This window comes from Lynx rufus, unplaced genomic scaffold (assembly GCF_022079265.1).
Source record: "Lynx rufus isolate CCGP_SWC_20201006 ecotype Redwood Valley unplaced genomic scaffold, mLynRuf1.p SCAF_1, whole genome shotgun sequence".
Taxonomy (NCBI): domain Eukaryota; kingdom Metazoa; phylum Chordata; class Mammalia; order Carnivora; family Felidae; genus Lynx; species Lynx rufus.
This window is the reverse complement of record NW_025814823.1, coordinates 206,088,444-206,351,226: the sequence shown is the minus strand read 5'-3', so window position 1 is coordinate 206,351,226 and position 262,783 is coordinate 206,088,444. Positions and strand designations below refer to the sequence as shown.

Sequence of the window (262,783 nt, the reverse complement as noted above, 5' to 3'; positions counted from 1 at the left end):
ATCTTTCTTAGTTTTCCTGGGCAGCCCGGAACCATAGGACATTGGGACAAAGAGTGTCCAGACAGAATTTAGCTTATGATTAGACAGAATAGAATGAGTCTTAAACATCAGACCCAAACTCCAGATTGGGTATTTTTTCACTGGCTTCAGGGTCCTTGAGAGCTTAGACTCCTAAAGAATGTGAAGTTTCCCTGTTACCAACCACTAGACTGACCACCACTCTACCCTCTCATACCCAAACTGGGATCTTCTCATATAGGAACTGCATCAACAAGGAAGCCTAAACAGAAGAGGGTTTTGTTGTTGTTGTTTATTTATTTACTTCTCTCATACATTTTGAAGAAATGGTTTTCTTCCAGAAAAGTTCCTTCAATTGCAGAGAAAACAAAATTTTAAAGCATTTTGTTGAATTAACATGTAGATGATTGGGGGAAGTTGAATTACAAGAGACTACCAGTTCTCAGTTCTCAGCAGAAAGTATCTGTTTCAACTTCCAAAAGCTTGAAAGGCAAAGATGGACTTTATTCCAACTAATATCAAAAACCACAAGAACAGAATCCTTATAAAATTATTCTGATCTCTTCTCTGGGTATAACTGTTCTGAGGCAATTTGGAAAATGCTATAAATTAAGACGGTAATGTCAAAGCTTCTGATTTGAGGAGATGCTAATAAAAGAACTAACTGGTATCTTCTCATTTGATAACATTTTATTGTTATGAGGAAAAATTGTTTCATGTTAAAAGGATTAATTTTCATTCAAATAAAGATAATTATTTCTCTAATTTTGTTATTACCATGGCCCAGCATAAAATATCAAATGTTTCCTTATTTATGAATTTCCAACATCTCTGGGCATTTTGAAATATCTAAAATTATATGTGGGCATTTTACCCATTACCATACCATTTGCATAGAGACATGGAACAAAAGAATGTTCAGTGAATAGAGGAAAATAGAAAAAAAATCTTCTGTGGTGCCATGGTGGGAGAGTACCAATTCTCTAGTTTCTTATAATTGCCACCTCCCTTGTACTCTAAAAGTCAGTGATCCCACTGAACCATTGAAGACAGCTTTGTGACCATTTAGAGAATTCTAGTGTAGAGTGAAGTCCATCTTATTCTGACCTGTCACCTTCTGATGTACACACCTCACATGAACGATCTATCTGTAAGGCAGTTCAGCATATCTTACCCGACAGTTCAAAGGATGTTCTAGTTTGCCCCCAGCTGCAGGTTCTTCCTTTCCATCTCCTTGTAAATTTCTTGAATCTCTTTATTTCATATTTTGTTCTTCTGTGCATTCCCCAGAGGCTCAAAAAATGATATGTACCATTGCTAGGATAGGCTGGGGTGTACAGGAGTATGACTCATCTTTTGACTAAAGGGTATGTTTGCTTTACTTTTAACTCTAGTGTAACTCATAGAAAAAACTTGATCTCAACAAGGTAGTTCTCTGGAAGTTCTTTAAGAGACATGATCTTTTAGTTCTTTTGAGATTTAAGCTAGGTAGAAAGGCAAATAAGTGGCTATAATCTGAGTTATGTATTTTCACGCATGAAAGGGTACGTTTGTTGGAAACATGATCCATAACTCTGAAATATTAAGATTACAAATGAAATCATTATATCACTCACCTGTAAACAGAGTCTGTGGTGTCCAGAGAGCTTATCTGCAAATGGCTGAAAAAATAATAGGGACTTTCTCAAAACAAAAAGGGGTTATATGATAATCCAAACAAGCTTCCTCCCTCCTATTGCTAGCTAATATAAGGTCCTAACCCGGAGATCTAACGTGTTGTCAAAATAAACACACTGTGGAAACTCTGGACTTTGCAAATGATTACTTCAGCAGTAATACTGAAACTCTGTGTGAGATATTACACAGGGTCCTGAATTTTCAGTGATTTTCCCACTCAAGGGATATTGTAACAGAAAAAAATCTCTGACTCCATTTTTGAAAACCCCTTTAGAATACATTGCTTAAAATTGTCTTCCCTTTAGGAATGTGTCCAGATAATTAAAATACGTATTGATTCTTATTTTTTTCTGATTATAGAATATTTATTGAGGAAGATTTAGAAAATATGGAAAAATGTGAAGAGGAAAATTAAAATCATTTTTAATAACCAGACAAAATCATTTTTAATAACCAGTATTTACTCCAATACTTGGAGTAAATACTCCCAGTCATACTATATGTATATGTGTGTGTGCCTCTCTCTTTGTAAGTATACACATGCACAGGAATATGTGTACATATATAACTTTATAATTTTGTAAGTGACATCACATATTTTTTAAAGACTCAAATGCACAGAATAGATCACATTCCACAGTTTATAGAGGCATATCATTACTGGTCTGTGCAAGATCTTCTTTTATTTATTTCACTATTTTCTCCCAAGGATCTTGTTTCATTTCTTTTCCTAGATTAGTTACATGTGTTAATGTATTTGATGCCTGTTCTTACATAGGATTATTTAGATATATGTGTATCCTTCAAAAATACAGTCTCATTTTTCCACGTATATTTTTGTAATTTACAGAAATGGTGCTTTGCTAAATGTTTTATTTGGTTTCTTACTTTCTTCATTCACCATTATGCTTCTGAGCCTTATTCAAGGTAAATTTGTTGGAGCATAGACATTCATTATATCAACCACATTTTTCTTATACACTCTCTCAGTGCCTACTTTTGTTCACTTTGACATTCATTGTATCAACCACATTTTACTTATCCATTCTCTCAGCGCCTACTTTTGTTCACTTTGACTCCCTTCAACTATAAGCACAATGTAATTTTCATTGTGAATTAGTGAGAAAATTCCTGAAAGCACCCAGGTTGCTCTTTGGAAAAACTCTACACATTTACACTCTTAGCAGCAGCTTAGGAGGGTTTCTCACTAGCAGGGTCTCCCTAGCATTTGATGTTACATCTGACATGTGTAATGTGATGTCTTGTGGTTGGTTAAGCAGTGAATTTTAATAGTGAATTTCAGCATCCCTGTGTTCTCACTGCACCTTCTGGTTTCCTATCTGTGAATTAACAATTAATATTCCCTGATTATTTTTCTATTGTGCTTCTTTTCTTTTGTTGCTTGATTTCCTATATACTGATGATTTAAAAAATGTTAAGGATCTCTTCTCAGTTTGTCACGTATGTATTAGTTTTATTGATCGTGTGTTGGAAGAGAAAAAAATCTTAATTTTAAGGTAATCTAATTTGGTGATTCTGTCCTCATAGCTTTTGTTTTGGATAATTTTTCTTTTGCTACAGAAATTATTTGGTTTAAGAAATCTGAAGTCACAGATACATTCCTAAATTTTCGTCACTCTTGCAGTTTTAGATTTTGTGAGTAGTCTTTTAATCCTCTGTAGTTATACTGTATTTTTATAAATGGTGTGAGACAGAATAAAGTAAACAAAACAGAACCCGAGAATCTTATAACCATTTGATAAATGAAGAAAAGAATTTATTAAAACTTAACGACTTTGTATGGTGACAGATGATAACTAAACTTATCATGATGAGGATTTCATGCGTGTAATTGTTGAACTGCTATGTTGTACATCTGAAATTAACATCTTATATGTCAACTACACTACAATTCAAAGTTAAAAAAAACTCAACAATTGTGCTTGATTAAAACTTTCATCAAATTAGAAACAGAAAATAAATTTCTTATTCTGACAAAGGTGTCTACAAAAAACTTGTAGCTAACATCATAGTTAATGGAAAAATATTGAAGAGTTTCTTCATTTGTTCAGAAAAGAGAGAAGGATGCCTGCTATCACCACTTCTCAATACTGTACTGGAGATCCTCTGGTATTACTTGTGTAGATAGAAAAATCCCAAAGACTCTACAGCCACATTAAAATTAATAAATGAATTTAGTGAGATTGCTGGGTACAGCTTATTATAGAAATGTTTATGATAGAAAAAGCATCTCCGTAAACCAGCAAAAGCAAATACAAATTTAATCTGGGAAGATTTAAAATACCAATGGCAAGTGTGCTCTTTCCATCTAATGATGATTATACTTCCGGAGAGGTTCACATATAGCTTGAGATTGGCTAATAGGGATATTATGCTAAGGTGAAGCACAACAAAGTAGTGCAATGGAAAAAGAAAACTGTGGGGATTGAGAATATGGAGACCTATGTTTCGCTCTTGATTCTGCAACAACTATGTGATCTTTAGCAAATCACATGACTTCATTGAAATTGTTTCTTCTTTTGAAACTAAGTATTTTTCAAACTTTTTCAAAACAGTGGAAAACTTTAAAAAATATTAATTATATCCCAAATATGGAAAACAGCTAAAACAAATACTCTTCAAACAACTTATATTTTCACCATGTAGTGGGAAATGATTATCTGAGCAGGTCTAAAGACTCTTTGAAGTAAAGCAGGAGACGACTGCTCCAAAGTAACATGTTTTAACATGCATGGTAGTAACTTACCCAAGACCAGAGTAAGTCAGAACCAGAGTACAGGTCTCAGATTCAGTCTGTTGTCTTTCTCCTGTACCATTTTGAGACTTTAAAGATTGAAATTTCAGGCTAAGAAGGAAAACAATAGACCAGCATTGAAGGCACTTTGGGGGTGGTAGGAGTTTCACCCTTGAGTATCTGATAAGATAAATAGGAGAAAAAAATATATGGTAATAATACACCATTTATGTACACTTCTTTCTCTAGTTGGTTCTATGAGGCCCTAAAATGAAATATGTTTTTCCCATGGTCATGGTATTTGGAGCAAAGGGCAAATGCTAGCAGTCATAACCTAGAAAGTCAGAAGCCAAAAGGACGAGCCGAAGTAGGGTTGTTAAGTAATATGGGCTACGAGAAGGGCAGAGAAATGAGTCTGTCCCTTTACAGAAAAAGTGTTCTGAACCCTGAAACCCAGAGGGAGAGATTTCTGGTCTGATCAATAGAACCACAGTGTCCAGTTGGCTTTGAGAAGTAGAAAGTAGAAATAGTTTTCTATGTAAGACGAACAGGTGATTGTTCCAGAGCTAGGAATTGAATGTGTGCAATTACACTCAGGTACGCCTCTGGCACGAATACGAGTACTCTCTAAACAGTATCTGGACACATGCTGCTGAGAAACAAAGCATGCTGTGAAATCCGCCAGCCGAACTATTTCAGCAACTGCAGGCCTTCTAAAGTGTTGGCTGGTGACATGGAATACATTTTTCAATAAAATGCTCTGTATCTGTATAATGCAGAAAGTTGCTGGTGAGCTTAAATGTGTAGACTGACCAGGAGAGAAAGCCTTTACTTGTAAAGGAACAGAAGGGTGTTGAAGGAAATTAGAGCCAGGATGTGGAATGCTAAAATGGAGCAATTATAATTTTTCCAGAAGGAGAATATGTATTCTTTTAAAAATCTTTATTCCTCTCTTAATGATGACGGATTCACAGCCAAATGGTGTTTTCTGCCAAGAAAATAACCCCAAACATAAGATAATGAACAGTGGAGGCTGCTGACTATCTGAAGGCTTTTTCATATGCTAAGCATTCACATGCCAACTTATCATTACAGGAAAAATACTATAATTTCTTATTAGAGTTAAGGCTAATGACCCCATCTATTTCACAGGCCCTTCAGAGTGTACTTTGTCAGTCAGTGTGTGAGTAAAGTAAAATTACAAATTGAATTATTTCACCCGGAGAATCAAAGATCAAAACTCTCAAGTGGAGGAAGTAGAAGTGTGCTTTGGACCTCAGGCTACCATGCTCTTTTCTTCTCCTTTCCTACTAAAATTATTTCTGGAGTAGTCTAAAAGGACTGTATTTAATTACTTAAGTGCTATTCTTCATTAATGTCATCTTTGCAACATGAGTTACAAATACAATGGGCCTACAAGAACTATTGTCAAACTGAATGACCGTCTTTCAATTTACTGTTGGCTTCTGGGACATCTTACGATAGATATTTACATATTTTTCTCAAGATTTGACTGAGGTCAAATAGGTCTTGTCCAAACTCTTGAATCAGTTTCCTAGTTGGTTCCATGACATACAGCTATCCCATGCGTCTTGAACACTATTACCAAGTTTTCTTGTCTTAATCCATTCTGGCTGCTGAAACAAAATGCCATGGACTGAGTGGCTTATCAACAACAGAGATTTATTCCTCACAGTTCTGGAGGCTTGGAAGTCCAAGGTCAAGGTGCCGGCAGATTCAGTATCTGGTGAGGACCCACTTCCTGGCTGTTTCATGTTACAGTTTCATATGGTAGAAGGTGCAAAAGAACTGTCTAAAATCTTTTTTATCTTTTTAAGGCACTCATCCCATTCATTGGGCTCCACTCTTATAACCTCATCACCACCCAAATCCCTACCTCCAAATAGCATCACATTGGGGATTAGGTTTCAAATATGAATTCAGGGTCATGTAAACATTCAATCTAAAGGTCCATTATGCTGACAATAACAATTTGATATTTGGGTGGCATCTCATGGCTTGCAAAGCACTTTTCTTAGTGCCATAAGAGCAACAGTATCTACTCACCCATTCTGATCAATACATATTCACTGAGCACCTGTTATACACCAGACATTATGTTGAGACTTAAAGAGCAAAAAATGAATAAGCTTGTTAATTTCAAGAACTTCGGTTAAAAGATACAAATAGTTGGCTGGAAAAAATGAATTCTGAAAAATACTGAAAATTATAAGAAATTTATCTCAGAAATTATAGCCTCTCTTGTGCATGCACTCTTTTCTTCAGTTCACATTTATTATAATCATCACTGTTATCATTATTTAAAGCCTTTTGTTCACTCATTCACCAAAAATTTACTGTAAGGCACTGTTCTAGGCATTGGACAGTGACTAAGACAAGGAAAAAAAATCCTGCTTTCATGGAGTTTATCATCTATTGGGCAGAAGAGAGAGAAAACAAACCAAATGAGCAAATTATATAGCTTGTTAGCAGCATTTCTTTAATATTTGTAAAATACCGTTTCTTCTAAAAAAATTGTGGGTCATTCTCTCTGCCTCTATTTTCTCTTGTCCCTATGCTTTATTAGAGAAAATATGTCCAGCCTTGTCTCAGGAAAGATTTTCCTTGTCAGCAGGAAAATCTAATCCTGCTGTAGGTCTCATGAGTCTGCCTCTTGGGCAGGGTTGATGGGCCAGCATGAGGCATGAGTCAATTGGATTTTATGTGCCAAGGTTAGGAATTGGAACTGCAGTTAGACATAATGTGAACCTTATTTAAGCCATATGCAAAGAGAGGCAGAAAATACCTCTCTGCAGAGACAAAGAAGAATGAAGTGGGGAGTTGAAGAAATATGCCTACAGAGTATAAATGTTGTCCGTCATGAGGCTCAGCTATACTTTCTGCCTTTGCATTCCATAAGGTACACCTGTTCCCTTTCAATAGCACCTGGCAAGCATTTTTCTACTCTCTAAGGGGTTGATTTTTTTTCCTACTCCACATATAAGTGATATTATGCCATATTTGTCTTTATCTGGCTTATTTCATTTAGCATAATGCCAGCAAGTCTCATCCACATTATCACAAATGACAGGATTTCCTTTTCTCTAGTGGCTAATATTTCATTACACACACACACACACACACACACACACCCTACTTCTTTATCCACTTATCTGTTGATGGACACCGGTTGTTTCCATAGGTTGGTTATTGTGAATGATGCTGCAAAGAACGTGGGGGAAATGTCTCTACAAGATTCTGTTTTTGCTTCCTTTAGATTTATAACCAGTAGTGGAATTGCTGGATCATAGGGTAGTTCCCTTTTCAATTTTTTGAAGAGCCTCCATACTGTTTTCCAGAGCGGCTGCACCAGTTTGCATTCCCACTGACAGTGCAAGAGTGTTCCCCTTTCTCCACCTCCTCACCAGCACCTTTGTTTCTTGTGTTGTTGATTTTAGCCATTCTGACAGGTGTGAGTTGATATCTCATTGTGGTTTTGATTTGCATTTCCCTGATGATGGGTGATGCTGAGCACATTTTCATGTGTCTGATCTGTACAGCCCTCATTTTTAATGCAGGCAGACTATTATTAATAAGAAGAATCTCAGTCTCTGGGTACATTAGCGATTAGCTATTAGCATTCCCATATCCACCCCCAAACCATTCTGTTATGCTTATTTTCCTTTAATAGACTTGTAATATTTTGAATGTAATCAGAAAAACCTTTTTATAAACTAGATCTAAAAGCAAGAGCAAGGATCTAATAAATAATCTTGGCAGTTTAATTTAACATTTAATTAAAGTATTTCCTTTATTTTATTAAGGACATCTATTTATATTGTTTAAAAAAACAGAACTCAAAGTTTTAAGGCAACAAAACATCATCACTACTTTACCCTTTCCTACTTTCTCATCTTCTCTCCAGGACCAGTCACTTTCAAATTAGAGCTGGATTGTTTTTCTTTTCTTTCTTCTCTTTTTTGTTTTGTGTGCTTTGTTTTTTTATCTTTGTATTTCTTACTACTGGTACCCGTATAACTCCATTTATCCCCCTTCCAGATCTCTTTGCTATGGCTTTCATGTAAACTCCATAATACACTGCTGTTATAGTTTGTGCTGTAAACTATGCATTCACAAGAGGGGTAACATTGCCCTCAAGAGGATGAAAATTGATTGTTGGGGGGTGGTGAAAAATTCTTAGATATTACAATTGTCTGTGGCCTTGTAAAGGTTAGCCTTACCAATAGAACATTATTCCTTAGAATTTAACTTCTTTTATTGGGTGTCTTGGGTATCTTGTAAGCACCACTGACATTAAGTTTATGGAAGATACACAGAATGTTTACAAGATTAGTGCTAAATCCATGATGAGCAGATGACTTCTTTTCTTCAATTGCTTCCTCTGTCTTGATGCATATTGCAAGAGGAGGCATATTCGTTAGATGTTATTTATGTTTGACCTCAGTGTTTTTATGTGTGAATTAGGCTTTGAGAATGAAATAAAAATAATTTATATTTTATTATTGAATTCTACAAGTTATTCAATGTCACATCAAGTGATGAAAAGAAAGAAAATGTTGACAATATCCAAATGAATATCTGGCAGCTATTTAAAAGTTATTTACTCATATCAAGCCAAAATTAAGAGTTTAGTCCACTAATATAATTTTCAAGTAATTTAATTTAAAAAATGTTTATTTTTGAGAGAGCACAAGAGGGGAGGGGCGACAGAGGATTCAAAGCGGGCTCTGCGCTGACAGCAGTGAGCTTGATGTGGGGCTCGAGCTCACAAACTGTAAGATCATGACCTGAACCGAAGTCAGACACTCAACCAACTGAGCTACCCAAGCACCCCTTAAGCAATTTAATTTTTAAATTACAGCTAACTCTTGAACAACATAGGTTTGAACTACATGAGTACACTTACATGCAAATTTTCTTTTGACAAGTATAGTACAATACTATACATGTATTTTCTCTTCCTTATGATCTTAATAACATTTTCCTTTCTCTAGCTTACTGTATTGTAAGAATATAGCATATGATACATACACAAAATATCTGTTAATCAAATGTTTATGTTGTTGGTAGAATTTCTGGTCAATGGTAGGCTATTAGTTAATTTTAAGGGAATCAAAAGTTACATGTCGATTTTTTACAGTGCAGGGAATCGACACTCTTAACCCTTGCATTGTTCAAGGGTCAACTGTAAATTACCTAAAAAAAAAACAAGAATAGTTTAAAAATCTCTTATAACTGTGTATTATGTTGCCAATTTGCATATTCATTTTATAGATTACAATTTATAGAACTAAATAAGTTACATTAAAATTTACTGAGCAATAATCATGAAACTGTTACATGACAATAGCTTTTTAATATTTCAACTTTTAACTTTTAAAAGTGTAGTCATTCTAAAATCTGCATTGAGCAAAAAGTAAACTTTGTATTTTTTGTTTTTATGTTTAAAGTACATATATGCATACAATATATAAGCAGGTATACAATATATCATGGGTGTCAAAATCTCATTGGGGGATGAGCAATTAGGGAAAAAGAAGTGGAAAAAGTTTCTTAGGGAATGATAATGAAAAAAAAAGTGGTGAAACTGATTTAAACCAACAGGTATTGTAAATAAATTAAAAGGAAAATAATTGCTTGTTTATGTATATCGACAATTTTATTATTTCTTATCCTTGATCTTTGTGTAAGGTTTGATTTTCCAAGCCTAGTGTCTTCTGCTGGAAGAAGATGGGGAGGTACTTGCTTGTCTTGAGTGAGGTAACCTGATGCCTCCAAGTCCTTTGCCTCCACAGGGTTCTGCAGGTTAAAAGGGACTCCTTTTTGGTACTCACTCTGTGTGCCTTTTGGCACATAAGCTTGCTCCATTCTAAGTCAGCTACCATTCTTCCATTTGCTTTCTGTTTCCAAAAATTATTGAAATATTACATCTACTGACATCTCCTCTGTTCTTCTTGTCCTTTTGGATTTACAACATTTTATTTCTTTCCTGTCATAACAGGAGATTGATGAAATAAGTTTATATGGCCAATTGCTATGTTCAATAGAAATTCTTGGAGCTTCCTAGATGGGAATAAATATAATCTTTTAGCCATATTCATTTAACCAAACACTTTCCCTATCCTCCTCCCCCATCATAAAATTTTTTAACATCCATCAATCCATTTGAATTTCTACTGTCAATTAAGCTTCCCAATCTGTTTTGATCACAGATATAAAGAATACAATTCAAGAGGATGTGAGGAAAAGATTTGTATTCAGCCTGAAGCTGAAATTACCTCGGGTACTATTATAATACACAAATGCTTTGGTTTTATGGTTTCTCCTATAGCTGACATTTAGGGATGAATAGGTGTTGTTACCCAACTGGGCACTGGGGAGATATATGTCAGAGGAGGCAGGAAAACAAAGAGAGGAGCAGAGAATTAGTTACAAAACTATGATGATTTCATTATTCTACAAGGGCTAGATGGTTGAATGAAACTGTGCTTGAATAAAAGTACTGTTTCTGCTCTGCTTTCCAGCAATAATAGAGGAAATCAGTGGGGGGCAACAATTACAAAATAGGCTGGTGGGTGAGCAATCCCAGGGCTAGATCACTAAGCAAGACCCTCAAAATGCTGTGGACATGATACCTTTATAGGTATCATAGGAAAATGATAGGTATCACAGGAAAAGAGATCTCAAAATACCTTTTACTGACACCATGGAATATGCCTAATTGACTTCCTGAGTAATTGTATTGACCCTATCGTTTCTAATAGGAGAGTGTAAAGCAGTCTATTTGAATAAAAACTGTTGTTTCAGGCTTAGATATATGAAAGAAAACAAAGATAAATCCCAGTAGAAGAATTTCACAGTTTATCCAATCTGCTCTTTCTTTAAACCAAGTTTTGAAGCATGATTTTTTTATTTTCCTCTCTATTACAGAGTCCAGCCCAGGATCACATGTTTCATTTAGCCATCATTGTCTCTCTCTCTGTTTTTTTTTTTAAGCTTATTTTGAGAGAGAGAGCGAGTGGGGGAGGGACAGAGAAAGAGGGAGTGACAGAGAATCCTGGGAAGGCTCCACACTGTCAGCATGGAGCCAGACACAGGGCTTGATCCCACAAACTGAGAGATCATGATCTAGCTGAAACCAAGAGTCAGAGGCTTAGCCAACTGAGCCAACTAGGCACCCTCAACTGTCTCTCTTAATACAAGAACAGATTCCTAAATTTTCGTTGTCAGTGGCATTGACAATTTTGAAGAATAAAGACCACCTACTTTTAGAATATTCATCATTTGGGGTTTGTCTGACAGGATCACATCTGGAGATAACATCAATTGATTTTTGAATCTCAAGTCACCATTGCATTTTGAGAATAAGTGCATTTGGGGAATACCTGGATTTGATTGGCTAGTATATATTTAGGGTTTTTGTCTCTATTTTCATGAGAAATATTAGCCTGTACTAAAATTCTTGAAACATATTTGTCAAAGTTTAGTGTTAAGATTGGATTGGCCAGATTAAACAAGTTGTTAGCTCTTTTCCTATATTGTGGAAGAGTTTGTTTAAGATTGATGTGATTTTAAAATATTTACCGGTAAGTCCAATATGGATCTGAGTGTTTGAGGAGTAAAGGATTTAATAACATGTACAATGAATCTAACAGAAATAAGACTTATAGGTTATCTATTTTTTTAATTATGTCATTTTTGCTAAGCTTCTTTCTCTAGGAATTTGTCCATTTCTTTTTTTTCTTCTTTTTTTTGGGCAGAAAGTTTCTCAAAGTATGCTTCTAAGGTATTTTTAGATTCTGTAGCCTCTTTAGTGATGTCTTTTTTATTATTCTTCATATTAAAATTGTTATTACTAATAATTATTCTCCCTGTGTCTTAAGGTTTCTCAATTTTATTAGTCTTTTCAAAGATCTACTTTTTGGTCTATTGATTTTCTCTTTAGTCATGTTTGTTTTCTGTTTTATTAATTTCTACTCCTAACTTTATCACTTTCTTTTCATGTAGGTTTAGTTTTTTAAATATTTAGTAAACATATCATTTGTCTTCAGCCTTTTCCCTCTTAACACACATTTTAAGGTTTTTAAATTTCCCTTTGAAAACTGATTTCACTTTATAAGATTTGTGTGTTGCATTTCATTTTCAAATTAAATATTTTCTAATTTCTTTTTTTAACTTTTTTTTTATTTTTCAAAATTTACCTCCAAATTTGTTACTATATAGTGAAGCAATAATTTCAGTAGATTCCTTAATGCCCCTTACCCATTTAGCCCATGCCCCCTCCCACAACCCCTCCAACAACTGTAAGTTTGTTCTCCATATTTATGAGACTCTTTTGTTTTGTTCCCCTCCCTGTTTTTACATTATTTTTGTTTCCCTTCCCTTATGTTCATCTGTTTTGTCGCTTAAAGTCCTCATTTGAATGAAGTCATATGATTTTTGTCTTTTTCTGACTAATTTCACTTAGCATCATACCCTCCAGTTCCATCCACGCAGTTGCAAATGGCAAGATTTCATTCTTTTTGATTGCCAAGTAATACTCCATTGTATACATATACCACATTTTCTTTATCCATTGATCCATTGATGGACGTTTGGGCTCTTTCCATAGTTTGGCTATTGTTGATAGTGCTGCTATAAACATGGGGGTGCATGTGTCCCTTCAAAACAGCACACCTGTATCCTTTGGATAAATGCCTAATAGTGCAATTGCTGGGTCTGTAGGATAGTTCTATTTTTAGTTTTTTGAGAAACCTCCATACCGTTTTCCAGAGTGGCTGCACCAGCTTGCATTTCCACCAACAATGCAAAAGAGATCCTCTTTCTCTGCATCCTCGCCAACATCTGTTGTTGCCTGAGTTGTTAATGTTAGCCATTCTGACAGGTGTAAGGTGGTATCTCATTGTGGTTTTCATTTGTATTTCCCTGATCATGAGTGATGTTGAGCATTTTTCATGTGTCAGTTGGCCAATCTGGATATCTTCCTTGGAGAAGTGTCTATTCATGTCTTTTGCCTGTTTCTTCACTGGATTATTTGGTTTTTGGGTGTTGAGTTTGATAAGTTCTTTATAGATTTTGGATACTAACCCTTTAGCTGACACGTCATTTGCAAATATCTTCTCCCATTCTGTCAGTTGCCTTTTAGTTTTGCTAACTGTTTCCTTCGCTATGCAGAAGCTTTTTATTTTGATGAGTTCCCAGTAGTTCATTTTTGCTTTTGTTTCCCTTGCCTCCAGAGATGTGTTAAGTAAGAAGTTGCTGTGGCCAAGATCAAAGTAAGAAGTTGCTGTGGCAAAGAGGTTTTAGGCAGCTTTCGCCTCGAGGATTTTGATGGCTTCCTGTCTTACATGAGGTCTTTCATTCCGTTTTGAGTTTATTTTTATGTATGGTGTAAGAAAGTGGTCCAGGTTCATTCTTCTGCATGTTGCTGTCCAGTTTTCCCAGCACCACTTGCTGAAGAGACTGTCTTTATTCCATTGGATATTCGTTCCTGCTTTGTCAAAGATGAGTTGGCATCTTTGCCAATATACGTTTGCCAAAGATACGTTTATGGGTCCATTTCTGGGTTCTCTATTCTGTTCCATTGATCTGAGTGTCTGTTCTTGTGTCAGTACCATACTGTCTTGATGATTACAGCTTTGTAGGATAGCTTGAAGTCTGGGGTTGTGATGCCTCCTACTTTGGTTTTCTTTTTCAAGATTGCTTTGACTATTCGGGGTCTTATCTGGTTCCATACAAATTTTAGGATTATTTGTTCTAGCTCTGTGAAGAATGCTGGTGTTACTTTGATAGGGATTGCATTGAATATGTAGTTTGCTTTGGGTAGTATCAACATTTTAACAATATTTGTTCTTCCTATCCAGGAGCATGGATTCTTTTTCCATTTCTTTGTGTTTTTTCCCATTTCTTTCATAAGCTTTCTATAGTTTTCAGTGCATAGATTTTTCACCTCTTTGGTTAGATTTATTCCTAGGTATTTTATGGTTTTTTGTGCAACTGTAAATGGGATTGATTCCTTGATTTCTCTTTCTGTCGCTTCATTGTTGGTGTATAGGAATGCAACCGATTTCTGTGCATTGATTTTATATCCTGCAACTTTGCTGAATTCATGGATCAATTCTAGCAGTTTTTTGGTGGAATCTTTTGGGTTTTCCATATAGAGTATCATATCATCTGCAAAGAGTGAAATTTGACCTCCTCCTGGCCAATTCGGTTGCCTTTTATTTCTTTGTGTTGTCTGATTGCAGAGGCTAAGACTTCCAATACTAAGTTAAATAACAGTGGCGAGAGTGGACATCCCTGTCTTGTTCCTGACCTTAGGGGGAAAGCTCTCAGTTTTTCCCCATTGAGGATGATATTAGCGTTGGGTCACTCATATATGGCTTTTATCATCTTGAGGTATGATCCTTCTATCCCTACTTTCTTGAGGGTTTTTATCAAGAAAAGATGCTGTATTTTGTCAAATGCTTTCTCTGCATCTATTGAGAGGATTGTATGGTTCTTGTCCTTTCTTTTATTGATATGATGAATCATGTTAATTGTTATTCGTATATTGAACCAGTCCTGCATCCCAGGTATAAATCCCACTTGGTCGTGGTGAATAATTTTTTTAATGTATTGTTGGATCTGGTTGGCTAATATCTTGTTGAGGATTTTTGCATTCATGTTCATCAGGGAAATTGGTTTATAGTTCTCCTTTTTAGTGGGGTCTCTGTCTGGTTTTGGAATCAGGGTAATGCTGGCTTCATAGAAAGAGTTTGGAAGTTTTCCTTCCATTTATATTTTTTGGAACAGCTTCAAGAGAATAGGTGTTAACTCCTCCTTAAATGTTTGGTAGAATCCCCCTGGAAAGCCATCGGGCCCTGGACTCTTGTTTTTTTGGCAGATTTTTGATTACTAATTCGATTTCCTTACTGGTTATGGGTCTGTTCAAATTTTCTATTTCTTCCTGTTTCAGTTTTGGTAGTGTATATGTTTCTAGGAATTTGTCCATTTCTTCCAGATTGCCCATTTTATTGGCATATAATTGCTCATAATATTCTCTTATTATTGTTTTTATTTCTGTTGTGTTGGTTGTGATTTCTCCTCTTTCATTCTTGATTTTACTTATTTGGGTCCTTTCCTTTTTCTTTTTGATCAAACTGGCTAGTGGTTTATCAATTTTGTTAATTCTTTCAAATAACCAGCTTCTGGTTTCATTGATCTGTTCCACTGTTTTTTTTTTGGTTTTTATAGCATTAATTTCTGCTCTAATCTTTATTATTTCCTGTCTTCTGCTGGTTTTGGGTTTTATTTGCTGTTCTTTTTCTAGCTCCTTAAGGTGTAAGGTTAGGTTGTGTATCTGGGATCTTTCTTCCTTCTTTAGGAAGGCCTGGATTGCTATATACTTTCCTCTTATGACCAGCTTTGCTGCATCCCAGAGGTTTTGGGTTGTGGTGTTATCATTTTCATTGACTTCCATATACTTTTTAATTTCTTCTTTAACTGCTTGGTTAGCCCATTCATTCTTTAGTTGGATGTTCTTCAGTCTCCAAGTATTTGTTACCTTTCCAAATTTTTTCTTGTGGTTGATTTCGAGTTTCATAGTGTTGTGGTCTGAAAATATGCACAGTATGATGTATTTACTTAGGGCTGATTTGTGTCCCAGTATATGGTCTATTCTGGAGAAGGTTCCATGTGCACTGGAGAAGAATGTATATTCTGCTGCTTTAGGATGAAATGTTCTGAATGTATTTGTTAAGTCCATCTAGTCCAGTGTGTCATTCAAAGCCATTGTTTCCTTATTGATTTTTTGATTAGATGATCTGTCCATTGCTGTGAGTGGGGTGTTGAAGTCTCCTACTATTATGGTATTACTATCGATGAGTTTCTTTATGTTTGTGATTAATTGATTTATATATTTGGGTGCCACCACATTTGGCACATAAATGTTTACAATTGTTAGGTCTTCTTGGTCTATAGACCCCTTGATTATCATATAATGCCCTTCTGCATCTCTTGATACAGTCTTTATTTTAAAGTCTGGATTGTCTGATATAAGTATGGCTACTCTGGCTTTCTTTTGTTGACCATTAGCATGATAGCTGGTTCTCCATCCCCTTATTTTCAATCTGTAGGTTTCTTTAGGTCTAAAGTGGGCCTCTTGTAAACAGCATATAGATGGGTCTTGTTTTCTTATCCATTCTGTTACCCTATGTCTTTTGATTGGAGCATTGAGTCCATTGATGTTTAGAGTGAGTACTGAAAGATATGAATTTATTGCCATTATGATGCTTGTAGAGGTGGAGTTTCTGGTGGTGATCTCTGGTCCTTTCTATTATTTTGTTGTTTTTGATACATATATGTACATATATATACACATATATACATATATACATACATATACAAATATATACATATATACATATACATACAAATATATATATATGTATATATATTTTCCTCCTTTCTCCCCTCAGAGAGTCCCCCTTAAAATTTCTTTAGTGGTCACAAACTCCTTTAATTTTTGTTTGTCTGGGAAAGTTTTTATCTCTCCTTCTATTTTGAATGGCAGCCTTGCTGGATAAAGAATTCTTGGCTGAATATTTTTCTGATTCAGCACACTGAATACATCCTGCCACTCCTTTCTGGCCAGCCAAGTTTCTGTGGATAGGTCTGCTGCAAACCTGATCTGTCTTCTCTTGTTGGTTAGGGACTTTTTTCCCTTGCTGCTTTCCTGATTTTCTCCTTACTTGAGTATTTGTGAATTTGACTATGATATGCCTTCTTGATGGTCGGTTTTTGTTGAATCTAATGGGGGTCCTCTGTGCTTCCTGGATTTTGATGTCTGTCTTTTTCCCCAGGTTAGGAAAGTTTTCCCCTATGATTTGCTCACATAACCCTTCTACCCCTATTTCTCTCTTCCTCCTCTGGGACCCCTATGATTCTGATGTTGTTCCTTTTTAATGAGTCACGGATTTCTCTAATTCTTAAATCGTGCTCTTTTGCCTTAATCTCACTCTTTTTTTCTGCTTTATTATTCTCTGTAAGTTTGTCCTCTATATCGCTGATTCTCTGTTCCACCTCTTCCATCCTTGCCACCACTGCATCCATCTGTGATTGCAGCTCAGTTGTGGCATTTTTAATTTCATTCTCGCTATTTTTTACTTCTTTTATTTCTGCAGAAAGGGATTCTAATCTTTTTTCGACTCCAGCTAGTATTCTTATTATCATGATTCTAAATTCTGGTTCAGACATCTTGCTTGTGTCTGTGTGTTGGTTAAATCTCTGGCTGTCGTTTCTTCATCCTCTTTCTTTTGGTGTGAATACCTTTGTTCTGTCATTTTGAAGGGAGAAAAGGAATTAATGAGGTAGAAAAATTGAAATTAAAAAAATTAAAATTAAAAAATATCAAAATTAAAAATTAAAAACACACACAGAAAAATTGAATAGATGATGCTAGATCCTAGGTGTGTTTTGCTCTCGGTGTAGAAAGTGGTTTGACAGATTAGAGAAACAAATGAACAAAAAAAAAAAGGGGGGGAGAGAAAACAAAAAGGAAATCGTTTGAGATTTTGAAAAAATGAATACACTAAAGTAGACTAAAATACACAAAAGTAGAGAACATAGTAGAAAAAATTATAGAAAAATATTTTTAATAAAAATTAGAAAGAAATATGAATTTTTTTGTTTTCTGTATTTAAGAAAAAAGAAAATAAATGAAAAAGAGAAAAAAGATAAGAAAGAATAAAGAAAAGACAAAAAAAGAAATCGTTTGAAAATTTGAAAAAGTGAATACACTGTAGTAGACTGAAATAAAATGATGGGAGTAACATAGAATTTGAAAAAATTTACATAAAGCAAAACATATAGTCATAAAAATTAAATAAAAATATTTTTAAAATAAAATTAAAGTAAAAACGAAGTTTTTCTCTTTCTGCATTCAAGAAAAAGAAAAGAAATGAAAAAGAGAAAAAAGAAAAAGAAAGAAAAAAGAAAATTTGAAAAAGTGAGTACACTGAAGTAGACTAAAATAAAATGATGGAAGTAGATCAAATAAAGTATTTTTTTCAAATAGAGTAGAATTTGAAAAAATTTACACAAAGTAAAAAATATAGTAATAAAAATTAAAGACAGATATTTTTAATAAAAATTGAAAATAAAAATGAGTTTTTTCTTTCTGTATTCAAGAAAAAGAAAAGAATTGTAAAAGAGAAAAAGGATAGAGAGAGAAAAAAATTGAATAATGAACCTGCTAACAGATTGAAGTAGGACTGAAATTGCTTCGTTTTCCCCTAGAGGTCAGTCCATGTAGCTCTTTATAGTCCATACATTAAGCCGGCAGTGAGGTTTGTGTTCTTGAAGAGCGAAGTTGGCCCAATTGGGCGGGGCTCGGTGTAACAGCTCCACTTTCCACTAGATGGCGCTGCTAGCCTACTGGGGTGGATTGCTGCGGTGCTCGTCAGTGCACATGCGCATGCACGGGAGCGGTGAAAAATGGCGCCACCCAGCCACCCAGTCTGTTCTTCCAGATCAGCAATTGCGCACTGATCCTCCGTCTTCAGCTCTCTTCCACTCTCCTCTTTTCCACTCTCCATGACCAGGCCCCAGGCAGTACCTCTCTCCCAAATTTTGTCTCAGATGCGGCTGTTTTCCCCAGCCCCTTACTTCCGAAGGACTGCGGCTTTGACCCACTCTGCCCCTCTGTGGGAGGGTCTCACCGAACAATGGCCGAATGAGCAATGGCCAAATGTCGGCTGCACCCAGGATGCCCGCTGGACCCTGCTGTTGCCAGTGTCCCAAGACTGCGGCCAGATGCCAGCCCACCCCCCAAAAAGTCGTGAGACAGTGTAGCCTCAGCATTTCAGGGACCATGGAAAATCACAACACACATCTGGCACCAGGCTTCACCCTCAACAACCTTGCCCCAGCACCAGCGAATGTGGCTGCCTTCTGGGGTCTGCTGAGACCAGGTGGCTTCAACAGTCTCTACCAAATGTCCTTCCAGCAGTGGAACCGCTTTTCCACGTGTGGCCTGAGAACCTCCTGGACCCCACTCAGCTCCTGGGGATTCACCTTTCCCACCAGAGCACCACCAGGTATGGAGCTGCGGAGTTGCAGCCTTTGCGCTCCCCTTGTTTACAGTCTTAATGGAATTTAAACCCTCTCCTTTCTCCTTTTTCCCTTTTTAGTTTAGTCCCTGCAGCTGTTTCGAATTTTCCACTTTCTCTCCAGCTGCTTTTGGGGAGGGGTGCTTTTCCCATATGCTCCCCCCTCCCCAGTCTCCGTCCTCTCTCCACGCAAAAGGAGTTCCCTACCTTTCAGGGCTTCTTGCTCCCCAAGTTCAGCTCTTAGTGTTGTGTACCTGCTGAATTCTGTGGTTCAGGTTGTGCAGATTGTTGTGTTAATCTTCCAATCGGTTTTCTAGGTGTGTAGGATGGTTTAGTGTTGGTCTGGCTGTATTTCATGGACGCGAGACACACAAAAAGCTTCCATGCTCTTCTGCCATCTTGGCTCCTCCCCTTTTCTAACTTCCATTAATATTATGTCTTTGAACCATAGGTAATCTAGAAGTGTATTACTTGTTCCAAATATTTTATAATTTTTTTCCCTATTAAAGGGTTTATTTTCTTCTTTATGTTTAGAAACAAAGAACTGACCTCACCCTCTCCCGCCACATCCCACCTCAGCCTTTCCTATTGAAGGAAAAGGGAGGAAGAGTGATAGCAGGGGTGTTGGGGGGGTGTTGAATGTGAGAGTTCTTTCTCCCCACTTTGCCTACGGTCACTCCCCTTTTTAGCATCCCCCTCCAAAAAATATAGATTTGAACATGACTTGCCACCCATGGTGGGGTTGGGGAAACATAGCCAGAGTCAAAAAGTAATACCCATTCTCAACAAAAAAATGGGTTCAGAGAGTGTCTGGCTGAAACTGGTAAGGGAGGGAGGTGGGGAGAAGGATAGCTGAGGAAGCTGCTGAGTGGAGGGAGGGCAGAGAGCCTGGGACCCTCCTTCTCCCTGCACCAGCCACCCCCTCTTTGCAGCTCTCTTCTAGCAGAACTGGTCCTCGCCTTTCATCCCCTTCCGTGGTTGCTGGGCAAAGTCCTCAAACATGATGTCATCGTCTGTGGCATAGTTGGTTTCAAATTCAATGAGGTTGGTGTCCACAGGGGCATCAGCTTCAGGTGCGGCTGTCTGGGGCCCAGGGAGGGTGATGTGCTCATGGGGCTTGGGGTGCATAAGAACAAAAGGCACATCAATGGAGATATCCCCACCACGAGACACCACTAGCTTCACCCTGACCCTGTAGAGCCCCAGGATTCCCAGCACCTCCTCTTTGGCACCCTCCTTCACGATGGTGCTGGAATCCAGTTTGGTGTCCTTGTGCTTGAACTTCCCATCCAGGCCAAGACCACGCTTCTTCCAGTTGTTGCTGAGCAGTAGTGTGATATACACCTTCCGAAGGTGGAACCGGGTGACACCTGGTCATCTTGCTCAATCTGAGCCACAGGACACTTGTACTGGGCAGTGCTGAGAGGCAGATGTTGGCGTGCTGTCTCACAGAGACTTTGGTCTTCTTGATGGTCTTGGTGGAATTGGTGACAGGGACGTTGATGTTGAGGGGCTCCCCTTGGTTGTATAGCTCTTCGTCCAGGGAAGCCTCAGGTACAGGGAGCAGTCAGACATAAAGTGAAGTGTGGTTTCTACTGAAATCTGAGTGCCTGGTTTCTTTGGTGGAAATTGCAGCTTTTGGATCACCAGACACACAAAGTTCCTTCTGTGGCTTTTCCTTTTCTAGTGACTTAGCACAGAGGCTCGAATCTCAAAGTCTTCCCCACAAGCCTTCCTTGTGTCTTCTGGGTCTGGCTACAGTGTGACAAAGCAGGGCAGATTCTGGGGTATTATATCCAGGTCCTCACGGTCATAGCGGAAGGCATCAGTGAGGGTCACAAACATTTTTTGGTCCTTCAAGTAGTCAGGGTCCATAAGCACCACGTCATTACTTTGTCCAGGGTAGTCTGCAAAGTCCCACTTGCTTAAGTACACGCTGAGCTTGCAGTTAGGGCTCAACTTCTTGGAGACCCTGGTGCCAGGTTTCTCCCCATGGTGCTCACATCAGGTGCCCCAGGGGTTCCCGGGTCCCTGGCTCCTAGTCTCCCAGCTTGCTGCCAAGTTCTTGCTCCTCCCCAACCATTGCCTATGCATGCATGACCTCTGCTTCCAAATATATATACAATAAAACCTTGGTTTGCCATCATAATTTGTTCCAGAAACATGCTTGTAATCCAAAGCACTTGTATATCAAAGTAAATTTCCCCATAAGAAATAATGGAAAACTCAGATGAGTCGTTTCACAACCCAAAAATATTCATATAAAAATGATTTACAATACTGTAATATAATACAAAATCATAAAAAAATACAAAATATAGAGAAAAATAAACAAATTAACCTGCACTTACGTTTGAAACCCTTCACGACCAGTGTGGGGGAGACAAGAGAGAGGAGGGTCATTTTGTAGGACGACTTCACTAATGGAATCACTGCTATCTATTGGTTCAACAGAATCTTTTTCTTTTTGTGCAACTTTAAACAAGAAACCTATCCAATGACACTTGCTTTTGCCTCCTTTTGAGGATTTCATGGAAATGAGACATTGCATTATTATTTAACAGATTCATCGCTTGCATTGTTACAGCCTTATTTGGGTGGTGCTTTTCTACAACATTTTGCACCGTTTCCCATATTACATATCTCCCTAATCTCATTTGAAGTGAGGTATTCCCCTGCCTTTTTCTCCTCCTCCTCTGCAGATGAGATGAAGACATAGACTTCTTATAAAATCTTGCAATTTTGGCCACTCGCATACCTTGTTCGTACTTCTCGATGATTTCCTTCTTAACTTCCACAGTAATCATCTCCTTCTTCTTACCACCTTTCTTTTTCATATTTTCCTGCATGGGGGCTATTGTATATGCTCGCATAGCACGTTGACTACAGTGCATAATTAATAAAATCTTGCTATATACTGTATTTAATGTACCTGGCAATAAGGCAGCAGAGGAAAGGGTCTATATCTGCAGGCAGCCTGACCTAGAATGAAGCAAAGCATTCCTAAGCTTACTCTTGTATGGAAAAGCAAAGGACTGTTCATAGGTGCTTTGAAGTGACAAAAAATACACTAATGCCAGTTGTGGGCACCTTCCAACGTTCTGAAATATCACTGCTTTCTGTCAAACACCACGGCCTGAGGCCCAGCATCTGAGCATAGGAGACAGTCACCCACAATCCCTCAGGGAGAGAGAGAGAGAGAGAAGAACCGTTGCCTCAGCTGTGATCATGTGACATTTGGCATCACATGCTACTCATATTGCAAGACATCACTTGTTTATTAACATTTATTAGAAATGTTCGCTTGTCTTGGGGAATACTCGCAGAACAAATTACTTGCAATCCAAGATTTTACTGTGAGATACATGTGTGTGTGTGTGTGTGTGTGTGTGTGTGTGTAGTTATATATAACTATGTAACTGTGATATATGTATATATATAGTTTAAAAAAACATATATATGTTTTAATTTTAGAGAAAAAGAAGGTGGGGGAGTGGGAGAGAGAGGCAGACCTTGATCCCACGACCCTGGGTTCACAACCACAGCCAAAATCAAGAGTCACTCACCTAACCAATTGAGCCACCCAGGCACACTGCTTCCAAATATTTCAGAATACATATGCATAGCTAAATTCCACTACTCTTTGGGATTATAATTATATATCTCCATCCCTCTAAACCATTGAGACTTGCATTATGACTCAACATATGATCATTTACCAATATATGGTAAATATTTCACATGTACTTGAAAAGTGTGTATAAAGAAGTTTTATAATCTTTTATCTATTTTAATTAGATCAAATTTATTAAAAGCAACCTTCAAATCTTCGATATCTTTACTGAGTTGCCTGTTCTATCGGTTACTATTGAGAAGTGCTTTAAAACCTCCCAACAGCTTTACCCATCTCTTGAGTTCTGGCTCTCTTCAACATCCTACTAACTTTTGTCTCCCGAGCACTGTGAAGTAGGAAAAAGCTCTGATCTGCTGCTTTTCATTAGGACTCTGGCCTGCAGCACTTATATATCAGAAAATTCCTTAAAAGGAAAAGTAGTAGAGGGGCGCCTGGGTGGCTCAGTCGGTTAAGCGTCCGACTTCAGCTCGGGTCATGATCTTGCAGTCCGTGAGTTCGAGCCCCGCATCAGGCTCTGGGCTGATGGCTCAGAGCCTGGAGCCTGCTTCAGATTCTGTGTCTCCCTCTCTCTCTGCCCCTCCCCTGTTCATGCTCTGTCTCTCTCTGTCTCAAAAATAAATAAACGTTAAAAAAATTTTTTTTAAAAAAAAAGGAAAAGTAGTAGAGAATTTCTCTTACTGCAGTGGATTTTCCTTTTCTCAGGTTTCTTTGTTGCTAAAGTATTTCTTGCCCTGATTATTCTCTTTTTTTTTCTTTTAAAATTAAGTTTTGTTTAGTTTTGACAGAGAGAGAGCAATCGAGGGAGGGGCAGAGAGAGAGGGATACAGAATCCCAAGCAGACTTCCCTCTGCCAACGTAGAGCCTGATGTGGGGCTCAAACTCATGAACCATGAGATCTTGACCTGAGCCAAAGTCAAGAGTCTGACGCTTGACAGACTGAGCCACCCAGGTGCCCCTATTCTCTTTTTAATTTCAACATTTAGAGTTGCTTTTCTAGAAGGTTTGTTTTGATAGGAAATACTCTGCCAGAGAGAGAGAATCAAAACTCACATATGCATAGTTTCTGATTGGTAAAGTAACACTTCTGTTTTGTAGAAATTTGGAAAGTCAGAAAAGTAAAAAAAGAAATTAAAAAATCTTCCACCATCTTCACCTGGCTAATTCGTAGTCATCTGTTTTCTACCTCATTTAACTTTTTCAGTGTCTAATCAACCCTCATTTATATTAAATTAGCTGCTATTCATAGCACCTTGTATTTTTTGTTGTTGTTTACACTTTTCACAATGTGTTACTATAGATTTATTTCTGTATTTATTTGATTGGCACTTGTCTCTTTCACTAGATTATTAGTTCTAGTGTTGCAAGGACCACGTCTACTTCTCTCTGTAAACATATTATCTATTATGGACTATTTGATATGTATGAAATATGCTTTTTGAGCAGTATTTCTTTTTTGTGTGCATATATGTGTATGTTTTCAATTAATATTCTATTCTGCATGTAATCTCTATGTGTATTTTCCCATTTTCTGTATTTTAAAAATTCGTTTGATGACATATCATATACATTTCTCCATAGGAAGACTGTCTTCTAATACTAGCTCAGTCACCAACTATTTGACCTTGGACATATCAGTTAATATTTATAGGTCTCAGTTTCCTCATCTGTAAAATAAGGAAATGATAATCGCCTTAACTACTCATTTGGAGAATTGTCAAAAGTAAATGAGCCCCACTGATATGCAAGGAAATTGTGGCATAAAAGATACAGAACATGAAATAGTTAAACAAGGATGCATTAAACTGTTGCTACCATTGTTGCTTGATGGATTGTCTACAAAAAGACCATTGGGACCATAAGTGATATGAAAGAGCCATGTTTACCTCATATCTCTAGGGAAAATGTAACACTTTCTATTGACCACATAAATGGAGAAGCTCTTCACACATAGAATGTTTACATCATTGCAAAGGGATAAGTATCATAGAGCAATTAGGTAAGAAAACAACATAGAGCTAAAACAAGATGCAGCTATTTCCATTACAGAAAAGTAGGCAATTAGCTTTTTGTAGAGCACTTTAGCGGGTGGCAAACATCTGCAGAAATGTAATAAACACTCAGTTGCTTCTAAGTAAGTGCATGAGCAAAAAGAAATAATTGCAGTTATTAATAAGGGATGAGAAGAAAACAATCTCTCCCATCTTAGAAGATTGGAAAGAAAATCACCATGAGACAAACCCAGATGACATGAGATCATTTATTCTAACTATCCTGGGTTATCAGTAGGCGTTATGAGAATCTTATCAATGTATGTTTTTCCAGGTTAGTTAATTCTTTCATTTATTTGTTTTTCTCTTTTTGGTATAATATACATATGGCAACATTATCACTACTGAATACCGCTTCAATCATTTCCACAAATATTTGCTTTCTTGATAAATTCTTGAGATTAAATTAACACCTTCAAGTATCGCTATATGTGATATCTGGATGGGTAGACCCTACTAACCATTTGAGTGAAGGTTTTAGAACTCAGAGTTTGCAAAACGAGGTGAACAGTACTACCTACGTAATGCTCTATCTCAAGAATGATCTTCCCAGATGAACTTTGCATTATTTCTTTCGAAGAATAAAAGTAAAAAGCACTATATAATTGCAAGGCATCAATATAGAAACACCCCCAGAGTACGTAGATTCCTTGTCTCAATAATAGAAATGCCACTTTCCCTTAATGTTCAGGGAAAATTCTAGCATTCTCCCAATAAGTGAAACTTTGTTATTCTAAGTTTCTTTTGTTTGGAAAATGTTGCATTACTCGGGAACTAGAATCACTTCATCAGAGAATTTAGAAATAAATATACTTCCCAAATGCTTGTTCGTTTAAATTCTATCTGGCAAAGTGGCCATTTAATCAACAGAGTGAGAAAAATAGAGATTTAATCTATAGCTTAATTGGGCTGGCAACTAATGAATGTTTCAGCTTCTTCTAGCTCCTTCTTCTAGCTGAATGTAGGAGCTAGAAGAAGCTGAAACATTCATTAGTCTGTGGTTTCTCCAATTTTATAAATGATTATTGGTGACTAATGAAGCAATCCTCTACCTCCTCTGTACCATTTGTGGAAACAGAAGCACAGAAAATCCTCTGCTTTTACACTGCCATGCTAAGGTGACTCCATTTGTTAAAGATGCCAAGAGAACACAATTACTCCTGTTCATTAATTACTAGTTAAAGCAGCTTTACTACCATCAGAAACTAAGAAAGTTATGAGAAATGTCAAGGTAGTAAAATATGGAAGTACATTTGCAACTGTGAATTATTCAGAACTCAAGACAGACAATTTATTACTACTTGTTGCTATAATAAATCCTCACTAATGGAGCCCTATTAATTAGGAGTTTGGGATGATTTGGAGTCTTGGCTGAGATCTGTCCTTTTATTTATTAGAAAGACATTTGGAAAGCAAGTTAGTAGTCAAGCAATAAGGACAATATATATTTTTTAAAGTCCAGGCTCTCTGCTGCCCTTCTTTATTAATAAATAATAAATGCCATTGTTGCATTTTTTGACCTAGCAAAAGAGGAGGATGCAAAGGCAAGTTTTGTCACACATGAAACCATAGTAATAAAGCCTGTAGACCACTGAAAAGAAGAGAAGAAGAGGAGATGAAAAATTTAAGGAAATAATGGGCAAGAGATGAGTCATGAGCTACGCTCATGAGTGGTGTGCTGGTAAATGTTTAATAATTGTAGCATCTTCCAATTTCTGTGGTGTAAATACTCACGTTATGGACAATTTCAAGCTACCAACCGGATATTATTGAGTACAGAGGTAGAAAGAGAAAATATACATAAATAACCTCAAGGGCATAGGTATTATTAAAGTCTATTTTACTACTAAAATGCTGATAAAGTTAGTAAAAATGTATTAAGATGATAAGGATGCGATGATTTGGGGTATTTATTGCTTTTGTTTTTAATTAATTTAAACCTAAATTCATATAATTTAGTTTAAAATAAAGTCTGGTTTTAATAACTAGCTGGCAGCATTCCTAAACTTTCATGAGCTGGTATATATAAGTTGGCTCTAGTATACCATTACATCTTGGTAACACACTCTGTCTCCCAGAGTTGAAACCTAGGGTGCAGCAAAATATATCCAAACAAATTGTGAGTCCAAATAAATATTGGAGTTTGAACTATGATACCTTGGACATAGATGGAAACGATTATAAAGCTTTCAGAGAAGCCCTGAATTCAGAATGGTGTCACAAACAATATGGCAGGCCAACAAGAAAGCAGGAATATTGCAGGAAGTAAATGGACCAGGGATAATTTTCCTAATTGTGGGAAGCCTATTTGTCATATCCTCAGCTCTTGTGTGCCTATTGAGAAAACTCTGATAGAACAGGAAAGGCCTTGATTAGATGCTATGGCAAGGAACACATGTTTCATGGTGGGTGTCAGCATAAAGCCTCTAAAGACCAAATAGAAAGACTCGTTCAAAATGAATGCCAGTTGTAGATGCTGAGCAAGTCATTAGGACAAAGCCCATTACCGTGGCAGCCAACGTGGTGTGAAATGACAGTCTGTGGATTCGAGGCCCCATCCCACCACCTCTATGAGTGTTTGGATGAATCTGAAAACAGAGAAGGTAGAAAAGAAACCCTATGACAGACCAAGAGATAAAACTGATAGGAATTTAAATTTTGAGCTGACTGAATATTTACCTTGAATAAGAATATTAATTTGAAAGTTCAAAATATTTTTCTTCAGTCATTGAGTTAGGGTCAGGAAGGCAAGAAGAACTCACAGAAAACAAAGTTACATTTTTGAGGTACGTCTGAGTTCTAGCAGGTAAAAATACCAGTTCCACTATAGTCAGTACACCCTTGTAAGGAGACCGTTTCTTATTTTAAGAAAATTTTCAAAAACCTCTCTATAATCTTAAAAATCTTTCCATAATCTATTTCTTAAAATAACTTCTAAATTGTGTTTCACTCCCAAATACATTTCTAGCTAAGGTTTTTACATTAAGTTTCTTTCTCGTGTTTACAAAAGCCTTCAGAAATCTCATGTTTATGGTTTCAGGCATTCCCAGAGCAGTGTTTCTAAATCTGAGCTTTCAGTTCTCCTGATTTACAGCCTTGAGGTCACCATTTATTTCTTCCTTTCCCCAGACCTATATGCCCAGTCAACAGGCCCTTTCAACTCTGCCTTCATGGGCTTTATTCCTTCTGATTCCTCCTGTCTTATCTAGAATCCAGGCTCCTTCCACCTCATGTTTAAGTAACTATGATAGTCTCCTAGCTGATCTCTCTACTTTCAGCCCCTTCTAAAAGTTATGTTGGCGTTGTTTCCTAGTACCCTCTGTTTATCATATCCACACTCTTGCTCTTAATCCACAATAACTCTCTTATGTTGAGTCTAAATGCTCAGCTTGATAATCGCCCTTTTCCATCAGCCAGCTGGTTGTTAACAGAGTGTTGTAATTCTTTCCTACCACAAACTGTTCTCACGGCAAGCAACTTGCCTTTCTGTTATACTCGTCAACTTTCCACTTGTCTGCTCATTTCTCTATCCTCCCCTGCCCTTGTCCTAAAATCTCTTCAACCCACTCATGAAAAACCTATATGCTCTCAGCCAAATCCCATTTCGTACTCTAAACTTTCCTCACCTCTCCAGCCCCTAGGCCAAGTTCCAGATTACAGTATCTATAAGGCTATAATCTGCGTCACAGAAAATGCCATTGATTAGACATTTTCTTGGTCTGCTCATTATGTCTCATGTATCAAACCAGATTGTAAAGTACTTAAGAACAGTTTAGATCTTCTCCTTGTATATTCTTCATAACACTTAGCACAATATTGGGCTTGTGTGTTGATACTTAAAATTTTTTTTTTTGAAAAGCCATTTATTTATTTATATCCATTAAGCAAATCTTATTTCCTTGGTTTATTGCAATATACATTTGGGGAATAAAATTCCATTCCTTTAAGGATACTTCATTAATTGAAACTAGCCTTTTTCCAATCCATCTAAACTGAGATGTTTACTTGCCTATGGCAATTTTTAAACATAATCTACATGTATGTGCTATGGATTAGTATGAAGTAGTTTATTTTTTGCGAGTCTGTTTTAGTCAATATACTTGATTATATCATAGAAAAATAAAACCACTGACCCATCACCAACCTATCAACCATCCCTTTAGTTATTTAGCAATGCAGGATTGGGTAGTAACTGGTTTATTTATTCGTTTATTTGGCAAATGTGAATCAGACACTTGTTTTGTGTTAGGCATGAGTCTAGGACCTAGGTAGGTGGCAATGTACATATGACCCCTTCTTTCAAAAGCTTAGAGTCTTTTAAGAAGATAAACTAAACAATAATGAAAAAACAAGTTAAAATACTATGGAGGCAGTGAAGCAGTGTGGGTAGAAGAGCAAGTTCTGAAGTTGGTCGGCTTGAGTGGACCATGGATGGGCTCACAGCCTTCTAACTGTGTGATATTGACAAATTTCTTAACCTTACCAAGACTCACTGTCTTCATTTGTAAACGTGGAATAAATGTAGTCATCACAAGAATCAAATTTAAAAACTTAATGTAAATTACTAGAATTTAGACGGCCATCTAAAGTACTAATAGTAAGTATGTATAGATAAATTTGTAATTTTATTATAATCACAAATATTAACAGCGTAATGAAGACAAGATACAGGTTGGCAGTGCAGGGGCAGAGTCTGGAATCAGGAAGGTTTCCCTTGGGAGGTGAGAAAGAGAGTGGTCTAAAAACTAAATGGTGGGATTGGAGGTTGAACTAATCCACAGAAGAAGATAGAATTTTAGAAGAAAGGCAAGACTTATGGTCTAGAAGAAGAGACGGGGTGGGAGTGCAGGAAAGAACACCAACTTCTATTTCTTGACCTTCTGGTACACTTGGTAAGCAGCAGCTACCACTGGTAAAAGATTAAAAGAGAGCCTGGTTTTATTAAGGACAACAGATAAAGAAAGTGTTAAGGCCACAACTGGGCTTGTTTCAAGTGCAACTTATTTCACCAACCTAAGGATGGATCTTTGACTATAACGTATCAAAGAGTAACGGAGCAGGAAATGGGTCAGTCTTCAGGCAAACGATTAACCAAACTTAGTGTCATTTGAAAAAAATAAATGGATTGAATAATTTTCATGTTGACACTCCCATCTTATGATTTACGGGTGCCTTGTTTTTCTCTTAGTTTGTGACATTACAGATATTACAAATAACTATTCACTTATGTTAAAGAAATTTTTTGTTCTTGGCCTTTGTAAGCTTGTAGAGGGCTTCATAATAACGCATTAGGCTTTTAAAATAGAAGGTCTTGAATTTGGCTGATGTATTTTAAGTTCCTGATTTATAAAGCTCTTCTGGGAACAATGCAACTGGTTACTGAACTAGACATGACTGTTAGTATTTAGTGTGTCTGCTGTCTAGAGTGTGGGGGTAGCAATAGCAATGGGTGACCTGCCATATCCCCTTAGCTCACCCCTACACACTGAAGCCTGCTTAATGAAATCTCTGCTACTCCCCACCTGAGGCTCGTTAATGACCCTGGGAAGTTTCAGCCCATGCAAAAGTCAAGCCAGAAATGCCAGGGAGTTAATGCTGCTGGAGTAGCCCTCAGCCTTGGACAGTTGGGGATTTGGTAGAAAGATGCTCACACTTTCACACGTTCTCTCTCCTCAGATGGAATAAGTCTGAGATGTGTTCCATATTGTCTCTTCGAACTCTATAGTGGAATTAAGTGTCCCAGATCCTGTCTGCTCCTGACTGAATCAGGAATTTTCCTCTGACAGATCTCCCTTCTCTTTGTTAATGGTTCCCATAGACATATATCCATGCTCCCATTTCTCAAATTTCAAAAACAAACCACAATAAAACAATTACCCTCATTTCAACCTCCAACTACCCTGCATTACTCTGCTTATTTTTTCAGCAAAACTGAAAGTCCCCTATTTTTATGCCAGTTTTTCTTTTTTTTTTATCATTTAATCTTTTCTGTTTTTTGACAGATACAATGACTTCAAAAAAAATAAACAAGCACAAAAACTGTGTCTAAAAAAAGTCTAGAAACTTTTTAACCAGATTTAAAAATGAAAATATTTTACCATAGATGTTAACATATTTTTCTATAAATCATTGTGTTTCTACCAAATCACAAAACTTGGTATGACTTCTAAAAAGTGAAGAACAACACCAGGGATAATTCTCACAAGCAAAAAATTAAATTACTTTAATTCTCCCGATCACTTTATAACATATTTGTAGTATCATTCAAATCTTGATTTAAATTCTTATTAATGTATTATGAAAAGAAATGAAAGAAGGATGAAAAGAAAGAAAACAAATTTGAAAATGATTATTTTTACATTGTCTTGCAGAGCCTCAGGACCCAAAGGAGAACCAGAAAGTCAAATTTTATAAATTTATTCTATATGGAGTGAGAAAGGATTCTAACCCTTATTCAAATTTTTTTTTTAGATTCAAATTTCGGCATTGTAGTACTTTCATGATTTTTTGTTTGTTTGTCTTTAGGTTTTTTGTATGTTTATTTATTTTAGAGAGAGAGAGAGAGAGAGAGAGAGCGAGGTGCAGAGAGAGGGGAAGACACAGAATCTGAAGCAGGCTCCAGGCTTCGAGTTGTCAGCACAGTCTTGTCACGGGGCTTGAACTCAAGATCATGACCTGAGCCCAAGCTGGATACTCAATCAATTGACCCACCCAGGTGCCCCAGTAGTTTCATGATTTTATTTAATGTGTTTATTAGCTAAAATATGAGGCAGTCACATTTAAATGAAAATAGCAAGATTATATACTATCACAGGAAGAGCTTCAGACTACAAGGCTCCTTTCCAAACGTTAGACCTTGGGACCCAGTTATTTAAATGCCTGTTGCTGTAGTTTGGGAATAATAGCACTGAGCCTAGATGGTTTTTGCGAAAATTATTTAAGATAATGTCAAAGAGTTTCCTAACAGAACTAAAGTGCAGTTCAACCAACTGTAATGTAATAGCCTGAACTTAGTCAAAACTCAAATGCAGTTGACCTTGAACAACATGGGTTTGAACTGCATGGGCCACTTATACACACATTTTTTTCAATAAATATATTGTCAAGTTTTTTGGAGATTTTTCTCTTACAATTTTCTTAATATAATTTTCTTTTCTCTAGTTTACTTTGTTGCAAGAATATAACATATAATATATATAGCATGCAACATACATGTTAATTGACTATTGATGTTATCAGTAGGGCTTCTGGTCAAAGGTCAACAGTAGGCCACTAGTCGTTAAGTTTTTGGGGAATCAAAAGTTATATACAGATTTTTGACTGTGTGGGGGTTTGCAATCTAACTCCATGTTGTTCAAGGGTAAACTGTAATTTTTAAAAACTATTATCTACTTTGATTTCCAGCAATAACTCAAAAAGTTGAAAACAGAGAAATACACAACTAAAACCCAGCCATATCACAGAAGATTATAAAAATTTTTGGAAAGCTCACAAGGGATCTTTTCATATTAAACAGGTTTTAAAGCTAGAGACTTGTTGCATGAAAGTACCCACATCTACACATATACGAGGAGATTAACCAAGATGTTCATGGGTTTTAGTTCTGTAATAAAGAACTGGACTCTGGGTCATTATCACAGCTGAGAAATTACATCCTAAAAACTTGAAAAAAAGAATGTAATAAGTTGGTGTTGCCTTTAGGGGATATTGCTCTAATGGACTTGAAAAAATCAACTTACTCAACTTAAAAATTATTAAGTTAAATATTTGATGAAATTTTAAAAAAAGATATGAATCCCACCATAGCTCTTCTTGATGGAAAAAACAAAGAATAAAAAGGTTTAATTGTCCAAGGCTGAACGAAATACATAGCTTATTTTATCCTGTTCCTTGGTATTTATATAGATTTCCAGAGTTTCTTATGTTTATTCCATCATCAGTGTAAACAATGATGTCTAGGCTGTTAACAGGTTCAACTTTAGTTTTAAATCCTATTTTCAAGTCCAAAGCTATTAAATCTCCAGCTGTCCCAATTTTGAGCACTTGAAATTGCAAGAAATCTTTTGTTTTCTGAGATACTAGCACTATTTTGCTACAGTAAGATTTAAACTGTTTCCAGTATGTTACCACCTTACATAAAACCATCAAACCCCTTGGCACAAACATTGAGAATCTAAATTACTAATTGCTTACAGTGGGTGTTAGCTACAATTTTAGGAAAAAGAAATTTCTGTTTACTATTTAGTCCATTTCATTGGCCTGAGTCTATATTGGCAAAAAAAAAAAAAAAAAAGAAGAAGAAGAAGAAGAAGAAGAAGAAAAAGATTATCCAGTCCAGTTTCTAATATTTTCCATATGGCAAACCTATTAAGAATAGGGACACCATCAGGGGTGCTGTTGGCATTGATATGATGTGAGAGTTCTTCATTGAGTCAGAATGTCTTGTATGCATTGAGAGTTATTTGGCATCTCTGGCCTTGTACTCACTAAATGCCTGGGGCTGTCCCAGTCATTATGACAATCAAAAACCTCCTCCACCCATTTCCAAATGTTCTCTGGAAGCAAATCACCCCCAGCTGAAAACCTAAACCTCAGAGGAAGAACTAATTTGTTTTTTGATGCATCTGTTTATTATCCACTTATAGATAACGATTCCTAGGTTATTCACAAGTTATAGCCAAAGTTTTCTATAATTTAATTTTTTTCAAAAGTATCAGTCAGGCTAACATTTTTTTTCTATTCTGCCACAAGCTTAATATAAATTCTAGAACTCAAATATATTTTAAATTCTTAGTCTGGGCAAATGAAGTAGTTACCACGTGGTAGACTTACCAGGTGCGTGCACGTGCACACACAACAACAACAACAACAACAACTTTGTGACTTGGTTACATAATTTTCTGCAGGAAAAAGATCCACAGCAAATTTTTGAGAATCTGGCTTATAAACATAATAATATCAAACTGCTTAATCAGCACTTTCAGACTTCCTCTTTTAGTAAATCCAGAATTGTTCACTAAAACAAAACAAACACCCCATGACTTCTCTAGTCTTGAACACCAGTCTTAAAGATAAACAGTATGAATAAGGAGAAACAGAATGAACATATGAAGCTATTAACAAGTTAGATATGACAAGATTGCACTTCAATTAGTAATGACAAGATAGTACATGAAGGTTTGCTTCCCAAATGCATAAATAAAATCTCCACTCACCTCACATAGACCTTGTCACACAGTCATCTCATATTAGAGAGGATACGGTGTGTTATGTGCTATAAAACATAGTCTATAACAGTTACTGACTTAGTCAATTTTATATCTAGAAATCTTTTTTTTTTTAACCAGCCATTCTAAGAAACACAAACTTCACATGCATGCCCACTACTACAGGAAAGAGGATAATAAAAAAATGGAAAACTTACCATTTACCTATGACTTAAAAAAATACCAGCACAAAATTCAGCTCAACAGCCAAGCCTCAGGTAACAAATTTCATATTCCTTATTATGGCTTTCATCAAGAATCTCAATATGTCTTGAAATGTTTAGGTGAGATGCATTTCTCTTCAAAAACATTCTAGCTTTCAAGACTCAGCTTCAAAACAAAATTGGATAAATATTAAGTTGAAGGTAAATTAAGAGAGACTCAAATCTATTTTAGTGAGAAATCTCTATAAATTCTATAACTGCGTAAAATTTCTAAATGTTTAAGTTTCTTAAAACTTTATTTAAATTTAAAAAAATTAATGTTTGTTTTTTCAAGAGAGAAAGAGAGAGAGAGAGGGAGAAGAGAGAAACAGAGAGACAGAGCTTGAGTGGGGGAGGGGCGGAGAGAGAGGGAGACACAGAATCTGAAGGAGGCTCCAGGCTCTGAGTTGTCAGCACAGAGCCTGATGCGGGGCTTGAATTCACAAACCATGAGATCGTGAAGTGAGCTGAAGTTGATGCTTAACAGACTGAGCTACCCATGCAACCCAAAACTTTTTTTTTTTTTAAATGTGTTCAAGTCCTGTTTTTTTTTTTAGAAGGAGAAACAGCAGAACTAGGAAGGAGGGATGTGAGAAAAAGAGACGAGTGCCCCTTGATGGGTGAGATCCAGCACAGGCTTTGTCTGTGTGTGTGATCAAGGCCACCCAGCAGCCTCCACCAGCCTTTTCCTTTGAGGACAGGGTGTGAGGAAAACCTGGGCAGACATGAATTTTCCATGAGGGTGTGGGTGGGATAAATTGGATCTGGGTCCCTCTGGACCAGGTGAAAAAGCCAGAGCCCACAGCATCCTTGGCAATGCAAATAGAGGCACAACGGTGGTGTTTGGTTTCTTTTTTCTATCATTCTTACTTTTTTTCAACAAATACAAACTAAACATGAAACAAATATTTACTCCAATTTTTATCAATTGTGAATTCAGGGAAAGAACATTGGAGTTGCATCTAAATATTTAAAATCTATCTACAATTATAATGTTTCAAATAGAAACAACAGTAGTTTAAGAATTGTTACCAGTCCTGGAGTGCCTGGGTGGCTCAGTTGGTTAAGCACCTGACTTCGGTTTAGGTCATGATCTCGTGGTTCATGGGTTCAAGCCCTGCATCAGGCTCTGTGCTGACAGCTCAAGCCTGGAGCCTGCTTCAGATTCTGTGTCTCCCTCTCTCTCAGCCCTTCCCCTGCTCATGTTCTGGCTCTCTCTGTCTCTCAAAAACAAATAGATGTTAAAAAAAAGTTTTTTTTAATTGTTACTAGTCCAAAGATTAACATCTTTTATTTCATTTTTTTTAAATTAAGTTTTTAATTTTACTTCCAGTATAGTTAACATACAGTGTTATATCAGTTTCAGGACCTTTTATTTCATTTTTAATGAGATTTTTAAAAATAACAATAGCACTACACCAGAAGGGGTGATTTTTCCTGCTTTCAAAATACTTTTCAAATTCTGGCTTTAACTTTTGGAATACACAGAAACTAAATAAAAAAAGTTCTATTGAATGAAACATATTAACTACTGTAACAAGCAAGACATGTTCTTTTGGAGCAAGGAAAACAACTGGCAGAAAAAGAAAAGAAAGTCCTGTCAATATAGGATGAGTAAGCAAATTCTATCCTTCCTTCCTTCCCTCCTTCCTTCCTTCCTTCCATCTCTTTTCCTTTCTTCTATCTCTCTTTTCTTTCTTCTTTGTCCTTCCTTCCTTTCAAACTCCACTCTTCCTAAAGTGGATTTCACAAAATTGGAATCGAAGAACTAAGGTGGGTAGGGAGGAGGAACAAAGTACAAACAGAAAACAAAGAGGGGTAGATTCATAGAAAACAGAAAATTTATAGTCAACCTACGGTCCCACTCCAATGTGGTAGAAGCTGCTTGAAGTAATTTAAAATGGAGCAGGAGCTCAGGTTCGTACTGTGGTGTGAAAATCAGGAAGGAATTCACCACCGGAAACCAATATGCCTTCCTATTTATTCCACATTCTGCTTCCTGTAGCCTTTCTCCTCAGGAAGGGCCTCTTTCTACTACTTTTTCACTCTCTTGGAGGACTTCTGAGCATACACACCAAGCAGGAAGCTTGGGTTTCCTGGGATGATTTAAAAGATCATTTTGGGGGCACCTGGGTGGCTCAGTCGGTTATGCATCTGACTTTGGCTCAGGTCACGATATCATGGTTTGTGAGTTCAAGCCCTGCATTGGCCTCTGGGCTGAAAGCTTGGAGCCTGCTTCAACTTCTGTGTCTCCCTCTCTCTCTGCTCCTCCCCCACTTGTGCTCTGTCTCTCTCTCAAAAATAAATAAATGTTGGGGCGCCTGGGTGGCGCAGTCGGTTAAGCGTCCGACTTCAGCCAGGTCACGATCTCGCGGTCCATGAGTTCGAGCCCCGCGTCGGGCTCTGGGCTGATGGCTCAGAGCCTGGAGCCTGTTTCCCATTCTGTGTCTCCCTCTCTCTCTGCCCCTCCCCCGTTCATGCTCTGTCTCTCTCTGTCCCAAAAATAAATAAACGTTGAAAAAAAAAAAATTAAAAAAAAAAAAATAAATAAATGTTAAACAAAAAATTTAGAAGACCATTTTAAAGACTATGCATGTGTGTGGATAACTCATTTGCCAATTTTGGGATGAAATTTAATCTTTGTTTATATTTCCATTCTTCGAGATCACCAAAAAATTGGAAAACATTCTTTGATCTAGGACATTTGATGTTATTAGAAATTTTACTTCTGTGTATACTGTGACCCATTTGGTCATGACTAAACCTCATATGTCACTGCTGTTTGGAGTCACTCTGAAAACAGGTGTTACAAAACTGTGAAAAGATTTAATTAACTAGGTAATATGTTTGAACATCCAATAGAAGGTATAAATGTAAAATAACGTCAGAAAAGCATTTCAGACGTAAAACACCACCTGAAAAGCATTCCTTCAAACAGAAGTACATTCCTCCTAGGTACCTGATTCTTTACTCTTTGGTCACAAGGTAAAATAAGTTTTATTTTTCAAATCATTTTGGCCAGTGTTTTCATCTTGGCTACAACCTAAGGAAGACAGATATTGCAATATGAAATGCTGGAGTGTGTAAGTTGATGTGGTTTTTGTTTTCATAACTAGGATTGGATTGAAGCATGGAGTCATTAAATTAATGGTGAAGCAGAAGGCTCTTTCATGGAGGTACCTCCCCAACATTGACCATGGGAGGTACTGACCGTTCTTACGGTGCCCCGTAGAACAAGTGACCATATGCTGGTGATTTACAGGCCAATAGTCCCGCTGTTTCGTTTGAGAAGGATGAATCAAAACTTTCAGTAAGTTGGCTACAGGATGTTTGTTGTTTTAAGGTGATTTGACTTTTTAAAAGGTCTAAATACAAATTTTAAGTAATGTATCTGAACAATATTTACTCTTTGTTTTAAGGTCCTATGAATTCCTCAAAGTTCACATTCAAATCAAAGGTGAGCTTGGCTCAAGGTTTGCCTTTGGTGCTGTCTTATCTTATTTCTCATCACCAACCACCCCCCCTCCCATCTCCCAGCTTTTGCTGTGGCTCCTCTCCTCCCAGACCTCCTGGCTGTTTTTCTCTAAGCATTGTCTGGGGTCCCAGATCTTTGTGCAATAGTTCCTCAGTGTATAGTGTCTTTATTTTTGCTACCTAAAACAATCTGAACTTCCAAGAAATCTTTCTTAATCATCTCCTCTATCAAAATCTCTCTATCTCTCTTTATGGCTTTGGATCCAAGCTACCTAATTTTAGCCAAACTTGTTATCATGCTCATTAGGGATCAGTGGGTCAGTATTCCCACTTTCAGGTTATATTCCTATGTTTAGCAAAGGTCACCTGGAGCCATAACACATAAACTCAAATACAGACAGGACTCCCCCCCGCCCCGCCCCCAATACCATGGCACAAATACATGCCATGGTTTCCAACAAGGACCAGCAGAGAAAATGTAGCTGGTTCTGTGATTCAACCCCATCATTGGAAAACAGTGTGAAAAACCTATGTTTTCCAATGTATGCTTGTGAAGTTATGGGGTAAGGGGATCAACAAAAGCATTCATAACAACGACAGGCAGACTATTCATTTCCCTTTCATAACATAAACCAGAATCAAGTCACTGGAAGCCAATTTTGAATCTGAGGCAGATAATGTTTCCTGTATCCTGCTATTATTTTTCTCCCCAGCATGTGCTCAATGAAGATAAGTCCTGTGAATAATTATCTGACTGCATAAAACCATTAGGCCAGGTTCCAATGAGGTACCACAGCTGTGCTAGGGACCAGATAATAGAGAAAGAACAGCACTCAAGGCTTTTTACATCATCTGTCTCCACCACCACTAGTGCAGTGGAGAGAAGACAGGACCCAGAGTGGGGTAGTCCCAGTTTTCCAGGGTAGGTCACAAGACACCAAGGGTATAGGAGTCAACAAGCGAAGTCGTCTAAGAAAAAGCCAAGAGGACTGTTCTAGGAGATGTATCTCCTAAAACCTGGAGATCGGGATAGTTCTGTCTTTTAGTCTCTACTCAAGCGGAAGAAATACAGTCAGTATGTTACAGTTAACTTTAGCCTCTACAATAAAGCCAAAGTATAGGAGAAGCTTGATGATTCACAAGCATATACTCTGAAGTTCTTTCTCTGGAAGTAATTGTGGTAGGTTAAACAAAACCAACTCCTTAGAACAGGTGTAATTCTCTCCTAGAAAGGGTTTGGAAAGGGCTAATGCGCTGCTACCTATATTGTTCCTCTGACCAAAATGCAATGTTTTGTTTATTTAATTAATGGCTTTCTTCTCATTAGGCTTGCTGCCACAACCAAATGGAGATTTCTCAGCCTGCCAAATCGACGAGTTTGGACTGTTTGCCTTGAGGCTAGCTTTTTGCTTTCTCTCTAATTTTTTAAAAGCTGTCTTAAAGACAGGAGTTTAAGCTACATTAGAACCAGAGGAAAATATCAGCAAACCCCACTGAAAAGAGTAAGTGGATTGCCTAAGGGGTTTGTGCCCCAAAGGTCAGATCTAATTCAATAACAGTCTGTCTGGGAGTCAGAATCAGAATATTTTTAAAAGGTCTAGGTGTTTTCTTCATAATTAGGTCAAAAGAGGTGAGGCTACTCAGCAGGGGCCCATTTTTAAAATAAACTAAAGGCTTCCTATTCAACTCCAAATACAGGTGGAGCAAAGCTAAGTCTATATAACATCAATACATAAAGAATAAAAGTGAAGTATCCATTCTTTCTCTCAGATGATTCGTTTATGTGACATGGATACTGCAGTGCCTGAACACTGTCCTGTTTTCAAATAGATTTGGACCCATACTTGCAGAAAAAGAAAACACAAGAAAGACCACAGTAAGATAGGGGTAGATGTTTAGACGGAAACGTGAGCAGAGATGAAGAAAACTTAGGAAGATGTCATAGTCTTTGGGGGTAAAGGAAGAGAAGTAGCAGAAAGACGCATATGCCGCTCCCGAGCATCAGTGTACTCAGGACGGGTGGCTCTTTCCTGCTGGTTTCTGCTCTGGTTCATAGCATGTCTACACACATCTTTCCTTAACTTGGAAAACTTTGAGAAAAACATCCGTGGGCAGAAGACAATGGCTCAGGGAATTTCCATAGCAAACCATTTTGACATCAATGAAAATCACTGGGGCAAACATGGAAGTCTCATCCCTTTTGTCTGACTTTCATTAAGACAAATTGAATGTTTACTGATTATCCAAGCACATCTTTGTAGGCCGATTGAATGGCTTGAGGAGAAAATATCTTCATGAATGAGAGCAGGAGAGACTTTGGAAGCTTTTCTCTGATGTATAGCAAAATATCAGCACATCTTTTTGGAGGAGAATAGCTTTAATTGCATCCTTTCATTATCAAAAACGAGAATACAATTTTCTGAGAATGTTCCAGCAAAGCTCTTTCATTTAGCCATGGGCACTGCCTGGGAATCAGAAAGCTGGACTCTGGTTATTTTGGGTAAGACTGTCTGGAAAGTTAGAAAAGGCTGCTGACCCCTTGGCTTCACCTTTCACATCTGTAAAATGTGGAGATTGACTTAGGAGTATTTTAAGGTCCCTTCTGGTGCCAATATTCTGGAAATCTATGCTTCCTCCTGACAGCTCAGTGAAAGAGAACCATGTCTCTAGTACATGTTTTGTGGATTACTGTTAATAAAAAAATAGAATAATACCATGGTTTGAATAATGAAGAAATTTTTGTATGTAACTGTGTTTTTTAATCTCACTCCAGTTAGGAGCTGTATGTATAACAAATGGAAATAGAACTTGTAACAGTATGTCTTAGTGTTTATATAGTCAGCCTTCCTCCATGGCCAAAGAAGTATGTGTTAACCTATTACTATATAATCTCCAAAAGTTGTGAAGTAGACAGATTAAAGTTCTTTTTATCAAAACAGCACAAGAGTTCTGGAGAAGATTTTTAAAAAATGCAATAAATCTGAGAGAGCTCTGGAATTTAACACCTCAGTTGAGGGGAGAGATGCAGGACTAAAATGCCCTTATAGGCAAGTAGGTCTATGAAGGGTGGAACATGTTGGCATGGCCTGCCTTGCCAATAACAAGCTGTGTGATGTAAAACGAGTCCCTTAGCCTCTCTGTTTCCCAGAATCCTTATCTATAGAAGAAGAAATTGAAGTGGATGCATTCCTGACCACTTTCAGTCTTAGAGTCTTATGACTCTGAAGGAAGAGATTAAAATGCAGTTAATTACAATTTAATAATATAAATAAATTGCACAGATACATATTTTAAATCCTTAGGAGAATAAATTCTTGTTTATAATTTTATTTTATGAGAGAGAGAGAATATGTGAGCAGGGGAGAGAGGTAGAGGGAGAGAGTGAGAGAATATTAAGAAGGCTCCACACTCAGTTCAGAGCCCAATGTGGGGCTTGATCCCACGACCCTGGGATCGGGACCTGAGCAGAAATCAAGGGTCCGATGCTCAACCAACTGAGCCACCCAGGCGCCCCAAGAGAATAAATTCTTCAGACACTCATTTACATATAAATTATTTATAAGTTAGGGGCGCCTGGGTGGCGCAGTCGGTTAAGCGTCCGACTTCAGCCAGGTCACGATCTCGCGGTCCGTGAGTTCGAGCCCCGCGTCAGGCTCTGGGCTGATGGCTCGGAGCCTGGAGCCTGTTTCCGATTCTGTGTCTCCCTCTCTCTCTGCCCCTCCCCCGTTCGTGCTCTGTCTCTCTCTGTCCCAAAAATAAATAAACGTTGAAAAAAAAATTAAAAAAAAAATGTTTATTTAAAAAAAAAATTATTTATAAGTTAATTAAAACTCATACTTTAGGTATAAAAGAGACCTTAGCAATCAGTACCAAGTGTTGCAAAACTGCCTCATAATTATTTGTGAATGTGCCCCTTACCTTGTGCATTCTTCGAGGGAATAGTCTTGTGTTTCTTTGTATCATCAGTAGTTAGACCAGTACAGATAGTGAATAGATACTAAGTAAAGACTAATTAAATAAATTTGCAGATAAAGAAACAGAAATCTTGAAAAGTTCCACTAAGCTACCTGAAGTCATACAAGTAGCTAGATTGGAGCTTCTGCTTTTTCTGAGACCCAACCCAAGGAGGGCTCGTTCTTTTTAAAGGCCAAATTGATATACTTTTTTCTAAAAACATCATTAGCAATGACATGTTTTCCATGAAAATAGGTCTTTTAAGGACTTTAAGGCAGGCCAAATAAAATTAAATGGAGAATAAGTCACATAATAAATATTCAATAACTATTCATTGATTGATTTAAACTTGAATCAAACTACTCTATCTTCTTAAAAGTAATAAAGTTATCTTTTTGTGCCTAGCACAGCCATGGCTCGTGGTCCCAAGAAACATCTGAAGCATGTAGTGGGCTCAGCATTGTACGCTGGATGAACTGACCGGTGTGTTTGCTCCTCGTCCACCTACTGGTCCCCATAAACCAAGAGAGTGTCTCCCTCTCATCATTTTCTCGAAGAACAGACTTACGTGTGCCCTAGCAGGAGATGAGGTAAAGAAGATCTGTATGCAGTGTTTTATTAAGATTGATGGCAAGGTCCAAACTGATATAACCTACCCTAATGGTTTTATGGATGTCATCAGCATACACAAGACTGGGGAATATTTCCATCTGATCTGCAACACCAAGGGTCACTTTGCTATTCATTGGATTACACCTGAGGAGACCAAGTACAAGCTGTGCAAAGTGAGAAAGATCTTTGTGGGGACAAAAGGACTTCTTCATCTGGTGACCCATGATGCTGGCACTATCTGCTATCCTGATCCCTTCATCAAAGTGACTGACACCATTCAGATTGATCTGCAGACTGGAAAGTTTACTGACTCCATCAAGTTTGACACTGGTAATCTGTGTATGGTGACTGGAGGTGTTAATCTGGGAAGAATTTGTGTGATCATCAACAGAGAGAGGCACCCTGGTTCTTTTGATGTAGTTCATGTGAAAGATGTCAATGGCAGCAGCTTTGCCACCCAACTCTCCAACATTTTTATATTGACAAAAGCAACAAACCATGGATTTCTCTTTCCTGTGGAAACGATGTCTGCCTCACCACTGCTGAAGAAAGAGACAAGAGACTGGCAACCAGACAGAGCAGTGGGTAAAATGCTCTCTAGATGATGTGATTAGAAGACTTTATATTTGAAGATAATACAGCATGAAAAAAAAGTTATATTTCTGGAGTAGCTGTCTGTCTTTATTTCTTCTTTGCCTATATCACACGCCATCAAAGGATGAAGTATATTTTGCCACACTCTTTTATTTTTAGTGTTTTTATTTTATTTTGAGAGGGAAAAAGAGCATGAGTGGGAGAGGGGCAGGGACAGGGACAGAGAATCCCAGGCGGGCTCTGCATTGACAGTGCAAAGCCCAACGTGGGCTTAATCTCACAAACCATGAGATCATGACCTGAGCTGAAATCAAGAGTTGGTCACTTAACCGACTGAGCCACCTAAGCACCCTATTTCTCCACACTCTTGAATCTATCCCAGCCTATCACTGCTTTGACCAATAGAGCCCTGAGAGAGTGACACTCCATTTGTTCTGGCCCTGATCTTTAGGGCAATGGTGGCTTTTGCCTTGGTGTCTTGGAGACTGGAGCTGTTAAACACAAAGTTCAGCTTCAGTGCTCAAGAGGTCCTCAGACTACACAGACGAGAGAGGAGCCCAGCTGAGCTCAGTCTTCTAGCATTCCCATCTAGTCATTAGACGTGGCAGAAAGCCATCTTGAACTGTCCAGAGCAGCTCAGCTTTTAGCTAAGTATCATAAAGTGATCACAGTGGATGACCCATGAAGCAGAAGAATCATACAATCGAGTCCTACTTGAATTTGTGGTTAACAAAATCTTGAAATATAATAAAAGACTGTTATTTTAGGCCACTTAATTTTGGGGTTGTTTATTTGTAATGATAGGTAGCTGAATTCTTTGTTAAAAAGTTATATAATTCTACATTTTCTATAAAAGAAATTCTTTTCTTATCTCCTACTCTTATCCCAGATTAACACAGGTTGGAAAGATTCAATAATGCTGACCAATTTGAAATTTTGCTATGGTAAGAATTTCTGCAGGATGTCAACATTAAGAAAAGCTATGGTTTATTTTAAAGCAAAGAAGTTCATTTTAATGGGATCCATAATATACAAGCTATAGTATCAATTTCTGTTCCCATAAATGTAGCCTTCCCTTTTATAGAGAAATCGAAACAGTAAAAATTTGCCTAACACAGGTGTAAGTGTTTCACAAAAAGCATTCTGAGAGAATGACTGCCATTTGTAGCATAAGTACTATCATTTCCTTTCTTTCCCTGTTACTAATCCCTGATTTACTATTTCCATGTTCACTCCAAACACCTCATTCACTTATGTATGGATTCCTTCAAAAAGCCTTTACTGAATCCCTACTGCATTTCTGACAGTATCCTAAGCATTGCATTGGTGAAGAAGCTATGATGACTAAGAGGTAGACCTGTACCTCAAGGGGCAAGAATTCTATCTGGGAAGACAAGTTTAGTACTAAACATGGCCCATGGATATAGTAAGTGCTAAAATGGAAGTAAGTAGGGGTTCCTGGGTGGCTCAGTGGGTTGAGCGTCTGACTCCGGCTCGGGTCATGATCTCACAGTTCGTGGGTTCGAGCCTCGCATCGGGCTTTGTGCTGACAGCCTAGAGCCTGCTTTGGATTCTGTGTCTCTCTCTCTCTATCTGCCCCTCCCCCACTTGCACTCTGTCTTTCAAAAATGAATAAACATTAAGAAAAACTTTAAATGGAAGTAAGCACGAAAGAAAATGGGGACTCAGAGATGAGCAGCAGTGCCTGCAAAAGTAGGCTGAAAGTTTCAGAGAGGGAGAAGTTGGGTGTTAAAAGATAAATTTCACAGTCAAAGAAATGGTAAAGGACCTTTTAGGCAGAAAGAATGGCATTTGCAAAGGGAGTAAAAGGTAAGGGGAAAATGGCAAAACTTCCACTGCGGATGTAGCAAAAAATTGACAGGGGAGGGCAGGGGACTGACAGGGGTAAATAATGGATTATGGTAGAGATGGGGTGGGGGCACAGGGTGACGAACTCTTATGCCATGAACTCATAGTCAACTGGCCTTCGTCCAGTGCTCCCTACGAGACCTGTGGAGTGGGTAGCATGCCCACCACTATCCACAACTGATTAGACCAGAGGCTTATACCTGGCGCAAAGTCAGTTCATCCTTTTGTTTGATTGCGATCAAGCAGATTCTCTATCAGAAACTTGCCTGAAGAAATATGATTGGAGACTACACCTTGTCACATGGTAACGTACACTAGATCAAACAGTCATGTAGACATGGGGTCAGCTCTGACCTCATGGCAAGTCAGACCCACAAGCAAGTTAATGCTACAGGGCATCAGCCAACGCTACAGGCCTTACAGAGTCTGTGGGTAAGAAGACAGGTAATACTGAGAGAGGCAGGAATGATGGAGTGGGCAGTCAGAATGGAAGTGAGAGTGAGAGAGGTGTAGGCAGAGACCCCTGAGAACAGCCATGGGGAGACCAACTCTGAGAGGAGGGAGTTAGTTTGGACAATTAGGCCAAATGTAGTAGAGCTTAGCACATGAGCACCTGGCTTTAGCCATTGGATTTGACAATTATTGACCTCAGAAAGAAGGCAGCCTCAGAGGATGTGTGGCCAGAGTGTAGACACTCTTATTAGGAGTCTGAGGCTGCAGAGTGTGTGGCATAAGGCAAATGAAATATGATGGAAACTGATGACTTATCCTATCAACAAGTGAGGCCGTGGGAGATGGCTGCCAGGATGAGGGGATCCAAAACACACCCAAACTGGCCACCCCTCTCGTATTTCTTCTAATTTGAGGAGGAATCCAACTCTGCATTCTGCTGAGATCTGTCGCCTTTTATTTCATTAATGATCACAAGTGACGCTGCTAATGTTCCATGGACTTCGTCAATGTATGGCTCAACAGGTCCCTACTTTGTCTAATTACTATCCATATATTCAAAGATTGGATCCAGGACTTCAGAAAACTTTACCTTTTAAAGAAACTTGTATAGCCTGGGGCCACGAAGAGATGGAGCAAAGCGAGCTAGGTTTTGTGTTGTAATGTTTCTACCACTGGGATCTTTCGAGGTTGACTATGTGCCTCAAAGACAGTAGAATAAATGCTGACAACATAACAATGCTCATTACCTTGTTGCTGGTACAGCAGTTGATGCCTTATCCACAACAGTTTGTGGTTTCTCTTTTATCTGGTGATAGTATCTCCCAGCGCAGAGCAGGGGGAGTGAGTGAGCCTAGCAGTCTGTAGGAGCATTGGTTACCTGTAAGAGGGTCCACAAGCCATTGGAGGGCCACTGCTTGTTGTAATATCACATTCCCATTACTTCCCCTCAAAGGAAGTAGGGCCTAAAATCTTTCAGGGAAACAGCTCCTGCTGTTAGAACAACCCAAGACTTCCTTTCCACCTGTTTTGAGGGAGAAATGAGAAAAGAAAAAAAAGTAGGCAATGACTAGTGACCAATGGAAGGGGAAAAAAAACACCAACAAAAGAATGTCCTGCGAGAAAGCTCCGAGCTGAGTTTTGTTTGTTTATTACTGGCTGAGATATAAATGGAGTTTAAGCAGTAGAGCTGCCTTCTCTGATTAATATATTAGCCAAATACATCAAGTCTGACCGTCTTTGCTTACCACCAGGGTGCACCAACACTCACACTATTCCAGACTTCTAACAAGATCAGCGTTTTTAGCCCTTGATAATTGGGCTCAAGTCACTTTTGGAAAAGAATGCTGGGTAGTTAGATTGCTAAGGCTCTTTTTATTATAGCGCAATTCTCAAGTCTTCTGGATTTTTAAAAATCATATCTACAGTCTGCTACAACATGTGTTTTTAAATGCAAATCAACTCATGCAATTGGTAATTAGGGGAGTGATATCAGCATAACACAGAAAACAAATTGGACCAAACTTGGTTTTTCCCAGTGTGTTCATTGTCCGAAGCAATCAACTGTGTAAGCTTTTTCACAGTTAAATAAAACAAAACTTTTATGATATTTGAAGAGTTTGGAAAAAAACGCTTAAAAGGCTCTGAATATCTTCCTTTAATTCAAGAAAGTGGCTGGCTTAATGGCCTGAAATCCTTGCTATACTGTCCACTAGGTGAAACTACCTGAAGAAACTGTATTTGCAGACTAAGAACCTGGGAAGAGATTTTCCTGTGTTAAAATGAGACAATAACAACAACAAAAGAACAAACTTTTGAGTCCTGATGTAACTATCTTTTATCAAAGTGGCTGTTGTTAAAGACCTGTATCTCCACAGGGGAAGTTTGAGTCCCAGGGTTTGAGACATCAAAGGGCGGACTGACAGATTTGGGGGGCAAAGGCTAGTGGAGATTTAACTCAATCTTTGTATCTTCAGGATTCTTATCATTTTTGTAAAAGTACCATGGCTTTTGAGGATCTGTTTCTAACCCTATTTTTTCCAGTGAGCACTGTTATGTTTAGTGTGTGATTTTGCAAAAAGTGAAGAAGGTGTAAGTGCAGTAATATGGCTGAAACACCTGTGCTAGTATAATTCTTGAATAACATTTGTGTAAGGCTTACAAAATACCAGACATTTTCTAAACATTTTACATATATTATCTCATTTAATTATGACAACTTAATGAGGTTCGTTCTATTACTATCCCATCTTTACAAATGAGGAAACATAGAGCCAGAGAGAATTAATGGACAGCAGAATAACGAGGGTTTTAAGTGACTATGCATCTGGATGGGGTAGGAAGGAGAGGTCCTGTTCTTTAAGTTATACCAGTGGGAGGGCTGTTTTAAAAGGTGAGTAAAAAAGCAGGGAAATGAGATTATGAGGAAATGAGGAAATAAAATCCTTCTTATTTTCATAATGAGTTCATATAGCACAAAGTGCTACAGAAGCTTGCTGCATCACCTGCTAATTGTATGCTGGGGCTCTGAAAGGAGAAAATTTCATCATCGAATTACCATTTTATTTGAAATTCACAAGAAGAGAATGGATAAAAATGGAGAGAATAATGTCTGTAAATTTATAAAGAAAGAAAAATTTGACATGGCCTTTTAAAATTCTCCTTTTCATTCTTTTGTAACAAAAATGCTCTTCTGGGTTTTTTTCCAAATTTTATTTCTGGTGCCAAGTACCTAAGGGTTAGTTACAGTTCCTCTTTTGAGAACAAATTTGGATTTTAAAGCATCCCGGTAGATACAGATCAGTATTTGGCAAAGTGTGAGCTAGGGACCATACCTATCAGAATCACCTGAAGTGCTTGTTAAAAAAATGTGAATTCTTGCTCCCAAGATCTATTTACTGAATTAGAATATTTATATGCAGGGTTCTAGGCCTCTACATTTTAACAAGAACCTTATGGCTTTTCCACACACTAATGTTCAGTATGCATAAAATTTAGTTTTAAATCACTGATTCAGAAAATTCAGAGCATTCACAATAAGTGTAATTGTTTCAGCCAAGCTAAACAGCCATTGATTGATTAATTGATTATTATAGATCCCAAGTTTTTTTCTGACACTTTGTGGACAGGCTTTGTTTCTTCAAATTGAGTCAAGAGAATTAAATAATCCACTCAGTCAATTGAAAACTAAGGGCCGAGTCGATAAATCAAAATTCAATTGTGTAACCAATCTCGGAAGTCTTGTTTGACTGAAAAATGACATTTAAAACACCTATACACAAAGTTTGTTAAGACAGTCTAATTGATTTATGAATGCAGAAACTTCCTTAAAACAACCACTGCCATTAAGATCATAGATATGTTTACATTTATCCTAAAAATCTTCAGTTGCAAATACTGATACATACAGGTCACCCGGGCCTTATGGGTTGCAAAATCTAAGAGATTCCTTAATACTTAATTTGCTTGACTTTTCAGCAGTCATTTGACATTGTTGACTACTTCCTTTTTGAAGTAGTTTAGTCCCTTGGCTTCTGTGATTCCACACTGTGTGTGTGAGTGAAGGTAATGCTGCTGCTACAGTAAACACCCAAATCTTGGTGGCTTAACATAAAAGAAGTTTCCTTCTTACTCATGTAAAATCTAATAGTATTTTCTCCTAAGGGATGAGGAAGGTTTCTGACTTCCTCTTGGGGTTGACATTGAGCCATGAGATGGAGAAGTTTGGGGAGATTTTTATGTACCACCTTTGAAAGTGGCCTTCATCAGTTTTTGTTCCCCTTCCATTAGTTAGAGCTCAATATGGCAACACTGAACTCCTGGGAGGCTGGAAAAAACAGTCTAGGAAACAGAGGAGGCAGGTGGATGCTTAGGTAACGATCTCTGCCAAACAAACTCTCCCTTTTTCCTACTTCTTTGCATATTCTTTCTCAGATGCATTTGTGACTCTGTTCTTTACCCAATTCTAGAATATTGACACATGGTGCTATTCTAAGTATGCTACTCTTTTTGGTCTCCAAACTTTCCCTGGACAATATCATTCTTTCACATGGCTTTCGTGGATGTCTTTAGCCCAGGGAGCCCCCAAAGCACAGTCAAATTGCTACTGAAACTCTACCCATTGATGTCTCAAAGATACCTCAGGCTCCAATGTGCAAAAGTGGACTTGTCAGCTCCATCATTTCTCCTTCCAGCATTCATTGACACAGTAAATGGCACCAGTCTCCACCAAATTGCCCAAGTGCTCTCTGACTCCCCTACAATTCCTCATATCATCCAATCAATCATTAACCCTCATGATTCTGGATACCAATTATCTCTTAAATCTAGTCATTTCTCTCCAGCTCCATCTCCAATATTTTTATGTGAAAGTCATTTTTATAAAATTGAATTACGGTTACATATTTTCTCTGCTTTAAATCTTTCAATGGCTTCCTTATGTCCCTCAGACAATAAAGTCCAGCCCTTTAACATGGTTTAATGGTGTCCTTCATAATTTAGTTCCTCTCTTCCCCTTGACCTCCAGTTTCTTCCCCCTCACTGTTTCCCTTGAACATCCAATTTTCTTTTGGTTATTTTCTAGAGTATGCCATTCTTTTTCCTTGGGACCAAGATGCCCCCTTCATTTAAAACACTTCTCTCTGACCTCTTTCAAAGTCTAAACCCAGCTCATTTTTTCAGGTTTCAGCTAAAAATGTCACTTTCTTTTGGAGATCTGTAGTGATTTCTTAGTTTAGATTAGAAGGCCTGCTAATACTCCTGGGACACCTTGGACTTTGTTTTCTTGGTTAAAATGTTTATTTGCCCCATTGTTCTGCTGTCCTCATTAGAAGCTGTAGCTGTAGCTGTTATATTTACTACTGTATCTCCAAAGTTCTTAGTGGGCTCACTAAGAAATCTGTTGGGGAATGAATAAAGTTATTAAGTGAGAAACTCACCAGTCTCTATCATAGTTCTACAAGTCCTATGATACAAATGGTTGTGCATGTATCATAGTTAAATTCTCTATGAAACAATTTTCCAGAAGTCCAACTTCCAATGGCATTGACATGTTGACCTAGAGCCTCCAGTCACATTCTCTAATGAGAAGAACAAGGCTGTTCTTTTGTTTGCATGCCCGTATTTATTTCCATTATTATCAACATCCTCAACAAACTCGGGCAAAGTCAAGGAATGATTTCCCTAATACCTCCCAGAGGAAACACAATAAAGGAAATCAGAGAGACATCTGTGCATTGTTTATACCTCCATTATCCTTTCTCAAGTTGTAAATTACTTGGCAACAGCTGGGCAAGAGAGAAAGGAGAGATATTCTATTTGAAAAAGGAGGTCTGAACATAATAACCAAAACTGCTTGGAAGCTTTATCATTGCTTGAGTCCCTAGACCCAATTTCAACCTGTGGAAGGAGTATTTCCTATACCACCAACAAGCAATTCTTGGACACCAGCAGGGTGTGAACTCTGGTTGCTGTCAAACTCAATTCTGACACTACCTATGGAGACATAACCTCAGGTTCCACAGGTTCTACAAGACTACAGATCCCTTTCCCTGCCACCCACTTCAAAAGCTAGTCATAAGTTCAGGTTGTTACCTGTAACTCTGACTGGGTATAAATCAACGGTTCCCATCACCTCCTCTTTGGGTTAATTTGCTAGAGCAGCTCACAGAATTCAGAGAAGAATTTTACTTACTAGATTACTGGTTTATTATAAAAGGATATAACTCAGGGATAGCCAGATGGTAGAGGTGCACAGGGCAAGTCAGGGAGAAGGGGCACAGAGCTTCCATGCCCTCTCCAGAAGCACCACTCTCCCAGCACCAACATGGAAGTGTCACCAGCAAGACCCTTACTGACCCCCTTCCTCTTCATAGGAATGTTAATCTTATCTTTTAGAGAAAAACAGCAAGAACTCCAGCTGGCCTAGACCAGTTTGAGCTTGATCACTGACTCACCTCTGCGCAGATGGACCCTGGAATGTCCCATGGTTACCTCTATGTCACTGTAACGTTACAATCTCCTCTCAAGGAGAAGCACAAACCTCATTAACATAGCATACAATGTATGTATGAGCATGTTTCCTTAAGATACACATGTGATCTTATACCCACCTCTACATGTGGTGATAAAGTTTCCTTTCTGAATATTCACCCTAAACCCTAAATGAAAAGAATCTGCTCACCCCTGCTCAGGAGGTCGTGGTTTTGGAAGTTAGCCCTAATGATCTCCAGCCCCTCTGCCCTTGCCAAAGTTCTGAAAATTGTAACCCTCTAATCATGGGATCTGTTCTCCTGGCAACTCACCCCATCCCTAGGTGGGATTCAAAAGTCACAGCATTAACATAGCAAAAGAGACAAACCACAAGAGACTCTTAAATACCAGAACAGACTGAGGGTTGCTGATCAGGTGTGGTGGGGGGGAAGGACTAAAGGAGTGATGGGCATTAAGGAGGACACTTGTTGGGATGAGCACTGGGTGTTATATGTAAGTGATGAATCACTAAATATATTTCTGAAATTACTATTAAACTATATGTTAATTAACTTGGATTTAAATTTAAAAAATAAATTTAAAAATAAAACAAAAAAATCTATATAAATGATGTATGTTAATAAACATAATTTTGGGGGAAGAAAAAACAAAAGTAATAGCATTAACATAACAAAAGACTTTGTTGTTTGGTCTCATCTCTTAGGATATTCCAAGGGTTTTAGGAGCTCTGTGCCAGAAATAAGACAAAGACCAAATATGTATATTTCTTAGTATATAAGTCACAATATCACAGTCATCTACAAAGCTATAGTATTTTTTATTACTCAGAATTGATAATTATAATACTAATTAGGGGACATCAGTGTAATGTATATATGTGCATAAAATGAGTGAAGACAATTTTGACTTTGGAAAACTTAAATGGAAAAAATCGTGTAACCTGTGTAGATGTTGGTTCATGCCACTCTGATCCCCCTCCAGCACTGAAAGATTTATTCCTGGGGCTGTGGAGAGCTGTCTGCCCTCTTTCAGGATTGTCTCAAAGAGAGCTAACTTTGCCCAATGCCTAAATCCTTTCCCAAGACTGCTGCTTCACTAACTGGTTGACTTGGGGAAGTGACAGCCTGGGCCTATTGACCCAACTTGAAACAACTCTTAAGGAATCCCAGCTAAATTTGGAAATTTCTGGTGGAGTTGGCCGAGGGCTTCATGTGAATGCATCACTGCCCCAATTTTCTCTCTATCCAATACAGATTCTTTCTCTCCTCTCCATAGGTAGAAGCACTACCTAATAAATTTCAATCTCAAATTTGTGACACAAGTCCTTTACATTAGGCTGGAAATTTAGTCTCACATTACTTTATTTACTCTGTTATCCACTGAGTTTTGGATGGTATCCTTGGGAGCTTAAATATGGTTTGATCAATGAGGGAATAAGATTGGGTTTGAGGATGGAGACGGGAACGGGAGCATGAGACAAAGGACAGACTCCTAGAAATTTGTTTCATTTAGATAGAATTACTTAACCTTCCTAGGTGGCCTGTGAGCTTTGCTCTAAGCAGAAACCTTTCCTACCTCTGAGCTGTAGAGAGTATATAGTTGTTCCTATAATTTTGCTTTAATGGTTTGCCTTATACTGTGAGTTTACTATTCGTCCATAAATAGCTTATCAGTCAAGCCTTTTTAGGGTAGAATACAGATATTATACCTTGTTACTCCTGCAGAATTCCTAGCTCAGTGTCTTGTATGTCCTGATAGTTTAATGTTAATAAATTGTTATTGGAAGAAGCTCTTTAAAAATAGATACTACCTAGTCATTTATTCCTCAGCATTTTGCTTCCATATAGGTTTGTTTTTTGCTTTTTTGTTTTTGTTTTTTGTTTTTTGCCCAATCTGATTTTAAGATGTTATCAAAACCACTTTTCAAAGCTGGTTAAATATAATGACTTCTTTACACCTTTTTGTTTACTAACATGTCTGAACTTAACAATTTGTATTATAATATAAAACTTATCCCAGTTAACATAACTTAGTATGTTCCAGGGGCTGGGTATGCTCCACATGTAGTCTTGCAATCTTTCTGGATTTGGAAAAAATATCTGCACAATGTATTTTTAAAAACTTATTATATTTTATTGTGTTTAAATTCTTTGGAAGTGGACAGTCCATTTATGGACTAATTAGACTAATTTTTCTTAATTAGAATAACTGATTGATAACAAAAACTCATGCCTCATGCATGCCATATAACAGGATGGCAAGTGCATTGTGGAGTCTGATTTTAGGCTCTCAGCCCTCAGTGACCAGACCAGGTCTTCCGGGAGACAGCCATTCATGCCAGCCTGCCAGCCGCTGAATCTTCTTTGACATTTTAATTAGCATGCCTTGTTTTCATTGCTGTTGGAACTACTCTTAGTTTATCAATGAAGGAATGAGTTAGTTCGTCACTCATTCAAAGGGAATGGAACAGTCAAGATCAAGAACCACATTAAACTAAGAAAGAATAACAATTAAACACAAGTGGCTTGGAGAGGAGAATGTAGAGGGAGATATAAATCTTCAAGTAAGAGAATAAAGTGTGAGTATGAGCAGATCTCTCTTTCTGTAAAGAACAGGGAACTGGCAAGAGGCACTTAAATCAGAAATTCATTTCATTTTGGCACTGAGTCCCCATTATACGTATTCCTGTCACTGTGCTGTAGTCCCTGCTCTACAAGAGTCAACAGTGAGGGGTTCCTACAGAAACGAACATAATATCACTGTCCTAAGGCAAATGCTGATGGAGGAGTGGCTAGAGGGGCCTGTATAATTCTAGAAACTTGAACCTATGTTCAGGAGAACTTAAGTCTTTTCTCTCTCTGCGCTGTTAAGAGGTTTTTGGGAAAATACCCTTATTTTGCTCTATTGAATTATGCTTAAGAAAATCTTTGTATTTATATAAGAAATTGCCTGAAGGAAATTTAACTTTATTCTTTCGTTGACAGTAAGTTTGGCAAAATCATTTATTGTGTGCACAACTTTATCCACCCACAAAATAGATCGCAGTCAGAACTATGTTCTAATGAAAACAAGGCTTATATTTTCTGCATTTATTTTTATACTGTAGTGAAAATCACCCCACTCTTGTCCCCAGTGTACTTATACCTATAGCAAGTCCCTGCAGATCTGAGAAGTTTCCAGTTTGAAGGAAGCAAGAGAACACGTTAGGGCGGGGCAGGAGGTGTGTCACCATCAGGTCACTGATTTCCAGAGGTCAGCACCTCAGACTGGTGGCAGAGGTGCAACTGAAATCTGTAGAGGTTTATTTTGTTATTTTATCTGTTCTTTTTAATTACAAAACAAACAAACAAAACAAAACATCTTTGAAGAGGTGAGGAGATGGTGGCTGTTGGTACATTACCTTTTGTTTCCCCCTGAGATTACACCATCTCATTATTTTCTACAAGTAGGAATCAGTAATATGGACAGAGGACAGAGACCTGAGTTTCAATTTTGGCTCTGCTCCTTACTAGCGGTTAGCATAAAAATTCATTACCCAACACTGATGAATTTAGTGCTTGTAAATAGCCATGTCTTGAGTTCCTGAGTTCTGTGTATACAAAAGAAGCAACAGTGTAAGAACTATATTTATAATCTGAATTGTTTTTGTAAATATACATAGGTCTTGTTTGTCTTTGATTTGTTTGATGAGCAGAGAGAAAATATCCTTCAGCTAAGGGAGAATGAAGCAGTTTTTGGTTAAATATCAGTGATTTAAACCACAGTTCCCTTTTCCTATATGATTCTTTTCTAAAATGTAATGTCACCTAATCAGCAGATCATGCTAAATCTTGTGATTATATATTTTTAAAAGCACTTTTCAGGAAGTTTAGAAATATATGCAACTGAACTAATTCAAATGGAGGTAAAGTACCAGAAGATGTGGGAATGGTTCAGGCTGGGGGCAGGGGGAGAGATAAAAATCATTATACCAGCAGCCTACGGCAAGAATCATTTTGCAACAACCACTAAATTTAACTCCGCTCTCCATAAAAAGCAAAGGCAGCGAGATATAAAGTAAACCTATCATGAAAGAAGTAGCCTTTCCTGGCAATAAACTCTACAAGAAACTTACAATTCATATCCTTATGCAGGAGACAGATGGTTAGATTTGCTGCATAAAACAGGAAACCCCCAAATAAAAATGCTTTAAACAAATGAGCAGCTATTTCTCTCTCAAATAAAAGAAGAAATCCCAAGCTTTTTTTGGAGAATCTTCATGGTGTCACCAAGGACTTGGGCTCTTATTTTCTGGTTGATCATTCTCAAGATTTGTGCTTTCCATCCTTAAAGTACCTTTTGGTCCAACACAGCTATGGTGCTTTAGTGATCATATCTGACTTTCAGGCTGTGAGAAAGAAGGAGTAAGCCTCCAAAGTTATTTGTCCTTTTCCATTTAAGAGAATTTTCCAGAACTCTCTCTCATACAACCACTTTTGCACCTATTTTATTGTCTCCAACTGAGCACATGCCACATCATGTAAGGATGCAGGGTTGGCTGGGAAGTGTATGTAGTCTTCTTCTGGTTAGGTATATACCACCAAAAACATTTGATGAGCAACTGCTAGTCTTTGCCACAGACAGCAAATAACAAAATGGACAACGTTTCAATAACCATTTTACATAAAATTCACATGTAGCCTTTATAGAAATATGTTATCAGATACAAGGAACCAAGTCCAGTGACCACAAAATACTGATGCAACTACACCATTTCAGCCCAGATCTGCAGGCTTTCTCCAAGAGAAGTAAATGCTGACACTCCAGAGAAATAATTACATGTTTCACAGATTGGCTTTAATTTAAGTAATCCCTTCTCTAGGGACCAACCTACTTTTAGAAAATGAAGTTCTTATAGGGAAGACAAATCTTGTTTTTAAGAGATTTAAACAATGCATAGTCTTATATTCCTGCAGCCTTCTAACAGGCGATGGATAGACAAATCTTTTGATTGCGGTTTCTGTAATAACTGTGGGGAAAATGTTTTCTTCAAAGCAAATACTTATGTATTGTGGGTGTTTGGAGTTCTCCCTAACTCTTTAGGTGTAAGGAGGATTGATTTGAGCCCCATTCCCTGGAATGTGGAAGACCATAGCCCTTTGCCAGATTGCCATGAGCTCCAGAGGGACTTGTGTTCTCATGGCCACCTCTGGCTTTGGACACCTGCTTCCAACAGTTGGCTCTCATTTTATGAATTGACTTGCTCTTTTGCTCATGTTGTTCTTCTCAGACTGTGTCGACCCTGAGACTGACACAAAGACCCTTGGATCTTTTCCATATTTTTCACATATCCAAAAAAATTGCAACCCTCCCCTACCATTAACTAACAAAAATAAACATACACATACACCTACCTATACAAGGTCATTTTGTGTGAGTAGCAGACTTTCCTGAAGTATATCAGAGTACAAATGTAACATCACATACACATGAACAAATTAAAACTAAACCATAGGCATCTTTGTGATGAAAAGTCCTTTAGCCACCATATACAACCCAGAGCTTCATTCTTATTTCCACTCCTTCTGATCCCTCAGCACCATACAACTTTGCTTACTTCTCTGTTCTCAAATATAAAGTAATAAATAGAACTCTCTTTGGTCCTCACCGCCGAAGTTACCTTTGTATATTCAAGTTCCATTAAATTGCACAGCCAGTTGGCAGTTGTGATTACATGCAGTAGGCTTTGAAGGTGTCCTACATGCACGGGGCTACCCTTGGCCCATGGCCTGTTTTTAGTTTTGTAGCAGTGGAAGTGAGCGCTGACCTGAGATGAAGCATGAGAAAAGTGAATCACAGTACCTGCAAGTAAGAACGTGGTAGTAATTTAATAAGGTTAGGTGTTATTATCAGAGTTAACAATCTTCAATTGACGATGCTTTTCTCATTGAGAAAAATGTTGAGCCCTTCTATTCCTGGTGGTGCAGAATAGTTTTAATCTGAAGATAGAGGCCCCTGGAATCTGAATTTGTGCATCCTTCCAGAGATGTTTGGTGCATATAACATATGATGATATTTACTCTCTTCCATTGCTAATACGGAGGAAGGGTGCTTGAATCTTCTGTGTCAACAGTTTTGTTCATCAATTAAGCTATCTGAAAGTTATGTGCTCTCTTTGTAATGAAAGTCAAGGTTGCAATCATCAGAGTTGGTTAGAATGCCCACTCATTTTCCTGAGAGATACAAAAGAAAATAGAAAACGAATTTGCTGAAAATGGAGCAATACATACAGTTATTTTGATGAGGGTCACTGTTGGAAATCTGAATTTGTTTGTATTACGGCATGTATAAGGGCACTGCGACCTGTTTCATGTTCTCAAGGAGACAAAGCTGAGCAAGAGGATAAAAGCTGAATGGCAATGTGACCTAAACAAAGGAGGAGTATCCTTTAGAGCTATGTTAGATTATAGTTGAGGTAAGGTTTTTTGTTTTTTTGTTTTTTTAAAGAATTATTGTGTAATAGTCTTTTCAGAACTTCAGGAACTTAATTTCAAAGTCATGTTCAGAAAAAAGAGATAGTCTTTGACCTATTAAGTTCTTATTAACTATAACTATGATATAGCTTGTTCCCACCATAAATTCCAACTCCTCAAACTCAGATGCTGTGTTTTGTTTACCTTGTATTTCTTACCTAGCCTAGTGCTTAGAACTTGGTTGATACCCTATGAAGATGTGTTGAATGAATGAGTAAATGAGTATATTTATAAGTAAATCAGTCATTCAAACAACCGACAGTTTAATTTCTGTGCTTTTCAACAATGAATATTTCCATTTTAGCTTTGATGAAAGTAGGGGAAAAAAGCATGACAGTCCAGTTTTTAATATCGCTTTATAACAACATTCCATGAAATACAAGGTGCAATTCTTCTGTCAGTTTTGCTAGATTAAGATGTTAATGAAGAAAAATTCATGAGCCTTGACATTCTTTTTTTAGCTGTTCTACCTTCACTTTCCAAAAGGGCAAAATGAACATCTGTGTGTCTGGAACAAAAGACAAATTAAAAGTAAGAGGTTAATTAGGCATTAAATTGACATTTTAAACACAATTTTAGTGCTATGGAAGTGGTGAAAACAATCATTTCAAAACTGCTATATTGGGGGGAGGTAGATTTTATTGATTAGTTTACTCAAAAGCTGGTACAGTCTGAACAATTAGAATATCAAGCAAAGAACACATATGAAACAAGCTTTGGAAGAATTGTCCATTAAGTATTATGATTCCTGCAAAAAACAAATAATAACAAGCTTTGCACAGCTTTGTTATCAGGAGCCTTTACATTTGACATTTCGGAAGGGAGGAAAGTGAATGGCTTAAAAAGTTGAAAAGCCAATTCATCATGATGTCTGACATTTGGGAGCTGATATTATCATCTGTAATTTAAAATTTGGAATTTATAAAGTGCAGTCATATAATACTGCCCAGCAAACAAAGGTCTTGCTGAAATGTCTGTACTTATCTGGGAAAGAACATAGAGTCACAAAAAGCTGATGGTTTTGAATTTGAATGTGTAGCCCTCCCAACTCACCCCCAAATTTTATAAAATAATGGGTTTCTACCTTCTCCAACAAACAAAACTGTATGCACAAGGAACTGATTCTATATAGGGAGATTTAAAAATCTACTATGACCTTTGTCATCATGATTATGAGACTTTTCTTGAACGTGTACTATGTAATGTTTGTTGATCATGCATTTTCTTTATTTCTAATCAAAGTATGATAGCACATGAAAATATATTCAGAGCTACTCTGGCATTCTGCTGAGAATACCAGTCACAGTTGTCCTGCTGTTGTGTGCTTATGCGTAAGGTTTTCTAATCCAGAGATTCCCGTCTGGCAACATCAGGAGGTATTTTCAGAAACAGCTGCATCAGAAAATATCCATTTGGAGGAATTCTTCATGGACCCAGCCCCTCAGACGTCCTGGGTCCCAGGACCTTGGACCAGAACCTGATCCTCCAACTTCCTTTTCATTAATGGAATCAGCATTAACATGGAGAAAAGGACATTCTTTCCTTGTCTGGCATTGATAATCTTGCTGCTTTCCTAAAGATTGGTTTGCCGTGTGTACTGTGCTCAGCTTTGTTGTAGCTATTCTCAGATCAGCGAAGCAAAATATTCCCTTTCTTCCTTTCTTACAAATACTTCACGAAAAGGTACCCAGTGATTTGTACAATTGACAACTGTAACCATTGCTCCAGGGCAGATTGAGGAAAACTCATATTCTCTCTAACATAACCCAGAAGTGCCTGTTCATCTACCTTATGGCAGAGGCATGTGTTTTCATTGCTGCTCTGTGATCTAATTCAGAGGAGAGATAGCTGCTGCATTTTCAATTGATATATAAAAATAGCTGGTTGCACTAGACACCGTCTGACGTCAATGCAATCATTAAAAAGCAGTGGCCAGTCTGCAGAACATCTCTGATTGCAGCTCAATGTGCAGATACATAAACCATATCATTCTTTTCTTTTGACAGACAGCCATCTTTCTTATTGTAAGATCATTTTCATCAATCATTTAGCTAGTATGTGGTTAAAGCTCAAGTTCTTTCTACTACACCAAGGCACAAAGTATCATCTAAATGCAAACCCATGGATTAACTATTATTGTATTGGTTTCCAACCCACAGGATTTTGTGCTGAAACTTTTGAAGGTGACCGATGCAGGAAGCCACTGGACAGTAACAAATATGGTGCTGAGGACACTTACCAATCCTTTCCAAAAGAGAGTTCATGCTGAGAACCAGATATGAATACCAAAACGCCAGATGGAGTCTGGCTCAGGAGTTTCCCAAATCTGCTATCCTGTAATAAGTTCTGCTACCTTCTCCTCCAATATGGAGTCCCTTCCCCATTCCTCACTATTGAGCCAAATTCTACCCATCCTGCAAATCACCTTGCAGTCCTACCCAACCTCTCTGGCAGCATTTTATCTTTCCCCTTCCTGACCAAACTGTTGTGGCCCATAAACTAGTTTAAACTTTCACCAAAGTCTTTCTCTTCTTCACATTCACAAAAGAACGCTTTCCTGACCCTTATCTTTGCTCCATCTTTCACCATACTCCAGTGCAATTCTTCTAAAATACCAGTCTGATTATGTTAGCTCCTTGTTTAACAACCTATGTCTCCCTCTGCGAGAGCTCCCCAAACTTCATCCCTTTTAACTAAACCAACTCATTCACTCATGTCCTAGACAGAGGCCTATTAAGTGAATCTGCTGTTCCTTAGCTCTTGGGGCCCTTTATTTTACTCTGTCTTTGCCTTTTTATTTTCAACCCATTCCTGCAACCATTTACCTTGTACTATTATTCATCTATAGTGCTCAACCCTCACGCTTGACAGATTTGGCTTTCTTAGTGTTAAACAGTTTCTTATCTTTTGAACTTCATTTGTAACATTGCCATGACTACTCAGGTAACCATTTTACTCCACCAATATCCAGACTCGGTCCCATGTGGAACATGGCTCACCTCTCTCGGGAATCGATCAGATGATCCCTCATTACCTGCAGGATAAAACCCGTGGCACAGTACACAGAACCCTAATCCACCATCCCAGACTCTTTTTCCACCAGTTCCCACTGGTTCCCACCATATACCTGTATATCAGTCAGTCCACCGCAACCTTTCATTCTTCTGTTTCTTTTGCCAAACTATGTCTTAGGCTTATAGAGGCCTTCCACCATTTTCAGTTTGGCACATGCACCTTTTTTTTTTTTTAAATCAAATTGAAATATCATTACCCCAGCCAATTTAATCGATCCAATTTAAATGTTCCCATGGAATTTCCCCATGGAAACACATATTTATTTTGAGTACGTTTGTTTTGTAACTTTTTGATAGTTATCTGTTTTTCCCCTAACACTTGACTTTCTTCAATGAAGAAACTAATATTTTATTCTTCTCTATGTCTTGAGATATAGATACAACACAGAGTCTGTCAAATGATGATTCCTCAACAAGTGTTTATTGACTGAACAAATAATCCATACCATATGTTTGATCATATTTTTAAAATTTTTTGTCTTGCCTAATAATTAAATGTCTTTCATCTATGAATCATTACCTTTAATTATAAGCATGATGTATAGCACGTATTTTTTGAATACCCTGTATACCACCTAGGTCAATGTTGAGAATTTATCCTTGATGAACTATATTCTCTTTCTTGATATTAGCCCCTGGTTTCTGTTTAATCTACACTGTAAAATTTTCATCTATGAAGATGTTTTTCATTCTTAAAATTTTAGCCTCTTCCACACCTTAAGGGGAAAAGTTCTAGGCAATGTTGCTTTCACATCTTCATTACCATTTGTTGATGGCTCAAATCCTATACCAACAGAACTGAAACAAGGAAGTCACTTAGATGATGAAGGATAAAAGGTCAGTTAATTTGAGGGCCCACACGGGAGGAAAATACTTGTCACAAGGGGTATCTGTTATTGGTTTCTCCTTTGTGCATATCTGTGTCCTGCTGTCACTGTGCAATACAACCTAAATAATTGAGAAGGAGCCTTGTTTCAATCTAGGCTCTGTACCTAAATAGATTTGGAGACATTCTCAAATTTGTATCGTTAGCCAGTTTACCCAGCAGCCTACTTAAGAGCTCCTCCTCATCAAACAAGTATCTAAAATTCATTGTGTCCAAAGTTGGAACAATACTGCACCTTTCCAAATGTGTGTATCCTTGGATTTCTTCCATTTTTACGATTAGTACAATTTCATGATTTTCTCAAGTTAGAAACATAGATGTAATATCAGACCCTCTTTCTTCTCAACCCCCATATTGAATTAAACACTAATTCTTGTGTTTTGAAGCCCACCTACTCTTCTCCACCTCTATTACCCTTATTCTAGTTCAAACCATCCTCCTCTCTTTCCTGAATTCCTGCAAAATATTTTTGTTTGTTCCTTCCTATTTATTCATAGCATCCAGAGAAATCTTTCAAGAAACAAATATGTTTAGTTCTCTCTCTTGCTTAAAAATTTTTAACAGCATCAGATTGCCTTCAAAATCCAGGCCAGGGGCCCCTACGTGGCTCAGTTGGTTATGTGTTGTACTCTTGATTTCGGTTCAGGTCATGATCTCATGGTTCATGAGATGGAGCCCTGCATGTGTGCTGACAAGGCGGAGCCTGCTTGGAATTCTCTCTCTCCCTCTCTCTGTCTCTCCCCTGCTTGCTCATGTGTGCACGCTCTCTCTCAAAATAAATACATATTTAAAAAATTAAAATAAAAAAATAAATACAGTCCAGAGTGCTTCTCAAAGTCCACAAGACCTTGCATAACCTCTTTAGTTCCATCTCAAGCTCCTCCCTCCTCAATCCCCAAAAGCATTAATGGAATTCCTTCTGAAACCAGAGCATTCCATGCTTCCACTTAATGCTGCTGCCCATGCCTTCCCTGACCCTTCCTCTCTCTTCAGCTAGCCAGCACCTACTTGTCCTTTTGAACTCAAGTCTCACTTCTTCTAGGAATCTGCTATGATTTCCAAAATAAGTCAGGTGATTTTTTTTTTGTATGCTTACTTACAACTCATTATTTTCACTTCATATATTGTATTACATTTGTGATTATGTAACTGTCTGATAATTGGCTTTAGCTCTCCTATATTGGCTATAGCTCTCCTAGCCCTCCTATAACGTATGTTTATTCCATGAGAACAAGTATGTTTATATTTTGTTCACCCCTGTATCTAAAGGATATAGGAGAATACCTGAAAAATAGGAGTTTTTAATTAAAATGTTAATTCAATCAATACATGAATGTCTCTTCCTTATAAGAGTTCAATTATTTTTTTTAATGTTTATTTTTTTTTGAGACAGAGAGAGAGGGGGAGAGAGAGAGAGAGAGAGCACAAACAAGGGAAGGGCGGAGAGAGGGAGATAAAGAATCTGAGGTGGCTCCAGACCTGGAGATGTTAGCCCAGAACTCACGAACAGTGAGATCATGACCTGAGCTGAAGTTGGATATTCAACTGACTGAGCCACCCAGGCACCCCAAGAGTTCAATTATTTATTGAAATTCTGATTCTTAATTTAGGTTTGGGCATACAGTTAACATCTCTAAGGATGAACTGATAAAGACAGGCAAAACATCGGATTACACATTGTTCTTTTTGGCAAAATTGCCTTCTTTTTAGCTGCCTTGGAAAGAAACTATTCACATTTGAAAACAGCATGTACAGGAAGATAGCAGGCTCTATAATGGCCTTTTCAAAACAAGACACCTTGTGATTCTAGACTTGTGTTAGTTAATTGCCTAGGTTGGCATATTATGGAGGAATTGGACTTTTTTCTTTTCTTTAAGTGTTTATTACATATATGTTTATGTCTGTTGGCTCAAATACATTTATTGTAACCATGTTGCTATTGGCAAGTATTTTAGGATCCTTGGGAATAAAATAGCCTTTCCAAAGAAGATGAGGTGGGAAGTCAGGGAATATTGGGTGGAAATCCTACTTACAAAGTTTACAATGTTTTGAACATTATTAGTCTTTGAGAGATCCTACTTCTACTTCATGGCTCTCAAGGTTGAAATAAATAATATGTATAAAATGCCTGGCAGATTAAAAAAGCTGGATAAATGTTAGTTTCTCTTCCCATAAAACCTAGGTTTTCTCTTTCTTTTTTTTTTTCTTCCTTACCCCAACTCCTTTGTCATAGTCTTCCTGGTCTATGAGACTTCTTATGATTTTCTTTAATTTACAGGGTACTGGCTGGCTAAAATATTGGCTTGCAGATTCTCCAGAATTCTGTAGCTTAAGGAAATTTAAGTCTTCCTTAAACATATTGGTAACTAGTGAGAATTTTCATCTATTTTTACTGATGAAGTATATGTTTCCACTGACAGAAGGCTTTAGAATCTTTGATCAGTAAGGTACATGTCCACTGCTAATCAATTTCTAGTTGGATATTCTAAGCTTAGATTAGCTGAATCCATCTAGAATTGTATTGGGTTGGTATAGTGCTATAATTGTAGTAGACAGCAGAGAAAAGATGTGTAAATGTAATCTTAGTGAAAGTTATGAGATCTGTGGTAAAAGGGTATTGGCAAAAATAATCCTTTGCTCATTAGATACATAAATTTGAATAGGTCATTTAAAACCTCAGTTTCTTTATTTACAAAATCAGATACTTCTCTGATACAGTTTTTGTGAACATGACAGACATAATGCATGTGTAAAGTTTAAGAAGGAAAGCATTCTAAATGCAATTTATTTTGTTTATAAGACAAGGAAAAATGTAGTTCCCAATCCAGACATGGAAAAGAAGGTCTGTGTATCTGAAAAATATATATAATGAAGGCTAGCCAAATGGAAGCAGACCAAAAAGAAGGAGACAATATTTGTTAAGTTCTTAAAATTTCCTGGGGCATAGAAATTCTAACTCATTCTTCCTTTCTTCTAGGGCATCTCTAGAAGTTCAATCTAGGGCATCTCTAGATGCCCTAGAAGAAAGAAAGGAAACTTTGGATTCATCTTGCCTCATCAAAATATCCAGAATCCCCTAGATGCCTACCAGAGAAAGTTGGTTCAGCTTTTTCTCAAGAAGTCATTCCAAGCAGGAAAAGAAGCTCAGCCTGACTCCTCACCCCCAGAACTAATTGGGTATCAATTGAACCATTGGGATGGGACATGAAGTTGGATTAGTTGTTGCTGAAAACATTTCAAGTGATAAAAACAGAGACCATGCTTGGCCCTATTCCAAGTGCCCCAGAGAAAAATAGAGAATTTGGGTGAGCAGAGTTGTTTACTTTACCAGGTTCTGCTCACTATGAAACCCCTCCATGAATTCTACTTTGATTACCATTTGGCATTGGTGGTTGGGGTAGGGGATTTGGGAGTAGGTAGCTTAGAATGAAAGTAACTTAGAATTCTCAAACAGAAAGGGTGATAGATGACTATTTTGTGCTCTCTCCTCTCTCCTTACCTTCAGCACCTACTTACCCATGCTTACTCTCAGCTGATGAATTTGCTTTCAGTTTTACTGAATACATGGTGGCAATCACAGGAGAAGGTCTACAAGTTTCCACATTACATCCATTCACTGACCAGCACCTGTGCCCTTATATTTTATCTTCCCTCTTGCTCCTGCAGATGAGGTGTCTGTGTTCCTAGTAAGGACAACCTTTTCAATTGTCCATTATATTCCATTCTCACATTCTCAGGGCTATTTCCCCAGTAATACTCCTTTCCTGCATCATTAATTTCCCCTCCTGGTGGATTATTCTCATTATCTGCTTATAAGCTCTTAGTTTAACAATCTCAACTAAACCTTTCCTTTCATTTTCTCTCTAGTAATCACTCAATTCCTTTAGTCTCCTCTATAGCAACCCCCCTCAAGTGAGGTCTTTTCTCACTATTTCTATTTCTCCTCTGCCATTCTCTCTTGAACTCAGTCAAATCATGCTTCTGTCTCTATTATTCCAATAAAAATACTGTTGTCAACAAGTCCCATTTGCTAAATTAAATATCAAATGCTTGGTATTTGATTGATCAAATGTCAATGCTCATCTTAGTTGTACTTTCAGCAGTATTCGACACAATAAATCATTTATTTCTTTTCTCTCATTTTATCCTCTTTTCTTTTTGAAGTGTTTTCTTTCTTTTTTTTCTAAGTGGACACCATTCCTGGTTTTCATCATCCTCATTGACCACTCCTCAGTCTTCTTTGTGGATTCCTCTATGTCCCTTACTGTTGGAGTATCCTGGGAGGGCTTGGTTTCTGCACCCTTCTTTTCTCTGGTTATACTCATTTCCATGGTAATCTTATTCAGTCTCATGTCTTTAGACATTAACAATACTGATGATTACTGTTCTGAAACTTGAAACATAAACCCTTAAAATCCAGACATGTTATGCAACTGTTTTGTTGACATCTGTACTTGGAGATTAATGAGATTAAATTTAGCATGTACAAAACCAAATTCTTGAGCTTTCTTCCCACACCTACTCTTTCCTTGTTTTCTTCCTTACATTTTATATCAAATCAAGTTTCAACAGAGTCATCTTTACTTCCTCTTCCTTCTCACTCCCTAAAGTCTTGATATATTTACCTTCAAAATATAACCAGAATCCACCACACCTCTTCATCTCTGCTGCTACTGGCCCAAACCACCATCATCTCTTACCAGAATTTTTAGGGAAGATTTTTAACTGGTTTTCCATGTCTACCCTTGTTCCTCTCAGTCTCTTAACAGAGTGTTCATAGTGATCCGGTTAAACCATAAGTCAGATCATGTCAATAACTTCCTACTTCAGGCAGAACCAATGCCAAAGTTCTTCAGTGTCTATAAGACCTTACATGATTGGTCCTCAATGACATCTCTGACTTAGTTTCCTTTTATTCTTCCCTTTGCTCCATCTGGCCTTACCACAATGGCCTTCTTGCTGTTCTTTAGTGTGTCAATCATATTTCTACCTCAGGACTTTGCACTTCTTTTTTCCTTTTATGTCTTAGATTAGGCTACCCAGAAACAGAGGCATAGAGCTTATGTGATATTTCTCTTTCTCACAGAAGAGAAGAAAGATGCAGAAAAGGATGGAGAACCAATGCAAGGACACACTGAGCTGCCATCTATTTAGCGCAATTAGTTGTTTGATTCAGTAGACTGCACTCTTAAGCAGCAGTGTTCCTGGGAAACATTAAGGGGGAAGAATTTATCCACAGGCTCGTCTTTTGCATTGGTTAAAGTTTATCCACATGGGCATTAATTCCCCTGCACTTCCAACTTGTGCAATTGTGGGTTTAAGTGCCCAAGGGTCGGCAGCAACATCAACAAGAAGCCCTGGGGCAGAAGAAAAGAAATTATATCCATCAGAGTCCACATAAAACTGGAACAAGACACAGATGAGGCCAAGAAGGTCTCAGGGATGCATAAGAGATGTCTGATAAACTCTGCTTGGAGTGTTCTTCTCCAGATGTTGACATGGCTCACTTTGAGCAAAAATGGTCTTTGTTCAAATGCTACCTTCTCAGTAAGACTTTTCCTCAGCTTCCCACTTAAAATTGTAGTCACCTACACGTTCCCAATATCCCTTTCCTGCTTTATTTTTTCCCCCATATTACCTTCTAATATACCATAAAACTACTTGTTTATTTTTATAGTCAGTCTTCCATGCTACACTCTAAGCCTTAGGACAGCTGTGATTTTTGTCTGTTTTGTTCATTGTTGCACCAGCCGAGCACATAATAGGTATTCAACAAGTAGTGAATGAGTTACTTATAAAAGTTCCTTGCTGGCATTGTGAGCTTTCACAATACACTTGAATTAAATATATGTAACATTTTAATCAATGTGTGGATTATGTGTTTATTTTGTCAAATAATAAAATATTTTAAGCATTCAAAGACAGGGTGGAGTATTTCCTAGGTAGGTTCTAAAGCAAGTTACTGAAGGAGAAGATTCATTAATGTCCACTGATCTACAGGATGTTTGTTTGCACAGCTTCTTTATTCTTGTATGTTGCCGCTTAATAGTTGTCTTTATTGATCTACTCCATTAAATCTCCAAGGAAATAATTGCAAGAATTGGTGATAAGCTTATTCTTTGCTTCACCTTCCCCTGGATATTAACAGGGAATCTCTGTGAGTCAGATGGTGATAACAGAAGAAGACCTATGAACACCAGGTTCTGAGTAAAATGGAATGGGGAAACAAGAAGGTGAAGTGGAAAAAATGACTACAGTTAGTTCCTGTAAGTATACATAAGCATCATTAGTTATGATGTATGTTATTAAAAAATAATCATCATTGATCCGCTTTATCTGGTCTAACTCTGCAAGAAGCAATAATGCTCTCTGGCCTTAAAACTGAAGGGGAAAAAAGCCAAATAGTCAGTAGCAATGGTATAACTATTTTATAATTTTTTTCTTAACACTTGTCTTATTTTCTTCAAGAGGCTATATGGGGGCCTGATGAGTCATTGATACATACATTCATGCCTGCATCTATATCTTGGTTCAACCATTTATTAGCTTATGAAGGCTTGGGAGAGTTATTAAACTTAAAGTCTTGTTTTCTCTAAATAAAGAAAATGGAGATGATAATATTTAAATTCCAATGTCAATATTTGACAATTAAATAAGATGAGATAAGGAAAGTACTAGTCCATAAAAGATGCTTAATACAGGCTAGATCCTCCTAGTGTTAACAGTTATCAAGAAACAACAATGTAGTCATAAAGAGTTTAAAAAAAAAGCATGAAGTGAGAAATAAATAATTGAAAGTAGATATAATGCTAATTAGACTTTTGAATTAAAAATAATTTTATATAATGATGATTTCAATTTTATTCATATTAAAGATAAAAAAGCATTGTAATTGGCCCAGAATTGAAGATCACTATGTTGAAATGTCACAATAGGACACATCAGATATTTGACCTCCAATGTTATGCTGTTCTCTTAGCACTTGTGGAATTTAGAGAAACTTTCTCTTCCCTATAAAAGTTTACAGTCTATATGTCATTAAGCAATGAAAATATGCTAAAAGTTAGCAGTCTAGAATATGTCATTAAGCCATGGAAAGATAATTAAATTCAGTTTGCAAACTAAGGAAGTTGATGTCCAGATGTGCCAGTTATGAATTTATAGCTCCAAATCAACACCTAATTGCCTGTGTTGTGAAAATATAGTTGGGTCCTTTAAATAGATTTCCTTTTTCAGCTGGCACAATGTTAAATTTTAGGGGTAGAACACACTGGAGGGGAACTCTTTTTAGGTTCTTGGATCTAATTCCAACATACGTATTGGCAGGGCCTCCTATACAACATCAAACACTTCTTGGACACCAATAAGGTATCTAAGAATTAATCACAACTCAATTCTGACACTACCTAGAAATAGCATCAGGTTCCACAGGTTGAAGTTTCAATCTTACAAAGACTGTCGTCCTCCATACTCCGAGGACGTTCATGTTATTACCTGTACTGTCCACTGGCTACAAATCAGAGGTTCTCAAGACCCCATTCTTGGGTTCAATTCATTTGCTACAGCCACCCACAGAACTCAGAAAAACATTTTTACATTTTTACCTTTATTATAAAAGGACATAACTCAGGAACAGCTAGATGGAAGAGGTGCATAAGGTAAGCCATGGGGAAAAGGCACAGGAGCTTCCATACTCTCTCCAAGCTGGAGGCTTCGTTACATAGGCACAATTGGTTAAATCGTTGGCCATTGGTGACTGATTCAACCTCTGGTCCTTCTCTCCTCCCTGCAGTTTCTGGGAATGGGATTGAAAGTTCTAACCCTTTAATCATGTGATTGGCTTCATTGGCAAACAGCCCCCATTCCTAGGTGGGAATCCAAAAGTCACCACATTAACATAACAAAAGATACCTTTATCAACACTTAGGAAATTTCAAGGTTTTGGGAGCTGTGAGCCAAGAATTGTGGATGAAAACCAAATACTGTATATATTTCTTAGTCATAATATCACAGGACCTGAAGGAAGGACGTATTATTGCCTTCCTGGTCTCGGTTTGTATTTCTTGCCAGCCTCCTGCAAAATGATTGTTCTAATGTTGGGTTCCTACAGCGTATGGCTTCTCTGGCATTGTGTTCCTTCAGTGCACGATGCTCAGAAACACCCATTGGCCAGCAGCTTTCCCTAGGAATGGCTCTGCAGCAGAGACTCTGGTGGAGCAGACCCCTGTCTGTGGTTTCTTCTGCACCCACTTGAGCAACATGCAATGAGTTCTGAGGCATAACATCTCCCTCTGGATGGCTTTCTCCAGAGGGCAGATTGCCATTAAGTTCCAGTGACACAGCAGTGCCCAATTAGATATGATTTCACTGTGAGAGGACCTCTTTTTTTGGATGTTTTGTCTCACATTTAGAGTTTGAGAGTGCTTCTTGTTTCTGCTATTTCTATACTCTTTAGAGTTCTGGTTCTCCTTACTGAATGCTAGGCAATACTCTATCACTTCAATCTCCAGTTTTAGTTAATAATTATATATGTTAATTTTTCCCTGTTCAAATGACTATGCAGTTTCTGTTTCCTTGTTTGCTCCTCATGGAAACACCAGAGTTTATTACTATCTAAATGGAACCACGAGACAACAAATCTGTTCTATCTAGATGCTGTTCTGTAAACTTGTTAACACAAATTTATTATACCTCTTGAAGTGCAACCAAAAATGGCAAATAAAAAAAAAGGATAAAAGGATTATTAATCATGTAGTCATTCTCCTTGAGAAGACATCTACAGAGATATGTAACAGGGGAGAGGTTGTAGGAAAAAAAACACATTATTTGAGCAGAGTATGTTAGAACATTATTTTTCAGAGTTATATAGTAACAATGTGAGAATGTTGTTTATGGTGTCCAGGCTTTTTTATATTGTCAGTCTATAAGAAAAGAAGTTCCAAGTGGGTTTTTACACACTAGAGATTTGAATTTAATTTGACACTGTTTTGGTTTAAATTTACTGAACAGCTTGCCCACCCATTGAACTATAGGGGAATTTATCAGAAGGCAGATGGATGATACACTGATATTATTTCTTAACACACTGTGGTTATTCCAGCATTTCTTTAAGAAATGTACTAATTGGTGGTAGGTTGGAGAGTGTCTGCCAGAATCTCAGATGTGATCTACTTTGGAAATAGGGTCTTTGCAGATGTAATTAGTTCAAATGAAGTCATACTGGATTAAGGTGGTCCCTAAATGTGATGAGCGGTGTCCTTGTAAGAAGAGGAGAGGACATAGGCATAAGCATGGAAGACAAGGCAGTGTGACGATGGAGGCAAAGTGACTCATCCATAAGCCAAAGAATGTCAAGGTTTCCTACAACCACTAGAAGTTAGGAGAGAAGCATAGGATGGTTTTCCCTCCCTAGATCTCCTAGCAATAACCAACCAAATGTGTCAACACCTTACAGTCTCCAGAACAGTGAGAGAATAAATTTGTTGTTTTAAGCCACCCAGTTTGTTATAGCAGCTCTGGGAAATAAATACACAGTTATTGTGCTTGGTATTGGGGATTCACTGGTAAATAACACAAAAATCATTCATGTCCCCATGGCTGCTAGTCATCTTTTTATATTTCCACGGTTAGTGTAAAAACGTGTTTTTATCTAATAGTTCTTATTTGGGAGGCCTTTTTCTTTTTGCGGCATCATAAGAAATTGTAGCTGCTGAAATGGTGACCCAAATTTGGAAATGTGGCCTTGTGAGGAGTCTTATTAGATGGAGGTGTCTAATAAGTTTTCAATTCATTTATTAATAAGTAACTTTGAAGAAGAAATCCTGCAGAAAATCCTATCGAGCTCCAAACATTAACGCAGACACACATACACTCACCGATACACACCCTACACTCTCCTTCATTCACTTCCTTATTTCAGAAATGCTTTATCTCAGATATCAGGTAGATTCTGTTCATCCCATGATTTGAAGAGTGACCCCAAGGACTGAGCTGATGACTTTTGGACCTCCTGCGATTAGTGTTGATTAGGGAAAAATGATTTGGTGCTACCAAGGCTATAATTTCTCCCATTATAAAACCATTAATCTCACTATATTACCTTCTTCTGGAAATGGTCTTGCTCAGAATTGCCTGTCACTTCTCCACAGCATGAAATCTAACTTGCATCTTATTTGGACTAAACAGCACACATAATATCCTCTCATATTTTATATATCTTAGGGATTTTCCTTTCTCCTCTTTTTATATGAGCCACCGACTTAATCTTTATATTCTCTGTGGTGCTTTAGTATATTGTGCATTTTGAATGAAGACCTACTTTATTATATGAATGGCTTCAGGGATATAGATTTTTAAAGTTTTCAGTACTGACATCCTAATTGCTTCTGGAATTTGAATAATGCTTTAAAACACACTATTTCCCAGATGAGAAGAGCCTAACATTAAAAAAAAATTAAAAATGACTCCAAGGACAGTATATGCGGAAGTTTAATATTTTTGCAACTTTTCTGTAAGTTTGAAATCATTTAAAATAAAAAAGTGGAAAAAAAAACCCCCTCCAAAACATAAAAGTTAAAAATCTTCTTGATGTTAAAAAAAATCTTCTTGATGTTAATTTTGACTTTCTTATCTCCTCTGGGGACTCTGAGCTGAAGTCAAAGCAATCAAGGCCAAGCCGATGAGTAAAGGCAGTGCTCCGACACAGGGCATGATTTTTCAGAGGTGATGGGAAAACCTTGCTAGAGGACATCCATATTTGTGCCTGACAGGAGCACCTTCTCACACCTAGCAGAGATTTGATTTTCCTTGTATGCGACCATCTCCCATCTCACTCCATTCTCATTTGTGTGGTGCTTGATTGGGAAATTGACTTCAGTCCCAACTCAGACCAGTCAGACTCAATTCTGCTTTTTTGGCTGAAATTACTGGGAAAAAGAAGTGCTGTTTGGTCATCTTGACTCAATGTGGAAAACCCTCCTTAAATATATTCAACGCAGAGGAAAGTAAAACTGAGAGAAGGAGAAAATTCAAGCCCTCATGATACTGTGTGAGATCCCAGATCCAGTGATCCCCAAATTGCTTCTGTTTCAGTTTTGATTAGGCTGAAAAATAGCCCCTTCTTTTGGGGGGCTTAAATTAGAGTTCTATTTCCATCACAGAGAAGGTAAAAATTATCTTGGACTGAGAAAGTAAAATCTGCCTGGCCATTCGCGTCGGGCTCTGTGCTGACAGCTCAGAGCCTGGAGCCTGTTTCAGATTCTGTGTCTCCCTCTCTCTCTGCCCCTCCCCCGCTCATGCTCTGTCTCTCTCTGTCTCAAAAATAAATAAACTTAAGAAAAAAAATTTAAAAAAAAGAAATTCTATCAGTAAGAATGCGACATCCTACTCGTATGCAGGAGCTAAGTCACTCTGATACAGGAAAGCTGGTGCCCCATCTCTGACTTGCTGAACCAGAAACTGTATTTTTTTTAAGATTCAGGTAATTGTATGCACGATAAAATTTGATAATTGCAACAGGGAGTCCTGGGTGTTTTCATAGGGCTTCTCAAGATAACTCACAGGTGGGGAAGGGGGACATGAATCCATTAGCCTTTCCCTTATGAAAGCCATCCTGTGATAAATTATTTTGCGAGTTTTACTTTTTACTTTTCTGTAAATGCTTCTTTGAAGTAAGTAACATTGAAAAACATCACTTTAAGTCCTTTTAATACTTCCTTGTGAACGAGCTCATCAGATTGTGAGGAAATGTTTTATTTGTAGTGGATAAAGGAAGGAGGACTCCTACTAAACAGAAGCTGGGAACCTGCACATTAGAGTCCTCTACCCAATTTTGTCATTTGTCCATTGTATGGAGATGGTTGCTGGCCAGAGCTGCTGGCTCTTTTAAGGTACATACATCTTGGAATAGGTCTAAATAACAGAATTGGAGGGGGGGGGGTCCATCAGAAGCCTATTTGTTTAAGAACCAAGAAACCTCCTAGAATAATTTGAGAGAAAGCAAACTCATGAAAATAAATTTGACCAGGAAGAAAGCCTTGGTACCCAGAGGGGAGTAGTGACTTTGAGACTAGCATATGACTTTGAGAATAGCATGGTGGCTGTCTCTGGAATTAATTTCTGTCCCAAGCCCATACATAACAGAGAGAGGGAGTAGGGTGAGAAGGGAGGGAGGGAGATTGAGAGAGAGAGAAAGAGAGAGAGATTTGAATTTGGGTAATTATCAGGGTACTAGAGACCCTCTATTAGAATGTAACATAAAGGCAGGAGAAACATTTCACACCTACCTTCATTCAGCCATGATTGCTCACTCCTTCGGCACCTGAGGGCTTTACCAGACAAGCAGTGCCTATCTGGCAGATTCTTGGGCCTCATGGAAAAGAGGCAAATACTGGAGGCTGAAGTGAACATCAAGATGAGGAAATAACAACAGCCAGCTGCTGAAAGTTGTGGAGTTTTTTTATTAAGTACACAGGAAACATCCTCTGGGGACTCAGGAAAGTGTGGGGAGGGGAACAGTCTTCCAAAAGGGTGTGTGAGCAGAGGTCTTGTATAGAAGCAGGAGTCTGTGGGATTCTAGATAATGTATCCATGCAAACTCACTTGTATCTACAAGCAGAAGAATGGAAAATTTCGCAAGAGATTTTGTTGATATTCAAAATGTAACCCCCTCCCTCACCCTTCCTCAGCTCTTTTTAAATAGATGCATCATAAGCCAGTTCCCTTGGGTAAATATTCTTTGCAAAGACTCAGTTGACTTTATAGCTAAGAGAAGAGGTTTTTCTGTCCTTGGAGAGAACGCTAGGCAGTATGTTTTCTCCTAAATTCCTCCAATGTTTCTAGTATTTCTCCAAGGAGGAAAAAGAGGTAGAGGATACTGCCTTGGACTTTTTTGAACCCTCATCACCACCAAACAGTGCTCAGCATGTGCCTGACCCTCATCAAGCACTTGTCTACCATTTGATTGGGTCACATCTGGTCACAATTTAATTTCACTGCTTCCAAACATGTTGTAATAACCGCCATGCCCTGGGAGTACGGACATTGCTAAGATGTGCCTCTTCTTGTCGAAGTTTAAGTCAAAGATTCATAATCCTATAGCCCAATGAGAAAAGGATTGTTGGTTCTATATTAATATTTTTGCCTTTTCCTATTGCTAAAATAAAAACCATCCTGCAGACACATTTTTCTCCAAAAATGAAAGAGCACAGTTTAATAATAGCTGAGCACTTGTATTGAGGCAAAAGATTTCCTCTTCATCATTTCTCAGTAAAACCCCAGGAGGTCAAGTTTACACATTTCTATGAGGGAAAAAAGTATGAGGGGAGAATACGCATTCTGCCAAGGAGTTCTTTGGGAACTGCCGGCATTGGCATTCTTCTTCTCTCCCTGTCACTTAGGGTACTAAATCCCACTTTCCAGAATTCAATGTAGTTTTGATGTGGTTCATCTTTGCTTAATAGCCAGCTCCAGATGGTTCCAGGAATACTTCTATCCACTGAAGGATGAATATGGTAGAAAGTGCCAGTTACATTTAGGTTTGCTTCTGGCCCTTGATTCCAGTGCAGCCTTTATTATGGCTTATTACTAAGGACTATGTTGAGGCACATGTTGAGAGACCCAATGCTGAAACCGTCCATTGCAGGACGGTCTTTCTACTTAAAAAGAAGTATTTCCTCCAATTCCAGATGATGTTTTCGCTCCTTTGATCTAGGGAGCATCACCATTTTTATCCTGTGTGGAAGAGACAATTTATGGGGGCTGCTTTGCTTTATGCGGTCAGCCTCTTATGGCGAGAAAAAAAATTCATCTGAAGTCCTGGAGGCAAGCAAAGGAAGGAGAAGAGATAGAGCCTCTAGTTTTTGCTGTTTTTGAGCCACAGTTAGAATGTGGCAGCCAAGCTTGTACACAATGCCCTGCGCATGATGACAGGGAATGTGGCAGAGAGAGGAGGGGAAATCCACTCTTCGTTCATGTATGGCCCTGACCAACCAATTTCCAATTATGCTTACTGCAGAAATTGTCCTTTTCTTCTTAGGCTTTTAGGAACAACTGTGTTCGAACAGTTTTACTATCTGGGGATATTACCTTGAAAAGATCATTGAGAATAAATGTATGTTTGGTTTTTGTTTATTTGTTGGAGGACAAAATGATGCCACCTGTTAGCTCCATTGAGAAAGTACCAAAGATGTACTTCATCCCTTTTCCTAAGGAACATTTTAGAAACGTTTGTAGTGCTTAGCAAGGAGCCTAGCATACAGCAGGTACTTGGCAAATGTTTGCTGAATAACTGACTGAATAACGGCTCTGATCAACTATTGCAATGTTAAGGACAAAGATACGATTATGTGGAGTATTATTTGCAGATACACACTGTTTCACAAATGTAGAAATCATTACAGCTTTATAAATAGAAATCTTCTCATGTCATGAACCCACCAATGTATATAATAGGCAGAGTTTTGGGGGGCACTTATGTTCAAGTTCAATCCCCAAAATTATCTTGGACCACATGTTGTTTTGTTTTGTTTTGCTGGGTTGTCTTTAAAATACTATTACAATGCTTAAATTTTGTGTTAAGGCTGATTTGAACTCCAATACATAGGGTTTGTTTGGTGAAATACAAAGGCATTTCCCTTTTGAAATAGTGTTTCACACATTGGGCATAGTGAAGGTTCAGCAAAAGTAGATTTCATTTACCCTAAGCTTTTAACCTCAAAATGGTATCTTATAATAATAACAGTAAATTAATATAATTTTGTTGTATTGATATTGGTCTTCTTTGTGGTAATATCAGAGGCTGAGAGTATTAGATTTGGAGATACCTAACTTTGATGCAATGGCAGTACTCATGGCATTGCCTTTATTGGTGGAGAGTATATCCTTTCACAGAGGAAATCCTTACACGATGATTCATATTTTTAAAAAAATTATATTTTCTCATGCTCTGAGTCATGTTCTACTTAGATCTACTTTTGGACTTATAATGCAACACTGATGACTATGAAATAAAAAAAAATAAAGATAACTGGTACCAGCACTTTATTAGGCATTTCACTGGATACAAAGAAACTTTTTTTACATTAAGAACAACAATCTTATCCAAAAGATTCACATTTGCTAAACAGAACAGTGGTAGGTATGTATTTTCTTTATACCACATTTATTAAAGTATCAGTGACCAGATCCTAAAAAGAGAAGGCACAGATCTGTCTCCCTCTGGTGAATTTCTGGTCTAGTGAAGGAAATGTCACCAGCTCTGCAAATTCTCATCCTTTAGAAATGAAGCAAATCAATGCAAATGTGTACAAGCAGGGACCATGAGATGGAAATATTACATTAAGAAATTTGGATTTTCTTGTCATTCATAGGAATGTTAAGAGAGGAGGTAGGTACCAAAACTGTTCCCAAACACCAACCACATTTAGATCATGTCACGGATTCACTGTGGGATACAAGAGTATTTGAAAATTCTATTTTAGGAATTCCAACATAGTTCTATTCTCTGCAAACTGTTCTAGAAACTGGCCTTAGATTTCATTATTCTTACTCTGGGATGTCTTGAGTTCTCATTTCCTCCAAAAAACTGCTGGTTGTTATAATTTGCTTTGGCAAGTCTCCCTGTGGGGTACTGGTTCATTGTCAAGGTCCATATTCTATCACCTGCCCAATCCCAACCCAGTCTCCTGAGGAGACTGTATCTACATCCCAGACTTTTTTCTCTCTCTCTTTTTAGCAATCAAAAGAGTTCTTTCTATGTCAGATTTTCTATAATTTCATAGATGATTAGCTCTAAACTGATAAAAATAATTTGTGGTAGGGTTGTAATGAGGGGAGTAATAGATTAGTTCGTTACTCTCTGAAGAAAAAGAAATTGAATTTTAAAAGAGGTCCTGGTATTGAGTTGGAAGGTGCTACCACTTTCCAGGGGCATTTTTAAAAATTTAATTAATTAATTAATTTTTACATGTGAGAGACACAGAGCTTGAGTGGGGGATGGGCAGAGGGAGAGGGAGACATAGGATCTAAAGCAGGCTCCAGGCTCCGAGCTGTCAGCACAGAGCCTGGATGCGGGGCTGGAAACCACAAACCATGAGATCATGACCTGGGCTGAAGTGGGACACTTAACCAACTGAGCCATCCAGGTGCCCCTCAAGGGGCATTTTTAAGGTGTGGTGTGTTTTTGGATGCCCTAGTTACTGGGGAATATTACTTAAGGGATTAGTGGGGGAGAGTTTAGATCTCGAAACAGGAGGGTGAAGGGAAATTTTGAATGTGGTGGCATTAATCTTATAGAGCTACTTGATTATGCCACCTATATTTGAGTTGGTCCTTTGTAAAGCATTCATGGAACTTGGCATGGACCAACATTTTCCTTCAGGAAGGGTATTAGGACTATAGATTTCCATAAGATATCTTAACATAGGGGTTCGGAGGGAGGTAGGATCTCACCCTTTATAGGTAGCCCAATTGAAAAAGAGAGAGGCAGGATGGATAGGGTTGCCAGATTAGGAGAAAAAAAAGAAAAAAAAAGGACACATCCCATTAAATTTGAACTTCAGATAAACAATGAAAAGTTTTTGGTATGTCTCATGAAATGTTTTGGAAATTCTCATACTAAAAAATACTGTTTATCTGAAATTTGAATTTCACTGCGTGTCCTGTGTTTCATCTGGCAAGACTAAATATGGAAAAAACTGAGGATGGAGAAAGAGAGGAAATAAGACTGATTAATATTCCACACCCAGATACCAGGCTCAAGGAAGATTACAAAGTTTTTGCTCTGAGCATGACAACTCACGCAGATCCTTGAATTAGTCCTGCATTTTCTATTGCTAGTCTACACGCAGGCAGGTAACAAAGGTGTAAAAGGATGTCGTACACCTGTGTTTTGAGAAGGGAACCGTGTTGGAACCACCTAATGTTGATGGGTCTCTAGTGACTCTCACAGAGCCTCGGCAGTTCATCTTGACTGAGTATTCCAACGTTTAAAAAGCAAATGTCTGAAGAAATAATCTTTCACGGAAGACTTATCCTCATAAGCGGAATGGTACCGTGTTTGGAAGAACAACTTCTGAAGTGCACTGGTTCTGTTGCTGATGGAAACAAATGTGAATCTAACTTTTTTGCATGATAATGAAGTGAATAAATACATTGACATTTGAGACTTTTGAGAGGCTTCCGGTACTCCATAAGCTGAACTATTTGCTTGGGGGAGCTCAGATAATTTCTAAAGCACATTCCTTACATGATTTTTTTTACAAAGGCCATTTTAGACAAAAACATAATTTCTCTTCAGATTTTTATCCCAAATTACAACAAAAAATGGCAATGAGTTAAGGCTGGTCATAATGTGCCCTTTTTCTTTAGGATAAGTTTGATTTTTGATAAGATACAATATATTAACACACAAACCACATACAAGCACATACTTTTGACTCATACAAATATACATTTAGAACTAATACCTATAAAATCGTACCACAAATGAAATAAAAACTGCACAATTTTTAACAGACTCAATCAATACATTTTACAAATTCTACAGAACATTTTATTGATGTCATTGGGAAAACAAACGATTTAGAGCATTATTTAAAACTGTATATAACACAGGAGCCACCAATAAGTTATGGCAAATATAGCCTCTACACCATTGTGTCACTGTAATCTAGTCAGAAAGACTAAAATGCTGTCAAATAAAATACTTGTAAAAACCTTGTTTAGCATATCCTGAGGGACACTGTGCATTATTTTCTGTTAGTGATTCAAAAGTCAAGCACTCTACCTATGAAGCTCTCATTTGGATGAGCAACCAAAGGTTAGGAGGTTGCATCATCGCATCTGTAGAACTATAGAACTGGAAACTCACGAGAACATGCATTTCCTGAGACCTCCAACTTTCCAGTCTGGAATGCTAACAGGGGAGAACCTGAACAGGTAACTCTGGCTAAAACATGTTAGGACCTCAAAGAACTGAAAACAGCTTCAAGTCAAGATGTTTGTAATTTTGAATCAAGTCCATCTTCAATTCTCCAGCTTGAAGCGTAATTGACAATGTATTTAGACTATCACTGCTCGTCATTTCTTATTTATGATGGTCTCATTTTTCACTGGTTTTCTAGTGATTTTTTTCTCCTCTTGAGTATGTAAATATCTGAGTTATGTTTATGCCCATTAACATAAGGAAATACTGATTTTAAGAGTTAAAATGGCAATAGAATCAGGTTGGGTGATTAGAGAGTGCAGTTGTAACTTGAATAATGCGTGTGAGATGTGCATCCCGTGTGTGTGTATGTGTGTGCGTGTGTTTCTATGCGTGTACACACACAGGCACATACATGCCAAACACTTAATGCTCTAGTACATTCACTGCTGGGTGGTGCTCTATGAAAAGTGAGTTTTCCCAGTATGGCTGAAAGTGAATATTGAGGTCATCATACAAAATATCCTAAGGCTTTTCAAAGATGCCTCCTCATTCTCTGCACTCGTATGAATGTGTGGTAATAAGGGAGACATAAATGATAATGGCAAAGTATTCGCCGTTTCGGTCCTTCAAAATTACAGACAGGAAAGCAAACGAAAAAAATGATATTCTTTGCCTATCTTCCCTCATCCCACCCACTCCTTTGATTTCCTACTGCAGATTGGGTAGTGGTTGGATTTTGTTTCTGTTTTTGCCTTGTGGGACTTGTGACATAAAGTTTTAAGAAAAAGCCAAACAAAAAGTGCACCAAGATATACCGCCTACATCCTGGGGCCTATTTGTAGCCCTTGTGCTCCTGGCTCTCTGGAAAGACAATGCCCTGCGAAGACAAAGGAGCAGAGGCTGAGGGTAAGCTCTGATTGCATAATACTAGTCCTCACCCCACTCTATTTAAGGCCCACAGCCTGCTCCCTACATCCGCCCAGGGCAGAGCCAGTAGGCAGAAGACAGCCAAAGGCACCTTCTCTCTGTTCCCCTTTCCAAGGACTCCCTCCTGGTGACTCTCCCTCTAGCTGGAGGACCCATGGTCCACTTCGACCTGCTCCCGCCTTTAGAAATGAAGGCAAGTCCGTTTATTCGTGGTGCCTGCTACATGGGGACTGTATGTCCACATGGAAACCATAACATTGACTTGAAAGTACCTTTCGTCCGACAAGGTTTCTGCGTGCATATCATTAACAGCAATAAAAAGCTTTCTCCAGTAAAAAAACAAAAAACAAAAAACCTGCACAATTAGTCTAATGCTTCAGCATGTTTGTTTTTTCCAGCACCCAAATGACAAATATGGCAAAGCTAATTCTAAGCAAACATTATGAGAAAGCATCTAAGTTCAAGAAAATACAACATAGTTACCCCTATATTTTATTCATTCCTCATTAATATGTTGAAAGATTTGTTTTCTGTCATATTTATAAGTTAAATCCTTGTGTCATTGCAAGTGTGCTTGGCTAAAGATCCTCCCGAGGGATGTATAATGAATTGTCAGAGAGAAGATCTGCTCACAAAGCAAATTGACAGAATGTAAATTTCAATAATCCATAGTCCTTTAAAAAGGATTCATATTCAACTGCACATTAAGAGTAGGTGAAAGAGATAAAAAGACAATAAACTACAAGAGGAGGGAAGGTGGAAAGAAAACTATATTTGTGAATAATTAAGTCCCAAGCCAGAATATTTTTACAAAAATATTTGAAGATAATCAGCTACTCTACGTTCAAAGGTCTTAACCACTCTTTTCATACGTTGCTAAGGGTTTCAGTCTCAAAATTAAGTGATTAAATATTACCAATATTTTCCCTGGAAAAGGAGAACTGTGATTATACCCGTGTCTGCGTGTGTCTGTGCGCATTTGTATCTGTCTGCCGGCAGGAGTGGGTACGTGTCGGCATACTGGGGGTGGCACGACAGACACACAACTGGAATGTGGAACTGTTGCACGTCTGCATGCTGCTGCAGCTCTCCCAAGCACAACTACACATTCTTCATAAACATTCTCTTCAGGGTGAAAATTTTCTCTTTCCTCCCTGCAGCTGCTAAAAAATACTATTTTCTGACAGTGAGTATTTATAACCTTAGAACTAGCTCTTAATTACTCAAAATCTTGACACAATCTTGGGATCAACCCCCTTACCTAGGTGTAAGGGATCAAACCGTATGTCCTATGTTTAAATTAATTAAAAACTGCAGACATGCTTTTATTTTTCTATTTTCCTATGGCCCTACTTTGCGTGGAACGCATTTCCCCGGGAAACTCTTGAGGTGCAATTATTTCTAAACACGAAGTTAAAACAATTCATAATTATAAGAATTTCAGCAATTTATAGATTTTTAGAAATGCCTCACAGTATTCCTGTGAGGCACACCGGTAAGGGTTATTGTGCTCTTTTAGAATATTTTAGAGTTGTCAAATATCACAAAGACACCAAGGAGGGAGCAAGGCTCAAAGCGGAGTTATCATTTTCCTTCTCTGTAGATGTGGACTATATCAAATGTTGAGACACAGAAAGGTTCTGTGAAACTTTTGCCTCTGCCCCAGGCTCGATTCTGGGGTAGGATAGAACCCAGAAGTGATGAGTCAGTGCTAATTTTCACTGTGTCTGCCCACACCCCATGTATTTAAGCATCTCCTAAAAACATTTCATGGATCTTTAAGATTTTACGCTATACATGGTTTCAAAAACTTTTTAATTCTTTCTGCAACCCTTCCTCTTTTCTCAACTTTCCTCAACTTCGAGTAAAAATGTGAACTGAAGCTGCTCGAAATACGTTCCTCAAAATTTGAGATTTAGAATTACATGTTCGGAGATGCCAATTTGGTAGGAAAGCTTGCACAATGTTTCATTTCTTTCTTCTTCATTTTCCTTCCTTTTTTTTAATCAAGAGAATTAATAGGGGAGATTTTGTAAGAGTTCTTTTCAGAGCTTCCTGATTTTAACACATCTGTCATAATTTTTTACTTACTGAGGATTTGCAGGGCAATATTACTTAAGAGATTCCTGAATTAAAATGGCATCCATCTCTTCTCCCTCCTCCATTTTTCACTACAGGGTTGGCACTAATCATTCTTTCAAAAAAGTTTTTACTCTATATTTATAGCTGCCTTAAATAGAAACACTGTGAAACACTGTTATATTCATATAACACAAAAATTACTGATTATGGCCTCCAATATTACTGATGCAGGGAAACTGATTTGATGCATATTTTCTATGACCAAAAGTTAGCAATGATCGACCAATTGCAGACGACTATAGAATATTATATTATACCAAGTCTTCACAAAAACAAATTTCAGTACAACGATGTAATACACATTACGTTGGGCATTCAATTGTTTTGAGTCCCATATGGCAGCTGATTAAAAAGAGCGAGCGAAAGAGGGAGCGGAAAGGTTCAGTTAGTGGAAACAGTGTAGGAGCCCTAGGCTGAAATCGGAAACGCAATCAAGTAAACACTCATGAGTTATACGTTACAAAGACTAATTCTGAAAAACAAAATTCACTGATCTTTTTTTATCCCTAACACTAGTAGCAGATTTTGCTCATCAAATGGGAAATGAAGTATTTATAGTAATGCAGAGTATGATAATCATCACTGAAGAAATGGATTCCCCCTTTTCCCACCCACTACCAGCCTAATCCCCTCAAAGACTCAGTGGAATAGGAAGATCAGAGTGTTTATAGATAATATGCCTAATACAATGAGTCTTCTCTATCTTACTCGTGGATGCTCCAAATGGTACTATCAAGTGTTGGCTTCTCCCTCATCAAAGACATAGTTGAGCTTTATGACAGTGCTGATGAAATCCCCAAGTTCTACAAAATCAGCAGTGACAATATTGATGCCACTCTCTCCTGGCTTCTGTGTGCGGACCCACTGCATCATGGCAGGAAGAGCTCTGAGAAAGGAAAGAAAAAGAGAAGTCACAGGAGGCAAGATACTATTTTTCAAGCTTACAATACCCAGGCTTAACTTTAGTTTTCTAACTTATTAAAATAAGTGTCCCAATTATAGACACAGAATAGAAAAAAAAAAAAAGCCAAATGGACAATGGTAGATTTTTAACCTCTGAAGGGACTTTGCAGGAGAAACATTCACTAGAGCGGTCCATATTGGACTTTTCCTCTTTGGAGATCTCAGTTGCTGTGAGAGTTTATAGGGCAGTTTTCCCACTGAGAATACAACATTTTTGCATGCGTATTCTAGTTTGGCATGGTGTGATTTCAAACCCTGCAAAGGCATGCGTGGTGAGGTCAGAGATGACTACGTACACCTAACAAATATTTATGATGAGCTTGTTATTTTCAGAAAATGCGCTAGACACTGTAAATAGATACAACAGAAAAAACCTCTGCATCCAAAGAGTGCACGATTTGCTGGTGGGAAGGTAGATACAGGAAAACATTTTAATGTAATACAATCAGGGCTCATCCTTTAAGCAGTTAATGATCACCTATTATATTCCAGATACCACTGGAGGCCCTTGGAAAACTTAAATGAACCAAGAAGATAAAAATATTCACCTGTGAGGAGCTTACATTCCAATAAAGAGGGACAAACAATAAATAACAATCCTAAATAAGTTATGTCATTTGATAGGAGGGAATAAGAGCTATAAAAATGGAGACAAAAAAGGATTAGGAATGTGCAGGTAGAGAGGGGTGGTATAGATTACAACTTAAAATAGGGTGGGTTATAGGCCTCATGGATAAGGGGATGTTTGTGCAAAGTTAAAGGAGACAAGGGAGTTAGTCATTTGAATATCTAGGGAAAGCATTTCAGTTACCACCATGGCCCTAAAGGGGTAGCGTGTCTACTTGGAAAAAGATCTGATATTCAGGACACAAAGTGCTGTTAAGAGCCATCATAGAAGAGTTAGAGCTACAAGAGTGGATAAGATTACCTGATTTTGCAGAAGGAGAAGAGAAGAGAGAATCTGAAGATCATGTGAGGGTTGAGCAGAAAACTTGATTCAAGAAAAGAAAAAGAGAAGTAGGTATAAAGGTAGAAGGAAAATCAGGAGCATGTAATTATGAAAATCAGGGCAAAAAGGAAGCCATGCCCCTTTCGGTTTGTGAAGCAGAAGTATGGAATGGAATAGACACCCATTTCTCCAGATCTCAGAAAGCATATCTGGTCTAAGCAAACTCCACTATCCCAGGCAACACTGGGTCGACTGCCTTGGACTACCTTAATCTGGTGGATAATACCTTAAAAATTCTGATCCATGTTTTTCAGCATATACATTTTCCCATTGGACACAGACAGGGGAGGATCCAATTGCTTCTAAACGAGCATGACATGGATCTAAATGCCTTCATAGAATAGACCGGCAGGTGGAGAAATTTGGTCTTCACAGCAACAGTTTCAGAAGATAATTGTACCTTACAATGAAAAATCTGGATCCCTAAGTACAGACACAAGTGTGTTCAAGTTGATTAGAAAGGCAGATGCCTTTGCTATGTGTGTGCAGCCACTCGGGTTTGAATTCCATTACTTTTTCTTCTGGACTTGCCAGAGCAGAAGATATCTCTCTGTTGTGAATGCAGAATCGTCTTGGCATTTTAGAAAAGATGGACACTCTGTGGAAAAAGTTATCCGAACTGGGGCATTTCCTGGGAGGAATTGGGAGGTGGGAGGTGGCATGAATAGGATGACCCTGAGGCCAGTGCTCATTATGTATTGACCTTAACTGTGTGCAGGTTCACTAGATTCCTTGAAGTTCAAGGTCACAGCAACTAATTCCCATCCTAGAACCATGACCACCACAGAAACAGCTCTTCAGATGCCTTCTACCACTCAAAGATTAAAATCGCTGGGCCTGAATTTAGCAACTCATTATCATCCCCATAGGGAGATGTTAGGAGAATGTGAAAGTACTCTGCTCTGTTTCCTATAAAATAGATTGCTCTGAGGATCGATGAAACATCCTTTTGGAATAGCGTGTAGGCCTCAGGTGAAAAAAAAGTTTTACATTTAAAATGCCATTTCTCTGAGTTGTGGGAATACTTCTATTTTTCTGTTCAGATATACTTTCCTAAAGACAGTATGATACCAAAGACAAAACAAGTAATAATGCCAGGCTGGATCTCAAGTACTCAGACAGTTTTAAGTAGAATTATATTAAACAAGAAGACTCAATATACTGTATTAAAACCAGCGAATGCTACTGAAGTTATAATTATTTAGAACGGCATTTCTTAACCCATTTTCATGATGGCCCCCCTATGGAGCCTTTACAAATAGTTTTTCCTACTCACTCTCCTGCTCTATGATAGACTGTGTTGATATACTGATTATATATCTGTGTTTTATACACAAAAAGAGTTGATTTTGCTTTTGCCCTCCCAAGAACCAAGGTTTGCCCCTTTGGGCACAATATTGATATTGACAATGCAAGATGTACAGCTAATTACCAAGTTTTGATTATGTTTAGTGTTGGATAGAGTGACCTACTCTGGTACTAATAAAATATTGTCCCAGTGTAACAATTTTCATGGTATAAGATGGTTAAACTGTAGTTTTTTAAATCATTCATTCATTCAACAAAGATGTACTGCATACCTCTGGAGAAGAGGGTTCTAACTGCAGCTCCCTAGAAGCACCCTGAAGTTCAAAACTTCATCTCTCTCAGAGAAATGTTGCCATAGCCTTGTCCCCACAGTCCTTTCTGTGCTTTTTCCACGCTACAACCGGGACAATCTCTTTTCATTATTTCTCTACAAAAACAACCACAAACTCTTCTCTCACCTACAAGATACACCTAACTCTCCAGCAGTGTAGATGAATTTGTCTACACTTCTCTCACACCATCCACCACACACACCCCTCTTTGGCCTCGTCTGTTATTACTTCCTACGTGCTAATTTGTTCTCCAGCAATACTGAGAGGCTTGTATCTTTCCCTAACCACACCCTGTGGTTTCATCATGCCCTCAGCATTTTTTCAGGCCTTACCTTTCTATGAAATACCATTCCTTCTTCAGTACCTCTTCTTGGTTTAACGAATTTCTATTTGCCCTTTAAGATTTGGCTCAGCCATTATCTTGATCCCTCCCACTTAAGTCTGGGTGAAGAACCCTTTCATTTCTTTATGCTTTATATCCTTTAAACATAGTTCTGTGACTATGCATTGCACACAGCGTTGAGATAATTCATTTCCATGCCTCTTTCTTTCAGTGCCTGCACACTTTTCAAAAAACAAAAATCGTATCATAGTCACCAGTATACTGCCTGTACCTACCACGATACCTGAAACCTAAAAGGAAAAAAAAAACCTCACTTGTGGAACTTAAATGTTGAACTAGAAATCTTGGTCTCAGATGTCACAAAGTCTAACAAGCAAAATGGATGCAAACCAACTGTAACAATATAATATGGTACAATGATCAGGGGCATAGGATTCCATGGGAGCATATTAGATGAAATAATTTATGTCACTTAGGAGAAATTAAAGAAGAATTTAAGGAATAGATCACAAAACAGGTGGCATCTGAACTTGGTCATGACTCATTAGATAAAGAGGGAAGGCATTTCAAGAGAAGGGAAAGTACATGCATAAGCCTAGGGTCTGTCCGGAGATGGGCAAGGATTAGAGTCGCGCATATAAAGTGCTAAGATGAGTGTCTAGCTCTTTGTCAGTGGTACTGTCTCGAATATCCACTGAGGGACGGCCTGTGCAATGCCCTGCTCCAGTCTCCAGAGTCTCCAGGAAGGAAGGCAGCAGGAAATTCTGACAGCCACCTAGCCATAATACAGTCGTAATGGAAAAATGAGCCTGTGGGATTTCTTTCCAACGTCCACAAACCCAATCAAAGACAGAAAGGAGGAGAGAGGTCCTGGTGCTATAAGGGCAAGACTGGTGATGAGGGTTTTAGGGAAATGTCCTGGGAAGGGCTTTGTTTCTAGGCACACGGTTGTGGCAAACATCTGAGTATGCTTGTCCCGCTACAGGTGCTAATTAAGTTGGCAAAAGAGCAAGCAGTTTCAGAACCAAAGGAAGCCTCAAAGCCCTTCTCTGGACTGTGGAGCTCTCCCGAGGAAAGGCATCTTCAAACAGATTGCAGGCTTCTTAGGGCAGAAACAGGCACATCTGCAGGAGTCCGGATAACCTCCCTCCAAGGAACAACAAGAGGGGAGAGAAATGGCGGCCAGAGGTCTTCTGAAGCGTTGGCTTTGAGAATCGGTTCTGAAAAGATTTAAAGGAAAAGACAGGAGTTGAAAGTACTGAGTTCAGCAACCCTCAGTGTGCTGACCTTGACTTATTAATTCATGTCAATCTCCTACTTAGGATGCTTCAATCACTTCTTTGTGCTCTGAGCACAAAGGTAAAAATCCTTAACTGGCCTATGAAACAACTACCACTAGCGGCTTCTCCACTTGCGTCTCCGGTCATTCTTCCCCTGGTTGGATTCTAGCCACGTCCTCAGTCTTGCTTCTAGACCAGCCTGAGTTTGCTCAGGGAACTTTGTAGATGCTGTTTTGTTGTTTGCCTGTTTTTTATTAGAATGTCTTCTCTTTTATGCCCCTTTACTTGGCCACCTCACTCGTCTTTCAGGTGATAGTTTAAATGTCACGGCTTCAAAATGCTAGTCAGAATTGTAATTATATTTATGTATTTGATCAATATCTGTCTCTCCGACTAGACTGCAATCGCTTTGAGAAGGAGGACTGTTTGTTTTCCCACTGATGTATCCCCAATGCTTATGGTAGTGCCTGGCATAGACTAAGTGCTCAATAAACATTTACTGAGTAAATGAACAGGTTTTATGTTTTTAAATTACTTTGGGAATAGAGATGTATGCAGTAACATAATTCGTGAAAAGTCTGCTCGGTTTTCCTCACTGTGGCTACTGCCACAGATTTGAGTTTGTGGATTCACGCTATTTTGTTGAACGGAAGTGTGTGTGTGTGTGTGTGTGTGTGTGTGTGTGTGTGTGTGTTTTAAATTAACTTGACCAATTTGTACAATGATTTTCCCTGCCTTACACATACAGTGTTGGGAGAGTCTGTGTAATAATAATGATAGTAGTGACCATTATCTTTATAAGAATAAAGTATATCAGAATTAAACTTAATCAGATTCATTTACTATCAATTTCATATTAGTGTTCATGATTAATTCTAATTACTTATCATTTAATTAGATTTAGATATACTAGGAATCCATGTCAAATTTATATTCAAGTGTGTGTGTGTATACTCATAATACTTTTACCACAAATGCATTTTATGTATGTTACTTCTCTAACTTCTCGAAACTGTGGGTTTTTTGCAGTTATGAATGAATGATTGTAGATAATAAAATACTTGCATCTTTCAGTGAATTTTATTTGAATGTATTTAATTAAACAATGACATGTTTCTTTTATTGAATGAAATAGGATCTCCAAATTCATTTCATTAATTTTTACAGAACTCTCTGATGGCCTTGGGGATAAAGATTACAAATGAAAATGTCAGGGCCTCATTACTGCCTGTCCCAGACCCAGCCTCTCCTGAGATATGGATTTTTGTTGATCAGCAAAGTTTAAAATTATGATCACAGGTCTTTCTTTCCATGAGCAACTGAGTCACCCAGGACCAATTAATTAAAATCAAGTCCGACATATTTTAAAGTGTGATTTCCGGTCAGTCTGGCTGTTTCTGAAAGCTTAGAAATTTCACTTGAAAAGGTAAAGAAAAGAAAGACAAAATAAAGAGAAGCCCTTGCGTAAAAGGTTGGTGTTTTATTCACCAAAGGATACAGTGATAAAAGGCAGGGCTTTTGCATCTGTAGGTTTAAACCCTGAAAGAAGCTTAAAAATAACCTCAGGTAGACAGATGGGTTATCTCATAAATCATAACTTCCTAAAATACAAGGCTTATCATTCCTTGCTAAACCTGTTTCTGTTCAGGAAGCTGCATATCTGATTTATGCCTGATGAAAATAGCTCATTTTTGAAAAAATCCTTTTCCCCTAGAATTGCACACAGAGGAAGAATGAAGTCATGAATTATCTATAAGACAAATGCCCTCACAAACAACTCTAGAGATTTTAGAGGACTTGAGCTTTCCTAAGTAGGAGACTAAAGCCTTCCTGTGCCTTCCTATGACCTACACTACATACTTGCAGAACTAAATTACTGCAGCCATTAGGTGTAAAACAGAAAATAATTAAAGGCATGACTACACACATAGCTGGTCTGAATTTTCCCCTCTCTGGCAGTGAAAGGACGAAAGCCCTCTCTCCTTGACTTTTCTAGATTCTCTGCTTAAAACTCCATTTGTAGCTTCATAAAGACATCTGTTCAACAAATCTTTATGAAGCACCTCTTACGGTGTGCTGAGAACACAGTGGGGGTCAGAAACAGACACAGTCCTTGCTCTCCCAGCACATACAGTCTAGTAGGGGAAAGAGATTTGTTACAAAGAAAAAAACAAAACAATAACAAATAACAGGAAAGCAAAACCTGGGTTGGTATTAAGAGAGAAACTTCAGTTCTGGTCCTGACTATAGTAATGTTGTTTTATTTATAATCTTGCATAAATTATGCAAACCCTCTGTATCCCAAATTTCCCTAATTGTAAAATTAGAAATAATAGCACTCGGAGGTAGACGCACCCACACACAAAGTGATGATATCTATGAGGGTACGATTCAAATGTAAGGTCCGGGGTTGCTCAATTTTTTTTTAATATTTATTTTTGAGAAAGATACAGACAGAGTGCGAGCAGGGAAGGAACAGAGAGAGAGGGAGATACAGAATCCGAAGCAGACTCTGGGCTCTGTGCTGACAGCACAGAACCTGACGTGGGGCTAGAACTCATGAACCATGAGATCATGACCTGAACTGAAGTCAGATGCCTAATCGACTGAACCACCCGGGTGTCTCTCGGGACAGGGTGGTTTAAACGTGACTCAGCACAACCATGAAAGCAGACATGTTTTGGGGGCCATGGGATAAGGACATAAGAGCTGCTGTCATACAAGGCATATCAGGCAGGGGACGGACCTGCCTTCATCATCACCCTTACTAGTGGCTTTAAGTTTTCAAAGGGATACATTCCAAGTCTCCACGAGTACATGAAAGCTATCTCACCTCCTTCCCATGCCGGACAGGTTGTTTAGTTTATTTTTGCGTTTGTTTAGCAAAAAGCAATGCAGTCAAATCAAAGCAAAGGACGCCATTCCTTTCCTTTGATGCTGGCAACAGGAGCTCCTTATTGTGGCGTGGAACAAAACCGTTAAAAATTCATTTTCAATTAAAACAAGATCATAGAAACTACAAGAAGAATGGTGTTTAGAGCTCATAAAATGTCCTGTGTCTGCAGGCTCATCATTTGCTCCCAGCCAATGTTGCAGCATAAGCTGTAACCCTGCTTGGAGAACAGAGGGGGAGGGGTCAGCTTCCCACTGAGCAGGGACTCTCTGGTCTGCTAATTTTTTAAGGGAGCAAGCGAGCAATAAAGCATTGCAAATTCTAAACACAGAGACCCTTCCGGATGTTGAGATTTAGATTGCCAGGAGGCACACAACGGGTTTTCATTCAAGGGTAGCAGCTCACGATTATGAACACCTCTGTGCGGGGTCAGGGGTTTTCACCTCAGTTTGTTCCTCCACACCAGATAGCCCCTCACTCGGGGCAATGTTCAGGTACTCAAAGTTCAGAAGCAATTGACTTCATTCAGTACAGTTTCTATCTGTGGGCATCTGTCCTGCCTGTCTGCTCTTCGGAAAGATTTCCATTGGCTACAAAAGAGCCACAGTTGAACGGACCCTGAAAGCAAATTTGACATTTCTGATTTCGCTGGGAATAAACATCTCAAGGACTCTCCAGGTTGATCCCTTGGCTCTCAATGATTCCCTGCTTGGGGGGATAATCAGAGGTTGTAATGTAAGCCACCACAGAAATCAGTCACCCATGAACTGTCGTCCCACACATTAACTGAAATGCCACTTTTCTTTAGTGCTGGCAGGATCATGGTATTAATTCAGTTTTAGTGTTGAGTACCTATTGTTTATTGGCAGTTCTAGTGGAATTCTGTATGCATTTAATTTTAACAATGGGGAGATAAGTTATTACTTATCAAATAAACATTTATTAAGAGAGGACAGGCTCTCTGAGGGGAAAATGTGGTAAAAGGTCCTTGAAGGTGAAATCCTGGTAACCACTGGTCTCCATCACATTCATGTAGTCCTTTGTACTGTCAACAAATGTTTACAGAGTACTTACCATGTGGCAGTTGTTGGGACAGATACAGATATGGATCAGACATGGTCTTTGCCTTAATTATGGAACTAATTCTGGAATTGCCTGAACTGCTGCAAATAAGACATTGCTGAATTGCTCTAATAGCCTTGCATGGAAGCAAATGGAGATGTCCCCAAAGCTTCCTCTGGCCTCGTGAACTAGCTGCTGGCCTCTTTCTTGACACACACTTTAATTCCAATGGAAACATTCCATGGACTCTTATAAATTTGTGAGGCTAAATAAAAACTACTCTCTAAGGACTCATAAGTTAAGTGAGTATTTATCGAGTTTTAATGGACTGCCAACAATCGATATAGGGGCAGTGGAAAAAGCAAAATCTTTAGAATCAGACAGAGCCTTATCTGAGTTACTAATGAAATGTGACCTCAAGGAAGGTTATGGAACCTCCCCAATGTGAAGTTTCTCCATTGTAAGTTGGGCATATAATGGTACATGCCTCATAGTGTTTTTGCAAGAATAAACTAAAACAATATAATATAGATAGGTGGTACAGCATAGAGGTGAAGAGTGAAGACTTTGGAGCAGACTCTGAATTCACACCCTGCACTCTCATCTATACTTGTGTTACTTGAGGCAAGTCACTTCAACTCTTCTAGCTTTATCTTCCTCACTCTTGAAACAGAATAAAAAGAGAGAATGAACATGAAGATTCAATGGAATGACATGTATATAAAATTTAGCATAATGCCTGAAAGATCAGAACTCCATAAATATTTGCTCCTCTTCCATTTTTACCGTTCGCTAATGCTTAAAGTGCCCAGGACACATTAGACAACGAATAAATGTTAGCTACCTTGAATTTTTCATTTTTCCTAGTTTTAGGTTACCTTAAGGCAAGTGATGGAAAAAGTAACTCTACATATAAAATGCATAGTGACTGCCATGAAGAGCGCCCACATCCATCCTTCCAGACTGGGATGGCTCATTCTCCCAGTGGCTGAGTGTTGTTGGTGGCCACCTCTGAGCTGAGTTTCTGTCCAAGAACTGCCCTCAGGCAAAGAAAGCCACCTCACTCAAGGTGACATACCCTCTCTGAGGACAGCCTGAGTCTAATGACTGACATTGGGGAGGAGTATATAGAGGCACCTGCCTCAAAGTGGGACAATTTTGAAGATTCATCCCAGTCCAGAGCTTCTGTGGGCTTGGCTGAGGCCTTTGTTGAGACTGCGGCCCAGCCCAGCTCCTCTCTCCGCCTTATCCTGTCTCCTCCACTCTGCCATAGGCATGGATCCCAAGGGAGCTCCAGAACAAAACTTCTGCATACAGATCTCAGCACCTCAGAGTGCGTTTCTTGGGAAACCCAACCTACAAGTCTCCAATTTAGATGGCCAGGAATTCTGTGATCAGTAGATTTTCTCTTTCAACCAAAGTAGGAACCAAGAGCGGCCTTTGGCAAACTCAGTGAGATGGAGAAATTGAAACCACGTTTCCATTTCCAAAATGCAAACAGCGTCGGTCTTAGGCTAGTTTGAGGGTTGTTTGTTTGTTTTTGGAGGGCAGGTGGGAGGAGATGGCCAGAGGAAAACTGCATTTATGTTTAGTGCCATGCACGGTGCAGACTCACATGGGTACCTCTACTTCCTCTGGCAAAGCAGAAAGGCAACCAAAATTAGACTACTTAGAAACTCTCACCACATAATCTTCCTTTAATCATCTGTTAGAATTTTCCTCTATGCCATTATGCCATGAATAATATATCAGGCTCAGAAAATCCAAACCTACTTCTAAAGAAAATGTTTGTCATGGTCACTCTAATGGAAGACTTTTTCAATCCAAATTGCTCAGCAGAAGCTGGGGGGGGGGAGGTATTTATTACATCAGCACATACTTTTGTGTAAAGTACGCTGTGTAACTCCATGTCCCTGACACATTCTTTCAAAGATGAATGTGCTTTAGCATCCAAATCAGATGTTCAATTTTTTAAAAAGCCAAATTCAGAAATTTCACCTTCCTTAGAGAAAATGCTAACAGGTAGAACAAACACACACAGAATGTAATTTGATCATAATATCCCAACTGCTAATGTGTTCATGTGTCTGTGGGCCCATGTAATCATGCATAATTATCAGGGGTGATTTCTTTGGCCTTTGCTCCTTAATCAGTGACAACCACAGGTGCAAGGAGGAGAGGAATGATTCGTCATCCGTTCTGCAAGAGAATAATATCCATTATGCTATTAATTCTATAACTTCCTCCTGACAGTGATCTTACAGAGTCTTTTCATAGTACCAAAAGAATGCAAAAGTTTAGGTCAATTAGTATGAGAAGCGTGTTTTCCATTGTGTTATCTGCTTGTTGTATCTTTGGGATATCATGTTATCTGACACTTTTTAAATTATCCACTTCAGCATTCTTTGACAACATGGAAAATTCCTAGAAACTTAATAATAAAAAGCAAATATTGCTGAACCATGGAGGTGCCATATATGTATATAATTTGTTAATACATTCTCCTTCTTTCTTATAGATTTTCTCCTTGCCATATTTAGAAAACTGACAGAGGGTATCAAGTCCTTAAGACATAAACAGTGACCACATCCTCTATTTAAATGTTTTTTAAACTGAGTTCCATAGAACAATGCTTCATGAGATATTGAAAGATATTCCTAAGACAAATAAATATTTCTTTGGTCAAAAACGTATAGCTAATGTTGAAGCCTCTTTGATGTGCACAATACACATAATAGCATATTAAGCATATTATCATTTTAAAACCATTGAAATGTTATTTAAATAAGTTAAAATTTATTTTCCTGTTTTCAAACTTATTTGACCCAAAGACAGTCCCACAACTACCAACATGCATATATACACCCTTTTTATGTCTTCCTATAAATCACCAATGGACATGTAGTGGATCAAATGTTCTAAAGTAACACTGTTCTGGAATTATTGCAGTACAGCCTCATTTTCAAGGGCTCAACTCTGCCATATGTTTTGGGGACTTGAAATTCTCATAGCCTCCTGAGTCAGACATCTTTGGACTACTCCCACTATTAGAAGGTTCTTTCTGACTACCCACTAGTCTTTCTTAGGTTAATCCAGAACAAATCTCTTCCTCTTCCACATGATATTCATTTAAATATTTGAAAATAACTGGGACTCTCTTACCCCACCATCTGTATCTCCCCTTCTCCATCTTAGACGTTCTGTTTCTTTCCCTTATATAATTTAGTTTAGAACATTCTTTTTTTTTAAGTTTATTTATTTATTTTGAGAGAGGGAGAGAAAGCATAAGCAAAGGAGGGTCAGAGAGAGAAGGAAAGAGAGAGTAGAAAGCAGGCTCCACACTGTCAGTGCAGGGCCCAACGCCTGGCTTGATCCCATGAGATCATGACCTGACCTGAAATCAAGAGTTGAGTGCTTAACCCACTGAGCTTCCCAGGCGCCCCCAGTTTGGAACATTCTTATTGTATTTGTCAATCTCTTCTGGACACTCCACTTTGTTGATACTTCCTCCAAAAGAGGTACCTGGAAAATGATGCAATTTTCTAACTTGGGTGTAGAGTATAACAGAGTATTTCCACCCTCATTCTGGGTACTATTGTTCTCTTAGTATGGTCAAAGATTATTTTGACTGTTTCTCTAGTAATGCTTCCGAGATGTTTGCATCATCACCTTTTCTCTGGAATTAACAGCTTCTGAAGGAAGCGGGAAGGTATTATTCGGCAATGCTAGTGCAGGGGCAGGAGCTCTGCTTATAGAAAAGTCAACACAAGCTTGCTACTTTACACATTCTTCTCCCTCTTTAGCTCAGGCAATCTCCTTTCTGCTGCCGCCAAGGAAGATATACAGCATGTAGGAGCTGAGATCCCCCCAGAACTGTAGAAAAGCCCTCAAGAATGGTGTGAGGCTGGATAGCTGCTGGAGACTAAGGAGTAGGAGCAGAGGAGAAATGGAAGTTTTGGGCTTCTCAGAGGTAGCTCCAGCTGGCAGTAGCAATAATCTTGTCAGGGGATGTTAGCCATCCAGGTAAGTCTCCTCTGGGTTGTTTTAGAGTTAAGATATCAACATCAGAAAAACCTGTACATATACAGAGAAATTTGAAATGATGTAATTTTTCAAAATTTGGAATCACATAGGCATGCAAATATTTGGCCATGTGAACTATCTGCCTGCCTAATTGAGTCTGCACTTAGCAAATTGAGAAGCAGGGCATGGCAAGATGACACAGTGACGATGCTGCCCTTCCTTAGGGCTGGTGCTCACTCTAGCTTTAATTAAGTCATTAATTAACTAGCTATTGATTCTAAGAGTCAATGAACATAGAATGTGCTATATGAAAGATGAGCATTATTACCAACAGTGTCTGGTTAAATTTTAGGGGAGGGTTTGAAATGTGGTCCTAAAAGAACAATTGCTACACTTTTTCCCTCACTAAAATCCTCCTTTACGTTAATTTATAATGCTATAAAAATGTCCGCCCCCCCCCACCAAAAAAAAGGTGAAAAAAAATGCTTCCTCGTGACAGAACAGTCCTGGGTTATCTGAGGGGAGTCTGCAGGGGTAAGACTTTAAACGTTATTATAGAACTGATTCAAGCTGGAATAGAAGGAAAGACACTGGCATAGAGAGGTGACAGGAGCCTGATGCTAGTGATGTGAAGAGTTGTTGAAAATTCAGAAAAGAGGGTCTGGGTGTGTGTGTGTGTGTGTGTGTGTGTGTGTGTGTTGTGTGCATGTGTATGTGTGTATGTTTTCTGGAATCTCAATTAACTTCCAAAATTCTATTGAGTCACTCCTACAACTGCATGTTTTTATACAGATGCTGCTCTCCTGGGTCCTTCCATCAGCAGCACTTCTCTGGAATAATGAAGAAACAGTTTCATTTAGGGAATGAAGTGACCAGCGTGCACCACAATCTGCCTTATATCAGAGTATTTGCTTACAACTGAATTTTGAACTTGGCCACACACAGTGTCCTTGAAAACACATGACATGATACTATGAAATTAAATAACTAACATATTAAAATATCAAAACCTCCCTAGAGACAACAAAATGTATTTTATATATCACTGACATATCAATTAACTGATCTATCAATTAACCAAAAGTTGAATGTTAGGTGTCCTTAGTTTCTCTGTTGTAGACAAGAAGTACAATTATAAAAATCCTGTATATCCCTTTACCACTACAGATTGAAAACTTTTCTTTCAAACAATCCAAGTTCAAATTTGAAAAGGAACTTACAAGGAGAAGTTGGTGGCGAATCAGACAGCAGCACTAATGATGGGCATTGTCTTTGATGACTTGTGGGCCAGCTGTTCATCAGTTTTACCAGCCCTGCCCCTAGGAGACACACGGTCAGGGAAGAACTTGCTTTAAGGTGGAATCGTCTGAGAGGGAACTGTTGCACAGGGACAGTGCTATTTTCAAGTGAAAGAATTAATGAATACTTTTCAACTAAAAGATCAAATCAGCAGGAAAGAACCCAAAGAATAATTTTATTAGGAACTTCTGTCCCACTGGAAGTCATTAAGTAGAAATCATTTGAAAATATCTTCAGATGTGTGGCGTTCTCAGCTACAAATAACAGAAAATGTATTTTATAACACGTCTTATTCCTGGTATTCCATTCCATTTTAGGGGATAAAAAAGGGATTGGCACTTAAAAAACAAACAGAAACCTTTCTTAATATCCTACTGAAGTACAGTATTTACAATAAATATGAAAAACATTACTAATAAAATACTTGCCATTTTTAAACACTCTTTGCTACTATTTCTGATGACAAATAAAGAAGGTCCACAATGCTGATTTACTTTTCTTAGTAAAGTTTAGTAAACTTTCTTATTTACTTCACACTATCATATCTAGTGGAATTGAGTAGAAAACAAAATCAGTAAAAATGACTTGAGAATTATGAGTCCTTGATTCTGAACCTGGCTCTACCACTAACAGGCAACCTGAGGAAGGCCATGCCATCACTATCACATTTCTCCACTGCTATGTTAATGTCCAGAATGGCCAGCTTCCTTTCCATGAAAAAGTATTTCTCGAAGTGAAGACTGACTACTTGAGCCATGTCTGCAAATGATTGACTCTGTGCAGTGTACAGGGTGAAAATATATCACTCTATCTCAGAATTATGGGGAAGGCTCAGATACAATCATGACTGTAAATACCCCTGAAAATTGCCAAGAGCCCTACAAATTTAAGTTTTTCCACTTAAGTGAATTACTTAGAATTATGTAAACTGAAAACCCTCCTTGCCCTCAGCCGAACTTTTCACTTATAAATGGGTTGGCTTGCTGTTGGGTTTTCAATCTTTGTTCACCCAACCTGCTTTGACTAGGAATCGTTCCTCTTACCTTATTGGAGGTTTTAAAGGAGGCAGGGAAATAGTCAAGGTCATGGTAGAGAAGAAAGTTTCTATCACTCTTTTTGGATTTCTTAGACCCTCCTCCATGTTTCTAATCTCAAATAACTTGAATCTAAAATGAAGAGGGAGTCTTCTAGTTACTATGTACCTATATAGGTACCTAGTGGTGATAAACTGAGATTCTAGCTTACTGTTTTACAACCAAACAACTCAACTGGGTTGCAAAGGTGCCCATTTTTAGCCATGCTTTCTTACTTAAATACAAGTCCACAGCCCTCTCTCAGTTGGGCTTTCCACCATCCACAAGAAAGCTTTGCTCTAATCATTATAATAAATGAGACTTCATTATAGGGGTTGAAGTCTGATGAATCCATGTCTTATCTATCTATTCAAAAATAAATCTTGGTAGCCAGTATCTTTCCCTTTTGGAAATGAGCACAGTGGCAAGCAGATGTGATTTTGAGTGCACTGTGCCCCACAGGGTAATCAACATATCTTCTAATTGATCAAGCCATGGAAACATAAACTCAGAGTATTGCACTCTTGGATTCTTCTGGCTAGTGATGCCATAGTTTTCATTCAATCCTTTTAGACCAAATGCTACTGCATCAGGCACTGTGCTAGGTAATGGAGGCATCATTCTAGGTGTTGAAGAGTGAACTCTGTAGAGTATATAAAGATGAGACCTTCAAGTTTCTAGTTTAGACCAGAAAACCTGAACATACACTCAGGAAATGGCCCTAATTTCAACATTCATGCAGTAGTTAGATGTTATTGATTTTGTCCACCAATCTCCTTAACAATGGTACAGAAAGGCTGAGCCCCAAAGAGCTGGAGTCACAATGCAGTTTGATGATTAACATGAAAGCTCACAAAACATGCCTTACTGAACCTAAAAATAAGATGCCTAGAATGCTTCGTAAATTTTATGTCGATATTCAATTATCAGCTTCAACATCTCATTCTCTATTTCTGTTTAATATATCAAGTCAACAGCAACAGTTGTAGAAAACTTTCAAAACGGAAGCAAAACTCACAAGGGCAGCATAAAAGTAAACACAAACTAATAGGAAAGGAGCTGATTCATTACCAAACTGAAATATGTAAGATTTTGTAACGTACTTAGTTATTTCAGTAAGTTGAAATTGTTGCTTCACATACAGAGAAACATAAACAGTGGTGCTTCTTTTGTTTTGTTTTGTTTTGTTTTGTTTGCATTTATCTGAAGACAGTATCTGGATAAAAGTAAAAATAATGATGGATATCTAGATGGGTCCTAGAACTCTTCATGTTCTCAAAAGTGGAGAATTGGCAGCTTCAAAGATCTGTACTTACCTGAATGTGAGTAGTGTGAGTATAGATTGTTTTTTCATCAGAAGCATGTAAAAGCTTAATGATAATTAACTCATCAAAGTCAACACACCTGTGTTGTCAAAGCTGCTTCAACTTTGCAGTAGCTCTAGGATCCAGAGTTAAACCCACATAGCTCTGCCTTTCTTGCCCTGAATCCTCACCCATTGACCTGGCTTCCAGGTACATGGAGACCACTTAATACACCACAGTGATGAGGGAAATTGGACTACAGATATTAAAAGCACATTTTTTCCTTCAAATGGAGTCACTATCTTTTATCACTTAATCTACAGATTTTATGTTTACTTGAAATCTACTTTGTTTTGCTTCAAAAATGTTTTCTATAAACGGAAAAACAATCCAAACTCAAAATAAAATATCTGTAAATATCCAATGAATATTTTGAAAGTGAATTACAGTAAGGCAAAAGGAAGATTAACTTTGTTTATATGCAAAGTAAGTACCTTTATTTTGGCGAAAATAAATGGTCGATTTAGTTCTGAAGTTAAAATGTCTAACTCCGGTAGGTGGTTCCATGTGGGACTGCCACAAAAATCACTAAACTCAGTGTGTATCTCCATCCTGAACACTGGATTGAAATAATTTAAAACTGTAACACATGTCTAGACTGAGAATATTAAAATAAAAATCCAAAATAATTGAACGTGAGAAAATAAAGAATGGCATCAACTAATAGTGGATTCTGACATGTTTCTGATCTTAATGAAAATGTTTTTCAGCGTTAAGTCATATTAAAACATTTTCCCCTAAAGCCTCAGCATATATTTGCTACACACAGGGCAAATATTTCCATGAATTATGTTATTTACTTGATTAAACTGAATTGGATGATTCATTTGTTTGAAAAGAAAAAATCTTCCTTACACCTCAGGCATCTATGTCAATTTCAGATAAGTAACAACAAACTATATCGCATTTTCACCATCTTATATTAGCTCTAAGTTTTAAATGGCATGTATGATTCTCCATTCACCAAAAAAAAACCCATTATCTTGGACTGAAGAAATAATCTTTCTAAGTTGATGTTCTGAATTAATGGGCATGTTTAAAAGGAATGATTTCAGATGGGCTTCTAAAACATGAATAATGAATTGGACATAAAGGAAAGCATTAAGCTGGCATTTAAAGTCATCTCCATGAATATAGGATAGAAGAAGGCAAAAGGTAGTCCATCCAATGTTTTATTGACGTATTTGACCAAAAGACTAAGCACTAAGTCAAACATCTAGAAATGCAACTTATTTTTAGAAGGAGTAGACTCAATAATTAAAGTTTCAGGTTTCTTCAGCTCTTATTCAAATAAAAGGTAGGACTTTTTACATTTCCAAATAATCAAATCATCAAGCAAAGAAATATTTGCATCTAAAGGAAAGATCTATTTCCATTATGTCACATAAAGAAATAGTTATTTTTGTTATAAGTTTTATGTTCAGCATAGTTCCGATTAATTTGCTCTTATAACTTTATTTTAATTCATTAATTTGCCTAGAAATTATTTTAGATAAGAAGTCCATAAATGCAGCTAATGCCTGTGGCTTATATTAATTAACAGAAGATCATTTATGTAAAAGAAATTACCACTGATTACTAAAAATTAAAATTCCTAAGTTTCTGTTGAAAAACTTTCAGCTCAACTCTGCAATCTATGTTTGGTATCATTTAGGGAAAGCTTCCTAATTTGTGCAGACTAAATCATGTTTTAAATATCATAATTCTTTTACTTCATAAAATTAAAGTTATATTGCTGTTGCACTCAACTAATATATTGAATCATTCATTGATTCATTTATTGATTGATTCAGTACATATGCATTTCCCACTTACTCTGGGCTGTAAGCACTGGGAAGTGAATAAAACCAATTCATTCCTTGCTGTCACATAGCTCACAATTCAGTGTTGTGTGTGTGTGTGTGTGTGTGTGTGCGCGCGCACACACACACAGGCATTAACAAGATGATCATACAAATAATACTGTCATTACAAACTGTGGTGAGAGATATGTAAGGAAGTTGAATAGTTCTATAAGAGCATGTAAGAGGGTGACTCTGACCCAGTCAGGGTAATCAGGATAGCAACTTGAATATTTTCTTTTTGAAAGTCCAAATAGTAATTGATGATGTAAGTCAACATTAGATTTGTTTCAAAATGAAATTATCTCTGCAGATTTGGGTTTTCTTTGAGATTCTCCAAATTTGTTTTGGCTATATTTTTTTTAAATTTTTTTTAACATTTATTCGTTTTGGAAAGGCAGAGAGAGACAGAGCACGAATGGGGGAGGGGCAGAGAGAGAGGGAGACACAGAGACAGGGGCAGAGAGAGAGGGAGACACAGAGGGAGACACAGAGCTGTCAGCACAGAGCCCGACGTGGGGCTCAAACTCATGGACCATGAGATCATGACCTGAGCCGAAGTCAGCTGCTTAACCCCAGGCGCCCCTGTCTTGGCTATATTTAACCAGACGAAACAAAAGAACTTGAGAGCAAGAATGGAGTTCAGAGTATGTAGCCCAACCCTCTTACTGGATAGATGTAGAAACTACATGAGGAAGGGTGAATAGCTTGTCCTTGTATTGTCTTCACTCGGTGGCAGAGCTGAAATTGGAATCCCATTATGCTAACATCCTGTCCAGAGTGCTTCCCTCTCATCCATGCCACTCTGGGTGTGGTTTATCTAATGTTATCTACTTTGATGCACTAAGGCAATAACTGAAATAGCAATGTGACAAGAGAGGCTAGAGAATGAGAATATTCATGAAGTAACAATTGTTTTCTGAACACAATCTGTCATTTAGCTCAAGCCACTGGTGAGAGAAAAATATAGCTAATGCATACAACTAAATATCTTGGTAAGTTTCCAGTTACTTATTATGTATCATCTTTTCTCCTAAATTGTGTGCATGAGTGTACATGCATGTATGTGTGTGTGCATTTGTATATTTTCAGATTTAATGCCACTAACTTTTACAGATTTGTATTCTTTTGCTCAAATCAAAACTGACATTAACTCATGGCCAACCATGTTTTGAGTTTTTGCCATATACTTATTTGGCCTTATCCAAATGGATATTTTTAACAGACTCTATTTTTAAGGGAAGTTTTAAGTTTACAAAAAAAGTACACAGAAAGTACAGAGAGCTCCTATATATACACTCTCTCCTACCTCCGTGAATATACAGATTCTTGTCTTACTAACATCTTGCCTGAGTGTGGTACATTTGTTCCAACTGATGAGCCAGTATTGACACATGATTAACTAAAGTCCACTGTTTACAACAGGATTCATTCTTTGTGCTGTAGAGTTCGTGGGTTTTGAAGAATGCATGATGTCCCAAATCCACCATTACAGTGCCATAGTTTCACTGCCTTAAAAATGCTGTGCTCCACCTATTCAACCCACCCTCCCTTCCCCTAAACCCTTGGAAACCACTGGTCTTTTACTGTCCCTATAGTGTGTGTGTGTGTGTGTGTGTGTGTGTGTGTGTGTGTAAATATGCATACCATAAAATTTACATTTGTAACCATTTTTAAGTGTACAGTTCAGTGGTCATTAAATACGTTCATATTGCTGTGCAACCATCACCAGCATCCAACTGTCACCATAGCTTTTCCTTTACCAGAACGTTTTCAGCTGAGTTTTTTCATCTACCAATATGCATTTAAGTTTCCTCCATGCTTTCTCATGCCCCATTTCTTTATAACACTGAATAATGTTCCCTTGTATGGATGTATCATGGTTTGTTTATCCATACACCTATTGAAGAACATCTTAGTTCCTGCCAAGTTTTGGCAATTATGAATAAAGCTGCTATAAACATCCATGTGCAGGCTTTTGTGTGGACGTAAGATTTCAACTCATTTTAATAAAGACGTAGGAGTGAGGTTGCTGGATCATATGGTAAGACTAGGTTTAGCTTTGTAAGAAATTGCCAAACTGTCTTCCAAAATAGCTGTTTTATTTTGCATTCCCACCCAGAAAGAATGAGAATTCTTGTCATTCCACATTGGGTGGGGCATTTGGTGTTGTCAGTGTTTTGGACTTTAGCCTTTCTAATAGGCACATAGTGAATCTCCTTGTTTAATAAATGGACAGTATAGGACCTCCAATAGAGACCTCACTACAGTAACAAACAAACAAGTGAACAAAAAACCAACAACAACAAAAAACACACGAAAAATCCCTCTTTACTTATTTAAATGATCTCTGGTCCATTATTGGCAAAACTCACTATCCAGTAGAACTGGTCTATTCTGGTAGTTACTAGATCAGTTTCATGGGTCTTTAGCAACCTTTCACTCAAAGGCAAAATGCCAGATTTCTTCTCCGAACTCTTACATCATGTTGTTCATACTTATATTAGTGGTGTATCATACTACACTATGACAATTTATTGCTATACCCACCTTTCTCATTGGACTTTGAGGTCCTAAAGGCAGGGAGCTCATTGTACCTGTGTCTGCATCTCAGGGCCATATGTGGCAATTATCATCTTAGAGGTGTTCCTGATTATGATGGATATTAGCAGGGGACACGTGAAACCACTCAAACTCATGTTGGCCTTCAGCTTCTCTATCTTCTCTCTGACAAGTTTGCCCTGACTTGCAGATTCCCTAGGTGTCCCCTGTTCTAACACTACATCAGGTGGGGGCAACTATTACTCAAAGCATCACCAAACAGGGGCATGAAAGAAAAGACAGAGAGGAAAAAAACCCACCATGGTCCCCCAAAGGGCTAACCAATCCGTAAGACAATGAAAGTTGCTGGCTTTACCACTCTTTCCCTTTGCTTCCCCCACTCTCCTGATGGTGACACCAGCATCTCTGTTAACACCACCACTCTTTCAGGGATGCTGGATATCCTGTCATTGCTCCTCCAAGGCATTGCTGCTCCAACCATTTCCTCCAAGGAAAGATGGAGAGATTTTTTTAGAGATGCTCTCCAGTAGCTTTCGTATTTGGAGAAACAAACACTTTTTTACAAATGATTATTTAAGACTTAAGAGGATTCTCTATGTAAAGTGTTTTTTGCTTTGTAAGGTATTAGCCTCATTTCCAAAATGAGTTAGGGGAGCAGCTGTCTGGATGCTATTTTAAAAAAAAAGGCATGACTATTTGTGTGATATTATAGTCTAACAGAGGTTCCAAATGGACCCCAGCACAGCATTATCTTAAAATATAGGTGGGAAGACAAAAAGAAGCAATCACATATAGCTGAGAAATCCTGTCAGGAACTAATGTTTTGTATCTTTAAATTTAATGTCAGAAAAATGAGAACAGAATTTTGAGTCGGTATGGGAAACTGGAAAAAAAATATCCAGGCATTCTTGGTGTTCTTTTGCAATGCCAATATCTACTTGTCTAACTTAACTAGTTAAGTAACAAAATAAAGTGGCTTTTGCAAATAAAATGACAAAAGGTCTTCCAACTTTGAAACAGGTTTTTTTTCCAGAAATTCCATTACCATTACATCAAATGATGACTTAGAAATAGAGAAAATTATTAGGGGTTTTGTTTTTGTTTTGTTTTATATCCAAACAGCATTGGACAAGAGGTGATGGTGAACACATTAGATGCTCTGCAGTCCCTAAAATGCAGGATCAGTAAGAAAAAGGCATTGGAAGAGATCAAGACCTTCAGTTGATCCATGAGTGCTTGGTAAGGAAGAAGAGTGACTTTTTAAAAAAATGTTTATTTTTGAGAGAGAGAGAGAAAAACAGTGCGAGAGGGAGAGAGGCAGGGAGAGGGAGACACAGGATCTGAAGCAGGCTCCAGGCTCTGAGCTGTCAGCACAGAGCCCAATGAGGGGCTTGAACCCACAAACCATGAGATCATGACCTAAGCCGAAGTCAGAAGGCTTAACCGACTGAGTCACCCAGGCGCCCCAAAAAGAGTGACTTTTAAACTGCCTTCTATACTTTTAAAGTACAGAAGTACTGAGCCCTGGGAAGTCTGCCAAGGATAGTAAAAAATGGTAGGAACTAACAAGGTCAAATAATCACACATCTAAATACTTGTTTCAATTATCTGGCAACAGGGTCTCAAACATAATTCAAAATTCCTAGATGATTGTGATGTCAACTACTAATCCTTACTATGATTTGTTGGCAATACCCGCCGACAAATAATGGCTGTTAGTATGAAAGTATGAGAAAGATTCTACATATCTACACATTACCAGTTCTACAGATGCAAGGTGAAGACCCCTAGTTCTATCCAGTAGTTGTTTAAGTGTCCAGAAAATTGTTTTTGTGTTTGTTCTTCTGTTTCCAAAGCAAGATTTATTTTTTAAAAAAAATGGCTGGTCAGTTAATCTTTGACAAAGCAGGAAAGAATATCCAATGGGCAAAAGACAAGTCTCTTCAACAAATGGTTCTGGAAAAACTGCACAGCAACATGCAAAAGAATGAAACTGGACCACATTCTTATACCAAACACAAAAATAAACTGGTTAAAGATCTAAATGTGGGGCGCCTGGGTGGCGCAGTCGGTTAAGCGTCCGACTTCAGCCAGGTCATGATCTCGCAGTCCGGGAGTTTGAGCCCCGCGTCGGGCTCTGGGCTGATGGCTCAGAGCCTGGAGCCTGTTTCCGATTCTGTGTCTCCCTCTCTCTCTCTGCCCCTCCCCCGTTCATGCTCTGTCTCTCTCTGTCCCAAAAATAAATAAACGTTGAAAAAAAAATTTTTTAAAAAAAGATCTAAATGTGAGACTTGAAACCATAACAATACTAGAGGAGAACATAGGCAGTAACCTCTTTGACATCAGCTATAGCAAGTTCCTTCTAGATAAGTCTCCAGAGGCAAGGGAAACAAAAGCAAAAATAAACTACTGGGCTTTATAAAAAAAAAAAAAAAAAAAAAAAAAAAAAAAAAAAAAGCTTCTGCACTGCAAAGGAAACAAAACTAAAAGGCAGCCAACAGAATGGGAGAAGATATTTACAAATGACACATCCAATGAAGGATTAGTATCCAAAATATATAAGTTCTTATATAAAGAACTCATATAATGCAACACCCCCAAAAATAAATAATCCAATTAAAAAATGGGCAGAAGACATGAATAGACATTTTCCCAAAGAAGACATACTAATGCCCAGTAGACACGTGAAAAGATGCTCATCACTCATCATCAGGGAACTACTAACCAAAACTACAATGAGATATCACTTCACACCTGTCAGAATGGCTAAAATCAACAACATAGAAACAACAATTGTTGGTGAGGATGCAAAGGAAAAAGAACTCTCTTGCACTGTTGGTGGGAGTGCAAACTATTGCAGTCACTCTGGAAAACAATATGGAGATTCCTCCAAAAGTTAAAAATAGAACTACCCTATGATCCAGCAATTGCACTACTAGGTATTTACCCAAAGAATACAAACAGGATACATGCACCCTGATGTTCAAAGCAGCATTATCTACAATAGCCAAATTATGGAAATAGCCTGAATGTCTGTTCACTGATGAATGGACAAAGAAGATGTCCTGTGTGTGTGTGTGTGTGTGTTTAATGGAATTACATATATATAATGGAATATTACTCAGCCATCAAAACAAATGAAATCTTGCCATTTGCAACGACATGTATGGAGCTACAGAGTATAATGCTAAGTGAAATAAGTCAGAGGAAGACAAATACCATATGATTTCACTCATATATGGAATTGAATAAGCAAAACAAATGTGCAAAGGAAAAAAGAGAGAGAGAAGCAAATCAAGAAACAGACTGTTAACTATAGAGAACAAACTGATGGTTACCAGAGGGGAGGTAGATTAAATAGATGATGGGATTAAGGAGTGCCTTTGTGACGAGCACCGGATGTTGTATGGAATTATTGAATCACTACATTGTACAACTGTAACTAATATTACATTGTTTTTTAACTAACTGAAATTTAAATAAAACCCTAAAAATGAGGATGGCTGGACTCATTAGAGGCAGTTAGGGTTCAAAGTGATATGTAGGGGTGAAAAATGTCATTTTGATAATTAGCTCTTAAGTGGGGCTTGCATTCTCAGGAAAATAACTTCTCCCAAATTCAGAGATGTCAAGTACTCTTTTTGGGAAAAGTGTACAGAGTTCTTTAACTTTTTGTTACCCTAAATTCTGCCAGAATGCGATAAAAGGATATTATCCCCAAGAAATCAACATTCATTGAAACTGCAACAACCAGAGGACATCCGGCTTCATGGGGAAGGGGAGAGTTGGAGGTGAGGGTTTGTCAAACACATCTCACACTTTCCCCACATGAAGGAGTCCAAGGGTTTAAAGCAGTGGTTCTTGTACTTTGGAGATTCAAATGACACTTTAAAATGCTATGGAATACCTTGCTGCACCCTTGACTAAAAAAAGCACTAAACGAGTAATGATTACAATACAACCACGTGCACCACAGTGAGTATAAATCACTCTGCATTAATGGAGCACTGCTCTCTTGGCTGTCCAAGCTCTGTGCTTATCCTACCTGCTTTCTCCCATAACTGTACCTGTAAACTCCCAGGGCAAAGTCTTAGAATGTCCCAGGAAACAGGGAGGTTGTTTTGTTTTCTCTTGGTGCTCTGCTCCATTTTGTTGTAGAGAGCTGCATCCAGTTCTGCATTGCGTTGCCCAGCCTGTTCAGTTCGTGTCTGTCTGCAGATGATTACATGATGGGTGAGGCTGATGAAGACTGCAGTCACACTTCCCACGCAAGAAGTGTCTTCCATCCCCGGCATCGCCAGATATCACAAGCCTCACACAGCCGCCTCTTATTCAAGTTTTTAAGTAGTTCTGCATGGAACATTTTTAATTTCAAGGTCCCAAGAGCCTTCGAAAGTCAAATCATTCCCCTTTAGGCTGAGTATCTGCTACGTCTTTTCTTCTTCACGTAGTAAACGTGGGGGCAGTTTGCTGTCTGCTTTCCTTATATTCACAACAAAGCCAAAGTAAATTTTACACATTGATCAAAAGTTGACAGCTCAGCGTGCAGTTTTGCAACATGCTGGTTGAGTGCCCTTGCTTTAAAACACTCAAGGTCATTTCCACAGTGAGACTCCCAGAAATGACCAGGCTCGAAACACCCTATGCCTGGCCGAGGCTTTCCTCCACGTCCCTTTCTTGAAGGGCTCAGTTCTCTCATTCTCCTAGTTTCTCCCATGTATTCGTTGAAAATGAATGAGGTGTGTTGGTTTCAGCCAGTTCCACAGCAGACCCCATACAGGAGGTACCGGGAGAGGTCTGTTTGCTGCAGTTCCCACTACCTGATCCCACATCTACTGCACTCCCCATCTCTCTTTGAGACTTTCTCTTCACTTGGCCTTTTCTTCCATCTGTTCCTTTTTCTCCGCCTGAAGCTATGAGAGTAGGGGCAATAATCTTAGGATCTTAGGTCCTATCTCCTTTATGCAGAAGATACTATGAACTTTCGTGGGAATCTATCTTTCTTTTTAGGGGTCAAATATATCCCATTAAAAAGACTGTCATTGCCATGGAGGGCTGAGTCATCAAATACAAATGTCATCTTTCTTAAATCATACTTAATGGAATACTATAAGGGTGATTTGAGCATATAAGATGAATCAGAAAAATCAGGTCCAAGTCTGTCCAAAGACAAGATTAAGAAAATTGTCCTGGTATCCATTCTAGAAGACTTAGTATAAGAAGAGTCCCACAGAGGTCTGTGGAGTAGAGTAATTATAAACAACAGTATTTTCCCCAGAAAATTGCCTCTTAAGTCTGAGCAATATATTGCATAAGCAAATCAAAATCTCATATTTGTTAAATTCCTTTTTAGATCTTGGTGTTTTTATTATTATTTTGGAATTTGAGGCTGGTAATTACTTTTCGCAACTTTATGCCTTTACCACCACCTTGAGGTTGTGGTAAACTCTGCAAAAAGTTGCTCCCTGTTGTTACACTGGACGAAATTCACCAAACCATCCTTTATCATATTGTTTTTGGCAAAGATTGGAAAAACTTCAAATTAGGTGATGACGTGTTTCATAAACTATCAAAGAAATCCCAAGTGCTGTCGCACAACTTTCTTTGAGGCAAACTTGCTCTATCTTTCAGATTTCTTGGATTTTTAAGAAAATGTAAAAATCAAGGTAGATACCCTACTCACTCACTAGGTCCCTCTGCTATCTGCTTCTGTTGGAGCATACATCTTTCCCACTTACCATTCCCTATAGCTTGTCATTTCATATCAGTGTGATTTTATTTAGCCATCACCCTAAAATCTATTTTCACTGAAGGATGAGCTTCAGGCTAGTAGGGATCCTTTTTCCTTTTATCTGTCATTACATTTCCATAATGTGGTGGGAGGTCTGAGCATACCATGTATACAAGTAAAGTGAGGTTCTTGCTGTCCTTCCTACTTGGAGTCCTTGCAAAACAGAGGAAATTCAAACATTATCTCAGTGATGACAGGAGACATATTGTGGGAAGGAGCCACTGGCCTGAGAGCCCAAGGACTGGAATTTGAGGACCAACTCTACTAAATAGCTCTTTGACTTGTGGCCCTCAGTTTTCATATATTTAAGTGAAATTGGTATAAGGAGAGCTAAACATCCTTTCCAGTTTTCAAATTCCAAGTTTCTCACTGTTGTCAGTGTAGTAAATTATTTATTCATTCATTCAATGAATAAGCAATGTTAATGATATTACTACTGCCCATTACACTTTAAGGACCAAAGATCTTGGTTTTAAGATGTTAAGTCAAGTGTATATTATTTTTCAATTAAGTAATATAACTCAAATTTCGCGCCTCACTCTGCTGCTTTGAAACATATGAGAAATATATGCCATGTTTTTGAGGAAACATTTGTTTCATTGTTTTGAGGGAACATTTGAAAAAAGGAGCAAAATGATTGCAATATTCTGGCATGGTGAAGATTAAATTTCATGGTGAATATTACATTTAAGAACTAGGTCACTTTTATCTAATTTACCTACTGCAACATTAAGTTGTGTGGGCTTAATGAGGCCAGATATGGTCGATTTCCAAGAATGGCCAGATCCTGAGAACTTGAATCAGTGAATTTGGCTGATGATAAAACTGGTCACAGGATGAACTATAGCCACAGATATGCTCTCCCAATGCATCCATGTATTTTTTAAAAATATAAAACAAAGAATTGTATTTCCCTTATCAATTGAAAGACTTTACACACAAAGGACCCACCCCATTGTCTAACCTCTAGTAAACTTCTGGTTACTTCATCTGGTCCCCTCCCACATGAATTTCAGTTCAAACCCCATTAAACACCTTGTGCATTTTTAACACGAACATTCTTGCCTATTAAACACCTCCTACAACTTGCATGCAGTATTCCTTCTGCCTTAAGAGTTATTTTTCCCCCAGATTCATCTGGCAAATTCCTACTGATTATAATTTTTAGATCAAAACCCACTTTTTCTGTGAATTTTTCCTGGAACTCTCTGGGTTTACGAAGGCAAGGACAATATCTTATTTAACTTTGAATGGACAACATCTAGCAAATGCTGGCAAAAGCAGGTGCTCAAGATATGAGTGAATGATAATTAGCCTTGTCTTAAATCTCTGCCTGTTTTTCTTAATGCACTTGGTTAACAATAAGGGTAGCAATCCATTGCACAAATTACCTTTGCACAAACTATTCTGAACTCTGCCCCAGTAAGTCTGATGCTTTTAAGACTCAGATGTCTTTGTGTCATTCAAGCAAAAAACAAACGTACATCTGAACAATTCTTGACAGCTGAAAAATGCTTTGTTTAGAGAGCTTAAAATGAGACAAATCCTTTTTTAACAAGTCATTCTTTTGGAGCTGCGAATTTCTTTTAAGTTTCAGGTAATTTTCTAGGAGATTTCTAAATGAGAAACGTTAATTTGAAAAAAGACCCTTCGCCACCTCATACTTCCCCGAGTTGGACCTGTTTGAAGGAGAATCCTCTCAGTGAAAAGCTTTAAAGAGCAAGAAGGTATGAAGACTTTTTCATATGACTTAAAGACAATGCACATCACAAATAAGGAGGTTTACTAGAGGCAATAAATAAGGCATTAAATAACAGTGTGGACTCTTGTTTAAAACACTGCATTCTGGAACTTAGACATCCTACAAACCTCTCGAAGACCACATCTCTGAAGCAAACTGTCATCTTCTCTCTCTCTACGTCTTGCTCTACGTCCAGTGTTTCTGACTTTAGCGAATGGCATCGTGAGGGAGCCAGGCCTGAAACGTTTGTTTTTATTTTGACTCCTACAACTCCTTCCCCTCACCTTTTCCTATAGCAAGTCAATTGTCACCTCTTATAGATTCTACCTCACTAACATCTTTGGAATTTCTGTGTATCTCTTTCAATCTCTGATGTCACCGTATTAGTTCGTCCATCACCATATGGTATCTGAATTAAAACCACAACAAAAATTTATTGACTACAGGGGCGCCTGGGTGGCTCAGTCGGTTAAGCGTCCGACTTCAGCTCAGGTCACTATCTCGCGGTCCGTGAGTTCCAGCCCCGCGTCAGGCTCTGGGCTGATGGCTCAGAGCCTGGAGCCTGCTTCCGATTCTGTGTCTCCCTCTCTCTCTGCCCCTCCCCCGTTCATGCTCTGTCTCTCTCTGTCCCAAAAATAAATAAACGTTGAAAAAAAAAAAAAAGAAAGCTGGAGGGTAATAATAAATGGCAGAACCAAATTTACTGTGAAAAACTTTACAAAGAACAAAGGGGAAAATTTTTGTGCATAAGTGAAGTAATCCACCAAGAACATGTGATCTTTACAGACCTTCATGAACCTAACATCAGAAACTGGAAATAAATATATCAAGAAATATTTAACAGAATTACAGAGAATTAATTAGAACTTCATAATCATGCCAGGAGATTATAATCCCAGAGAACCAACAGATAAGAAAAAATTATTGACATAAATGGTTTAGTGATGTAATTGGTAACTCTGACCTATAGATACACATAGATATTTGCAGGGCCAAAACAGAGCACACATTGTGTAAAAACATACCTGAAAAATATTTTATGGGTATAAATTTGAAAACCTAGATAACATTGACAATTTCCTAAAAATATGTACTTTACTAAAACTGGTCAACATGTTTAAAAAATATATAGGGGCGCCTGGGTGGCTCAGTCAGTTAAGCGTCCGACTTCGACTCAGTCCATGAGTTCGAATGAATCTCGCAGTCCATGAGTTCGAGCCCCACCTCAGCCTCTGGGCTGATGGCTCAGAGCCTGGAGCCTGCTTCCGATTCTGTGTCTCCCTCTCTCTCTGCCCCTCCCCCATTCATGCTCTGTCTCTCTCTGTCCCCAAAATAAATAAACATTAAAAAAAAATTTATTGCCTACCTATTATGTACCTAGATCGTGAGGTGCAAAACTAGACAAACTTCCTGCTCCAATAGGAATTTTGGTCTGGCAACTCCCCTCTGGTCTCCTTGTCTGCAGTACTGCCCCGCTTGAACCCATTCTCTCTACTGTGGATACAGTGACTTGCCTAAATCCAAATCTGATCATACCCTTCCCTGCATAAAACCATTCAGTTAGTTCTCACGGAAACCTCAAATTTCTTAGGATGAAATACAAGGAGGACCCTTTGAAATGTGCACCATTTTTCTTTCTCTACAGCTATTTCTTGCTCTAATCCCAAATGCTATGTTACAGAATACAGAACCCCTTGTCATTTCCCTAATGTACTGTATGCTTCCCTTACCCCTAGACACATAGAGTTCTATACGTCTAAAGGAAAGCCCCCTGACAGAATACACACTCACACCAAGCTTTTGAGACCCCAACGTGTCCGTGTTTACTCCAAGGCACCTCACTGCACTACCACCCTCTCCCTCCCTTAGCACAAGCCTGACACCGGGCATCAGTCTGCTAAGAGTGTAGAGGCAGGCAGCCTCTTCGACCTATGACACACAGAACGTACTTTTTGAGTTCTAGATATCACAGACCCCTAACCTAACGTTTTACTATGTGATGTAAATGATTTTTCTGTCATTGGAGATCATACTTTGAAGTGCACAGAGCTACAAAGAGCCATATAACACATGGAGCAACACCTTTCTAACTGGAACAGGGACAATGATCTCTAGAACACTTTACAACTTGATTAATAATGTTTCCAAGGCACTTGTCTGAAATGATAGTATCACAAACCACTTCTACCCCAACCTCCATGCTCCTGTTTAAGACTGAAGCCCCACCTTTTTTTGAACTCTTAACAGAGTCATGCTATGGACAGTGTTCACTTACACTCCATCCAAATTTACTCCCTGCTGCTCCTGAAGAGGACCTACATTTTCACTTGGGGAACTGGAAAACTGTGCCTAAGAGTTTTTCTTTAATTGGTTTGACATATATTATACACATTAAAAGGAAATGAGCATCTGTGCATTGTTTTCATTCACCAAATGTCCTCTTCCCATCCCTGCTGTCCTAATCACAAAAGTGTGTTGCATGTAAGATCTGGCAAGTGGAGATGTGGTGGGTGTTGGTCAGGGTGAAGTTTAGATTGGAATAGATCGGGATCATACTAGGAAAAGAAGAAAATAACTTCTGCTCACCAGACCTTAGGTCTTATTTCTTATTCCACACGTATATGTTTTTCCTTTGGACATCAGATGATTTCCTTTGGCTTCAATTGTTAACTTACGTGAAATAATTGTTTGCAAAACCAGTCCATTTATCTTTACTACCCAATCACTTCTCTAAGAAAACTGAGCATCTTGATGTCCCTGAGAAATTTATTACAATGGTGGGCATTACTACCAAGAGTGACCCTGTGTTATTGAGAGAAAACTGGGCATGATAACTGGAGATTTTGGCCTAAATAAAAATCAGCAAGTGACTTTGGGGAAATCAGTTCAGGTGTGTGGATCTAAGATTACAGGCATCAGCAATTATTGAGATGCTGTTATTATTAACTGATTTGGGGGTCACTGCTTTTGATTGTTCTTTCATTAACACAAATATTAGACTTCATATTATTAGGGGTATCAACAATTCCCAAACCATGTGGGTCTTTGGTTTTAAAACTAAAAATGGCTCCTCACCTTCATCCGGTTTGCAGAGTACCATGTCTGAACAAATCTTTCTGATATTAATATATTCTGAAACACATCAATATATTCTGAAACAACCCTTTCCAAAACCTCACAGGGAAGTGACTCCTAGAGATAGAAGGAATCTTTCTCCCTTCCCATCTCTTTGCTGATGGGGCTGCAGTGGGAAATGCTCACTAAGCTATACCATCTGGAGGGTGCGTGATGTTTTTGCAAGCCACGTGGAAAAACATGGAGGGGGGCACAGGGATGTGGAGAACTCACACAACCTAAGGGCCCACCATTCACTGCCAGAATTAGTTGCACAATTACCCCAGTCACAACAAATTGTCACCAAGGGTGACAGAGATCCTAGAAGAGTTGTAATGAACTATTTTCAGTTTTACTATAACAACCGTATTTGTGCAGACACGCTTGACCTCACCCTGAGATGGATATATGCTTACTTGCAACAGAACCTGCTGCATTGCTTGATGTATTTAAACAATGGAAATGTGATTAATGACAACAATATGTCTTTCTCAGCGCAGCTCCTTGTCAACATTATCTAGCTAGCCCAACCTGTTAGTAGATCCCTGAAGGATAGGTATTTAAGCTATTTGTTAATTGTGGCTAGTCTTTTCCTTACTCCTTGGTATAAACCAATACAGATGTCAGAAGAATACTACAGATTGAATTTTTGAAAATCATGTTATCAATTAAAAAATTGTTACCATAATAAGTTTAGGTGACTTTGGCCAATTATGAATTTGTTAGATATGAATTCATTTCTAAAAACATGCAAGGCTTGGTTTCTTTGGAATATGTAACTCAATTTTTCTTTCATTTTCTTCTATGATATCTGACCTCCAAAACTACTCAGAAAAGACTTAATAGCTATTATATGTCATTTTAGGAAGTATAAAACTGAAAAGGTGGTGGTCCTTCTCTTCAAGGAGCTCATGGGATAGTCAATCAGTGGTTCTCAAATCAGACCCAACACCAAAATGACATTGAGATCCAGGGCCACTGCAGAATCTCCAAAGAAGGAGCTTGAACACACGTAGATTGTAAAGTTCCACTGATAACTCTGATGTACAGAATCACTGTAACAGATTTAAGCTTAGTTTTAAAATGATTATAAGAAAAATAATGAGCAACATAATAGAAATCTGTAATATTAGTGTTAGAGAAAAACAAAACCCTAAGATACATGCTGCAAAATGGCCATGTAACATCTGACCCTTGGTGAGTAGAATTGTCATGTGTATCCACATCTATTGGAAAATCCAAATCATAATAATAAGCTCTATTACAGTAAAGTTCTATTTAAAGTAAATTTAATTAGCCTCAATAATAAAATCTCTTCATAGGAAATTGGGTTCTCGAAGAGAATTATTTACTTTTTTAATTTAGCAGAATGCCTTTGGGTGTCCTCATAAAACTGTTGTTAATAATAATAATAATAATAATGAAAGTCAACATTTATTTATCTCTTACTATGTACTAGGCTCTAAGCTAAACACCTTGCATGATTATCATGCTATGCTCTTCAGTAGCATTATGAGACAGGTGTATTTTCACTTCTTTTTTCCAGAAGAGGAACTGAGGCTCAGTGTTTAAAGAACTTGCCTAAGATCACACATGGCAAGTTGGCAGAGTCAGGACAAGCGCAGCTCGGTGTCCAGAGTGAATTCTCTGAGCTACTTAAACTATACAGAAAACACAAACAAGATACCCAATGGAATGAACTCATTCCCAGGATGGAGAAAAAATGAAGGAATAAAGAAATGAACGGATAGACTGCTGTGCCATTCTACGGGAAGCCACATCTGACAGCTCTTGCTAATCTCTAGCTCTATATTTCGCTACAGCTTTTTAAAATCTACAACATAAAAAAGTAATATAGTTAAAAGGGATATTTCACTTAATTGACTATTTTAATCTTGAACTATCACTATTTTAGTACACAAACCCTTGAATCACCAGGGCTCCTTACAGGTGAAAGTTTAAAACTGGAGCTGGAGGTAGCTGCTTTTTGGGCAAGCCACCAAATAGAACACCACACTTATTTTTCTGTTAGCATGTCAGTCAGTACACTAGCCAAAGGAGATAATCTGAAAATTGGATTGCCTTGTCCTCTATCCCTAAAGCTTTGGGAATCTAAAATATTCTGGATAAGAATCAATGACATTCATTGGAAGCCATTTTCACATGTTGGGAAAAGCTACTCTTCTGATAGGACTTTTAAGTTGTTTGTTGTTTAAAATTCCTGAATTTGGAAGTAGATGGAAACATTTTCTTCCCTTTCATTTTATAGTTGTTAGTAAATATGATACTTTCTTATTACTGCTTTGGGTTATTTGTGAAAAAAATCATACAATTTCAGAACTTAATCAGAAACAACTTAGAACGTGGAGTGATGTGTAGGGGCTTAAAAAAGAAACACAGACTCTGAAATCAGGCAGACATATGTTTGTATCCAGCTCTGCCATGGATGCTGTGTAAGGCTGGGTGATTTGGTTTGCTTTGCTAAGCCTCCTTTTTTCCACATATAAAGTAGAAATGAAAATATCTGCATCATTCAATTGCTAGGAGGTCTAAAATGAGAACAGATATGTCTACTGTAGTTATTCAAAAATATAACTTCTCATTCCAATTTCTTCATGTTACAGTTGAAAATGTCGAGGTCAGAAACTGACACCCTGTAAATCATCTAAACTTGAACCTAGGTTTATGGATGTCAGTCATATTTTTGTAGTAATGCATTGATTTGAATAACAAAAGATTATTGATTTAAGTTTTAAATATAAACGTTTACTTCACTCTCCACTGCTTGCCATTTTCCTAGGATACAGCAACTTCTGGTCAACCAAGGCTACATACAGCTCATTATAACCCTGCAGAGTCCGGGAAAAAGAAAGTCAGTATAATTCATTTGATTTACAGTCATTCTTTAATAATGAACTACCAGTAACAGGTCAGGTCTCTCAAGAGTTGGTATTCATGAACATCTAATTGGGAATTTCTTCCTGTTTTGGTAATAATTCAAATGGAACTAAAGGTTAGTGTTCAGATACCATATGATTAAATTTCCCCTACAAAACATTGTAATTCATATGCCCTTGGAAATTGTCACTCTTACTACAGAATTAGAGTACTGATGCCCGAAGAGAGGACAAAGGCTAGTCAATGCCTTTACTTTACAAGATCAGGAAACCGAAGGCAGACGAAACTGACTTCCTCCAGCTTACATAATTCATTAGTAAATGGCAGTGCTGGGTTCAGAAACCAGTGAACATCTGCTTCTGGTTTATCTTAGCACTTACCACACTATGTTGAATTAAACTGCTCATGAATATGTCTCCCCACTAGAAAGTAACCACCTTGAGGACTAGGGACTGATCGTATCTATTAGTCATTCTGAAGTGCAGGCACTTAGCATAGCCACATGATACAAATAATAATAAACATATTCAAAGACAGACATTATTTTCAAGAATCAAGAATATTTTCTCTTATACTACCCTATTCTATGAGGTATGATTTTAAGGTCGTGGGATGTTCTTTTTATAACACACTCCCCCAAAACTTACAAGCTGAAAGTGAGCTATCATTCAGAATTGTTACCTGTGGAGATGATTGTTCACTTGTCCCATCAATGGTAGGATGACTCAAAACCTTTTTATAACTCCTCTATTGAAATTGCCTTCAGAGTATGTTCATGAGGCACACATGAAAAATCAATCTCATTATTGTACCATTTGGATTTTGCCTCCAAACAGCATTTATCGTCTCTGTTCACCCACCTTATTTATTAAACTTGGCTCCGAATGAGTTTAGATTGTTTCAAAAACCCATTTTACCCTGAAAAGATAAAGATTTACCCCCACTGAAACTGGTCTTAAAATTGCTTCAGTATCACTTGGATGGATAAGTAAATTCCCAAGGTGACTACTCTGAAGGCAGCAGACACTGAAAATGTATAAATTTTGGCATATTCACTTAAAAAAAAACAAGCCATATAACTAAATATTTTATGTTTCCCTAATCCCTGAGCAGTTGGTGTCATTTGTTTAACAAGTAAAGGAGTTGAGCTCCAGAAAAAGTAACTGTCATAGATCTGTGCAGTGGCTGCTCTCGGCCGGGGGTTTTCAACTAGAGGGAATTTTCACATGTACGCATGTATACACACACACACACACACACACACACACACACACACACCAATGTCTGTAGACATTTTTGACTGTTCTGACTGGAGGTCAAGGTGCTACTGGAGTCATGTGGTAGAGGCTAGGGATGCTGCTGAATGTCATACAATGCACAGGACAGTCCCTCACAACAAAGAATTATCCTATCTAAAATGTCAATTGTGTTGAGGCTAAGAAATCCTGCCCTAGGCTGAGAATTCTGACTCCCAGTCTCTTTAGCATCCTTCAGTGGCGTCAGTATTAATATCCCTGTGTCCTCATGTCTCCATAAATACGTACATGCATTTTTCTTTGGTGATGAAAGAATAAATGTATCCCCTGCCGTTTGCCACTTGAAAATCTTTCTTTGCCTTAAGCTCCTTTACCAAAGGGTACTAAATTGTCACAGAGGTTGCCTGGAGATACATTTGGCATCTTAAAAGTCTAATTGGCAGGAAAATTAAAGCAACTTAAAATGTGTGCGCTCTTCTGAGAGATGTGCTATTCCCACCCTATGTTATTAGATCTCACAGGCAGCTGGGGCAAGAACAGCTGGGACTTCCTGCGCTACGTTTTGCCAAGTTGCTATAAAATTGTCCCTTTTCACTGCAAAACTGAGAAGGAAGAGAGGAAAAAATAGACCAACCATATTTCTCAAAAGTTGCTTCCCAGCTATCTTTCAGAAATCCCAAAGGTGGCTCCCTTGTCAAGTTAATTCAATAAGTGAAGGAATGTACTTCATTGATATGTACTTCTGATAACAAAGGAAGTATCTTGACATATATGGTGGGCAGGACAGAATGTCAAACCTAAAAGCATATTTTTCTACCTCAAAGTTAAAAACTAAGACATGAGTCACATAGTTGCCAAATTTTCTCAGGGGACTTGCTGAATTTTGTGGTCAAAAGAAAATCCTTTCGCATAATGGTTTTGTTTTCCCTTCTCTCATAAACAGCCATCACTAACACCAGTAAACACACAAAGTGTTGGGTCTTTGAAACCACCACAGAACGCAACTTGTTGGCCTAGTTTGAACCTTATTGTCTGGAAATGTTCCCAAAATCAAGCAGAATTTTCTACCTTAGAAAAGATGCTTTTACCACCGTCAATGGCCAATGATTAGAGAACCACAAAAGTAGACCACATCTGAGTAGAGAAAATAGACATACTTTTGATATTTGTGTACAACACATTGCAATGGTTGGAGGAAGGTAAAGGGCAGAGACGGTCAGTGTATTATTATCCTGAAATATTAGATAAGTCACTTTTGTCATCTTTCCTTCTTTTGAGCTCCTATGGCATATGAAATCTACAGGTCAAAATGTTAGTACTAGTTGCAAATTCTGTCATGTGCCATTCTCTAATTCTGTCTCCTATATAAATCTCAAGTTCTAAAAAGATTATCCTGTAACCCAAGGATCAGGAGGCAATATTTTATAAGACAGTACACCATGCCTCTCCTATCCCCACTCCAAGCCCACAGCATGGTCTTAACACATTCTTTTTGGTTGAGTGACTGGCTGATTCAAAAGATAGATGGATTCTTGAGCTGGGACTCTAAGAGAAACTACTTTGGTCACTTTAAAAAGAGAAATTAAAATTCTCTACACCCATAGCATAAAAACATTCACCAAGTGGTTTATGCTATTTTCTTCTCCTCTCTATCCCACCATATCTAAGTTCTATCTGAATTTTTAGCAAGAGTTATAGAAAGACAAAAGCCTCAAAATATCACAAAGATAAGCCATGCAATGCTGGGATAGGGAAATAAAATTTCACAACTCAATTGCCAAAGAAATACCTCAAGAATCACTGTACTTGTATGCTCCAGAACAATCTTGAAACTAGGTGAGGGCACCACATCTGGTCTTTGAACACTTTCTGTACCTCCAATCGGAAGATATACTCTCACAGATGCTGAGAAAAAAGTAGATTTCTGTTTGTTTTCATTACTTCTCTCTTACACCTTTCAACACACACACACACACACACACACACACACACACACATCACATCACATTTTCAATCTCAAGCTGGCTACCTAATGCTACTTGGAGCAGAAAATTGTGGACCATTGAATACGCCTTTATTTGCACAGCCCATGTCATGGAGACATTAAAACATCTGCCTCAATGTCCATGGTATTATGGAGTCTCTCAGTCCTTATCAGATACAAGAGTATTGGCCATATCCTGTTTGGGGGCTGCTTAGAACACAAATGTAAAGTGTAAGCCCATAGTGGTAATGAGTTGTGTGTGTGTGTGTGTGTGTGTGTGTGTGCGCGCGCGCAAAGGTGTGAAATTCTCCTTCTGTCTATAAAACCAGGTAGAAATGCACGTGGCAGCCTGCTCTGCTTGTGAATGGCAATAAGGGTCAAATTCATTACACAAACGTTCAACTGCTAACCAGTAAATGTAAAACTAAGACAGGAATAAAACTAAGTTTCCAGGCTATTTGTTTTTTCCATCATATGTCCCCCAAATCAACACAGGGTATCTGTTGACAGATTTGACTTAGACTGAACTATCTAACCTAGCTTCCCTACAATCTCTTCACTATAAGCTACTTCTTACAAGTATTTTATTTGGAGAAACAGGCCATCTAAATTAAACTCTTCAAAAATGAACCAAAACATCTGAAAAATGTACATTCATGAATAACTTGTTACTGTGTTGTTTATCCTCTTGACTGGTTCATTTTCAAACCATAGTTAAGTCATATTGGCAACAGCTTTTCTGCTTAGTATTCAGACAGGCAGCAGCTACGCGGTGAATTCGCTCAGTTTTATATTGGCCAAATCTCCCATACATTTCCAAAGGGCAGCCTGTGCTGTTAGCATTCACTAATGAAATCACACATTACAGTCTCACTGCCACATACCGCTCCTTCAAGAAAGGATGTCACAGCTCCAGAAACAACTTGTAAGCTTCTTTTCTTTTAACAGCTGAGGCCACAGAGAAATAAGTGATGAGGGGGTGGGAGGAAGGAATATTCTAAAGCAAAAATGCAAGCTATACTTGCGATTTCTGAAAAAAAATCAATTATGACAAGCAAGTTTCTATCTATCCTTGTCTAATTATTTTTAGTACTTTAAAATAAGTTAATGAGCGAGGCTACAATCCCAGACACACAGATCAAGAGCCGGAAGATCTGTGCTCTACACCATGAAGCCAAAGATTAGTGTCTGCAGCCGATGCATGTAGTGTTTGCTTCCGAAATGCCCCAAGGCCAGAGAGTCTGAGAAAATATCATATTTACAGCTTTTTAAATTGTTGTTATAATGAGAATATTACGGAAGAAAATATTTTATCAACTGAATGTGATAAATTAAAAGCTGAAATGTCATTGCCTAGAGTGGTGTTAGTTAACTCATTTGAGATTTCTGTAACAATTTTGTTAGGTGGGGTGCAGGTGGAGCAACTCCTCACCCTTTTATCCTTTCACAGAGAGGATTTAGCTCATACACCTCACTGAAATAAGTATTTATACCTGTTGGAGTCACCCTTGGGAATGCACAGATTAGTCACCCAAAGCTGAGTCTACCAAATGCGCCCAACACAAATAAGCCTGCTAGTGCACCCATTCAAGCAAGCCCAGGCGGATATGCCTCCCCCTGCCATAAAGGGCAAGAAAACAATTCAGTTGTAAATGTGACAGTTGACTCTCCCCTTTGGCTTCTTTGTGCCTTCAACAAGTTGTGAAACTTTGGGAAGAAAGTTGGAATAGTCACCAATATCAAAGAATCAGCAATTCTCTTTATAAAATTCTGTGTTCTCACATTTTTTTCTCACCGTCAACTCCTCTGATATCTACCACCTGGGTTCCTTATATTTGCCATTCAGCCCCAGCCCTTTCTCAATGAGATAGGCAGAAACTTAAGACTGCAGAGAAAGAATATCAAGATTGTCAGTATGGCTCAATGTGAAGAGTTTTCACTTTCAGTAGATGAACCTGGGCTGGGGTATCACCAATTCTTTGATTGGCTTCATAATCAAAATGGTCTGGGCTCCTACATAGATACAGCCTCACTTATTTCAGTGAGAAAAAGAACCACAAAGAAAAAGCACATGGGAAGCCTAATTCACACCAGAGGCTTTAAACCAAATGGAAGTGATATTTCTTCCCTGCATTGCACTGAAAAGGGAGAAAAGAAATTTAAAAGCCACCCCTGACATTTAGAAGCTGGCCTGACACGCACAACTAGGCCTATTATGTTCCTTTTGGACCTGAACAATCTCCCAGAATACCAACCTCAGACTAGGTTACTTGAGATCATGAGACAGTGGGATAAAAAAGGATACTTTAATTTTGTCTAAGCACAAAAACAAGATCATCCACAAAGTAACCAAACATCTACCTCTCTAGACTAAAATAAATGACTGCACCTCCTTTGCCAATTCTAGTTTATCCTTCTTCTGGCCATACAGATAGGAGTTATTCGTGGAGAGCCTGGGTGGCTCAGTCAGTTAAGCGATTGGCTCAGGTAGTGAGATTGAGCCCTGCACTCTGCGCTGAGTGTGGATACTGCTTAGGATTCTCTCTCTCCCTCTCTCTCTGCCCCTCTTCTCTCTCTATCTCTCTCTCTCAAAACAAACAAACAAACAAACATAAAAAAAAGAAGACTTGGGGTGCCTGGGTGGCTCAGTCAGTTGAGCATCAGATTCTTGATTTTGGCTCAAGTCATGATCTCATGGTTTGTGGGATCGAGCCCCGTGATGGACTCTGCACTGACAGCTGGGAACCTGCTTGGGATTCTTTCTCTCCCTCTCTTTGCCCCTTCCCCTCTCGTGTGCTCACACACTGTCTCAAAATGAATAACATTAAAAAATATTAAAAAATAAGTAAATAAGTAAAGGCTTATGGAGATACCCACTTATAGAATTATCCTTGCCTTTTCACACAATCCAATCTAGAGAGAACCTCTAATTCCTTGAACCTTTCCCCAAGTCACTCAACCTAAGCCCCAATTCTATAGGGCTTAAAATTCCCTTCCAACCCTCTCACTGGGATGTATCATGGTTCCCAATGGTGGGAGTTCTCTTCTGCTGCAACAAGGAAGGTCAGTGTGTTCAACTATATATTTGTGTCTAGTGATTTGGCAATGCTTCCCCCTCCCCCAGTTTTCAATAAGGTCTCTCCAGAGTGGAGCTGTTCCTTTGGATGAGTGCTCAGTGGAATGGGCTTGTGCTTCCCTTCAGGAGCCCTGTCAGTACAGGGCAGAAAGGGAGCACCAGCCTGAAGGCTCTTCCTTGCGCCTCAGTATGTGGCCTGTGCTGTCCAGATCCGACCCATTTTACTTCTTGAAACAGACACCACTTACTGGCTCATCTACTGAAAATATGTGCTTTGGTTCATTTCAAATCCCAAATAAGCCTCCTTATTCCTCAGTTGCTGGCTGAAGTCTCCAAATTACTGTGCCACAATCTAACTGACTAAACATCCCTGCTGCCTGGGCCCTCCATCTTTATTCCCTCTGCCCACCATCAACCCACCTGCTCTCTCAGCTTTTTGTGAATGCCAGTTACATACTAGGCTACTTCCTTTTCAGATGTTAAATTCAATCTGCCAAGCAATTCCCCATAAGAAAATTTAGATCCAGAGATTCAAGTGGGTAAACCTCTATCCTACGCCATGCTTGTTAGACAAGTGTACGTATTTTCCCTCCCCCTCTCTCACACACACCCTCTCTCCCCTACACACACACTCCCAAGTTTCCCACTCCTCCACACACACACTCTCTCTCTCTGATACACACATGCACACACACACACACACACACACACACACACACACACACAAACCCACACATACACACACACACCAGGCACTGAATGGGCAACTGAGTTCCCAACAGCTTGGCATTCTCTCTAGTCTTTGACTCTCCTGACACAGATAATGAAAGATGCCTGCCTGTATTCACCTGTCATTTAATCATGCAACATCAGCAGAATAAAGGAGAAGGTGAGCTTTGATGTGCACTCCTGTTTTAAAAATTCTTGGGTCAAAAGCTGTTAAAACAGAGAGGGGTACAGGCAGCCCTCCCTCCTGCCACACCCCAGCAGGACCCAGGCAGAAATCATTCTTGTGTCACACGGCCTTATGGTCGAAGTTGTTATAGAAACTTCTTTTTACTGTTTGAAATCAGGACTGGGGAGGCCACTGAGTTGCAAATGCTATAATGTTAATTGGTTTTGGTGGAAGACACAGAGTCTCAAAGTTACTAACGCTTCTTGCAAAGGAATGTGCTTTTGGGCCCAGGGGGAAAGAGTCTCTCCCCAAAGCCTTGCCCATGTTTCTGCAGCACAATAATCCTAGGATAGAGTTATGTGACATGGGAGAGAAGATGTATGAGAGACAATAGTAAAGGACCAATTTTTTCTAGAAATCAGTGACGGGTAGCTCTACCTTAGTGACAGAACAAATCTAGCATGGTCTGTGGGTAGAGAAATCATGGCTTAAGGAAGAACTACCTGAATCTGGGATTGGAAGGGGACTGATAAATTTTGGGGTTGACTCTCTCTTTCCAGGTTTCTTTTTTTTCTTTTCTTTTTTTTTTTGTGAATTGATTAACTTTTATTTTATTTATTTATTTATTTTCTTTTTTAAATATGAAAGTTATTGTCAAATTGGTTTCCATACAACACCCAGTGCTCATCCCAAAAGGTGCCCTCCTCAATATCCATCACCCACCCTCCCCTCCCTCCCACCTCCCATCAACCCTCAGATTGTTCTCAGTTTTTAAGAGTCTCTTATGTTTTGGCTCCCTCCCTCTCTAACCTTTTTTTTTCCCTTCCCCTCCCCCATGGTCTTCTGTTAAGTTTCTCAGGATCCACATAAGAGTGAAAACATATGGTATCTGTCTTTCTCTGTATGACTTATTTCACTTAGCATAACACTCTCCAGTTCCATCTACATTGCTACAGAAGGCCAGATTTCATTCATTCTCATTGCCATGTAGTATTCCATTGTGTATATAAACTACAATTTCTTTATCCATTCATCAGTTGATGGACATTTAGGCTCTTTCCATAATTTGGTTATTGTGGAAAGTGCTGCTATAAACATTGGGGTACAAGTGCCCCTATGCATCAGCACTCCTGTATCCCTTGGGTAAATTCCTAGTAGTGCTATTGCTGGGTCATAGGGTAGGTCTATTTTTAATTTTTTGAGGAACCTCCACACTGTTTTCCAGAGTGGCTGCACCAGTTTGCATTCCCACCAACAGTGCAAGAGGGTTCCTGTTTCTCCACATCCTCGCCAGTATCTATAGTCTCCTGATTTGTTCATTTTAGCCACTCTGACTGGTGTGAGGTGGTATCTGAGTGTGGTTTTGATTTGTATTTCCCTGATGAGGAGTGACGTTGAGCATCTTTTCATGTGCCTGTTGGCCATCCGGATGTCTTCTTTCCAGGTTTCTTGAAACCAAGTTCATCTGTGGCTGGGGTGGGGGTTGAGCTGCAGCTTGCCTACAGAGGGGAGCAGTGTTGCTCAAAGAAGGACTCACCTGGAGGCTGTTAGAAATTGAAAACTCTGAGCCACAGGCTCATGAATCAGAGCCTCTGGGAAAGCACACAGGAATTTGCATTTTCATGAACGCTTCTTAAGCATGGCCCCATTTGTCTGGAGCTTCCATCTTATTTACAAGCCAGACTCCTCTTTCTAATGGTTCAAAAGACCTAGATTCTGAATTGATCCTAGCACTGGTTCAAGCCCCACTTGAACAAATTATTTAGTTTTTCTGACCTTCAGTTTCTTAAATTGCATATCAAGAATAATACCTGTTGAACAAATGAGGCCTCCATTAGTATATGTTGAAGAAATTAAACCTTATGATGAAAGCATCTTACAAACAATGATTATCCTAATGCCGATCTTCCATGGTCTCCTTGACATTCTTTCTCTTTAGGCATGTGTCTCCTGAGGAGGCCACTTTCCCTTTTACTGAAGAGACTAATCCATTATCAGCTGTCCCCCCAGTGCACTGACCTATTGGGGCATGGCAGGCGTGGCGGGGTTGGGGGTGGGATAGGGCAGAGCCAGAAAGCTGCTCTTCATGGAGATTGGTGCTTTCTCATGTCACCCTGAGCTGCCTTTGAACCATGCTGAGTCTCCACCCTCCGTGAGCTCCCTGAAGCTGCTAAGGTGATGGTGCCACAGGTGAACAACTTCCCAGAGTCCAGCCCCACACCTGCTGGGTCCAGGCAACAACAGAGTAAATCGGGCAGCAGAAATATTGTTTGAGGTATGGTTGTGAACTGGGGTATGCCCCCATAAGATGGAAATATTAGAGTTTATTGTGTTCACGAGGCAGAAAGAGAGCCCATGAAAGGTCAGCCCTGCACAAAATTGATGGCCCACCCCCAGGTCTGACGTCTGATCCTCTCTGGTCAAGGTTCTAGGGCACCTTGTTATGTTGCGCACGATGCAGATAGAGAGCCGGTTGACCCTTCCATGTTGGTCCCTGCAGTCTGATGGTCTCTGACTCTTCCTAGCCTTCTTGTCCATCCTCTGTCCTCATCCTTCCCTAAGGTGTAGAGGACAAAATTCTGCCTGCAAGCCAAAAGACCTGGATTTTAATCCCATATTTGCTGCCAGTTACTTCTGTTACTTCGGACAATCGTTTAGCATACCTCTGGCCTCAATTTCCTTACTCAACGGAAACAGTCAAATGGGCAATCGAGGCACAAGGCAAGGAGGTGGAAACCAAGTCACCTTTAAATTTTCCCTTCCTTTCTGTTATTTAATAGTGGTGCTTCCATGACGGTCCCCATGACAGCATTCTACCTCGGTTCACTTTCTTTTTTTTTTTTCTAAGTTTATTTATTTATTGTGAGAGCGAGAGAGAGCATGGAGGAGGGCCAGAGAGAGCAAGGGAGAGGGAGAGAATTTCAAGCAGACCCTGCACTGCCAGCGCAGAGTCCGACATGGGGCTCGAACTCACGAACCCTGAGATCATGACCTGAGCTGAAACCAAAACATTTCAAATCTACTCTTCTCATTAGCTTTGCCTACCCCAACTGCAGCATACGTTTCCCTGCCAAACCCCTAGACCTGACTCTGCCCTCCAAGATGACAGATAGCATATTATATGTACCCACTGCTAAGAAACGTGAATTTTACCTAGTTTGCAGGAGTAGGCATGGAACTTGGAGTCAAACAAATCCAAATAATAATCCTGGTTTTGCTAAACCAATATGAGAGTTTTGAGCAAGTTACTAGACATTTCTTATCCTCAGTTTTTCAACTCTAATGTATTTAATAATACTTACCTTGCAAGGCTGGAGGGAAGATTACATGGATAAATTCATGCAAAGCACTTAGTACAGTGCCTGGTACATAATGTGGGCTCAACCAATACAGGAGCCTTCATTTTCCCAGCTGGATGACATTGGTGCTTACTCACAGTCAGCCAACAACCAATTACATGCTGAATATTTTACTTCATCCTCCAAACAATGACTGTGATGATGAGGGAAAATGGGCAGGGCAGTTAGCACAGTATTAAACAGATGTGGAACACTTAAAATAGATGATAATGATGATCATAATCATTATCACCACCATCATCGTCATCATCTAAATTACTGGCCTGTATAAACCTTGTCTCAATTAATTCAGCATCAATTTACTTGCAAAGACGTATTGCTCCTTAAATATGCCAACAGGTGGTCTAACTGATTTTTTTAAACTAACAAAACCTATAATTTAATAAACTTCCATGAATTAGAGAAGGACTTGACTCAAGTCGCACACCTTCTTTTTAAGAACGTGTGAATTCCGTGGGGGTGAGGTGCAAAAGCTGGTGTTTGAAAAATAAATTAAAAATAGGTCTTTAAGAAATAAAAATCTGTGTCTTTTGGCATTACTAAAATGTGGAAAATGCATCTGCAATATTTGGAACCAGTGGCCAGATTGAAAGCTACACTACCTGAGTTGAGTTGTCCTAAAAGCCACCTACACCTTCAAACACTGTTTTCTAAATGCATGTGCTCACAGTTTTGTTAGTCCAAATATTAGACGTCATAAAACATTATAGAGAAACTAGTCACATGCAGGATCTTAGAACTGTAGGATTTTAGAACTGGAAAGTGTCTTGGAAATAATCTAGTTCAAACTCCAAACTTTGCAGGTGAAAATACCTAAGGTCCAGGAAGATCTTAAAATTGACTAGCGACTTCTTTGGTGGCAAAGGAGAGTCTCATTACATCTTTTGGTGTTAATGTAGGACTTTCTGAATGAGTACGTTTGTGCACAATAGCAAGAGGAAAACGGCAAAAAGTCTTCATGGGCTTTATCACTTGATGAGAAAAAAGAAGCACTATGTCTTTGGGAAGTCAAGTATTCTTTCGATGATTTTCAGAGGTAAGTAAATTAACTTTGCAAGGAACTATCTAAGGACTGACAATGACCTTTTCCTATAAGCCTCACACAGAAGGCTGAAATATGTCAAATCAAATAAAAACAAAACCAGAGCTTTACATGAATACCATACGCAGCATACAGGCATTCCAATTTGTTTACAAGGAGGTCTTTCTAGTACTTCTGAGACAAACTCTGTTCATAATGGCCAGGTTCAGATATATTTGCAAATCATTTGCAAGTAATTTGCATAGTCCTAGAGAGGAAAAAAAAGTTGATTCTACCTACAGAGTCTGCATTTCTACTTTTTAAATTTTTCTTCCCCCTTTTCTTTTTTCTTTTTAAGTTTTTTAAATTTATTTTTTGAGAGAGAGAGAGAGAGAGCAAGTGGTGGGTGGGACAGAGAGAGAGTGGGAGAGAGAGAATCCCAACCAGGCACCTGTGCAGAGCCTGAGGTGGGATTTGATCTTCCGAACATGAGATCCTGACCTGAGCTGAAATCAAGACTGGGGTGTTTAACCAACTGAGGCACCCAGGCACCCCTTTCTTCCAACTTTTTCAGTGACACAGCTCTACTATTCCAGATATGTAAGCCAGAGGCAAGTGAAAAGTTCTGAATTAGAGCAGATGACTGAGGACAGTTTTTCAAAATTAATTTTATGGGCTGTTAATAAGTGTTATCTGAGAAAATATTAAGTGTTTGCAAAACATTGTATTAGTTCAGTTTAAACAGAATTCTTCATTAAAATGCTTGTTAGTGACTTTTACATGCTATAAAGATTGTGAATCTTTTGAGAGACTTAAGCAGATATCTAATTTTCAGCACTTTCCTAACTTATTTGGTCTTTTTTCCACAAATCCTACTTTACTAATACTGTACTATAGCATAAGTAACCAAAGAGCAGTTCAACTTATAACTTGCAAAGACCTAACTGCATGAAATCCTGTAAGAGAAAAAAATGAAAGCCATCTATACCTTGAGTGGATTTTTCTTCCTGACTTCCCAAAGGCTATTCCTTACACAGGTAAAAGCAGGGTATGGTTCTTAGCCAAATGCAAAGCAGGCATATTAGATGGGAAAGTCTTTTCCTAAATATAGAACGAGGCAACAGAAGGTAAAGAAAGAAAGGGAAGACTCCTTTCATGCCCAATATGTAAAATTTAGAGATGAAGCTTCCTTCATTAAAGACGTAGTGAGAATAAAGAATGTTGTAATTGGTTGATTCCCAGTCCCCTCCTGCCTTCCCTACCTCTAATGGGTCCTCAGGGACTTCTCAAAATCTGGGGCCTTTGTGGGGTGTAGTTAAGAACAACACATTCTTATGTGTATACACTAGAACTCTCTCATTTTTAAGGATGTAAGAGAAGTGGTAAGTTGTTATTTACCAAAACAATGAACTGTTGTAGAAGGTGGTGCTATCAAACACAGTCTGATGGGACTAGCTGGGCCTTAGGGCCAGAAATGAGAATAGTTTGGCATAATAATCTAGAGGAGAGTGTGGAATCTCCAAGACAATGTGTGCCTAGGGAAAGAAAAGAGATGAGAAAAAGAAAAGGAGAAGGAGGTGGAGGAGAGGGTTTAGCCATAAGACTTGAGCATGGGGTTAAAGTGATATAGACGTCATCTGGGGAAGATATCCTGGGCCAGAATATTTGTACTTATAGACAAGTCTAAAGTTCAATTTAAAATTAATTGTATTATTATAATTATAAAACCAAACCTGTTGTCTCAAATCCTCAGTAAAATCTAAAAACCATTGTAGAAATTGAGCAAGAAGCAAGTTTCAGGTTCTACAGGGTCATGGAAAAGACACATGGGACAATCAACCCATAAAATGATATAAACCAGAAGCAGCAAGCATTCATACCATAGGAATGTAAGAAATCTAGACATTGGCAGAAATCCTAGGGAAGGCGTTATACTTGCATAGGGTATACAATGAAGAGCTGGGGATCACATTAAAATTTTAAAGAACAGGAGATCTCAGCTAATATCTGAATAACAGAAGGAAGTTGCAATTCTCTATGGAGGAACGCCTCAACTCAAATAGCTTGTGGCTTTCACTGCCAAAAAATGCCAATAATTTGCCACTTGAATTGGTTTATATTCCTAATGATCAATTGGCCACATCCACCGGATGCTTTACTCATACTTTAAACTTAGCATAACCTTGACTGTAGCTTCCCCACCTCCTCCCTAAGTCTTTGTTTCCTGATTCTGTAAATGTCTGCATCACTCATTCCACTTCTCAAGAAGAAACTTTATCCCTAACTCTTTTCTCTCGTTCACACCACATAGCTAAATAGTCAAATAATTCTAATTTTTGCTGTGGGATACCATCCCCTTCTGTGTTTTCTCATTTCCTCAGTTTAGCTTGCGTTACCTTGCTGAAATAGTTCCGAGCACCTCTTCACTGTCCACTCTCTCCAATCCTCTGCCTCCATGCTACACCAATTATCTATCTAGAATGCAGATCTGGTCAAGTCACTATGCCACTAAATACAATTTTCTAGCTCCCCATTGTTCATAAGATGAAATTCTTTCTTTAGCCTGGCTAAAGGCTTTCTTACAAGTGTGTTCCTGCCCCACTACAAGCTTCACCTCCTGCCATTCCCTACTCTACATGCTATGCTATGAGGCCATCCATACGATTTCATCTCCTAATCTTTTCTCCTCGTCTCCTTGTCTTTTCCTACAAAGACCTTGAGCAAAATATGTATGCTCTATCTCCTTACCGTAATTCAAAATGTCAAGTAAAGTTTAAGATAAGGTCTGGTAAGAATTATAGTTTCTCTTCAGACAATATTTGCTTTGTTTGATACTTTAACTGAAAAGAATAAACAATATGTACAGTTCTACATATTGTATCACACTGATGGGAAAGAGCTAGAGATCTTTGGTGATTGCTTAAATTATACTTCACAAGTAAGCACCACTCTAACATGTATGGCTGGGCTTGCCAAATGGAAACCCATGCTCTGGAGAGTGACCCTTGCTTATGGTATAGCATAAAGGAATAGAATATGGTGTGAGAAGCATGGAATTTGAGTCTTGGTTTCCTCCTTCATTGTCCAATTGGCCTTACACAAAACATTTCACTTCTCTAAACCTCACTTTTTATCTACTTCCTAGGATTATTGTGCAGATCAAATGGAATTAGGTATATAAAACAAGGCCACAAGAAATAGAGAAAAGGCTTTGTAATCTCTAAAGTTCTATATAAATGTGAAAAGGGGTGCTATGAAAATACAACTGGACATGGAGTCAAAATGCATGGTGCTATGCATTGATCTGTGTCCTAGAAAAAAATACATTGAAGTCTTAATCCCCTGTACTCATAACTGAGGCTTATCTGGAAATAAGGTGTTTGCAGACATAATTAAGATGATATAATTAGGGTGGACCCTAATCCCATATGACTGGTGTCCTTATAAGAAGAGAAGAGAAAGATACATGAGGAGAACACCATGTGAAGATGGAGGCAGAGATTGGAATGGTGTAGCTATAAGCCAAGACATTGGCTTGTCAACCATCACCAGAAGTTAGTGGGGAGGCATGGAAAAGATTCTCCCTCAAAGCTATCAGATGGAGTTGACCTTGCTGAAACCTTGATGTCAGATGTCTAGCCTCTGCAACTGAGAGATCGTAAGTTTCTTCTGTTTTAAGCCACCCAGTTTGTGGTATGTTGTGTGGCAGCCCTAGGATATTAATACACCTGAGTATAAATTTTAGCTCTGTCAGTTACTAGCTCTATGAATTTGGGTTACATTCCTTAAGACTTTTTCTCAATACCTTAAGACACTTACCTTTCTGTGATCGTTTCTCTGAGGCCACTGGCCACTCCTTTGACCACAGTGCTAGCTTTGGGGGTCAGTACCACCTGAGATATAAAAAACGAGCCCTTCTTTCTTCTCTCCGTGATGGATGCCTGAAGAAACTGGATCAGTTTTTCCGGGTCTGTGGTGTTGGCCCAGGGTGCCGGCATCATCTGCCCAGGCCAGAGAAAGGGCACTTCCAGAGCCACTGGACTATGGTAGAAGACCAGCACTTGATAGTCTTTCTCCCACAGGTACTTTAGACTAACTTCCTGGGCAAAAATCGCTGGGCACATCTTGTTTCCATAGATGTCTTTCAGCATTTGGACCAGTTTTTCATGGTGATATTTCTGCATCCCATAAAAATGGTTGAAGTCCAAGAATACTACCTCCTTATGGTGATCTGTGAGGAATGCATTAATCTCCTCAAGGCCTTCATTGACTTTGGCACTGAACAAACCATGAGCAAAGTAGAGTTCATTGTCGGGGTCCCTGGGCTTGGTGGAAATTCGAAGATCAAAATAACGGATCCCAGCTCCTAGCTGACCAGTAAAGTTCATTGTTTGAGTGGCTAACCATTTCCGCATCAGCTTTTTGGCTACGGTTCCAAACACAGAGACAAAATTCTGGACGGTTTCTGGCTGTTCAGGCCCTACTGGAGAGGCTTCATCAATGTAGAAGCTGAAGGAATCATGAGATCCTAGAAGAATAACAAGGCATAATGTGGTTATAGTTCAGTCCTTTGCTCTCCCCAACTTCTTTCCCTCTTATAATGTCCATTTCTCTCCCTCAAATGAACCAAAGGAAATAATAAGTAATATTTTCTCAGTTCAGTCTCATGTTTTAGGCAGGCCCTTTTTATAGCCTATACAGTACACACAGCACTTCAACAGACCAAACTGATTATAAAATGACTTAAAAATTCCTTCTGATCAGTATTTTAAATACAAATGATCACCTTCTACTTCTGTCAACAAAGAATTTAATGTATTCATTAGGATTGACTTTCCATATAGGTGGCATAAGTGACCACTTATAAAGTGGAATTTATGGGGATTCACTGGTTTCCAAATACTTTGTCTATGATCTTGCCCTTTCCATTCATTCGGAGTTGATTTTAATGGTAGAGCTTGTGTCAACGAATAAAGAAGCCCTTTTCACGGACAGATGATCAACATATGAATTGCTACCTCATACACTCTGGAAGGCACAAGAGGTCACAGGGTTAGAGTCAGGGAAAAAGAAGCAACAGGACAGAACAATGTTGATAACATTTAACATCATTCCTTACTCTTCATTTGAGCAACGGTGAACTTGGATGAGGCCAAGTACTTTTCTCATATTGAATAAACAGATTTTCTTATAAGTTAACAAAACTGACAGCACTTAAAAAATTAACTAACAGACTATTTTCTTCACAAATATTTCCTCTCAACAGTGAAAGCTCTCTTTGGAGTTAGCTTCCAAATTTGGAAGAATTTCTTCCTAGGAAGAACAAGGGCAACCTTTAATTATCATTTAATTATTATGTATTTAATTGTTACTAATTGTTTAATGTATTATTTTATTATTATTTATTTAATTATTATTTATTACTAATTTAGTTTAATTACTTATTATTTTTTTTTGTCTGTTACAAATATCAAAACTCCAGAAATGTAGCAATGAACATGTGCATGATTTGCCTGTAAGTACAGAGTGCCATTTAAAATATTGTTGGATCTAATCAAGAAAAATTATTTCGTTTTAATTTTTTTAATGTTTATTTATTTTTGAGAGGGAGAGAGAGCACGCACATGTGCATGAGCGGGGGAGGGTGGAGAGAGGCAGACAGGATCCAAAGCTGCTCAGTGCCTACAGCATAGAGCCCAATGCGGGGCTCAAACTCACCAACCGTGAGGTCATGACCTGAGCCAAAGTTGGACTTTCAATGGACTGAGCCACACAGATGCCCCTTAATTTTATTTTTGAAAGCCTCCCGTAATTCTTGGGCATGACCTACTGAACAGGTAACATGAAATTAATATGTCCTGAATTTTTCACACGCGTCATTCCCCATCTGTTACTCAGGCTTCCTTCGACCTTGTTGCCCCATTTCTGATCTAGTTCTTTTGAAAATAAAAAAGACACACCTTGTTCTACTTCTTACACTCCTCCCACCCAACACACACACACACACCCACACACACACATACACACACATACTCCCTTTATATTTATCATCCATCACCGCAGGGCCTTTGCCTGATAAGCTATTTGAAGCAATTGTTTTCGGTGATGCAATATTTATCTTTGTCTATATTCCATATCTATGTCAATCTATATATGTCCATGTGTACATCTATCTATGTCGCGCATTAAACAGCCCAGAGGAATAACAAGAGTATGAACTTCAGACACCTTGGTAAATTGTTAGAGAAAATATTTTGAAGAATACTTTAATGCCTTACAAATGATAACCTTTAAGATTTGGAACAGCTAACTCCTCAGAATTATTAGCTTTTTTTAAACAATGAAAGGTAACTCCAAAATACAGAAATGCCATGTTTAATTTAATCTGGAACTGTCTGATCTATTTATCTTCAGTACATGGGATAGGAAGAAAATGTTAGCACTTTCTAAATAAGCAAAACTGGCAGTCTGGATCTGTATTGGCAAATTTTAACAGGGATTGAAATTGCCGCATATCAACTTATTAGTTGCTGTTCAGCCAATTGCTATATAAATGAAAAGGCTAAACAACCTGTGCTGTGGCTCAATATACAGACAGAACATGATTAAAGGAAGAAATAAAAAGGTGAGTTGAAGAAGAGCTATAATCAAATGATCTAGGATTAAAATAGGTATAAATGAAAAACTAAACTCTCAAAATAAGGGTTAATTTATAAAATTTGAAAAATTTTTAAAGTTAATTTCCAAGCATGTGAAAAGAAGGGAGATGAAAATAATTGGCTACTTCTGTAATATTGTGATAGACATATTTGGAAGCAAGCAGAAAGGGAATTTAAATATGACTAGATTTCTTTTTCCAGAAATGAGTGGTTCTTTGCTTTCAATATGACATTGGTTTCATTATTCTGTCATGTGGCTATCTGGCAAATTAGAAAAAAAAAAAAAAGCCTAGAAAAAGTCACCAATTTTGAAAATTGTTTAAAGGACATTAGTCTCTAGATTAAATTATTTGTTGACATTTCAGGACAATATGTTAGGAGATCAAAATAAGGGAATGTTAGGAATAAAAATTAAAAACAGCTAACAGTCAGAAGAAGAAACCCCCACCATTTTTTGTCCTAAGCTAGGTGATTCTGAGGTCCATGTACAGCATTTGGTGCAGAGGCAAACATCACTTGGAGAGGAGAATTAAATCATCAATCAATAAAAAACACTGTCTTTGCACTGGGGGGAGAGAATACACAATCTAATGTTGGCCAAAAAAGGACTATCTTCATGGGTTTTGATTTCATTTGGAATAGTACTTCCTCCCCAATTTTAACATTTTCACTAACCCATTAAGTTTTCTATTTGTTTGAACTTAAAACAAAAATACAATGGTATTTTATGACCTTTCGGTAACAGAGGAAAAGTCTGGCTGAGCCCTCGTTCTTTAAAAACCAGAGAGAGCCAAAGCATAAGAGACTGTTAAAAACTGAGAACAAACTGAGGGTTGATGGGGGGTGGGAGGGAGGGGAGGGTGGGTGATGGGTATTGAGGAGGGCACCTTTTGGGATGAGCACTGGGTGTTGTATGGAAACCAATATGTCAATAAATTCCATATATATATAAAAAAAAAAAACAAAAAAAACCAGAGAGCCCTGCCCACAAGCAAGACAGTGCTTTTTATTTCTTTGTTCTTGGCTACATCCACAACTTTTCTGCCTTATCTGCTCTAATATTTTGCTGCTACACTGGCTCAGTATTTCTGGGCTCCTCACCTCTTATCTTTTTCTTGTCTACAGCCCCAGACTCATACCTTGGACCTGATACTTAATGTTGCTCCCCTGATTCTAAGCTTAGCCTCTGAATTTTGGGTCTGATTTGCATTCTCTAGTCAGAGAAGAGCTGGCCACTCCCATTATGAACCCACACCAATCAAATTCATTTGCTCTGGCTCTGAAGAAATGAACTGATTAGAAGAGGTCTTTTTTTTTCCCCCTTCATTTCTTTGAAACAATCACTTTTACTAGTTCCTCCTCAGTCTGCCACATCATCCCTTCATTTAGGCAGTAGGTATCCTTCTAAAATTGACCCCCCAAATCCCTGACCTCCTGGCATTCATCCTTGCCCCCTGACCCCCCAGTATGGGCCTAATCTAGTGACTTGCTTCTGATGAATTAAATAACACAAATATGATGGGATACCACTTCTGAGATTAGGTTACAAAGACTGTGACTTCCATCATGTTACTTTCTCTCATGCTGACTTTGATGAAGCAAACTGTCACGTTGGAGAGGTCCATGTGATAAAGAACTGGGAATGGCCTCCAGCCAATAGCAAGCTAGGAAATAAGGCCTTGATTTGAACAGCCCTCAAGGATTTGAATCCTGTCAATAGCCACAGAGTATGATTGGAAGCACACCCTGCCCCAGAGGGATCTTGATTTGTAGCCTCGAGAAAGACCTGAAGCAGAGAATCCAGTTAAGCCTTGCCTGGATTCCTGACCCATACAAACTGTGTGTTGTTTTAAGTGATTAAGTTTTTGGATAATTTATTACATAGCAACAGTTAACAAATACAGGCTGTGACAACTCTTTTGTGTTGATGAGAGGATTTGAGGTCTAAAGACTCAACTGCCCAATATAAGAACTTGGAATTTTACTACACTTGTGGTAAGCATAGCATAATATATGGAGTTGAATTACTATGTTGTAACACCTGACACCAATGTAACATCGTGTGTCAACCATACTCAAAATAAATAGACAAATAAGTCAAAATTTTAATGAAGAAAAATTAATTTAAAATGTTCACGGGCAAGGTGCCTGGGTGGTTCAGTTGGTTAAGCATCCGACTTTGGCTCAGGTCATAATCTCATGGTTTACAAGTTTGAGCCTCGCACCCAGCTCTGTGCTGACAGCTCAGAGCCTGGAGCCTGCTTCAGATTCTGTGTCTCCCTCTCTCTCTGCCCCTTCCCCGTTTGCACTCTGTCTGTCTCTCTCTCTCTCTCAAAAATAAATAAATATTTAAAAAAAATTTTAATGTTCATGTGCAACTTTCTATGCATAAAAACTATAAGGTAAGAGGAAGAATGAAAGAAAGTTGGCTTAAAAGGTCTTCTTGAATGCACAACTGGAGTAATGTCACTCTGCATACTGTGGTGGATGATCTTAGATGTCATCTGGTCTAACCAACTAGCATGCATCACCCATTTTATTAACTCAACAATGTAAAGAATATGTATGATAATCTCATTTTATGGTCTCTGATAGCACTGGACTTAGCTGCTCATTCTATTGGGTGCTGTAGTAGGAAAAATTCTAGAATGGCCCCCAAAACCTCCACCCTGTGAGTACAGATGCCCTGTGTAATCCTCTCCCCTTGAATGTGGTGAATATGACAGGATATCATTCTCGTGATTATGTTCCAGGATACAGAAAGGAAGTTTTTTCCCCCATTTGTAATTAAGGTCTCTAACTGGTTGGCTTTGAGCTAACCAAAGAGAGAGTATTCTGGGTGGGCCTGACCTAAGCAGGTAAGCCATAAAACGAGACAACAAGCAGCAACAGGTTTTCTCCTGTCGATTTTAAGTAAAATGCAATGTTGCAGAGAGGGCAACATGGCAGTTGAAGGGATTAATACCAAAGTGCTATGAAACGTTCTTTAATTTGAAAACAGCTGAACAATCAGCAGCCACAAAAAGAAACATTTATCTAAACTTAAGCAGAGCTTCTGAAAATACAGCTGCCATTGACCTCTCTCCCAGGGACTTTCTTGACTGGGAAGACTGTGTAAATTCAGCTGGTCATTAGAATAAAAAAAACCCAATATAACCTTCCATACCCTCTCACTGAAGCCCTACCTGCCTCCCTTTGACTAACTTTAATATACAAGCCTTTCCTTTCTGGTTATTCAGTAAGTTACTCATCACTGAGTGATCCCACACGTACACTGTGGACACATAGATAAACCTTGTCTTCTCTCCTATTAATCTATCATCAATTACTTTACAGACTGCCAATCACAGGACCCAAACTGGGAGAGGAAAAGTTTTCCTCCCAACCCCTTACATAGTGGGCAGCCTCTAGGAGCTTGAGGACCACAGTCCCACAACTCAAGCAACTAGATTCTGCCAACAAGCAGCAAGCTTGCAAGAGGAGCCTCGGCCTCAGGTGATGAGACTACAGCCTTGGCCAACACTTTGATTTGCAGTCTGGTCTTCAGATTAAAGTAAATCAGGTAACGAAAGCAGCACTAAAGTGGGGGTTGGGTGACTAGTTTCAAACTCAAGCTCAATCGCTAACTCACAAGTTAACACTGGAGGATCATCAGATTATTTACCATTCTGGCTTTGGGTTTACCAGTTTGCTCAATTAAAACATTCTCCACACTTACTTCACAGGGTTCTTACAAAGAACAAATGAAACCAGGTTTGCAAAAGTCCCATAAAAGGACTATAAAACTTAAATTACTGTTGTTCTCTTGCGGTGGTATACCTAGTCACAAAACAGATACACTTGTGACTAAAGAAACACTACCTAGGTGAATACACATCGGGATGGCAGTGCAAACTCACATGGGAGATGATTTAAATCGTAGGATTTAGGTTTGTAAATACTTTTTTGAAAACAAGATTCTTATCCGCCATTTGTCTAAGGTTTTAGCAAATATTGAACGATCAAATGTACCCCGTGTCTTGTGGCTTTGAACAGCAACTGAATAGTGACATCCTGCCATGTACTTACACTAAATAGTAACCTTCTTTCATTCAGTATCTTTCCAGTGTTATCTATACAAGTTCTTTGGGATGAACTTCTATTGGTCTCTTGATTTGGCCACAGTTCCATTTCAAATTCTACAAAATCATGGGGTTAATAAACGTCAAAGAGAATGTATCAAGTCAATTTCATCTGTGAACCTTCAGAACAAAAGGCCCAGTAGGCTAAGGTTTGATGTGCCCATGAGTGTACAATTCCAATATCTATAGCCTGACCTTAGAATTCAGCCTCTGACTCCATCAAAATGACAACTGCTCCTCTCCTTGCTCTGCAGAGCACTGAGCTTGCAAGTTTATGTATGGCATACCAGGCTTCCCTCTCCCTATTTTATTCCTGTTGTTTGGCACAGGGCTGAGGTTTTCAAGACTCCTGCTGTCTGGTAACAGGCTTCCTGCATATTTGATACCTTGATACCTTTTATGATAATAGGACCAACACCACAGGAATGGGGAAGCATATGTACCTTTTACCTGGGAACCAAAAGAAGACTGCTGGGTGAGGAACTGAAAGGGTAGATTTCGTTTCTGAGTCCTCATTCTAGGGTAGGGATGAGCAGGTGGCACAATCTCCACTTTCCATTGGAAGAGATGGTGTGAAGTTTACCCTCTTGTCTTCCTTTTATGAAATTCCTAGTCCTAGTCTTCTTTTATGACCCACAAGTATTCCCTTCTGTATAGCGAAGAATTATTTCCATTCATGGTGGTCTTCCTGTCTCCTGAATGCACAGTCCCTCTGGTCTGCACCCACCCCTTCATCAACTAGTAATTGTTATTAGATGTTGTTACTAACACTCGTCATGTTCATTAAATATTTTCTCTTTGTTTCTGACTCTCCACCCACAAACCTTCCTTCCTATATACACATATACATGCACACACTATAAGCAGATTGCAAGCTTCCTTAAAAAAAACAAAACCAAAAAACCCATGCCTTATAAGTCCACGTCCACTACTGCACCTGGTTTTATTAATATAAACCTATTTTAGGCCAATGGGTCCAAATAAAATTTATACAGGATATGCTGCAAAGGTGAAATAATTACTTCTAATAATCATTTGTTACAGATGAGGCAATTTTTCTTTACCACTTCCTCTCGAATTTCTCAGGAAATTAGTCTACACAGCCCGGTTCTCTTTCCCTGACTTTGGTTCCATCTTTCATCCACTGTAGTCAGACCGTCGCTATTGCAACTCATATCCATCCTCTGTGAAATATCACTGATGACCACTAAAGAAAACCCATGAGCCACTTCTGTGATCTCATTCCTAAGCCCTCACACAGAACGTGGCAGGCATTTAGCTCATGTCGTTGATTAAGCAAATGAATGAATCCTTCTCAGCCTTTCTGGAACATTTGATACTGCTATGCTCCCTCTTTGAAATATTTTCCTCCTCTGGCTTTTGGGACATAGCTCTTTACTAGTCTTTCTACACTCTCTGTGATTGCTGTTTCTCAGTCTCCTTCACCACCTCTTCTTGTTCTTCCAGCTCCTAAATGAGGGTGTTATTCAGAGCTCTATTCGAGACTTCAAGTGGCTCCATTCTTTTTCCTTGTTTGAGCTCCTCTACCTGTTGGCCTCATGCCTTTAACAGATGCACCACGAATTAACGCCATCTAATCTGACCTGCATTCCAGACCCCCTGTCTGCCTACCAGGCAACTAAATTTCATCAGTCTGTGGGAACCTTACACTTAAAATGTCCCAGGTGAACCTTAGCATCTTCCTCTTCCAAAATCCTCCTTTTCATGTGCCGCCTAACATACTTGATTACCTTATGATTCTTCTATCTCATTCTTGGCTTCATCTTCAATTCTCACCTGCCTCTCAAACCCCACATTCAATTGGTCTTAAAGTCCCATTGTATTGACCTTCAAATCCTCTCTCAGATATGCCCTCTTCTTTTCTGTTCCACTGCCAGGGGCCTGGTTTCCTGTTGGGACCACTGAAATCGCTTTCAGGTACTATTTCCTTCATCCCAATTGCCACCATTCTACCCTTCTCAAAGGTTTTACCCTGTCTTGGCCTCTAGAATGGATTTAACCTTTGAGAGAAGATATAATTGATTTCCAGCTAAATACCCTGGCATTCATCAACAAGTCCCTTTTGCTTTCTGCCCCATTTTTCATTAACAGGAATTTTGACTCGGTAACATATCTAGTACCCAACTCTTCTGGGGGAATTATTTGCTCTTATAAGCCCCTGCCACCCCTGGGAGACCAAAATCCCATCATTATATACTAGAATGGTAACTAAACCTGGTTATCTGCTGAGTCTGTCCACCTGTCGGTATTCCTTTAATACCCTTCGATGCTGTCTCCAGAGTACTAATTAGACAGCTCCATCCACTGTAACCTTGTACTAAATCACTAAACACAACCCTTTGTGTGGACTCTGGCTTTGAGAGGCTGCAAACCTGACTGATGGTATATGGAACTCTAACATCAGCACATGATCCTCTCTGCAAGTGGATCTGTACTGCCCCATCACTGGTAGTACTTAAATAAAATCCACTCTTGGCTTCTAACTGTAATGGAGGAGAGAAAATGCACAGATTATGGAAATAATATTAATTCTTAAGTCACTTTTACTTGGTTTGGAAGTCAATCAGTCCTCTCCATTGTAAATACATGATGCTCAATCTGACAGAAAAAAAAAAACTTTAAAATTAATTAGTTGGTTCTTACTTGACAACGTATCATTAATCTCACTAATTTTTGTTTGCCCCATTAATTAAACTGATGAGTTATTGGGATTTGTTTTAGAGACAAAGACCAAACCTTGAAGAATAGGGATCACTCCTTACTCCTGGCACACAATCTTGCCTCAGCCCTCCCGCACATGATCAGGTCTTTGTGCACAATACAAGAGATTTTGCATCATCAGAGATAATGTACAATATGTATCAGAAACCAGAACACTTTAGGATTGAATGGATAATTAAAAACTACACACCTGTAATGCATATACTTTACTTGACATAATAAATGTACAGAAAAAACATTTTCAAGTAATAAACCTGACATATCTTGCAGAACACTGAGATGAATCTTTTTGTAAAGGAATAATCAAAATAGTCGTGCTGTGATTTCTCTTTGGCTAAATCTGTATCTTTCATACTGTGTAACGCCTCCTTCCCCAGCACACCTCAGAGACAGTAAGCTGAAGTAAAAGAGGCTGGTTTCCTTACTTAAGTCTTTTGATCCAGGATCCCAGATGCCAAATTTGAGAAGCCCTATTACATTGATGCTTCCCAGGAGTACAGAAGCTCAATATTCGTCACAATATCTTTAGAATTACTGGGCTGTTTCCTTAAACCAATAGATGAGCCGACAGTGAATAGTTTAAGAGCAGTGGTGTTCCAGGCAAGGGGCAGAAAAAGCAGCTTGTTCTAATCGCCACCCTTGGTGAAACTGTTGAACCTTCTTTTATAGGAATTTCTTTTTAAGGACTATCAATAGGGATGCCAGAGAAAATAATTAAAAGAGACCCCAAGAAATAGAGAAGTTTGAAATTACTGTCTAAGCCAGCTCAGCAATGCATTCTCTCTTTCCACGGCATCTATCTCGGCCCTTCTTCTCAGCAGAGTCAAATGGAATCGTGAGCGGAGGTTTTGCCACATATATTGTGCTGCTAAGCCAACACTGGCAGCATTATGACCTTCTAAGCCCAGCAACACAGCATCAGTGAGGGCAGTTTCCAAAAAGGGAAGGTCCTGAGACCAGGAAGAATCTATATCGTAAATATACAGTCTTAAGAAAAAAATCAGTAGATCAGCAGTATTTGTCAGGTAATTCAAAAGAGCAATAGACCCATCTGCTTTTTTTAAGCACCCCTGGTACTTAACCAGTGGTGATTTTGACCCAGGAGATATTTGACATCATGTGGAAATACTTTGCATTGTTACAGCTGAAGGGGACCGCTACTGGCATCTAATGGGTAGAAGACCAGGAATGCTGCTATCCATCCTACAACTACATGCACCAACTGCCCTCACCACAAAGAATCAACCAGCCCAAAACGTCCGTAATAACAAGACTGAGAAAGCCTACTCTAGTGGAAACCATACAGGCAGAGCGATTTCCAGAGGTAGAAACCAAACACTCTGAATTTCCCTGCTTCATCTGTAATATACACATTTCCCCACACCTATAACACATCTCTCATACACTTATTGTGCCATTCTATTTTGAAGCTGTCTAAATACGTACTGCAACTAAAAACTGTCACACATGAGGCATTGCTTTTGAGTTTATTTAAAACCCAACAGAATATGTGGCTTTGGCACTTATTTCTACTAATCTCTTGATTTTTACTTCAACATTTCTTTCAACTGTTCTAACAAGTTCTCAAGGTAACCAGTAGCCCTTTTAGGATAAAATTAAACCCATGCGGACAGGTACATTTTATTCGTTGTCTTCATCACCACTCCAGAAGCCTCTGTGTGGCATGAATGTTATGAGGACAAGATTTGTCTAGTTCTTCTTTAATGTATTAAATAAATCAAACACCTATTCTGTGCAAGGCAGTATGAAAGTTCTATGCATGGCTGTGAAGAGGTGAGGTGGAGGGCTGGAGAGATTAAAATAATTAGCATTTACTAAGTCAAAAAAGGGAAGGTGGGTTCCCTCTGTTTCTTATGCTTTATCTTCTGCTCTATCAGGCCAAGCATTTGGTCGACATTTATTGAGTATCTATTATATGCCATGCATTGGGTCAAGGATATGGAAATAAAACAGATGCAAGACTCATCTAGGTTCTGTCCTTGTGGAGTTCAGATCATAGTGGGGAGAAGTAAGCAAGAAAAGCCACCATTACCATAAAGTATGAAAGATGCTATGATAAGCTACATACGATACCTTTTGATAAAAGAGTAGTTCAGTCCTGAGCTCAACAGGATCTTTCAGAATAATTACTAATCAATGTGAAAGGGTGAGAACAAAACCCCAAACACATGAAACTTTTTCAATGTTAATATGCATAGGGATCACTCAAGTATCTTGTTAAAATCTGATTATGTTGGTCTGGGAAGGGGCATGAGCTTCTGCATTTCTTTCTTTTTTTTTTTTTTTGATGTTTATTTATTTATGTTTGAGGGAGAGACAGAGAGAGCAAGCAAGGGGCAGAGAGAGAGGGAGAAAGAGAGAATCCTAAGCAGGCTCCACACTATCTGAGCAGAGCCCAATGCAGGACCTGAACCCACAAACAGTGAGATCATGACCTGAGCCGAATTCAAGAGTCGGACGCTTAGCCGACTGAGCCACCCAGGCACCCCTGAGATTCTGCATTTCTAACAAGCTCCCAGGTATTATCAATGTTGTTTCAAGGACCACACTTTGAATAGCAAGGTACTAAGGTAATACTGGCCTCATCTTCTCTACAACTACTATTATACTGCCTTCTCTCCCCATTGTTCTGTGCATTCCTATTCCTCAGTTCCCTTATCTGCACATGCACACACACACACACACACACACACACACACACACACACACACTGATGCATACACTTTTGCTTGTGTGCAGTTTGAGAAGATGTTATAATGCTTGTGTTTGGATTATTGATTGAATACTTTGCTGTGTCACAAGGAAGAAAATCTTATCTGATTTTTTTGTTTATCAATAAAATATTCATATTGGTAATTTTTATAATAAAATATGTTTTTGATAAATTTTCTGAAGTCATTTGCTCATTACTACTCATATGAACACTGCCAATCAATCTGCACATCTCAAGTAATAACCAAACACAAGTCCCAGCCATAAGAAAAGGCAGGAGCAAATCAGAGCACAGGTAAGCCTCGTTGCTCTTATCCTTGAGGCCACCAAGCTTCAATTTCTTCAAATGTCTGTATTTCCAGATTCATCATGGCCACTCTGCCAGATGCCATGATTCAGGGAAAAGGATGAATCAAGGATGACTAAATAAGAAAGATGGGAGATGGTGTCCATGAAAGAAATGTGGCAAAGATTCGGAAGAAAAATGGCATAGTTTGTCAATAATTTTGGCCTTGGTTATTTTAGCAGAGCCTGGAGGGGAACTCAGAAGGGACTTATCTGTTGGCAAATAATCTGGGAGAGAACCAGAAAAAAAAAATCATGCTCCTTTTGGCGATCTGCTCTGCCTTGACTTCTAAAGGGCCTGGACAGCTCAAGAAGGACCAGACATTCTGGACCTGAGAGAGACATGCTTTATTTAAGAGGCAACAAGAAAACCCATTTTGCAGAGCAGACTGTGTGTTCTTTCCACATTCACTGGCCCCAAAGATGCACCATGAAGTCGAAGGAGATTGGACTCCCAGGAGCCTTTGGTAGTACGTAGCCCCGGGTCTCATGGCCACTCAAGATGGGTCCCTCTCCCTCTGCTGGCTGGACTCCAGCTACACCAGGATTCTTTCTGCTTATTGAATACACTAAGTTCATTCCAGCCTAGCCCTTGTTCTCTCTATTCTCACTGCTTGCAATGCTCTGCCCCTAGTTGTTTTCAGGGCTGGCAACTTTTTGTTTAAATCTCAGCTCAACTGCCATCTTTTTAAGTAAACCTCCTGCATGTAAAGTGAGTGTAACTCATCCAACCCTTCCCTACTGCCTGTCAGTCTCTGTCACATGATCACCTTTTATTTTCTTCACAGTATTTATCACTAGCTTCAAGTTGCACTTCATTTAATTGCTTGTTTGCTTCCTGTCTATCTCCCCTCACTAGAGTTTAATTCCATGAGAATGAGATTCTAATCTGTCTTTTTCACTACTATATACACATTAAAAGGCATGGCCATGGGCACATAAAAGATATTCAATAAATATTTGTTGTATGAAATAATATCTTTCCATCTCTCTAAACCTCAATATCCTAATCTGCAAATGGGATTGATAATGCTATCTGCCTATAAAGTTTAAGTAAATGATAAGCACTAAACATTGATTATAGAAAATACTCAGTAGGTACTAGCTTTTATTATCAATATTAACTATTATTTCTGCATTAATTCTGAGCACAAACTACCTAGCACACAGTGTAGATTCTCACCAAGCATAGACCGAATAAATGAATGAATGAGAACTGCACCAAAAGGTCATGAACACTATGGCTGTCATAAATTCGTAGAACCACTCAGTGAAAATATTGCCACTACATCTAGGGGTGCAGTGGAGAGAAAATTGTGTCTTAAAGTCCTCTCTCTTTTTGATTCCCTGGACCACGGGTGTCCTTTGCCGCACTGGATGCAGCAATGCCAAAGCCTGCCATCACAGGAAGGCTCTGCTCCTTATACACATGCCATTCCAGATTCTTACAAGTGTAAGTCTTCCTCCTGATATCCAGAGCCATGACCCTTAGCTTCCCTTCAACCCAGATCGCCTGTAGGGGCTCGAGAGTAGGAAAGCTTACTCCATGACCACCTCTTCCCCCAGGAGTTTTATACTTGGGACAGGTACCCAAATCTGAGCAGCCACTGAAGCAGGAACTAAGGAAATTCAGTCAGACTCTGCTAACATGCATCAAAAGGGCAAAGAAGTTGGGAAGGGAGATGTGGTCACCAGACACGCAGCCCGGCATTCCCCACTCCTCTTTAGGAGCTAGTTGTTCAAGATGCTGATGTGTTCCTAATGCCACCTGCTCCACTGGTTTCTCCACTAGAACTTCCCTATACTGACAGATCCCAAAGCTCGGGGCAGCCCTCTATGTCTGTAGGCACAGGAGCAGGTCTGGTTACGTGGGCAGACGTAATGAATGACCTGGGGAGAGGGAGGGGACAGATTACATAAGACCGAAACCCTATCATTGAAACCAACTATTCTGAATGAAATGAATCTCTATTGTGTTTTACCTCTAAGAAGAAAACAAATATGAAACATGGCAAATAAACAGTCCAGTTATTATATTCTCTTAGATTTGAGAGCCAGAAGGCCTCTGAAGCTTATTTAGCTTTGTTCTTGCATGTCTGGCACTATTGGTTTCCCTTTTATGAATAATAAAAATCTGAAATAAAACAACATTGCCCTTAATCATGTTTGTGCTACAGAGAGAACATCTCCTTGATATTTAAGCCTTTGATTCTATGATGCCCTCACAAAACACCACTTTTAGCCAACAGCTGGATCTTTTCTTATCAAAGAAGTGTTTGAGGCATGGGGATTATTTATTCCTTTGGTCCTTCTACCAATCTCCCCTTCCCTTCCTCCAGCCTTCGGATTTGAAATCTGGGTATGTAGAGAACTGCATACCTCCTCCTGCTTCCCAAACACAATACCAAGCTAAGATAATAAGCTGTGTCTGGTAGATCTGGTGCACGCATGCAGACCGGTTGCTAAAAACTAGAATACGGGTAGCAACGTTAAACCCAAGAAGATTCTGAATAGCATCACCTTACTGCTACATGATATTTGATCTCCTAAGTCCAAGAACGCACACACATACGTATTACACACAATACAAATATTCCCAAACCACTTCACCCCACTTCCTTTTCCATACTCCAGCACATATATGGTGTTTTTTATTGGCTACAAAGCAAATATGACAACATTAAGGGTTAGTTTAAAAATGGAGAAGATATGTAGTTTTCTTACCTGAATAGAGCCACCCTAGAGAAAACCTTCCATTTACCCATATGTTTTTTTAGTATGGATCCATACGCATTCATAGTTTACACAGTTTGATCAGTGCAGACCAAACGCATTAGGTTATATCATCAAAGTTTTTCCATAGTCTTTTTTCATCATTATGACATAGTCTTCAAACACTGTTTAGATGATTTCATTATATTGCATATGCTAACATGTATAATCCCTCTATTAGCAGGGCGCCTCGTTGGCTCAGTTGGTTGAGCGTCAGACTTTGGCTTAGGTCATGAACTCACTGTTCATGGGTTTGAGCCCTAGAGCCCTGTATCAGGCTCACTGCTGTAGCCCAGAGCCCACTTTGGATCCTATCTCCCCCCTCTCTCTGCCCTTCCCTTGCTCACATGCTCTGTCTCAAAAATAAATAAAAACATTTAAAAGAATAATCCCTCTATTAGCATACATTTCTGAACTTCCTCTCATATAAATTATACTGAAGGGAATCTCCTCCTATTATTTTTGTTTTTACAATAAGTGGTCTCATTTTTTTGGTGACTTAACATGCTCTTTCTTCCTCCCCTACTTTATTCTTCCTATCTCCTTTCAGAGTTGGGTCACTACCTTAATTTTTTTTTTAACGTTTTTATTTTTGAGACAGAGAGAGACAGAGCATGAACGGGGGAGGGGCAGAGAGAGAGGGAGACACAGAATCCGAAGCAGGCTCCAGGCTCTGAGCCATCAGCCCAGAGCCCCACGCGGGGCTCGAACTCATGGACCGCGAGATTGTGACCTGAGTTGAAGTTGGCCGCTCAACCGACTGAGCCACCCAGGTGCCCCGGATCACTACCTTAAGAGAAGTAAAGGACACCCAAAGCAGGCTGTGGCAGTCATGGGAGCTGTGACTGGGGAAAATCCCAGCTCCTCTGCCCCTCCCCCGCCCCGGTTCCTGCTAGGACCCTCGACCCTCTTCCAATCTCACACCTTCCTCAGTCAGCTCCCGGCGGGGCACACATTTCTTGTTTCAGCCTCGATGGCTCACATCTCTATTTCCTCATTTATATTCTTTTCTGCTGGTCTTTACTTCTGATGTCTAGTGACTCCAGGCCTTAGCTCAAAGATTCTGGACTTGGACATGCACCGTGTAGAACACACAGAACCAGGCACAGAGACCTCAATCGATTGTTTTACTTCTTAAGGAAATTCTTTTTTTTTTTTTTTTCTTTTTTGGAAATCCTTGTTATTGTACCAGACTATTTGTGCTGTCTTCAAGTAGGGAGTGTTCAGATTGGGTTTAAATTGTGGTGAAATGTGCACTCTATGTTCTTACTCACTTTTGGTCTCTTCGGGGAGAAAAAGACATAATGATAGATGGAATGATCTCCCACGCCAATCAGTCATTTCTAATGATCCCAGGCTGAGATGAAAACAAAACAAACGTAATCATAACAAACTCTGCCGTTTATTGTATTATACTTGTTAGATGTTTAACTTGGGAGTTAACACTCAGCCACACAGGATTGCAAATAATTAAAACACAACTCCCTAGTTAAAAGTTATTTATTTTTGTACAAGCCAAGCAAATACTTTGCAACTGAATGAGCCCAATATTAGACCAGGACAGTCACAAATTCTCTAGAACCTACAGAAGGGATTGCTGTGAACTGGCTCAATGTCAGTGTCAGGACAAGCAAAACAAGAGAAAACATGAGGGCCATTTTGTTTTCACATTGAACTTGAAAAAGTCAATTCAAATCAAATTAGCAAATACATTTTGAACACCTGCAATATGAAAAGAAGTGTACTAAGCACCATGAGAGATGTAAAAATAGGTAAGACAATTGCTGCCTCTAATAAACTCAACTAAATATTTTTAAAAAGATGGTCCCTAAATATATTTGCAAATGACATATCGGACAAAGGGCTAGTATCCAAAATCTATAAAGAGCTCACCAAACTCCACACCCGAAAAACAAATAACCCAGTGAAGAAATGGGCAGAAAACATGAATAGACACTTCTCTAAAGAAGACATCTGGATGGCCAACAGACACATGAAAAGATGTTCAACGTCGCTCCTTATCAGGGAAATACAAATCAAAACCACACTCAGATATCACCTCATGCCAGTCAGAGTGGCCAAAATGAACAAATCAGGAGACTATCGATGCTGGCGAGGATGTGGAGAAACGGGAACCCTCTTGCACTGTTGGTGGGAATGCAAATTGGCGCAGCCGCTCTGGAAAGCAGTGTGGAGGTTCCTCAGAAAATTAAAAATAGACCTACCCTATGACCCAGCAATAGCACTGCTAGGAATTTATCCAAGGGATACAGGAGTACTGATGCATAGGGGCACTTGTACCCCAATGTTTATAGCAGCACTCTCAACAATAGCCAAATTATGGAAAGAGCCTAAATGTCCATCAACTGATGAATGGATAAAGAAATTGTGGTTTATATACACAATGGAATACTACGTGGCAATGAGAAAAAATGAAATATGGCCTTTTGTAGCAACGTGGATGGAACTGGAGAGCGTGATGCTAAGTGAAATAAGCCATACAGAGAAAGACAGATACCATATGGTTTCACTCTTATGTGGATCCTGAGAAACTTAACAGAAACCCATGGGGGAGGGGAAGGAAAAAAAAAAAAAGAGGTTAGAGTGGGAGAGAGCCAAAGCATAAGAGACTGTTAAAAACTGAGAACAAACTGAGGGTTGATGGGGGGTGGGAGGGAGGGGAGGGTGGGTGATGGGTATTGAGGAGGGCACCTTTTGGGATGAGCACTGGGTGTTGTATGGAAACCAATTTGACAATAAATTTCATATATTAAAAAAAAAAAAAAAGATTGTCCCTGCCTTTAAGGAATGTTAAGTGAAAAGTTCTACAGCAGAATACTGCTAAAGAGACTATTACTTTACTTTCTACTATTCATCTCTAATAGTCAATGTATTTGAATCACAGCAGATTTGGATTAGCCAAATTAGCTTCATGGCTATAAAAGTTTTTCTATTTTCATAATTAGCTTAGGCAATAGTCATCTTGCCTATGAAATGGGAGAAGAGTTCTCAAACTTCCAGTATGAGTAGTCTTTGATTCTCAGTAGAATGTCTAGCTTCTGTACCCTGGTGCAGAATATGGTAAACCAAATTTTTTTTAAATAGTCTTCTACTATAAGAGAAATATGTGAAGATATATTTTTAAAATATCTTATTTTAAAAATGTACAACTGAACTAGTAAGAAAATAAGGAAAATTCCAATGCTCAAAACCAAACCAAAGGGCAGACAGAATCCAATAGGGTAAGCCAGCCCTGAAGCCTTGGATGTCACGGGGACATTTACGGATTTAAACCCCTAAGGCTTTGGATTTTTACAGATACACAGCAGAAAGGCCTGGGCCTGAGCAAGCAGTGTTCACATAAAGCTAACATCCTTTGAGGCTAAAGTATATCTCTGTATCTTCAGTGAAAGTGAGGCTTCCCTACACAAAGGGATTTGGCAAAGCGATGTGTCCATCTTGGCCTTGGCTGGGGTGGGCGGGTAGAAAGAGGGAGTAGGGGTGGGTAGGTGGAGAGAGAGAGTAGGAATTATTTTTGGTGGAGAAAAAAGTAGTATCCAAATGGGATATATCTATATAGTGCATGTACCATGGACTTTAATTGTATTGATAGTATTTCATTTTTTAATGTATATGGTAGATATGATGGTGATTATTATATTATTCTTATATCAGTGTATATGTCTTTAATAGAGATGAATCAAAGAAAAAAACCAAAGTAACCTATAACAAAATAAAAGAGAATTCTTTCAGATCAAAAAACATTTAAGGCAGAGTTAAAGAAGGACAATTAAAATTAGAATTCCAGCCTCTCAGCTCCTAATCTGTTTTTTCTATGCTTTTTTTTAAAAAAGAACATTTCGGGGCGCCTGGGTGGCGCAGTCGGTTAAGCGTCCGACTTCAGCCAGGTCACGATCTCGCGGTCTGGGAGTTCGAGCCCCGCGTCAGGCTCTGGGCTGATGGCTCGGAGCCTGGAGCCTGTTTCCGATTCTGTGTCTGCCTCTCTCTCTGCCCCTCCCCCGTTCATGCTCTGTCTCTCTCTGTCCCAAAAATAAATAAACGTTGAAAAAAAAAAATTAAAAAAAAAAAAAATAAAAAGAACATTTCAATTTAATAAATTCTAGAAGTTTTATATTTTATTGTAGGATGTATCTGAGTAAATCAAGAGTAAATCATTTCCAAAAGGCCTTGTCTAAGGTTAACCAATATTGTGTGGGATCTCTGGAGTAGTTCCAAAATAGGCTTTCTGCTTGGTACAGGCTTGAAGACACCATCCAATTTGGATCTAGATTAGGAAATCCACGAATAAAAGGTTATTCAGTGTTGGACCAGAATTCACTGGCAGATCCATATGTTTCCTTTGACCGTCAGTGACCTTGCCCATTTCCAAATTCTTAGAGCGCTTACTATGTATCCTAATCACTTGGATGCTTAGTTTTATTCTGCGTTTCAGAGGTATATATATCTTTAATGAGACCTGAAGTTCCTAAAAAAGAGATTTATTTTTCAGTCCCTACATTGCCAAGCAAATTTTGAGCTGGAAGGGATGCTATCTGCTTTAAATCTCCCACAACATTTGAGGTTAACTAGTTCTGTGAAGGGGCTTGCCCCAAATCACACAGTGCATCTGGTAGAGTCTCAACAGAAAACAGATGGCACAATCCAATTAGGGTAATTCAAGGAAAATTTATATATGTGATGGGACCATGTGAATAGGGTATAGAGAAACCACAGACTATAATGTAGTGTCTAATGCTAGTAACAGTCAAAGACTTTGCTACCACTGCTAGGCAGCAAAGGGTAAGGATGAAAAGTGCTACCAAACACTGGTAGAAGAGGGCTCTAATGAAGGCTGTCTTGGAAGGAATCTTTAGTGAAGGGACTCACCCACCCAAAGCAAGCTCAGAGAGGGATCTAGAGCAATAAATGCCCCAGACCCCAACATCAGTTTCCTACATCCACTCAAGGTACCTCCACTCAAGGTCAAACCAATGAGAACTTGAGAACACAGAAGCCCACTGATGAAGTCCATAATAGTCAGGAGCCAAGAGCAAGTGAAGAGATATCTGGAGGAAAGAAACAATATGTAGGACATATAGCTTTGGTTGTAATAGAATTCTCCAAACTCTGACCCACTACTAACTAGAACGTAATTCTTCTCATGCTGCTCAAAATGCCTAATGAGTTGAGTTCAACTGAATTGAATAAAAACTCTCCCCAAAAGAAGGAAACTCTGCACACATAAGGTTGAGTCACAGCCCAGTGAGGGTGGGTCTCAGACCATCTCCTACTTTCAGGATTAGAATCAGATCCAAGAGCTGTACCCAGAAGCAGATGGGAAGCCAGTGTAGTGCCCAGGGCCAAGTGAGTAGAATGTTCCAAACAACAAGATCCATTCAGCATCTCTTTTGCTAAACAGTGACACAACCCAGCATATGGCAGGCCGGACACAGTGTGAAGCATAGGACCATAGCCAAAGACAGATCTGGTTGGATTTAAAATAGACATACTAATTTTCAGAATTTGAGTTAACTCTGTGAAGTGTCCTTCTATGTGAGAAGGGATTTGGCAGGAGGAAAAAGTTCAAGAACCGTTGGTGTCCTTTTGCCCACACCTAAGACCTCTGCCCCAGTAAGAGGTGAAACCACACTCTGGAAGACAGGAATAGACTCACACTTGTTTGTGGGCTTGAAGGCAACTCTCCTAAAACTCCAGTGCAGCAGAGTGCCAGAGATAACAATTAATCCTATATGAACAAAAAACATTTTCCAGGACTAATCATCAGACTGAGAATACTAGTATGCACAGGCAGGAGAAGAACAATGGTGGGGACATTTCAGGATGATCTAGTAGATGTCTACTAGACCTCTCTCTTTCATTCTCAAATATGTAGTTAACACTAATGGTGCCCATTATTCCTTTGTAGACATTGCTCACTGGGCTATTATGATAATTAAACAAAACAATGAAATAGCACTTTGTAAATTGTAGGGCTCTCTACATATGACAATTGTTATTATTACCCACTGTGGGCTGCCTAATGGCCCCAGGAAGGAATATCCATTTCTACACCTTAGGATGGCCACTATCCTGACAGATGGTTCCATTGTCGATTCCTGCATTACAAACAGTTTCGTCATTGCAGTTAGATGAAGAATGTTAACGGAACATGTCTTCTCAGGAACCCCAGCTGAATTCCTGGGTCAGCTTCCTTCTTCATACCCTAGGACTAATAGAAGCAGATGATGAACTTGGCTTGATGACAAGAAAGGGACTCAGGGTGCTGTCTGATCCAGACTGTGAAAAAGTACTCCCTTGCCTCTTGTTCTAGCTAGCAAGGCAAGAAGACAGAGCTGGTGACTGAAGAATCAACAGGAAGAAGGCAATCAGGCCTCTGAGAAAACCTTGGAGAAATCCCAAGAAAAGAAAAAAAAATCCTGTAAAGAATAACACATTAGTATTAACTACTCTCTGACCAGCAGCTAATTGCTGCAAATGAGTTTACCGACCTTTCCCCTGCTGCCATCATCACAAAGCTGTCAAGCTATGGCACAGATATGTGCTACACAAACCTGCAATGACTAGACTTCCGTGAGAAATCCATGGACACCAGGGCAGGGTGGCCAGAGAAGCCTGCTTACAGTGGAGCTGAATCTGGTGCACATGTCAACTGGCTGAACAGATCAAGCAAGATTTTGGGTAGTAGGATGTATGGGATAGAGGAGAGAAAATACACTCAGGTGTTGTGTCATCTCACTATTTACTAACAGTTCTAACTGTTTAGAATTACCTATGCACTGTTTTTCGGAATTCAACTGACATATTAAAGTGTCCGAACTTCAGCCCTATCAAATAATCAGACAACAAATTTAACTGCTTCTTCATTATTAGGGGAAAAATTTGTCCAGGAAGGCTTAGGTCTTTTCAAATTGCAATGTAGGTACATGGCAGCGTGGTGTTCTAGAAGCCAATGCATAAGCATGGCATATGTTTATATAACACCAATTTTGGCTGATATTTTAAAGAGAATAAGATTATTTTTATCAAACACACACACACACACACACACACACACACACACACCAAAAAGAGGACAAAAATTGCTTTTGTTTTTAAGATGAAACATGAGGCTTCAAAGACTTCCTCTCTTGTGACAGGCTACTCTGGACAACACTCAAACCCCCCTCCCCACTCCTATTTGGGGGCTTCTGTTCACAAAGAGTCATTGGAAGTATTTGGGTACAGGGGTGCCTGGGTGGCTCAAGTTGGTTGAGCATCTGACTCTTCATTTCAGCTCAGGTCATGATCCCAGGGTTTGAGGGATCGAGCCCCATATAGTGGAGCCTACTTGAGATTCTCTCTCTCTCCCTCTGCCTCTCCCCTGCTTATGCTCTCTTTCTCTAGATATATAATTTTTTTAAAAAAAGAGAAGTATTTGGGTGGAAAATTCCAATAAATTCTGGTAATGTACAGCCCTATGTGGAAACAGAGGGACAAGCAGCAGAAAGAACCCTTATGGTCTTTTATAAACCTAGAAGCTTAGGACAAAAAATACATAAGGGTTATATTTTTTTGGTAAACTTTACCTAATATTTAACATATGCCTGGCAATATCCTAGACACTGAGCCAAACACAAAGTTGAACACTACGATTACCTCACAAGTCCTCTAGCTTATAAGACTAGATCAAGAGTTCCTAAAGTGGAAGTAATATCTTCTTATTCCCTCTCTTCTTCCTGCCATACCCCTTCCCCACACCTTCCACCCCAGATTCCAACTGAAAACACATTCACTCATAAACTGTCTGAGCCATTTGCTGTTCCAACAGTGACACTTGAATCATTCATCTTTTTTGAAAGGATATGACTCCCAAATATTTCATCATTTCCTATGATTCACAATGAAATGATGAACCATTACACCCCAAAACGTTACACTGTGCCTTATAAAATCACTTGTGTGGGGAGAGCAGTAGAGTCAAAAAGGGGCCAAATCTGAATCTCAGGCAATAGAGGAAGTTCTGCCATCTTGGACTGGCTATGACTGAGGCCATAGCCCTTAATTGCTGGACAACAGATCTTACTCTATGTCACTGTTAGTTCCCTTTTCTCCCTCTGTGTAGATTAGAAATATAAAAGTTGGAAGTTTGGCAGGAAAGGGGTTGGGGGTTAATCATTTTCAGGGAAAATGCCCTCTGATGGGGTTCCCTATAGGAAAATGCCAGCAGCAAGAATTCTTCCCTTCCCGGTTCTGCCGAAGATTTTGCAGTCACAAGTCTCCTCCAAATCATATAACTCCATACCCTCAGATTTCATGATTAAAAAAAGGATATCACAAAAAATTAGGTCCTATATCCTACGCAATGCATGCATTATTTAGAATAATTTCCTGGAACTTTGGGATCAAAGAGCTAGGGAGGATTTACGAGGTTTCCTAGGACATGATATTTTCTTTTCAACAGACAACATATATATGGCAAGTCAGACAAATATCCATGATGCCAAGACATCGTTGGAATTTGGGGAAAATGGTAAATAGCATTCTGCAATATGTTTACCGTGAAGCAATTGAAAAAACTCAGAGACTGAACCCCTGGATATCCAGGGCAAAATCCTCTTATTTTCTTGAAGAGTATTGCCCTATTGTCCACTAACTCATTCCACGTCAACAGTCATACTGGAGAGAATGACATGGATTCTAGAAATTAGATTACCCAGTTCCACTACTTCTTAGCTATCTGACAATTTAAATGACTTAATCTTATTGTGCCTCAGTTTCCTGAGCTGTGATATAGGGAAAATACCATAGACCAACCTCACTCGATAGGCCACGAGCAGAATTAAATGATGTAATGCACATAAACCCCTCAGCACAGTGCTTGCCAAAGAATTAGGTATTATGATTTTGATTATGATTATTGTCAGAAAATTACGTCTTGAACCTTCCTTAGCAAGTTCCTTTGGTAGCTATATAATTCCAGGCTAGAGATATATGGTAGTTTCTTTTATCTCTTTCCTTTAATTGCTAATCTCCTTTTATTTTTTTATTTTAATTATCTAGTGTCAAATGTGGTGTGCTACAATATGCTCAAATCTTTTCAAAAAGTATGTGGGAAGTAAATTATAAATAAAAATAAAGACCATGATTGTACCTATATCAAGTACCTCACCTATGAGCTCTTAAACGGACTTCTTTTTATATCTAATTCTTATCCATACAACAGAAAGGAACTTCTGGATATATGTCAGAGCATATAGCAAAAGAAAAAAGAAGAAAGCACATATATGTCACTAAGTGTTTGAAATGAATCCATTCTGTGGGGCGCCTGGGTGGCTCGGTCGGTTAAGCGTCCGACTTCGGTTCAGGTCATGATCTCACAGTTCGTGAGTTCGAGCCCCGCGTCGGGCTCTGTGCTGACAGCTCAGAGCCTGGAGCCTGCTTCAGATTCGGTGTCTCCCTCTCTCTGCCCCTCCCCTGCTCATGCTCTGTCTCTCTCTGTCTCAAAAATAAATAAACATTAAAAAAAATTAAAAAAAAAAAAAGAAATGAATCCATTCTGTTTGTCTCTTTTCCTTGGCCCAGAAAACCACATTTTTCAGAGTCACATGGCTACACAACAATCCCCAACACCTACTGGCACCAATTCAGTGTTCCTCATCCTCCACAACAGCCAACTTAAGATGCCACATGAAACAAGATTATGATAATCACATTTTCTTTCAGGACTCTAAAGGGAAACAAGAAAAGATGCAAAGAAATTAAACTGTCTATGCCCACCTACCAAACTCCTTTCCCTACTAGTCAGCAAATAGGTTACATCTCTCAGACTGGGCTTCTGCCAAACCCAACACGCTTAGCAGTGCAATTCCTCCCACTCCTCTGTGGCAAATGGCACCTTTAATGCTCAGGAGAGAATTTACCTTTTCACAGCAGGATAATTATAGGCAATCAGCCAGGCCATGGAACACAGATTAAAAAATGACATTATTTCTGCATTTCTAGTCTTTCCCCCACCCCTTAATTTTGTCACACCACCTCTGCGTGGTAGAAAGTTATTGGTTGTTTTCACTATCCTAACTCTTTCAGGCGACTTCTCTACAATCATGTGGCCAGTTAACTCCATCGTGTGAGGCTACAGATAATCAAATCTTACTATCAATTAAGCTCACAGATTGGGACATTTCCCCCTGCATTCTCTGGTTCTTTCAGTTGAATCCTACCTACCAAGTAGACCCCTGATTCTCTTCTGTTCTCCCAAGGTGAACAAAAGACCTTTCCAGTAACAATATCTGATCTCTGAAGTCCTAGAGGGTTTTTTCAGTAACATAAAAATAAAAAAATATGTTTAATATCAGGACTCCAAATACTAAAACCAGAATGTATTAAATTCTTCCCTACTAATACTTTTGTTTTCCTGTCTCTTTCATAAAATCCATTGCCGGATTCACAATGCTCAATCCTTAATTCCTTTTTAATTGTGTCTAGACCATATCTCTCTAATTAAAATACAAGGAATTTGAGAGTAGGTAGAGTCCATGAATTATATTTCTTTTAAGAGTCTACAGAGTGTTATACTGTGGATTTTCAGCAGATCTTTAAAAAAAAAAAAAAAACTAGCTGGCAGAAACCAGATGAATGGAAAACTTAAATATATGCATATTCTCATTTCAGCTGATTTTAACAAAAATTTACACTCAAGTCAACTCAGGTGTCCCAAGCAGTAAGATCTCATGTTCTAGTTACCCATTAATAAAACAAGTTTGATGTAATGACATATACTTTCTTCACATATTTACTCAATTCTCAGTATCACTCATAAAAAGATAACCTAGATTCTTCCAAATATATATTTTATATATTTTTCTAATGCATATAAATAGTTGTCAACCTTGCTTTAAAAATTACTTGTGTATGTATTCTTTTTAACATGCTTCTTGTATTTTTATCCTTCCTCTGGATCTTTATAGATAATAGAAAGCATACATTATTGTGCAAAGACTTATAATTCTATAGTTCTGAATAATTATTCATAATGTAGATTTAATGTGGTCCACAGCCCAATTAGTTAGCTTGCTCCTTCTTATAACTTCCTTTCCTTACCCTTGTTGTTTTACATGCACATTATCCATTTTATCAATCCTAGAAATAGCTTTAAATTATGACTTAAATGTCGTTGAGGAGCATGATATGTGAGAATGTAGACTTGGCAGCAATATGAACTAGGATTTAATCCTAGCTTTGCCTTTTACTAAACTCTAGTCTTGGGAAATTTATCACCCACTGTCTTTACATATCTGGATATGATGGGTCTCACCATTACACTTCCCTTTCTTGGTGAAAATTGCCTTGGCTAATGTTGGAGTTTCATTCTTTCCTATTAATTTTAGAATATATTAGATCCAGTGAAGAAACTTGAGGGGCGCCTGGGTGGCTCAGTCAGTTGAGCATCCGACTCTTGATTTTGGCTCAAGTCATTATCCCAGGATCATGGGATGGAGCCCCGCATTGTGTCTCGTGCTGAGCGTGGATCTATGTAACATTCCTTCTCTCTCCTCTGCCCCTCTCCCCTGTTTGTACTCTCTCTCTAATTAAAAAAAAAAATAGAAAAAAGAAAAAATGTGTTGAGATTTTGATTGGGATTTCAGTAATTGATAGAACAATTTGGGGAGAATTGTCATCTTAACATATTGAACTCTTCAAGTCTTTTTTATGTCCATAAGGCTTTATAATTTGTTTATGAAGTTTGTATGCTTCTTTGTTAGACTTATTTTCAGGTATGTTATAGTTTGGTTTGCTACAAAAAGTAGCAGTTTTCTTTCTTTCTTTCCAATAGGTGTGTTTTTATTTATTATTTTTAAATACTCTAGCTGGACCTCCGACACAGTGCTGGAGAGCAGTAATGACAGTGGGCATCTTTGTCTTGTTTCTAAACTTAATGAGAGTCTTTTCATTGCTAAATAGAGTGCTAAAATTAGTTGTTTGGTAGATACATTATCAGGTTAAGGATTCTCCTTTCTATTTTTAGCTTGCTAAAAAGTATATATTTTTAAAAATTATAAGTGGGTGTTTAATTTTTTAAATACTTTCTCTGCATTTGTGAGTTGATCAATTTTTTCCCTTTTTAAATTTTTTTAATGTGGTAAAAAACATTTATAGATTTTTCTCATTTTAAAATATCCTTGAGGGGTGCCTGGGTGGCGCAGTCGGTTAAGCGTCCGACTTCAGCCAGGTCACGATCTCGCGGTCCATGAGTTCGAGCCCCGCGTCGGGCTCTGGGCTGATGGCTCAGAGCCTGGAGCCTGTTTCCGATTCTGTGTCTCCCTCTCTCTCTGCCCCTCCCCCGTTCATGCTCTGTCTCTCTCTGTCCCAAAAATAAATAAACGTTGAAAAAAAAAATTTAAAAAAAAAAAATAAATAAATAAAAATAAATAAATAAATAAAATATCCTTGCATTCTTGACATCAGCCCTATCTGGCTTTGATTTATGATTTTAACTTTTTTTCTTTTCTCCAGGAGTTTATATGAAATAGGGGTTATATGTTCTTTACTGACTTAGAACATTATGCTTGGAACATAGTCTGAGCCAAATGTTTTATCTGTCAGTTAAGATAGACTTTAAGTTTTTTTTAATGCTTAATCATTATAGACCTTTCAGATTTTCTATTTCAAATGAGTTATTTTTAGTTAAGTTATATTTTTCTAAAACATTCAATTTTTCAAATATGTTGGCATGAAGTAATTCATGAACTCTTAAAATTCTACAGCACTAATAGTTACACCTCCTCATTTCTAGCATTATTTATTTCTGTAATCTCTTTTTTCCTTGATTAGTTTTTCCAGAGGATAGTCTATTTTATTAGAAGAAATAGATTTTTATTTTGCTGTCTTTCTATATTTTCTGATGTGTATTTAATCAATTTCTGCCAGTATCATTTTCCCTTCCTTTGTTTGGATTTAATTTCTCTTTATTTGTCTAACTTCTTAAATTAGATAATTAGCTTCTTAATTCCCATGATTTTCTTTTCTTTAATGTTTATTTCTTTATTTTTGAGAGAGAGATAGAGCATGAGTGGGGGAGAGGGAGGGGCAGAGAGAGAGGGAGACACACAATCCAAAACAGGCTCCAGGCTCTCAGCTGTCAGCACAGAGCCTGGCGCTGGGGCCTGAACTCACCAACCGTGAGACCAGGAACTGAGCTGAAGTCCGCGCTTAACCACCTGACCTACCGAGCCACCCAGGCACCCCCACGTTTCTCCTTTCTAATGTATGCGTAAAAGGCTCTGAATTCCACTCTATTGACCAGGTTAGCTTTCTTACACAAGTTTTGATACCTACTTTTAGTGTCCATTACTTTTTCTTCAACGTAGGAAATATTTTTTTAATATTTTAATGATGTTTTTAAAAATTACTTTTTCTGTATTTTTGTTATTTCTCCCTTTTTTTGCATTGAAAATAAGGAAAGTGATAGGTATAATCTTGATAATTAACCTTGGTATTTCTTGAGACTTGTTATGTGACCCAGTATGTGATTAATATTTAAATATATTCCATAGGTGCTTGAAAAGAATGAGTATCCTTTAATTTGAGGGGAGCATGATTCTATATACCCATTATATCAAGCTTTTTTATTGTCTTGTCAAACCATACACACCCTTACTAATTTCTTAACTTCATGATCTAGCACATAATATGATAATTATACTAAAAATACTCTTCAACTAAAATTGTGGCTTTAGTGATTGACATGCACACAGCTTTTATTTGTATATTTTGAGGCTATTTTGATTTTGTTAGGTGAATGCCATCTTTAGGGCTGTTCAAGCTTTTTCTTGGTGAATTGTTCTATGTAGTAACTATCTTTCTGTCATAGAAATGCTATTTGCCTTACAGTCTTAATACAGTCTGATAACTACTATTACCAACTTTCTTTTGTTAATATTTACTTAGTATATTTTTTCCATCCTTTTACTTTCAACTTTCCTGTGTCCTTATGTCTCAGGTGAGTCTCCTGTGAAGACTGCAAAAGCAGGACTCCTTGAAACTGCCTCCTAATTGTCTTTAAGTCTATTTCAAAATAGACTATATTTTAAGAAGCTTTAGGCGAATTGAAGGCTACACAGATTTCCCATATATTCCCTATCCTCACACACCCAGAGCCTCCCACATTATCAACCTTTTGTTACATTTGATGAACGTACACTGACACATCATTATCACATAAAGTCCATAGTCTACATTAGGGTTCACTTTTGGTGTGTACACCTCTAGGTTTAGATAAATATATAATGACATGTATCCACCATTATAAAATCATACAGACTGGTTCCACTGACCTAAACAGACTCTGCGCATCAATCCCTTTCTCCCTCCCTAATGCCTGGCAACCTTTGACCCTTTCACTTCTCTAGAGCTTTGCCTTTTCCAGAATGCCACACAGTTGGAATCATATGGTATGTCGCTTTTTCAGATTGGCTTCTTTTAGTTAGTGATATGCATCTAAGATTTTGCTATGTCTTTTTATGGCTTGATAGCTCATTTCTTTATAGTGCTGAATAACATTCCGTTGTCTGGCTGTATCGCAGTTTATTTATCCATTCTCCTGAAGGACATCATTGTTGCTTCCAAGTTGGGACAATTAGGACTAAAGCTGCTATAAACATCCACGTGTAGGCTTTTGTGTAGACATAAATTTTCAATTCCTTTGGGTCAATACCAAAGAGCACTACTGCTGGTATGTTCAGTTTCGTGAGGAACTGCCAAACCATCTTCCAAAGTGACTATAACTCTTTTCCATTCTTCCCCCCAGTAAATGAGAGTTCCTGTTGCTCTGCCTCCTCACCAGCAGTTGGTATTGTCAGTGTTTCGAATTCTGGCCATTCTAATAGCTGCGCAGTGACATCTCGCTGTTGTTTTAATTCGCAACTCCCTAATGACATACGATGTGGAGCAACTTTTAATACGCTTATTTGCCATCTGTAGATCTTCTTTAGTGAGGTATCTGTTAAGGTCTTTGACCCATTTTTAATTGGGGTGTTTCTTAATCGTCTCTTAATTTGTTTTATTCATTGTAGCAATGAATTTGGATTTATTCTTACCATCTTATTTGTGTCTTCTATTTGCCGTACTTTTTCTGATTATTTTCTGCTTTCTTTTGTATTAATCAAGTTTATTTCTCTCTTGTACTTTTACTGCTTTGAAAATTATTCATTCTTTTTCTATTTTAGTCATTATCCTTCAAATTTTGACACACATACTTAATTCAACAGTCTAGTATTAATGTTTCTATCCTTCTCTGGAAAAACACAGTATTATAGAACTGACAAATCAGTTATATATATCAGTTTTACAGAAGATAGGTCTTAGTTCTATCTTGTTATAACGCTCTGCCCAAATGATCATTGTTGTTATTAGGTTTTACATCTAATGTTCATTTAGATTTACATATGTATCTATTAATTTCTTTGTTCCCCATTACTTCTTTCATCCCATTCTTTCTTAAAGGGCCATTTTTTTTTTTTTAAATTTTTTTCAACGTTTTTTATTTATTTTTTTTGGGACAGAGAGAAACAGAGCATGAACGGGGGAGGGGCAGAGAGAGGGAGACACAGCATCGGAAACAGGCTCCAGGCTCCGAGCCATCAGCCCAGAGCCTGACGCGGGGCTCGAACTCACAGACCGCGAGATCGTGACCTGGCTGAAGTCGGACGCCTAACCGACTGCGCCACCCAGGCGCCCCAAAGGGCCATTTTTTAATGTAATCCACTTGATGAGGGTCTTTGAGTGATTAGTTCTCTCAGTTTTTGTTTTTCAGAAAATGGCTTTATTTTGTTCTCACTTAAATAATTTATCTGAATAAAGAATTCTAGAATGACTATTATTAGTATCAGTATTTTGAAGGTGTTATTTCACTCTTTTCTGACCACTAATGATTTTATTGAGGACTCTCCTAATTGATTTTATTCTTTGTAACATATTGATCCTCCTCCTTGTTGCTATTAAGACTTTTTGCTTTGTTTTGCAATCACACTACAATATGTTTACATGTAGATTTGGGGGTTTTGTTTGTTTGTTTTCTTTCTACTCAGGACCCATGGGGTTTTTCATTATGAACATTCATGTTGCTAATCAAATCTGGAAAATTCTCCGCCATGATTTCTTGGATCTAAGAATAGCATTCCCCATTCTATTTCTTTCAGAAATCCTACTACCTTTATTTTGGATTTTCTCATTCTTTCCTCCATGACTCTCACCCTATCATCCACGTATCCATTTCTTTCCCTCAGTGTTGCAGTCTGGTTAATTTTCTCAGCTCTGTTTTCTAGTTCATTAAATTTCTTCAGCTCTATATAAAATGGCTATTTACGCAGCGTATCACGTTTTAAATTCAGTGAAGAATACTCTCTACATAAGAGTTTTTTTCATATTTTTCTTATTCTTATAAGTAACATCTTACTCTTTTTTGTCTTCTAAATCTTGTTTTAGCTTTTTAATAATTTTAGCTATACTTATGTGAATATTTCTTTCAGATGATTTGTCTATTTTTATCAACTTTTCTGGTTGCTAATCCTCCAGCCAGCCTTACAAATTAATCATCTGCTGCCTCATGTTCATGGTAGATAATTTCCAAGTGTGTTTTGAAACTTTTATTGGGAGGCCATTTTAAGCAAGCATTGTTTTTCCTAAGGGAATCCTGACTCCCATTCCTAAGAGAGTCTGGATTGTTGAAGTGTTGCTCTCAAACAGTTTGGGATTTTCTTCCTCCATTCACCCCATGGGTATCATTCACATGGAAACAACTTCTAAGTTAACTTTTCAGGTTAGGGCTTGAAGCACTACTTAGGCAGGATAAATTTGGGCTCCAATCTCATTAAGGGCACATGGGAATATTTATTTAGTCTATTCAGAACCAGAAAACAAACAAACATCTTGCATTTTTCCCATGCTAAGTGGTGAATCCAGTTAGTCCTCCTTTTTCTTAAAGTAGAAATGCTTCAAGGTTTCCATCTTTCATTGGGAGTCTCAGTACCCACTTCCAACTTTCCGTGGGATCTCTTTGGGTCAGATGCCTTGTTTCTGTCCCTGTGAAGACACTCAAACCTAAGCTTTATCCCTCCCCCCAACACCTTGCACCCCATTCTGCCATGGCTTATATGGAAAACAATTCCCTTAGCCTTTAGCTCCTTCTTATCTCCGGCCCACAGGAATTTCTGTATCTTTCTTCTAAGCTTGGACATATATTTAAGAAATTATATTTCAACCAGCATTCCTAGATATTTATTATAGGCTGAGCTGTGTCCCCATAGAATTCTTATGTTGAAGCCCTAACCCCTAAGCTCTAACTTCAGAATGTAGCTGTATTTGGAGATAGGGCCTTACAGGGGTGATTAAGTCAAAATGAGGCCATTTAGGCGAGTCCTAATCCAATCTGACTGGTGTCCTTATAAGAAGAGGAAATTTAGACATACAAAGAGAGACACCAGGGTGTGTACACACAGAGAAAAGATCATACGAGGACAGAGCGTGAAGATGGCCATCTGCAAGCCAAGGAGAGAGGCCACAGAAGAAACCAAATCTGCTGACACTTTAATCCTGGGCTTCTAGTCTCCGGAACTAAGAGAAAATAAATTTGTTTTTTATGCCACTCATCTGTGCTATTTTGTTTTGACAGCCCTAGCAGACTATTACTGTGTTTTACCACAAGTATCTCCATCCTAGTCTCCTGGTATTTCTTCCAGAAATTGCTTAATTTCTAAAAATCAATATCCTCATCCTCCCTACTTCTACCCCATAATATTTAGTGCATTTTTCTACACAAAGAAAATGCTTTATAGAAGCTTCCGTTGCTATTAAAAAGCAAACAGTTGGTAACAAAAGGTAGTTTTTAAAAAATTGGTATCACAGTAAGATACATAGGATGGGTAAAACAAGTACCAGTTTTAGTCATACAATATTTCAAAGACTCTCTAAGTTCAGAAACTGGAATAGTCAGACTATGGACTGACTTTGGGAGAGCTGGAAACGAGCATTTCTACCTTGAAGAAGTACCGAATTATTCCAGCTTCCTAGAAAGTCTCTGTATCTATACCACTCAGGCTATACCCAAACGGCCAAGACTTTGGGATGTTCCTCAGAAGGGCAGTCACTCTTTCATCTATTGCATTAGGCATACCGTCAACCACCAAAACAAAAATGCGATATTACCTATGAAAATTTTCACCATTGAGAAAAGCTACTGGACTCATGCACGATCTGTCTGCTTTCTGCTAAGGCTTGCTTAGGAAAGACCAAGTTAATGGATGAGACTGAAAACTGAATGGAATAGGACAAAGAAGACACTGCTACTGGTGGGGAGGGGAATAGATACATTTAATATCTGGAAATGACCTACTGGGCGGCGGCGGGGGGGGGGGCACAGAGAAAGAGTGGGAGGAAAAGAGAAAGGGATAAAGAGAGATGGCTAATGATGTTATTTCATGTTACCTTAGCAACTACCTGGTCAAATATAATTGTAAAGATTGATTACACATGACTATATGCCAAATAATTTAAGGGGAATTTTGTGGATTTGTATCTTACTGAACTGGGATTTTTATGTCACCAAATTGGGGATCCATATCATCTTGAATATGAATGTGTTCACATGATTTCACATAAGAAAAAAAAAAAACAGGTGTACTGGGAGTGGATGCTGTGAATATGCAGATGCTTTAGAAATAAATGTCCTCAAAAAAGAGAAATGAGGGGCGCCTGGGTGGCGCAGTCGGTTAAGCGTCCGACTTCAGCCAGGTCACGATCTCGCGGTCCGTGAGTTCGAGCCCCGCGTCGGGCTCTGGGCTGATGGCTCGGAGCCTGGAGCCTGTTTCCGATTCTGTGTCTCCCTCTCTCTCTGCCCCTCCCCCGTTCATGCTCTGTCTCTCTCTGTCGCAAAAATAAATAAACGTTGAAAAAAAAATTAAAAAAAAAAAAAAAAAGAGAAATGAGCAAGCCTGATAAGGAAGGATATGGGAAAGAGAAAAAAGGATAAGGAAGGGAAAAGTTCAGATCTGAGACTTCTCTGTAAAAGCTAACATCTCTTCACATCCAAACTGATCCAAAAATTTATAAAAGTCAGTTGAGAAGTCATATAAGCTAAAGTTTAACTTACGTTTAATGTTTTCATTCAGCACCAGTTAATTACCAGTATCATAATGTTAGAAAAATATGCAGCTTCTTATCAACCTTGATACCTCTGTAAACACTGTTTCATATATCAGAGGAAAGCAAATGTCAAAGATAGGACCTAATGCCAATTTGGCAAGGCATGTCGCAGTGATCTAACGCAAGAGAGCAAATTCTAGAGCAGGACTGTCTGAGTTTGAATCCTAGCTTTGCTACTTGTCAGCTGTGTAGCCTTGAGCAAATTACTTAATCTCTCTGTATCTTAGTTGCCTCACAGATATCATAGGAATAATAATAGCACTTACTGCATTAGGTTATTATGAATTAAGTGAGTTAATATTTGTAAAGCACTTTTAACAGTACCCGGCACATAGCAAATGTTATGTAATGTTCGTCAATAAAGTAAATCCACACATTTAATTAATTGAAAGAAGAATGAATATGAAAGGTACGAATTGAAATGAATCAAACTGTTGCTTGGAATTCTGGTAAGATTAGATTGTGAAACTAAAATAATGAATTTATAAAGAACTGACCTGTCTGTAGTTTTCCAAGGTTAAGTATGAAAACAGCACTAATTCAATTTATTGGAGATAACTGCAGCTTCAGCAGCAAAAATTTCCACATCTTCCCATAATAATGGAGCTTAATGAGGCAGGAGTATTTAGGAAAGACACGAAATGTTTCACAGGCGTGGTTAGGTTTTCACCTGTCTCTCCACTTGGGCCTTTGCCTGTCCAAAATGAACTCGGCAAGCATACAAGAGAATTCTCTGTCCCGATGTGTGCTGCATGCCAAGGGAAGGTACTTACTTATTAGCGGGTGACCTTCCCGGTTTCTCTCCAGGACACCTTCAAGGGGGTATAGTACTTGGGGCTCATATAATTAGAAGATATAAATTACCTAAGAGCTTCGGAAGGGGGAGTGAAATACTTAAATGATAAAATCCTTAAAAGCTTATGGTCAGGTGTGAAGGAAATAGGAAAGTTACCATGAAAGAGGAAATGCTGGCACCTCAGAACTTTGTCCTTCCAGCCCATTACAACGTTTTCATCTAAGCAGGCTCTAAGAGCAACTGTCGTCCCCCAGCTTTGACTGACTAATTGGTTGTCCTCTACTGGGTATTTGACCAAACTTTCTTCACTTGGAAATATGCAAGAAAGAAATTCTCTGCTGAGAGCTCACTATACCATGGGCAAGTCACCAAGCAGGGGTGCCTGGGTAGCTCAGTTGGTTGAACATCTGACTCTTGATTTCAGCTTGGGTCATGATTCCAGGATCGTGGGATCAAGCCCCATATCAGGTCCCGCATCAGGTCCCGTTTAAGATTTTCTCTCTCTCCATCTTCCCCTCTACCCCACTCTCCCTCTCTCTCTCAAAACAAACAAACAAAAAAAGAATCGCCAAGCAGATGCAGAGAATGTCAGAATTAGAGAATATTCGTGCCAATTTCCCAGGCCAGACTGATCCATTTCCATGTAGAGCTTTCATTTCTCACTAATGATGTTTTGAATTCTAAGCACTAGATTTTGAGGTAGTTACTCAAAAGTTTAATTAATTATAGAATGGCCACAGATAGAACTACTGGTTTATTCTCTGGTTTGAATAGGAATCAGAAAAATATTTATTTATATATACTTCTGAGTATATGAGAGTATACTCAGAGTGCTAAGAGTGCAAAGATACAAAGCACACTGAGTATATAAAATTCTTGAAGGGGCGCCTGGGTGGCGCAGTCGGTTAAGCGTCCGACTTCAGCCAGGTCACGATCTCGCGGTCCGTGAGTTCGAGCCCCGCGTCAGGCTCTGGGCTGATGGCTCAGAGCCTGGAGCCTGTTTCCGATTCTGTGTCTCCCTCTCTCTCTGCCCCTCCCCGTTCATGCTCTGTCTCTCTCTGTCTCAAAAATAAATAAAACGTTTAAAAAAAAAATTAAAAAAAAAATAAAAATAAAATTCTTGATATTTATGTTTTATTTTTTTATATTTATATTTTAAAACACTTTATTGAGGTCTGATTTACATACAAAAAGCTGTACATATATAGCAAAAACAACTTGATGAGTTTGGAGATTAGTAAACATCTGTGAAACCATTATCACGACTTATGTCATAAACATATCCATAAAATTCTCTACATTTAGAGTTATAAATTCTTACATATAACTTTATGGTGACTTTTGTATTAGGTTATAGGTTTATTCATATAACACAAACACGTTTCACAATAAGTTAATCCTAAATTTTCCTGTCAAGGTAGATAATTTTCTAGATATAGAGGTCCTAGAAATTCTACAACATGAATTGGGAGGAAAACATTCACTAGATATTACATTAAGTGGCTAGCTGTATGTCTATATATTTTATCTTTCTGTTCTTCATTCAAAAAGAAAACTAGCAGAACAGAATCCAATCATCCTTTTGTTTGATTGTTTTCAGACTAAATGTGGAGTATTTTACATTAAAATCCACAAAGGAAGGTCTCACTGACCTGGCTGTCTTACTGAGCCATTACTCACAAATCCCTAATAGAAACAAGATTTGTGAAGGTAAGAAGCAGATAATTTCAGAGGGATTCAGATTACACTTTGTTTTCAGAAATTCAAGAGGGGAACAATAATGTAATTACCTCCAATTTCAAGGCCATCTCTTTACAACTGGTCCATGATAGCTAGACCCATAAAGTTTGTTGTTCAAAAAGTGACCAAGGCAACCATATGGGACCTTGAGAAAGATGAACAGGAGGGAGAAGCTAGTGAGGGGCAAGAAAGATGAAGAGACAGATCTCACTGGGAAACAAGAGGGACTTTCTAACTAGACAGTGCCTAGCCACAAAGGACCCAACTTTCCCTAGTTTCCTGCTGTTGGATGAAAAGTCAATTGTTTAAATTGACTTAATAATCCAGAGCAGACTAAGACTTTTAGAAGGCCCATACCCTGGATAATTTTGCAAGCCTCGCTCACCTGACTCTATAATTTAAAAGAAAAGCAATTTTAATGTAGAAATTGCAATTCTTATACTTGTGCTACAAGTAGAGTTTCTTTCTAAATGCTTCAATTGTGTAAGTTGGGGAAGTTCATCATAGCTGAAAAACTCTCACTTCTTTGGCTGCCACTGCTTTTTTGGTGGACAGCAATGAGTATATTCAAAAGATAAAGGAAAGGAAGAATGGAAGAAAAGAGGAGCAGAGGAAGTGGAGGGAAGAGGAAGGAAGACGTACCGAATTGATGTTTATTCCCTATTTCCTTCATAAAGTCTTAAAATTTTCAGTGATAAACTGCACGGTGTTCTTTCAATGTCTACTTCTCCAGAAAGTGCTTTAAAACTGTACTTTCCAAAGCACCTTCTGCCAAAGAAAAGCAAGAGAACCAAGTTCCAAGAGGAAAGAGATCACATGTGTAATATCTGAGCACCCAGCAAAATCTGCCAGTCAGTGACTAATGGATATTTGTTGAGTAAATAAATGGTAGCCAGAAGATTCTATTTAATATAATAGCACAACCAAGAAGATTCTATTTAATATAACAGACCAACAGATGAAAAACGAAAAATGTAGCCAACCAGTTGTTATGCTTTAAATAAATAGCTGTGCGATCCAGTGACTTCCTTGATATTTTTGTTCAACTGACCTGCTTACAGGATGAATTGACTGATGCATTTTTTTCTTTTCCCATGAAGGGGCAAAAGGGACTGTCTACTCTGTCCTCCGTACATCTCACTCTGTCTTGCCTGTAGTTTTCTTTTAACTGAGAACCATTTTTCCTATTTCACAAGGAACTCGACCTTATTTTCAAGGTCTTGGAGCAGTGAGCTGGTGCTGCTAGCAAGGTCATGTTGCACACCAAAGCTCTTTTCAACCACCCTGACAGCCAGGCTCTCACCATCACGTGAAAAGAGGAGCTCAGGGCTAACCTGCACACACCAGCCTGCCTTCTATGCCTTCGAGGCTGTTCCCCTGCTAAAGTGAGACCAGGATGAAAATTTAGACACTGCTATTTACCAATCAGGTAACCTTGGGCCAATCTTTGCTTCTCTGAACCTCGGAACCCACAGCCTAAGTGAAAATAATCACACCAACCTTATCCTTCTGTTTGAGGATTACATGACAATAAATCCTTAATACTGACATCCTGGAATATGCCCAGTGTTTGTTAAGTGATACTCATCTCTTTCCCTTTTGCCCCTTTTCTCACCTAGTATGTGCCTCAGTACTGCTAATGAGAAAGCCAGAAAAATGGTCTGATATTCGGTCCCCAAATCTCCCTATCGTAAGGCAGTCCACTCAATAATTGCTAAAACACCCCTCTCCTCAGTCTCAAGCTGAAGGTAGCTAGATTAGTTTCTCAGTAACCTTGAGAGCAATATTATAGATTTTTCCATATTTGCTCAGGCACAGAAGATACGAGACCTGAGCCTTGGTGCCAAAGTGTTTTTTTCTATTACTGACTCACAAGGATGACAGTAGAAATCAGGAAATAAAATGCTCCTTCCAAGAATGATTACGGTGGTGTGAACGCAGTGCTGCACATCTCAGTGGATCTCATCAGCACCCTCACAGTAGGGAGAGAAAATTTCTGCAATAGCAAGTAAAGCATTAAAATCTCATGAATCAATTCTTTAATGCACAGAAACAAAAACATAAAATGACTCATCCCCCTTGAGGTGATCTGGTTTTTCCCCTCCTGTAATCTGCTTCCATCAAACGCCTAGAGGTGGGAAGAGAAAATGAATGGGTCACTTGTGTCGCTGTGATGTCTTACGATGTGGCTGGAGCCAATGGGAAGGAGTGTTTGAGCACGGGTGGCACATGCCTTGCAAACACATTCAGCAGCAGTGCCACAGCCATTCATTCCTCTCCCGCTGCACAGGAAACAGCATGAAAGAAAGACCCAGGGGGCACTCGCCAAAAGCTGGAGACACTTGTGGTTCTTCTACATATCATTGCTTACCTCGCTTTGCCCTGGTGGCAACGACCCAAGATGCTATATTACAAAGCACCCCAGGGGTGATTTCTGTCTGTCATTTTAGACAAGTCACTTGGCCTTTTATTAATTTATTGATTCACTCAATGAAATATTTATTGAGCACCTTCTGTGTGCCAGACACAGTACTAGGTACTGGGGAGCAAAAGCAGACCCAAACTCTCTCCTCGTTGGGTAATGAAGAGATGAGTATTAATAATGCTTAATTATAAGTGGGACAATGGTTAATAACAGAGGGATGTGACCTAGTAATGGAGGTCAGGGGGCTCAGCTTGATGATCAGATTGCAGTCTGGGTTTCATTCTCCACTCACTCCCTTGTCACACGCCTCTATACAAGGCATGTTCAGCACAGAGCCCTGCATCCAATCCTGTGATATGGAATCTTATAAAAGCAACATAAAAATACAATGGATGGGGTGATTTCAAAGGCACCAAGCAGCTGTTTATCCAAAGGTGAATCTTAGAATGGGTCTTGAGAGATGAATACATTTTTGGTAGATAGAGATAACATGGTGAAAGGTGAAGAGGCAGACATTGTGTATACAAGAAGGAAGCCAATTATCAAGGACCTGGGGAAAGGGAGCCTGATGAGAGAGAGGGCAGGAGGAATTATTTCTAGGTGGCTCCTGGGGTTACGCCTGGAGATAAGTGTTAGCAGGTACTGTGGAAGACTCAGAGACAATGGTGGGTTTGGAACCGGTAAAGAAGCTATGAAAAATGGCTGATGTTTTGTTTCTCTAAAAAAAAATAACCTCATAACTTTTTCCTCTTAATTTTAATGGTATTACACACTCATCATAAAATATTTCTAGCAGCATAAAATGTATATGAAGAAAATAAAAATTCATATAATATCACTATTCAAATAATTGTCTGTAAATATTTTGACATATAGATTTTAGATTTTTTTGGCATATAGACATGTCCACGAAGACATACATATAATATTAAATGATATCATACTGAGAACATTATTTGGTGAGCTGCCATTATTCCTGTTTGATATGCTCTAGGCATCTCTTCCACAAGTGTACGATGTTGTCACCATTCCTAAGAAGACAGTAGATGCCACTATATTGTTGCACCATAATTTATAGAACTAGTCCCATGTTGATGGATATTATTTTCCAAGTTTTAACAATTATTAGTAACCTTCTAATAAACACCTTTAGAGAAGCCAGAGTATGCAAAAAATGTCAACGTGCCATTGAAACCCAAGATTAGTGTCTGGTCTATCATCTGATAGTTGAAGTTCATTGGGTGCCACTCACATGGACACTGGTCAGCTGTAGTGTGCAAGCAGGGGGATATAGTGGAAAGTGCACTGGACTAGATGGTAAAGATTTTGAAAACTTAAGAGTCTCAGCTTTTGCCCGAGAAATCTTAGGAAAGTCACCAAGCTTCTCTGAAAATGAATTTCTTCATATGTAACTGAGGTGGAGCAGGGGGGAAAGACAGATAAGGGGGTAGGGTGGGGGGAGAAGGGTTGGTTGTGTACAGGAGGGGAAGTCACGTTCAGATTACATAGCACTTCCAAAACACTAATCCAGAGCAAAGGTAATAGGTGTTCTTTGGTAAACATAATGGTTCTGTTGCAAAATGTTTTAAAGCACTGAATAAAGTTTGTAAGATAATATTTATGGAGACGAGTTACTGGAACAGAGGTTCTTATTCATACTTTAGCAGAGAAAGGAGACCCTCTTTCTACCATGAAGAAACAAGAACCATCATTCAGCATCATACTACGCAGAACCCTTTGTGGGGCCTTTGAGATGACTCCTTACCACCCTCTGGATGGCAGCCGTGCACCTGACAGCATGGCTCGCCCTGCAGATACCACTTAATCCTGACACGTTGGTTGGGGATGAGAGGTTCTTGGTGTATTCTCTGAGGAAGGGCAAATATTGAAAGAGTCGTTGGAACAGGAATGATATTCAGTAAGCATGTATCGGGTAAGATGTGCTAGCATCCATTTACATTAGTTAGGTATCCATTCTGACTGAATGCCTGATACATATTTTGAATACTACAACTGGTTAGACTTATAAATGTCAACCCTGAAAACTAACTTAGCAATTTTCTAAGATATCTGAGCACCATCCCTGTAAATACCTACTAATACGAAGCACTTTAGCATTGTTTAAAAGAATGGGATCTGTTATAAGACTGAGTTGGGTTTGAATCCTGGCTTCATCTCTTACCAGCTGTCTGATCCTTTGTAAGTGACTTAACGTCTCTAACCCTTGGTTGATATATCTCCAACCAGAAACTCGGTTAAATAGTGACACACACACACACTCTCATCAGAGTTTGCTACTTAATATGTTCAATAAATATCAATTCTTACTATTGCTGAATTATTTGAAAAGTTCTTATAAGGCATCTCTTTGTAACAGCATCAGCAGGTATTCTACTAAGAAATTCCAACAGTCAAAGGTTGTGACCCTCTAGTACCTACTATGCAAGCAGCCATGACATCTTTCAATTCAATATTATTTAGCAGGTGCACAAAATGAAGGTATAGAGGGCTAAATTCAGGGCCTGTAGGAAGCAGAAAACTATACATTCCTGTGAGCTGTACTGGACAAAAGATGTAAACCAACTTCAGAACAGACTTTTCAAAAGCAAAAATCAAAATAATTTCTCTATACACTTTGACTAAAGTTTGGTTATTTTATTGCATGGTTCTATACTTTAGGATATCTAGCATATATAGTCAAGGAAAAACTATGAATTTAACAGAAAGTGCTACTTTAATTCCACCTGAAAACTTGTTTACTTACGCATCATAGGGACAAGCTTTGTCACCAGAATTTCATGAGGTTAGAAAGAGAAGTGGTATAAAATCTAATCTGATTGAAATGTTAGCCCCTTGGGCCATTTTCTCTTTAAAAGCCTTCTAAACTTTTCCCTTTTATCTTTGATAAACTCAGCCTACTGGAGATTTAAATATATAATTATTTAGAAAATATCACCTCTGTCTTTGTGGAGCTTATAACCTAAATATAGTGAACAATACAACATACATGAAACCAATAGAAATATGAACTACTGAGATATCAGGCTCATTGGATAGGGCTATGATCCAGTCAGACAGAGGCTCTGGCCACAATAAACTTTCACACATAGCAAATAAACACGATAAATAAGTAAATGAATGTTTAAAGAGGTAATTTAATAACAGAGTCTTATTACAGTAACTGGTAGTGAGAAGTGGTTGGGGAAGGTTGCCTTGCAGAGGTGACATTTGAGGAGAAAGTGAAATCATGAGAAGGAAGCAGCAACGGGATCATCTCAGAGTACTCTAGTCTGGACCCACAACACAGCAAATTCACAAGCTTGAAAGTTGGAAAGCATGGTGAGGTCAAGAAAATAGAAGCCAGAGGCACCTGGGTGGCTCAGTCAGCTGAGCATCCAACTTCAGCTCAGGTCATGATCTCATGGTTCAGTTCATGAGTTTGAGCCCCACATCGGGCTTGCTGCTATCAGCCTGTCCACACAGAGCCTGCTTGGGATCTTCTGTCCCCCTTTCTCTGCCCCTCTGCCACTTGTACTCTCCCCAAAATAGACAAATATTTTTTTAAAAAATCCAATGTGGCAGAACCCAAACAACTCAAGAATGTAGGGGAGAGGGTGAAGAAGAGTCATAAACTACATGATGCCCTGTCTGGTAGATAGTGGCAAAAAGTTTGGACTTTATTCAAATGTTAAGGGCAGCCATCAGAGAAGTTGGATCAGAAAAAAAGTAATATCTAATTTACTTTTTCAAAAGACCTTTATAGTGTTGGGGGAGATTGGATTAGGACAGGAGACTAACTACTGACCATTAGTGTGAGATAAATACTGCTAGCCATTCACTCAAATCTAGTTTTTTCTTTTTTTTTTTTTAAGGTTTATTTATTTTTGAGAAAGAGACTGAGTGAGAGCAGGGGAAGGGAAGAGAGAGAGGGAGACACAGAATCTGAAGCAGGCTCCAGTTTCTGAGCTGTCAGCACAGAGCCCTCTGCAGGGCTCCAACTCATGAACCGTGAGATCATGACCTGAGCCGAAGCCAGACACTTAATCAACTGAGCCACCCAGGCACCCCACTGGACACAAGGTTATAAGACATTTCCCAACTCCTCTTACACATGATAAGACATGTGTAGTACTTACCAATGGAATGCGGGGAAAGTAATGTTTGGAAAGAAATGCCTAGCCCTAGGCTTTGGTTTGTTCTGTCTTAAGTTGCCTGGAAAGGTGATCTCTAGACAAATCTTTACTGAATCCTTGAATGACTATGTGGACCAAAGCTGCTGACTTAGAACACTCACATCAGAATTTTATGTGAGAGGGAAATTAAATTCCTCTTTTTAAGTCAAAGTATTGTTGGGCTTCTTATTTCAGCAGCTTAATCATACCTTAATGAATAAACAAGACAATAAGAGCAGCATGCAAACACATATGGAAGTCTCTCCATTAGAAATAGCCAAGGTTGTTAACTTGGGGAGTGTTCTTTGGAAATCATTATTTAGTATTGAACCTCTGATTAGACAAACAACTTTACAAGCTATTTATACAAACTAAATTCAGAGCATCAAAAAATCTAAATGCTCAGCCAAATGTTTTCCTCCTTGGAAAAGAGCCAAAGAAAGCAAAGCTTTACATGTATTCGTTCCTATAACTATAAAAATGCATTTATCAAGGTAAATTTCAATGCAAGAAAACCCTCATCTTTAACAATCTAAGCAAACAAAAACAGTACCATCAGTGATTGGCAATGGTGCTCAGGGATATTTCCTGATACTTATTTCTATAGAAAGGAGACCAGGCTGATTTTCAGGTGTCCTGCAACTCCCAGGAGCTGCCCAGAATATATTTTAATTTCTTGCACGGTCATGGTCATGAATGGAAAACCTTTTCATAAAAAAAACAAAAGATACCTGAGAAGAAACTGATTTTCATTCTTTTTGTGACAAAACTTACTAGTTGACTATCTAATATCCATTATCCCCTTCCAATTTATTACTAGAACCTTGAATTTTAAGTGGGCACATTGATAGGCTAAATTAAATACTACCTTTCCCAGCCATGTAGCCATATAAAGAGGTCCGTCCAGTGAGATATAAATTAAAGTATTATTTGAGACCTTCAGGAAGTCTCCTTAAAAGTTCTCCCACTGAAAATTGCCCTTCCTTTTCTCTGCTGTCTGAAATGCAGATGTAATATCTGACCATAAGTGGCCTTGAGGATGAACAGTAACTACTAAAGATGGCAGAGCATAAAGATAGGAGCCTGGGTCCCTGAAGACATCTTCAAGATCCCGTTTTAGCCCTCCAAACTTCCTTCAGGCATGAAGAAAATAAATCTTGCTTAAGCTACTATTATTTGAATTTTTCTTCTGTTTTATGCCATGAAACTTACTCCTAAATTGACAATCTCCTATATATTTAAACCTAATTTCTAAAACTTCCAGTATCTCAAGTTTCCATTGAGTTGTATGTCGGTCCCTTTTTTTTTTTTTTTCAACGTTTATTTATTTTTGGGACAGAGAGAGACAGAGCATGAACGGGGGAGGGGCAGAGAGAGAGGGAGACACAGAATCAGAGACAGGCTCCAGGCTCCGAGCCATCAGCCCAGAGCCCGACGCGGGGCTCGAACTCACGGACTGCGAGATCGTGTGTCGGTCCCTTTTCAAGTACCAGATTCTCCAGAGGCACAGAAGAACCATATAATGTTGTCTGTTTTCAGATATTTGCTCAGGCTAGTTGGGCAGGAAGAATTTAGAGAATAAACAGTGAAAAACAATAGTACAATAGTAACTAGTGTTAAATTGAATAGAAGTGATGATGACTTTTAAGAAGTAGAAAGGAATAAGTCAACTGGGACAAGGGTAGGAAGGGAAATATTCATAGACATGGGGGCCATGGCTTGGCTTATATGATGGCCATTTATAAAGAGCTGTGGAATATATAGTGATTAAGTCCATGGAATCAGGAGCCAGACCGCTGGGTCCAGATCCTAACTGCACCATTTATTAGCTACGTGGCCTTGAGCAAATTATGTAATATCTCATATCTCAGTTTTCTAATCCGTTAAGTAAAGGAAGTAATATCTACCTTATAGAGAGTTGTTGTGATGATTCTATTAGTGTGTGTGTGTGTGTGTGCGCACGCATATGTGTGTGTGTGTGTGTGTGTGTGTGTGTGTGTGTGTGTAAATTCTGAAGAAGAATTCTCCTTATTATGAGGATAAGGAGATCCAGGGAATCCTCACATATTAATATTTGTCCAGTAATTTAAATAGATAGATATATATATGGACAGATAGATAGATAGATAGATAACATCAGTCATTAAAGGACCTCAGACTTAGTAAGTATTCAATATATTATTATTTTAATTAGGAGAAGCACAGCACGGAGGCTGGAAAGACTGCTGACCTTCTGCAGGAACGCTGAGTAGGGCAGCAGTCTTAGGGAAGAAATAGGAATTGAGTCTTCCCTTTAAGGAAACTGGAGATGTGTTGATAAAACAAAATTATTAGCTTTTTAAAATAGTATTTCAGGGCAGCTGGGGTGAAGTACAGACATACCAGACTTAGGTGTAAGTATCTAGGATGGCCTGTGAGTGTACTAAAAAAGAACAAATTTGTCTGAGAATCCATATATACTCTTCTGCAACTTTTAGTTTTAGTTTTTGTCTTTTAACTCTGTTCTGTCTTGGTACTTTTCCTGAGCTATTTTGTTGGTAAAAGGTTGGAGTCTGCTTTTTTTTTTCCTAATTAAATTATTATAGGCATTCTTTTACATGGGAAAAACAGCGAGTGTAAATCAGTCTGTATACATATTTTCATCTCACGTTTCATTACTTATCTTCAGGCAAGTATTAAGGTCCTAGAATTCAGTGGCCTTAATTCCAAGTGAACAGTGATGACAACCATATGTCTCACATAACAGTCATTTGGTTATTTGTCTGGTATTTTAGTCCCCTAGTATATCCAGGGGCATCTCCATCTGATTAGGCTTTCTTCATACATGTCCCCAAGACTCCTCAAGCTTTTTTAGGAGTACTATTACTACAACCATTCTGTCCAAGGATGGCAAAGTTAGATTCAAAGGAAAGAAATCCTAATGATAGCACTTCAGGTACCAGAAGAAACAGATGGAGTCACAGTTTCGGTTGAGGTTACAGGGACTCATTCAGTGCTTCTCAGATAGCATTAGCCAACATCTTCCACCTGGGGAGTAGTATCAACTTTGTCTGCCAAGAGCAGCCTGTTTGCCTATAATTGAGCTAAATCCTCCTTCTGAAATATATGGCCAGCTCTTCTTATTTTCTCCTCATTACTTAAACAAATGACTTGGGTCCTATAATACCAGTTAAGCTACAATACATGCTGGAAGGTTAATAATACATGAATCAATAAAAGAGGACACCTTTTAAGCATTGGTTTCACAACTGCAGATAATGACATTAATAAAAATGAATAATCAAGTGGTCAATTCAATTTTAAGTAGGCATCATAGGCTGAAGCCCATTAACTGTGCATCAGAACAAACAGACACAAATTTCTCATAGCATATCTGTGCCCACGTTATTTTATTAGCACCTGCTAGGCTTTTTGATTATGGTAGCTTATAATAAGGTCTATATAAGAGTTTGCTATTAGTATGGGCATTAATTTTGGCAGTAGAATTAGTAGAGTACTCTTTGTATTATTTGGGTATTATATTTTAAAGAATAAAATGGGAGAGAGAGAAGTAATAATTGGGTCATATTCTTTTTAAAAATTTTTTTTCAATGTTTATTTTTGAGAGAGAGAGACAGAATGCAAGTGGGGGAGGGGCAGAGAAAGAGGGAGACATAGAATCTGAAGCAGGCTCCAGGATCTGAGCTGTCAGCACAGAGCCCGATGAGGGGCTCAAACTCATGAACCGTGAGATCACGACCTGAGCCAAAGTCAGACGCTCAATTGACTGAGCCACCCAGGAGCCCCTGGGTCATATTCTTGAAGTGAAAGGAAGAGAATGAGCTTCCCCAATAAGCTTTTGTCACAGAGATAGCTAGGAACAACATGTGAATCTGTAACATGGTTTTCCTAGACACAGCTCCAGAAAACACTCTCCATTGATGGGAAAGGAATCTAAGTCCATGGCCCTGAAGAGAAACCCATTTCTTTATATTAATGCGCTGAGCTGAGCACAGCTGACAAGGGTAGGGTCAATTTTGATTTGTGATGCTAGGATCCTGCCAACTGAATTCATAACAAGGCTGGTTTATTGCATTGTGGGGCATAATTCCTGGTGACAGACTATTTTCAAGTACCAATTTATTTATATCCAGTGTTTCAGGGTCTCTTATTAAGGAAGGGCACATAAATCAGATCATCCTGGCTCCAAACACAGAAATCATGCTGATTGAGGTGTCCTTATTATGCCACATTTTATCCAGTGGGTCAAAGGAAAACTAGTATCACACCTCAGGTGCATGACAGAATTTCAGCAAATGAGTCATCCAGCAGGTAAAGGATTAGTAAAATCTTTAAAACTCTGTCAGTGGGAATATGGCAATATTGCCACCGATTCTCACTAGGAAGCAAGGCTCGAATTCCAAGGGGAGAGGCTTCGTTGAGTTCCTCTGTGAAGCTGTGGCAGAGTCGTTTTTTGAGAAAAAGATCAATGAGATAAAATCTCCAAACACTAAAATGCAAGGGAAACTGTATTTGTGGGGAGAGGGAGGAAGGTGAAACTATTCTTCAGAAGAATCAGAGACTAGCATACAAAGGGTGGTTGAGGGGGAGTGCTGTTGTTTGATTCCTTCCTACCAGTGAATTACCACATACAAACTATTTTAAAGTCTTCTTGGCTTTGGAGGATGGATTAGCCATTCACATTCATACCAAAGCAATTAACCAGTAATGGAAGGTATGGCTTCTATCCAGCTGGCTGTTCATTCTGAAATTGATTGGACTGTGATCTGACTCAACTAGTCAACTCCAAAAGAGTTTCATATGAGTGTTTCATACTGGCAAACAGAGCCTGTGTAAAAATCCCCATGAAATGAATAAGTGCTAGTCTCAACTGAACAAGCTTTTTAATTTGGAACCCAGTCTTCCAGATAAATGCTAAATTAACTATATAATTGCTTTATTCTGAACCTAGCTAGGGCTACATGTAGGGGTTCTCTGATAATTGTACAATAGTTGAAAAAGCTATTAATGTTCATAAATAACTTCCACCTACATGCCACCCTTGCCAAAGTCTCTTATGCAATGGCTGTATATCTGGGGGTGGAGGTCAGAAAACCTCAAGAAGGTTGGTTTGGAAAATGGGCTAGAGAATGGTTCTATTAACCTTTCGTGCTTGTAAAACTCTCACCCAGTTCCTGGTTCATGTCTGATTATAAATCAATTTGGTTGTGTTAATAGAGCCGTTGCCCTTTTCTTCTCATTGCTAAGCATTAATGAGTTACCAGAAAGGCAGACTGGGAAAGGCAGAGTCGTTAGCCGGGGTTAAAGACTCAGTAGTAATTGAAGAAAAAAGAATTTGAGAGAAAAAGAACAAAGCCAAAATATGTACATATAAAACTAAGGCCAAGCATCTTGTCAATTTCCCATTTATTGGGAGGCACTGGTTTTTACGTCATATTATTTCCGGGATTCTAAATGCTGATGAATTAAAAGACAGGGAAGGAGGCAGGAAAGGGAAAAGGGAGAGAGAGACAGAGCCAGTACACTTACAGGCCTTGCTCGATAACAGCATATTGGAATTAAGATGCAACTCCATGGAATATGCAACTTGAAAAGCCTCTTCATCTAAGCCACATAGGTGAGCCCCAAGGGCTGTAGCATTTAATTGTCAAGAATGAAGGGAGATAAAACTTGACATGGCTCAAAGAACAGAGCAGCAGCAGGAGGCCATAACATCTGTCTTTCTCTGCAAATGGACCTGATAATATGTCAGCATAAAGCTACAATTTCTTCTTGTATCCACTTAGGTAATGCTGACAAATAAAACTAGCATAAACCTCCAAACCTAGGAGGCAGTTATTTCATTAAGGCAAAGCCCATTAACTTGCCATCATCATCTGGTTGCACACAGTGCTGTGAATAAATTAAATGTGGATTCAGAAGCATTCTGGCTGTTGTCAGTTGATGTGCAATATAACACTACAAACACCACCAACCATTCACACACCAAAATTACGAGAGAGACTGGAGGAGGCAAGAGAGAAACCTACCCTCCGACATTGGTGCAACTGTAACTGAAAGCCTCATAATAGCTCTTAACATGCCATAAAGTGTGGAAACATCAACTCTATAGATCATATTTCCCCAGATCTCCAGGACCAAAACAGACATCAAAGGTTTCATAAAATCAATGCACCTGACAAGGTGCTCTTGACTGGCACCCGGAGCCCATTTTTTTCATCACTCTTGGGACCTGCAGAGTTGATCCAAGCCAGAAACCCTGTGGACTTCAATGAGTTGAGAAGGATGAAAAGGCCACCTGCCCTTGAAGAGAAGAGGTCTGGGGCCAAGCTTAGGGTGAACTTACTTTGGCTGGAGCCTTCTTGATCCCACATCCTAATCTGGCTACTGGCCATTACTGTAATGCTTTGAAAAATATCTTAAAATTTGGTGCCAATTAGATTTTCAAAAAGTAACTGAAAGAATGGATAGAATCAGAGAATGAGAGAAATTTGTGAAGATCTCTCATGTTGTAAAAACCACACAGGACTGGTATATTGGGTTCAGGGTGGCCTGCCTTAAATGTTGCTGAAAAAGTTAGTGAATAACTAAATAAATACAGAATTTGTCTAAAATTAAACTCAATTCTCTCTTAAATTTCCTACCTTCTTAATCATCTGAGTCATCCTTTTCTCCTCTCTGTCTTCTTTTCAAGTAATAAAACCAAGTGTATGTCTTTAAATAGAACAGTTTAGTATGTGTTTAGTAAACAGATGAGAAAGTGAATAAATGATAGCACTTTATTAAAAAAAAGATGGGGTGCCTGGGTGGCTCAGTTGGTTAAACGTCTGACTCTTGGTTTCAGTTCAGGTCATGATCTCACTGTTCATGGGATTGAGCCCCACATTGGGCTCAGTGTTGACAGCGTGGAGCCTGCTTGGGATTCTCTCTCTCTCTCTCTCTCTCTCTCTCTCTCTCTCTCTCTCTCTCAAAATAAATAAAATAAACCTAAAAAAAAGAAATAGAAAAACTGTATTCACTTTCCAAACTCCTTAGACACATTCAGGTTCTTCTTAACTGGGACAATGTACCTAAATATTTTGTTTTTAAAGAGAAGAAGCATTTTATTTTTAAAGAATTTATTTATTTATTTATTTATGCATTTATTTAGAGGGGGGAGGGGCAGAGAGAGAGAGAGAGAAAGAAAGAGAGAATCCCTAGCAGGCTCCACATTGTCAGTGCAGAGCCTGACATGGGGTTCGAACACACAAACCATGAGATCATGGCCTGAGCTGAAACCAAGAGTCAGACACTCAACCAGCTGAGCCACCCAGGCACCCCTGTACCTACATTTTTTTAATATAATTTATTGTCAAGTTGGCTAACATATCATGTATACAGTGTGTTCTTGGTTTTGAGGCTAAATCCCCGTGATTCATTGCTTCCATACAACACCCAGTGCCCATCCCAACAGGTACCCTCCTCAATGCCCATCACCTATTTTCCTCTCTCCCCCTGTTCCATCAACCCTCAGTTTATTCTCTGTATTTAAGAGTGTCTTATGGTTTGCCTCCCTCCCTCTCTGTTTGTAACTATTTTTCCCCTTCCCTCCCCACCATGGTACCTACATATTTTTAACTTTAGCACTTCCCTAAAAGAATCTTCCACTTCAGCCAGACCCAGAATGCCACACACACATGCTTTCTACACTCTGTACCTGTATAACTTCCTTTAGCCCATGCATAGGTCTCTCTGAATTCCTACAGTATATATTGTCTTGATTTTTGTGTTACATTTTAACATTTACTGCTTGACATTCTGCATATTATCTATTATCTTTTATCTTTTTATGTTTCCCCTAATCTCTTCAAATGTACAATCTACTATTCTTATGAATAGGAAAAGATATTACATTTATTGATATCCCCACAGCAATTTGCATTAATATCTTTTATATCAAAGCTCAAGAAAAAAATTTTAAATGAGTGACTGAACAAGATTGTGCTAAGATTATAAAGCAGAAATCTTAGAGCATAGGCCCCGGTCTATTTTCAAGATAACTTTCTAATTTTCTAAATTATACACAGATTTTTCTACCACTATCAATGACACCATACATTTTCGTTTTCGAAGAATAAAATGTATTATCTCTGCTTGTAGCTGAGTTTGGATTGCCCAAAAGCAGATGCTGAGCCTAAGATGAGTAGTTTATTTGGGAGGTGATTGCAGAAGCACCAGAAGGAGAGTGGGGAAGTGAGACAGGAAAGAAAAAGAAGCCAATGCAAGGTGTGGTAATGAGCAGGGTATCACTGTGAGACCAGGGCTTCCTCCTGCTGGGACCATCTAGGATATAAAATAGAACATGCCCCAGAGCTGTCTTACGGGGGGGGGGGGTGGATGAAGAAAACTTTCTTTCCTCATTGGTTAGAGCTCTGCTGGCATCCCACCGCCCACCCCACCCCCATCATCGTGTCATTAAGAAGCCTTGCATTTAGAAGCCACTGGCAGGCACAGGAATGGGGAGTGCCAAGGGGATATACATACAGGACATCAACCGGGTTTGCTATACCGTGTATCTTAAAGCATAACTGTTACCAGGGAAATGGTATTGACACCGAATACTTTCATAATCCTCATTCTAAAGGAGAGGTCAATGACATTCTTTGGGGGAGTATGCACAAGAGCAATTATATAGTAAGTACATCTATATACAGAAATGGTACCCTGAGAACAAACAGATAAAAAGTAACTCTGTTCCATGGGACTTCAACCTTTCTTTAATCTGCAAAGCTCCCCTTAGTTTTAGTTTGATTTCCCCCAGATCAAGATGTTGAGGAGCATAGTGAAGATAGGGACAAAGGATAGGATTAAGAAGATGCCACATGAAAGACTGATGCAAGGAAAGCAGGAAAGCTGTGGATTTTCTTGCAGGTTGCAACTGATAGGAAATGAACATTTATAGCATCTCAGGTACAAAAGCTTCAAGCTAGGTAGTAGTTATATTATCTCTAGACAAGCTCCTCTACTCCATTGTTCAAAAGTCTTAAAGAGAAAAGAACATGAAATTTTAATTGACAAGTTTTAGTTGACAGAGAATTGAAAATTAACCTTCTATTCCTCAGCAGTTTAAAGAGGACATTCCATGGGCACTTCCTGGGAAAGGCGGCTGTCAGGAGAACTGCTGGCAATTTACACAGATTTTAAACTGATAGAACATGTTGAAATTTTCTTGCAAAACACACCTGACTTCAGGTCTCCCCACTAGTGAAGACAGACAAATTTACTGTTTTCCCATTTAACTCTCATCTTCCAAAAATGCTTTATTTGTTAAGGGGAGATAAAAGTTTCTATAGAAGTTCCTTTATCAGTGGCACATTTTCTAAATGCAGGTCTCCTGGCTCCTTGGGCTGCCCCCGAGGCATGCATACTCATCCTTCTCTGTGAAGAAGGGAGGCATCAACTCATTCCCTCTTCTCTGTTCAAAGTTTCCCCAGATAAACAGAAGAGAAGCAATAGAAAGGGGGCAAAGAAGGAGATAGTTTGCAGCACAGACCCATCCACCTTGGGGAGGACAGAAGCAGAAAAATGGAGGATGAGGAGGCCAGTTAGCAAAACGGGAGATGGAGCCTCCTGCTATCTCTATACCAAATTAGTATGCCAGTGGAATGCAACTAGGTGTCCTTCTTTCTAGTTTGGAGTAGGTCTCGGAATCAGGAGCATGTTCTGATAAACTTCAGATGAAATAAGTGGAATCTGGGGAAATAATGTTCCTTTGGTACATACTGAACAAAGAGTTTTACTCTACACTCTTCATAAGACACAGATATGTCAAAGTATCCTAAGACATCTCAATGAAAAGAAGTGCACATCGAAATTTGTTTTATTATTTTTTGGCTCCTGAGATACACATATGGAATATTTTGTAAGCCAGTGAATTTCAGGCCAGAAGAAGTGCATAGAATATTTGCCATATGATGATCATTGGGAAATTCTATAAAAGATCTCCACTTGAGGAGGAAAATGGTGGGATTATATTTACAATTCAGTTTGACAGACACTCATATGCCTATTACTACAAAAGTGAGCATAAAACTGTCCCTGGTGTCAACAAGGTCAAAGTCTAGCAGAAAAGACGGGTGTAGACCACTGTGATAATAAAGGTGGTGTGCCCCAAATGTTTATGCAGAGACGAAAAAGCACTGCTTTGCCAAGAACATTTGAGAAATACCTCAGAAGAGGAACAGAGTGAATGTTTTGTCAGGTAGAGCTGGGCTCTTTTTATTTTCCACTGGGCATCAATTCCTAATCCTTGCTATCAGCAAAGAACCAGATGAACTCACTGAATGATGGCGGAGGGAGGCCACACCCTAAGAACTGGCTCTCCCTGGGGTTCTTTCTTTTTTCACTTTTATTACTTTATTCTAGAGTTTTCAGATAGCAATTTTCTTTAAACAATATAATCAACTGATTCACTGAACAGTAAGATAAAATATCATTTTCTTGTTGGTGTAGAGGCTTCCCAAGTCCTGCCTGGCATGCGGAGTGGAATATTTACCCAACTCTCAGATGAGGACGATTTTGTGGCAATGTTGAGAAAGAGAGATGTTTCGATTACCACACTGTCAGCCTAGTTTTTCCTTCCTCTCTCAGGGATCACATTCCTTATTGAAATAAAACCAGTGCCCAAGGCACTGATGCCTGAAAGAGTTTGATGGGGAAAGCAGACAGAGCTGCCCTGATCTTGTCTCCCAAGTTTGCCCTTCCCATAGTCTTCTCTTCTCCCAAATTTTGCTGGCATTGTCTCCTGTTAAATTGCTCATCAGAGTTGGGACAAGACTCCCTTTGGTTCTCTTTCGTACTATGGCATAGAACTTTCACAAGGGTGGAAACTTCCTAAATATTAAGGAAGAACAAAGGGGAAATTACTCAAGAAAAATCTACATACATGAAATGAAGCTGGTAAGAATTTCAACACATTTATAAGGCATGTTTGAAAGGTCTAAACTTTATAAGTAGAGGCTATGAAGTTTTCATCCAGTGCAGCATCTAAAATGAGAAGTTCATGATCTCCCAGCACAGGTGAAACTCAATCCAAGAGACCTGTGTAACTGTTGATAAAGAGACAACACTACAGATTACAGAGAAAAAACTAACAACAACAAAGATAGTGTCAAATATGACCTCCAAGTGAAAAATCTCAAAGCAGGCACACAAGGCAGTGATACACAATTCAGCTGCCCTCCTCCCAGGGATCTCTGTGTGGTATACTTCAAGATCAATGTGGGCAGAGACATATTTGTTAAAACAATAGTTAATGATTTTCTTGAGCAATGTTGGCCCTCCCAGCAAGTATCAGAAGTTTAAAAGCATTTACACTTAAAGCAACACATTTCTGAGGCTCCCACAGCTAACTCCAGTCTAAAAACCCTGTAACATTCCCGTTCTTGCCAGAGAGTCTATCGATATTCTTTTGTTTTTTAAGTTTATTTATTTATTTTGAGAGAGAGAGAGAGAGAGAGAGAGAGCGTGAGCAGGGGAGGGGCAGAGAGAGAGGGAGAGAGAGAATCCAAAGCAGACTCCACACTGTCAGTACAGAGCCCAATGTGGGGCTCAAACTCATGAACTGTGAGATCATGACCTGAGCTGAAATCAAGAGTTGGATGCTTACCTGACTGAGCCATCCAGGCGGTCCTATCAATATTCTTATGCCAAAGAACTGATACAAGCATCACAGACTGGTGGCTGAATGTTTTGCTGTTATGCCTATTATTTTCTATCATCTTTTTCCTACCACATGGGGACTGGTTTCCTAGAGATCTGTATTCTTTCATAGGTATGTTCCCTCATTTAGTCACTCACCTGGAGTTTGTCTGCTTTGTTGTTTCTGTTGTACAGCATAAGTGTAGACAAACGTGGGTGCAAGTTCTAGTCCAATGACTCATTAATACTATTTAACTTGGGCAAAATGTTTTTAACCTTCTTAACAATACCTTTGCTTCTTCTGTAAAATGGACCTAATAAGTATCTTACAGGGTTGTCTGGAGAAATAGATGACTTACTTATGTTTTATAAAGACACTAGTATAGCTCTGAGCATGTGGTAGTTACTAAATATATTTCCTCAATGGAACATAGACGCTTTCTATGCACAGAGTTGTGTATCAACCAGACTCCAGTCCTTAGACATGAGAATAAGTTCACGTGCAGGAAATTTGTGTCTCAGTCGCTTTTCCCCAGAAGGGGATAGCTGCTGAATTCCCCAGAGTCATTCAGCAAGTCCCTGGTATTCTTGAGACGATTATCGTATTTCCCTGACTTTGCCATAAGTTTCTTCGAGGAATTGCAAAAAGACTGGGTCTTCCCCATCTCAGCAGACCATTGTGTCTCAGCTCACTCTCCCAAAGAATGATATTCTATAGTTATAAGAAAGAAAACAGTATATAAGTCACAGAAATAGAATGCTGTTGGTGGATGGCTGCAAAGAAAAACTGCGTATATATGAGTGGAAAGAACCAACAGAGGCAGCAAGTGTAATTTAGGGAAGAATCAACCATCATCATACACAATATATTTGAAACACAACAACTTTCAAAGGGAGAGAGCAAATGTGTGTTGTCACCGGAACAATGTTTAACCACCATCCATCAATCGCTTTTCCTTCTCCCTCTCCCCATTCTAGATAATAGCCATGGTGGTAAAGGTTAGCTAGGTGAAATAAATATAAAGATTGAACCATTATGCTGCACACTTGAAACTAATATATGTCAATTTTACTTCAATTCTTAAAAATCAATCAGATCAGAGATGAAAGGGTAGAGGGTAGTCAGGGTAAGATTTTAGAAAACAGATTTAGATATGACCCAACTTGATGAAGCTTTAGGGGTTCAATATGGAAAGAACTGAACATAGAAGGAATAAAGAACACAGTGAACGGCCTGAGAATCTCCAGTGGAAATGAAAGTTAGACACCAAAACTGAAAAGTTGAAACTAAAATAAGAGGGAAGAAGAAATGTGATAGAGATGGATAAGAAATTATACAGTCATTTACTTTGAAGAGCAAAAGTTTACCAGTTGGGGCAAATCTAAGGACTTTTAATCATTTTCATTTAGTAAATGTTAACTGAATGCCAATCCCATGCCACAAGCCATGCTAATTGCTGGGATCAAGTGGTGGACAAAACAGTGGATTTAAAGCAAGTGGCCAAGATAGAGGGTGGAGTCAGCTCACAGAAATGCTGAATTTCCCCCTAGAAACCCGAGAATGTTTTCCTTTAGGCTGTGAGGCTGCCAGAGAAAGCTGAAGCAGGAAGAATGGGCTGAAGTGAAAAATAAAGGATCAGAGGGAAAACATTCAAAGGCATCTACATAAATTGCATTTATTTCAGGAGCTACATACACATTTAACAAGGAAAGTTTCTTATCAGACCCTGTAAAAAATGTATACAGAAACACTGGGTGGTGTTATGCAAACATATGCAACTCATGCTACATTTTAGCTGTACCCTTTCAAGTAAGAAAAGATATATTTATATTCTTTTCAGAGTATCTATTCCTACAACTTATTTCCTTATGCAAAGCATCTTTTGTTTAGACATTTCCACGGCGTACTGCTTGAGTTTTTCTCTTTCTTACCTATTTTTTCAAAGAAAAATATTTCCCTTAAATGCCAAGTACTCTTTCAAATGACTAAATAAAAGAATAGTAAAGTCATTGATTAAACACTCTCTTCTAAGTCTCCTCACCTAGGTTCAAGGCTATAGAGAAAAATATGGCTTAAGAAGACAAATAACATATTCACAGCCACTTTTATGTTTGAAGAGGTTAGGAGGATTTCATGTCTTGATTCTTCCAAATGTAAATGCCATTCAGACTAGATAAAAGGAAAAAAGTCATCAGAATTTCACAAAAAAATCACCCACATCAGTGTGGCAGAGTTGCTTACTTAAAAGCCCTTCAATTAGATTCCATTACTATAAATGGAGGTGAGAAATCAGTCAACACAACCTGAGATAAAAAAAAAAAAAACTTCATGATGAATTAATACTTCAAATCCAGCTTTATCTCACGAATTTTGAAAGAATGATAAATTCACATGAATGAATGGGACATGTCCAACTAGCAACACTACCTAAGTCCCTTTAGCACACCAATGTCAAGTTAATGTTCCTAAAATACCATGTTCCTAAAATCAATAATAACAAGACTTCATAGCCCTGGCTTCAAGACTGCCAGCTGGTTAGATGGCCATATCTCTTACTGTTTCATAACACATTCTACTCCTTTCCATCAGATACCTCCCTATGACTTTTCAGTCTACCATTATGTTCTCTGCCAATATCAGCACTCTCAACTACCTGTCAGATTTTGACCTCTTCCTACCAGCTTCTTTTGTGCCCAACAAGCATACAGTCAAACATACAATCAAGCATACAATCAAACAAGTGACAAGTATTGACTGAGCATCTATTCTGTGTGGGGAGAAGGGAAGGAGAAATGATTGGATACATAAACACAAATCCTGCAAGGAACTAATGATGGAGGTCAAAGTAAAACGTCAAGAAACAATCCCAGGTCAAGGTCATATGCAACAAAGACTTAATTATACAGTGCAGAGAGAAAAGAACTCCAATTTAAAGGAGTTAACTAACCTATGTTTTCTAAGAAAGATATGTGTGTATAAAAATATAATGTAATTCCCAGTCTCCTGCAAAAGGTGCTTTTATGGATGCTTTATTTCCCCATCTATATTATAAACCTCTCAGAGACTGGGGAATTTCATTTCAGCACACCAATGCCCACCACAGTGGTGACTGCAAGTCAATTATCAAAAATGTTGGTTGAATTTTAATACACTTCACCTTTGTTCTTGCTGAACTGTACTTAAATCATTCAAACTGTGGCTAAATAGAGGTGCACAGGTGATACATGACTTTCTCATCTTCTGTAAGAGTATGTGCTGCTTTAAACCAAATATGTACTCCCAAATTCATGTACTGAAACCACTAATCTCTAATGTGATGGCCTTTGGAGGTGGGGCTTTGGGAGGTGTTAGATCATGAGAGTAGAACACTCATGAATGGGATTAGTGCCCTTTTAAAAGATGCTCTAGAAAGCTTCCTTCCCCCTTCTGCCGTGTGAGGACATACATACATACATACATACATACATACATACATAACAATCTATGAACCAAGGAGCAGGCTCTCACCAGACACTAAATGTGCCAACACCTTAATCTTAGACTTCTCAGCCTCCAGAACTATGAGAAATAAATTTCTCTTGTTCATAAACCACCTTGTCCATAAAATTTTGGTAGAGTAGCCTTAATGGACTAAGACATGTGCATCATCAGATTCACCATTCTTTTTTTAAGTTGAAGAAACATCAGAATGTGTGCTATCAAATCCCAGCATGGAAACTCCGGGCTTTATTGCAGCTCATCAACACGGAGAGCAGAGCCTGGCACACTGAAATAAGTCAAGCGGTTTACATATGCTTCTACTTTACTGACATCGTACTGCAGGTAACCAAGAAATTAAATGTGTTTCCACACAAATAATTTTACCCAGTGAGTCCTCTTTACCCTGCAAGAATTGAAGGATTCATTGCTCTATTTATGGTAGACTTTTTAATGTATTTATGAAATGAAATTTCATTTGAAACCTTTGATAATTAGATTTTATGTATTGTCATTAACAAGAAGCTTACAGTTTGCATTCTGTGTTATTTACAAGTCTTATTACGAATGTGTAAACTTAAAGTTATTGAAACTATTCTTTGATTGTTTTTGGAATTGTCAGGTTTTTATTCTTGCTGCAATTATTGTTGTTGCCTAAATATTCTGTCTTTGATCAAAGGGATTATAATAAGTCTGGCTTCTAAATTTGGTGTAAGATTAATTGTTCATATTTTATCAGCAAATGCATTCTCAGTGGTGTCTCATATTTGTCCTCTAACAATTGGTTTGCTATTTTCCAAAAGGACTAAAAGTTGTTCGGACTACATCTAAAAACTGAAATGGATAATCAAATTGTATAATACATTTTGCTATTATATTGGTTTATTTGTAAATAAACTCAAGCAAAACATTTCTTCTAGATACTGGAACAGACTTTTCTATATAATCCATAAACTGACTCAACAGATAAAACCAAAATGGGTACTTTAGCTTATTGTGCATTAAGAATGAAGGCAACAGGATTCTAAGCTAGAGAAGCCTCCAGGAACAGTGTAATGCATGACTGAAATAATTTCCTTTTTTTTTTTTTCTTGTATCCTACAAAAGATCAGGAAATTGTCCCTCCTACCTCTAAAATCTGTAGAAGAGGAGAGGGGGAGGAATAATGTGATTTTCTTGAAATAATGACTCTCCTCTAAGTCACTGCAATTGGTTTCACACACACTTGAGAATTTAGTTTTCTCTCCCCTATAAAGTGTGCTGCAAAATTGTGGTGGTTTCTTTCTTCCTAAGACACTGGGTTATAGGAGCATTTTTCATCATCTTTCCCCACTCGTTAACCTACACTGATATTTCTACTTTCACCTTATTTTTACAGTGTCTCAGAAGTGCTTGATCATCTTTCAAATGATTAAGTGATAAGACCATCCAGAGGAAGGGTCAGCCACGGTGGTTGCTTGGAAGATGGAGAATGAAACGACTTATTCTGCTCCAAATCAGTAGCAGCAGACCAATTCAGTGTCATGGTCAGAACCCAACTGGGTTCCACCCCAACACATCAGCCTTCCACTCCTATCTCAGGGACAACTCTTTAAAAATTGAGCTGTGATAAGTTAGGTCCATACATCTGTTTTACATTAATTAACATTAATTAATTAATTCTAATTAGGTATCAAATCCACTGAAGAAGTACATGTCTCATAATCAATAACTTTGTTCTACCCACAGCCCTGAGAAATTAATGATATTAAAACTGCACCTAGCAGCCTTAGAGAGCCTCAGGATCATATGTGATTTCAGTCTAGTCCTTCAGCAAGTCATTTAGCCCAGGCAATCAGTGTCTTATTTCTGCAAGGAACATGTCCAATTATAAGAGTCACCATATTCAGGGAAGCCCAAAGCTATGATGTTCACATGAGGTATATGGCAATGCTCTTAGTCAAGATTCAGTTTAGAAAGCCAAGGCCATTTATCATAAGCAATTCTGCATAAAAATATGGTTAACATTTTGCTCTGATCAAGTCACCAGCAGAACAGAGCTAACAAGTTAACCAAGGGTCAGATCAGGAAATCCGGGGTGTGAGATTTCAGGGGAAATGGGGTTTGAGGAGTGCAGTTTTTTAACATATTTGCAATGCCTGTGAGGCAGTCCCATGGAGACAGCATGTGGGGAGTTGAGCAGTCCTGCAACACAGATGAGAGATCTTGACTGAACATATAAATCTAGGAGTTATTTGCAGATTGGTGGTGTTCAATGATCTCATCTAGATGGAGGGGTCAGAAGAGGGTCCAAGATAAAACCAAAATCTAATATTTAGAAATGTGATAGAAGAGGAGGCCTGAGGAGGAGTGGCTTAAGAGGTAGGAAAAAAATCCATGAGAGTGCCCAGAACAGCAGCCTATGGAATAAACTATCTTGTTGAAAGAAAGAGTAAGCTCAACTTTGTGAAATGATGCTGATTAAAGTGTGCATTCGCTTTGCCAACCTAAAATTATCAGTAAATTATAATAAGCATTTTTAGTAAAATGGTAAGGACAGCAATTAGATTGATTTGAGTGAGAAAATGAATGGAAAGTAAGATCTTTCCATGTATAGAACTCAGAGCAAATTTGTCTTTGAGAAAAGTTTATGAACTGTGTGCCTTATAACCAATTGTATAAAACTACTGTGGTCTCACCTAAACACCAATCCTACCTCAAGAAGAATTTGTCATAGTGTACTTGCTCCTTTTTTTTAATTTTTTTTTTATGTTTTATTTTATATTTTAGAGAGAGAGAGAGCAGGGGAGGGGTAGAGAGAGGGAGACAGAATCGAACCAGGCTCCAGGCTCTGAGCTGTCAGCACAGAGCCCGATGTGGGGCTCAAACTCACCAGCAGTGAAATCATGACCTGAGCCCAAGTCAGACGCTTAACTGACTGAGCCACCCAGGTGCCCCATAGTGTACTTGCTTCTAATGGTAGGAGATTCATATTTCTGGTCTTTGAGTGTTTGCTTTCCATCTGTAATCCCTATTTGCAACTTCTTAGGGATTTTCCCAGATCTTGCTATCTGGATGCAAAGGTTCGATGAGTTAAATTTTCCCCAGAGTTAAATTACCTTAGCATAGGCTTGTATTCCTGATCATGGCAGGTATCCCTAACCTGCTGATGTACTATTATTTCCATGCCTCTTGTATTGTGCATCGGCATTGACCACTATTAGGCTTGGTTTTCCTTGAGCTTCCTTCTTTTCTACTAACCACGGCATTCACTTTCAGGATTACCCTTCCTCTTTGAATACTTGCCCTCTCAAGGAAAATTAGGCTTCCTAAATCCTTGGGAACTCAACAAAATCAGTGGCAACACTTTTTAATGTAATTGTTTTCTTAGTTATTATGCTACAAGTATTGCTCTAGACACTTTTGGTCAGGTTTTCGCTGACCATCTGGGCTTCCATAATTGAACCATCCAATTGCCACTCATACACCAGTCCAACATCATGCCCAGTACTGATTGCAAAATAATCATTATTCTATCTTTTTAGTCTGACAGGATCCCTCACTCTACCCTGTGCTGACTTATCAGTCAGCTTTAATATGAAGAACTCTATGGTCTAGTTTCAGGACATATGAGGTTCGGGATACATCAAGTTCCCACAGTTTAGGTTGAGCTTAATTACCTATTAAAAAATCCTAAGATTATACTTATAAGATATAAATATCAGTGAGTCCCAAACTTTACTGACTGCGCACCACAATCAGCAAAAAAATATTTATGTGTGTATACTACTGCTTTGTATATTGTGAACAGTATAACGCATATAATAGAAAGAGATGAGATACAATAAATATGAGTAAAAATTTTATTTTCAGTGTCCACTCCCAAAAATTGCTCCTTTATTTTCCCCTGGTCATTGTTCATCTTGCTCAGTACTCAAAAGGCATTTCTAATCTGAATACTCTTATGTTCGTTCTAGGGAATTGTCAACCATTATCTCTTTATATTTTGTTTTGACACCATTCTTTGTATTTTCTCCTTTCTCAATTTGTAGTGCATGTGTGTTGGACTTTGGGAATCTTCTATGTCCCCTCACTATCTCATACTTTCCATTTCTACATCTTTGTGTTGCGTTCTCCTGGTTCATCATTCTCTCCTCATCTGTTTCCAGTCTTCTATGCAATGTATGTGTTTTCTCTCTGGTTTTTCTAGAACTATTTTACTACCATCTAAGAACCTTAATGTTAATTTCAATACACCTGCTTTTTCATGGTCACTTATTCTTATTTTATTATCACCTATACATTTGTATGTTCCTATTCCATTATTTATCTTTTAAAGGACATTATAAGTATTTGTTTAATTTTGTTCAGATTACTTAATAATCCCTGCTTTGGGAAATATAGATTCCTAAGCTTGCTAAATTTATTGCATGCTTTTCACTTTACTGACCTTATCAGGTACTCAGGGAGGTTATCTTCTGTGTAAACCCATTATAGTTTCATGAAGTCTTCAGCGTTGATGGTGTAGTGCACAACACTCAGACTCTGTTAGGAAAACTCAGCTTAAGAACAGCATTTTATGTTCCTAAACTTCAGCTTCTACCTATTCACATAGGTGTTTGTCAATTTTTTTAAGCAGTTCTACTTAAAGTCTCCAGAGATTTCCCTTTCTCAGCATTTGAAATTTATGTCTTTTTTTCTTAATTTTTATAAGTATGCACCCAATATTTTTGTATGAGTTTAAAGTATATGAGAGATGATTCAGCATGTGCTCAATTCTCAATTCACTCTCTTGATCCAGAAGCCTTGCTCTTGGTCCTTGCCTCAGCTTTGCTTTCAATCTAATAACCAACCAGGGGAGTAAAAGAAAAATTGAGCCTGGATAGGCAAGTGACTCAGTCTCTTCCAATATATCCAACCACTGCATATTCTAAAGTGATACTCTAAGCAGCCATGGGGACCAGGGAGCATGTGTCTGTGGTCTGAAAACTGGACAGGCCATTACAAACATCTATTCTTAGCTCTGCTCTTGACTTTTCAAATAGCCTAGGGTAAAAGCTGCTGTCTCAGCTCCCTCTTGATGCTTCTTACTAACCTCAAAAGACCTTTCCTCTCAATTCAATGTGAATATATACCTCTGCTATGAAATTGACTAAGACTTTAAGTCCCAAATTTTCCTAACCCATGAAAACAAAATCTTGAGTAAGAAAAAAAACTACCCAATTAAGTCTGTTCTTCCTTTTTTCCCCTTATCCTCCTGCAAACACAAAAGGAAACCCATTTCTTTCATCTTTCTCCCTCGATCTCATTAACCAACACTTAAAAAAACATTGCTCTCTCTTTCATGCCCTCTTTTTCTAATCTCCTAAAGAGTTGTAGTCTCTAAATAGAATTAAAATTCTAATGAGAATTTAACATTAAAATACTATATAAATGTTTAATAAAAAACAAATTTTGAGGGTCAGAATTTTTTTAAGACTTCATTGAAAAGTACTTTCAGGGGTGCCTAGCTGGCTCAGTCAGTAGAGCATGAAACTCTTGATCTTGAAGTTGTGAGTTTGAGCCTCATGCTGGGGTGTAGAGATTACTTAAAAAAATAAATTAAAAAAAAACTAAACAAAATAAAAGTATTTTCATGCATAAGAAAATCGAGCACTGGATAGAAAAAGCAGATCTAAAAATGGATATAAAGTTAATAATTGAATCTAGCAATGTGGGGAAAAGCAGCATACTATAAAAGGTATCATAGTTAAATTTTTATAAAATAGCAGTAATTATGTTTTTTAAAAACTTACCATCACTGAAATAATGAGTGAAAAAACATCAGGGTACATTTCATCTTTATACTTATATATTATTTTGGTAGGAAAATTTTCTTTCTGTCAGAGCATATGCTGTTTTTATTACTTTGTGGTGTGAGTCACAAATTCATCTACCATACTCTTTCACCTTAATGAAAGATCTTAGGCACCAACAGCCTTATCCATAGTCTCTATCTTCTTAAATACTTTGCTTCACTTCAGGGACATGGAAAATAAGAATGGTGAGATCAAGGTGATTATGGGCTGAAAGGAGATAGTTTAGAAAGAAGGCCTCTTCGGTGTAATCCAGACCAGCAGCTGTGTCCAGTGATTTTGCTAGCCAAGGCATCAGTTAAAGATATATGATGTGTTGGTAGAGCATGTGACTCATGATCTCAGGGTCATGAGTTCAAGGCCCATATTGGGCATAGAGCTTTAAAACAGACACACACACACACACAGACACACACACACACACACATACATACACGTATCTGACGTGTGGTAAGCATAGCATAATGTACAGACTTGTTGAATCACTATGTTCTATACCTGAAACCAGTGTAACATTGTATGTCAACAATACTTCAATTTTTTTTAGTGGACAATGTGGAATAAACTTAGGAAATATGGCAAATTAAATATGTTGCCTCCTCTCCAAATTAAAAAAAAAAAGAGAGAGATTTAAAAATTACAGGAAAAAATGAGAATGTAAAAGGAAATAAAGAAATATCAACACATATCTAGAAGGTAAAAGGTGGACGAACAAATAACTTATGAATGACAGAAGAGCAGAGGAAGCTGAAACCCAAGGGCCTGAAGGATACAGATGTAAAGACAATTTCCATAGAAGCCTGAAAAAGCATAGGATTTAGAAGCACCAAGTATCATGGGAGATGCAATGAGACAAGGTAGAAATGAGGAAAGCATTAGTCAAAAATCTAGAAATCAGAGCACTTAGACCCATATAACTGGGTATCTTCCTTCATCCCATACAACTTGGCAAGGATTTCTCCTCACACAAACTGGAAGGAGGACAAAGATTTGCTCAGGAGAAATTGACCCAATAGGGGCCTATGTATGGTGGAAATTGAAGGTGGGTAAATGCTACTCAGCAGTGGAAATCCCAGCTGGCCTACTTTCCCTAATGTTAGAAGCCTAAACAGGCAGAACACACACACACATGCATACACATGCATATGCACATGCACACACATAAAACCCTACAATGTTCTTAAAATACTTCCTCAGAACAACTTGGGGAGGTATCTACCTCAGTGAGCAGACATGCTTACCATCTGATCACCTTAGAATGAATCCTGAGAATTGATAAGCTGCACCCCTTAGCTCCCTACAATACACATTCAAATCATCACCACCATCATTCTCAAACTTCCAATAAACTTTCATCTGGTCTCACTCTTGAGCATGACTGGGAATCCAAGGATCACCATATATTTGAATGAAACTCCAAACATGAAAGAGACCAGAAACAAATGAGAAAAGGGATCTCTAAGGACACAGACTAATAGGATTTTTATAAAGAAACAAACAAAAAGAACAGGAAGGAAATTAGCACAGAAGCAATAAAGGGAAATTTCTGAGTGCTAAAAACAGAAATTTATAGACTGAAAGGGCTACCAATTACCCAGCAAAATGAATGAATGAAAGCATATCATCAGAGTTTAAAATACTAGAGCTAAACAGGATTTCCTGAGTTTACAGAGGTTATTTATAAACAGATCAAAACACAGGGAGGCAAATGGCATTTTATTTCTCAAAAGTAACACTGATGCTAAAAGACAATGCCTTCAGAGGTGCTTAGGTGGCTCAGTCAGTTAAGAGTCCAACTCGTGATTTCAACTCAGGTCATGATCTCACTGTTCAGTTCATGAGTTCAAGCCCGGCATTGGGCTCTGTACAGAGCCTGCCTTGGCATTCTGTTTCCCTCTCTCTCTGCCCGTCCCCTGCTTGCTCTCTACCTCTCTCTCAAAATAAATTTTAAAAAAAGGTTTTTAAATAATAAAAAATAAAAGACGATACCTTCAAAATTCTGAGTTGAAATGATTTTCAACTTAGACTTCTATATCTAGCTAATGTGTCACTCATGAGCATACATTATATTTTCTGACATGCAAAGACTCAAAAGTTTCCCTCCTAAATGCCCTTTCATGTATACTGAAGACACATTTTGAGAACAAGAGGCAGTATATTAAATTGATTAAGGCATAGATCCTGGAATCAGAATCCTAGGTTTGAATCCTTTCACTTTCCAGCTGTGGGCCACTGAGAAAACTATTTAACCTCTGTGCATCTCAATTTTATCATCAGTAAAATGGAGGTGATAGTACCTAACTTCATGAGTATATTAGGATTCAGTGAGTTCATGAATGTTAACAGTGCCTGGCACATAACAAATGCTATTCAGTATCACTACTGGCTTTACTATATCACAGAAGATACAGATTTAGAATCCAGGAAAAAGGAAATTCGACACAGAGGCAGAAAAGTAAGTCCAGGGCATAGCTGTATATTATCTAGAGAACAATCCACACTAGGATAGAAGCTTGGAGGGCTAAGGAGTGGGGTACCCAGGGAAAAATAAACCCATGCACCATGTGGAACTGTGAACATTTGGAAAAATTATTATAGGCAAGTGACAAGCCTTTGTGAGCATTGGAACATAACAGCCATAAGCATAAAGACAACAATTTTTTAATGCAATCTTTAGCTTTAGAAAAAAAACTGTATGAAATATAATCATAGTATATTACTTGGCTTAGTAGTGAACAATAGATATCTAGCCATAGGAATGTACACATTAATTCTAGGATTTAACCAAAAATAGCAATATAATCATAATGAGAGGATGATAGGAGTGGAGGTGGGAGGCAGTAGGAGTCAGCAAAGGGAGTTAAGTCCTCAAGTACTATACCAAGAAGCCAACAGATGGTGTCTAAAATGGAAATATCATCAAACATCAATATAAAATTATTATTTAGAGGTATGGAAGCAAATATCAGAAAATGCAGCAAAAAGGAAGTTAAGAGTAGTTTTCTCTATAGGACAAAACTGGATGGGGATAGGTGACTTCTGCTTTTCACAATGTAAGCCGTTTTGTACTATATAATTTATTGATTTATTTGCAATTTGATTATCATAAAATAATAAAGTAAAAAGTAAGGTAGTTTTTAGTCAGATAAAAGTGAATCATGTCATACAAAAATACATTTATTCATACAACACTATTGAACCCTTACCATATGCCAGATGTTAGGTCTGATGTTAAAATGCATAAAACAGGTATAAGGTAAAGGAGCTCACAAACTAACAAGGGAATTCAACAGAAAATTCTTAGTAGGAGACAATTTGAGAAATGTGATAATAATAGTATGAACAAAGTATTCTGGACAAAAGAGGACAAATTCATTTGCTCTTCCCAAGCAGGTAAATTTTTTAAGACAACATTTTCAGTAGATAAAACACACACATTGCAAAAGTCAAAAGGTGTAAAATAGTATATAAGGTGAAATTTACATCCTCCTCTCATCCCTAGTGCTCAACACCTTTTCATTTGTCAAGAAGCAATGATTGTTACCAATTATTAAGTATCCTTCCAAAGATGTTCTATGGATTTTGAACATGAATATAAATATGTATTTACATTCATATGCATACATATATTTATATTCATATGTTCCTATATTTATAGGAATATAAATACATATTTATATGAATATATTCATATATGAATTCATATATATTCATAAATAAGCATTAAAATATACTTGAATACAAATGGCTGCACATAATACAGATTTATGCATGATAATTTTCATTTAAAATACTGTGAAGATCATTCCACATTGGACATATAGAATTATCCTACTATTTTTTTTTAATGCTGGCAGAGTATTTCATTGTTCATAAGTTATTTAAAGATCTCTGCAGATAGGTGTTTTGGTTGTTTCCAATGTTTTGCTATTGCAAACAATGTTGAAACATCTTAATACACATATCACTTTACAAATGTACACACATATCAGTAGGATACATTCTTAGAATGTATCCTAGAATGGACTTTCTAGTAAAGGCAAGTTTCAAAGTGCATTCATACTGAAAGTTACAGTTAACCTAATTCAGATTTTAATTGGATAATTTAAATGAACACCTGTAACAAACCTATATGAATTTTAATAAAATGAGCATTTTGATCTTGAGTCTAGTTGAATTACTAAAGGCAGAACCATTCCTCAGGCCCATCTTTGAAGGTAAATGAAAACCCCCCTCCCCACTTCACTAACTAAGGTTCTGGGGTTGAGACTGAGCTTAATCACTCATAACCAAGCTTAAATACCAATATGATTGCTTATCAGAACTAAAGATGGTCTTTCCTACTGTTACATATAGAAATGTTTGTTGGCAAATTATAGTTTATTTGCTTATACCCTTCCCTCTTTATATTGCCTTATTTCCTGTTGCCCACTATGTAGCTGATTGCCCTCTAATGATTATCTCGTCTCCTCTGTTCCGTGACTACCAAGACTCTAAACCCCTGGTCCCATCTCAGAACAGTGGCACAGAATTAAAATCTGGATCTATTTCTTGCCTAAAATTAAGTTGCCAAATGTAATGAGTTCACAATTTAAAGTTTCCAACAGGCCTATGGCATAAGGGATGCCCTATCTGGTTATAAAAGATATATTGTTGAGGCAGTTTCTCTTTCCATTTTTCTAACTGTAATGCTTCTGCCATTCCATACATTTCAGGAACAGGCAGTTAATTCTGTAAGTATCAGTAGCTGCATCCAATCTGCCCTGTCTGGTTTCTAAACCGCTTGGTAAATAGAGTATAGCCCCCAAATTGGGTAAATTATTCATTCTCCTCATTGTCAAACTAAATACCATTTTTCTCGTGACTTAAGACTCCTAGGCCTACAAAACTCAGTAAGATATTTAAGGTGATGAAGAAATTTATAAACTATACTAAACTGTACATGACAGAATTAGAAATAGCTGCAATTTTTAGTTTTCACTCAAGGGGATTTTTTAAAAGTCTGTCAGTAATTAAAGCAGACTCTTAAAAAGAAAACGATCTAGACCGTAATTTCTATATTTAAAAAAATTACCATGAATTGTCATCCCAGAATAGGCAGGCCATATTGTTGTATTTCAGAGATGACACTGCCGTGGCTTAAGGCTCTGCTTTCTAAGAAGTGGTGATGGCTTGAACGTTATGGATTTGTCAGAAAACCATTGGGTTATTAGAGACTTGATGATCTTTAGCTCAGTATCAATTCCTCAACACTCAGGAGATTAAAAAAAGGAAGAACTGCTCATTATAGATACTAATATGTATCTTAAGTTACAGCTCCATTATAAAAAGATAAATCATTTTATTATGTGTAAAGAACATGTCTAGCTCCTTAATTTATATGATACGTTATGCAGAAGATTTTTAACTGTTTTGCTCTCTAAAGCATTTTTATTGTCTAAAAAAAATTACCACGTAAAGGAAAATATTCTGGATGGCACTAGAAACTCTGCCCAGTGTTAAAAATTAGCATCTAAATTAGCCATAAAGTGGAAAATGCACTGGCGGGTAATTGAGGATTAACAGTATCTCAACAGAATAAAAGAGGAACTCTGACATCTTAGGCCTTTAATGAATCAATTTATGATCACTGGGGTTTCTGCAGCACAAAACAAAGTAATGACTTGCTCCTTCGTACAAACTGATAGCACATTTATCATCCTTTCTTGGTACCAATTGTGAGTAATCCAATGACTGAACCAATAGAAGAACCATTCTGCATTCAGGCATCCTTAGTAGAGAGAAAGCCATACAGAACAGTCCACAGAGGTAACCTTGTCACTTACTATTGTACAATGATTTGGATATCCCCTCCAGTCCTTCAGTGGAAACTTACAACAAAATGTCTTCTTTGTTAATTTCAAACAACTCTTCAAATCTTCAGGAGTTCATGAGCAACAGCATCCTCCACTACCAGAAGGAGAGTGAACAGAAGGATGACATTGTCTCTGGTGTGTGGACCTCTCTAAGTATCTGTTTGGCCTATAAGGCATAACACTGAATAGATTACTGGGGAAAGGCATATTCTTAATTGCTACAGTTTAAGAGGTAAAATTAACTACATTTTCCCATATGTTTATATGAGTGTATAATGATTCACACCACAAGAATATATCCATGAAAGAATGTGCCCTATCTGCAACCTTAGGACACCTTCTAATTAGGCCTTCTTGTCTCCTGGTTAATCTTCTGAGAGTGATATGTACGGTTTTTTCTTCGGGGGGGGGGCGGGTTCATTCTCTGCCAAGCATTATTTAAGCACAATATGTTAACAATATGTTAACTCATATGTAATCCTCACCACTTTGGGAAAGTACGCAATAAAGAGTTAACTTAACAGGCCCCATTGCTATCCTTTGAAAGGCCTACTTACAACTTTCTCTCTTAGCTGGCATCTAGGAATTGGGTTTCAGGGAGTTTTCTACCATTTCCGGAAATGACAGGAATAGTTCACTATGCCTAAACTATCTGTGTGAATGATACCCTGAACATCTGCTTTCCTTCTGGGTATCTGGAATTTGACACATGCCAGACGGAGGGTGCCTATGTGATCAGCCCCCAGTAAAAACCCTGAATCTCTAATGCTCTTCCCTGGTTGACAACATCTCACATGTGTTGTCTTAACTCATTGCTGAAAGAATTATGCAAGTCTTGTGGGACTTACTATGGTTGAAAGGATACAAACCAAAATCAGGAAAGGGAAAAGGCGTGTGGAGAGAGAGAACCAATGGAAGCTTGCACCTGGTTTCCTAGCTTGGTCCCACGTGCCTTCTCCCTTTCCTGATTTTGGTTTGTATCCTTTCAACCACAGTAAGTCACAGCTGTGAATATAACCAAGTGATGAGTCCTCTGATTCCTCTTAGTGAATTGCTGAACCTGGGGATGGTTTCAGGGAACCTGACTTAGAGAGTGTATTCTTATTGCCCACATTATCCAGAGGAGAAAACTGAAGTACAGAAAGGTTAAGAAAATCCCAAAGCTCTCACCAAGGCTTTTAGTAAAGGTCAAAGATGATTCTGGGGGACATAACATGCTGAACACTCCAATCTTCCACTGCTTTTGAGATGGCTACAAAATGAGGTTTCCACAGATTTCTCTGTTTAACCAGTATTCGGTGACAGTGTTGTTCCCATTTCCTGCTACAATAAATAATGAAAACTTATACATATGGATACATACGTACTGCTGGACACCAGACCAGGGGTCAGCAAACTACAGACCACAGGACAAATTTAGTCTGCTACATGTTTTTGTACAGTCTGCATGCCAAGAATACCTTTATTTTTTAAATGGTTAAAAAAAAGCAAAAGAATAATAAAAGAGGACATTAAAATTAAGAAATCTGAATTTGAGTGTTCATATATGGTTTTATTGGAACACATCCATGCCCATTAGTTTACAAATTTCTATGACTGTTTTCATGTTACTGGCAGAGTAATTGCAAAAGAGACCATATGGCCCTCAAAGCCCTTTATAGAAAAAGGTTGAGCTCTGTCGTCTACACCCTTCATGCCAAGGCCTTGCTCTCCTAGCCAATATTATGCCACGTGTACTGATATCATCTACCACATATCATTTTTCTATCCCTGTTATCCTGAGAAAAACTCCCTCAAATCTCCTAAAAGCCTATGTTTTATATTTCTGGTCCTGTGAACAAGAAGAAACGTTACTTCTTTTCTCTGGGCTTTACTTCCTCATCTGAAACATGGTAATAATACTATCATCCTTACAGTAAAATTATGAAAATCAAATGAAATAACAGATAAAATTATCTAGTTCAAAATAAGAACTCAAGAAATGGCACTTTCTACTAGTAATAGATGTAGTTTCAAAAAGAACCAATAATCTTTCCATCTCTTAGTACAATGCACAGGTTATTGCAGATGATCAATTTTAAAAACATACTTTATTAGCATGGCAAAAATAACCAGAGTGTCAGTGGGTAGTAGAAAGAATTTGGGTCAATTTCTTATCGTCTGAGTCTGCATTCTTATTGCTAAAAGGCTTATGACATTACCTGGTTCTCTCTGAAGGATCCTTCAAAGGATTAGGTGCCTCTTTTCTCAGATACTTAGCCTTATATGGTACTCAGGATCAAGAGGTCTCTCCTGTCCATGATACCTAAGATCCATTCTCCTTATACCACAGTGACTTCTGAACTCGGGATTTCTCAGCATTGCAGCTTGCTCCAGAAAAACTCATCTAGGCATTAAAAGTCATTTTGAAGAGGCTGTCCTATATCTCAGTGCAATTTCCTAATTATCCACTAGACTATCTCCTGCTTTTATCAGATTATAACTGACCTAATTTGTAAAAACTCCAGTGAAAAGAGTCTCATTAAAAACCTTCATCTCTTCAGCAGCTGCTCTTTTCTCCCCCAAATGATCTAGGTCAGGATGGCCCAATACAACCAGCTAGAGAAATTACATAGTCATTTGAGAAGCTTCTGCAGGGAGCGTGGAGTAGTGTCTCTAAGGACTGATGACAGACAGGTACTGACTAGGGGTGCAGTTGAGTGTAGTTGCAAGGGTAAAAGTACTTTAAGAAATGTCTGAAAGGTATAGCACTCAATAACTGCTACTCCACTTTCTCTTACAGAAAAGTGTTTTTTAAGAATCCCTAATCAGTGCAGTTTAGATGGATTCTATGTATAATTAAGGGGAATTTTATATTGACCATTGTGCTTCATGCAAAAACAATAAGACAATTCTCAATAACAGAATCATTCAATCAATATTTATCAAGTCTACTATATGAAAACACTACAGCCATATAGGCTGAATCAGTTAGGTATTCCAATAATAATGCTATTTAATAAACCAAAACCTCAGTGGCAGACAACAATAAACACTCACTTCTTGTTTAAAAGTTTGAAGTGGCCAAGAAGGCTTCACATGAGGAAGCAGTGGCTTGTGTGGTGGCTCTGCTCCACATCTCTCTCATCCTCTTCTGGAGACTGGCAGGCTACCCAGAGAAGCTACTCTCATAATCATGGCAGAAGTGCAGGAGAGAGGCATCTTTAAGGACTAGGTTCAGAACTAGCATACTGTGCCTTCTGTTCTATTCTCAGCAAGTCACATGGCCAATTCCAAAATCAAGGAGTAGGAAAGTATCCTCTGCTCATAATGAGGCTATGTCATGTGGATGAGTGGGGAGATGAAGAACAGGGGCCAATATTTCAACATACTATGGAGTCATTAGATAAGATAGCCTCCTGGATCCTAGGATCATCTAGTCCAATCCTCAGATTTTAAAAACAAGAACTCTGAGTACCAGAAAAGTTAAATGACAACTAGCCAGAGGAAACCATTTTTTCACACACAATGAATCACACATACCATGATCTTCCCTCAACAGGAATAAGAGCTTAGAAAGACTGAGTAAAATTACCCATTACGAACAATACTTGGCTGTTAGGCTTTGTTGACAGGTTGTGAAGCTGAGACAAACCCAAAAGGCAATTAGGGGAACTTTAAATAGGAGGCAAGAAAAGAAAGCCAAGATGAAGGCAGTATCCTGGTGTCCAACTTGATGGCAGGATTGATATGGGAACCATGATTCAAAGTATAACTTAAGTCCTCTGGAGGATCATGTGGAAAGACAAAACTCAAGTCCTATGGAAACCTGAGCAGATATTATTTGAGAGGAGGAATTCCTTCCTTCTTTCTATGCCTACTTTTTTGTTCTTCCCTTTAAGGGCACAGGAATGACTCTATCACATATAGCATTTGCCTTTCTCTTGCCAGACATCCTGTCCTACCAGAGAATGTGTTATGTTTCCCTCTCTGTCAGCTTATAACAATTAGAGTCCCGAAGAGTTAGCCAAGCTAACTCTAGGATTCCGTATTAAGAAGCCCATTTGAACCTTGTACCAAATGTCAGAGTGAGATCACCAATTTGATTGAGAAGCCAATCCAAAGCCTCTTTTATATTGAGAAATTAATGCACAGGGAAATGAAGTTAAATTAACGTTAAGCAACCAATCTGTTGGGAGAGATATCTCCAGTCCCCAAAGTCCTAGATGAATTGCCTGGAGCCTATACAGTGAGTGGAACTGAGTGGTCCCAGTTCCAAAGATCAAAGAATGCAGTGATATAGGATTTCCCAGACTTAGAGCTGTTCTAATATGAAGTCTTATTTGGCATTTCATATTTAAATACAGAATTGTTCCCTAAGCATAGGTGCCAGAATGTTTCTTTTTCAGCTCCCGCTGAAAATGCCTCATTCTCCTCTAATTCTTATCGACTCCTTACCTACTCTACATCATCTCCAAATGTCTCCTTGTGTCTGACAACTAACGATTCCATGAATGTGCCTTATTACTTGACACCTTGATGCTTTTTGCACATACTGACCCTTCTGCCTGGAATTGTCCTGGGTTTCCTTTTCTACCAAGAAAACGAATTCCTTGAGACACAACCTCAGCATTGCCTCTTACGGTAAATCTTCTCTGGACAGACAAATCTTCTCCTCCTACTGCTTATACATGGCAGATCTCTACTTTGGTTCTAATCATACTGTATTTTTATTTTTTGTATTTTTAAATATTTTTCCCTAAAATCATTGGCCTCCGTGAGATACTAAAGATCTTTATTCTTTTTATTTAAATTTTAGTTACTTAACATACAGTGCAGTATTGGTTTCAAGAGTAGAATTCAGTGATTCATCACTTCCATAGAACATCCACTGCTCATCACAAGTGCCCCTTAGTACCCATCGAGTCCATCTCCTACCCACCTTCCTCTGTCAACCCATAGTTTGTTCTCTATCATTAAGATATATGTGGTTTGTCTCCTTCTCTTCTCTTCCCCAACTTCCCATATATTCATCTGTTTTATTTATTAAATTCCACATATGAGTGAAATCATATGGTATTTATCTTTCTCTGATTGACTTACTTCATTTAGCATAATACATTCTAGCTCCATCCACATCATTGTGAATGGCAACTGTCAAGATTTCATTCTTTTTAGCCTAAATGTCCATCAACTAATGAATGGATAAAGAAATTGTGGTTTATATACACAATGGAGTACTATGTGGCAATGAGAAAGAATGAAATATGGCCCTTTGTAGCAACGTGGATGGAACTGGAGAGTGTGATGCTAAGTGAAATAAGCCATACAGAGAAAGACAGATACCATATGGTTTCACTCTTATGTGGATCCTGAGAAACTTAACAGAAACCCATGGGGGAGGGGAAGGAAAAAAAAAAGAGGTTAGAGTGGGAGAGAGCCAAAGCATAAGAGACTCTTAAAAACTGAGAACAAACTGAAGGTTGATGGGGGGTAGGAGGGAGGGGAGGGTGGGTGATGGGTAGTGAGGAGGGCACCTTTTGGGATGAGCACTGGGTGTTGTATGGAAACCAATTTGACAATAAATTTCATATATTGAAAAAAATAAAAATAAAATGACATTGTAAAAAAAAAAGATTTCATTCTTTTTGATGGCTGAGTAATATTCCATTGCATATATACAACATCTTTATCCATTCAACAGTTGATGGACACTTGGGTTCTCTACATAATTTGGCTATTGTTGAGAATGCCGCTATAAACATTGAGGTGCATGTACCCATTCAAATCTGTGTTCTTGTATCCTTTGGGTAAAATAGTGCAATTGCTGGATCCTGGGTAGTTGTATTTTCAGTTTCTTCAGGAACCTCCATACTGTTCTCCAGAGTGGCTACACCAGTTTGCATTCCCACCAACAATGCAAGAGTGTTCTCCTTTCTTCACATCCTTGCCAATACCTGTTATTTCTTGCTTTGTTATTTTTGACATGTGTGTTTCCTACAGGAATCTATGAGCTACTCAAGGGCATAGAAACCAGCAGTGTCTAATAAGTTCTATAAGGTCATTGGGTAAATGAAAGACATGGAGGGAGAGAAAGAGAAAGAGGAGGAAGGGTATACTGATTTCCTACTACTAATCCTCAATAGAGTAGCTTCTCCATTTCAGGACAAAAAAGTCTTTTCCATTTTGGATTTGGTTTTGATGAAGTTTCTAATGTAAATAATTCTTCCTATTTTATTTTCCAGGGGTCTATTTTTTCCCTGTCATCAAGTGTGAGAGACAAGTAGAAATGGGAGACAAGCCTAATGGGTCAGAATTCAAATAGACTTTGAATGGAAACATGGACCCAGAGCACAAGTGGGAAGGATGACAAAAAACCAGGATCCAAGATAAAGGTCCTGATTGGGATTGGAGTGTTAGTTAGGTGGCTTAGTGCTGGGTGGGTAGCTTGGCTTGCCTGAAAAATGAAAGAAGTCAGGGAAGCCAATTTGCTGAAATGCTGCAGAAGTAAAGTAAATTTCTCACACCATCGAGAAATTATCTTAGGATGATTTGCAAATATCATAGCTAAAGATTTAATATTTCATAGTCATAACATATCCCCTTTTCATGTAGCCATATTGTTTATTGGCATTTATTTATTTTTAGTGAAATTATTGGCTATTCTTAAAGTCATTTGTAAGATCAGTAAATTATGTCTTGTTTTGTTTTGTTTTGTTTTGGCAGGTGCACAAGGCTTATTTTTACATGTTATATTCAAGATCTAGACTACTTCTACATGCTAATCTGAAACTGTGCTTAGAGGCTGACACAGATACATAATAAGCATCTGTAACAATAATTGATGAATTTTGCCCCCAAAATTCTGCTATGGATAGCATCCAATGTTTGGTTCATTACTAGAATACACATAGTTAATATCTAGTTAAGGAATCTTAACTCAAATAACTATAATATCTTGCTTATCTAGAAGTCAGAACTCCTATATCTTAATTATCTAAAACACCATCAACTACACTTTCAATTAAATACATTAAAAGTATATATAAAAGGACCTTTTAGTGTTAAAGTAGATGTGATAACATTTATATACTAAAGCTGATGAACTTAATTAAATGTCCCTCAGAGTCCTATTTACTTCTATTCTAAGTACAATCAACTTAGCTAAGTCCCTCTTCAACTAAGAGAAAATAAACAGCAAATAAAGAGGTATAATTAGGTAGGAAAATGTTTCTAAAGACAAGCACACTAAAAGTCCAAAGAAATGGCAGCAAAAGAAGAGATCAAAACTATAACAATCACATTACTCAAAAAGTTACACATAGAACTACCATATGATCTAACAATTCCACTTCTGGACATGTCCACAAATACAGCAAAAGAGGAACTTGAGCAGGTGTTGGTGCAACCATGTTTGCAGCAGCATGATTCACAATAGCCAAAAGGTGGACACAACATAAGTGTCTACGAGCAAAAGAACAGATAAACAAAATGTGGCATATACATACAATGCAGTGTTGTTCAGCCTTAAAATGGAAAGAAATTTTGAGTTGTGCTACAACATGGATGAACCTTAAACATTATGCTAAGTGAAATAAGCCATTCACAAGAGGCCAAATATTACATGAGTCCACGTATATGAACTGCCTAGAGTAGTCAAATTCATAGAGACTGTAAGATGAATGGTGGTGTCTAGGGAAGGGTAGGAGAGGGAGGAATGGATAGTTGTGTTAATGGCTTTTAGTTAAGGAAGAAGAGAAAGTTCTGGAAATGGATGGTGGTGATGGCTGCACAACAGTGTGAATGTACTTAATGCTATAGAACTCTATATTTAAAAATGGTTAAAATGGTAAATTTTATGCTGTGTGCCTTTTACCACAATTTTTAAAATTTTTTAAATTTTAAAAACTGTAATATTCAAACACAAAAAAACCCAGATGTCTAGTCCAGTGTGTGCGCAAACAACTGTGTGCATACCAATAGCTTCTTCCAAATATCTCTGTATGGTACGTAGTTCAAAAACCGATGTTAATAATTATCCTGTTATCATAAAATGACTAACTTATATTAGTCATTAATAGAAGACCAAAAAAAGGAAAGTATGGTCCTTTGTAAACTTTTGTTCAATCATACGACTTCACTCATATGAGGAATTTAAGATACAAAACAGATGAACATAAGGGAAGGGAAGCAAAAATAATATAAAAATAGGGAAAGGACAAAACATAAGAGACTCTTAAATATAGAGAACAAACTGAGGGTTGCTGGAGGGGTTATGGGTGGGGGAATGGGTTAAATGGGCAAGGGGCATTGGGGAAGACACTTGTTGGGATGAGCACTGGGTGTTATATGTAGGGGATGAATCACAAGATTCTTCTCCTGAAATCATTATTGCACTATATGCTAACTAACTTGGATGTAAATTAAAAAATTAAAAATAAATTGAAAATAAATAAATAAATAACACGAAACAAAGGAAAAAATAAAAATAAAATTTTGTTCAAAATAGGTGAAATTAATCATAGTATCTACCTTAAAGAAACAAATTCTATAATAAAAAAATAATAACCCCATGAATTCATTACATGGAACTGTTAGCCAATATTTGGCTAAGTATCTAACACATGGCCTAGAATATAGAAAGTAACCATTAAATGTTGTTTCCATAGGTTTCTTTTTTTTTTAATGGAAATGGGAAATATCTAGCAAAGTTTATTTCTTTCATTTAATTTGCTATTAAAATATTGTCTTAAAGTTTGGGAAAATACATTTGTTATGACTGTCAGCAAATATTACAGTGAAATCAAACCGTTTTAAGTAGATGGGGGCCAAAGCTTTGTCATATTCTACTCTGAATTCTGATAAAAAAGATGACTTTCAGCTGGAATAAAAATGATTTTTGCCCAAACATTAGCCAAGAAAAATCCCCTGAAAGCAATATTCTAGGAAAGGTTCTAAACTCGCCATAAAAAAAGCAATCAAAATCAAAATGCCATCTCTCAGGGTCAAGGACCAATGCATCACCCATTGAGAGGCTTTCCAAGCTGCACTACGCAGCAATGTCCTTTCGAATATAACACTGGATTTAAAGTTCCACTTAGGCACTTGTGAGGCTGATGTAGCTGCACTGAACATTTTTCTCATTTATAACATTTGCTATTTCTCATCTGATAGAAAATGGTATGATGACATTTGCAGCCAGGGATAGAGTGTAAAGAAAAAACACAATTTGGCCATAAAGCAAACTTTTAATCTTACTCGTGCTGAATTTAATTCCATTAGGTTTGGTGCTTTACTTGTTTAAGGATTTAAGAAAATGTCTAGGTCCTTTTTTTAAAGTTAGAGCCCAACAAGAAAGTAAAACATTAAAATACACGAATATTGATTGTCTTTAAATGTGTTCAAATATGCTCTTTACTTAAAACAGAACAACACAGAAAAATATCATTTATCAACGAAAAAAATTCTGAACAAATAATGGGGACTGCTACATAAGACCTAAAAGTTTTATTCAGGATACAAAACCTAATTTTAAAAAAGAAAAGAAAAGAACACTTGAACTTGGAAATTTGACAGCACTGTCTTCATCAGCTAATACTTCTGTGAACCCAAGTGTTTAATCTCTGTTTGCACCCCTGTAAAATGGGAATAATATTGACTGCACAGGGTTGTTATAAAGATTAGAGTTAGTACACAGAAGAGACTGCCAAAAGGCAGGCCTTTGATAAATGGCAGCTATTACTACACAATCTTGTTCTACGAACATACTGCTATAGGACTTTTACCTAAACCTCCCAGAACTGCGTGAGAGCTTTCCAGCCTACTGAAGATGAGTCAGGTTACACTTTTGGAATCAAACATAAGGAAAAAAACCAACAACTGCCTTTCCATCACCTTTGAAACAACTTCTTTCAGCAGGGTGACCCCAGAACTCAGTAAGCGTTCTCCAACCAGATGGACAGCTTCTAAAAGGGCCAAGAAAAAAGAGCAGATGCTTTCTTTTGATATTACTCCCGTCAGGGCCTGAAACTGAAGATGCAGAAAAATAAAGAGTGTAATACGATTGCAAGCAGTTGTCCCCAGGTCTGGAAGGAGACTAAAAGAAACAGAGGACGCATGGGGAACAAGGTTAAAGGCTGGTGGAGAGCCTTCTGGGATGAGCACCTCAGCCATGGCCTCCCTCCCTTGTCCCACTTTCCAGCATGAAGATCAGAAAGTTAGTCCACAAGAACATCCCTGAGAAAGATGAAAAGTCCAGGCTTTCAACTGGATATTTGAAACTAAGAGAGTGGAAATTTCAGTCTTTAATTGGTTATTCAGGGCCCAAGCCATGTGGATAATGACCTAAGAGTGCTTATGGGAGCATGTGATGGGGCCCCAACCACTGTGCCCATGCTGTACCTTTTAATATGAAAAACAAATAAAATCTTCCAAGAGGACTTTTTCACCTACAGCTCAGATATTCCAATAAAATTCAACATTATCCTCTGATTTAGGTAAATTCTAACAATGAAGAAAATAAAATGGAGTAACTATTGCTAAGAGAGTTATTTTAAATGGATCTGAGAGGACACTGAGGAGGTGGGACTCATGCACATCTTTTGTCTCAAATTCTTGGAATTAATTATCTTTTTTCTGAATTCAGCTAAAAGCCAAGGCACATACTTTTGATATAATGGGCATAAATGGACTTTCTGCCTAACACCAGCCCCAGCAACAAATCACACATAGACTAATGTAACTGTAGATAAGCCAGCACCAATCACCTTTTCTTCAAAACAACTTATGCGAATTCCCTCTTTCCTCTTTAAAAACTCTAGCCTTCCTTGTCTTTCTCCAGCACGTTTTTGATTTTGGTCGATTCTGTCTCCCAGATTACAATCGCTAAGACCTCAAATAAACATATACATTTTACTTTACAACTTACAGTTGCTTGCCAGTTCTTTCAAAGGGTCTCCTTCCCTCCTACTACTGAATGGAATTTCCTGACTTTACCTCCATTTCTAGCTCCAAGAACAGTCTGGGATATGTTGTTTAGTATGTAATTTCTAGAAGAATGAATCCTGATCTTGTCCAATTTGTAGTATGGTGCCACTCACTCCATCCAAGAAGAGAAATTTTCCTTGGTAGGTAACTCTGTGCAATGTGAATCCTAACCTGTTTTACAAACCCAGGAAGATGTTTCCAATAGAAAGAATTTGAAAGCTTGTCATCTATTATTTCATTAATCCTTACCAGCAGGATACTAAAGACAACAAAGTACATTAGTCTGATATCACAGAGACCTAAGAAGGTAATGTGACTTGGCCATCTCCAATCAGTGAAATCATGAATGAAATGAGGAAAAAACAAGATTATTAGTCTCATAGCCAGAAGCAAAGCTAAAGAAGATGCTGTTTCTTCATGTTAGAGACTCAAAGAATTATAACAGTCTGGGAAACCGCAGAGTTAACCTGCAGCCGCTTATGTCCAAAACCATAAGACCTGATCTGACTGGGCAAGTTGTCTCCCACCAACTGTGGTAACAAATACATGCTCACGTGACATAAAACTTTCCACCTGTTAACCACGTTTAAGTGTACAGTTCAATGGTGTTAATTGTATTCACACTCACACTGTTGTACAGCAGATCTCCAGAACTTTTTCATCTTGCAAAACTGGAACTCTACTCACGCCCAACAACTGCCCAGCTCCCTGCCCTGCCGTCAGCCCCTGGCATCTACCCTTTCATTCTATGAGTTTCAGTATTTTAGATAGCTCATGTATGTAGAATCATGCAGTATATGTCTTTTTGTGACTGGATTAGTTCACTTAGCATCATGTTCTCAAGATCCAGGTTCACTTTAACATCAGTTTCTACATATATCATTGAAAGCATAAAGAATCTCAATTAAAGTGAACATAATATGATCCCATCAGAAAAGAGAAAAAAAACCCACAAACCTCAAACAATAGGGATTAAAAAGAGAACCTGGAGGGCAATACAAAGTTTACAATGGGTTAGCACAATCAAGGAAAAATGAGCCCAGTTACTCGAGTACAGGCGAAAACAACGATGAGTTCATTTTTATTATTAAGGGATTAGGAAGGAAAATTACTGCACAGGAAGCCAGATGTCCTGAGTTCCAGTCCTGACTTTCCAATTAATGGGAAGAGCGAGAGCCAGCAAAGCTACCAAGCACTCAGAGACACTTGAGTCCCCATCTTTCTTAAAAGATTGTTGATGCAAGTATGATAAAATAGATACTATGTCTTTACAATATCAAAAGTGCTTTATGGGTAAAAGATAAGATTATTTTCAAAGTAATTTTTAAATCTTATTGTTTAGCAAGTTTCAGTTTTGTAAGATGAAAATATTCTGTGGATGAATGGCCGTGATGGATGCAACAACAAAGTGAATGTATGTAATGTCACAGATCTACACATTTAAAAAGAGCTAAAATGGCAAATCTTGTGTTGTACGTCTCTTACCATAATTTTTCAAGTATAAATCTTTAAGTTCATATATGTATAAAACACTATTTACATCTTGAAAAATTATTGGTCACTCAGATTATATATTTGGGAAGTAAAAAGTCACATTTTCACTTGTAAATTCATAGTCATGTGTCAGTGTTTCAATTTTGAATTGCCATTTTTCTGCACTCCTGCATCAAAAATACTGTCAGCACCACAAACGCACACATAATTATTTAGTCTAATTTTACTGATCCTGGTATTATCACACATATTTTACAAAAGCCTTACATGCTTTAACATAAAATCATTCTCCTTTTGAGAAAGCAATAATTGAGACCACCATCTGAGTAGGTGGGCAAACAATCACAAACATGTTGAGTGACTTACTCTACCCCAAGAGTCCGGACTGTCAGCAATCACCAAAAAAGGTAATGCCCGTTTTCTCAGGTGCACTGGGAGGAATGAGAAACTGGTCTTACATTTTTGATTTCCAATATTTAATCAGACTGACTTGGTAATACTTGATACCAATAAAATGTGTGATTTAAGATCCTAAAACACACAAATGCACACATATTCTAGTGTTTACATGCACATTCATTGAATTATTGAGACCAAAGTAGGGGAGCCATGTTTAAGTTACTGTCTCCATGAGTCACATACCTTTGTTTTTTAGCAACTTTTTGCAAGGTGTTTGTTCTTACATTTCTAGCTCTCAAGTCCAGCAGTTTTTTCTATTGCCAATCTTTCATTTTATCACTATTAAATAAGCAAATGCCATTGCCAAATACTATAGTGTGCCCCCCAATAAATTGTTTAAATGGATTTTAAATGAACTGTCCACTATCATAATGAAATAAAGAATCAGTTGGCTTCAGGGGGAAAACATTCTTCAAAAATCTTGAAGTCAGGGTTGTTGCTTTCTTCTTCAAGAACTTTGCTCGAAGTCAGGTCCTTAGGGTCATTCTGGCACCCTGACTTCAGGAAAGGCCCAGGGGATCCCAATCTGTGTATGGGTAATGGAATGATTGCAGCCTGGAGTCTGCACATCTTCTATCACAGTTTAGTCTCAGTAATCACACTGACACAAGAGAAAAGTAAGTTCTATCTACTGATATGCCAAAATATTGTTTAATCTAATAGCCTTGGAAATAATATTCAGGTCCTAAATTAAAATGGCCTTTAGTTCTGCTGTATTCAATTTTCAGTTTAAAATTTTTTTTTTCAACGTTTATTTATTTTTGGGACAGAGAGAGACAGAGCATGAACGGGGGAGGGGCAGAGAGAGAGGGAGACACAGAATCGGAAACAGGCTCCAGGCTCTGAGCCATCAGCCCAGAGCCTGACGCGGGGCTCGAACTCCCAGACCGCGAGATCGTGACCTGGCTGAAGTCGGACGCTTAACCGACTGCGCCACCCAGGCGCCCCTCAATTTTCAGTTTATATCCTGCCTGCCGAAAGAGACTGCTAAATCCTTACAGGCAATTAAACAATAAGTAAAACTATTAAAAAAAATGAAGGTAAAAGACGAAAAACATGCTATAGATGGAGAACAGGTAAGGTAGAAATAGTGATTAGGACATTTGATTTATTCTGTCTGTCAATAATTCATTAGGTAACTTAAATACTCATAATTCATACATTGAGAACTTACTAGGGGTCAGGCACTATGCTAAATATTTCACACCAAATATTCCATTTAATTTGCATAACAACCACACGAAAATGGGTACTATTCATATCCGTATTTTATATAAGAAACTGATGTTCAAAAAGACTAAGTAACATACCCCAAACCACACAGTATCTTAAAACCAGCAAAGACCTTAGAGGTCATCTGGCTCAAACACTGTGTCAACGCAGGTGTTTGGAAGATGACCATCCAGCCTCTCTTTACACACTTCTACTGGAGAGGACGAGTTCACTACTTAAAAGTCACATTGATAAAGCGTTCTCCCTTTCCCTTCAGCTTGCCAAAACCCTCATACCTCCATTCTATTTTGTGGTTGCTTTAATTCAGAACTCCAGAGACCTCTCCTTCATGTATTTGAAGAGAGGTAGCTATATTCCCATATGGTGTGGCTTCCAGAAATGTCAGAGTCAATGGTTTGGTAAAGCCCTCCCCACAATCCCCCACTCCCTTGCTTTCCCAAAACACTGCAGCTTTCCAAGATCTCTGTGAAAGTCTGAAGCCTAGAACGGAGCACCATGCTGCAAATGGCTTAGCTGAGCACAGGGCCAGCCAGGCTGTCACATCCTTTGCTCTGCAAACTGTATCTAGCCATGCAGCCCAAGCACGTATATACATTTTTGCTGCCATGTCACACTACTAATTTATACTCAGCTTCCAGGTGGCTATGTGTCCTAGGTCTTTTTCTCACAAACCATAGGTTCCTATTACATATTTCATATTTTAATTTGTTTTTTTTTTATTAGTTTGATTCTTGTTAAAGCTCATCAGAATAGCTTCAATTAATCTTCAAGTTTATAAGTCATTTTAAAATTTAGGCTCTGTTACCTAATATATCAACTTGTGACAACTGGGAGTTTTCTCATAAATCACAGTGAGAGAGCACTCAGTCAGGCACAAGGCATTCTAAACTTGGTAGGAAGAGTCGTACAGAAATCTTTCTGTCCTATGATATGGATACAGTCTGGGGCTGAAGAGCTTAATCTTAGAAAAATCTAGTCATCTAGGTGGTATCCAAAGCTCAAACACAGACAAGTAAACTTCATACAAAGAAGTCTAATCTGGCTGAAGTTTTCCTGTGTTTCTGTAAAATCTACTTGTAGATTTCCTATTATCTCTGTCCATATATTGGAACCTATTCTCTCTGCTGCACCAGAACTATTGCTGGTCACTGTCCTCTCTGGCTATGGACACCTTCCCAATCACTTGTCACTGTATCTACCTAGCCAACATCTTCTCCACCCGTGGGAGATCCAGTCTCCTCTCTGTGTTACTCACATCTGCCCCCTCCTATAAAGCCCATTTTCTGTACTCAGCTGCATCAGAGAACCTGAATGCCAGACACAGGAAGGTGAACATTGAAGTAGCCCTCTTCACATTCCCTTGTTTATAGTTGGACTGGTTCTGGAGCCCAAGGCTGTGCTGAGCCTGAGCAGGGAAGACAGAAAAGCCAAGAAGCTTTAATTGAGGGGAGACAAGGAAAGAGGCGCTTAGAGAGGCAGAGAACCAGGTAGGCCTTGCCAGAGACCCAGTCAGCAAAGTAAATGAGGGTAATTAGACATGATGGAATGATTAAAAAACCACATTTATTGACTACTTACTCCGTGACAGGTATGCTGTCACATACATATATATGTGTACATATGTACCACATGTACAACCTGAGCTGAAATCAAGAGTCAGATGCTCAACCAACTGAGCCACCCAGGCACCTTATACACATACACATGCTTATTCCTATTGAATCCTTATAACAAAGAATGAGAGGTTGGTACTGTCATTTTCTCCATTTTAGAGCTGAGGAAATTGTAACCCAGAGAATTTTTAGGAGCTCCCCTGAGTGAGCTGGTAAGTAGCAGAGCCATGGCTTGGACCAAATTGGCCCACAACATCAACTGTTAAGCAGTTTTACAAAGGTAACACCAGAGGCTGGGTGGTTAAGTGACTTGCCAAGACTTGTTTGCAAATCAACACCACAATGCGGGTCTTATATCTCCCAGGCAGTTAGTTCACTTTTCTCACCAGAGGGTGATGCCTTACCTCTATCCAGGATATAGATTACCATCGCTTCCTTTTTAATTACTCACAAACCATTCATTATTACCACGTAAAGTTGCTAGGATATATTTTTCCTCTTTTGAAAACTGTGGCAGTTACATATCTGTATACTTCAGTTTCTACAATCTCTAGAAATGACCGTTGACTTCTGTAACATTTTGTCAGTTGTTTTTTTCCCTTAGTACCTAGAGATACATATTGCCTTGGCACAAAAGCTTGAACACATTTGAAAACATTTCTTCTTACTAGCTTTTCACTTTGCTTCTGAAGATTATTCATTCTGGTTGAAAATCACAAATAAAATATGAATAGGTAGCATTTAATTCTCATTTAATCCTTGCAACAAGCCAAGAAATACTATTCCTATGAAGTACTCAACCTATAGTACTGTTATTATCTTCATTTTTCAGTTGAGGAAACTGGAGCACAGAGAGATTAAATAATTTTCCCAAATTCACAGAGCTAATAAATGGCAAACCCAAAACCCAGGTATTTGAAAACAGAGCCTGAATTTTTAAACTATGCCTCCCCTGCCTGACTTAGGGAGTGGTTATTTCTTGGTATCATTTGTTCATTTTACATTATCTGTCTCAAGCAATGTTCTAGACCTCCCTTGTACTACATCTAGCTCCAAGCATAGGGAGGAGACATCTTGATATTATCTTTGTTTGAGTGTGTCAACCTTTTTTGGACTTCAGTCACGCGGATACATTTCTGCAATTAAATGACAGCTCCTACATCTTTTGTACATATCTGTATCCTCTTTTTTTTTGCCTTGTGGGCTAGCCTGTATACTTTTGTTGTATTTTAATAGAATTTCTCATATTTCTTATGAAGCTAATAATAAAAGCACTCAAAGTAATTGTGGGGTCTAGTATTATTACTATATTTTGGTTAAATAAGTCACTATACAGATTATATTCGAGTGACCAACTTACAGACAATTAGAATACAAAGCTTAGAAACCAGAACAGTATTGGGGTGCCTGGGTGGCTCAGTCGGTTAGGCATCTGACTTTGGCCTAGGTCATGATACTGCACTTCATGGGTTTGAGCCCTGTATCGGGCTATGTGCTGACAGCTTGGAGCCTGGAGCCTGCTTCAGATTCTGTGTCTCCCTCTCTCTCTGCCCCTCCACTGCTTGCATCTGTCTCTCTGTCTCCCAAAAATAAATTAATTAAAAAAATTTTTAATAAATAAATAAGAAACCAGAATAGTATTAAAGACTGCATACTTTTTTTACCCTTAAGTCACAGTCCAATCTGATATTTCATCAAAGTTTTTATTATGATCACTCAATTTAATATATAAAAATAGAAGAAAACTGGTTGAACATGTGGTACCATAATGGCTAAAAATTGCTACATAAAGCAAATTCCGATTTCACTCTGTTCAACTGTCATGTATCTCATTCAAAAAAACATTGGGCCCAGTATAATCTTAACTAATGTTCATGGAGGTCAGGACTTTACAAAGAATTCAAATAATAAATCTGCCTTGAATACTTTTGTTGGGTTGCCTTTTCTCAAATCAACTGACCAGAGGTCTTTGTGCAAGATCAGACTCCCTCTATACTGTTATTTCTTAGTCGACAAGTATGGATTGCATACTGATTGTAGCCCAGACATATTCTGTGTACCTACAAACACTGACAAGGTCCTGTTCCCAAGGAGGTTGTATTATACTCTGTTGATATATAATAAATATATAAAGAAAGTAGTTAATCGTTTTTACTTAAGCACTATAAAGAAGATAGGTCAAGCAATGGTTGGAAAAATTATAAGGATAGAGATAAACTGCTTTGGCTAGCATGGTCAGGAGATGTCTCCTGAGGAGAGGACTTCATTAGGAGAGGAAGAAGGCAGAGTGGTGACAATCTAGAAGATTCAAATCTCTAAAGCAAGAGGAAACTGAGAGGGCCTGATGGCCAAAAAAAAAAAAAAAAAAAAAAAGGCTATGATGAGTAAGAAAAGAGTAGAAGGAGTTGAGGTCAGAGAGACAGACAGGGATCAGTAATTTTAGTAATTAAAGGTAGAGGAGTTTTAACAAATGGATAATATACCACATTTATACTTTTGAAAGCTACTCTGTGTAGAGGGACAAAAATGAAGGCAGGGATATGGGTTAGGGGCCTTTGGAGTAATTCATGTAGGAGGGGACAGTAACTAGATTAGCATTTTAATAGTGGAAATAGTGAGAAATGAAAAGATATGGGATACCTTTGGAGAAAGATTCAACAAGATTTACTGTTTGGGTGGTTTTAGGGTTTGAAGGGGAAAAAACTGAAGAATCATTCCAAGACTTGAGAAACTGACGGACAGTGAGGTAAAAGACTTAGATGAGGAACACTTGATTAGGAACAAACTTGGAGGGTAACAATGGATGGTAAACTTAAGAGTTCTTTTTAGGTCATGTTAAGTTTGAGGTTTCTATAGGACATTCAAATGAAAATGATAGGAAGGTAGTGGGGTATCTGAGGACAGAGTTCAGCAGAGGTATCTGGCAAATAATATAAACTTAAGGAGTCATCAACACATAGATATTATCTCAAGTCATTGGTTTATATATTTTAACCTTGGGGAAGAGTGTCATTGTAGAAAAAGAGAGAGAGAGAGATCAAGGCCTAAGCCCTAAATGTAAAGAAAAGGAGGCATAGCTAGCAAAGATGACCTAAAGGAAATAGTAATACGGTTGGAAAAATAAGATAGTAATGAGTAACAGTAGCAATATGGCAGAAGAGGAAGCCACAAACCCTTCTTCCCCCCATGGAGACACTAATTTTTCAACAATATATTAATCAATTCCTTTTGTGAGAAATCCAGAAACCAAGTCAGAAGCCCCTACGCCCCACACAAGTGCAATACCAACCATTGAAGCTGGTAGGAAAATTTGTGGCACACTCTTGCCTTAGTCCCTCCCCGACACAGTGCTACATGATTGGGAGTAAATTCCCAGCTTCTTTTTGAAAAGGGAAAGATTGGACCATATTTCCAATGTTCTGACTTTTTGGGGGTCAAGGGGTTACCCAAGACACTGGCTTCTGCCTCACCTGTCTAAGAGCTGTAATGGAAAGCCCAGTACATTCTAGATGCCTGTAGCTCACTAAAAACAAGAAAGCTGTGTGGTTTGTTGTTGCTCCAGAGCACTGGCAATATCACAGACAGAGGCCAGTACAGCTTGGCAACCTCTTCCTCAAGCAGTAGAGAAGAATAGAGCATGTGTCCAACGTGATTTTTCAAGGAGCTGCTCAAGGAACTGACTGCTGCTTTGCCTGCCTCTTGATGGGATCTGGCATATTCTAGATGCCCAAGAACTGTTGAGAACAAAAAAGAGCTAGGTGGCATCATAATAAACACGAGAGGGAGTGAGAAATTATGAGATGCTGGCAGGGTAGAGGAGGGACCAGCAAATCCCTCTAATGAAGAATCTATAAACACAAGCCCAGAGAAGACACATCCACAAAAGTGGTTCAAGAGGCCTCTAGAATCTCTAGCCAGGTTAACCGTATGTTTCTATAATAGCCATTCTAATAGATATTAGGTGATATCTCATTGTGGTTTTGTTTTTTGCATTTCTCTGATGATTAGTGATTTTGAACATATTTTCATGTACCTGTTGGCCATTTGCATGTTTTCTTTGGAAAATGCCTTATTCATGTCCTCTGCTCATTTTTAAATCAGATTGGGTTTTCGTTTGTTTGTTTGTTTGTTTGTTTTTTGGTTATTGAGCTGTAAGAGTTCCTTATATTCTGGAAATTAACCCCTTATCAGACATATAATTTGCAAACATTTTCTACCATCTTATATATTGCTTCTTCATTTTGTTGATTATTTCTTCTGCTGTGCAGAAGGTTTTTAGTTTGATATAGTCCTGCTTTTTTATTTATTTTTTTTAATTTTTGAAGTTTATTTATTTTGAGCACAAATGCGGGACAGAGGGAAAGAGAGAGACAGAGACAGAGAGAAAATCACAAGCAGGCTCTGCACTATCAGCAGGGAACCCAATGTGGGGCTCGAACACAGAAACCTTGAGATCATGGCCTGAGCCAAAATCAAGAGTCGGATGCTTATCTGACTGAGCCACCCAGGTCCTGTGATGTGCTTTTATTCATTTTTGCTTATTTCTTTTCTTTTTTTTTGACAAAGAAGGTTTTTTTTTCTGTTAAAAATGCGGAGAATGCATTTTTTATTTAAATCCAAGTTAGTTAACATATATCATAATAATGGTTTCAGGAGTAGAATTTACTGATTTATTACTTACATATAATACCCAGTGCTCATCCCAAGTGCCCTCCTTAATGCCCATCACCCATTTAGCCCATCTGCCTACCCATCATCCCTCCAGCAACCCTCAGTTTGTTCTCTGTCTTTAAGAGTCTCTTATGATTAGACTCATAAATACGGAGAACAAACTGAGGGTTATGGGAGGGGTTGTGGGGGGGGATGGGCTAAATGGGTAAGGGGCACTAAGGAATCTACTCCTGAAATCATTGTTGCACTATATGCTAACTAATTTGGATGTCAATTTTAAAAAATACAAAATAAAACAAGTTAAAAAAAAGAAAAACCAATGGCCCCTGACCATATAAAAAAGATGATCTTCATAAAAATAATAAAAGAAGCACACATTAAAACAAAACAAAAAAAGAGTCTCTTATGATTTGCCGCCCTCTATGTTTTTATCTTATTTTTCCTTCCTTCCCTTCCTTGTGTTCATCTGTTTATTTCTTAAATTCCACATATGAGTGAAATCACATGATATTTGCCTTTCTCTGACTTATTTCTCTTAGCATAATGCATTCTAGTTCCATCCACATCATTGCAAATGGCAACATTTCATTCTTTTTGATCCTTGAGTAATATTTCCATTGTATATAAATACCACATCTTCTTATCTATTCATCAGTCAATGAACATTTGGGCTCATTCCATAATTTGGCTATTGTCAATAGCACTGCTGTAAACATTGGGGTGCATGTGCCCTTGGAAACAGCACACCTGTATCTCTTGTATAAATACCTAGTTGTGCAATTGCTGGGTTGTAGGTAGTTCTATTTTTAATAGAACTCCATACTGTTTTAAGAACTCCATACTGTTCTCCAGAGTGGATCCATCATTTGCATTCCCACAAGCAATGCAAAAGGATTCTCTTTTCTCCACATCCTCACCAACATCTGTTGTTTCCTGAGTTGTTAATTTTAGCCATTCTGACAGGTGTGAAGTGTTATCTCATTGTGGTTTTGATTTGTATTTCCCTGATGATGAGTGATGTTGAGCATCTTTTCATGTGTCTATTGGCCATCTGGATGTCTTCTTTAGAAAAGTGTCTTGGGGCACCTGGGTGGCTCAGTCGGTTGAACTTCTGACTTCAGCTCAGGTCATGATCTTATGGTCTATGGGTTCGAGCCCTGCTTTGGGCTCTACTGACAGCTCAGAGCTTGGAGCCTGCTTTGGATTCTGTGTCTCCTTCTCTCTCTGCCCCTCCCCCTCTCATGCTCTGTCTCTGTCTCAAAAATAAATAAAAACTAAAAAAATTTTTTTAAGAAAAGTGTCTTTTGTTTGTGTCTTTTGCCCATTTCTTCACTGGATTATTTGTTTTTTGGGTGTTGAGTTTGATAAGTTCTTTATAGATTTCGAATAGTAACCCTTTATCCGATATGTCCTTTGTAAATATCTTCTCCTATTCTGGGGGGTTGCCTGTTTTGCTGACTGTTTCCTTCAGTATGCAGAAGCTTTTTATCTTGATGAGGTCCCAATAATTCATTTTTGCTTTTGTTTCCCTTGCCTCTGGGGACATGTCAAGTAAGAAGTTGCTGCAGCCAAGGTCAAAGAGGATGTTGCCTGTTTTCTCCTCTAGGATTTTGATGGTTTCTTGTCTCACATTTAGGTCTTTCATCCATTTTGAGTTTATTTTTGTGTATGGTGTAAGAAAGTGGTCCAGGTTCATTCTTCCACATGTCGCTGTCCAGTTTTCCCCACACCATTTGCTGAAGAGACTGTCTTTTTTCCATTGGGTATTCTTCCCTGCTTTGTCAAAGATTAGTTGGCCATACATTTGTAGGTCCATTTCTGGGTTCTCTATTCTGTTCCATTGATCTATGTGTCTGTTTTTATGCCAGCACCATACTGTCTTGATGATTACAGCTATGTAATACAGCTTGAAGTCCAGAATTGTGATGCCTCCAGCTTTGGATTTCTTTTTCAACATTACTTTGGCTATTCTGGTTTTTTTCCAGTTCCATACAAATTTTAGGATAGTTTTTTTCTAGCTCTGAGAAGAATGCTGGTGCAATTTTGATTGGGACTGCATGGAATGTGTACATTGCTTTGGGTAGTATTGACATTTTAGCAATATTTGTTCTTCCGACCCATGAGCATGGAATTTTTTTCCAGTTCTTTGCATCTTCTTCAATTTCTTTCATAAGCTTTCTGTAGTTTTCAGTATGCAGATATTTTACCTCTTTGGTTTAGGTTTTTGCTTTTATTTCTTATACATATGGTGTCATATCCAAAGATGTCATTGCCAAGACCACTGCTAAGAAACTTTTTCCATGTGTTTTCTTCTAAGAGTGTTAAGTTTCAGTCTTTAATCCATTTTGAGCTAGTTATTGTGTATAGTTAAGATAGAGGTCCAATTTCATTCTTTTCATGCAAATAACAATTTTCCCAACATCATTTATTGAAAAGACTATCCTTTCCCCATTGATTATTCTTGGCTGTCTTGCCAAATATTAGTTGGTCATATATGAATGGATCAATTTCTGGACTATTGATTCTATTCCATTCGTCAATGTGCCTATTTTTATGTCAGTACCATACTGCTTTGATCACTATAGCTTTGTAGTATAGTTTTCATTCAGGAATTGTGAAGCCTCAGTTTTGTTCTTTCTCAAGATTACTTTCGCTATTCAGGGTCTTTTGTGGATGCATATGAATTTTAGGATAGTTTTTTTCTATTTCTGTGAAAAATGCCATTGGAATTTTGATAGGGGTTTCACTGAATCTATATCTACATGGCTTTGGGTGGTATGGACATTTTAACAATATTATGATCCATGAAGATGGGAGATCTTTCCATTAATCTGTCTTTTTTAATTTCTTCCATTAATGTCTTATAGTTTTCAATGGACAAATCTTTCATCTCCTTGGTTAGATTTATTCCTTGGTATTTTATTGGGTTTTTTTTTTTCGTACTATTGTAAGTGTAATTGTTTCTTAATTTCTTTCAGAAATTTTGTTGTTAGTATATAGAAAGACAACCGATTTTTGTAAGTTGATTTTCTAAGCAGAAATTTTATTGACTTTGTTTATTAGTTCTAACAGGTTTTTGGCTGAGTTCTTAGAGTTTTCTACATATAAGATCACGTCATCTGCAAACAGACAATTTTACTTCTTCCTTTCTGATTTGTATGCCTTTCATTTCTTTTTATTGCCTAATTGCTATGGGTAGCACTTCTATACTTGGTTGAATAGGAATAATTGGTGGGGGCACCCTTATCTTGTTTCTGATTTTAGAAAAAAGCTTTTAGCTTTCATCATTGAGTATGAAGTTAGCTATGGCTTTGTCATATATGATCTTTATTTTATGAAGTATGTTCCTTGCATACCCCATTTGTTGGGAGAATTTATCATGAAATGGCATTGAGTTTTGTTAAAGCTTATCTGCATCTACTGAGATGATCAGATGATTTTTATTCTTGATTCTATTAATGTGGGATATCACATTTATTGATTTGTATATGTTAAAACATCTTTGCATCCCACAGATAAAACCTACTTGACAATGGGGTCAATTCACAAGGGAAATATACAAATTACCTAAATATACAAAGCAAATACTACAAAACTGAAAGGAGAAATACATAGGAAATTTCAATATTCCACTTTGGAGAATGGATTGAACATCTAGACAGAAGATCAACAAGGAAACAGAAAACTTGAACACTATAGACCAAATGTGCTGAGCAGACATACACAAAATATTCCATCCAACTATAGCAGAATACACATTCTTATCAAGCACACATGGAACATTCTCCAGGACAGATCATATGTTAGGTCACAAAACAGGTCTCAAGGATTTTAAAAGATTAGAATCATACCAAGTGTCTTTTTCTGTCCACAATGGAATAAAACTAGAAATCAATAGAATGAGAAATTCTCAAATGCATAAAAACAATATATTCTTTAAAAACCAATGGGTCAAATAAGAAATTAAAAGGGAAATTAGAAAATATCTTGGGACAAAGAAAATGAAGACACCACACTGAAACTTATTGGATAAATCAAAAGCATTATTAGGAGGGAAATTTATAGCAACAAATTCCTTCATTAAAAAGGAAGGAAATCTCAGGGCGCTGGGTGGCTCAGTCAGTTAAGCACCCAACTCTTGATTTTGGCTCAGGTCATAATCTCACAATTCATGGGATCAATCCCAGTATAGGATCAACCTCTGTGTCCCTGCTGAAAGTGGAGAACCTGCTTGGGATAATCTCTCTCCCTCTCTGTCTCTGCTCCTCCCCTGTTTGCACTTGCTCTCTCAAAACAAATAAATAAACATTAAAAAAAGAATGAAGTTTCAAACAACCTAATTCTAGATCCTCAATAAACTAAGGAAAAAACACATTAAGCCCAAAGTTAGTAGGAGAAAGGAAATAACAAAGATTAGAGAGTAAATCAATGAAATTGAGAATAGAAAAATAGAAAACAAAGCTAAGAGTTGTTTTCTTTAAAAGGTAAACAAAACTGATAAGGCTTTAGCAAGACTAAATAAGAAAAAGGAGAAGACTTAAATGAAATCAAAAATGAAAAAGGAGACATTTCAATTGAGGCCACAGAAATAAAACAGTTCAAAAAAAGACTAATATGAGCAATTATATGCCAAACTGTATAACCAAGAATAAATGCATAAATTCCTGGAAACATACAACTGACCAAGACTGAATCATGAAGAAACAGAAAATCTGAACAAATGTATAACTAATAAGAGATTAAATGAGTAATCAAAAATCCCTAAACAAAGAAAAGTTGGAAATCAGATTCACTGTTGAATTCTACCCAACATTTAAAGAATTAACACCAATCTTTCTTAAACCCCTCCAAAAAATTAAAAAGTAGCACTTCCAAACTCATTTGTGAAACCAGCCTTACTCTGCTACCAAAGCCAGATAAAAACACTACAAGATAATAAAACTACAGGCCAATATCCCTGATGAGTTAAAGATGCTAAACTCTTCAACAAAATAGTAGCAAACCAAATTCATACACCATAACCTAGTGGGATTTAACACAAGAGTGCAAGGATAGTTCAATGTTAAAAAAAAAATCAATATGATGCACCACATTAACATAATAAAAGGTTAAAAGTACATGATCATCTTAACAGATGCAGAAAAAGCACTTGACAAAAATTCAACACCCTTTCATATTAAAAAAAAAAAACAACTAAACAGACTAGGAGTAGAAAGAAATGACCCTAACATCAAAAAGGTCATATATGAAATGTCTGTGATAATATCACACTCAAAGCTAAAAGCTCTTAGGAACAAAGCAAGTATGCCCACTCTTAACATTTCTATTCAACACAGTACTGGACCTAGCCAGAGCAATTCTACAAGAAAAATAAGACATTCAAATAGGAAAGAAAGAATTAAAATGATTTTGGATGGCAGATAATATGATCAAATATGTAGAAAATCCTAAAGATTACACACACACACACACACACACACACACACACACAGTTGGAATAAATGCATTTAGTAAAGTTGCAGGATACAAAAATCAATATACAAAAATCAGTCTCCTTTCTATATGCCAAAAAAAAAAAATCCTGGGGTGCCTGGGTGGTTCAGTCAATCAAGTGTCTGACTCTTGATTTTGGTCCAGGTCATGATCTCACTGTTTGTGAGATCAAACCCTGAGTCGGGCTCTGTGCTGAGTGAGGAGCTTGCTTGGGATTCTTTCCCTCCTTCTCTCTCTACCCCTTTCCTGCTCATTCTCTCTCTCACTCTCCCTCACTCTCTCAAAATAAATAAACTTAAAAAATAAATATAAACAATCCAAAAAGGAAATTAATAATCCCATATAACTGCATTAAAAACAATAAAATATTTAGTAATAAACTTAACCAAGGAGATAAAATATTTGTACCCAGAAAACTGTAAAACATTTGTGAAACAGATTGACATAAACAGATTCACATAAATGGAAAGACATCCCCTGTTCATTGATGGAAGACAATACTGTTATCATGCCCAGACTACCCAAATTTATCTACAGATTCAATGCAATCTCCATCAAAATCCCAATGACCTTTTTGTACAGAAATAGAAGAAACAGTCCTAAAATTCATAAGAAACCACAAAAAAACCAAATAGCCAAAATAATCTTGAAAAAAAAAAGAACAAAGCTGGAAGACTTATACTTTGTGTTTCAAAACATATTACAAAACTATAGTAAGCAAAACAGTATGGTACTAACATAAGGACAGACACATAGATCAATAGAACAAAATGGAGAGCCTAAAACTAAACCAACACATATACATACAGTCAACTGATCTTTGACAAGGTTGCCAAAAATATACAATGACATATCGGCTCTTCAATAAATGTGTTGGGAAAACTGGATATCTACATTCTAAAGAATAAAATTTATTGGACCCTTATCTTACACCATACACAAAAATTAACTCAAAGTGAATTAAAGACTTAAATATAAGACCTGAAACAGTAAAGCTCTTAGAAGAAAACATGAGGAAAACCCTTCTGGACATTTGTCTTGGCAATTATTTCTTGCATAGGACACCAAGAGAACAGACAACAGAAGAATAGAAAAGTGGGATTACAAACTAAAAAACTTCCACATGTGGGGGCCAACATGCTGGAGAAGTAGGGGGGAATCCATAATTCCAGCGTCTCTCAAACAAAAAAGTGCAGAAGCCAAAGGACTTTGAACACCAGAGCCTGGGAGGAAAAGAGACTGAATCTTCTAGGAATAAAATGGGAAAGCTGGAAAAAAAGATAGGTGGGTAACTGCGAACAGGCAGAGATAAAAAAAAAAAAAGGCCATGTGGGCATGGAGGGGAGGGACCCCCTTCTGAGGAAAGACAAAAAGAAGAGTAAGAGCAGCTAGGGAAGTGCAGGACCATATCTGGACAGGAGAAAGACCTTGGACTGAGACTGAGAGGGATCCAGCCGGCTCCCTGTTAGTGCACCTGGGGAGGAGGGGAGTCAGGTCTGGGTGTGGGGTAGGTCAGAGGCTGAGTCCACAGCTGGAGAAAGCAGTTCCCTCCCTGGAGGGCTGCGTGATAGCACAGAACCTGCCTGCGTCTGCCACCCCCAGGCACAGTGGCTGGGCTGAGGGTGCACTCTGCAGGAGGATAAGGCCGCTGTTTCCCTGGAATGCTGTCGGAAGGATAAAGCCTGCCTGTGTCCACCCCCCTGGGGGCTGGTAGAGGCGAGGGCAGCGGCTCAGTCTGCAGTAGGAGAAGTCAGACCTCCCTGAAGTGCAGTGGCACAGACAAAGCCAGCTGGGACCACATATTGCAGCACTAAGAGGCGCCTCCCCAGGGCCAGAGCTCATGGAGTGGGACTTTGAATCCTAGCCAAGCGCAGAGTCAAAGGAGTTGGCAGAGAGAGAAGGACCACCCAATCTCCGCCAGTGGCACAGTGAGGATGACTCAAACTGACTCCACCGGGTCCAGCTCCATGGAGAAGAGACTGGGGAATCACCATCCACCTCCCTCCTGCCCCACCACCACCAAGGGGAGGCCTCAGGGATCACTCCCAGGGCCCATAGTGGAGGTAGGTTCAGATTACACCAAACCACGCCCCCTTGCACTGGGTAACTGCATATCCACCAGAGGGGCAGAGACCCTGAAGACAGCGACTACCTTCAAGTGATGCAGCATTGCCTGGATTAACTCTAGGTCAATTCTGGATATAGAGATATATTCTCCCCCTGCCCCCATTTCTCCTCCTTATCTCTTCCCTCCCCTTAGGCTGGTTACTCTGGTTATTGGCCTGTCTAAACAAACATATTTAATCCAGTGTCTTGACACATGTTCTACACTTCCTTCTTTACACTTTCTCTCTCTCTCTGGAATAATCAAGCCATATAGTTTCTCCATCTGGGTAACTTTATCTTCATTCCATTTTCCCTGCCTCCATCTTTATTTTCCTTTCTATCTTTCTGGATTAAGCCTTTTAGTCTCTCTGCCTAATCAATGTTTATTTTTTCTTCCCCACCCCTGCCCCCGCCCCGTTCCTGTTATTTCTGTCCTTGTATGTGCTCTTCCATTAGCTCCACCTCCACCCTCTCCTTTACTTGTAGTCAGTGTTTTGGGGTTTTTTGTTTTTAGTCTTTAGGTTTTTGTTTTTGTTTGTTTGTTTGTGTTACTTATTTGTGCGTTTGCGTGGTTTTTTCTCCTGTTCGTCTGTTTTCCTTCACAGGGCTACTCCAAGGAACAAATCAAAGCACACCTGGTGGAGGGTCCATAATATTGCTACGAGTAGGGTAATAAAATAACCAAAGTCACAACAACAGAGAGCAAGTAACAATCTCCAGAAAAAAACCTCCTGAAGCGCCAGGCCCTGGACAGTGTATGACCCTCCTTTAATATAGCAGTGCTCACAGGTGCAGAGCACACAACAAGCTTTTAAAACACATAAGGGACAGAAAACTAGCCAAAATGATGAAACAGAAGAATTCTCCTCAAAAGAAATTCCAGGAAGTAGCGACAGCAAAGAATTCATCAAAACTGATTTAAGCAATATAATGGAACAAGAATTTAAAATAATAGTCACCGCTGGGGTTGAAAAAATTAATCGCTGGGCTTGAAAAAAGCATAGAGGACAGCAGAGAATCTATTGCTACAGAGATCAAGCGACTAAAAAATAGTCATGATGAATTTAAAAATGCTATAAATGAGGTGCAAAATAAAATGGAGGCGGCCACAGCATGGACTGAAGAGGCAGAGGAGAGAATAGGTGAATTAGCAGATAAAATTATGGAAAAAGAGGAAGCTGAGAAAAAGAGAGATAAAAAAATCCAGGAGTACGAGGGGAGAATTAGAGAACTAAGTGATGCAATCAAACAGAACAATATCCGTTTCATAAGAATTCCAGAAGAGAGAGAGAAGGGGCTGAAGGTGTACTTGAACAAATCATAGCTGAGAACTTCCCTGATCTGGGGAAGGAAATAGGCATTGAAATCCAAGAGACACAGAGAAGTCCCTTCAGACATAACTTGAATCGATCTTCTGCACTACATATCATAGTAAAACTGGCAAAATACAAGAATAAAGAGAGAATTCTGAAAGCAGCTAGGGATAAACGGGCCCTAACATACAAAGGTAGACACATAAGGGTAGTAGCAGACCTATCTACTGAAACTTGGCAGGCCAGAAAGGAACAGCAGGAAATCTTCAATGTGATGAACAGAAAAAATACGCAGCCAAGAAACCTTTATCCAGCAAGTCTGTCATTCAGAATAGAAGGAGATAAAGGTTTTCCCAAACAAACAAAAACTGAAGGAATTCGTCACCACTAAACCAGCCCTATAAGAGATCCTAAGGGGGACTCTGAGTGAAATGTTGGAAGGACCACAAAGTACCAGAGACACCACTACAAGCATGAAACCTACAGATATCACAATGACTCTAAACCCATATCTTCCAATAATAACACTGAGTGTAAATGGACTCAATGCTCCAACCAAAAGACATAGGGTATCAGAGTGGATTAAAAAACAAGACCCACCTATTTGCTGTCCACAAGAGACTCATTTTAGACCTGAGGACACCTTCAGATTGAAAGTGAGGAGATGGAGAACTGTCTGTCATGCTCCTGGAAGTCAAAAGAAAGCTGGAGTATCCATACTTATATCAGACAAACTGGACTTTAAATTTAGGCTGTAACAAGAGATGAAGAAGGGCATTATATAATAATTACAAGGTCTATCCATCAGGAAGAGCTAACAATTATAAATGTCTATGCGCCGAATACCGGAGCCCCCAAATATATAAAACAATTAATCACAAATATAAGCAAACTTATTGATAAGAATGTGGTAAATGCAGGAGACTTTAATACTCCACTTACAACAATGGATAGAACATCTAGACAGAGAATAAATAAAGAAACAAGGGCCCTGAATGATATCTTGGATCAGATGGACTTGACAGATATATTTAGAACTCTGCATCCCAAAGCAACAGAATATACTTTCTTCTCACATGCACATAGATCACATACCGGGTCACAAAACAGCCCTTAATAAGTATAAAAGAATTGAGATCATACCATGCATGCTTTCAGACCACAGTGCTATGAAACTTGAAATCAACCACAGGAAAAGGTCTGGAAAACCTTCAAAAGCATGGAGGTTAAAGAACATCATACTAAAGAATGAATGAGTCAACCAGGCAATTAGAGAAGAAATTTAAAAATATATGGAAACAAATGAAAATGAAAATACAAGAATCCAAACACTTTGGGATGCAGTGAAGGCAGTCCTGAGAGGAAAATACATTACAATCCAGGCCTATCTCAAGAAACAAGAAAAATCCCAAATACAAAATCTAACAGCACACCTAAAGGAAATAGAAGCAGAATAGCAAAGACGCTCCAAACCCAGCAGAAGAAGAGAAATAATAAATATCAGAGCAGAAATAAACAATATAGAATCTAAAAAAATGGTAGAGCAGATCAATGAAACCAAGAGTTGTTTTTTTTTTAATAAACAAAATTGATAAACCTCTTGTAAGACTTCTCAAAAAAAAGGGGGGGAGAGGAACCAAATAGATAAAATCATGAATGAAAATGGAATTATTACAACCAATCCCTCAGAAATACAAGCAATGATCAGGGAATACTATGAAAAACTATACACAAACAAACTGGACAACCTGAAAGAAATGACAAATTCTTAAGCACCCACACACTTCCAAAACTCAAACAGGAAGAAATAGAAAATTTGAACAGACACATAACCAGCGAAGACATTGAATCAGTTATCAAAAATCTCCCAACAAATAAGAGTCCAGGACCGGATGGCTTCCCTGGGGAATTCTACCAGACATTTAAAGCAGAGATAATACCTATACTTCTCAAGCTGTTCCAAAAAATAGAAAGGGAAGGAAAACTTCCAGATTCATTCTATGAAGCCAGCATTACTTTGATTCCCAAACCAGACAGAGACAGAGCAAAAAAAGAGAACTACAGGCCAATATCCCTGATGAATATGGATGCAAAAATTCTCAACGAGATACTAGCAAATTGAATTCAACAGCATATAAAAAGAATTATTCACCATGATCAAGTGGGATTCATTCCTGAGCTGCAGGGCTGGTTCAATATTCACAAATCAATGTGATACATCACATTAATAAAAGAAAAGATAAGAACCATATGATCCTGTCAATCGATGCAGAAAAAGCATCTGACAAAATTCAGCATCCTTTCTTAATAAAAACCCTCGAGAAAGTCGGGATAGAAGGAACATACTTAAACATCATAAAAGCCATTTATGAAAAGCCCACAGCTAACATCATCTTCAATGGGGAAAAACTGAGAGCTTTCCCCCTGAGATCAGGAACACGACAGGGATGTCCACCCTCACCACTGTTGTTTAACATAGTGTTGGAAGTTCTAGCATCAGCAATCAGACAACAAAAGGAAATCAAAGGCATCATAATTGGCAAAGATGAAGTCAAGTTTTCACTTTTTGCAGACGACATGATACTGTACATGGAAAACCTGATAGACTCCACCAAAAGTCTGCTAGAACTGATACATGAATTCAGCAAAGTCGCAGGATACAAAATCAATGTACAAAAATCAGTGGCATTCTTATACACTAATAATGAAGCAACAGAAAGACAAATAAAGAAACTGATCCCATTCACAACTGCACCAAGAAGCATCAAATACCTACGAATAAAACTAACCAAAGATGTAAAAGTTTTCTGTACGCTGAAAACTATAGAAAGCTTATGAAGGAAATTGAAGAAGATACAAAGAAATGGAAAAACAGGGGCGCCTGGGTGGCTCAGTCGGTTGAGCGTCCGACTTTAGCTCAGGTCATGATCTCACGGTCCGTGAGTTCGAGCCCCGTGTTGGGCTCTGTGCTGACAGCTCGGAGCCTGGAGCCTGTTTCGGATTCTGTGTCTCCCCCACTCTCTGACCCTCCCCTGTTCATGCTCTGTCTCTCTCTGTCTCAAAAATAAATAAACGTTAAAAAAATAAAAAAAAAAAAAAGAAATGGAAAAACATTCCATGCTCATGGATTGGAAGAATAAATACTGCTAAAATGTCAATACTACCCAAAGCAATCTACACATTCAATGCAATCCCAATCAAAATTGCACCAGCATTCTTCTCGAAGCTAGAACAAGCAATCCTAAAATTCATATAGAACCACAAAAGGCCCCGAATAGCCAAAGTAATTTTGAAGAAGAAGACCAAAGCAGGAGGTATCACAATCCCAGACTTGAAGCTATATTACAAAGCTGTAATCATCAAGCCAGCATGGTACTGGCACAAAAACAGACACATAGACCAATGGAATAGAATAGAGACTCCAGAACTGGACCCGCAAAAGTATGGCCAACTAATCTTTGAGAAAGCAGGAAAGAATGTCCAATGGAAAAAAGACAGTCTTTTTAACAAATGGTGCTGGGAGATCTGGATAGCAACATGCAGAAGAATGAAACTAGACCACTTTCTTACACTATTCACAAAAATAAACTTAAAATGGATGAAGGACCTGAATGTGAGACAGGAAACCATCAAAACCCTAGAGGAGAAAGCAGGAAAAAACATCTCTGACCTCAGCCACAGCAATTTCTTATTCAACACATCTCCAGAGGCAAGGGAAACAAAAGCAAAAATGAATTACTGGGACCTCATCAAAATAAAAAGCTTCTGCACAGCAAAGGAAACCATCAGCAAAACTAAAAGGCAACCGACAGAATAGGAGAAGATAATTTGCAAATGACATATCAGATAAAGGGTTAGTACTCAAAATCTATAAAGAACTGATCAAACTCAACACCCAAAAAACAAATAATCCAGTGAAGAAATGGGCAAAAGACATGAATAGACAGTTCAAAGTAGACATCCAGATGGCCAACCGACACATGAAAAAAAGTGAAACATGAAAAAGTGACACATGAAAAAAGCTTAACATCATTCATCATCAGGGAAATACAAATCAAAACCACAATGAGATACCACCTTACACCTGTCAGAATGGCTAACATTAACAACTCAGGCAACAACAGATGTTGGCGAGGATGCAGAGAAAGAGGATCTCTTTTGCATTGTTGCTGGCAATGCAAGCTGGTGCAGCCACTCTGGAAAACAGTATGGAGGTTCCTCAAAAAACTAAATATAGTACTACCCTATGACCCAGCAATTGCACTACTAGGTATCTATCCAAGGGATACAGGTGTGCTGTTTTGAAGGGACACATGCACCCCAATGTTTATAGAAGCACTATCAACATAGCCAAAGTATGAAAAGAGCCCAAATGGCCATCAATGAATGAATGGATAAAGAAGATGTGGTATATATATACAATGGAGAATTACTCAGCAATCAAAAAGAATGAAATCTTGCCATTTGCAACTACATGGATGGAACTGGAGGGTATGATGCTAAGTGAAATTAGTCAGAGAAAGACAAAAATCATGACTTCACTCATATGAGGACTTTAAGACACAGAACAGATGAACACGAGGGAAGGGACGCAAAAATAACATAACAGGGAGGGGGACAAAACAGAAGAGACTCATGAATATGGAAAACAAACTGAGAGTTACTGGAGGGGTTGTGGAAGGGGGGATGGGCTAAATGGGTAAGGGACACTAAGGAATCTACTCCTGAAATCATTGTTGCACTATATGCTAACTAATTTGGATGTAAATTTTTAAACATAAAAAATTAAATTAAAAAAAAAAAAACAGAAGATATCCAGATGGCCAACAGGCACATGAAAAGATGCTCAATGTCACTCCTCATCAGGGAAATACAAATCAAAACCACACTCAGATACCACTTCACACCAGTCAGGGTGGCTAAAATGAACAAATCAGGAGACTATAGATGCTGGCGAGGATGTGGAGAAACGGGAACCCTCTTGCCCTGTTGGTGGGAATGCAAACTGGTGCAGCCGCTCTGGAAAACAGTGTGGAGGTTCCTCAAAAAATTAAAAATAGATCTACCCTATGACCCAGCAATAGCACTGCTAGGAATTTACCCAAGGGATACAGGAGTGCTGATTCATAGGGGCACTTATACCCCAATGCACTTTCAACAATAGCCAAATTATGGAAAGAGCCTAAATGTCCATCAACTGATGAATGGATAAAGAAGATGTGGTTTATATATACAATGGAATACTACTTGGCAATGAGAAAGAATGAAATCTGGCCATTTGTAGCAATGTGGATGGAACTGGAGAGTGTTATGCTAAGTGAAATAAGTCAGGCAGAGAAAGACAGATACCATATGTTTTCACTCTTATGTGGATCCTGAGAAACGCAACAGAAGACCAGCAGGGAGGAGACGGGGGAAAAAAAGTTACAGAGAGGGAAGGAGGCAAACCATAAGAGACTCTTAAACACTGAAAATAAACTGAGGGTTGATGGGGGGTTGTGGGAGAGGGGAAAGTGGGTGATGGGCATTGAGGAGGGCACCTGTTGAGATGAGCACCAGGTGTTGTATGGAAACCAATTTGACAATAAATTTCATATTAAAAAAATTTTTTAAATAAAAAATAAATAAAAATAAAAAAAACTTCCACATGCAAGAAAGTAATTGAGCAATTAATAGAGTGAAAAGGCTACCTCTGAAATGGGAGAAAATATTTTCAAACAATATATCAATAAGGGATTAATTTCTAAAATATATAATTAACCCCTACAACCAAATAGCAAAATACCAAATAACTTTAAAAATGGCAAAAGACTTGAATAGACATTTCTCCAAAAAAAGACATAAAAATAGCCAACAGGTATATGAAAAGATGTTCAACATCAGTAATCATCACAGAAATTAAAATCAAAACTGCAATGAGATATCACTTCATACCTGATAGGAAGGTCATTATCAAAGACAACAACAGAAAATAAATGTTGGTGAAAATGTGGAGAATTGGAACCCTTGTTTACTACTGATGGGACTGTAAAATGATACAGGTGCTATGGAAAACAATATGGCAGATCCTCAAAAAAAATAAAAACAGAACTCCTATAAGACCCAGCAATTCCATGTTTGGGTATTTATCAAAAGAAAAACTGAAATAAGGATATTAAAGAGATACTAGCATTCCCATGTTCCTTGTACCATTATTCACAACAGCCAAGATGTAGAAACAACCCTACTGTCCATCAATGGATGAACAGATAAATATAATGTAGAATACACATACAATGGAATATTACTCAGCCATAAAAATGAAGGAAATACTGTCATATGCTGAATGAAACCTGAGGACATATGGTAAGTGAAATAAGCCAGATACGGAAGACAGATACTACATTCAAATGGCATCAAGTAGTCAAACCCATCAAAGCAAAAGTAGAATGGTGGTTGCCAGGGCTGGTGGAGGGAGGAAATGGGGAGTTGTTATTTGATGGATATAAAACTTCAGTCATGCAAATGGAAAAGTTCTAGAGATATACTACACACCACTATATTTATAGCTAATAATACTATACACTTAAAAACAGGGTTAATCTCATGCTGTGTGTTTTTACCACAATTTTTTTAAGTGCCATAAGAAGCCAAAGGAAGAACATGTCTAAGAAAAGATGTGGGGTCAAACACCTCAAATGATTTTGAAAGATCAAATAAGATGATATAGAATTAACCATTAGCTTTGGCAAAATACAGATCACTGACAAACGTGATAGAAACAATTTTAGTGCCAGTGGTAGGGAAATAATGAGATTAGCATGGAATAAAGAGAGAAAAGGAAGAAACTTCAAGACAGAGGAGTTGTTTTTACAAATATCAGAGAGAAATAGTACAGTGGAGAGAGAGGCTGGTATGGAGCCAGAGGACTTTTTTTTTAACAGGGGCAATAATAACATATGTTTGTATACTGACTGGAGTGATCCAGTAGAGGTAGAGAAAAATAATGACACAGGAGAGAGAGGGGATGAATTTGGGAGTAAACTCTGAGGAGATTTAAATGGATGTGATCCAGACCTCAAGTACAGAAGATGGACTTAGGGAGGAACATATCCAGGGTTTTCTCTTACGTAAAGAAAAAGCAGAATGTGTAGAAACCAGTGCAGGTAGGTTGCTGGGTTAATGACGGGAAACTGAGGAAGTTCTTCTCTGTACGTATATTGTGTGTGTGTGTGTGTGCGCGCGTGCGTGCGTGTGTGTGTGTGTGTGTGTGTAAAACATAAGATGAGGTCCTAAGTTTAGAGTGAGGTGGGAAGGAGCAAGTTGATTTGAGGAGCAAGAAGAAATATGAAATTATCATCTTAGAGAACAGGGAAACTAATTTACTGGGGATGTACAATAAGATATACGGTCAGAAATTTCTAGTGAGTTGAGGCATCCAGGCTATGTAATTTTTCCACCAGTAATGTTTAGCCACTGAAGTTTTCTGGGATTTAAATAAGTTTAAAAAAAAATAGAGGTTAATGAAGTTGAAGCTTTTCCAGGTAAGCAGATAGAAAGAGTGAGATAAGAGAATTAAGGACATTTTCAAGACTGGGACTCTAATGCTGGACCCAAGGAATTTGAACAGATACAAGGAGAAATAAGGACCTGAGGGTGTGATTAAGTCTAAACAAAACAGTTCTGTAGCCTTCCCTTCTAGCAACTTTCAAGTCAGTATCTTCACATCCCCCCGACCACCTACCCCAACCCCAAACACCACCTCTCCCCTACCCTTTCCTGGGAGAAAAGCTCAGGGCAAGACATGGCAGGAGTATGTTCAGAGCTAACTCTACAAAAGGCAGCCCTGGACTTCCTTCTCCTCCTCTTCCTCCCCTTGCCCCTCCTCCTTCCATAGTGCAATGTGGCCTGAGACATGCATTGAGATAAGTTCCCATTTGCCCATTAGGACACCTTCAAGCACATCTTCCTCTTCGCCACCCAAGAAGCCAGAGGGGACCTCCAGGAAAGCCTAGCAGGCAACTAAGATTATCCATTCATCTTAGTCCACTTTTCTTCATGAAGTAAATTCTCCAAGTAGATCAAGGAACACAACTATTATTTATAATGTTGACTAAGGATAAACATAGCTGCTTCCTAAAAATTAATTCACAGGAAGAATTCTATGTGAAACGTAGTATTGGCTGGCATTTAAGATAGAGTGGTAACAGAGCTGTCCATTCCCAGGGTCTGTGATGAAAGATAGGAACATAACAAGAGCACATCTAACAAATCAATGTGCCATCTGCTTCAGTACCTGGCCTCCGGAGGTGACTAATCCTGGCTGCTTCTCAAGAATGTTTAACCATCTCCTCCTGCCCCTCTTCCTGACCCATCTTCCTCTCTTAATAGAGCATAATAAAAACATATGGCTCTGTCGAAAGCTTCCGGCAGCAGAATTCCATGTGAACCATGGTAAATTTCTCTCTCACTTTTTCCTGCCTTCTGGAATATGTGATTTAGGCATTTTTCTGGCCCCCAATCTTCTAAGATGGATCCTAACCCCACCCAGAGAAGGAGAAATAAGAGAATATATAAACTTCTTGAAACTATCAAGTCCCATGATTGTATCCAGAAGTTCCTTGAGTGCTCATCAAGATGACATGTTCTCCGGTTTCCCCAAACTAATGCTTTTAGGTAAGAGGCAGCTTCATTAGTCGTAATAGGTAAAAATTTCTATATTAACAGAGCTGACTCCTTTGATCAACAATAAAACGTTTGTATACATATCTATGTATGCATGAGATTTAAACTTTTCTTTAAGGCTCAGAGTACATCAATTACTCTACTATTCTGCTTTCAAACAACGGCAGTGTCAACAATTACTTTAGGTATGTCAGTTTATTTGGCTCTATTTACATTGTTCCAGGCTGCTCACCAAAAACAATATAGACCCCAGCTGCATTCCTACTCTGGACCCGTCTGGAGGAAGGATTAATTAGGTAGCACCCACCAGAGGTCTACTTACAGGGCAGAGGGAAAAGACAAGCTTCTTGGAAAAATAGTTAAAGTCGATAACCACTATATGTGTGTACACACACACGTGCACATGGAGAGTGGGCTAAAATTGAGAATAATTCACAGTAAGGAATAAAGTCTATCCTACATATTATCTTCTATTTTATAAACTCATACCTGAGTTCTAGGGTAAGGGGGCAACAACAAAAGAATCAATATAAATTCAGAAAGCTCTTTTGCTGACATCCCTACTAGGCAAAAATATTAAAAGTTTCTGTCAATGTTGGCATTCGTAGCTCAAGCAGTGATGGCAGACCAGGTCAGAAGTTGGCATCAGCAGCTTCCACAATAGGGAAACCAGTTCTGGGAGCCTCTGACCACAGTGGAATCCAGGGCCTTTTTTACACACTAACATCCTCAACGTTGGGTCTCTGCAGACATAGCTCTGGCCGTGGCGGGATTGTCAGCAGCAGTGGTATTGTGGGTATAAAAATTGTGGAAGCACAGGTCCTGTAGATGTCCAATCAGCAAAAGTGACAACTCCTTAAAGTGTCCTCAAAACAGGAAAGAAGAAAAATGGCAGACACCATGTATGTGGTAGCCCCCAAAATCAGCTTATAAAGCATACTTAAGAATTTTACCAGAGATTTCTAGAACTATGTGGAAGTCCGTTAAAGAGGTGTCTGGGAAGTATCAAAACAGACAATTTCCCCATGATTCTGATTTTACTTTGGGAGTGGCAGGGTTTAGGAAACCCTACCTTCTGTGTCCCTGGGTCTTCTTTTGTTAGTCTTCCCCCATGAATATTCCCTATGTTACTGCTGATATATGACACTCAGCAGTCATATTCCTCTTCTTTGTAATTCACTCTCTATTTGGATTGGGTAGGGTTGGCATCAAATATGAGAAAATAAACTCTAAGTAAAGATATGAGAAATTTGCATAAGGGTAAAGTGTGTAAGCCTTAACCTGTAAACATTGTGTTATTCATTGAAGCAATGTGAGGATTTTTAAAAATTTTAACTGTTTTAGAACACAGATTATGTTCAATAACTAAAATTCAAGTGAATTATAACCACATTTATATATCTATGCCATGTCAACCATGCTTCAAACAAATGAGGCATGGTTTGCAAAATAAACAAGATCAATCATTTCCTTTTTTTAAGTTTATTTATTTATTTTGAGAGAGAGAGCACACGCTGGGAAGGGCAGAGAGGAGAGAGAGAATCTCAAGCAGGCTTCACACCATCAGCACAGAGCCCAATGTGGAGCTCGAACTCAAAAACCGTGAGATCGTGACCTGAGCGGAGATCAAGAGTCAGACACTTAACCGACTGTGCCACCCAGGCACCCCTCAATCATTTCCTTTTTAATAAAACATCAATTTATTGTTCACTTATGGTTTTGATGGCTTTCTGATGCTGATAATTTAACACATTTTGCATTCATGATACCACTATTACTCAAGAGCAACACTGAAAAGTTCTAGCTTATAGATAAATTGAGTGAATCTGTAACCTATAAATACAACAATAGTAGCTGAGCCTGTAACATAACGAAGAATGACACCAATGGACAACGAACCAACACAGGGTTGTTTCCTAAATTGTCATTAGTGACCACAAGCATCACCAGATAGGATGATTTTAAGTGCTGTTGATGGCTGATAGCAGTACTTTAAGGAAATGAGGGGAAAGGTTTTACATTTATCACAGCGACCTAATTTGAACACTTAGGTAGCAATTAAGTCACATTTATGTTCAAGGTGCATGAGGAACTATAATATCAGCTTATCAGTATGTTCCCAACCTGGGCCATTAGCCTGGAGTCAAATACCCATATTCTGGCTCTAAGCCTGATTGTAAATTGGAACGCTCATAAATAGACTGCATAGTCCAATAGAAAGAGCTTACTCAAAAATGTATATTTAAATTTGGTTCTGCCACTTACATAAAGGATCTCTTTAAAGCTACCCTAAAGCAGTGTTTTTCAAACTTTAAATGTGTATATAACAAGACCTGGGGAGGGGAGCACCTGGGTGGCTCAGTTGGTTAAGTGTCCAACTTCGGCTCAAGTCATGATCTCACAGTTTGTGGGTTGGAGCTCCGCGACAGGGCTCTGTGCTGACAGCTTGGAGCCTGGAGCCTGCTTCAGATTCTGTGTCTCCCTCTCTCTCTGCTCCTCCCCCGCTGTGCGCTCTCTCTCGTGCTCTCTCTCAAAAATAAATAAACATAAAAAAAAAAACAAAACACAAGACCTGGGGATCACATAAAATGCTCATTGTAATTAAACTGGTCTGAGGGGTGGAGTCTGAGCTCCATTTCTACAAGCTCCCCTATTCCTTCCCTGCTTCCTGGACCAACTTTGAGTGGCAAAGCCTTGGAGGTTTACTGATAGAACATGTAGAAAACATGTATGTACATGAGAAAGCATTTTGTAAAATGGCATCAGGATCACTTTATATTAAAAGTTGGTGATTCAGTTCAACTCATCAAGAAAAGTCTTAGAATAAATTATGTTCCAGATATTTAATTTTTCCTTTTTAGCAAAATCAAAAACACAACTGGGAATTGGAAAGGCAACACAAGAAAGATATTCATCCTAAACAATTTTGTTGCTTTTGTTTGCTTTCCAGGATTAATCTCAGTGTCACCATCCTAAAATTATACGGAAAAAAACTTGCTTTTTAAAAGAAATTTGTACAATTAGACCCAATCCTAGATACGTCCTGTAGATGGTCTCATCCCAATCAAAACAGAAATAGTAAGTTACAAGGAAAAGGAAAAAGATAGCTGGCTCCAGAAATACTGGCAACAAGAAGAGATCGTTGTAGGGAAAGACATTAAAAACTAATAAAAGCAGACACAAGAACACAGAAATCAGGACCATATAAACATCTAATTTCTCTAAGTAAAACTGCTCTTTTTCATTGCCATTGGCATTTTCTGGAAGAAATGAACAAAATCAACAGCATGATTATTGATTTCCAAAGTATTTCTGTGTTCCTTATCGAAAGTTTAAGCGTTGGTTTAAACCCTGACCTGTGTACACAGAGGGCAGGAGAGACCAAAGAAAGAAGCAGCCCCCCCCCCCAGCCTGGTAGGTGGCAAGTTTAGTAAAGCAAGAGAACCTACATACAAGGCTTGTCTTCAGTGGCCTCAAGAAGAGTACATCTTTGCACCCACCCACCAGAATCTTAGAGGCCTTACCCAGATTCAGTCACGTGTACTGCCAGATGGTCTCAATAACAACTTACTCTCTTAAGGCAGCATCCTTGAAAAGGGCTCCAGGTGTGGAAAATACATTCCAAGGATAGGGGTGGGGTAAGGAGTCTCTGTCTCCATGAACTCCTCCAACGCCAAGGAAACATACATCCTCTCTGAGTTCCAATACCACATATTTTAGCCCATCTTTCATTGTCACTTGGTCAGTTTGCTGCATTATGTGAAGAAGATTTTCATCACATATCAGAAAACGCACAGCTGATCCCTCCCATGGAATAATAAAACCCTTCCCGATGTTTCAAATTTTGGACAGAATGACTACCTATCATAGACCCAGATCACTAACACTTTACCCATATCAAGCAACAGCTTGCTTGCTCCAATGATGGATCTCTTTACCATGGTTCTGGAGGCACCATGATTACAGAGTTAGAATTCTACTGTAATGATGCCAGAAATTCATCAGACTCGCTCTCACCTGAATTTTATAGTCTGTCTTTCTGTTTGCATCTCTGTCGATCCTCTCTCACCTGCCCATAGTGAGAGGAAGTATCATTCATAACCCAAAATGCCAGGATATTGTTTAAAGAAACATGTATGAATGAAAATTTGGTTTGGTGTCATCAGAGGCTGGAAGAAATGACGAATGAGACTAAAATCTGAGAAACTGTCAACGTATTCTGACAGTACCATTCTTTTGAAAAGTAGACTAGAAGCAAAAACTACTAATACTAACTTAATTCCTTAGGCCAGTCAATACCAAATCATGACGCCATTTAATGCAAAACAGCCAGTAAGCGATTTGGTTCTGAAAGCATTAAAGACGCAGACAGGAGAGAAATGTTTAGAGATGCCACAACTGCACTCATGGTGGGGAATATCGTGCACCTGCATATTGTTCTTTGCACTAGCCCTGAATAATCTGGGTCAGCTGCCCCAAGAGGGTAGCCTCATTATCAAGCAGCTCTTCACTCTCTGGTTGCTTCACCTAAGAAAACCTGAACTTAGTGGATGACCGAGCAGGCGTTCCCTTCCACAGAAACACTTGTATGGTGCATCAGGAGTGGTTTTAAATGGTGGAGATAATTACTTAATTCAAGCTGCAGCAACTGGCCAAGTAAACATGTAGCAGCCAGGAAGCTATTAGCATGATTTTAAGGCAATTATTCCATTAGTGTTTAATAGTCTCCAATTAGTCTTCTGTATCAAAGTTTGAATGTCTTTTTTCCTCCAAAAATTCTCACAGTTGAGCAATGCAGAAAAGTACCAAACCCATTTTTACACCTAGATTTATATGTATGGATCTACCAAACCTACTGTACATGGGGAAATTCAGGGGTGTGGATTTGGCAAAACATTTTTTTTCTCAGAAGTATTGGGGGTGAGAATGGGATGCTTTGCAGGGGATTCGCTTTGAGTATAATATTAAGAAGGGCTGGGAAAGCAGTGAAAATTCCCACTGTGTCCAATGCCACAGCCCCTCTAGTACCATATTCAAAATGGGTCTCATGTGAAGCCTCCCAGTCTCACCCCCAATGGCTCTACTGGAAGACAAGCAGAATATCAAAGTCTCTGACCTCAGGTTTTCACTTTGACCCATGGGAAGAAAAGGAAAATTGCCCTGTATCCTGCTAATGCCTCGTTCCTTGTCCCCTCACCCTGGTTAGTAGTTCTTGCCACTGAGTCATCCCGATACAAATCCCAATGCATTTCCCTATTAAAAGTCTTAGGAGACTTTCCCCAAGGACCACTTTAGGGGCCAGATCATTTATCTGATGGTACATCATTTGCCTTCACTGAGCTGCATCTATGAAATGGAGTTAATAGAACCAGTGTGCTTCATGAGGTTTGGGGAAGGATTATGTGATCTGGTGTAAATACTACAGCTTTGAAAGGTGAAGAATTAGAGAAATGTAATATAATTCTGACATAGTATCATACCATCTCTCAGAACTAGCAATGTGAACTTAGGCTTTTAAACCCCCTGCATATCTGGTGAGTCATCTATCAGAAGGCTGGCATCAGAGTCCTTGCCTTTATTACTTTCTATGCGTACAGAAATGCTCAGGTGAGATCATATGAAAGCAACCATGTACAAGCCAAATAAAAAGCAAGAAAAGATAGGAACGCCTGTGGAAGTGAGAGTGAAATTTTGCCAACAAAGTTGTGCACTTTCTATCGTCTCCTTCAAAAGAGCAATCTGGAGGCTCACCCGGGTCTCAGGGTAAGTGCAGGGTGGAGAAGCTGGGTTGTTCTTTTCCTCGGAGATACCTGGGCTCTCGGGAAGCAACCTCTTGAAGAAGGGCAAAAGGAGACAAACCCTTCCTTCAGGGGTTGGCCCTCAGAATGCAACCTGTGCCTGTCCTAGGAGCCAAACATCCACTTGACTAACGACCACTGATTTGAGTTACTGATCAATTCCAGCGCTGCTGGCTAGATAGAGCCTGTTGGGATTTTTCAAAAGAACCCTTCTCTCTTGTTTTTTCTCCTTTCCTCTTTATTATGTCTTCCTCCAGTGGCTGAGAGGGGGCGCTGGATGGGGCAGGTCAAGAGGAGATAGACCAGAAGGGTGAACTTGATAACCAGGCTGAGCTCTGGGCTAGGGATGGACTACCTTTGGGTAAATTGTCCTTTAGCCGGGTCCTGGGGGGATCAGACATCTGCACCCGCAGCCCAAGTGAAGAGTCAAATTGGTAACCAAGTATGGCCGTGGCCCCAGCTCTCACCGTAGTAGTCCGCCCTGAAATGTCCCTCTCTCTTGCACACCTGAGCTAGGGGCTACTGAGCGCTCCCGCCCCAGAAAGCTGCCTAGTTCTCTGGTCTAAACCGCGCGCGCCATGCTGAAGACTCTGGGTCCCTCGAGTCTCTTCCTCGCTTTGCCGGACTTCCTTCTAGGCTGTCTGGACGCTTGCACTGTCCGCTTTTTCACCTTTCGTTGGCCAGTTCATCGCACCCTCGGCCGCCGCTCACGCAGGTTTCCCTGCTGAGCTTCTGTCCCAAGCAACAGACGCTCGGTCCGCAAAGGTTTGCTTTCCTGACCCGGGGGCTACACGACGCTAACAGCACTCGGAACGCAATCCAGACGGTGACCACGCGGCCAAGCCCGCCGGGTCCACGCAAACAGGGAAGCGGCGCCCCTCCGCCCCTCGCTCCCTTCAGCTCCCCGTCAAGGGCAGTGGTCACGCCGCCGCGGGTCCCCGAACTTTCATCGCTCTTCGGGAAGCGCTTTGTCTCTTTAAAGGAGACTGGGGACGAATATTAATGGTTCGGGTAGGTTCTAACCGAGAATCTACCAAATCCGCTCGACTCCGTGACAGGGATGGAGTCGGAGGTCCACGAGCCGGAGCCGAGCCCTCGGACGCCAGCTCGCGCTCCCCGCGCACTGTCACCCCGCAGACCCAGAAATCGCCCCCGCCCCCCCCCACCCCGAGTCTGGGAGGAAAACCGTGGGAGGGGGCACGAGGAGGACCCTAGGGCCGAGGCTTCCCCCTGCCCCAGTCCTCTCGCACAGCCTGCCTGCTACCACAACCCAGTGCAACAGCAGTCACCTTGACTTGCCGCGCCACGGTCCCCAGAGGTTTGCAAAACGCCAGGAGGCCCGAGGCTCCCAGCGCGCGCTCGCCTGGCCGGAGACCCACCCCTGGGGACGAGCTCCTCTCCCTCGGGCAGCGTGGCAAGTTACCACTCCGTGGCAGATCATGCAGGGCGGGGCGGGTGGAGCGCCCCGTCGGCAGCCTCTGCGCGCCTACCTGGGATGGCTAAATTGGTGAGGGGGATGCTGTGGATGCTGTCCGGCAGAGTTGCCATCCAGTCGGCGAATTTCAGCTCGCTCTTCCCCTGAGACGAGGCCATCGTGCCGGTCGGCGTGCCGCGCGCTGGTCCCCACACTCCCGGGCAGGCTGGCAGGCTGCTGCCGCTAATCCAGTGTTTGCTCCGGCCCCGCTAGAGTTTACACTCCGCTCTGCGCCACACCCACAGGATGGCGCAGACACATGCTAATTTTAATAATTATTCAAAACACCCCGTGCTCCCCTAGTGCCTCCGCCAGACTCCGCCGGAGCTTTTGTTCCTGACGTCCGTGCTCGGCTTTCTGCTCTCTCCCCTCCCTCCCCGCCTCCCTCCTCCCGTCTTGTCCCTCCTATGCGTCTCTGCCTTTTCTCGCCATTCTGCAGCTTTCCTTGGCTTCTTTGTAACTTGGTTCACCCAGCTGCTTTGCCCAGGGTCTTGCTCGGCCCTTTGATGTGACTTCCTGGTCCAGTCTGGACGAAAGACAGTCCGGTGGTTGGAGCTAAAATCCTAGTGGACTTGGGATGCTATCGCCTCCTGGGGAGCAGACTCGCCTACTGGCTCTCAGGACTTTCCATTCTTACCAAAGAGCTTTCCTTTTTTATAAGCTACAACAGGTTGTGCCTCTCCTCAGCCGGAGCCCACAGCCCTGCGTATAACAAAATGGTGGTCTTTAATCACCATTTGCCTCATTTGGGGAATGGTTGGCAATTGTGCGGTAGGCAAAGAGCAGTAAACTCCAGGTGGTTCCTACTTAATTCCTGATACCCTGTTCCAGACGTTTCAAGGTAAAGAAGCATTTCAACCCCTTCGTTTCTGGGATCATGAGAAATCTGTTATCGCCATGGGAAAGCTATGTCCTCTGTCTCGTTTTCACGGCACTCAGGACAAGGCTAAAGCCCAATGATAGAAGAAAATCACATTTCCTGGTGACATACTGTGATTATTGCCAGTACCATTTGGTGGAATTTATTTGGCAACGTTCAAAATGATTTATGCGATTGTCTGATTTTTCATTCCTTGGCAGACTAGAGAGATGTGTCTCTCTCAGGAGAAATCGCTCATTGAGCCTCCAAAGAACTGTCTTGGTCCACCTGCTCTCAGATGAGAAAGAGAAGGGAAAGTTTTACAAACGTGATGAGTCTAAGGGCGGCCTGAGGAATGTATAAGTGATGCACTGAAAATTGGCTAGGTCTTTGCAACCCAGAGAATGTAGATGCAACACGGTACCTCTGTTCTATGATCCAGTGGTGTGTAAATCCTGTTCCTAAAGTAAATGCTATTCGGTTGGGGAAATGAAAACAAGGTGAGAGAGAGAGCTGTCAAACCTGGGAATGATCATTTCATTTCAGTAAACCCTACAGCACTAAAATCCACAACTAAAGCTTGTTTATCCTATGAAGATGCATAGCCCAAAGAATATTGACTCCAAATAGGGAGCACTGGGAGAAGGTTGGAGAGAAGAGATCAGTCCCCATCCTTGTGATCAAATTTTCCATTCCTGCCTAGAATCAGTTCATAGCTTCAAGAAGACATGGCAGGCTTATCTTTAAGAATAAGGTAGAAACGTCCTGGGATTTTTTTTTTCCTAAGGCAAATCTTAATATTCTTGCTAGCCTAGTAGGAGCCCACATATCCTTTTGAATAGAGTGAAGAATTTAGCTCACTATAAGATTCTACAAATACCACCCTTCTGACTAATGTTGGTGCTCTGTGGGCATCATGGCAGGGCCATGATAGGAGCTCAGATCTGGAATCAGCTGCTCTGTCTCTGAGTATGTTGGGCAAGTCTTCTAGTCTCTGTCAGCCCTAGTTATCTCCATTATAAAATAGTGATAATAACTCAGAGATTTGTAGTAAATCTTCTAGGGGCATATATGAAAAGCTTTGTTATCAGCAAAGCAGCATATGAAATGTGAGATTTATGTTTATTCAGACAATAACATATGTCTATTTTATTGCCTTTTCTATAATTACAGAGTATTCATCTTCAAGAGAATGAAATAATTATTGAATCTTGGGAATATTTTTTAATAGGATACACTTTAAAAATATGCCCTGCTCAAGTATGTTGAACTTATGTGTCTCTAAAAATTTACAAACATTTTTTATTATTTTTTTAATGAAACCACATTAAATGTTGAGGAAAGTTGTCTCTATAAGGAATTGTACACTGTATCTTTTGGTAAAGCAAACAATCCCTCTCCTATTTTATCTGCTTTAAATTCCAGAATTTTTAATATATTGATTTTGCATAAAACTTCACGTTTCTCAGCATGCAATCCACCAGAAAGGACAGGGTTGAAAGTTGATAGTTCTGAATTTCTTTCCCAGCCTTATAAACAATCTTTTAGGCAACTTTATGACCCAGTTTCCTCATCTTTCTATTACCAGTACTGCAACCACTTACTAAATGACATTAAGAAAATCATGTGATTTCACTGGGTTTTACTTTCCCCGCTGTATAAGTCACGGTTCTCTGCATATATACACACACACACACACACACACATACACACACACACACACAGAGAAGTAGGGAGAGGAAAGGTGGGAAGGAAGGAAGGAGAGAGAAGGATTTATTTTAAGGAGCTTGCTCATGTGATCATAAGAGCTGGAAAACCCAAAAGGCAGGCCAGTAGGCTGGGAACTCAAGTGGGACTTCTATGCTGCGGACTTGAAGAGGAATTCTTTAGGAAACCTGTCTCAGTTCTTAAGACGTTTAACTGATTGGGTGAGGCCCAACAACATTATAGAAAATAATCTGCTTTACCCAAAGTCAAATAAGTATATGCTAATCATATCCACAAAGACCTTCACAGCAACATCTAGGTTAGTATTTGACTAAACTATTGGGCATCATAGCCTAGCCAAGGTGACACATAAAATTAACCATCACTACCACTGGCAAACTGGACTAAACTAGAAGTTGTTACTGATTTCTAATGACCGCTGTGACTCTAGTATTCTACAACCGATACTTTCTCATGCATATGGCTGCTGGAAATAGCAAGAGAAAGAATGAAAATATTTCCTTTGTCTCTTTTTTTTAACTCTATCCTTTTACCCTAAGAAAACTCAGGGTATAGAATAAAATTTTCATCGCCACAACAGAGATGAGAAAATAGTAATGATTTTTAATCATGGTATCAATAACAGCTAACCTTAAAAAATTGTTCTAAGCATTAGTGGAAAGAACAAAATAACTTATTGCAGTGGTTTCATGCTACCATTAAAACTTATTCATGTACCCTAGTTGTCCATCAAAATCACACATGCCCAGTTTGTAAACATTGCTACTTATTTAGAACGTTTTCTTCATATCCTCTTCCACTATTAAGAATACATGGTTCTTTCTTCCTAGGAATAAACCCATGCTTATATGGTCAGTCCATCTATAACAAAGGAGGCAAGAATATACACTGGGGAAAAGTCTCTTCAACAAATAGTGCTGGGGAAACTGGGCAGCTACATGCAAAAGAATGAAACTGGATCACATTTTTACACCATGCACAAAAATAAACTCAAAATGCATTAAAGGGGAGCCTGGGTGGCTCAGTCGGTTAAGCATCCGACTTCAGCTCAGGTCATGATTTCACGGTTCATAACTTTGAGCCTTGTGTCTGACTCTGTGCTGACAGCTCAGAGCCTGGAGCCTGCTTGAAAGTCTGTGACTCCCTTCTCTCTGCCCCTCTCCCGCTCACACTCTGTCTCTTCCTGTCTCTCAAAATATAAATAAATGTTAAAAAAATTTTAATGGATTAAAAACCTAAATATAAGACCTTAAACCATAAAAATCCTAGAAGAAAACATAGACAATAATTTGACATTGGACTTAGCAATATTGTTCTAGATATATCTCCTCAGGCAAAGGAAACAAAATCAAAAATAAACTGATTGGAACCACAACAAAATAAAAAACTTTTGCACAGTGAAGGAAACCATCAACAAAACAGAAAGGTAAGCTACTAAATGGGAGAAGATATTTGCAAGTGATATGTATGGTAAGGGTTTAATATCCAAAATACATAGAGAATTTATACAATTCAACACACACACACACACACACACAAAACAAAAATCAAAACCTGGGCAGAAGACCTGAATAGACATTTTTCCAAAGAAGACAGAGATGGCCAACATGTACACATGAAAAGATGCTCAACATCACTAATCATCAGGAAAATGCAACTCGAAACCACAATCAGATATCACCTTACACCTGTCAAAATGGCTAAAATAAAAAAGACAAGAAATAACAAGTGTCGGCAAGGAGGTGAAGAAAAAGGAACCTTTATGCAGCTGTTGGTGGAAACGTAAACCAGTACAACCACTGCGAAAACCAGTATGGAGTTTCCTTAAAAAATTAAAAATAGAAATACCATATGACCCAGTAATTCCACTACAGGATATTTATCCAAAGAAAATGAAAACACTAATTCAACAAGATTCATGCACCTCTATGTTTACTGCAGCATTTTTTTCAATAGCCAATATAAGGAAGCAGCCCGAAGGTCTACTGATAGATGAATGGATAGAGATAGGTATAATGGGATATTATACCACATATATATTATACCATATATAATGGAATGGAATATTACTCAGCCATGGTAAAGAATGGGATTTTGCAATAACATGAATGGAACTAGAGGGTATTATTCTAAGTGAAATAAGTCAGACAAAGCAAAAATACAAAGTGATATAACTTATATGTGAAATCTAAAAAACAAAACAAATGAACAGACAAACAAAAAGCAGACTCTTAAATACAGAGAACAAACTGATGGTTTCCAGAAGGGAGGTGGGTAAGAGGATGGGCAAAATAGCTGAAGGAAATTAAGAGATACAAACTTTCAGTTATAAATAAGTTATGGCGATTAAAAGTACAGCATAGGGAATATAATAAATAATATTTTAATATGTTGTTTGGTGACAGATGATGACTACACTTATCATGGTGAGTCCTCAGTAATATACAGAATTATTGAATCATAATGTTGTATACCTGAAACGAATATAGCATTATATGTTAATTATACTTCGATTTAAAAAGTAAAATATATTAGAGGAAAAAATATACATGCCTCTTTGCTATGCATTTTCTTTCAGTAGTTCACAATATTTCTCAGTTGTTGGAGAGAATATGTGTTTTATTTTTATAATTAAATTGTTCCTGAATTATGTTCTGAAAAACAAAGATTCTTATAGGTCAGAAAACATTAGAACACATTTCAGCTGAACAATAAATATTTTAAAAGAGGATGTCTGCTTAATGATCTTAGCCAGATCATTAAAAAACACAGTGTTTGGAAATATACATTTATAGAGTCAAACTTAAAGAAAAGGGCATATAAAATGGGCAATAAAGAACCTTTGTAAAATTAACTATTAAAATCAATGTGGATTTTTTCTCACTATTCTTTACAATAGTCCATTCAAAAAGTTTTACTGTATTTCGAGTATAAAAACGCTTTCTGCGCTTAAGTTCAAAGTAGAAAAAAAGTTACAATCCCCATTTCCCTCCACCATTTTGACCCTGCAGTTTTCGGTTCTCACTCTTCCCTCTTCCCCTATGTCTGCACCTTATGTGCCAGCCCAGAAGAAGCTATTAGCACCCACTGAATATAATCTAGCGGTTGGAATCACGTGCTCTTGAATCAGAAGGCCTGGGTTCAAATCCATGTTTTCCCACTTATTGTGTGTTTCTTGGTTTCCTTAACTAATGTGTGAAGAGAAATTATTTCCTCCTGTGGGTGGGAAAATGGAAGGCACTCCGAGGCTTAAATGGAGAACTTAAAATTTACTGAGCAGAATAGGAACTCCGTAAACTTTATAGTTCTGCTTCTTGCGACCACCACGGAATGCACTTTCGTGCTTTTACCTGTCAAAATTCTAACTCATCTTTGCAACTCCCCTTACTATCCATAGTAGAAGTAATCTTCTCTTTCTGCACACCCACTGCAGTTTGTTTATAGCTATCTTGTAGTGTATTTCTAATTCTGCATTTAGCCTTAAAGCATTATATGGACAGGGATGGTGTTATTTGATACCCTATAATGGCTTTCACAGTGCCTCAGACATAATAAGGGCTCATAATAATCTCTCACTTACTCATTTCGTAAATATTTCTTGAATGTCTCTTATGTGGTCTTAGAGAAGATAGAGCAGCAAGTCCCTTGAATTTGTTTCTAGGAGAAAGTGGCAAATGATAACTTAATGGCTGAATAAATAAATGACATCTCAATGTCAATAAGCCTCCTTTAGTCTTCCTGTCTTTTAGCACTTTACTAAGTACTAAAAGACATAACTTATTTTTGAGAGTATATTTTGAAAGAAAAGTTGGTTCAAATTGTTTTGCATCTCTACTGTTTCCTCTAATTTGTCCCAGCCCTAGTGCTACCTTGGTAAAGTCAGTGATGACACTTAGAAAAAACATGATGTTGATTTTGAGGGGTTATTACTTGCAAAATGTTTGAGTTGCCAGAGAATGGCAGTTGCTAGAGGGGAAGGATGGAAGGAAGAGACTGCTTTTAGGTTCATGTGCAGAATTTTAAAAAATCCTGAAACTTTTTTTACTCATCTTTGCTAAATATAAAATAATTACCCCGTAATTATACCAGTGCTCATGGCAGTATCAATCTCAATTGCCAAAAGGTGGAAACAACCCAAAATGTCCATTGACAGATGAGTGCATAAACAAAATGTGGTATAATTGCATAATGGAATATTATTCAGCCTTAAAAAGGAAGGAAATTCCAATACCTGCTACAACATGGATAAGCTTTGAAGACATTATGCTAAATGAAATAAGCCAGACACTAAAGGACAAATACTATGTGATTCCACTTATATCAGCTACCTAACACAGTAAAATACATAGAGACGGAAAGTGCAACATTTAGGTATCAGAGGCTGGGGAAGTGGAAAATGAGAATTATGGTTTAATGGGCACAGAGATTCAGTTTAGGATCATGAAGAAGTTCTGGAGATGGATAGTTAGTGTGATAGCTACACAACAATGTACTGAATGCCATTGAACTGTACACTTAAAAATAGTTCAGATGGTACATTTTATGTTACATGTATTTTATCATAACAACAACAACAAAAAAAAACACCTAAGGACCAGCAACTGTTGGCCATCAGAAGGACCATAGCTGTTTGATCAACTGTAAAGTTCCTACCATAATCATTGAGTAATAGTTTATCTTTTAGCTGTTGACTACCAGGAACACACCTGAAAATATACAAATTGGGTTTATTATTTTTTGCTATGAGGGAAAACACATATCATGAGAACTTTAGGACATCTCCCTAAAGGGGTGTTTGAACTGTAAAATTTACTCTTTATTCGGGGGGATGATTTAAGGAAGTGTGTTTGTTTTGATTTGGATGCTGCCAGGAAGTGGTGTATGGGGTAATTCAATGAGGATCTTTAAAAGTCTTATCTAGAAGGAGGATAGACTAGACTAAGGCTAGAGCTATATAGTAAGTAAAGAATCAAGAGTCACTCATGAGAGCACAGTATATCAGATTATTTCTGTGGCACGGACAATACCAATGTTTTGGTATTGTCTGTTTTCAGAGATGATTACAGAGGGATCATGTCTTTTTTTCATCAAGGTCACAGAGTGGCCTTGTCTAATGCTGATGTTCTGTGAATGTGTTTATGTCCAACAGGTGAATACCAAAGCCAAGCTGATAGGACCTGGAGAACAGCTAGATGCCAGGGACTAATTTTCTCTTTCTCACTCGTTAAGTAGAAGGACATGGCCCAATGTAATTTATCTGGAGTTCTAAGAATCCTAGTCTAGTAGATCTTTGTCAACAATAGAGATCATTAGCAACTTTGATAGGCACTCCCCATCGATAACATTTTCATTTATACTTTATGGCATGAACAGATTGATGCAACAAAGCAAATTATATGTCTGCATGTGTAAGCTCATATTTCATGAGTGTTCTTGCACAAGTATGCCCCATGAAACCTTTTGTATCCTCTTGCCACCATCGAATAGCTCCTTGGGTATATAGAAGCAAAGATAATCCCTGCTGCAGGGTAACTCACTCAACTTGCAAACCCCAAACTCAACCATCTATATCTTGGGCTGTGTGGTGGGCACAGGTAATGCTGTGGGACACCACGAACACCTTGGGGAAGATTCTGAGAAGAAAAGCCAGATAAGGAGCTCTCAGTGTAGCCCTAGTCCTAGAACTGCAGATCAGCTGGGGAACAGTATGTCAGACATCATATATGAGTGAAATCATATGGTATTTATCTTTCTCTGATTGACTTATTTCACTTAGCATTATACTCTCTAGCTCCATCCACACTGTCGCAAATGGCAAGATTTCATTCTTTTTTATGGATTTCATTCAAGACGTGATATATATATCGTATCTTCTTGGACCATTTCCATAATTTGGCTATTGTAGACAATGTTGCTGTAAACATTGGGGTGCATGTATCCCTTTGAATTAGTATTTTCATATTCTTTGGATAAGTACCCAGTGGTGCAATTGCTGGATAGTAAGACACTTCTATTTCTAACTTTTTGAGGAACGTACGTACTGTTTTCCAGAGTGGCTGCACCAGTTTGCATTCCTACCAACAGTGCAAGAGTGTTCTCCTTTCTGGGCATCCTTGCCAACACCTGTTGTTTCTTGTGTTGTTAATTTGAGCCATTCTGACCGATATGAGGTGACATCTCATTGTATTTCCCTGATAATGAATGATGTTGAGCATCTTTTAATGTGTCTATTGACCATCTGTATGTCTTCTTTGGGAAAACATCTATTCATGTTTTCTGCCCACTTTTAATTGGATTATTTGGCTTTAGGGTGTTGAATTTTTAATAATAATTAAAAAAAACAAGACTTAGGCCTCATTTTGTTCACTACACACCAAGTCACCCACATGACTACTAAATTATTTTATTATGTATCATATGTATATAAGATGTAATATTTGTTTACTTTCTCATATAGGCATTAATATAATTTTACTTAATTACTGCATATAGCTTGAAAATAATATTTGGAAGCACATTTTTTAATGTTTATTTATTATTGAGAGAGCATGAGCAGGGTAGGGGCAGAGAGAGGAGGAGACACAGAATCCAAAGCAGGCTCCAGGCTCTGAGCTGTCAGCACAGAGCCTGACACGGGGCTTGAACCCACAAACCATGAGATCATGACCTGAGCTGAAGTCAGAAGCTTAACTGACTGAGCCACCCAGGCGCCCCTTATTTGAAAGCATATTAAGAATACATTTGAGGGGGCGCCTTAGTGGCTTAGTTGGTTAAGTGTCTGACTTTGGCTCAGATCATGATCTTGTGGTATGTGAGTTCGAGCCCCACGTCAGGTTGTATACTGACAGCTCAGAGCCTAGAGCCTGTTTCAGATTCTGTGTCTCCCTCTCTCTCTCGGCCCCTCCCCCACTCATGCTCTGTCTCTCTCGCTCTCAAAAGTAAATAAAACATAAAAAAGAAATTTTTAAAAAAAGATGCTCTGAAGATACATATAGGGGCACTTTCACTGTTATAGAGAAATAACATTGCTAAAATATAGGAATGCATTCTATCTAATAATGATGTAAATATTTGTACAGAGTGCTAAATGGCTATATTTGGAATCAAAGTATCTTTAAAAGCTTGTATAAGGAGCTTGTAAACAAACTTGCCTTTACACACACTGCAGAAGATGGTTACGAAATTTATACCACATCAAATAAGGAACAAAGTATCATTAATATAAAGTCACTCAGGAGAAGCCTTCCTGGCCCCAGCAAAGACAACTGTGGACCCGGAAGAGATGAATGCCAAGTCCATAATAAATCACATAGCAACTGACAAAAAAGGTCCAAAAGGAGACTGCAAATGCCTAGACTTCCCTGGCTGAGAGATTCTAATTTGTAAGGCACCTGGAAGAGAATAAGAGCTAAGAAAACACAATTCAAGAGGAGACCTCCCCACAACCTTCCCACATCACTGTGGGATAAGGAAGTTATGGAGCTACCTTCCAGAAACAGAAAAATCAGTAAACATACAGCCTCTAAATTTTAATGAGATTGGCAGAAAACTCATGTGGTCAGGAAACTGAAAAGTGGCACACTTCTCAAAGTGAATCATGCTGGTTTGACTCCAAAAAGTCACAAGACTAATCTTGATTTTGCATAGAAATCCCAAATGCAATACTTAAAGTTATGGTTAAGTAATGTGGCCACCTGCAGGCTGTTAAGCCACAGAAGAATGTCCCAGTATGCACTGGCTAATAACAGGGAAATTATTTTTTATTTAAAATATTTTCTAGTAAGAAAATTATAACCCAGCATTATCACGTACTTTGTGTAATTATAAAACCTGAATTTTTCAACATGACAATTGTTGTTATAATTTTCCACGAAGATATTACTCATTAAACCTCATTGTTAACTTTGATTAGTGAGATTGAAAGAGAATAGATCTATGATTATTCATGCCACTCATATTTTCTTTCACAGGCACTGAAAAACTGAGTTATGGCTCTTGCCTTATACCTAAAAGACACAGGACTTGGAAAATCCAACATTTGAGCTGACTGCAGTTCATGACAATGGCTCTAAACGGGATGGGGAGGCCTTCACCTTGTTAAAAATTACTTTTAAATAAACTATACAAAATAGCTGTTGGAAACAATAATAAAACTATGTGAATAAGCACATTTCCACATGCAATGTATTTAATGATGTGATTTGATGGTAGGATTTGTTGAACTAATAGTTATAGGAACAATTAAAATATATTACAAAAAATTTAGAGGTGTCTGGGTGGGTCAGTCAGTTGAGCATCTGACTCTTGATTTCCTCTCAAGTCCTGATCCCAGGATTGTGGGATCAATGGAGCCTGCTTTGGAATCGCTCTCTCTCTCTCTCTCTCTCTCTCACTCTCTCTCTCTCCCCCTCTGCCCCTCTTCCTGACTTGCGTACTCTCTCTCGAAAAAAAAAATTAGAAATTATGTGACCAGATTTCATGTGAGGCAAATATTGGCAGGTCAGCTGATTAGTAATATGACATAATGGCTTCAGACTAACAAAAGATAATTTTAAGTATCTATCACTGAGAAGTCTTAACCATTTTAAGATTAAACTATACATGATCTGTATAATCTATACTGCAAGCAATCGACAGAGGAGAAGAAAAGCAGAAGCCATCATGGAATGAAAACAGAAAAAGCCAAGAAGAGAAACAAAACAAAAGTTGGGTGTAAGACATGGCAAAGGGTGAAATGGAATGACAATGAGATAACACATGAACTTATCTGACCATTCTTTACAACAGAAAGAAAAATTAAAATTTGGAAATTATTCAGTTAATACAATTACCATAGAAAATTTGGCTAATTTGGATCAAGACACCAAGTTTGGCACCTCTGCACTCTTGTTTATTTGACAACACTAATTAGCTTGTCCCTCTTCATTTCACTTTCTATTGTGTACTTACGCCTAAAGCTACCCTCTAACAAAACACCCAGATGAAAATGGGGTGATTCATTCAATTATTCAGATGTTTTGCCTATATCAGTAAGGCTTGAATTTTGTTCTTGTTTCATTTAGATATTTTGGCAGTATACATCATTTCAACAGAAATTAGACCCAAGTGGTAAATTTTTGTGTAATTCCCTAGAGACATATGCCAGGCCACAAGAGGATAGAAAATAACATTTTAAAAATAATTTAAAATATTTGTTAAACAATGTCGGAAAATATACCCTCATCTAACACAATAATTAAAAGAAAAATTAATCAGCCATATTTCACTCAGTGATCCAGACTCCCTACCATGTATTATCTGAAAATCACTACCAGGGAAGAAGGCAGGCACACATAAAATAGTAGGTATAGTTACTGAGTCGTTAGTACATACTGTAGGCACTAGGATAAACAACACAGTATGTATATGATTCTGTTATTAACTCACATGGGGATGAAGAGGCATTAACCCATTAGTGCCCAAAGTCCTCTCTCTAGACTTGAATTTTCATGGAGTCATCAGAAAAATGCAAAGGTCCTAACGATTAAATACATAAGTCACTCAAATTGATTTATCATTTGTCTCACTGTAGCCATACTGCACGAGTTTTCTTTGCTGATGTGCTAAATAGCCTCAAACCTTCTACCACTTTCTTATACCCTTCACTGTGTGTTTTGCTAATGATTCTGCTTTTCCCGTGCTCACTATCCTGTGATATTCAGGAGAAGCGTGTATGGGAAGCTAGGTATACACCAAGGGGGTCAATTAAGCCTTTGTCTATAGTTTTGAATCATGAATTTGGTTTATAAACTCGAAATTAATTTATAGGTGGGTTTCGCTCTTCCTTCACTTGATTTTCTTTTTGGTCTTCCTTTCAGTCAAGATTTCCTGAAGTTTGGTATTATTCCTCTAGAGTCTAAACTTCAAGGGTAGTCCTTGTCCTTACATCTATATTTTCAAATCAAAATTAATATTTTCCCATAGAGCCTCTTCTCTCTTTTCTACCTAGCACACATTCTGGATCTCTTATATTGCACAATAATTAAGACTGCTAAGGTCATTTCTATGATAGGTCACATATTAGACAATGACATAACTAATCTCATTTAAGAGCTCACTAAGTTCTCAGTAAACAAGACTATCTTAGGATTTGGGAAAGCTCTGTGATAACCCTGAGCTCTGTGCTTGGGGGAGGAGGGTGCAGCAGAAGGAGGGACAATAACTCAAGGAAGCAACTAGTAATCAGTGGGGGAAAATCCATGCACCTGAACCTCCATTACATTCCCTGGGTTCCTTAGCACTAGCACTAGACCTCAGATTGGAACACGAAAATATTATTCACATTCTACCCTAAACACATGTGTGCGCACACACACATGCCACTCCAGTTTTTCTTTTCAGAAATTACTTTTCCCTTTTAAACTCCACCGTTCATGTAGCCCAACTTCAAATACCTGATAACCTTCAGTGTGACCTACTCTATGTCCCCTACCCCTCCTACCCAGCCCCTAAGGTGTCATCTTTTTATTATACATGTACTTGGTTGTTTTCACTTCTTGTATACTTCTAGTACATCACCTCCTCCCAGTGTCTTAATGACTTTAAAGAGCTATGTAGGCCATTGAACTTGAGCAGGAGATGAGGGAGAAGGGGACCCAGACATTTTAGAAATAATGACATTAAGTCCATTAAGCGAAGTACACTCCTAGACAAACATCATTCTTATCTGATGAATAACCTCTTCAAAGACTGGTATGGAGGTTTAGAAGGAGTTCTG

General features: G+C 38.5%; 1 protein-coding gene and 2 pseudogenes across 1 annotated transcript; 1 reads left to right on the top strand and 2 right to left on the bottom strand.

Moving 5' to 3' along the window:
- Positions 1-20,499: 20,499 nt before the first annotated feature.
- On the bottom strand, positions 20,500-42,112 carry LOC124510227 (beta-arrestin-2-like; annotated as a pseudogene).
- Positions 42,113-42,551: 439 nt separating this feature from the next.
- LOC124507474 (40S ribosomal protein S4-like) lies at positions 42,552-43,340 on the top strand (annotated as a pseudogene).
- A 40,514-nt stretch (positions 43,341-83,854) lies between these two features.
- On the bottom strand, positions 83,855-249,559 carry PLCXD3 (phosphatidylinositol specific phospholipase C X domain containing 3). The gene is made up of 3 exons (XM_047073802.1): positions 249,457-249,559; positions 133,429-134,137; positions 83,855-84,008 (listed from the first exon to the last, which is right to left on the bottom strand). Exons 1-3 carry the CDS (start codon positions 249,557-249,559, stop codon positions 83,855-83,857), a joined length of 966 nt encoding a protein of 321 aa, XP_046929758.1.
- Positions 249,560-262,783: the final 13,224 nt, after the last annotated feature.

Bases quoted from the DNA above. Each gene is read 5' to 3' on its own strand.
- PLCXD3 (XM_047073802.1), bottom strand. From the start codon at position 249,559: ATGGCCTCGTCTCAGGGGAAGAGCGAGCTGAAATTCGCCGACTGGATG. The intron at 134,138-249,456 runs GTAGGCGCGCAG...TTATTCTTCTAG, and splicing joins CACCAATTTAGCCATCCCAG to GATCTCATGATTCCTTCAGC. The intron at 84,009-133,428 runs GTAAGTGTCTTA...TTCCTTTCTCAG, and splicing joins AGAGAAACGATCACAGAAAG to AGCTCTTCCTGCCATGATGC.